Source organism: Lepus europaeus, chromosome 2 (assembly GCF_033115175.1).
Source record: "Lepus europaeus isolate LE1 chromosome 2, mLepTim1.pri, whole genome shotgun sequence".
NCBI classification, from domain to species: domain Eukaryota; kingdom Metazoa; phylum Chordata; class Mammalia; order Lagomorpha; family Leporidae; genus Lepus; species Lepus europaeus.
Window position 1 is genome coordinate 167,345,911 of NC_084828.1, and position 280,622 is coordinate 167,626,532.

The 280,622-nt window shown below is 42.6% G+C and overlaps 1 protein-coding gene across 1 annotated transcript; it reads right to left on the reverse strand.

The window, feature by feature from the left end:
• Positions 1–9,802: 9,802 nt before the first annotated feature.
• GADL1 (glutamate decarboxylase like 1) lies at positions 9,803–197,494 on the reverse strand. The gene is made up of 15 exons (XM_062179464.1): positions 197,436–197,494; positions 157,509–157,681; positions 153,222–153,348; positions 150,613–150,703; positions 147,124–147,230; positions 146,279–146,394; positions 138,768–138,847; positions 138,593–138,647; positions 133,843–133,959; positions 126,717–126,781; positions 126,314–126,395; positions 88,690–88,889; positions 77,952–78,003; positions 67,558–67,647; positions 9,803–10,100 (listed from the first exon to the last, which is right to left on the reverse strand). The coding sequence occupies exons 1-15, from the start codon at positions 197,470–197,472 to the stop codon at positions 9,927–9,929; spliced, it is 1,566 nt and encodes a 521-aa protein (XP_062035448.1). The 5' UTR covers positions 197,473–197,494; the 3' UTR covers positions 9,803–9,926.
• Between the last annotated feature and the right edge of the window lie 83,128 nt (positions 197,495–280,622).

Consider the following 280,622-nt stretch of genomic DNA (forward strand, 5'->3'; position numbering starts at 1 on the left):
AGACGCTTTCAGAAACCCAGTGTTTGGGTTATTGAACTATTGACTCAATCATTCAAGTGAAATTGAAATATATCCTTAAATATGGGACAACAGACATCCTTTTAGATTTAGCGTGGGTTCCCAACTGTGTCCCCAGAGCAGGTGAGTGAGGAGGTCATGAAATCCCCTCAAAAACCTAGTTCTCACTCTTTTCCCCACCCGGCCACCCGCAGAAGTGACCACACCTGCAGAGAGAACGGCTGTGTGTCCATTCTGGGTTCACAGCCTTCCCAGGCTTGGGCTCCGAAGGACAGGACCTCTCCAAGGAAAGCTCCACGCCTCCCACTGCACAGATTCAAAGTGGCTTAGACCTCACCTCCCACAGGAACTGTATGTAGTCTGTGCCATGTGAGTGCCACACTGCTCTCAGCTGTCCGTGGGAACTGCAGATTCCAGAGTACCTCAAATGTAAGTCTGCAAGAGCTAGTGTTAGTGAAATGTGAACCAATCCATCCGTGAGCTGTGATGTTGTAAGGTGGGTGCACTCTATTTGGTCTCTTTGGAGGAAACACTGAGAATCAGAACAACCGTGTATCTCAAGGGGAAATTTTTCTGAGATAAATGAAGCAGCTGCACTTCCTCTAAATGGGCACAAAACAAATGAGAACACTTGATGTCCCGGTTTCCAGCGTGTGTCCTGAGGTTAAAGGTGATGAGAGAGCTTTCTCTGAGAATGGCTCATTGTTTTGCAAGTCTGTACCTGGATGCCTCCAAATGAAATAGGCATCTCCCTGCCTGGCCTGCCCAGGAATATTCTCTCCATTCAACCATGTGACCTCACTGTCCCCTAGGCTGGGTGACTGGGTGCTCTCTATCTGTTCCTACTGTTCTGAAGGAAGCCTTATCCCCAGTAAAATCTTATCACTTTGCACTTTTTTCTCACGCCTGATTTCTCACCCCCTGGCTTCCACGGCTCTTCTCTCCCGTGACACATACAGTTTAAGAAAATTATACACAGCTTCTGTCGGCACAGATACCCTTTGGGTGGGCGGGGAAGAGGCAGGGAGACCATCCATAAGGACTGAGAATGCCGCTGCGATCTGAATTTCAAGCATTGATTGTGTAAGGGAAGGGAAAGAAGAGGAAAATGGCACGTGAGTAAGAGGGAGCGCTACCTACACAGGCTTTGGCTTTGAGGAAAAAGGAGAGGGATGGGATCTGAAGGGAGGCTGATGGTTTTTGGAAGCTAGCATAACACCAGACCGAAATTTCCTGGGAGTTGGAAGCAGGCAGGGCCTCGGCACTAGTTGCAGAGTTTGGTCTTTATCCTGAGAATTGGAATCCCCTCTCCTTTAACTGTCAGGACTGAGAACCGGAATCTGTTACATCGCCCTGATTTAAACGTTTGTTGCAGGAGGTTCTTGCTCGGAAAGTTAAGGTTGTAAATCAATGAATAAGTCCACTGTTTGCTTTAGCAAATTCCTGCCGGACTAACTTATCCCAACAAACACTTGACTCATCTCTCCATCCAGGACAAAGGAGTGCTTGTCTGCCCAGCAACAGAAACAGCTTGCTTATCAAACCACCATCAAGGTCCTGACCTCGCTGAGAAGCTGTGCCCCAATCAGCTCCCCTTGAGAGAGGTACCTTAAGCCACTCACTCCAGACCTGAAGCCTGGAAATTCTCTCCTGCAACCTCCGGCTTTGAGATGGCACCAAGACTCTTTCAAAGCTGCCTTCTTCCTGGCTGCCACAGGGTTCAGAGACTTAGTTTTGCCTGACCAACAGATTTCCTGGTGGGCTTTTGGCTGAGTTGGCAGCTGCTCAAGCTAGGGGCAAATAGAAAGCCACTGGAGGTTTTTAAGAAAACGAAACATAGGCTCTGTTTTGTGTTTGGTTCCTGTTCGGTGAGTGGACAAACTGCAGAATCAAGGTGTCAGTGTGGTCAAGAGGTTGTTGCTGTAGGCCAAGGGCAAGGAGACAGAAGTTTGGAATTTGGGCAGGATGATGGACACAGGATTTCACAGAAGGATCAGAGATATATTTTAGAGACCAATGGGGCAAGCCTGCAAATAGATTGGACAGTAGAGGAGATGGAGAGATTGAGATGTTAAGCATGAACTAAATTTTTAGTTTGCCGAATGAAATGGAAAATAATATCATTCACTGATCTGGAAAACCTGGGCGAAGGAACAGATCTGGGGAGGAATGCAGAGTTGGGAGTAGGAAATCCTGAGTCAGTTTCGGTTAGGCTGAGCTTGAGGTGACTTTTTTTTTAAAGATTTATTTTATTTATATGAAAGTCAGAGCTACAGAGAGTTAGAGACAGAGAGAAAGGTCTTCCATCCGCTGGCCCACTCCCCAGATGGCCGCAACAGCCAGAGCTGTGCCAATCTGCAGCCAGGAGCCAGGAGCTTCTTCCGGGTCTCCCACGTGGGTACAGGGGACCAAGCACTTGGGCCATCCTCTACTGCTTTCCCAGGCCACAGCAGAGAGCTGGATCGGAAGAGAAGCAGCCAGGACTCGAACCGGTACCCATATGGGATACAGGTGCTTCAGGCCAAGGCTTTCACTGGCTACACCACAGCGCCCTCCCCGGGGTGACTTTGAGACACTCAGTTGGGTTTGCCAGGCCTAAGTAAAGCAATGGCTGGATTCTCAGAAGCTTTCTCCTCACCTCCCCTGGGTTTCCTGTTAAAATTTCTCAGCATCTCCACACAAAATCTCCTCTATAACCGCTCTTCTCCAACTTAAATGGCAAAATGTGGAAAAGGAAATTTTCTATACTCTGACTTGAGAAAGGTGACACGGGTTCCCGAGGCTTTCGTTTGCAAAGTGACTGTGGAAGCCAGGCACAGGTGTTTGTTTGGACTGGTCTTTCCGCCACAAACAGCTACCCAGTAAAGTGGAGAGGTTAAAAATCTGGGCTCTGGAGGTGATCTGGATATAGATTTGATCCCTGGATCCATCACCTGCTAAATTGATAATCTTTGGTATTTTTTTTAAATTGATATATTTTATTTATTTGAAAGGCAGAGTTACAGAGGGAGGAAAAAAAAGAGAGATCTTCCATCCACTAGTTTCCTCTTCAAATGGCTCTGACAGCTGAGGCTAAGCCTGGCTAACGCCAGGAACCCGGAGCTCCATCCAGGTCTCTCTCGTGGGTGGTAGGGCCATCTTCTGCTGCTTTTCTCAGGTGCATTAGCAGGGAGCTGGATCAGAAGCAGAGTGGCTGGGACTCATATGGGATGCCAGCATTGCAGCGTTGCAGGCAGAAGTTTAACCCTCTGTGCCACAGTGCCGGCCCCAGGAATTTTTTTTAAATAGCCAAGATAATAATAACTTCCAGTGGATGGCGTGTTGTGTGGAATAAATAAGACCATGTAAAGTAGCTGGCACCTGGTATGTAGTAGGGACTCGCTAAGTGTTGACTATTGTTACCTTCTGCCTGGGTTCTCGCGTTAGTGGATTCTCAGGCTTGTGTGATAGACTAGGAGAAATGCCCCACCTGAAAGACGCAGCAACCCTAGAGTACGCTTTCCCCTTGGCTGCTTGTTCTGCACTCCCATCCCCACTCAGCCCACAGAGCACACCCCGAATCTTAACTTACGGGATCTGACTAACCAGTGCTTCATTTGACCAGTCTCATGCAAGCAGGAAAGGCAGTAGAGAACAGAATGAGGAAAGTTCTCATTTCTTTGAACTTGTGACTTCCACTCAACCCGGGTTGTGTTTGCACACTAGGTGAGTCTTCTGGAGGAACCGGCCAGCAGTCCCCTTACTGCACCACTGCTGCTACGTGTGCTCCCTGAGCCATGAGCTTCGTTAAAAGGGAGTTTCTTTCTGAATCCAGTTGGATTGGGTACGTTTAATCCACTTGTTCTTGCATTAGGCTGTGCATAGTAAATCCTATATGCATTAGAACAAATCAAACCAGTTCTAGTTGGTGGAAATGAATTCCCGTAAGATAAAGCCAGCTCAAATGGAATGGGACTGCAACAGAGGCAGAAAAGTACTTCAGGCTGAAACCAGGCCAGTTCAAATTACACTAGGTGAGTTCAAACAGTGTAAATTAAGAAGAACCAAACTGATCCCGAAGAACTAGGAATGAACATGATCTCCCCACGCCGCCCCTCAGCTTAAAATCCACTGGAACTGAGTCGAAGAGATTAAGACATTTCAAGTTGTATCAGTGCATTTCCAGTTGGATTAGACAAGAATGAACCAGACAGACTGGATCCGGAATGGTTTACTAGGAATCGAAATTTGCCTTTCTAGGTTAATGTTTGAACTCTGAAATACAGAGTTAAGAGATAAGCTTGTTTGGGGACAAAAACATTGAACTCCAGGAAGTTTTTCCTAATATCCACTTCCTTAACTATTTTGAAGACCTTGCATAAAACACTGCTTTAAGAAATAGTGTCACTCCACGTTTGTGTCATGATGATCCCAATGATATCATCTTATTTCCCTTTGTTACTAGTGGATCTACCGTGCATTATTGTGGTATTAGTGCATTTAGCTAAAACAAACCAACAAAAACAGAAGCAAAGAGAAGTGTGGCCAATGGAGGCAGTGGTGGTGGTCATGGCAGTGGTGGTATAGGTTCCTTTTAATTTCTTGCTGCCTGCAATGTGGGAGAGATGCCTGCAGACACAGGGTTACAGCTGTATGTGACATCCCAGGATCGAATCCATCTCTAGGGATAGCAGAACACAGGTGTAGCAGGATTTTAAATCTATAGACATTATCTGTAGAAGCTACCGTGGTTGAGGTGCATCCACTATTTCACAAGCTATCAGCACCCCTCCCAAATCACCTTGGCACTCAATAATCCTGCTGGGAGCTTTAGCTGCGAGCACCTGGCACCAGCGAGTGAGTGTCCCTGAGCTCAACTCTTGATCAATGTATTCAGCCCATCTTTCTCAGCCCTGGGGTGGGACATCTCTGAAGTTTGCGCTGTACCTTTTCCCAGATGTCTTTGTAGGATTGAGCCTCAGTCGCCCACGGCACTAATTTGCTCACTATTTCTCATATTACCAGTTCCCTTCACCCATCTCTAAACAGTGTTTCCCATGATCAACAAATCAATGTGCAGCTTGCTCTCAAATCTTTGTCTCATCTCTGTCTGTGGGTAACCAAGGTAAGACACCATCTCTGAATTGTCTGTTTTGGGACATCTTTTGAATAAATGAAAATAAGCCTATAATTAAGCCATTGTTATTTGTGTGCTTTGTTATATTCTGTTAAATCTCATTGTTCTCAGAAAACAAACAAACAAACAAACCCTGGTAGATGAGAGCTGGCTGCTAAAGGCAGGAGGGGCCGTGAGTCATAAAAAAAGAAGAGGATAAAGCCAGGATTATGCAGAATGTAGTACATAAGGGGCTGAGGAATGGAAGCATGGCCTTGGGTGGCCACAGCTCAGTGGACACCCCCCCATGCCACAAGATAAATGTTTTATAAGAAAAATTGTGGCTCAAAGTGAAATGAAACGCACCTGGACTTTTTCAAAACAAACCCATGCTGTGGCACGGTGTGTTCAACCAGAGCTTCTGATGCCCACGCCCCATAACAGAGAGCCAGTTTCAGTCAAGGCTACGCTACACTTCCAGTCCAGTTTCCTGCTAATGTGCCTTAGATGCCATTGGACATAGGACCATTGGACGTTGGGCCAAATGCTCCTAGCTCAGCCTGGCCCAACCTCAGCTGTTGCATGCAACTGAAGGAGTGAATTAGTGATCAGAATATCTCTCTATCTCTCCCTGTCTCTGTCTCTGACTCTCTCTCTGTCACTCTGCTATATAAATATACAAAACTTAGAAAGAGAAATAGTAATATTTCGGTCATTGGATAAGGGACCCTGCAGGGGTCAGATAAGAGCAGCTGGTTATCTTAACAACTTTCTTTACCCCATAAGGCTGGGGATGGTTGACAGGGTCACCTAAGGGGCATGATTCCGATTATGATCAAGTCAACCATTGGTCTGTCAAGTTGGACCCAAACAGTCATCCTATCTAATCCGACAGCGATATGATTCTTTCTTAAGCTTACCCACATTACAATTACTAAATATTTTTCCAATAGAGGAGTATTGATAAAAGTCAAAAGGTAGAAGAATAACTTTAGTCTTTTGGTTGAATAAAGTCTGATGACTACTAGGAAGCATAATGAAAACTATAATCCAAATACTTACCTTTGTCAGAGTAGTTTTAATAAACAAATCAATGCCCTCTTTTATACCAAGACTAAAGTAATTTAATTCCTAAGGTAAATCTCAGTTCTCACTTGACACATCCACAGCATTTGATATGGTCCTTCGCTCCTTCCTTCATTAAAGATGCTTCTTGGGGTGGGTGTTTGGCATGGTGATTAAGACTCAGTTTGAGATTGCATTTCATATCACAGTGCCTGAGCTTGGGTCTTATTTCTGTTTCCAACCCAGCTTCCTGCTAACACTGACCCTGGGAGGCAGCAGATGATGGCTCAAGTCTCTGCTGCCCACAGGGAAGACATGGATGGAGTTTTCAGGTCCTGGAGATGGCCTATCCTGCCCCTGGCTATTGTGGGCATTTGAGGGGGAATGAACAGCCTATGGAAGATTCTCTCTCTCTCTGTCTCTCTCTCTGTCTCTCTCTCTCCATCTGTTTGTCTCTCAGCCTTTCAAATAAAATGAAAATAAATACATTTTTACAACGCCTATTTGGCCTTTGGGCGACCATTCTCTTGTTTCTTCCTCTACCTCACTGGCAGCTCCTTCCCAGGTGCCTTTGTTGGCTACTGTTCTTCTCCAGTTGTGTCTCCTTGACCTGCTTCTCCTTTGAATCTCCACTTTTTCTATGATCTCATCCAGTTCCATAACTTTAATAACATTCCTATGCTGATGGCTCTTAAATTTATATCTTCAGTCTCTACCCACTTGAAGCTGAGATTCATAAGTAATGACTTATAAATCTTCTTGGGTTGACTAACTCCATGACAACTCAAATTTGACATGGTCAAAGCCAGCTAAAACTACTGCCCTTCCAGTCCTCATTTCAGTAAGGGGAAACCCCTTCCTAATAGCTGCCCAGGCCACACGTACATGGAATTCTCCTTAATTGCTCATTTCTCTGTTAACACTTGCCTCCACTCTGAACCCTATCAGCTCTGCCTGTAAATTCCCTGAGAGTGAGATCCCCTTTAGGACTTGAGTATAAACTACCATAATTCTTGCTTGAACAGCTTCAGTTGCTTCCTATTAGGTTTCTCTAAGTCTACACTTGCCATATACTTCCTATTCCCCAAACAATAATCAGCATGCTCTTTCTAAATTATGTTGAATTACCTCAATACCCTGTTCAAATTTCCCAATGTGATTCCATTTAACTCGAGGTCCAAACCTTGTGTAACTGACTCCCAGGTGTTCCTTCGACTTGGTCACCTGCCACTCCACTCATCATTCAACGCTGCTGACGTCATGGTAAACCCCGTGTTGGTCTGCGGATGCCTCATGAATGCAAGCCCTCAGGACTCTCATTGCTATCCCCTTGATATGGAACATCTTTTTCCAGAACCCTATCCTTCTCTCCCTCCTTTCCTGAACGTCGCCACTCAAAAGTCACCTCAGCAATGGCCTTGCTTTTTCTACAATGGCACACCACATCCGTCTTTGACTTTTATACTCCATCCCCTTTATTCTCTTTAATTTTTCTTCCAAACAATTCCCTTTAGCTGACTAGTTATATATATATATATATATATATATATATATTCTAATTGTCTGCCTCCCCTGGAAGGAAGGCATTGGACAGCAAGGACTTTGCTTATTTTATTCGCTGCCTATCTCTAGCACCTAGATAATTGCCTAGAACACAGTAGACACACTACAAATCTTTTATCGGACAAATGCATGATTGAATTCTAAACACCCTTTCATTGGAGGATTATTTTTGGTCATCCAGTCAAATGTCTGAGTGTTTAAATATTCCAAGAAAGTTTAAATATTCCAAGAAACAAGAATAGAATTTTAAAAATATTTGATAGCAGTCTTTTTTTTTTCATTAATCAAAGGACTACCATATTTCATAAAAAGGCACAGCAGGAGTTGAGCTATAGTTACAGAATTTTCCATGGCTTGCCTGGTAGACAAAAAAAGAGTAAACACGAGATAAATCCATACTTTGTTATAACAGCCTTTTCTGTTTTATTAAATTTGTTAACTCAAAGACAGTTTCTCACCTACTTCCTCAATCTTAAGCTAAAATGTCAATCAAGTACAGTTCACTTTTAAAATGGATTGACACAATCCAGTAAAGAGGAGATGACAGAAAAAGCCAACAAGACTAAGTTTATTAATGTTACTTTTTATTTCATGAAACCAAATATTGCAAACATCAATTTTAGAACCATTTTATGTAGACATTAAAATGAAAAGGCAACAAAATATGTAAAATACTCACACTCCTCCCTCCCCCATACACATACACACGTAAATATCTATCACCAGAGAACTTGAACTAATTCAGAAAAAGATTAAAATATTTTTACCAATAGAGATATTGAACAATCATGCACAGCAAAATGAAAATATGCAATAAAAGCAAACATGATATGTCTGCTTTTTGCTGTCTGAAATTTAAACGACATGAGCTGAAGATGGAGTATGAAAAGGTTATTGAATATGCTACGTCTAATACTAACACTCTTCAATCAGTCATCTTTCAATGCAGAGCTTTAATTATCTTCATAACCCAGCTTTTTGAACTCTATACCCAAAACTATGAATTCTATCCATTTCTTAGTCAAAGAAAACATTCCAAGAAATCTAAGACAAGGATCAGAGAGAGAATTTCAATCATCCACTCCAGGAGACGTGGAGGAGGTACTTCTACTGAAAGGCCTCTGATCTGGAGATTCTCTGCCTAATAGAAACCATTTAATAGTCTACACTGACACTGCAAACTTGAGAAAGGGAATGTTGTATAGCCCTGGACTTTGTTCTAGTTATTCCCTACAAGGCAGAGAGCAAGATAAGAAATGGGCCCCTTGAGTTCAAAGACACACACACACACACACAATTGTAAAGTCTGCTCCCAGCTAATGATGCAATGGTTTTGGAAGGGAGTTAGAACTATTGCTCACTGATGGAAAGAGTCACATTACAAAGTGCTTGTCAATTATCCTAATCTCTAATTTAGATAAATTAGAACAGATAACTGTTCATTTTAACCATTGAGAAAACACATTCAGCCGGCAGAAAACATACATCTTTATAAAGTAAACATTTTATATATTCTGCCTCTTATAAATTAGCATTGACGTGCTGCTGATGCCTTGCAATATTTCTGCTATAAATGCTACAGATATAATTTCCAAAGACTGGCTCAGGAACTACTGAAATATTCCACATCCATTTGCTGGCAAAACTTCAGACTGATTATTCAATCATTACACGATTTTCCTTAAACCAGTACTTCCCAATGACTTGTTAAAACACAGCCTCCTGGGATCCACCTGCAGAGCTGCTTATTCACTGGGTCTGGAGCATAGGTCTTGAGAAGCTGCCCTTTGAACAAGTTTCCAGGTGATGTCGATGCTGCTAGCAGGGAGCTCACTTTGAGAACCATTGCTTCAAACTACCAAGTGACATGTTCCTTGAAGAGCAGTGTAAGCTTAGAGAACCCAAAACCCACATGGGGCTTACAAAGCTCTCTTCAAGGCCATGTCTCAAAGACAGTCCTTGAGAAAATCTTTTTATTGTTCGTTTACTACTTGTTCTGATAGAGTAAATGTAGTGACTCAGCAGATAAAGATCTTTATCACTGCTTGCATAGAATTTTGATTTTTGCTGAGTTTGGGCTGGGAATATTTCCTATTTTGCATCAGGAGAGCTGCAATCTATGATGTGTCTCCAAGACACCCTCCCCAGGGCAGGATCATTGCCTCTGGGGGACAAAAAGCCACAGCTACATGTCTCTACCCAGCAGGTCTATCTCATCCAGGAGGAAGTCCATGTCCTCCCGTCTCACTTGAGGACTGATCACCACCTGGCGGAAGAAGTTGACCTTCCCGCGGTGGGGCTGATAGCCCAACATCAGACTTCCCTTCTTCATCATCCTCTCCTTAATGGCTGGTGCCACCTGCATGGAGACAGGAAGGGAGGAGGTGAAAGACCGGATCGCCAAGGTATTACAGCTGCCATCTACCTGTGTGAACCTCATTCTCATATATATGTATATGTGTATATATATATATATATACATATATATGTGTATATATATAGGGTTGACACTAATAATAAAAATATTTGAGAACTGTGGTGTATGAGTACAGTTTTAGAAAGAGTAATTCACTTAATCTTCACTACTAACACAACTAATACGTCCATTTATAGAGGAGGAAATTTAGGCACATGGAGATTAAAAAAAATACCCCAAAGCCCCAGGCAGTCTTGCTTCAAACCCAGACTCTGAAATCTAAATTAGTACGCAGTGTTGCTGCTTTACAAACAAACTGGGGGATTCCAAGGTGGCAGAATAGGGAGGGCACTTACTGCTCTAGTCTAGGGGAAGATAGTTAAAAAAAAAAGTGGAGAGAGTGCAATCTCAAGGGAGAGTTAGGGAAAAAACAGTAGAGGAAACTCCATGCAAATTAGAGGTACACCATGGACCTATGTGAAGGGTATGGATACACACAACTCAGGATCCCAGCAGCCGAGAGCCTCAACACCATCTTTGTAGAGTGGGTTGAGATCAGACTGCAACAGCCCAAACCACTGGTGATAAAGCTACAAAGAGAGCCTGGTGTGAATCCAGCTGGGAGCCCTGTGGGAACAGTGTACCTGCCAACCTAGAGAGAAAAAAAAATGGGTCATGTTTCTTTCTCTCTGACTGGCACCCTGTAAGTAGCTGAGAGAAGGAGGGTGCCGTTTTTGACATAGATAACAGCTGAGCCAGCTTGTGTCCATGTGCCCAGCAACCAGCTGAGAGGAGATGCCTGAGTTTAGCTGAGAAGATTGACGAGGGGATGGGTATGCTGGGACTGTGAAAACATTGTGGCTGCATAGGAGGGTGCAGGGAGTGGGCAGTCACTGTGGGCAGTTCCACATGTTCAGGGCTCCCTGATTCCCTGGTGGTGGTCATTGCTGCAGGATCCATGCTCACACTGAGGACTGCATGGACCCTTTGTGCAGTTCTTGTGGCAGTGTGGATGAATATTGTGACCACTGGGGCTCCCGCCCAGGTATTGGTCTTCTTGGAGGAGAAGAGGTGAGCCAGAGACTATGCCAACAGACCTGATCAAACCTCTACACTGATAACGAGAGAGAGAGAGAGAGAGATTGATTTAAGTTGCCCAACTTGGGTGTCACCTTGGACACTCCACTCACCCTGAAACACTGACCAGAGCTCCCTGGCCACACTCAGAACACGCCTCTGGGTATCCACTAGAAGAGCAGACACTCCACTAAGCCACAGAGACATAGTCCAAAGATAAAAGCCATCACAGGGAAAAAACAAAACCAACAAATATCTCCACAAAGGCATAAAAATAAATTCAGCAATTCAAGAAACAAGAGTAAGGAAGACAACATGACACCTCCAAATAGAATACAACACATCAGTGTTAGAATGTGAAGATGAAGATATTGAAAAGAAATGCCAGAAACAGAATTCAAAAAATTGATTGTAGGATTACTTAGTAGTCAGTAGCAAACCCATGACTTAAAGAAATCCATACATGGAATGAATGAAAATTTTTCCAGTAAAATTGAGATTTTAAAGAGAAATCAAAATGAAATATTGGAAATGAAGAATTCAATAGGGGAAATAAAAATACAGTAGAAATCCTTAACATACTGAGGCATAAAAAAGAATATCTGAATTAGAAGACAAATCTCTGGAAATTTTACAAACTTGAGGAAAAAAAACCATATTATTATTACTAATGGATGCATAAAAAGTATTTGATAAAATACAACATCCTTTCATTATGAAACTCTGAAGCAAATTGGGTATAGAAGGAACATTCCTCAATACAATCAAGGCTATTTCTGACAAACCCACTGCCAGCATCCTACTGAATGGGGAAAAGCTGGAAGCATACCCACTAAGATCAAGAACCAGACAAAGATGCCCACTCTCACTATTGTTATTCAATATAGTCAAGGATAGGCAAGAAAAATAAATCAAAGGGATACAAATTGGAAATGAGGAAGTCAAAGCATCCCAATTTGCAGATGACATGATTCTATAAATAAGGGATCCAAAAGACTCTTCTAAGAGACTATTGGAATTCATAAAAGAGTTTGGTAAAGTGGCAGGATATAAAATCAACACACAAAAATCAGTAGCCTTTGTATACACAGACAATGCCAAGGATGAGAAAAGTACTTCTAAGATCAATCCCATTCACAATAGCCCCCTCTCCCCAAATACCTTGGAATAAATTTAACCCAGGACATAAAAGATCTCTACAATGAGAATTACAAAACATTAAAGAAAGAAATAGAAGACACCAAAAAACAGAAAAATCTTCCATATTAATGGATTGGAAAAATCAATATCAAATGTCCATACTACCCAAAGCAATTTACAGATTCAATGCAATACCAATCAAAATACTAATGGCATTCTTCTCAGATACAGAAAAAAATAAAAAATAATGCTGAAATTTATATGGAAACACAAGAGACCCCGAATAGCTAAAACAATCTTATACAACAAAGACAAAGCCTGAGGCATCACAATACCAGATTTCAAGACATACTACAGGACAGTTATAGTCAAAACATCTGGGTATTGGCACAAAAACAGACGTGTAGTTCAATGGAACAGAATAGAAACTCCAGAAATCAATCCAATCACATCTAAAACTTATCTTTGACAAAGGAGCTAAAATCAATCCCTGGAGCAAGGACAGTCTTTTCAACGAATGGTATTGGGAAAACTGGATTTCCACATGCAAGACTATGAAATAAGACCCATATATTACACTTTACACAAAAATCCACTCAAAACGGTTCAAAGACATAAATCTATGACCCAATATCATCAAATTATTAGAAAACATTGGGGAAACCCTGCAAGACATTGACATAGGCAAAGAGTTCTTGGAAAAGATCCCAGAAGCACAGGCAGTCAAAGCCAAACTTGACAAAGGGAGTTACATCAAATTGAGAATCTTCTGCACTGCAAAAGAAACACTCAGGAAAGTGAAGAAGTAACCGACAGAATGGGAGAAATTATTTGCAAACTATGCAACTGATAAAGGATTAATAACCAGAATCTATGAAGAGCTCAAGAAACTCAACAACAACCAAGCAACCAACCAAGTTAAGAGATGGGCCAAGGACTTACACAGACGTTTTTCAAAAGAGGAAATCCAAACAGCCAACAGACATGAAAAAATGCTCAGGATCATTCGCCATCAGGGAAATGCAAATCAAATCCACAATGAGGTTTCACCTCATCCCCATTAGAAGGGCTCTCATACAGAAATCAACAAACAACAAATACTGATGAGGATGTGGGGGAAAAAGGTACCCTAATCCACTGCTGGTGGGAATGTAAACCGGTACAACCACTGTGGAAGACAGTATGGAAATACCTCAGAAATCTGAATATAGACCTACCATACGACCCAGCCATCCCACTCCTGGGAATTTACCCAAGGGAAATAAAATCAGCATATGAAAGAGTTATCTGTAACCCCATGTTTACTGCAGCTCAATTCACAATAGATAAGATATGGAATCAACACAAATGTCCATCAACTGAAGACTGGGTAAAGAAATTATGGGATATGTACACCATGCAATACTACATAGCAGTAAAAAAAAAAATGAAATCCTGTTGTTTGCAACAAAATGGATGAAACTAGAAAACATCATAGTTAGTGAAATAAGCCAGTCCCAAAGGGACAAATACCACAGATCTCCCTGATCTGTGGAAACTAATAGAGCACTTAATAGGTGATACATAAAAGTGAAACTGGTAATTTGAAATGTGATGACTTTGGATAGCTCTTGTCTTGACCATTGAGGAACAGCAATTTTTTTTCATTCTATTTGTTGAACTCATTACTTAGTATATAGTTAATCTTATGTGTATAAATTTAATTGAACATAGATCTTAGTAAAAAACAAGAATGGGAATAGGAGAGGGAAGAGGAGGAAGGGTAGGAGTGTGAGTGGGAGGGATAGTCAGGTGGGAAGAATCACTTATGTTCCTTAAGTTGCATTTATGAAATCCATGAAGCTTGTATACCTTAAATAAAAGGTTTCTGAGGAAACAAATTGGGTGCACTCAGGGGTATGAATCTTAAAGTTATCAAGTGTTACATTCCCAAACTTGACATAACTAAAAAATACTAGTGTTCCGGCATTTTGAATAAAGAAAATTAGTCATAAATGGGGAAAAATGCAGTTGTCTACTAAGGAGAAATTAATGTTATAAGTATTACATACAATTCTATTTGGAAGACTAACAGTATATTCGTTTATTAATAGGAACCTGCAATTTTCTATCAGTTATTATACTTTGAAAAAAAGTATGGTTAAAGTAAATGCCCTGGAAGAAAATAAAATTTTGATGTCCTCATTTGTGAAATAAAAACACTGTCTTTTTTTTTTTTTTTTTTTGACAGGCGGAGTGGATAGTGAGAGAGAGAGAGAGACAGAGAGAAAGGTCTTCCTTTTTGCCATTGGTTCATCCTCCTATGGCTGCTGCGGCCAGCGCATCATGCTGATCTGAAGCCAGGAGCCAGGTGCTTCTCCTGGTCTCCCATGGGGTGCAGGGCCCAAGGACTTGGGCCATCCTCCACTGCCTTCCCGGGCCATAGCAGAGAGCTGGACTGGAAGAGGGGCAACAGGGACAGAATCCGGCGCCCCAACCAGGACTAGAACCCGGTGTGCCAGCGCCGCAAGGCAGAGTATTAGCCTGTTAAGCCACGGCGCCGGCCTAAAAAACACTGTCTTTTAAAAAATGTTTCTTTTTAGTTATTTGAAAGGCAGAGAGACAGAGACAGAGAGAGATCTTTTGCAGATTCTCTCCCAAATCCCTACAACAGCTGGGGCTGGGCCAGGCTGAAGCCATGAACCATGAACTCAATCCAGGTCTCCTGCATCGGTTGCATAACCCAAGTACTTGAGCCATCTCCTGCTAGGTGCACTGTGATAGGAAACTGGGATCAGAAGTGGAACAGGACTCCAGTACAGGCACTCCTAATGGGATGCAGGTATCCCAAGCAGCATCTTAACCACCGTGCCAAGTGTCTTCCCCCACCTCATTTATTAAAAGGCATGAAGGTGGTAATAAAATTATGAAGTCCATATATTAAGAGTTTTCAGTTGGCTTGAGAAATACGAAAGCACACATTTTCCCTTGAAAAGTACAATGTTTGAGGAAATCAGTCCCATTTAAGAACAACATGGGAAAATAATTCCATTTTCAAATCAGCAATATACTCACTCAAGAGCGAGGTTGTAAACACTTAAAATAGTGAGGCTCTTTTTTGGAACACATACACCAAGTTAAAAAGCTGAGAACATACTCTGGCTGGCCTGGAAATACAAGCAAGCTTTTCCATTTGAATTTTATGGTAGCTCATTGAAAAAATTTTGAGTGTGTCCTACATGAATATGTGGAAAGGGAACATCGTGATTTTCTGTTGTTGTCTTTTCAGAAAGCAGAGACTTAGCTCATCCAGAAAACACTCCTAAACACTCCTAAATAACTCCAGGAAGAATGTGCTTTTAAACTCCTTAGGAGACAGACACAAATCTCAGTTCCCACAAGCCTCTCTGTCATAGAGGAGCCGTCCCACACTCTTCTGGTTCTGAAACATACCTGTGTCTTGCCAGTTACTCCCCCCGTAGCCAAAATTAACTCTGACAACATAATTCTGAGCTGCTCCAAAGACAATGGAAAAAGTGAGTATTTTAGATCCCTGGAGATACTGTGTTAGATTTAATCAGACGGCCTTCTTAAGGGAAGTTCAAGGATAATTTTAATGGAACAATCTTTTTACATATGTGCTAATTCTAGAATCAAAGTCTTGGAAAACATGGCTTACTGCTTGCCCATAACACCACCATGCACCTATTCAGCAAACCTCTTGACTAGTCTAGTCGGAGGTGAGAGGGTTCTTACAGTATAATGAGACAAGGCAATAAAGTATACGTGACTAAAAGAAAAAAAATGTAGACAAAGGTGAGGTCAGAGGTAAAATTAGGGAAAAGTATGGACCATTAGGTTCTATAAATTTCCAGAAATGTGTCACAGCTTTTATTCCAAGCTTCAGAGATATTATAGAAATAGTGTTAATGAAACAAAACCTGGGGCCTGTGCTGTGGTGCAGTGGGTTAAAACCCCAGCCTCAAGCGCCGGCATCCCATATGGATGCTGGTTCACATCCTGGCTGTTCCTCTTCCGATCCAGCTCTCTGCTTTGGCCTGGGAAGGCAGTAGAGGATGGCCCAGGTCCTTGGGCACTGCACCCGCGTGGGAGACCCAGAGGAAGCTCCTGGCTCCTGGCTTCGGATCAGCTCAGCTCCAGCCATTGTGGTCATTTGGGGAGTGAACCAGCGGAGTGGAAGACCTCTCTCTCTCTCTGGCTCTACCTCTCTCTGTAACTCTGTCTTTCAAATAAATAAAATAAATCTTAAAAACAGAAAAAGAAAGAAAGAACACCTTCTGTTCTCTTTGCAAAACTTAGCGACAAATGTTTGGTGGATGTTGACAGCTGGAAGCTAGCGGGTGACTCCCCACTCAGCTTACACCTATCTGCTTGAAGCCACGAGTTTGTGTGTGTCATTTGAGTTATCTTCCAAAGTGTCTCTATGCAAGCAGCATTGGCTTTTAGAAGTACAAAATCTAGTGAAATAATATGTAAACCATCCAGTGGTGAGTACCTAGACAGTGATTTCCACAAAAACAAACCAGAATACTTTGGAAACACTAAAGTGGAATGAGTACACAGTGCTATTGCCAAATTAGGTGTAGTGAGATAACTGTGCTTTTCAAATAAAGTCTTATGAGTCTAGATGGGCTGGCATTGGGTCTCACTGCCTTTGAGGCATCCCAAATGAGCACTAGGTGGAGTCCCAGTTGCTCCACTTCTCATCCAGCTCCCTAGCTTATGTGCCTGGGAAAGCAGTAGAAGACGATCCAAGCACTTGCCTCTCTGCCACCCATGTGGGAATCTGGATGGAGCTCCTGGCTCCTGGCTCCTGGCTCCTGGCTTCACCCTGACACAGTCCTAGCCTTTGTAGCCATCTGGGGAGCAAACCATCAGATGGCAACTGTAACTCTACCTTTCAAATAAACAAACCCAGTCCAGACTAATTCTGGTGGATGTGAAAGACTCAAAGAGTGTGGTTTGGGTGAGAATGATAGAAGGGCTAGGCCACTACCTGTGATGCCAGCATCCTCTATGGGTGCTCTAGGCTCCTGGCTTCTGCCCGGCACAGCCTTGGCCATTGGGAGCATTTGGAGAAGAAACTGTGGATGGAAGATCTCTCTCTGTCTCTCCTTCTCTCTCTGTAACTTTGCCTTTCAAATCAGTGAATAAATCTTAAATAATGAAAGCCTCACTTGCTTTTGGAAAGCATTTGGACAGGCTCACTTGATGGAAAAAAATCTTCATCCTCAAAAGATGAGGACATAAGTACACATAGACACATAAAGGTGAAGTAAAAACATTTCGATGTGAAATACAAATATAAAATATCAAAGTTTCTAAGTTACGGCCAGCGCCGTGGCTCAGCAGGCTAATCCTCCACCTTGCGGCGCCGGCACACGGGGTTCTAGTCCCGTTCGGGGCGCCGGATTCTGTCCTGGTTGCCCCTCTTCCAGGCCAGCTCTCTGCTATGGCCCGGGAAGGCAGTGGAGGATGGCCCAAGTCCTTGGGCCCTGCACCCGCATGGGAGATCAGGAGAAGCACCTGGCTCCTGGCTTCGGATCAGCACGATGCACCGGCCACAGCGGCCATAGGAGGATGAACCAATGGCAAAAAGGAAGACCTTTCTCTCTGTCTCTCTCTCTCACTATCCACTCTGCCTGTCAAAAAAAAAAGTTTCTAAGTTACGTTTGCATCATTTTTTATAATTACTTGCTTGGGCCGACTAAGCCTCATTATAGTACGTGCACGTGTGCATAATTGTGGTGCACATGTGGATGCAAATGAGTTCATGTATGTGTGTATGTATGCACACATGGTGTGCTCATCTGCCGTTCATTCATACTTACAACCTATCAAATGCCATCACTGCTCCCAAAACCTCCCTGTTTGCTCACTAGATAACGCAGAACTATAGTCTGAGAGGACATGTATTTTGAATTTAAAGAACAGGTGACCTCTTGATTATAAACTGATGTAATGAGAAAAAAAAAAAAAAAACAATAGCACAAGTACTTGGGCCCCTGCCAACCATATGGGAGATCTGAGCTCCTGGTTCCTGACTTTAGCCTGGCCCTATCCCAGCAGTTATGACCATTTATGGAGTGGACCAGCTGATGGAAGATCTCTCTCTCTCTCTCTCTGGCTCTCTGTTTTTTTATGCTCTGCCTTTCAAATAAATAAATATTTTTAAAAATAACTGGAGAATAGTTTGACTGTTCCCAATGCATAGAAGTTATATAATTTGAGAAGCTAGAAATACTAATTATTCTGATTTGATCACTACGCCCTGTCTACATGTATTGAATTGTAAAGTTGTAGCCTGGAAATAAGTACACATATATTATATATCAATTAAAAATTAACTAAATGAATCTGCAGATTTGCATTTCTTATAAGCAAACCAGAAATGGTTTCTAATGTAAGCAAGAAACGTCTCGGATGTTCGCCTGTACATTCATTTTGGGTCTTTAAATTCTTGCTGTAGGGTAAGGCATAAGAAGCAGCAGGCTCCTCAGTCAAAGTTTGTCACTGGCTTTTCAAGATTATAAAGAAATGACTAAACATCTATGTGACTCAGAGAGCTAAGCAATGGTTTGACAGCACAGTACATGTTTTACTTATGTTATCTGTGAACTACAATTCCTGGAGATAGTCACTAGTCTGTAAAAGGGGACCATGTCCTTCGTCCATGAACACTTCCTGGGATGGAAAACCATCAGCAACATCAAGGCTGAGATTTATCAAATCTCTATCACAAAGTGTTACTGTAGTAGTAGTAGTAGTAGTAGTAGTAGTAGTAAGAGATGCTGTCTTTGTTGACAAATATTTTGCCAACTGTTTACCATTTGCAATGTTCTTCCACATGTCTGACTTCCACAGAATCAAAGCTTAGTTAAAGGAACCCACATCTTTGCAATTTGGGGACCGAGAATGTTCTCATTAACATCCAGCTTATCACCTTTGCATTTGGAAAATCAACCACTTTTTATTTATAAAGCTCCAGGCATAACCCAATGCTGGTAACTTGAATATTCTCTTCTGCTGATCACAGCCGAGAAGCATTCCCAACCTGACAGGATGGAGTATTCACCAGGGGAAGAAAATGGGCAGGGACTAAATGTAAGTATCTGAATATTGCTCCTAAATGAAGCATGCATGGCGGAAAGCAATTTGGCAGGAGTGAGATTGCTTTCTGGCTCTCAATTATTTTACTGCTGGTTTTCCTTCAAATTGTAAATCAAATTCTCTTCTCGTGTCTCCATGCTCTGGTCCCTGCATCTTAAGTGGAGGAAGATCCTGACATTTCTATTTTGTTGCACACTGACTTAATCTACACATTTCTGTAGGATTTCTGTTTTTCCCTCCTTGAATTATGTTGCAGCAATGACTTAGTCATTTACACAGAAATTTGTTGTCATACTGCGGCAGCACAAGACAGCATTTGATATTTAAAAGTTGCTTAAACCCAAGGGGGAAAAAATAAAATGATGTTCTCTCTGGCCCAGTATAGCAATTTGATAACAAGCAACCAACCATGCACTGTCATAACCTTTGATTAAAATACAATGGTAATGCCCATAAAATGGCATTTTTGTTTAAAAAATGCACTTCATTGTAAATGTTAATAAGAACCCATTTTTTTCAGTAGACAAAGTGTTTCTGAAACTATCTATAAGGGAGAGTCTATTTTATTTTCTTTCAGGCATTATAGGCTAATACTTCTGTGAAATAAAAAAAATTAATTGCTAGAAAAATGAAATAAAGACATAAAAATACAGGCCCAATTTTGTTGTTCATTTTAAAATTCAACTGTAAAATCAAACTTTTTTAAGTTGCTGTAAAAGATTCCAAATGGAAACTCTGCATTTCCACACTTCCCAGTTGGACTTGGATCTTCATGGGCTGTGGACCACGCTTTGGGGAGTGCTGTTCTGCTTTAACCTCCTTGGCTTCTTAGGCGGATGTTGTTTTAACTATGAATCTTGATGTCATTTTGCTTACTAGCAAGGTCTCCATACCATCTGGAGTGGTGTTTTTATATTCCACCAGATTGCTATGCCATAGTTGACCTGAACACTTCCCAGTTGTTAAATCTTGGAATGCTTCACTTATAATGGCATTTCGGTGAAATCATGGACTCTATCAGAAACCTTCGAATCAGTTCATGAATCCTTTCAATTGATGGAAAATATCCTGGATTGTGATCTTCATGCAACTTTCTCTCTCATTTGCTAAATGGGTGAAATAGTCATATTTTTTACCTATAACACAGGGGGCCACAAAACAGTTGAGACAGAGCCATAACTGAGTGATCCTTTTGCAGTAAATATGAGGGGTAAAGACTACATATGCTCCAGCTCCAAGTCTAGATAGCAATTCATTCAGCACCTCTAATACACCCAGAGACTTGTGTTTTCCTCAATCCTCCCTTCAGCTATGAACAAAGTGATATTCTTCAAACTCAAGACTTCAGAATTGTCTTCTCAATTTCAATTTTATTAAGGTACATTCCATTTTCTCCAAGGTAGCAAAGATTCTTTGGGGGTGTTGGAGAGGGGTTAAATTCATAACAACTTGCCAATCTTTTGGTGAGAGCAATATGGTAGGTAGGCAGACTAATAAGCTGAAGAATAAACTCAAAGTTTTTCATCTAATTAAAATCGTTTCAGCATAGTGAGTAAAGCCACCACCTGTGATGCCAGCATCTCATGTGGGCATGGGTTCTATCCTGACAGCTGCTCCACTTCCCATCCAGCTCCCTACTAATGGCTTAGGAAAGGCCTGAGTATTTGGGCCCCTGCCACCCATGTGGGAGACCTGGAGGAAGCTTCTGGGCCTCTGGTTTTGGCCTGACCCAGCCCCAACAATTGCGGCCATCTAGGGAGTGAACCAATGGATGGATGATCTTTCTGTCTATAACTCTGACTTTCAAATAGAAAAATCATTTTTTAAGATTTATTTATTTATTTGAAAGGCAGAGAGTTACAGGGGAGCAGAGGCAGAGAGAGAAAAGTCTTCCATAAATTGGTTCACACCCCAAATGGTCGCAAAGGCAGGAGCTGGGCTGATTTGAAGCCAGGATCCAAGAGCTTCCTCCAGGTTTCCCATGCAGGTCAAGGGGCCCAAAGACTTGAGCCATCTTCTACAGCTTTCTGAGGCCATAGCAGAGAGATGGATTGGAAGTTGAGCAGTCAGGACTTGAACTGGAGCCCATGTGGGATGCCGGCACTGCAGTCAGTGGCTTTACTTGATATACCACAGTGCCGGTCCATACAAAAATCTTTTAAAAAATATTTTCAAGGTTATCTTGCTCCAAATCATACAAAATTGCACATTTTTGTCTCTATAAAAGTTCACTTGAAATTTCAAGATTTTATTTTTTCTATATTTGTACACAACTTCATACATCTTTGACCTCTTCCATATTCTCCAGAAAAGAGACTCCAACCATACCAGGGCTACTCATGGCAATTCATGGTTAAACAAATACAGAGAAAACAATATGGAAAGGAGAGGTGGATTCAGTTACTACACTTGAATGTTAGTTGCTCTACATCACAGGTGAAAAGCCTTTCTAGAAAGGTCCAATTGGTCAATGTTTTAGACCTTGCACGTGATGCAATCTCTATTGCAAAAAGCTCCACTGTACCATAAGAGCATATGATGTAATACAACACGTTTGAAGGACAATGAAACTTAATATTATGTAATTATCACATGCCATGAAATATACTGCTTTGGGTTATTTTTCGGTCACTCAGAAATGGTGGGCTGGCATGGTGGCACAGTGGCTCCATGTTGGAGCGCCTCTCTTGAAGCCTGGCTGCTCTATCCCTCTGACAGAGCTTCCTGCTGATGGGCCTGGAAGGGAATGAATGATGCGCCAATTACTTGGCTTCCTGCCTCCCACATTAGGAGACCCAGATGGAGATCCTGGCACTGGCTTTGGCCTGGTCCAGTGCTAGCTGTTGCAAGCATTTGGGGAGAGAGTAAGTAGATGGAAGACCCCCTCCCTCAGTATGTGTCTACCTTTCAAATGAATAAATCTTAGAGAAAAAAATGTATGTTTGGGGCAGGTGTTGTGGTACAGTGGGTATATCTGCTGTCTGGGATGCGTGCACCCCATATGAGAGTACCTGAGACGAAGTCCTGCTTTCTCTTCAGAACCACGTTCTTGCTAATGCATCTGGGAGGTAGCAGACGATGGTTAAAGTCCTTGGGTCCTTGAGAAACCTGAATGGAGTTTCTGGCTCCTGGATTTGGTCTCTCCTGGCTTTGGCTAGTATGGGCATTTAGGGAGTGAACCAGCAGAAGGAAGATTCATTCTCTCTCTGTCTCACTGCTCTCTCTCTCTCTCTCTCTCCAGCTCTCTGTGTTACTCTGACTTGTAAATAAATAAATAAGTCTTTAAAAATAATATATTTATTCATTTTATTTGGAAGGCAGAGTACGCGTGCGCGAGAGAGAGCGGCAGAGAAACATCTGCTGTCTACTGGTTCACTCCCTAAATGCCCACAACAGCAAGGAGTGGACCACGCCAAAGCCTGAAGCCCAGAACTCAAATACCAGGGCCGTCATCTGCTGCCTTCCCAAGCTCATTAGCAGGAAACTCTGTCAGAAGCAGAGTCCTACCCAGGACTTGAACCAACACTAAATATGGGCTTTGGGTGTTCCAAGTAGTGACTTAACCAGTTGCATCACAACACCCACCCCATAAATCCATAAATAAAATTAAAACAAAGAAATACAACGTGAAAAACTTGTTCTTAACTCATAAGCTGTGCATAAATATATAGGCAACAAGTCATATTTTGTCTCAAGCAACCTTTACTATCTCCTTGGTCTGTATGGGAAAATATATTTTGATAAATAAAAATCAACCCTCCAAAAGCAAAAGTACATAGAAAATTATGCTCATTGGGCCTCTGTCTGAAATTCTGTATTGAGCCAGGAAATGATAAACATCTTGATCCTCCTCCAGCAGAACAGGAAACCTGAGACACAGATGGGTAGCAACTGCTTTCTTTCAGCTGGCTTTTCTGGAACAAGCACAAGGAACTTGTTTATGCTTTCTTCCCAAGTAATATAGACTCCAAACGTGCCCCACCCTCCATGCTCACTTGAAGAGGGCTCTCCTAAATAGGCTACTAAAATCTTATTCCTGGCAAAAATCGGCATGATATCTTCACACTGTGTACCCGGTACTCAATGCAAACAGTTACTGAGACTTAATCCAACTCCTTCCCTCATTTATTTTCTTCTTCTCTTTAACAGGTTGGGGGCATCTCAGATTTTCTGGGGTTAGAGAGAGGCACAGTGTGGACCACAGCAGGGGCCAGAATTCAGGGAATGACTATATCAGAAGAGATAGAATGCCAGTCCAAGAGCAGGATCGGCCAGAACAGTTCAGAGCCCTTAGCTAGACTTCCCACATGCCTTCCTCCTTCTGAGAAGGGTACAGGCTGGTGCAGTTGTACTTTGGGAAGCAAACAGATTTTCCCCTTTGTCAGTGCACCCAGGAGGGAACAGTCACAGGCATCACAACTGAATGCCAGGCGACCATCAACTGGAAGCTAACCCAGGGAGATTACCCAGGTAGTCTTAAATGCCCGGTTCTGCAGCCATGAAAAATTAGGTCCATGGGCAGTGTGCAATTTCTTTATTTGTTCATTAATTTATCTTGTATTTGTCCTTATCACCAAAACATTATAGCTGTCTTTTCATGAATCAGTGAATTTAACATCATTCGGACACTCAAATTGGATCACAGTCTCCACTACGGATTTACATCTGTTTTCCTTTTACTTTCCTTGTTTTAAAAAGCATATTCTCCAGTGGAAAAGTAGATTTCCTCTGTCTCTGATGGTCAAAGAGCTCAACCATATGACTCAGAGAAAAATGAACTTCCTAAAACCTCAATGGACATTGATAAAAAATTATTTTATTTATTTGAAAGACAGAGTGACAGAAAGAGAGAAAGACACACACACACAAATAGAGAGAGAGAGAGAGAGAGAGATATTCTATCTGCTGGTTTGCTCCCTATATAGCCACACAGCTGGGCCAGGGCTAGGTCCAAGCCAGGAGCCAAGAACACCACCCAGGTCACCCACATGTGTGACAGGGACCCAAGTACTTGGGCCATCTTCTGCTGCTTTGCCAGGAGCATTAGTAAGGAGCTAGATAGGGACTGAAGCAGCTGTTCCCATGTAGGATGTCAGAGTTGCAAGCAACAGCTTAATCTGCTGCACTACAATGATGGTTTCAATCATAAATGAGTTATCTAGGTTTCTTCTGACTATAAATATGAGCTGAATTGTATTATACACATGAAACACAACATGGAGAGCTGATGGGGTCCTGACTTCAGCTCAATGTGTATCCCTCAGTGTACTCTCCATGTCACCCTCCATAAAGAGGGATTTCTTTATGATCTAAACATAATACATGCAAAGGACGTATCTAGTTTTATATAAAAATTTATTTTTGGTAATGATTATCTTGATACCCTTAAAATGTACCAACGGAATTTCTCACTAATACAGAAGAAAAAATTGCCAGCTCGCAATATGGAAAATTTTCCTTTGCATTTCCAAATACATCTGGATAGCTGGTGTCGTGCCCCAAATGTGACATCATATAGCTCAGACATTAGCCCTGCTGACACAGCTGGCTCCTGTTCACAGCCCTCAACTGAAGAGTCCTAGGAAAAATGAGCCTATTGCTCTGTCATTTCATAAAGTTACACATTCTCCTGTCGCAATAGGAAAGAGCAAAAGAACAGTGTCTTGTTGGTAACTATCTTCAGAGAGGAGAGGAATCTCACTGCCCCACTGCTGCATGGGGAAGAGATCACACCGTGTGAGTGAACCATCTGGGACAGTTCATCAATGAAGAATTTGGAGCATTTTTCTTAACAGTCCCCAAAATCAAATGAAATTGTTGAATATGTTTCTCTTTCTTCTTTTATTAAATATCTTGGCTATCGAATCTTAACAACTTCCAAAAAGTGAACCTCTACAACAACCATTCAAAACAACAGAAACACATTTACTCTACTGAATGGATACATAAACACCGTGGATTACTGACGCCATAAACAAGAGTGTCAAATTGTTAACAACAGGAGTCACTGTGTACTTACGTCTCATGTGGGATCTGTCCTTAATGTGTTGTCCAATGTGAAGTAATGCTATAACTAGTACTGAAACAGTATTTTACACTTTGTGTTTCTGTGTGGGTGCAAACGGATGAAATCTTTACTTAATATATACTAAATCGATCTTCTGTATATAAAGATAATTGAAAATGAATCTTGATGTGAATGGAATGGGAGAGGGAGCGGGAGATGGGAGGGGTACATGTGGGAGGGAAATTATGGGGGGGGAAGCCATTGTAATCCATAAACTGTACTTTGGAAATTTATATTTACTAAATAAAAAAAAAACTAAAAAAAAAGGAAAAAATAATGCATGTAAAAAAAATTAAGAAATACTACTCAGCAAGAAGAGAGACTAGCTACTGATGCAGCAAACAGGATGTTTCAATTTATGAGACTAAGTGAAATAAGCCAGACTCCAATGGCTATGTTCTATATGATTTCATGTAGATGGCATTCTGGAAGAAGCAAAACAACTTCATGGAAAATGGCTGAGTGGCACCAGGGGCGTGGGCTAGCGGGAGGGATTAACTGCAAAGAGCCAGTCTTAGGGAATTTGGGGGAAGGGGATGGAATTTTTCTGTGTAGTATGCACATAAGGGTGGATGCATATAGATGGTTGGACTATACTTTCTGTTCTAAGCTGGGTCGGTCTTGACCTTATTTTCTTTTCTTTTTTTTTTTTTTTGGAGAATAAACAAACTTTATTTTTAACAGTATTACAGAAAGCAAAATCTCATTTAATACAACTTGAAGCTGCTATAAATCTAATCTGGCTTTGTAACTATACATAGAGTCAAAAGCAAAGGAGAAAATGTTCAATGCAGTTAATAAGTCCCTATCAGGTCTCTGGTGTCAGCTTTAAATGGTATAGCTTTCTTGTCACCAACAAAAAACCACCACAGCTCCCCCTACCCTCTCCCAGCGTCCTCATCCTCAAACCGGTGTGAATCATCAAACTATCTGAAAGAGATATACCTGCTCAGTAACAAAGGTCAGTTTTACATGTACACAAACAGGTTTAATACAAAGCAAGTGTCCTACCCAATGGGAAGTGTTGAAATATGGATACGTTAAGAAAGAAAGCACTAAGGTTTTAAGCTGCCTGAATTTTTTAGTAGAAGGGAGGAAACAGCTTTGTCTTGCTCCTCCCTCCTGCTCTGGAATGCTGTCGAAGAGCAAGTGTCTGAGAAGCACTGGCACTGTGGCGGGATAGGGTCTCTAAACACAGTGCATGGACCTTATTTTCTTTATATTCATCAGAGCCTGAAGTTATACCTTACCAGTGGCTAATACTATGCACTCAGTAAAACTCACAGGCCTTTATACATTAAAAGAGGAAGTCTATCTGCACATTTAAAAGGAGGTAAATGAGTTAGTTTAAGAGAACAAAAGGCTTTCAGGAAATCATTCAATATCTCTGTGCCCGGTTTCCTTATCTTTAGAAAAGGATGACAATACGAGTAATGGCACAGTAACTCTTCATAAGATGATTGCAGGGAAAATGTTCTAATTCTAGGAGAGTCTACAGCACAAACTCCAGGAAGGAAATGGAACTGAGAATTGAGATATTTCCTTCTCTTTTTACCAGTAACTGCATGTCAGTTACTTCTCTGTAGGTCTGAAAATGAGAAGGGTCACAGAGCATTCTTGGGTACTAAAGACAAACTTGGGCGTATAGCTCCGGAAACTTTTCTCCACAGTGGGCAGAGGGGAATAATGGAATCTGTAGGGCTCAAGGCTTTTGGGAGTTCTATCACACACCAGATGAACAACATGCTTACCAGATACAATCCACATAGAACTACAGGAGATTTCAGTTGAGATGTGGTTGACTAAGTTAATAAGATCTATTACTATGCTTGATTTTGTAGTTTTTCTTTTGTATTTTGGAGCCATGTTTAAAACCCTGCAATTCCTCTGTCCCAAATGCTTATTTTGCCTGATGGTTAAATAAACTAGCTATGTTCACGCTGGAAAAATTAATATTGTTTCTGCAGAAACAACCGCATTAATACCTATTTTGCTGTAATTATCAGTCTCATAAGTGCCCCAGTTCAAATGGTAAGACTGACTATACAGAGAACAACATACTAATTTGGGCCAAAATTCCTGAACTTTTATGTGACTTTGGAAAAATATCGAGCCTGTCTATGAATCTTGTTCCTCTTCTATTAAGAACTGACAATCCCTTGTGGCACTGTTATGTGGACAGTGTAAACTAACAGACATAAATACACAAGCATAGGGCTTGGCATCTGCTAGACACTCAGAAACTAGGATTATTTATCTCTTAAAATTAATTTTTAAATCCATTTACATTTATACTTGATCTGTTATTACACTATTTCATTATTGTCTCTCGAGACATGAGCATTTGAAAGTGCTATGAAAGAACATGACTTCTAATTTGTTCTCTTTCCCCAAAGCATCCGAACTGTATTTAAATATTTGTTGAATTAGAAGGTTCAGAAATGAAACCTTGCCCCGTTTGCATGCTGTTCCTCCCTCTATCTTCTATTTAAGTTCCAGCTTGTTTCTCAATATTAATAGTTTTTTTCCTTAAGACAGTCATTGATCATCTTGGCAGGGGGTTTGGTTTTGTTGTTAGGGGAAGTTTTCCATGCAGATCTATGGTGGGCACTGATAATTTTCTATTGTGTTTTAGAAAATTCTATCTCTTGGGTCCATTGTTAAAATGCAGACATACTGTATAGATAGAAAAGTGACTTCCTCTGTAGACACTTGAGAAGAGCATGCACTGACAATTCATGATTTGTCTCTGGCTGTGCAGTCTCCTGGGCTGTCCCGCCCTTTGGATTGTCGTCAAAGGAAGGAGGAAGAGTAGTGTGAGGTACATCAAAAAGTTTGTGGGAAAATGGAATTAAAACACAAGTGTATTCGGTGCAAACATTTTGACACCCATGCATATGAGGAGGAGGTGTCTTCAACAGGTTCATGGAAAACGTGTGATATGAAAAACTTGCATTGATTTCAAGTATTTTTTGAAACAAAATAAGTACATCTTTTCATCCCACTTCTCCACAACCTTTCTGAAGCCCTCTTGTGTTTAGTGTTTCCCAAGCATATGGGATGATGCAGATCGTCAGGATCCATACCCCAATCCCAGAAGCTCAATGAGAATTCCCACGGGACAGACTTAGTGATCTGTAGATTCAGCAGCTACCTCAAGCGCTTCTTCTCACTTACAGTACTTGGGAAACACTGGAGAATGATGGTTCTTTCATTGGGACTTTGGGAGAGATAAAGTTGAGGTGAGAGGCAAGAGCTGTTGGGAGCAGGAAAAGCAGCTTTGAGAGAGAAGAGGAGAGGAGATGGGGGAATGTTCTCCTCTTAGATTGTTCACACCAGTCGTGCAATATACTAAGATAGTGCCTTCAAAGAAGTGGTTAGAAAGAAGTGTTTCAGAAAGCCCAGCAAAGTGTTCAAAACACTTACCCATGGCCCAAGAAACAAGGAGTCCCTTTGTTTTGATGGTTTTTGGAGTCAATTTTCCTCTTTCAATATGTTTTTTGACATTCTTTACCTTTCTCATTCTTATCTTGTTCCTTTGTAGAACTGTTACTCATTTCCTCTGAAGTCTACCTCCACCCTCCTAATCTGGAGCTAAAGTGCATCAGTATATATCTCTCAAGCTTAAGTTATGGTGAAGTGGTGATCTACAGCCCAGGAAATCATAAGCATCTAGGAGATCATTTCAGCTTGGCAGAACATGGAGAAACAAGCTACACTTGGGCATATCTTCTCAAGCACAAATTTTTACTTTTATTTGCCTCCAAAACATATCTGTAAATCAGACACACACAATATAAAAAAGTCTCAATTAAAAAAAAAAAAACTGTGCCATTCATGCTCTTTCCAGTACAAATGAGCAAAGCTACAAAAACACATTTAGAACCTCAGAAAGGCTGAAAAACACAGTTACTTTCACATTTGGTGTTTACAGTGTAGAAATGACGATGACAGCAATTCCAATAAACCTAATGTCAGTCATAGATCCAAGCCAGCTGAAATGAACAGTCATAAAAACAAACCAAACTGAACTGGAAGCCTTAGCTGAGCAATGGACACAACCAACGTTTTATACTTTCTATAAAGCAAAAGCTTAAGACTCGCTTGCACCCCAGCAGCCATCTGAGCTAACAGCTCCTGAGACACTGTTGTGAGCAAACCCCCAAACTTGAGTCCACGTCGAGAAGTCCTCATACTGCCCCCTAAAATGAGCGGTCACTCAACAGCTCTCAGTCTGAGGCAGTGCCCGCTCTTACCACATTTGAACACACATCCAAGGGCTTTGGATAGTTACAGCGATGTGGGGTCCTGACAACCGGGGCGTCGTACACCTCACAATGCCTGAAATAAACCTGACCAATGAAGAGTTATGTTGCCCCCACACCAACAGTGCTCCTGTTGAGAATGGCTTTTCAGGAGTTCCTTCCTGTCTGCAAACATCACCTACACTTTATTTTGACGCTGCTGGGTCCTCTCGCAAGCATCGTTAACTTTGCTTTGGCCCCATGCAGCCGACTACATTGATGAGTTAGTAAAATAAGCAGATTCCTAAGAGTGTAACAGGATTTTCCTGTTGTTTCTCAAGGATTCTAACAATTTTTAGAGCAACACTCCGTTGAAGAGGGGTAAATGTGTACGGTCCCACGTTTCTGTCTAAGTCCTCGGGGCAGTATTTCTGAACAGTGTATCTAGCATTTGTCAAGGATACAGAGCTCTCTTCCCAGCACTGCTGCCTGCTACAATAAAGGAGTCAGATCTGCGACACACTGAGTGAGAGGACGCACGCCAGGGAAGTCTTTGAAAGAGAATGAAGGGGCTGCCGCCTATGCTGTGGTAGAGTAAGCCTCCGCCTGCAGAGCCAGCATCCCATATGGGCAACCAGTTCGAGTGCTGGCTGCTCCTCTTCCAACCCAGCTCTGTGCTATGGCCTGGGAAAGCAGTGGAGGATGACCCAAGTGCTTGAGCCCCTGCACTCAGGTGGAAGACCTGGAAGAAGCTCCTGGCTCCTGGCCATTTGGGGAGTGAACCAGCAGATGGAAGACCTCTCTCTCTGTCTCTCCCTCTATCTGTAACTCTGCTCTCAAGTAAATAAATAAATCCTTTATTAAAAGAAAAAAAAAGAGGGTAAAAATCTGTTTCTTTTTCCCACAGGATTTCTCAAGGTCACTTTCTTGGAACATCTCTTCCATTCCCATATTTGGCATGGGGCAGGCAGAGCTGAAATTCTTTTAATTTACTACATACCCTAAGCCTTTAATAATCTTGGGTATAGATGCAAAACTCTGCCTTAGTGGTGCAGACACAGATGCAGGAGGAGGTCCCTGTGTGGAGCCTGAAATAATTTTGAGGTGCAGAACCTGCATATTAGAACTGGGAGGTTTAGCTTCCTGAATTGCAGAATTATTGATTTTAAGGTAGATTCTGGGATCTGACAAGGCAAGGATTAAAGAAAAAAAGGAAGCAAGCCTACGTTGTTAACACTGTCCTGACCTGCGAGACACCTTGCTCTGCACAGGCTGCTAAGATGTCCAAATTGTGTCTCAGTGAGACATCTGATCCCATCAGCCTGCACGCGTCTTCACGTACCTTTCCCTGCAACCAACTCCCTGCCCAGCCTGCCTCCACCCACCTGCCTGCACCCATCCCCCTCCATCCTTAGCTCCTTTGTAGGTTTTTTTTTTCCACTTACTATCTGCTTTAACAGTAAACTGAAGTCAAAATTGTCTTTTTGGACTTTTTTGGAGCTGATCAAGCACAGGTGTTCGTAGTATGCCCCAAAGTTAGTTGCACACACAGATCTTTCTGTAGCTTTTCTCTGTATCTCTATTTATAAGTCTCTTACATGTGTTTCAATGCCCTCCAGTGCATCCCCCAGCACATCCTGGAATTTAAACTTGCGCAAAACCTGAACTTGTAAAGATACATGTTTTATGTATTATCGTCAGAATTTCTAAACAAGTTTTTTACCATGGGGATATCTAAAAATAATTATTGTTTCTCTATTTCTCTTAAAATATTGAGAAAATATTGTGTTAGGTTTATCTTCTTGAAATCTTTATAAGTCTTTATAAAGGATGTTTACAGTTAATATTGTATGTATTAATCAATAGTTTACTTAAATAGTAAAATGTTTTAGATTTGTATATTTGCTTTAAAAAAAAATGAGATAACTCCCTATACCCCACATTTACCCAGTAGTCTGAGCACAACTGAAGGAATAAACCTACTTTCCCCAAGACATACTGGGAACCTGTGTATTCATGTTAATCCTGGGACCTAGGCTTTCTATTATATATGACTGTCTATTCTTAGAATAATCCTAGCTGTCTTATTTAGTGTAGTTCTATATAATGTTAAATTACTTGAGAAGGAAAATCCCTTTTGGAATCATTCTCAAAACTAACAACCACAGGTTATCTAGAAATACCTTGACAAGTTAAAAAAAACTCACATTGACAAGATAATACTTTCATGAAGACCATATAGGAAGAAACTTAACCTCACCTAGAGTTGCAGTGTTTCCCATTTTCTAAATGAATTAGATTTTAAAAAATATGATGGCATTCATCTCCAAGAGACTTCCTGAATGGGAGAGGCCTTGTGGCACCTTGGTTACCAAAGATGCAGTGGAAGTGGTGCTGTGTGCCCATCAAGGAGCGGTCAGAAGAGGTGGCCCTGTCTATCTTATTCCTATGTACTCAGGCTTTTCCCAGTCCCATTCCCCTGAGCCCAACAGGCTATGAGGTATCCAAGGCCATACAGAGAAGGCTTGTGTAAGCCCCAGATGAGGCCCCAGCCAGAAGCCAACATCAACCACCAAACCTGTGGGTGAAGATGCTTCCAGAATGTTCCAGCCTCAGACGCTGAGTCACCCTTGGTTATTTGAGTCTTTCCCAGCCAAATTCCTGATCTAGCTACAGAACCTGTGTGCTTAGTAAAATGACTGTCCAAACTGCTTCATTTGTAGTCACTGGTAAAGCAGGAATTGTTACTGGAACAAATAGGAAGTTGGTATAACCTTAAAGTTTCATAATTTTCTTCTATAGGTACTATATTTCATTTAAATTAACTCTTAGTCATTTGGCATTTTTGTTAACTTGGTGATGGAATTATGCTGACCAAAAGCTATTTTCCATTATAAATTTCAGTTTTCTAGCTCCTACTTTCTTATTCTTTATGTCAGACAACATCCTTTTTAAGATATTCGACTGTGCACATCTTCTATAGTAAATTTGTGAAAGCTTTTCCTTTGATGCTTTTAGGTTTTATAGATGCAGAATCACAATCTAAATTGAACACATTTGGGTTTTTCCTTTTAAATGAAAGCCATGAATTTTCTGGCCATTGCATAGACTAGTACTCCCAGGAAAATGTTAACTCATGGTGATATTCCCAAGATGTCCCTGAGCTTAATAAAAAATGTTTTTCATGTTTAGGATATATTAATCAAATATAGCACATAAAAAACAAAAGACTGTAATGCTGAGATAACCTCTAAGCCTTCGTATTAATTTGGAAGGTCTTTCAGCCTGTGTATTTTAGAGCATTTCTGAGATTTTTTTTTTCTTTCCTGCTCAATCTAAGAGGGAAAAATAATTTTGGATTAGTGTTTTTATTGTGCCGAGAATTGTAGGAATGATGCAATTGCTTTTTAAAGTCTGTTTTTGCTTAGCTTTTGACATAATGGAGTTGTGTTGAATGCAGTACTGAAACAGGATGTTCGTACAACACCGGACGCTACCCCGGCTGACAAATCCATCTGCTCAGACATTTTCTTGGAGTCCAGAGATGCTAGCTCAATTTGTTTCAACCTATGTGAGTGGATTATGGTATAGCTCCCTAAAATAATCCCCTCATCTTTTACCACAGTTGCGCCCCAGTTCAGGAGAGCATCCTGAGTACCTTGTTCTGCCTCACTGACCTGCAGGTAGAGCAGCCAGAAATAGCTGCGTTTAACAGGCACCTTTCATCTTCAGGCTCACAAAGGGGCCGGCTTGCTTTAAAGAGGAAATTGAAACTTGTATCACAAAGCTGCTTGTTCAGTGATTTTATTTTCTATTCCATAACCCCAGCAAACAGAACCCAGAGAGGTGGAATAACTGGGGGCTTCAGAACACAGCGTGCCTCTTGATGGGAGCAAAGAAGAAGCCCCAGGCTGCACCTGCATTTACTCCATCACGGATTCTTTGTCCAGCAAGAGAAACCGAAACATGTGTGTGCAAGATGAGGCATGGCTGGAACCAAGCGAAGGACAAGGACCTGTCCCGAGAAGGCCAGCCGTGGTGAGGGGCTGTGGGGAAGAGACTCCACAGTGCAGGTCGGAGCATGGTGTGTTGGAGGCGGCAGATAGGAGACTGAGTGTCTGGCCTGTGGTCGACTTTGTTTCTGTTTTCAGTTACTCAGGCCTCCTTTCTGCTACCCTGGTGCCCACCTCTGCCTTTGCCTGGAAGCCTGCAGCGCCCCCTGGGGGAGGAGAACATATCCTGATGCCCTTGTCAGAGGGCATCTGAGTCTGGGAGACACTTTTAAGAACTATTATGTTTTTGTCTAGCAGCCGCCTTGGCCTGAAGCACCGGCATCCCATATGGGTGCGGGTTCAAGACCTGGCTGCTCCACTTCCTATTCAGCTCTCAGCTATGGTCTGGGAAAGCAGTAGTGGATGGCCTAAGCCCTTGGGCCCCTGCACCCACATGGGAGACCGGGAAGACGCCCCTGGCTCCTGGCTTTGGATTGGTGCAGCTCCGGCCGTTGCAGCCATCTGGGGAGTGAACCAATGGATGGAAGATCTCTCTCTCTCTCTCTCTCTCTCTCTGCTTCTCCTCTCTCTGTGTAACTCTGACTTTCGAATAAATAAATAAATCTTTAAAAATAGTATTTATTGATTGATTTTTATTTAATTTGAAAAGTAGAGAGCCAGAGAGTTGGATACAGACACATACACACACACAGAGAGAGAGAGAGAGAGAGAGAGAATTTTCCACCACTGTTGTACTCCCCAAATGTCCACAACAGCTATGGCTGGGCCAGGCCAAAGGTAGGAGCCAGGAACTCCATCTGAGTCTCCTTCATGGGTTGCAGGGACCCAAGAACTGGAGCCATTATTTGGTACCTCCCAGGTGCATTAGCAGGAAACTGGATCAGAAGCAGAGTAGCAGGGATTCGAATCAGACACTGAAGCCAACATCCCAAGCAGCGACTTAACCACTGCATCAAATACCCCCTCTTTTTTCTCTGACACAGGAATGGCAGGTCCCAAACTAGCTCTTCTCCTTCAGCCTGGACACTGGGATGAAGCCCAGGAACCAGCAGAGTTGCCACTGACTCTCAGGACACGAAATGTGACCAGGAAATACACCTTTGGTAGTATAATAAACCATTGAGTCTTGGCTGGTGCTGAGGGGAGGGGGATCACTTGTTGCTGTAACATAACAGAGTGAAACCTAACTCACAGGATTCAAATAAATACATATTTGGTTAGACCCACCACTACTTTCTCCTTAGAGCAAACTCCTGTTTGTTTGGAAATTTAGCTCTAATGAATGTTTTCTGCCTTATATGCAAGAGGCCAAAGCCTCCAAGCCCTGGCAATGCACTTAGATCCTGACAGGCAAATTCAGGTTGACAACCTGGGGATTCTGTGTGTATCTGCCAACACAGCAGTGGCCCAGTCCTTTGTAGAGGTGGTGTCGGTCTGTATAACACAGGACTAGCAAGACTCCTTTGTAAAGGGTCAGATAGTAAATATTTTAGGCTATACAATCTCTGTTACAAATACTCAGGTTGCAAGCAGAAGCATCCACATATAAGAAAAATCACAAGGGCATATGCCCATTAACTTCATTTACACAAATAGGAAACAGGCTGCATTTGGTTGGCAGGCTGACCCCTACTATCACATAAGAAAATTTAAAGACATCCAAATAGGGATTGGCGTTTGGCCTAGCAATTAAGACACTGGTTGAGATATTAGCATCCCATATTGGAGTGCCTGGGTTGGAGTCTTGGCTCTGCTCCCAATTCTAGCTACCTGTACCTTCAGACCTTGGGAGGCAGCAGTGATGGGTCAAGTGATTGGGTCTTTGCCACCAACATGGGAGATTCAGATTGAGTTCCTAACTCCCATTTTTGCGCTGTCTCCAGCCCTGGTCATCACAGCCAATAGGGCAGTGAATCAGTAAGTGGAAGCTCTCTTTGTGTATCTGTCTCTCAAATAAAAATAAATAAATGAATAAAAATAAGACACACAAACTGCAGAAAAGGAAAAAAGACAGATAAAACACAAATCTAATGCAGAATATTCTACAACCATGTGCCTATTGATTAAAAATTAAATGCTACCCAGTGACAACTGAAGTAAGTTGTAAGTAAGTGGGTAAGTCCTTGGTTTTCCCATATATAAAATAGTGATAGTACAAGCTACCTTGTAAGATTCTTGTAGGAATTAATTAAGATGAAGTGTGAAGTGCCAGTGAGTAAGTGCTCAATGAATTTCTTTCCTTTCGACTTTCATTGTCCAACTGTAAGACTCAGAGTGGATTCTCGCTAAAGCCTATTTAATGCCTGCCATGCTAATGAGTGAGGCCAAGCAGTAATGAGGTGAGGCAGAGAACTCTTTGAGTAAACATTTGCTGAGCAATTGGTTTGATAAGACAAACTCATGATAATGAAGAATAAATATTAATATATGTCATGATTTGCATGGCCATTAATTAGATTCCTAATTACATTGACCTAACATGGAAGTGCTCTATTTTTGACACAGGAGTATATTTTGAAAGATAGAAAATAATTATCTAGGTTATCAAAGTCATGAAATTTCTGAAGTCCTGTGTCAGAGCTCTGTGCTGCATGGACAAGAGATAGAAACTCAAATCCCAGCGCCACAAATTCTACTATGAAACCACTCAGCTAAATAGAAGGCAGTCTGACACTTGCTGAACTCACACTGGGAGGTCAAATTTTCTTTCAAAAACCCGTACATCTCAGTGGGATGCTCTATGTTCTGCTATCTTCTGTCCTAAATCGTGTTCAGAAGCCCATGGCCAACATCCGCCATCTTTGGCAGCTGGGTCCTAGTGACAGTTGATGACATCACTGCTCCACCCTTTTCTCTCTTTAACTCTAAACACCACCAGATTGACATGTATTCATTTCCCCTATACATTTTCAGTCTGATTCCAAATTTTAAGTTTATCTTCCAAGACCTCCCTGTGGAGCTCAGCATGTTCATCTCCCTCTACCCTTTCCATTTTCTCTATTGCCCATATGCTGAGTAACCCCCCACAGTGTCTGCTCTAGTCACAGGATGAATAATACGCATGTGCTCTTGGGGGAACACCCGGGAGGGGATGTAGAAAGATTTGCGTATACACTTAGGGAAACGTTTGCCTTATTCACAGAGGAGAGGTCACTTTTAGAAAAACATGAACTTGCTCTTTGGTGATATGTGCTTGAATACACATGAGGGAAAGGGGTTAGAGAACTCAGAAATGCCTTACTATTCATTGAATCCTGGTGTTATCTTAATTCAGGCACGGTGCTGGCAGCGGGGGTGCAGAGATGGTACCACTGAGCCAGGCAGGCCTCCACTCACCCCGTCTGTCTCCAGAATATGGTCAAGTTGTTTAGGCACCACCTGGAGGTGCTAACTGTAGAAAATACAGACTTGCAGATGCCACTCATTGAAGAACTGCTGAGCCTCCAGTCTCTAAGAGGCTACACCTGGAGGTAACAATTCTTACCAAGTGATTCTGACTGAAGCCAAGTGTGGGGCATATGGAGGATGTGTAAGTTGGAGATGCAAGGAAGAAAGCCGTTCAAGCAATTATCAATAAAAACTGTCATTACCATAACTGAAAAGATGACCTGGATCACATTAAGCAGTTTGTGTCACTTCCATGTCATTATCTATGTGCCTGTGGTCCTGCAATGCCAAGGAACGAGCACAAAACAGGGAAGGCTTGAGAATTAAAGGGCAGGAGGCAGCCGAGACGTCGTTTTGTGGAAGAATATGATTTAGGTTGAGAACGTTCCATTCTTTCTCCTCACAGGCCCTTTTGGTGCCTTGAGAAGTTAGGGCTGCCACTCAGGGCAGTCGACGTCCACAAGAGGGTGCTTCTCACACTCCTGCATTGGTCTTTTTGGCTCTCAGCTGATTCTCATATCACAGCCAAACTTGCAGATGAAGCATGGACTGGCACATGAAGAACCTTGTGAGTCCAGTCAGCATCAGGCTCTGGTTTATGGTGATGGTCACATGACCGCTAGTATCCAGGGTTTTGTTCCCTACTAGGGATTTTAACAACCAGCTTGTGGGATTGTCTGAAAGTTCTTCCCATGGAATATCATGAAAAAAAAAAATCTCCTTGGCTGCTGACAATAATAATTCAACCGCTTACACACACACACACACACATATATATGTCAAAATGATGATGCATTTGACTGCCAGAATAACAGAGCAGAGAGGGGAGAGGGAGGGAGAGAGAAATGAGAAATTAAATAGCATCTGAAACCACACACACTTAATAATTCTGGCCAAGGATAAATTCATATCTATTCATACAGCTCTTTGGACATTTTGCAAAATCCTAAAATCCAATTTCCTTCTAAAAGACCGTCTCCAATGTATTTTATGAATCAAATGGACTTTTCAGTATTTTTATAGAAACAAAAACATTAACTTTTCATTTCCTTTGAAATGATGACTCTCTATGTGGCTGTAATGCAGGAAACGTGGGGCAAAGATTTAAAGATGCATGTAGGATTTAGCCCTTTCCACTGGCTTCTCCTGTCCCGTAAATTCATTCATCTGTCCCACACCTCATGACTCCGGTTCCTTCGAGGACTGTGGCCTGTGGTTTGAGCACATCGTCATCACCAGGGGGTTCAAAGGAATTTGTTCCCGATACACAGCATCAGCGAGATCATGGGGCCCTAATGGCGGGTCCACTCAAGCTTCCAGATAGTCACAGGCTCCAAGTGCCTCCTGTCACAACCACCTCCAAATCTTGGCGAGTGAGCAGGGCCTACAGAAAAAGCTCAGAACACACACCTGATCATGCATCGGATGGGGGAAAACAGTCCGCTCATCCTCGAAGCCAGAAGACAGAAGTTGGGTCAGTGCGTGCCGTCACACCTGCCTCCTGGCCCACAGGCCCTGCACAGAGACTATGGGTTGTTATGGGACACCATCTAGTGCAGGGCTGGAGGAAGTGCATGGCCCTGGGAAGAAATTCCCAAGCCAAATCCTGATCCAGCTGGTTCAGCACTTCCTTCAGACCATTTTCAATGGTACAGAAATGCATGCTGGGGGGATTCTATAGGAGAGGTAGGAAAAAAACGAAACTGAATGATGAGTGTGTATTCCAACTCAGCCCAGATTGGGGGAGCCTTCCCCCTGCCTCTCAGACAGATGGCCAGCATCCCCCAGCACTCTTTCCACTGATTCCACTCAGGACGTGCAAAGTGTCGCACGGAGCCAGGACAACCAATAACGTGCTTCTCTCAGGAAGTCAGCCGCTGGGGAGAACACCAGCAGCTCTGAGCAGAGTGATTTCAGGGTGCCTGGTTTTCATACCTGCATCGCTCAGCCTTGGTGTCTTTTGGTTAAACAGTGGCTGAGTAAGAGGCCCGAGCTATCAAAAAATTTAAAAATTTTCTAGAACCCAATAGCTTTTATGGCCAGAAAATCAGTACCAACAGCATCTATTTCACAGTGTGCTGCACAAAAAAAAAAAAAAAAAAGCACTCAATAAACACAACATTGTTCAATAACTAGAGGTGGCAGCTAGAGTTTTTAGCCCACAGAGAAAGCTGAATATAATTCCATCATCACACTGCGAATTCTTATACAGCAAACTATGTCCCCAGTTTACCTATTTATATTTTTAAGTTCTCACTTCCACATTTCAATGCCATGCCCCTTGGGACACTGACTGACAAGCTCTTCGTATTGAGTTAATGTTATATGGCTGCCTCTGTAACTTTACACAGCGGAGGAACAAGACAGAGCAAAACACCAAGGAAAACCCCCCACTCCCTACTGTGCTACTCTTACTGTCATTGACGACGCTCCAGAAGTGGTCTTGGCTTTCATCTCCGGACTTACAAAACCTCACTTCACAATAGACTGCCGGAGACCTGGCATCTCTCACGTTCTCCTCCCCACCCGCCCACTGTTTGACCAACGGCTGATCAGCCATCACTCTGCTGAATCCAGGGATGCCCTGCCTCCTCGTGCCTATTTTTTAGCAACAGGTGAATCTTGGGAGAATTTTGTCACCAAATCAACACTTTACATCAACCGGACTTACTTTTGAACTTGGAGAAAAGAAGAGTTTGAAGACATTTTGACCATGCTTTCCTTCTATGTGTTTGGGCTCCTTTAGCTAATATGGAGGGAAAGGTTGAACTTGGCAATGAATTCTCAGCAGGCCACATAACACAACAAAAGTACAAGAGGGGCTGGCACCGCGGCTCAATTGGCTAATCCTCCGCCTTGCGGCGCCGGCACACCGGGTTCTAGTCCCGGTCGGGGCGCCGGATTCTGTCCCGGTTGCCCCTCTTTCAGGCCAGCTCTTTGCTGTGGCCAGGGAGTGCAGTGGAGGATGGCCCAAGTGCTTGGGCTCTGCACCCCATGGGATACCAGGAGAAGCACCTGGCTCCTGGCTTCAGATCAGGGCGCTGCGCCGGCCGCAGAGCGGCGGCCATTGGAGGTTGAACCAACGACAAAGGAAGACCTTTCTCTCTGTCTATCTTACTGTCCACTCTGCCTGTCAAAAAAAAAATAATAATAAATAAATAAAAGTACAAGAGGGCCAGCAGATTGCCTCTCTTTAGTGGTCCAGAATCCCATAGTCCATTGTCATTTTTGTTCTAAGCAAACAAGTGTCTGAGGCTCTGTAATGGAAAGTAATTAGAAGAAACCTTTCACTGCTCTGGGAAGGGTGAGGAAACACACACACAACCGTGACATGATATAAAACAGGTTGGATATCATACAGAAGAACAAAGAATGATGGAGACATGAGACAGGCTCCTCTATAGAGTACGTGGGCAGGAGCCCTGGTGCTTCAGACCCAGGTAGGGAGATGGTGCCGACATTCGGTGAGTTGTGTGCTGTGTTGTCAATGTCTTATTCTGATTAAACTACAAGAATGGGTTAATGACTCTGCCTCGTCTTCCTTCAATTGGAGTACATTTCAGATCATTCTCTTTTTTGGAAACATTTTCCCACTCATGCCCGCTGTGTCATGCATTTACAAGCGGGAGAGAAGGGGTTAAGATCCCAAGCAGGAGCGCTTAGAAGGAGACATACAGGTATGCTCAGAGGAGTCCTCCTCTGGCCATGCCGCTCTGCTGTTCTCAATGAAAGCACTCACATCGCTGTCCAAGCACCCCGAGCTGGGCAGTGCGCTCGCTGACCACCGAGCCCCTGCTGACAGTCTGTGCGGAGAAAGCTGCAACAGTCCTCATGCAGTACCTGCATCTACTGTCGCGGGTCACCCCTTCTACTCAGGTTTCCAAACTGACAGGTCTACTAGGTGCCCGAATAACATCCCAAGAATGAGGCCATGGGGATGCCACAGTGGCCATCTAGCGGTTACTGATGGATGCTCTCCAACGATGCCGAAGCCTACCTGATAAAATCCATCTCTCCCTGCAGCCTATATTTCGAACACAGCTGCTCCCACAGATTTCCAATGGTGGCATACACACACGTACAAGATCTGCCCATCCCTACGTGTCTTTCTCTTGGTGGCTTCTAATGGCTTGATCTAAATCCATATTCAGATTAATTAACTTTCAGCTTGATTCAAAAGTTGCTAATTCGTAGAAGGTGGCCCAAGTCCTTGGGCCTCTGCACCCATGTGGGAGACCCAGCAGAAGCTCCTGGCTCCTGGCTTCAGATCGGTGCAGCTCCAACTATTGTGGCCATTTGGGGGAGTGAACCAGCGGATAGAAGACCTCTCTCTCTCTCTCTCTCTTTCTCTCTCTCTCTTTCACTCTTTCTTTTTCTCTGCCTCTGCCTCTCTGTACTCTGCCTTTCAAATAAATAAATGCATCTTAAAAACAAGTTGCTAATTCATTTGTCTTAGTTCATTTTTAGTTTACAATGAGCATTAGGCTTTGGTCAAGGCTATCATTAATAGAAAATTACATAGATCACATACTTTTGGGAGACATAGGGCATCATCTGAACCACAAGGTCAACCTTTGCAGCAAATAAAAAGGAAGTATGCTTTGAGAGAGAGCAGCACAGTGCTATTTTGTAGGCAAACTGAGTACTTCAAGCAAGATCTAATTAAAAAAAAAACTTGCAGATTTTGGGTAGAATATATGAACCTCTTAAGAGAGGTGATTGGAAGTACTATGTGCCCATATTCCCCTCCAAATCCCCACCTAGTTTTTCCTACAGTTGTCTACTAGACTTTAAGTCAGGTGCACTGAGAAACTGTTAGATTTCTGCTGCACTGGCGCCCCCCAATGGTCTTACCACTGCACTGCTCCTAGCTTTCAGAGGAAACCCCATTGAAAACTCGCAGGCTTTTGTCTCTGATTCAGCACCAGTAGGATTAAAAGGCAGGGCTAAATCGAGCTTCTCTTTCCCCACCTCCAACCAATTTTGTTGCCCTCTTTTCTCAACAAGTGAATGGCAAAGGGTAATGAGGCAGAAAAACCCACTTGCTGATGGCTGGCAGAGTAAGCGAGGACGCGCTCCTGAAATTAAACCCAGCAGGCAGAAGACTTCCAAAGGCTGCCCAGGCCCGTGGGCTGGAAAGGCTTTCATTAAGGCGCTGTCGTGGTTTCTCATCCCGCACACGAGGAGGCACCTGACCGAGGACTTCCCCGAGAAACTCGAGCACAAAATGAGGCTGGGCTCAGTGCTGCTCATCAGGTTTTGTTAGATAATTTCAGGGTTATTACCAAGCGCTTTTTCTTCTTTTAAATTTAAGGGAAGCCAGATTTGCGAACCATACACTAGCACAAGAGGACATGAAAAGAAACTTAGCTTTCATTTCGGACACCGTAGGGCGGTTACACGGCGCAGGTTAAGCCCAAAGTCCATTGAAGTGGTGCATTTTGCAATGAGATGTAGCAATGCACGGTGAAAGACGACAGGAGGAACAAGGGAGACTTTGTCACAGTCCGTGTCATGTTCAGGAAGCCCCTGGATCTGCTGTTGGGATGGTCCCACCCATCTGAGATAGCCTGGGAGATGAGGGCAGCAGGGGGCCCTGTTGGCTTCTTTAACTCAGCAGAAGAGCTGGCAGTGACTCTCTATACTCCCCTGTCCCACTTCACCTGCTCCCCTTAAGTGCTGAGCGTCACAAAGGCACAGAGACAGGCGCCCGAGGGGCAAAATGACTGTCTGAGAAGGAACTTCCACCAACTCTTGGGTCATTTGTAGAATTTAGAAAGTGCTGGAGTCCGAAGTTTGATTAGTTAACATTGGGGAGCTGTCAGTGACATGCTGCCACAGTCCAACCTGCAGCAAGACATTGAATGTTGGTCCTGTTTACGGTGACAGGGTAATTCTTTCGCAAGCCCTCAAGGCTTAACTGCCCAACAGGGTAGGTGGCAGCAGTGTCGGTGGATGGTGAGAAACTGCTGTGACACCTGTACTCACCTGAGAGCTGAGTTCATTCTCACCAACTTCCGTCCCTTTTGAAAGTGCCAATCAAGCATTAAATTTTCAATATAGTCAGGTTCCTAAAGGAGAGTCATGAAAGACATCCTCTCAAGCCAACTTCTCTTTTAAGGCCAAGAAGCGAACGTGACGTTTTCCCCTTTCCGTGGCACCTTGGCTTGCTGCCACCATAATTTCAATTTTCCGAGTATACTGTGAAGTGTCAAACACACTCCAAAGATGCTACTACCCATGGCTACTTGCCAGTGGAAAGAAATGGCCTTCAAGTTGCATGGATGGAGACAGTTCCAGTTTATGTGGCGTGCTCACACGTAGGGCATTTTCCTTCTGACATTCCGTCCTTCCATTCGGAAATCCTTCCTGGGGACATCAAGTGTGCATACTAACTCCAAATAGAGCTTTACAAATATTAGCGACAGGTTAGAATACAATGAGCATGTGGCTTGCAGATTTTAGTGAATAGGGAGATTCGTTGTTTATTTTTAAATTTTCTTAATTTTCAATTTTAACCCAAACAGAATATAAAGCTCTCTCAAGTGATCATTTTTGCAATCTTAAAAAAAATCAAATTAATTCTGTTAAGCAAAGTTGGTTTCTTCCAGGAGGGTGGTGAACGGAAAACTCCTTTTCCCACTAATCATCACTAAGTTCTCCCAAGAAAACAACAAGGGCCAACATACAGTAAAGCAAATTTGTTGGACCTTCTGAGCAATCCCTGGAGTCCTCTCTGTGGGATGAGGCTTACGGAGAATCCTAGCTGACATTTGAGTCATTCCACAAGGAAGCCAATGGTTCGGTAGTGGCCCAAATATAAGCCCCCATCACAAACCTACAAAGTCATGTTCCCGCGTTGGCTTTATCCAGTCCATGAACTGAAAGAAACCTGGCCAGCCTCCTGTACATTTAAATGGATTCAGGAGGTTCCTCACTCTGCACCACTGTTGCAGTGTGCTCTGTGAGTGACATAACCAAAGCCTTGCCCACTGGAAGAGAGGAAGCACTTGTTCAGAGTGACACCACTCTTCTGGCTAGAGCATTGAGAGTCATGGGCACCCATGGAATTTTCCCAAGAGGATGGATGGTCACCTGCAGTACCCATTTTATTTGATATCTTTCATCTTCGAATGATAAACTCAACTAGTGACACCCAGGCTTGTCTGAAAAAGTATTCAGTTGCCAATATGACCTCCAGATGGGTAAAGACCCTTTTAAAAAAGGGAGGAAAGGATGCATATTGCCTTGCCTTGAAAGAACGTGTCTTTACTCTTCTACACCATCTCTATGGGTTCCAAGGCCAGAGTAGTAGTGTGCAGGGCAGAGTCCACCGTTTTTATCTTAGTCAAGGTATGCACAAAAGGACCTACCTACAAGCCTTTTGGGGAGCAGATTCAGTTTTGTACGACTGATGAAATCAAAGTTACCTGGTAATGCTATCATCTATATTCCTTAAGGAAATTAAAAAGAGGAAATTGTGATTGCATTTTGAGAGTGCGCACCACTGCAGTGATAAGAATTATGTAGCATACAGCGTAGCGGGCTATGGAGAGGGAGAGCCTCCCAGGATTGCCAATAACCAACGTTTTGAATCTCTAGGAAGCCGGGCACATCAAGAATGTGGAGTCCAGATTCCATGGCTAAGCTGACAGATGATAAAGAGCATATTACCTCAATGGCTAAATATGTAAGCTTCACGGAGTGGAAGCTATTTGACTGTCAATGAGCCAAGAATACAAAATATTAAAAAAAAAATCCTGCCTGTGAAATTATACTGCAGACATAAAATCTCAACGGCCTGAGAGCTCCAGTTTTTAAAAGCCGTGGCTGACAGAGCAAATTAAGCACTGAGATGTTTACTGTGTTTAGCAGAGATAAACTGGAAGAGGGGGAAGATGTAATTACTCAGCATGTTTTCCTAAAAATGAATTTTAACTCTGTGCTAGGAGAGGGCAACAACTGTAGGACATAAGTTTATTTCTTTTTTCCTTTCTGAAAAGATAGCTTCGGGTGTGCTTGGGGAGAACTTATTATTATTTTTTTTTAGTAACTATAAAACCCAGGAGGTTTTCATAGAAAATGCAGACCAAAGGGAACCACCTCAGCATTACAGCATCAGGATCAGGGATGAAGACGGTGGCTCCATCTACAGAAACGACCAGAAGTGTATCATGTCCACCGAGAACTGCCCTTCCCTCCTTGTGAATCCCATGCCCACTGAATTGGTCCTGTTTACAATAGGAAATAATTATTTATTGACGTTACGATATATACAAAGATGCTTTCATGATGACACCATCAGCTTGACTTATGGAAGAATATGGCTCCTTCTTCTTGCTAACAAAAAGCAACAACAGAGAGGAGCTTTCTAAACTAGCTCTTGGAAGAAGATACCATTGTAAAAAACATTCAGAGTTTCTGCACATAACTTTCAGTAAGCCCCAAATTGTCCAAGCGAGCACTAGAATAAACATGAAGATGATTGTTTGCACAGATGGCTATTATATATTAGTGATGTGTTGATACGTACTCAGAAATTTGCTCAAAGGACAGAGGAAGATTCTCCCTCTCCTTAGGGAATTTCTGGGGCCTGCTGAGAGCCAGCTCCTTCACAACACTGTTTAGATAGGAAATTGTCCAATTCTTTCTTTAAAGTGAGGCAGTTAGAGAGAAGTGATGTTCACAGGGTGGTGGAGATATTACAGTTATTTATATGTTTGTCTGCATCGCTCCTTAGACTACAAGCTCACAGAGGCGTGGAGCCCTCCTAGAACAGGCCTGACACATTGGAAATGCTGAATAAGTATTCACTACATCAACGAAGGCTGGAAGTGAAGGCTAAACGTCCAGAAATGCATATTGTGATAGCAATAGGTGCAGCCATGTGCCAAAGTACTCTTTTTATTTTCTCTACTCAAAGAAAGTGAGAGGGAATGGAGTAGTTCTCACATTCATACACGTTGGCCGAAGTCAACCTCATGTGGCTGGTTCTTTTGTGTGAGCCACTGTGATGGCCCTGGTAAATGGCCACAGCTTTCTCCTAGATGTGTGCAGAGGGGAAGCCGTCAGCTTCTTGACCGTCCTCACACTCACCTTACTAGTGCTGGCAGGAGAGATCTAAGACTGTCCAAGAGACAGCGGTCACCTCCACTCACTGAGCAGTGTGGAACCACCAGCTGCAGAGGCAAAACAACTCACTCCTCTTTGCAGGCATGTGATCCAGCCACTCCAAGAAGCACTTATTTTCACCTAATCCTATGAAATACACTTGCTTTCATGCACCGTGAAAAGAACTCGGAGCTTGGTAACAAGAGAACTAAATTTAAGTCCTGGCTACACTGAAGCTCTGAGCTCCTCTACTGATAAGGGCCTCGGTTTCCTTACAGGTAAGATGCAGATGATAAAAAGAATAAAATAGATCCTGTAGAATTCTGAGACAAGTCAAGTGAGATTGTGGATGTTGAAACACTTGTCAAGCCACAAAACACTCCGTAATGTATCAAGTTAGACAGCAAGGTGCCTTTGTGGTGCAAGGACTACAGATACAGGACTGAGAATCCCGCTACAGCTTTCTGTAACATGACTTTAACATTTTTCTCATCCAAGGATGGGGTATCTTCCTCCACATCATCTTCTTGACTGTCTAGGCTGGTTCTGCAACTAGCTTTGGTCTCTGGGCAACAGCAAAAGTGGAGGTGTGCTAGTCCTGAGAAGTCTTTTAAAAAATCCACTTGCTCTCTTGGAACCCTACCATTGCCGAGAGAACAAGCCTAGATTAATCTGATAGAGGATTAAAGATCATGTAGAGAACTCATCTGACTCTGCTGAGGCCATCCTAGTCCAACCTACAGAGGCGGGCACAGCCATGATTGGCAGAGCTGCCTGACCCATAGCTAACAGCAGGTGTAAGAGCGAGCAGCCAAGACAGTAGAGCTACGCAGGTGATCTGTAGGCTCATGAGGAGTGACAAGAGCATTTGTGAACCACCGACTTTGGAGAAGGTTTGTTAGGAAGCAACAGCTAACTAAGAGCAGGGTAGCTTAAAGTCCTTGGTGAGGGTGTCTGGGACTAGAAGCAGGCCAGACTAACTCCATCCCATAGCTCCCTGCCTGCACTTACACAATAAACAAACCAGGACAAAAGCTCATTCTAACAAATATTTACCAATGTACAAGATTTAGGTCTTGAGAAAAACAAGTTGGAAAAGGCACCATGAAGACTGGCCCTGCTTTCACAATAGCTAAAGTACAATCACTACATTTGTTCTTTGAAGATGTGTTAAAGGTAAATAAATACCTCTAGACCTCAGTGGCTTGGTCTCTCTCTCTACCAGCCCTATCATTTGCTCAGAGCTTCTCTATCTTTGACTCAAATAAAACTTTGCTTCTCTTATTACTATTGTGTCCAGTCTCGTAAATTTTCATTGACTCCAGGACACCAACCTAGACTCACCTCACCAATTTTCCCACAACATTAGGAACATGTTCAGGAAGGGGGGGAATCTTGGGAAGAAAATGTGTGGGTTTGAGAGCCAATGACGCACGCTGACCCTATCAAGTTTCCGCTTTCCCTTTGTGTTTCCTTCAGCATGTCCAGGGTGGGTTTATCCATAACTGCTGGCTGCACTCGGTACTCAGGCTACGAGCTTCTGATCTCAGCAGAAACACTGCCCGTAGTTCACAGAAGCATTTGTGAACAGCTGTACCTCTGTTTCCAAGATGCGATCTAAAAAGAAAATAAAAAATGGCTTCCTGAACCCTATCAAATCTCTCTTTAAGTATGCCATCCTAATAAAAAGCCAAATATGCAGGCAGGTCTCCTTTTAAATATAGCTTTTGAAATCCACCTACCCAGCCTGACATTTAAAAATCAGCTGATACAAGAAAGCAGGAAAGTATTAGTTAGCAAAAATGGAAAAGGGGATAGATCAGAGGCTAGATCATCAGAAGCCTATAAAAGGCATAAATGTTCAGGAAAATTTACATGGAAAGTGGAAAGTGAATTAAAAAGGAGATGAAAGGGTAACCCATCAAAGTCTTTCTTATGAGCAAGCACACCCTAGCTCACAGAACGCTGGCCACGTACAGCCAAGGCTAGTGAATGCATCAGTGAACATTCTGAGGGTCATCACAGAGCCTTGGGTTAGTGCATTTCTGCCTTATGTCTGCCTTTTGTCTCTGTTCCAGGGCCAAATCCCTCCCATGGGGTATGAAGAAGTGCAGGAGGAGGATCTAGAACTCCAGTCCTCCGAACTTTCTCATGACTAGCCCATTAGATTCACAAAGTTACCAAAACTTGAAGGAGCTCGAAAACTACAAAATGTTTCCCCACCCTTGCTTCAGGGTTTCTCTTTTTAGAGTATATATTCCGGGTCTCTAGACACTCCTCTTATTTCTTAACAACATACACCAGCAGGAAAACTGCTTAGACCATCAGCAAGTCAGCAAAATTCAAGAAAAACACCTGAAATTGAGATGGGCAGGAAGGTTACCCAGCTACAATGAATGCAGCATTTAATTATATATTGAGCATTAGGGTGTTCACTGTCTCGAATCTGTCGTCAACAATTCCATGAACCAGCTAAATCCCACTTTACAGGTGCGCTTTGGCAAGATGCAGTAACTTGCCCCCAAAAGTCTCAGAACTAGTTGTTGGCAAGAACAAACAAGTCTGGATAACATCCAAAAACCTGACCTCAAGCCTTGGGTCCACCCGCCATTCCTGGCCTTTGAAACAAATGCTTGTACAATGTGCTGCCACCTGCCACGTGCTGATTATAGAAATGGTTGCCCGAACCAGGTGTTTTCATCTCTCGGTGAATCTCTGTCACTGGCAAGGTGTGGGGGAACGCTGAGATCTTAGAAGGAGCCTCTTCTTACCTGACGGTCTTGCTCCAGGTCTCTCTCTGCAGCCTCTTTCAGTTCTGCCTTCCATCAGGCCTCCATTTCCCACCCTGGCTCCATGCTACCTTCCTTGTTTTTCCCTCCCTTCCCCATTTCCTCACCAGGAACCACAGTGACTGTGCTTGACGACTTTAGAGTCAGACTGACTGCCACTGTCTACTTGCCTAACTAACGTGAGAAGCTGGCCAAGTAACTTATCCTCTGTGTGGATAGCAACACTCTACTGCATAGAGGATGGTTAAGGGAACTAAAGGAGTTATAAGGAATTCCATCATATATGCAATGGGGTTAGCCTGGTGTAAGACACTATGGTAAATGCTCAAAACGTGCTATGAAAAAAGGAGGCTTTCGATGAACACACAGATCTGGTGCATGTAGAGTTAAAACTTCCTGGGTTCTTGAGACTGAGACAAGGGTGCTTAAGGTAACCCCATTCCATTGCATTTCCATAAAGCAAGCCTTCTTTGTTTTTGCTTGCTGTGTTACAATTTGTAAAGCACCTTTAGTAAACAGGATCTTGTGCCATCCTTGTCCTAAGTCCACGCTTTCTAAGATCTGGTACAAATGTCACTCTTCCCCAAATTTCCAGTAGAAAACCGTAGGAACCAATTCAGTATCTACTGAGCTTCCTCCTACAGACCAGTCCTGTGCTGCAGAACCTTGTACATTTCTAAAACTCCCTTGCAGCTAAGGAGATTGATCTATGTATCATAAGCTATAGTAATGTCTAAGTGTTTGCAAAAGATGCATTATTCTTGGGTTCTTCTCCAGAGTTAACTCCCTCAATATATATATTATATATTTATTTATATATATTTATATTTGTTTATATATTTATATTATATTTATATTTATGTCAAATCTCAGAAACGCTTACTCTTATTGAATTAAAAACTCTTTTTCCCTTACTGTAAGAACAAGATTGTTGGTGTTCTATTGCACAGTAGGGTAATAATAGTTAAAAATAACATACTGTACTTGTCTAAATAGCTAGAAGAAAGACTTCTGAATATACACACTGCAAGGAAACACTGAATATATGAAGCGATGGATGCTAATTATCATAATATGATTATTAAAATGTAGGCATGTATCAAAATATTACATTGTACCCCATAGAAATGTGCAATTACTGTTTGTCAATAAAAATTTTTAAAAAATAGAAAAAAGTTAGTTAACCAGGTGCACTTGCAATAAGCCATCATTTCAGAACTGAGGTGAGTGGAAGAACAGGGGTAATGATGTACGTCCGTTGTTTCTGGTGCGGATCATGGTGGAGGAGGCTGGCTCTTGTGCTGGTCTCCTGTGGTAGATTCACAGCTCAATTCCGACGGGGCAGGGGTATTGGCCTCTGGGCCACCCAGTTCTGGGCATGATTGAGACATTCTATTTCTTTAACCCTCATAATGATTATGTAAGTCTTCAATGCTCTGTAACACCCTTTCTTCCTAGATTAGCTCGAGTCGAGAATATTCTGCACTTGAACTCTAGTCACTCAGAAGAGGCACTCTTCCCTCCTTCCTGTGCCTGTAACACCTTGCTGATAATTCTCGACACACCTGCCTTGATATGTTAATAGTTTTCAGAGGAATTTATCTTTTCCTCAGGTTGAAGTTTGAATGACAGCCACTTCCATCTTTCATTGTCTTCATTACACTTGGCGCAGTACTGAGCACAAAGCATTTGTTCAATCAAACTGAGTCAGGATCCCAAAGCAACTCTTCGGTGGACTACAGTCTGATTTCTCTTTTATTACTCCATAATCTATATCTTGTTAAATTATGCCTAAATTGCTGGTTTTAAAAGTGACCATCTTCGCGGTAGATTAATTACTGTCCAGAAATATTTACCCTCACATCATTACTTCCAGGGGAGTAATATATTTCCTTGCTCCTTTGATACTGGGTTTATCCATGTGGCCAGATGTGGCTAACACTGGAGTGGGGCAAAATCTATATCTTTTAATGTTGGGCTCCATTAAGTGATTTGCTTTGGCCACTCAGATGTCAGCAAATGTGACGCAGACCCCTGACACGGCTTGTGCTCTCGTGCCTCTGTCACCGTGGTAAGAACAAGCATCAGGGACCCCATTGCTGCAAGGTAGAGGTTAAGAGACCCATGGAGCAGAGCCACCCCTGCTGAGTCCAGCCCAAATCTACCACCCCACAGGTCCCCTTTCTCTGCAGGTGCATGAAAAATAAATGCTTACTATGTTCCATTGCCACACCTCCATGACATTGCTTCACAGTATTACTGTGGCAGTAAGTCATGATTCTGGGAAGATAATAAAAGGAATTCCTTGTTTCAAAGAAGATTGGACGTACCAGAAAGAGAAAGCACATTCTCTAGAAGTTCCCCTCCTGTGCACCCCCTTCCGTTCCCTGCTTTCTTCCTCCTGCCATCGGCTTCATTTCCACAGTAATATACACGGCCAGTGCCCCAGCTGCTGCACACACCTCAACTTTCCGTGCCTTATCCACAGATGTTACTCAAGAATTCTGCTTCTCTTCAGTAAGCCTCTAAGTATCATTTTCAAGGACTTGCATCACTTTGTGGAAAGCGCCCAAGTCTATCCCCAGCCTGCAACTTTTCCTAAGTCATAGCCACTGAGTCCAGCTACCAACCAACACACTGTCTTCTGCTGGCATTCCTTCTAATAGCTCTTGGACAGAACTTCAAAAACCACATCTGGCAACATCTTCTTCAAAGTCACACTCTGTCTCCTCTTTCTTTTTTCTTTCTTGACCATCTTCCAGGCCATCTTTACATAAAATCTCAGCAATAAACATTCCTCTTCGCACCAAACAAAACGACATTGCAGTAGAAACAGTTAGGTCTCAGATACAGTTATTTTGATTACTATCACTTCCAAGTGACAGGAATACTATTTGGAATCTTTTTTTGTATAGCAAAGTATGGCTTTGGTAATGTAACTTTTCACTGAATTTATTCTCTAATTTCAAAAAATTTTACGATCCATGTTTATTTAAAAATTGAGAGCAAGGAGGCAATGGACAGAAGGTGGAGTCTCACGTATACTGATAAAAGGTACACATCTGGTCAGGGAGAGAAGCCACAGGGAGACACAACCATTCCCAAATTGGTTAACATGAAGCACTGATGCCCTGAACTGTCTTATTAAAAACTCAATAGCTAATACAAATATAAGCAATACCAACTCAAACTGGCTAAACAGGGATTCAAATTTACCACACAGAGTGTAGCCCATAAAACACTTTGCAACCAGATTTTTTTCTCTATATGAAAAGGATATAGCACCACCATTTCTCATAGGGGCATTTAACAAAGGCCCTCTGAAGAGCTGCTGCATGTCAGTCTTGTATTGTGTGCTTTATTTACTTACTTACTAACACTGCAGCTTCCTCCTAAATCCAGCTGAATTTCTGTCACCTTGTACATTATTGAGAGATGTTCTCTCTCAGAAAGAAATGAGAATTTTGAACAAAGCCTCCAAGGGGAAGACAGCTAAAGCCCATCACAGTTTCTTTCCAAGCTGCTGCATTAAAACAGACTCAAAGAATATTTATTTAGTGAATTCTAGGCATGAACAACGAATTTATGGCATATATACGGGGTTTATTGACAAAGCAAGTGGCTGAGGGTCAGCACATACACACACATTTTCACAACTCATTAACTGCAGAACCTGGGGTTTCATACTTTTATTTTCACTACATGGTGTATTTTAGCTTGTGCACTCACTAAGTTATTTTTGTTTTTATTTTGATACAAATGAAAATTGAGCAAGTCTCCCTTTCTGACCTGTTCTTTATCCAGAAAGACTTGGAGTCAAGCCCAAGCTTTATTCAGTTGAAAATAACAAGATTTAACAGACCATGGTCATCAATAGTGGACAGAAATGTAATGCTTAGAGTTGTCAGTGTGCGAGAGAGTGGACAGAGAGAAAATGACTCCACTGGTCTAGCAGGGAGCTAAAAAATCGTATGAATATGTTTCTACATGGTTCTACAATAAAGCACTCCCTCCTCCTGGCACCACTGCCCACTAGGGTCAAACCTACAATGGACATTGTTAAGGACAATATTGACAGAGCATACCACGTAAACATGCTGTGTCTCACATGAAATCGGAGATGAAGTTTATGTATGTGAGTGTGCATTATATGTCTATAACACTGGGGAAAGATGAGGCCTTGGGAGCAGTGAGATTCTGGAAATGGAGCACCTAAAACTATGGTACCACAGAGAGCCGAGATCTTGAATGAGAACATTGGGGATATCAAAGAAGTTCTTGTGGCCTGGACAGGTGGAAGTTGTGGCTGCAGGAAGACAAAGTCTGTGACCCAAGGGCCTTGGCTGACCTGTCTGGGAACTCATGTTTTACAGAGAAGGCAGGAGTCATTAGTGGAACAAATGATCTAGGGGCTGTTTATACATGGTCCCTATTAGTATAGAGAGAGAGGCTTGGGGTAGTGGCAATGCTAGAGGTAAGAGGATCTGGCTGACGTGGTTTGTGGCAGTCATCTTGGAAAGAAAGGAGGGTTGAAGACACACGAGAGCCCTTCAAAGTTCATGGGAAAATGAAATTCAAAGTTTATTTTTTTGTAGAAATAATTTCAAAATCCAGGTCTAGTTTTTCTCATAGTACATATTCTGTGTGAACTTTCTGAACACTCCTCATACATACATGTGAAGTTTCCTTTTCTATCCAGTACTTCAATATATGGTTCCTTGGAAGATTGTGTTCTAAATTGTTGTGTGGTTTTCCTGAATTGTCATTACATTTAAAAAAAAAATGAAGCATAATTGAGTCCTACAGTCCAAAAAATTGACCTTCAAAATTTGGAAATTAAACATTTACCAAGACATTCATAAGTTTATAAAAATTTTTTTATTCAGCAGACTTTCTACCCCCTAGATTCCATCAAAAATTCTTTCTTTATGTGAGTGTGCATAAATATTTGTACAAGGGTACTTCAAAAAGTTCATGGAATATGGAATCTGGGCACAAAAAATTGAAATCTATGCATACAAAGGGTCTTCAAAAAGATCATGTTAAATGTGTACTATGAAAAATTACAGTTAGAATTCAAATTCTTTTGGCATGAAACATACTTATCTATTAATTCTATTTTCAATAAAGGTTTTGAATTCCCCTTGTATATGTAGAACATTCAATGCACATGTATATATGAGCAAGTGGTTTCTAGATTGATTTTAACATGATGAACACTGCATTAGCCTCAGTCAGTTTTTGAACAGAAGAATTGAAGTTATGCAATGAAGAATTGTGATGATACCTGAAAATATCTTTTTTAAAGTGAGACAGAATTTGGTCATCTATATTTGAAAATATATAACTATAAATAAATTCAATGGTGCAAAAGAAACCATATTTCTAATAAAAATTTCATAGAGCATTAGCATTAATATAACTTTAAACTCCTAAATGAGGTTAACAAGATTTAAAATAGTCAATATTAGCTTTAGGATAATGGTATGGAACATATTAATCTAATAGGTTGTACAAATATATTTATGTAGTTATATATATTTAATATATATAAACTAATACCATGTTTCTATTTAATATATTCATATTTGTATTTAATGAATTAATAATGGAGTGACTTATATTTCAACTTCATAACAAAAGGTAAATAGAAAACTTACTTAAGAAAGTTTTCAAATTTAGTTTTCTTAAATATAAAGGTATGATGAAAAAATTTAGATCCATAGCATTTTCTGTGCTCAAGTGATGAGAAAATAGACAGTAAAAGCTAATTTCAAAGACATGATCTGACAGCTTCTGGTGTTAGGTTATACCAGAAGCCAGAGCTCAGTTTTGCAATGCTTCTGTTAGATGACACTTACAATGTAAGCATGAAAGAAAAATGGAACCGCAGGACAGATCCATTGTAAACCAAAAACCAAACTGAGCTTCCCTTTGTAAGAACCAAAGAAGAGCAATTCACTGTTGTTACATTTTCCTTTATTCTTGTTCTTAGCAAGTAATTCATTAGATTGATTTTAACATAATGAACAGTTTATCACTGACAGCTATCTCTGGATATAGTTACATTTGCTTATCTTTCTTAAAACCCCAGTCCCCAATTATAAGTTTCCCAAGTCTTTGGATGAGCATTTTATTAGAGAAATGACTTGAGAAGAGAGATACATCCCAGGAACCTACAAGAGTATCTGCACATAGTAGGTGCTCATCGTGTATTTTTTGGACGAATGGACAGATTCAAATAAGAATTCTGTCTCTCTGGTCATCTTGTACTCAAGCATTGTTAACTCACATGATAGACCTGAGGGGTACTGAATTCACCAGCCACAATATTCTGGTCCCCCTCACTAGCACCTGGGCAACTGGCCCCCAGACAGTCTCCCTTCTGAGCTGATAGGTGCTGTACAGTGGACTAGAGCAAGCTCCCCTGCAGCCAGCAATGCCATTATTTGAAGGATCTCTATCATACAGTGAGACCCCAGCGTTCCCAGGACATCCCAGTCGGGGGACACGTTCATAACACAGAGCGAGAGCCGAGGACAAACAGTAGGAAGAGGCTAAACTAAAAACAACTGAAGTTGCACCTGCACGCTTTTTTGCCCCCTGAACTCTGAACTGAGGACGAGTTGGCCAACAGAACACAGCAGACGATAAGTTACAATACCAAATCCTGCTGGATTTTCACAAGCCATAGGAAGAGGTCTCCTCCATGGCTACATTAGATGAGTCAATAAAATGCTCATTTCCCCTCAAACACCTCCCTTTCTAAGCCACCCTGTCCTAAGTTTCCACTATACCAAACCATTATATGCATACAACAAGTCACCAGCATTAGCTCATGCCTTAATTCATGGATCCTTTACTCAGCAAGCATGTATTGGCAGCCACCATGTGATGTAACACTGTAGGAAAATGCCGGGTAGTAAAAACACTAACAATCAGCTGTACTAACACTCAGTGCCAGGGCTGGCTTCAGCAATATGCAATCAGTGCAGTTGCACAGGACACTGCCTTCCAGAGAGCATGTGTGGCTTTAGCGCTCTAGTGTCCCGATGCTGAAATTCTGGATACATTTGAAACAAAGGGCCTTGAATTTTTATTTTGCACTGGGCTCTGTATTTAGCCGGGCTTGAAGGCCCAGCATTCAAATATGGCTGACCCCAGTGTGACACACTGCCCCACAGTCTCCACTTCCACCACCAGTATTCTGAATGCATACGAGTGAATCTTTGCAGACAACAGGGCAGTTAGAAGGCGTTGGCCCTGTGCTAATACCCATCAGCTCCTTCCTCCTGTGGGTGATATCTCTCATCTGTACCCTGCCACCATCTTTCCAAGTCCCTATGCTTGTGGCTCTATTGTGGTAACTGCCAATTCAAGGGAAGCACATGTGTTACAAGGAGTGTATGGAAAAGACACAAGCACTCAGGTGTCAGGAAGTACTCCCTGGACAAACCAACCCTTGCTGCTGCACAATGACTCCATGCTCCCAGGGGCCTGGAGCTGATAGGAGGCTCTACTCTTGAATTCCTGGCGATTTCTTAAAATAGGCAGCCCCAAGTTCTACTCTGCAATGGGCTCTTCAAGTTGCAGGCTGTCCTTCACACTGCATCAGGTGGCTTACATGAGCTGAATACCCCAACCTTGGCAAATTCAGAGCACATGATAACCATGCAATGTGAAGGATGAGGAAACCCAGTCATTACGTGCTGATGGACCTTGCCACAGAGAAGGGATGGAGCCACAGTGTGTGATGGGTGGCAGTGGAATGTTGGCTTGAAGCCCGCTGCAAGGGGTTCAGTGGGCAGAGTTCTGGGGCAGGAAGAGGTCTTGTAGCAGACAGGTTAGGTGTAGGGAAATGAGATGCCTGCAGGCCCTGAATATCGTCCTACGAGAAAGGGGGAGTGTGAGGGAGTGGCACTGTCGGCATTGTGCTGCGGCATGGCTGTAGTCACAGCACATAAGGCCCTGGAGAGGACGACAGAGAGAAAGCAAGAAGAAGACGGGCAGGACCCATGGAGTGCTGCAAACATGAGGCATCAGGAGGATGACGACCAAAGAGCAGGCCCATCCAGCTTCTCCACTGTGCCATGTCCTGTGGGACAGAACATTCCCTGTGGATTATGCCATTTAATCCCCATCAAAACCCCATGAGGTAGGTCCTCTTCATTATCCCTGTGTTGAAAAATGGAGGCCAAGTAAGTTTGAGAATCTTGTCCATGCTCACACAGCAGATGAGTGACAGGGGTATCATTTAGTTAACTCTGGAACCGCTGATTTAAACTCCAGGCAAAATCTACCAAGATGTCTCTTAAGGATCTAAAGCTATGAAAAAATTGAAAATGCCTCTGTGTTGTGGCACAGCAGGTTAAGCTGCTGTTTGTGATGCCCACATCCCATATGGGAGCGCTGGTTTGAGTCCCAGCTGTCTTGCTTCCCATCCAGCTTCCTCCTTCTGCACCCGAGAAACAGCAGATGATGGCCCGAGTAGGGGGCCCCTGTCACTCACACGGGACACTAGGATGGAGTTCCTGACTCCTGGCTTTGGCCTGGCCCAGTTATGTCTTGTGGCCATTTGAAGAGTGAGTCAGCAGATGGAAAATCTCTCTCTGACTCTCCCTCATTCTGCTCTCTGCCTTTTAAGTAAATTAATGAAGCTTAAAAAACATATCCAATACTAAAGAATGCTATTTATAAAACAGCCAATAGGGTAGAGTGTTAGCATACTTGAGAACCCATTATAAAGTAACACCCCTGAAATCCCTCAGTTCCTGGCACAAAAAACAGAAATACAGATCAATGGAACAGATTGGAGAACCCAGAAATAGAATAAAGTGTTTGGGAAAAAAATATATAACACACGATAAACCAAGCTTCCCATAATGAAAATGTTAGGAAGAAATATTTAATAAATCAAGTATGAATAACTGGTAAATAATTTGGGGCAATAACCAGGATAGGTTCTTATTTTACACAGTACACAAACACAACCTGCACATGAATTAAGGAGTTAAATATGAAGAATTGAATGACAGAAGAATCAGCAGGAGATGGAATGGAATATTTATTAGATTTGTGAAAGAACAGTAACTCCAGCTTTGAAGCAGTGGAATAAATCATGAAGGAAAAGACTGACAGATTTGAATACATAAAAAATTTAAGTCTTGGGTACAATGAAGAAAACAGCAAGACTAAAATGAAAAGGACATTCTACCGAGGGCAGCATTTGCATTCCATGTGGCAAAGAAAGGTTTAAAACCCAAACCATATAGATCCTCATTGAAATTTATAAGAATACCATATCTCAAAATTTAAATAGGTAAAACTTTTAAGAGGTGAATACATGGAGAAGTACCATCAGTAAATAAGAGAAAGAGAACACTATTCACCAACCACATAAAGTATAGCAAATTTGAGATAGGATTTTGTTTCATCTTTCTAAGGAACTCCCACTGCTCCACCGCCACGCTCGCTGGCAACCTCCTTGTCACCAGAGTTAGACAGAACCTGTGTGCTCACTCCCCACTGCTAGGCTTGAAAGTAGACACAAACTTCCCCCAAGTGAGTAGTAGTATCCAGCCATCACAGGCTCAAAATCACACTGATTTGCACAGCAGATATGAACATTTTGAGCAATTTCTCTTTGGGAAGTAATGAAACCCAAAGCAGGTGTAAGCATAAATAATTCATCCGGAGTTGCTTGCAGTGGTCATTTGGTGTTGTTTACGATGGCAAAATCCGAGACAAGCTGGACACCCTAAACCGTGGGAATGGTATCATAGATCGCGGCACACACTATTATACAGGGTAGGACACTGGATGCTTCTCTTTTTAGGAGCTTAACCCAAGGGAATGGAGAAGGAGAAACCCATGGAATTGTTTCCTTTGTCAAAGTCTGTACCTGTTGATCCAGTGAGGGGAGCGTTGTATTAGAAGAAAAAAGAACGCAACTCTAAGAAGGAGAGGAAGTGAGAGAAGAAAGCAGGGGAAGACAGGAGAAGGTGGAAGACAGGGAAAGAGGAATGTGTGTGAACGAAGAACCGGCTTGATCCGCTGAGCGCTCCCTATTCAGGTGAGCGGCTGTTGGTCAGGCAGAACCAAGTCTCTGACACCGCTGATGCCTGATTGCTTAACATCCTCACTGTGTTCAGGCAGCATTGAGCGCGTTCTTTCCACGCTACAAAGAAAATGAGCAAACGTGCCACCAGGGGGCAGGTTTGGAACTGGGAAAAGAGCTGCAAAGACAGTATTTGAGAAAAAAAAAAAAAAAAAAAAAGCCTTCTTTTTCGACATGGGTCCATTCTTTATTTCGCAACAATAAATACTGTATTGAGTCCAGAGCAATTTCCTTAATGGTGTGTTGTGGGTATGAATTTTGATCCATAAACTCAGGTGTGCAAGAAATGTCACAGTACTCTACTTCCTTTAAATAAAATTAAATGCGACCTCAAGCTACTGGCCTACCAGGGCAAGCAGAGAGTCAAGCTCAGTCCTGATTAGTTTCCCACAGCTCCAAATGGTGCTGCAGAGGTTGTGGGGGTCTTAGCCTGTGCTGACCATTAGCTCACTGGTCCATCCTCCTTGCCAGTGAAACACGATCAGAGTTAACGTGATTTGCTGGCGTGCTATGACTGTCTTTTGGGTCCTTACCAGTTAGGATACAAGCAGAAGTTCTGACATCTGTAGCATGCACACACACACACACACACGGATACCTCCTTAGGTGCCCAAAGTAGGACAGCTAAGGGTGATCCCAACCTGTGGAATTCTTGCCTCCTGCCCCTGTGCCTGTCTTGGCTTCCTCTACGGTCCCATCATGGGGCAGCCGAGGTTTTTGGAAAGTATACGAAGAGACACATCCTCAGGCCACTCGAATCCTTAGGAGAGGCATGGAGCCCCAGGGGCCCGTCTTGTGCTTGGGTTGGAGAAAGGAAAAGCCACGGGAACAAAATACATCTGTGTATCTTAGTTTTGCTTTGCCACAAGGCTGCAGTCCTTAAGAAATGACAGTATGGCATGATGAGCGGTCTCTGTCTCGTAGATGACACAGAGCTCGGGCATCCCTTAGAGTTCCTGGTGGGCCATGTGTTGACCACAGATGGGCTGCATGGAGACACAAAGTCTGAGGAGGGACACATCCTCAACCCAAGGAGCTGCACAAGGAGAGGCCTTGTGCCAGTAACAGGCAATCAAGGACCAAGGACTGGTGAGTTTAGGAAATAGCTGTAAATGAAATTCCTGAAGGCCAGGTCCCATGGACAAATATAGAAAAAGCCAGACAACATTCAGAGTGTCTCCTGTCCCTCGGACAAAGAGATACCTCACTCCCCCAGCCGACTTCCCCACACTCACACCGGGGGGCCTAAGAGGCTCCTTGACCTTCAACTGTGGAGTAACTCCTGAATAGAGCTGATTAAACTATGATGTCGGATCAATTGTGCATAATATCTCTACCTGAGAGAATGTTGAACAAAACAGCATTTAATCTTTTGTCTTTGGAAACATGAGAAAGGAGCATGGAACATCTATTAAACATAGGCAATTCATTAGCTGAAACATTTTTGAAATCTACAACCCAGCCACTAACAGAACAAGAGGGGTCTGTAGAGCCACTCTTAGAAACACTTCACTTAAAAGGCACTTCTATATTGGATGTCCCTTAAATATCAACTTTAAAGAAAGCGTAGGTTGAGAATGAGTGTTATCCACAAGACAATGGGACTTCTGAAGTATGTATTATAACTTTTTTTTTTTTGACAGGCAGAGTGGACAGTGAGAGAGAGAGACAGAGAGAAAGGTCTTCTTTTTCCGTTGGTTCACCCTCCAATGGCCGCTGCGACTGGCGCACCGCGCTGATCTGAAGCCAGGAGCCAGGTGCTTCTCCTGGTCTCCCATGCAAGTGCAGGGCCAAAGGACTTGGGCCATCCTTCACTGCACTCCCGGGCCACAGCAGAGGGCTGGACTGGAAGAAGAGCGACCTGGACAGAATCTGGAGCCCCGACTGGGACTAGAACCCAGGGTGCTGGCGCTGCAGGCTGAGGATTAGCCTAGTGAGCCGCAGCACCAGCCACATTATAACCTGTATACAACAAGGTTAAAACAAGAACATCTTCAAAATGTAAAACAAAATGTAAAAAACCCAAACTTCTACTGTTTTGAAGAAACAAATGTTTTGACTTCATAATCCAGTGATCAGTGATTGGTTATACCAATGTCACAAATGATGACCCGAAGAAAATCAGAATCAGAATTTTCAAAAATAAATGAAGAGTCCAGAGTTGTGGCGTGGTGGCTTAATGCTGGTGATGTCAGCATCCCACGTCAGGTTCCAGCTGCCTGTCTGCTACTTCAGCTCCCTGCTAAGGCACCTGGGAAAACAGCAGAAGATGGACCAAGTGCTTGAGGCCTTGCCACCCACATAGGAGACACAGATGGAGTTCCAGGCTCCTGACTTCAACCTGTCCCAGCTCTGGCCATTGCAGCCATCTGGGGAGTGAACCAGCAGATGGAAGATCTCTCTCTCTCTCTCTCTCAGAAACTCCAAAAATTCAGGAATTCTCACACACACATAAACACACACCAAAGAAATCTGCAAACACTGTATACATATAAATGAGTCCAGATATTAGACGTGAACGAAGAACATTCGGGAAATAAATGGGACACGGCAAGGCACGTGGAAGTGCAGTTTAAATTTCCAGGACGTGGCCTGCCTGTGAGCCCAACACAGAAACATACCCCACCCCACCCTGCTGACAGCCTCTTCTTCAAATGCTGTTGTTCATCAGTCATCTGGCAGGGAGAATACCAAATTCTCTCTAAAGATATCTGGGATATCATAGACGTTTTAGCACCAAATATGCAATAAGACAACCAGCCCATTGAGTAGGTCCAAGATTTATTCTCCTTCTACTATTGAAGAGAAAGGAGCCAGTTAAACATGACTAACATTAGCCACAAATCTACAGGCCAGCAAATAAAAATACAAACAACAACAACAAAACAGTTGAAATGACCACACAAAAAGACAGCTTGTAAGTTTCTTTTAAGAATGTAAATTTCAGGGCCTGTGCTTTGGCCTAGCAGGCTAAGCTTCTGCCTGAAGCACTGGCATCCCATGTGGGCGCCAGTTCGATTCCTGGCTGCTCCTCTTCAAATATAGCTCTCTGCTATGGCCTAGGAAAGCAGCCGAGGATGGCCCAAGTGCTTGGGCCCCTGCACCAGCATGGGAGACTCGGAAGAGGCTCCTGTCTTGGCTTTGGATAGGCTCAGCTCTGGCCGTTGTCTCTGTGTCTCCTTCTCTCTATCAGTAACTCTAGCTCTCAAATAAATAAAATCTTTAAAAAAAAGAAAATACATTTTGCTGGTGTAATGTAACATTATTTATGAAATGTTGGCAAAATAGGAAATCTGCATCAGAACGCTGAGTGATGTTGAGGCAACACAAATGAATGGAATTTCCCGTTACATCCAGGGGTCTCACACGTCTCCCAGTTTGTCTTCCTTCTAGACTCACTTCCTCCTCCTCAGTATCTGGTCCCAGCAGAGCAGCTTCAGAAGAAACTAACAGGGATACACTGACTTCAGGCAGTTGCTCCCGAGAGCAAAGGGTCTCCTACCCCCATGCTGGTAGCTCTCGGGAGCCCGAGGAAGGCTGTGGGGGCTCTCACTAGGAGCCATCAGACCCACCGTGAGAGACCTCTGAACTCAGCCCTGTGTACATAGGTTGTATTTTAATAAGGACAGAGAGAGCAGTGAGAGGGAGGACAAATTATATACTGGATCTGAGAACACCACGGAGATTAAAAAGGTTTGCAGATGAATTGACTGAATATCACATAATCTGTATCTCCAAAGGAAACTTCCCTCTGGCATGAGATGAAAAGACTAGAACATCTAATAACTTAAAATTACACTGGAAATGTTCCTTTGTGTGGTTTTAAATGTGTATACTGGGGGCCAGCACTGTGGCGTAGCAGATTAAGCCTCCACCTGCAGTGCTGGCATCCCTTATGGGCACTGATTTGAGTCCAGGCTGGCCCACTTCAATCCAGCTCCCCGATAATGCACCTAGGAAAGCAGTGGAAGATGGCCCAAGTCCGTGGGCCCCTGAATCCATGTGGGGGACTTGGAAGAAGCTCCTGGTTCCTGGCTTCAGCCTGGCCCAGCCCTGGCCTTTATGGCCATTTGAGGAATGAACCAGCAAATGGATGATTGATCTCTCTATCTCTCTCTCTCTCTCCCCTCCTCCCTTCTCCCTCTGTAACTCTGACATTCAAATAAATAAATCTTTAAAAACAGAATTTATGTATCTATAAATATATAATTTTTCAAAATTATACAATGATAGCTGTTAAATAACTTTTATCCTTGAAAGTATTCTGAATATATAATTTTGGAACAGATTTTAATTATGTAGACACTATAAATTGTATAATAAAATTTAACCAATTTCCTGTAGGTAAATATTTAGTTTTTTTTAAAAAAAATTTTGGTAGTTTAGATAAAAGCTATGAATATAATAAGTAGTTTTTCTCTATATATAATGAGTAACTATTTCAAAAGTATACATTTCTAGAAGTGAAATTTCTAGAAGAAAATCTATGCAAACCTGAGGTAGTTGGTACATTTTATAAAGTTGCTCTTCCGAAAAATAGTACAAAGGCATGAGCCCACAAGTAACTAACTGATCGAAACCTGCTGGCACTCTCGCCAACACCTGATGTCAACATTAAAACTATATTAATCTGGGACCGGCACTGTGGCCTAGCAGGTAAAGACACAGCCTGTGATGCCGGCATCCCATATGGGTGCTGGTTTGAGTTCTGGCTGCTCCACTTCCAATCTAGCTCCCTGTTAATGGCCTGGGAAAGTGGTGGAAGTTGGCCCACGTGCTTCGAATCCTTCACCCATGTGGGAGACCCAGAAAAAGCTTCTGGCTTTAATCTGGCCCAGCACTGGCCATTGCAGTCATTTGGGGAGTGAACCAGCAGATGGAAGACCTCTCTCTGTCTCTCTCTCTCTCTCTCTCTGTAAATGTGCCCTTCAAATAAATACAATGCACTTTTAAAAAAGAAAACTTAATTTGCCAATTTGATTAATGAAGATTACTCATCACCTAGTTCTTAACATGTTTCTTGACAAGTAGGGAAATCAAGAGAAGGAATGCTTTCTTCAGCGCTTCCCCGAGAGCTGTGCACCATTTGTGAGAATGATGTCCTCAACACCACACCATTCCTGCTATGTGTATCAACGTCACCTGCATAGTTTCATCTGTGATCCTGGCCCACATTCCCTGTGTTTCTCAGAGCGTTCACAAGCATCATGTCACGTCCTTACCCCTAACTAGCATTTCTAGAATGCAACAAATATTTTGATATAAGCTAATTTCTTCTTCATGTTACTTGTAAGCTCTTATATTGCCTTTTACTGTGTGTGCAGGAGGTCGCACTGTTTATTGGCTTCAGTTTAGGAAAGGAGAGGGAACATTGAGGATGTTTACTATGAAAAGTGGCCCTTCCATCTGCGGGGGCTGAGAACTGCTGCTGTCAAAAAAGTTTTCGGGCAGGGCTGTGATGATAAAGCAGAGTCAGAGGTAGCACTGTGCCAAGAGCAAAGGAACTGAGATGGAAAAGGAGATGGCAGGAGGCAGAGAGACCAGGAGAGAGACAACCACCATCTAGACAGGAAAGTAATGAAGACCTCGGTACCGTAACACCTGAAAGACTCAAAAGAAGAGCATTTTATGGAGGACATCTTCAAAAGAGAAGTCACTGCGACTCGGTGGTTGATTACAGTACCTGAGTGTTGTTACTGCAGAGTGATTGTGTTCTCTAAAACAGTCTCGCACCCGTGCACACACATGGCAAGCCACAGAGGCGCTTATCCACTCACGCTCTCAGATTCATTACCCAAAAGTCTATCCCTTCTGCTGCCAAGAGGAAGACTTATCACACCATTGACTCTGAAATCTGACAGCTCAGCCTGACACTCGTGTGCATCGGAGGGGCAGAGCCACACTCGGCTTATTTATCTGTTTGTGATTCTCCATCCAAGATAAACCCGGAAATAAATTTCAAGTGGGCTTTAAGTAAACTCCAGCTTATAAATCTTACACTTGCATTCTCACAGTACAGCAAGCATAAAACCACAGAGATCAACAATAGATATGTATGCCTCCCTCCCCCCTTGCCAAATTCACGCACACGCCCACACAGAGCAAGAAGAAAAATGAGAAACCGAGAACCCGAGGACCAACGACAATTTGTCTTCATCGCGCATTTTCACAAGAAGCAACTGCAACAATGAATATGGTATAATCCCGGACCAGGCAGAGGAACCGTGGTTCCAAGTGTCAGAAATACATTTCCAGTTTGAAGAGATGGAGATGCCCAAATATTAAACGTAAGAGAATTAATAGTAGCAAATACTGGGGACTAAAGAGAATGTCTCAAATCATGTTTAACCTCCCGTTAATATGAACATTTTATAGTATTTTTAATATTTTTGTTTTAGCTTACCCATTCTTCTTTAGTTTCAAATTTTCTGAGGATAGGAAATAAAGGGAGGATGAGTCAAGATATTCTGAAACAAAGAGACTACACTACTAGTTATCCTGATCCTTGTGCAACACCATCGAGTCAGCAAGACACAAACACCTTATTCTTGCTTTCATTTCTGAGCAATCAGAAAGAGATTTTAACTGAGGGACAAAAGTGGGAGCCGTATCTTTCCTGGAGTGAAGATTTTCTCTCCTCATCTGATCAAAAAGTGTCCATTGGGTCCCATCAAGGTAAAAAATCTTCCTCTAAACCTCACCACTAAATGACTAACTTCTCACACTGTCCAGGTCTGTGTATGTGTGTGTGTGTGTGTTTCACATACCATCTCAGATGTGTTCTTAAGCACTTTCCTGTTTGCAATGTGCGATAAAAATACAAGACAAACCCAAGGACTGTGTTAACTGCCTGAAATGGGTAATGAAGGGCTTATGCAGGCTCAATAACACCATCCATTGATCCCCATCTTGGCTACCTGGTCTCAGGTTTGAAAACAGGAAGAATTTTTACATAATGGTCATCTTTATTCTACAGTATAGGAGCTTTAATGAGCAACAAAAAATCAAAAAGTGACCTGAAAGTAAAAGGACCTGATGCCAGGTGAGACACACAGGTAGCCCCGGCTTACCAGTCATGCAAAGTCCTCTTTCTCAGAGTAAGTCTACAGCCACAATTCCAAGGTCTCTGCCATGGGAGGCAAGGCCCCAGGACTCTACTGCTTCTCTCAGCTCCATTACTGCCCTTTGCACCCCTGCTTTGAATCACCCCCTCCACTCCCGAAGCTCTGAGTCTCCAAGCTACTTCTGATATTTCACAATTGTTCCTGACTGGCATCTGCTTATTGTTCAAAGCTCTCTCTAGTGTCACACAATGGGGTGGGAATCTTTTCTCTTTGCTTTCTCTGCAAGCAGGTTTAGTCTTTCCGTGTAAGCACTTGCTAATTACCTTGTGACTGTCTCTTTACTCATTACCTCCCTGAACAGGTGCTTTTCTATGGTATAAAATCTGCTCCAACAATCATTGCTTTTCTCACTTAGAGGAGAGAGGGGTTTGCAGCCAGAGCTTTTATCCCCAGGGACATGGAGTCAACTGCACTTACCTTGAGAGGCAAGCTACAAGGTGAGGAAGAAGTCTAACTTGGATGGTGCCAATCTATCACACTCTCATGCTAAGCACCAAATCCACATAATCCCCAAAGGAGGCCCTGCAGACTCCCTTTCCTGCAGGGCATTGGGAGACGTGGTGTGGATGCAGGAGATTTCATAGTTCTAGGGAATCCAACTCGTGGGCAGCATTTAGATGGGCAGGGCACACTAGGCGAGGTGTGGATGAGACACAATCAAGTGCTAGGACTCTCATTCTGAATTGTCAGCTTTCAACAGCTGCACACAAACACATCTGATTATCAGGTGAAACCCATTGTTGGCTTCTCTTCCCCTTTTCTTCATGGAAGTCCTTTGGGTATAAGACACAGGGCCTTTGTTGTTGAAGAGCACAGAGTGCCAGATTCAGATTTTTACCACTATTTCCAGGCAAGATGACACAATAGTCACAGGGGAACAATAGTAGAGCTGAAATACACAGCCATTCAGCATACAACTGTAACCTTATGTCCTATTTCCAGATCATACTTTCTCAAGTGCACTGTGCATCAAAACTTCTATTCAACTCTACAACTGTCTTGCAGACCATACAATTGTTTTGAATTTGCACATGTGTCAACGTGTTCATTTGCTAAGGGTAAACAGTGTCAACAAGTGTTTGCCATGTCACTGGTTTTTAACACAGTAGGAGCTACCTGGAAATCTTCAAGAGGCACTAGCAAGCATAGACTTGTTTATAGGATCAATAGACAATGGACAATGAATCCTTCTCATAAGAAAAAGATTTACTTGCTACTCACCAAATTAAGTTTTGCCCAGAATTCCGGTCCTTCTTCCATCTCTCTGAGGCTTGGTGGAATGTACCAAAAGCAAATGTTGGCATATTCAGGCTGAGATTTAAGAACATTTGAAAATCATTTTGTTACTCTAATATTTATCTTCAAAGGCAAGTCAACAAATAGTGCTTAAACTCTTAGCTAGTCTTTAAGAGTTGTCATGTGTATATAACTTTGATAACAAATTGAAATCTTACATAGTAGATATCCAATCTACCTAAATTCTGATAACAGTCTGTTGGAAAATTTTTTTTCTCCATTGTGTGCACTAAAGGGTTCTCTTCTCCTTGGGTAAAGGATGATCACACACCAGAAAAAAACCAATAACAGAGTTGACTCAACCCAGCGCTCACAACAGTTTACACCTGATATACAGATATGCTCCTCGATGCTCTATTCTCTCACCTCACTGATCCGATCCTTACAGTATTTCTTACACTGCCCCATCCTTCCAGTGATTCCTCGTATGCTGTCAGCAAACCAAACTGGCCTCTTTTGCCAGCCACATCCGACCCTTGAAAAGCCCCTATGAGTTGAGAGCACCGTGACATGTGTGGCCTTTGTTCCGAAGCACTGCTGGAATCCAGGCACATGCTGCTTTGGAAAACAAAGGAAATCGCCTTCACTCAGGGCTTTCCACACCAGAAAGGATGTGAACTGGTTGGGGGTGGGGAGCGTGTGGTGTACACTCTCAGTTCCTGTTTCAGAATGCTCAGAGTCTAAGTCCATCTCAGAAGACACATTTGTGAAGCATGGCAGGCGATTCTGAAGTGGGTAGGGCATGCTCTGTGTCCTAGAAACTGATCTAAACTAAGTGGCCATAGCCCTGTCATCTGGCCCACTAATCTGTTGTTCTATTGAGATTCTCACTGGGTTAAACAAGAAATCGCATTCTAGAACAGGATACAGCCCAAGCCACTACCATAGAGAGAAGGCTTTGTCCTCCCTGGGCAAAATCATACAGGCAGTCACAGACTTGTACTCAGTGATCAGATGGTTGGGGGTTCACAAACTATACACATGGACTTGTATTCAGGAAAAATTCGGGGCCACATGCACCTTCCTCATTTGCTACTGACAGTATTTGAAGTGATTTCTAGAATCCACCACAAACACGGGGAAAAGCCAATGTTGAAATAGTCTTCAATAACCATTACAATTCTGCTCCAGTGTCTGTATCTTGTGTCAACGTATTCCAAACAGCAGAAACAGCTACCATCTCGTAGCTTAACATCAAGATGAGCACTAAGTAGAGTTTTGATTTTAGTGGATTTTAATCACCCAGGAATGCCCTGAAGTATTTCCAGCTCAACAAGTTCTTGGTCTGATCATTCTTTCACCTTTGAAATTTTTAACATTCTTATTGAATTTGACAAAAAAGAGCCACAAGTCTTCAGAATAGTTAAAAAATGAAGTATTATGTAATTCAACTCAATTTCTACAACACTTATGAGACTATAGAAACTTTTACAAATCTACACAATTTATACTCGAATCTCTGATTTATAATTGATTTGGTTTCTGTAAAACAGAATACACTGGGCTTCAAATTCTCTGATCAATTAATGTGAATAAATCTTTTCAAGTAAAAAGTAACTATGAATGATTTGAAAGTAGGAATAATAGTGATTATCTTACTCCATTTTAGGAATTTATATCAAAGAGGATCTTTATTCAGATGTCACAAATGTTGGTTATCAATTTATAGTCGCTCAGTCTTAATACCCTTTCTTGGTGTCCTACAATAATGGAATTAGACTCCAATATTTCTCCCTTGTGATCTGGTCCAATCTTAGACCTTTGCAGCAGAGGGTGCTGGAGGGACAATAGAGAAGGAAGGGTGACTCTTCCTGGGGTGCTGTGCCTACTTCCTGGGTTGCCTACTGAGTCTTTGCTTCATCTCAGTAGTACTGGATACCTAGGGGCCCCTAGCACACCTCCCCCACAGGAGACTGGCACCGGGTGGGGCCCACAAATGACTTTTCCTTTCACAATCCCCTCAGACAGCTCCCCAGGGAGCGACGACCCACAGGCACTTTACCTTGAATGAGTGGTTTGAAGTGAGGTCTAAGGTGTGGGCCTCCCTGCAGTTGTCTTTAGTCAACATTCCTGAGGGTCCAATTCTAGCAAGTCCCACCAATGTGGATCCTCAGTGGCATTTTCTGCCACCTGTGTGCCACAGCTGAGTTCATTGTCTCCAAAGACGTCTGGATTGCAGCTCTGGGTGGGAGTGGCTTCCTCCTTAGAAGCTCTATTCCAGTCCTTAGGAGGGTGGCTGCTCCCTCTGCTGTCCATTACTGTACACTTTGAGGTCTCTTTCTCTCCTATGAGCCAACCCCACCAGGACTCTAACCCCCTGTGAATAATTCTTTATGTTACACTCCCTAACTTCAGATTGCTATTCAGTTTCTGTCTGAATGACCCCTGATGGATACCTCCTCAAATCTCTTATCACTTTCCATGTCCATGAAAGGATCATAAAACATTCTACAACATAACTATCTGGTATGCTACGCTCTGCACTTCACGAGTTAGGACCCAGGCCCTTTAAATGTGTTGCTTTTAGTATGTTTGTATGTGGGTAGTTTTGGTAGTGACACATCTGTGATCCCTTTTGTCTAAACATTCATTTCTAGAATGAAATGGTTTCAGTGCTATGACATTTGAATGTTCACAGAGCCTTTCTGACACTTCATTCCATTGGAAGAAATTTGATGGTCCATTTGGTGAAATTTTCCCAAAGATTTAAGAATTAGAAAGAACACGCCTTTGTTGGATCACCAAGAACATATTTAAATTTCTCATGTATCTCCGCCTCTGTAGCTTCTACTTTATATTAGCAACTTTCTTCAAGAGGTTGTAGGGCACTAATGAGTATTGTCAGAGTAGAACCACTCAGATGCCATGTAATTTTAATTCACTCCATGTGTGAAAGCATGAAGTTTATGTGTTCATGGAGCACATTTGGTTTGTGTTCTCCAAAAATCATGACACTAGGAAGGCATAAAAAAGAACTGAAGTGTCCACTGAGGAGCACAAAGCACCTGCAGCAGCAAATGCATTGTTACAATCTTTTGAAATTCATGAAGATGTGGAGAAGTGCCATTAAAGAAAAGATGGGTACATTCTATCCTGGCTTTTCAATAGGAAAAGAATAGATACATTACAAGGTACTTTGATGTTAGTTCTAGGAAGGATTGTTGACCAAATAATGTAAGACCACTTGGGAAAGAAAGCAATGGTCACTAAGGAGTAGCAGCTCACATGGCCTAAAACTGTATCCTATTTTTTTAAAAAGAAAAAAAATAATTCATCTCCCTTGCTTACCAAGTAATTAGACATGAACAACAGCAATAAAAAAAAAAATCAAACCTAGCACTATGCATTTTATAAGTATGAAGGTAGAATCCAGCAGATTCAATCAATCATGGAAATATAGAATGAGGAAAAGCTCACATCGTGGATTTTAGTTGACTTCAAGCTTATAGGTTCTAAATATAAGATTGGAATATTAAAAATGTCCAAAGGCAGCAATGAATAACACAAAAAGGCTGGAAATTGGAACTACAAGGATATAAGCTTGAAATCCAGCTTCTCACATCTCTGCTTGTTCAAGTGTTGAATAATTCTATATTTCTGCTTCTTAAACAATAGAGTGCTGATGATATTATCTGTCCATTGCTTTGGCTTGGTGAGTAAAGATTTATTGATTTTTTTATCTTATTAATTTATTTCCAGTAGTTATAACATATCTCATGCACAGCAGTCACTCTATAAGTCCTGGGACTATTATTTGAGCCTATTTTGAGAGAAAGAGATGTTCTTTTCAAGTGGATAAATAGACTCATCCAAATCTGTATTGGGAGGCAGTGCTGTGGCACAGAAGGATAAGTGGCTGCCTGAGATACCAGCATGCCATATCAGCACTGGTTCAAGTCCCGGCTGCTCCACCTCCAATTCAGCACCCTGCTAATGCAGGTAGGAAAGCAAAGGAAGGTGGCCCCTGCTACCCATGTGAGAGACCCAGATGGAATTCCTGGCTCCTGGTTTTGACCTGGCCCAGCCCCAACCACTGTGGCCAGATGGAGAATGAACCAGGGGATAGAAGATCTCTCTCTCTCTCTGTCATTCCCTCTCTTCCTGTCACTCTAGCTTTCAAAAAATAAAATAAGTCTTTTAAATCTGTATTAGTTAGATTTATCACTGTATTAATTTCTGGGTGCCATATTTGATGGGAAACTTAAAAAGCTAGAGTACTCATAGAACAGAACTTAATAAGCAGAATTTTCTGTTATACATATTAGAGTAGGCATTGACATGAAAAAATGACTTCTGCTATAGATTTGCCTCCAGGGACTCAGAGACCAGTCATGGAGCTAGGTACCAGCAGTGAACCTGCAATGGAGTAAGCATTGCAAAAGAAGAAATTCCTGGTAATCCAAGAACTATTCCTGGCCAAAGGAATACTGCACCTGCAGAGATTAGTGTAGTAAAGGGGATGGTGAGTACTTAGAATGAATAGAGGACAGGGTGTGCAGAGAGAAGGGAACCTGAAAGTGGAGCTGCAAATCACGTCCCCAAGGGCTTCTTCATACGCAGTGCCAGGCAGTCTGAGCTTGATGCTAGAGGCAAAGTAGAATCACTGGAGAGTCACACTCTGGAAGAGATCTCCCTTGAGCAAGGGCTCTAGAGGAGCTGTGGGCCAATGGGTTGGCAGGGTGTAAGAATGGGAGACAAGTTGAGAGACCTAAGCGAGATTCCTGAGACAGTGGCTTTGGCAGTAGAGAAAGTATCTGGAATACAGTAAGGGCAAAGGAAAGGGAGACAGAGAAGAAACCCCAACGTTCGTGCATGAATGGCTTACTGCAGTTTTAATGATCGAGGGGAAGAGGTAGGCTATAGGTAAGGAAATCAGCTGCAATTTCAGCTTTAGAAATGGTGAGTTTGCATTGCCTGTGGAACCCCGGTGAAGATTCCAGGACACACCTTGTACAAAATACTAGCACTCGGGAGCACTGGGGAGTCAAGGATGGCGAGTACATTGAGGCTATTGATGGCAAAGCTGTGGCTGCCAGGGAGACTACATGGGCAGAATGAAGAACTGAGAGTGAGAGAATGGAAAGGAATCCTTAAGTGGCTCCTCAGATGATGACACTGGAACAAAAAGTCTGGGAAGAAAAAGTTCCCCACAAAGGAGAAAAATTAGAGGAAGAAAGCCATAGAAACCAAGACAAGAGAACATTTCAAGATGGGTGGAGAGGGTAACAGTGTAAAATGATGCAGCCATGCAGCAAGATGAAGATTAATCTGGGTGCGTCGGAGTTAGCAATTAAGAGGTTTCTGTGATTTAATAAAACTGTATTACAAGATAACTGTGGGAGATAAATCACAATGTGCTTGATACATATTAATAGTAAGGTTCAATAACTATTAGAACATGAATAATTAAAGCTCCCAGGAAGAGGATGGAGCAGTGAATTCTCCGCCACAGAAAGTGCTGAAGCGGAGGCTGACCACCTGTTACAAGTGATCTTAGGATGGGTTTCCTGCGAATGGGCAGGCATTCAACTAGATGTCCTTGAAGATCCTTTTTAATTCTGAAAATCTATGAAACCTAAATAACACTTCCAAGTGTAGAACTCAGGAACAGCAAAACAAAAAGTTGAATAATTAGGACTCTCCCAAGAGATGAAAATAAAATATGTGAATGGCAGTATAAAAATGAATATACCTCTAGGAAAATATCTATTAGACCTCAGATCCACCAGAGATAGATATATGATTTCCAGGGGCCTATGAATAATGCAGAATTCATTTGAAATGGTAACTTTCAATCATCTTCAAGAGATAGGTGTTCTTTTTCCTCTTTTCAGGAACAGAGAGTCAGGTACTAGGTGCTCTGTTTTGCTGTGTACATTCACTGTTTTCAGTGTCCCACTTAGCATTCTTGCTGCTGTCTTCTCAACATCAGATCCCCTGACTCAAATATAACACACACTCTTTCACATACACAATTGTTAGCAAAAACGTGATGCATCAACTTGACACTTGCATGTGAAATTCAAGGTCAAATGCTACTTTATTTCTCAAAATGAAATAAAGAGAAAAGAAGCAAATGCAGATCTCTTAGGAAAATCCAAGTAGTAGGAATTCTGGAAGACCATTTGGGAAGCCACCTTCACTACTCGTAGGACAGCTGGCTCCCGTAGAGAAAACATCCAGAGACAGAAGGCTGCCTAATGATTTAAAAAAACACAAAACAAAACAAACAAACAAACAAACAAAAACCTCAGTTTTCATGACAAGGATGAGAGTGTTTACAGCTCCCTAAGGATGATGGCAAAAGATTGCTGTCTCAGTTTTCTAAGTCTTTTGGAAAAGTACACAAATAATTTATTTAAAGATTTTAATATTTTGTTGAAAGGCAGAGTGATAGAGAAAGAGGAGAGAGAAAGAGAGGGAGAGAGGGAGGAGAGGGAGGAGAGAGAGAGGGAGAGAGGAATCTTCCATCCATAGAGTCATTGTTCAAAAATGGCGACAATAACCAGGGCTGGCCCCATCCAGGCTGAAGCCAGGAATCCCATCCAGGTCTCCCACATGGGTGGCAGCTATCCAAGTACTTGGGCCATCATCTGCTGTCTTCCTAGGCTCATTAGCAGGAAACTGGGTCAGAAGTGGAGCAGCTGGGAGCACATACAATGTCTGCCAGTAAATAATTTTTTGGTTGGCTTGTCTTTTTCTTATCACATTTTCTCTATGAAATAATCAGGCTGTTTCATAGTGTATAATATCTTCCCTAAGCACTGTAGCTCTTCTTACCAGAAAAAATTAAAGGCACTTCAGGATTGGCATTTTGTCTGGTAGTTGCCATGTTGGGTGCCTGGCTTTGATGTCTGCCCCCAGCTCCTGACTCCAGCTCCTCCTCATGCAGACCCCAAGAGGCAACAGTGATGGTTCAAGCAATTAGATTCCTACCAAGTACCCCAGTCCATGGAGCACAGGCTGGAGAAGCCAGCTCTCAGGTTTGCCCTTGGCCCAAATCCTGGCTGTTACAGACATTTAGGAAGCAAACCATCAGGTAGCTGAGAGCACACTTTCTGTCAATTAATTCTCTACTTCTCAAATAAATACTTTAAAAAAAATAAAAAATATTCAGGGCACTTCAAATTTAAGAAAATGTAGAGGTAACTCAAACTGAAGAAAATAAAACGACCCACCTTCAACTCAGGACAATCCTATAACTAGTATTTCTCCTTTATATACTTAAGTATATATCTCTAAAATCTATAGACATCTTCTTAAATAGTTATAGTTTAACTGTCATGCCTAATTGTGATAAATACTTAACTTCATCCAATAACCAGTTCATATTTAATATCCTGCAAATACTTCAAGAATTGTTTTATACAGTTTCCTTGTTTAAATTAGGGTCCAATCAAAATTCTAACCCTGCATATGCTTGTTAAGTCTCACTTGATTTGAAGCTAAAGTGATGATCACAAGTCCCTCGTTTATTTTCTTTCATGTCACTGACCCATTGAGCAAACCAGGTAAGCTACAGAATGTCCATCACTCTAAATCCGTCTTCTTGCTTTTTTGTACTGCTACCAGAAAGTCATTTAAATTCTGCTTTGTCTGATGTATTTGTAATTTTCTTTCAATTTCTAGTTTTCAGGAACTTTAGATTTTTATTTTATGGTATTTTTTTTTTTGACAGGCAGAGTTAGACAGTGAGAGAGAGAGAGAGAGAGAGAGAGAGAGAGAGAGAAAAGTCTTCCTTCCGTTGGATCACCCCCCAAATGGCCGCTACAGGCGGCACGCTGCGCTGATCTGAAGTTTAAAAATTTATTTCTTTACTTAAAGGCGGGGTTAGAGAGTTAGAGAGAGCAAAACAGAGAGGGAGGGTAAAAGAAAGAGAGATTTTCCATCTCTGGTTCACTCCTCAAATAGTCTCAATGGCCAGGGCAGAGCCACGTTGAAGCCAGGAGCCAGGAGCTTCATCTGGGTCTCCCAAGTAGATGCAAGGGCCCAAGGACTTGGGCCATCTTTTGCCGCTTTCTCAGCTGCATCAGCAGAGAGCTGGATCAGAAGTGGAGCAGCTGGGACACGAAAAGGCACTTCTATGGGACGCCGGAGTCACAGGTGGCAGCTTAACCTGCTATGCTGCAATGCCAGCCCTGAAACTTACGGATCTTAGTACTTTCGAATCTGCTGCTTCCTTGTAGACAGGGGTGGGAGCCATAGTCTGTATTTTCTGGATCATTATTTCCCACACCTGTCCATTGAGGATCATCGTATCTCATAAGGTCTCCTGACTTGTCTCGTTCTTGCTCTCTGGTCCTGCAGTATCCCTTATCTCAGGACAGGAGCAGGAGCTCTGAAACTGGAAGTCAGACTCCTGTTGACTATGCGTGGTCTAACCGTTCAAGGTCTTACTTCGGTCTACCCGACCCCACTTGAAAAGTTCTCCATCTCCCTCTCTAACTCCATCACCAACTGCACCTCTTCCCTTGTTTAAAGAACCTCCTTCTGGTTGCTCAGTTACACAGACATCTTCACCTCTGAGCCTCTGAGGTTGTTTGTGGATCGCACAGAATACCTTTCCCTCAAACATCTGCTTGGATTTCTGTTTATTACTCATCAGGTCTCAGCTCAAAGATCATCTTGAAACCCTTTACCCAAGCTATCCGAATCAAACAAACCACGGGCATCTCAGTTTCAGCATTTTACCTTAGTTGCTTCCATTACAATAGTTGTTTTATTCATTTGCATACTAGATTTTCGGTCATAAACCAGTTCTATTTTTTTCTTTCTACGATTTCTCAGGGCTGGTGTAGTGGCACAGTGGGTTAAGCCACTGTCTACGACACCAACATCTCATATTGCAATGCTGGTTTGAATCCCAGCTGCTCAGCTTCTGATCCAGTTCCCCGCTAACATGCCTGAGAAGGCAACAGAAGATGGTCCAGGTACTCAGACATCTGCCAATCATAGGGGAGACCTGAATGGATTTCCTGGCTCCTGGCTTCAGCCTGGTCTAACTCTGGCCATTACAGTCATTTGGGGAATGCACTAGCAGGTGGAAGAGCTCTTTCTCCCTCTCGTTGTAGCTTTGTCTTTCAAATAAATAACCAAATATATTTTTAAAAGTATTTCTCATTACATCATGTTTCCTGTATATTGATTTGTTTGTTTATTGCTTTCACTTTCCACCTGAAGGTAAGCACTGTGAGAGCAGATGCTTTCTTATCTAATATCTGCAGTGTCCGGAACAGTGCCTCACACATAGTAATTGTTCAATAAATCACGCTGAATAAATGAATACCAAATTTAGCTAGATTGTTTGCATACAGCACAGATTCCTAGACTGAAGTCTCTAGATGAACTTTACATTATATTAAAAGCTGCTGCAAGCTATGTGCTATAACAAGATCCAAGACATCTTTATACTTTTTATTTCTTAAAAAATCAGAACTAAAAAATATTTTCATATTTTCTAACCATATGTTTTAGAAAAAAAATTCTCCAACTCTGTAATCATCTTATTCCTTATAGATACAGCATCCATGGTAGAGATGGTGTTTGGCCTAGCTGTAAAGTCACTGACTGGGATGCCGTATCCCACCCTGAGGTGTCTGGGGTCACATCCCAGCTCCACTCCTGATTCCAGATCCCTGCTAATGTGAACCTGAGGAGGTAGTGGATGATGGCTCAAGTAATTGGGTTTCTGCTGCCCACGTGGGAGATTCAGATTACATTCCTGGCTTCCAGCATTGGCCTGGCCAGCCCCAGCTGTTGCAGGTATTTAAGCAGTGAAATAGTGGATAGAAGTGCCCTGTGTGTGTGTCTCTGCCTCTCCCCACCCCACTTCTCCAATAAACAAAATTTTAAAAAGAAAATATAAACAACAAAATGACTTACTTTCCCATTGCTCCAAATCTAGCATGTCCCCATTATTTTATAAAAAGTGAAAACTGTACACATTATTTTGCATTCACTTAATTGATTTTTCACAAGCAGGCACCATGACAGCACAGTTGAATATCTGCAGTATAATCATTATACGATTTATATATCAAGATAGAGGTCATAATTTATTCAATATTACCCCTAGTAATTATTACCGAGCATTTTAATTTTCAGTACTTAAAGGCATGTGTATTCTCTCTGACTCCCACAAAGAAAAAAATACTGACTAATAGAGTAAATTAACATAATGGACTCCAAGAATTAAGCTAATGACTTGTTTCTAAGTCGAGTCTGCAACACAAAACCCAGGAAACACAACAGATTAGAAAATTACCACCTACATCAGTGTTGACTGACAAAAGCACAAACACACTTCCGAATTCACTTACTTCCATCAGTAACTTGAATCCTTCTCTTTTCTTGATCTCATCTACTAGGTACCTACAATTAAAAATCACAAAAACATTTATAATCTCCAACCTAAAAGTGCCATAAACATGACTCAGGTATATGACAAAGCTGTTAGACAAGGCTTAGAAATGGAAGCTATAGGTTAGGGTATTGGTAAAAGGAGAGCTGTGCATTTAGACAGATACTTCTGGGCCTATTGCACTCTCTGGGTCTGAGTAAAAAGATCTTTTTTTTTGTAAGATAATCTCCAGCTCACATGTTAGCACCTGACTTTGACCTCAGCAGAAAAAGCCAAGCGTGTATCTCCAGACATGTGGGTTTCACATCCATATTCTAGATGGGGATTTAGAGATACTTAAGTTGCCTAACTGACTTGGAAGAAAGAGTTCTTGATGTATAATCCTTGCTTGTTAAAGTTCATTTAAGTGAACAGAAGATAGGCATCTTTTCTAAGGCTAGCACAGACTGAGAATCATCACAATGTTAAAAGTTGGTGGGCTGTAGCCACTGATGGAGATCTGTGATGTTATCTTGAACATCTGGGGCAGAGGAATTATCACATTGGGAGCAGAGGGCACAGACACGTGGGGTGTGGACTGTGACTGAATAGCAGCCAAAATAACGTTAAGCAGGTCAAGCACAATAACAGTAAACACTCTTCTTTCAGCTTGATTTTTGTGTCTGGAAAATCAGAGTCCCAAATGATTGGCCTTTGAAACTTGTGATTTGATCATGAGCCTTAAGGAGTTCCCAAAGCTCGACTCAGTGTTTCAGATCTGGGGGTCACATGTCAGGAAGTGTTCAGATGTGCTGACATAAGCATATGTGTTAGATATTTATTGGGGATTCACATGCAATAGCAAGATAAGAACAAAAGAATGAGGGGAACCTCACCATCAACAGTAAGGACTGGCTTTGGAAACTGTGGTCTCATCATGGAACTATGGTACCATGATCTCGTCACTAAGCTATATTCAATTAGTATTTAAGGACACACAGAAAATGCTCATATTTGACCTCAACTCCTGTATCTGGAAAACAGAATGAACACAATCTGCTTTTCTTGATCTGAAAAGTTGTTGTTGGAAAATTGAAGATCATGTACACAAAAATTGGGAACTATAAAAACCATGGAGAGCAGGAGTTATTTTCATTACATCGTTTGCTGAAAGCCATTGTAGAATATGGATTTGGAATATATTAGTTTAGAAAATGCAGTTCCTTCTTAACAAACTTATTGATAGAGCTTTTCATAGAAGGTTATATTGATGTGTGCATAGAAATTATGCCATCTTTGAAACATATATAATCTTATAAAAAGTCTATCAGTATTAGCCAATAATAGGAACACTTCATTTTGAACACAATGTTGTGATCATACACACACAGATCAATTTTAAAAAGTCAGATGGTCAACATGCACATTGCCGTACATAAATCATTTTTATGTTGGGGTTACATGGCTGCAAAGTTCTTAAGCCTTTAGCACACCGCCTATATTTTGAAAAAAGCAATTCCAATGGTCAATAAGCACCAGAAAAAGATGCTCAACATCACTGGTAATCAAACAGGTGCAAATCAGAACCACAATACTAACCCATGTTCCCCACACATGAGACCAAAAATAAAAGAGCAGCAACATGCAGTGCTGGTGAGAGAGTTGTGGGAAGCTACTATAAATCTTCTAAAATTACTGACACTCATAGCTTCTGATCAAACGAACCACTTTTGAGATGGTGATCCACTGGAGAATAAATTAGTACAAAGGGTAGACAGATATTACACACAGACACACATTGTTGTATTTAAAGCTGAGTGTGTGTGTGTGTGTGTGTGTATCTCATACAAAATAATCAGAAACAAGGTCAGTCTTGAGAAATTCCAGAATGGTAAAGTAAAATGTACTACAGTGACAAATGTATAATGATGCAGCTATTAAAATGAATCAGTAAGAGGTAAAAAATGAGGTGCTGAGAAATATGGATCAGTGATCCCATTTTAAAAGACATTTTTGGAAAGAAAGCCAGAAGCAATCTGTATCCATGCAGACATGAACACCGACTAACGTAAGGGAGGCAGAGAGAGGACGTGGTGGACATGGGTTAGCGATGCTCGACTCCACTCGTGTGTCTCTTTGTGAGGGTTCCTACATGTGGTTGTGAAGATTTTGAAAAGAAATTTAATGAAAGAAAAACTATAAAGCACAAAATTAAAAATATATAAAGCAGTGCTTTTTTTCTTCAGAATATTTGTTGAACTTTTTACTTAGTGTAGGGTTAACCTTACGAGTAGTAAGTAGTAAACTGAAAATAGATCTTTATAAAAAATTAAGAGTGTGAATAGGAGAGGGAGGAGGAAGAAGGGTTGGAGTGTGGGTGGGAAGGAGGATAGGGGAAGTATTACTATGATCTTAAATCTGTATATAGGAAATACATGACACTTGTACAATTTAAATAAAATTTAAAATAATAAATAACATATTTTTATATATAAAGCACAGAAATAGACTTATGAAATCTCTGCCTACATGAGGAAAGCTTTGTGAACCATCTGTTTGTCATCTTCACAAATGTATAGGCATGGGCCGGCGCCGCGGCAGCCATTGGAGGATGAACCAACGGCAAAAAAGGAAGACCTTTCTCTCTGTTTCGCTCACTGTCCACTCTGCCTGTCAAAAAAAAAAAATGTACAGGCAGTTAACTCAAAAACCTATACCTCACCTGCCTCCCAAGGAGGCCGCACTAATCCCACACACTCTGAGCCTGTGAAACATGTTGCCTCTTCAGAAATCTGGGAATGATGCTAGATTAGATGGTTCAGCCAACCAACTTTGTGACTAGGCAAATTCCTTAGCCTCCTTGAGCCTGCCTCAATTTCCTCTTGAATGTAATGAAAATTCTAAACAAAATAGGTGAAAGCCTGCCCTCACAGAGTGTGTCTCACGAAGCCCATATGTTTCCTGTAGGCTGTTTAAAACACTTCTGTTGGGGCCAGTGCCACAGCATAGTGGGTAAAGCTGCCACCTGTAGCGCCAGAGTCCCATATGGGCGCCAGTTCAAGTCCACTTCTGATCCAGCTCCCTGCTAATGCACCTGGGAAAGCAATGGATTTTGGCCGAAATTCTTGGGACCTTGCACCAACATGGAAGATCCAGAAGAAACTCCTGGTTCTCAGGTTTGAATCAGGGCTTTTGCAGCCATCTGGGGAGTGAACTAGCTAATGGAAGATCTTTCTCTCTCTGTTTCTGCCTCTCTTTCTCTGTAGCTCTGCCTTTCAAATAAATAAATCTCAAAACAAAAACAATCCTGTGAAACTGACTAAAATTGCTCCTGGTGGCAAGGCATTCTAAAAGAGAGTAGAATTATTTCCAGTAAAATTCTGCTTTTTGCTAACCATGTAGACCTGGACTTTGTACTGGGGTCAGCATTTCCACTCATATTGCTATCTGAGCTTGCAGAGCCAATTCAGCTGAATTCAAGGTGGAGATGATTTGGGGAAAGAGAGAATCTCGCTATTACAATAAAAGCAACAATTATCCTTCATAGTATATCATGGTAACAGTTGTTCACATAAAAGGACTCCAGTCTCAAATGAGTTTGAGCACTGCTAAGTACATCAATTAAATGGCTTCTGTCTATAATTAGAAGTGCACCTGATTTAATCCATGAGTGTATTTCTGGAGCTGATTGTATGGGTCAGCATTGCCACCAGGAAACAGGTGTTTTCTATCATTTTAGCCAGCCATGCTGAGGTCTCCTTTAAGTTCACTAGATGGCTACCACGACTCCACACATGTTGTCCTTATAGCAGTGCCCCAAGAAGGAACAGAGGGGACTAGAGTAGCACCCACTACTCACACCTCTCTCTACTTAGGTAACAACATTTCCCCCAGAAGTCTTCACAGAGTTCTTGCACTCCTAAACTAATTACTGGTAAAGGGGATTGGCTAAACAATGTTCTCAGATGCAACGATGCTACCTAAATGAAATCAATGTCCTATTGGCAAGGAAGAAGAGAGAATGGTTGTTGGTTGCACAGTCAACAGTGTCTACTTAATATTAAAGCGAAGCTTAAAATATTTCTACATAATAGGCCTTCTCAGAGATTTTAATGTACTAACAAGCACTTTGAGTTTTCCAAGAGAAGAATAATAGAGGAGTTAGCATTTTCCAAACATATTTCACCATGGAATCATTTCTTGAAAGGTCATTTATTAAGAGCTCAAGGAAGCCTATTACTCCACAGAGCTCAGGTTTGAAGTGGCTTCTTCTGCAGGGTGGCTTCACCTCCTCTTTAATAAACGCTGCAGTGCAATGAGATGTTGGAGGGACTGCAAATAATTTGGGGGCCACTGCTGTCTACATTTATGGGGACGAGCCTTCACAAGTTTTTCCAGTATATATGAAATCAACCTAAAGACAAAATACATTTTAAAATGTACTGTTAGATTGTAGGACCTAGGAAAAATATGTGCTTTCCGTTGTGGGACACATTGAAGAAACCATAAAATCTCTCTCTGAAAAGGCGTGCAGGTAAGTAGACTGAAAGCAGCAATAACTTCTTAAAACCTGTCTTTGCCCCTCTCACTAAGGTAAGCATTAAAGAGCAGAGAGGGAAAAATACACATTTGCAAAAGTTATCACCAGTCCATCTGGGGCAAAATCCATACTAATAGTCTGTCTTGTTCCTGACATACATTAATGATCATCTTGTTCCAAAACACTTAACAATGTGATTCAACAATGGAGACTCGCAAGTCTCCAATTTGTCACATGAGTTCATTTAATCTTTTTGGGATGTCATTTGTCCTTCTATTCAACATACTTTTACTTCTAAAACATAGCCATTTCAGACTCTTTCTCCAGTCACCAATCACTTAGTCTCTTGGACTACATGATCCTCCCAGTGTCATCTTCTCATTAGGAATTTCTCTGGATGGACACCGTGGGCACCCATCTCAGTAGCACGAAAACTTCCCACCTGCAAGCTGTATGCTCTGCAAACAACAGAACACATTAGGTGGCCTGTGTGATTCACCACAGACATCTACATACTCTATTCTACTGTAATTGTGATTTTTTTAAAAAAAATTATCAGAATAAAGAAACTAATGAAAACATGGTGCTCCCACAGTCTTCTAGACTCTGTCCCTCTTGTCAGCTGGGGAAATACACTAGCACAAGAGTGCCATGGTGCAACAGTTCAGCTTTTCCACATGGATGGCAATAAAATCCTTAGTATTGGCCGGCGCCGTGGCTCAACAGGCTAATCCTCCGCCTTGCGGCGCCGGCACACCGGGTTCTAGTCCCGGTCGGGGCACCGATCCTGTCCCGGTTGCCCCTCTTCCAGGCCAGCTCTCTGCTGTGGCCAGGGAGTGCAGTGGAGGATGGCCCAAGTGTTTGGGCTCTGCACCCCATGGGAGACCAGGATAAGCACCTGGCTCCTGCCATCGGAACAGCGCGGTGCGCCGGCCGCAGCGCGCTACCGCGGCGGCCATTGGAGGGTGAACCAACGGCAAAAGGAAGACCTTTCTCTCTGTCTCTCTCTCTCACTGTCCACTCTGCCTGTCAAAAAAAAAATAAATAAATAAATAAATAAATAAAATCCTTAGTATTTGTGCAAGTCTGAAATGAATGCTACTCAAGAGACTACAGATATTGTGTGTCAAAAGACTAGAAAAATGACGCACTGGAGACAGAGCAAAGTTGCAGAGTGGGAACTCTTGAGCTGCCTGTGGTTATTGGAAATCCTCTCTCTCTCTCTCTCTCTCTCTCTCTCTCTCCCTCTCTCTCTCTCTCTCTCTCTCACACACACACACACACACACATGATTCCTCGAGTCCTGCTTCAAAGAATACCCCACAATGAGTATCCATGTAACCTGCATGCTACAGCAGAGGCCTAAAAGGTGCTCCCAGCAACAGGTAAACTTGAGTATTGGAAAATGTCTTCCACGTTTCTAAGCAGGTATCCGAGAAGCAGAAGCACCTGCTTTGTGCCAGAAGGAGTGGTTTTAACTCTCAGCCCTCTGGGCTTCAATTACGCTTAATAATCACATGTTGCTTTAGGCTGTCAATGTCACTGAGTTTCAAACAACCGAAGGGAAAGTGATTTTAATTATTAATACACTTCTGGAGGGAAACGCTCTCTCCTCCGTTGGAATGACACTGTCAAATGGAAATGATGAAACGCCTTAGAGGTGTTCTAGACACTATTTTTTTTTTTCCTTCTTGCTGGATTTCTAACACACAAAATTAGAATCTTTGTCTTCCTAAAAGTATCATTCCTGACTTTCCCAGAGGAAGAGGGAGAGACCCATCGGATCAGGGCAGGGATGTATGGTCTATTAAACTCTGGTCTTCAGAAGCTGGAGTTGCGGTCTCACTGGGCCTGTGGCCTGCAATGCCAGCGCCCTCTGGCCTCTCTGCTTCCTGCATGCGGGAAGGCAGAAGATGGCTCAAGTATTTAGGTCCACGTCACCATATGGGAGACTGGGATAGAGTTCCTGGTTCCTGGCTTCAGGCTGGTCCAGCCCCAACTGTTGCTATCTTTCGAGAAGTGAAACGTAAGATGAAAGATTCCCTCTCTCTCCCTCCCTCTCTCTTTCTCTCTTTCTCAATTCAAAGCCTGATTTTTTTTTTAAAGAAAGCAAGCCTTGTCTTTAGATCTCAAGGGAAATATATAAATTTCAATGTAAAGTTCCACTTATATTCAGAAATATGAAAACCTTGTTTCTCTGGAATTGTGCAATCTTGACTGTAATAGAAGAAGGAAGTGTTGTACAACTTTTCTGGTATTTCAAAGACCTTACCTGGGGTCTGAAGCCCATGTCTGAGCTACCATAGATATGGAGTACACACCTAGAATGCCAGTAGCAGATGTGTACCCCAAATAGTGACACGATCATCACGTACAGCTTTGCTTTGATGGAGTTGTTCTTTACTGTAGGAAATCACACTTAGACATAAAAGAATGATATTCTGACCTGGAAATTATGCCACGTACAACCTTCTCATGAATGAGAACTATTTTTATTTGATAAACTCTGAAGCAAGAGGCTATAGGTCAGTGGGCTGGAGGAGAAATGGCATTTTAATTCCTCATCAGTCAGTGGTTTGAACTGATTTTGTTGGTTCACAAAATTAGTGGCATTCTAGAGCAATGTTCTAGACAATAGTAGCTAGCTGAGGATGGCCTGTGCTTAAATAATCAGGAATTTTTCAAGCTACGATTGCCTTCAATGGGACATGATGGGAATATTTACACCATGGAAATTGGCAGACACTACAAACTGGGGCTTTTTTCTCCTCCTCAGAGCTAATTTAAGCAAACAAAATAGATCCTAAAATTGGGAAAATATCCTAACTTTCCTAAAAAGTAAAACAGCCAAGCAAACAATGAATTTGATAAAAAAAAAATAAGACCACGAAAATAAAGCCTTTCTTTGCTAATTTACTATAATTCTCAATTCCTAGTGAAACTGTTGTCAGGTTTATAATTTTACATTCACTCCAACTGACATGCCTAAAAGGACTCTGTCCTTTCTCTTGGCATTGGGAATGGAGAACAGGATGACTTTGCCTAACCTCAGGAATACACTGTTGGATATCAGGAATGTGGAAAGTTAACGAAAGCAAGAAATTATTATGAGATACAGCATGAAAGAAGGATTATTTTTCAAATATTTAAATATAGGTCACAGAGTCTAGTGATGCTCATGGAAGTGTTAATTCTGCTCAATTCAACATGACAAACATTTACAAACAATGAGCGTTTGTTGAATTGAATCGAAACGTTAACATTTAGCCTCCTGTGATATTTCTCTGCAAAAATTAGAAAGTACCCTTAGAATTTAAACTAAATTCCACCCTGAGATGAATGTTAACTTCATAACAAATACATTCATAAAATATTTATATCCCTAGTCTTATTTCAAGACACCTGTCATTGAATTGCTTAGCAGCTTAGACCAAAAAAAAAAAAAAAAAAAAAAGCAGAAATTCTTCCATATTTAAATAGCAGAAGAAAAAGAGAATAGAGTTTCCAGACTCTTAGTTCAAGGGGCAGCTAGGAGCACTGACAGTGCCCAGGCTCATTTTTCTGCCACATGGTGTAGTCTGGCTCTGTAGAAGCAGAGTCCTCTGGCGTACTCTCTCCAGGAGGAGTTGCCACTCTCCCCAGTGCCAGGCCAGGGCCTGTGAGTCGCTGACTATTGAGTGCATCACTGTTCCCCTGGCAGTGGTGACTGATTTGAAGATGGACATGTACTTTACTCAGAGACAATTAAATGTTCCTTGGGGTTGTTGAGGAAGAACACTCTCCTGTTGATCTTGAACTAGGAGGAATGTAGATCTGACATTCCTCTCAGCCACCTTCTTTCATAGGAATAAACTCAACAAGAAGCAAAGCATGGCTGAAAGACGGAGAGAGACTGAGACTGGATATTACTTAAAGCCCTAGATCAAGAAATTTCAGACATCACCCAAGGCTAGTCTTGTAAGGTGACATAATAAATTATCTTTGTTTATAATACCTTGAGTTAAGGTTTCTCTTACCATGAAAACAGTCCTGATATGATATTCACAGGATTCTCAAACTACTTAAACTATAATCACCAGAACTGCTGATTTATAAAAGTCTAAAGAAAGTGCTGAAGCCATCTTTTTATCTCCTCTTATATTTTTGCCATGTAACTTTGCAGTTATTTCTACAGCAGATGGTGCTTCCTGCCTCAATACTGGACTTCACCCTATGATGTGCTTTGACCAATGAATGCTGGTAAACACAATGCAATCAGGAGCTCAGGGTGGGCTTGCACAATTGGGCTTGCCTCCTTGGGTTTCTGGCATCAGCACAAGAATATGCTGAGCTAGCTTGATGCTCCAAGGAGGATGAAAGATGTGGGGATCCTCAGCCAGGGGATTCACACATGCTAGCCAACCTGCAGACCCTGGGAATAAATAAACACTATCCTCAACACTGAGTTTAGAAAGTTTGTGCAACAGAACACTCTCAGCCATTTCACTCCAAATATAGAAAAGGGCAACTGTAGGGAGAAGGTAGTCCGTTTAGTGGCTCACAAGCCAGCTGAGGCACCTGCGTCCCATATCCAAGTACCTGCGTTTCACACCCAGCTCCAACTCCTGACTCCAGCTTCCTTCTAACACAGCCCCTGTGAGGCAGAGGTGATGGCCCAAGTGACTGGCTTTTATCTACACACACTGGAAGACCTGTATGGAGTTCCTGGCTACTAGTTTTGGCCTGAGCCCAGCCTTGCTATCACAGACATTTGGGTAGTGAACCAGAGGATGGGAATATTCTCTCTCTCTCTCTCTCTCTCTCCGTCTCCTCTCAAAAGGAAAAAAATGTAAAGAAGCAAAAAACCAGAAATTGTTGTAAGTCTCTAGGAGATACTTCAGGTTTTTGCCAGTGATGCATGAACAAGGAGTGAAGTAGAAAGGACTAGCCAAACCAGAGATCATCAAAGCTTTTGCCTATAGTGGCCAAGCTGGTAAGAAATGATAAATAAAACTCATGACATACATACCATATACCAGGAATTGTTCCAAGTGTTTTACCTATATTAATTCACTTTATCTCCACAAGACTGTTTGAAATAGGTTCTGTTACCATTTCCATTTCATAGGATGAAACTGAGGTACAGAAGTTCAGCAACTTGAAACTTGCCCAAATCAAATAGCTTGTAAATGGTGGGGCTAGGCTTGAAGTCCTCTGTGTCTACATCTCCATGAACATAGGCAACAGGCTAGGGAGGAAGTGGTGGGGATATTGACTATCCATAGAGAGCTGACTGAGACTATGTGGGAGTGAGAACCTTCCAATCCTTTAAGAGAAGCTAAAAATCGATATTTTTTGAGAAATGTCCCCTATTTTAAACACCTGATTTTTTTTTTAATATGATACAGGGCAACCCTATGCAGTGCAAGCCAACCAAGCTCATTCAAATTTGGCTGTGACTTGTCAATTTGGATCCACCAATCTGAAGTCATAGTTCTGTCCTGTCCAGGTGGCAAGTGTCTGGCACCTGCAGTTTAGGAGCTGTTCCCATGTCCCTGAAAGTGCTGACAGAAGTTTGTCTCTTAAGTTACTAAGAGGCAACATGCTGATTCCACATTCCCTGTCCCTTCATGCCTTCTGAGAAATCTGCTTTTCCTGTACTTGGAAGCACAACCAGATTTTAGGATCTCCCCACAGCCAGAGATTTGGACCTGATGCTCCCTTCTCCTGGGTCATCCATCTCCCCTTCTCTTCATTTGGTCTTTTTTGAATGTCACCTCCAAGAAGTCTTTATCAGTGCCCCTCAAGAACATGAAGAGGGCCTCTTGAGCGCTCTTGGAGCACCATGACCCCAGGTACCAAAAAGGCCATTAGAGGGTGAACCAACGGCAAAGGAAGACCTTTCTCTCTGTCTCTCTCTCTCTCACTGTCCACTCTGCCTGTCAAAAATAAAAAAAAAAAAGGAGAGGAATCTGCACTTCCTCTGCCTCTCACCTGAGTGAGCCTTCCCTCAGTAGGCTAGAATCATCAAGGGCAGTGTTCACAACTCCTGACACATAGCACATACCGAGGAAAAGACTTATTAGGGAAAATTCACATGAACATGTACAGGCTTTGCAAATGTTGATTTCATTGGCTGTTTCCATTAAATACACTCTGACATGCACATGCACACGCACACACACACACAGGTAGGTACCTAGATAAAGCAAGAGCACGGTTAACTCTTTCTTCAAGGCCTAAGGTACCCAGAGCCTTCCAGGTCATCCAGAACTTGAATGCATCTGGTCTCCTGCTACACTGGATAGACTTGTCTCCTGTGTCATAGCTGACATCATAGAATTTATCTTGCTGGAAGAGGTAAGATGCGTTGGCAGAGTAGCATTTCTTAAGGAGGTCCTTGGGAAAAGGGAGAAAGAAATATTACAAGATGGTCCACTTCTATTTTTTGTCTTTTTTATTATATGGCTTATTAATACAACAAGAACATATTTCATGGAGTTCATAGATGCAGTTCTAAGAATAGGATACTTTCCTCCCTCCCCCTTTTTAATTTTATGATAACATTTTTATTTAGTTTATAGTCGAAGGCTTAATTATCCACTACAGGGAGTTCAACAAAGTTAAAAGTAGGAAGACCACTGCTCAACAGGCATGTAGACAAGAGCTGTAAGCAATAATCAAATCTCAAGATGTCAATTTCACTCATGTACATTAAAATTTTTATAGTCTACAGATTAGCTATCACAAATCAGAGAAAACATGTGATATTCATCCACTTTTAGAATACACTCGATTTTGAAAACACTCACCAAACACTCCTCTAAGGCACTGCGCCAAAGGTGGGCCTAACTTTGCGGCTTTCCTGTGTTGGACACGATTGGCGTCCATGATTACCTGTTGTGTCTCCCCCAGAGCTGACAATGCTAGATCCAATGAGCAGTCTAGCTGACTAGTATAGAGCAGCTATGAAGACCATGTCATCTTCTTTATGACAGCTAGGTGGGTCACTTTTTGTTTTTGACAGGCAGAGTGGACAGTGAGAGAGAGAGAGACAGAAAGAAAGGTCTTCCTTTCTCCGTTGGTTCACCCCAAAATGGCTGCTGTGGCTGGTGCACCACGCTGATCTGAAGCCAGGAGCCAGGTGCTTCTCCTGGTCTCCCATGAGGGTGCAGGGACCAAGGATTTGGGTCATCCTCCACTGCCTTCCCGGGCCACAGCAGAGAGCTGGACTGGAAGAGGAGCAACCGGGACAGAATCTGGCGCCCTGACCAGGACTAGAACCCTGGGTGCTGGTGCTGCAGGTGGAGGATTAGCCTATTGAGCCGCGGCACCGGCCAGGTGGGTCACTTTTGAGATGAAGAAATCTGCTTGTAACTCACTCAAAGCTCCACACTCTGTGTGTGTGTGTGTGTGTGTGTGTGTGGAGGGGGGTAGATCCCGACACGCAATACATACTTTATACAATTCCATACTCAAAAAGTAGGTCTTTTTTAACCCAGGGGTAAAAACCTGAGGAAAGTGCTATGGATGAGTTAAATAAGAGGGAACAAGTTCTTGTCATCACAAACATCAGATAAAATCCCGAAGGGTCTTTTGTGTTTGTCTTCTGGTAGCCATAACCAAATTCCATTTGCATTTACTGACCGGTTACCTCTTACAGAAAAGTGAGTAACAACTGACTCTATCCCTTTTCAAGGGTCTTCACTCACCACCCCAATATTATCTGAATGTGAGCCATGTTACACTCAGTGTCATCTGGTGTCCCCCAAAGCCCAGATTCCCTATCCTGTCATTCCTTGCCCTCACAATTCGTGAACAGCTTCATTCCCAGAAGTACTTCTTAGAGTCCTCTTCTCCCCAGCTATGGCCTTTACCCACTAGACCATGTCCCCTCTGTATCTTTGCTCACGACATTTCTTGAGCCTGTCTCTTTTTTATTACATTTTATGCTTCACAAGAATACACGCTACCTACTTGTAACTTGAAATCTACCAGCACTAAACATGGCCTCCTCTCTTTATCTGGCTCCATTCTTCTGGGTCCCATCTCAAGTTTTTCTTCCCCTTCAACTTCCTTATCTGTTCCAACTCATTTCACATACTTCTTCCTTTGGTATTTGCCTGCACCTGTTGGCCTTGTTCCTGTGCTATTCCCACTCAGTAAGTCATCCCAACATTTATTCTCTACTTGTGTGGCTGAGTGGGTTCTTGAGGGCAGGAATCATTTTCTATGCATTTCCATACCTGGAATGCAGCCCTTATTGGGCACAGAGTACCCTCAGTAAGCAATCAGGACAATGGTGATGACACTCCCCGAGAGCTACCCTTCTCTCCCACTCCTGTGGTGTGTAGTGTGACTAGAATAAAGGCAGAGATGTGAGTTTTTCATCTGGTATACCCTGTCCCAATGAAGCAAAACTATCAGTCCTGTAAAGAAATTACGAAGAGAACTCCCCATTAGCAGAGGGGTCCCAGAAAACATTCTTTTGTGATCAGAGTAAACTAAATCTGCTTCATTTAATGGATTAGTTTGTCCTTAAAGAACGAGAAGAAAAATCGTGAGGTATCACATTGCCAATGAAAGTACAAATTTGTTATCTCCATAGCAGCATGGTCTTCCAGGGTCACTTTACTGGATCTAAATATGTTCTGTTATCAAAAGGCATGATTTTACATGATGTAAAACACTTCATAGCAAATGTAATCAAGAATCCCAAAGTCTCATCCATCCAGGATCCACAATAAACTGAGTATGAAATAATCATCAAAGGAATACTAGTTGGCCTTTAGTCTGGTCCTCAGAGATATTCTTAGCAGACACAAAGGAATAGCAGACTGCTCTGACTTGAACACAAAAGTGGAAAACACCCTTTCCTCTGAAATCTTTATTTGATCTTATCAACAATCTCTTGACTGCTCATAGCTACCACCATCGCAACTCCCTACCCTTAAAGGTCAGGAGATTTGGCTGTTGTTTCTATAGCAACTATAGTTCTGGTCATATATTATAGAATTAAAAGGCCACTGCATCTATTTTAAGGAAGAAACATGCACACACATTCACAACACAGGCATTGTGATTATAAATTTACTTCCAACAACCATGAAAGATTCAAAAGGTCCCCAAAGCAAATGAACTTTGGACATGTCTCGAGCAAGCTTCGGGGGCTCATGCTAGTGATTGAGAGAGGGAAAAGGGCCATCCATTGTCGGAAGACAAATTGCATCATCATAGGCTAATGGGGAAGAGGCGAGTCGAGAAAGCACACAGCAGAGTGAGCGATTGTCGTGCAGTGGTGACACAGTTAATTTCTGCACACTGAAAAACCCTCCTGCCTTGCGAAGCTTTCACAAAGAACAACTGGAGGCTTGGGATTTACTTTATCGAAAAATAAATGAAAACTTCCCCCAAAAGTTCCTGCTTTGCATTTGAGTTTATAACCTTGTATGGAAATGGATGCGATGTCCTTTCATTTTAAGGTATACATCAACTAAGAGAAGATGCTCAGATCCCCAGAGAAAATATTTTGGAGTAATTATAGTAAAAATTAACATTTTTGAAAAAAATGTGATTAGTTATTATTGTGCTATCAAATAAAAGTATAATCTTCACACCCTTACTCCTATCAGAACCATAAATACTAGTTCTATGAATTTCAGAGACAAGTGTCCATTGGGAATGCAGTTTATTTGTATTGTGATATTAACTCAAAGTGTTCTCAGAGATTAATTAGTGCACATCGTAGTAGGACTTGTACAATGCAAATCAAAGAAGCTTAAACCAAAGGGGGAGTTTTTATAGGCTCATGTTTTTAAAAAACGAGTCACAGGACAAATGTTTAGCCTAGCAGTTAAGGACCCACATCCCATATGGGAGTAGCTGGGTTCAATTCCCCATTTCAGCACCTGACTCCAGTTTCCCACTAATGCAGCTCTGGGAGGCAGTGGTGATGTCTCAAGTAATTGGGTCCCTACCACCTCTGTAGAAGACCTGGATTGAGTTCCCAGCTCCTGGCTTTGACCTGGGCCCAGTCCCAGCTGTTGTGGGCATTTGGGGAGTGAGCAAGTAGATGGAGCTCTGACCCCAACCCCTGTCTCTCAAACAAATAAATAAATAAATAATTGAAACGCAGTCACATATCTCTAGCCACCATTGGATTGGGATTAAATGATACCCGTCTTCAGGACTCTGTCTTTCCCTTTTGCTCTCTTGACTTCTCTCTTGGCTCACCTCCCTAGGCAGAAAGCTGACAGGTAGCCTGGGAACTGGGGCTGGCAGGTGGGGCATGTGAACATGGAGTTGGGCCTTGCTTGGAGAGGGATGGGAAGCGGGGAAGACAGCTCCTGCCAGCGATACCACTGGGAAAGGTTCCCTCTTCGACTGAAATTCAATTAGGCTCCTCTACGGCCTCTGCGCTGGCTCCCATCCTTGTCAGGCTATATTGCCTAGAGGTAGCAAGAATCCTGCTGAGTCGGTTTGAAGAGAATCTCCTCCCCTTGGATATCTGATCACCTGTTATATCTGACCCAATTCTTCATCTCTTACCCTTGGAATTTGATTCCTCTGACCTGTATTAAGCAGAAGTATTTTGCAGATCTGTTTAGTCTGAATATTTTCTTACTCATTTTCTATCAGCTGACCTCATCCTACTTCTTGGCTATAAATCCCGATATGTCCACACCATGTTCAGGATTGTGTTCAGTTCAACACTGAGGTCTCTATCCCCTGTTGCAATAGTTCCAAAACAAATTCTACCTTACCACTTTACAGTCTGGCTCTTGTTCCCTTCAACACTACCCAAGAAGGAGAGATCCACCACGGGCCTTCCAACCTCAATCTCATATGTGAGCCTTCAGCTGGGGAAACCTAGCAGGAAGCCAACTGGCTGGGGAGTCTGAGCAAGGGAGCTGCAAAGAAGTCAGGCCCCTTTGCAGAGGAAAGCAGCCGAAGGTGAATAGTGGATTACACAGTAAAGAAAAATAGGAAAATGGCAGGCATATTATATAAGTACTAAGACCATAACTTTGATTTTCTTTTTTTTTGCATTCATAGTAGCTAACCTACCAGATAATAATAGTGACCAGAGCTAACATTTATTGAGTTATTACTGTATGCCAGACATTGTATATGCATGAACTCATTTAAATCTCACAGCAACCATTGAGATTGTTTATATTATTTTCATCAAGTTCATTGTACACATTTCTCAGCACATCAATGTTCAGTTTACTACTGCTGGTCAACTAGCTACCAGATGTTAGGGCTGGGTGTCAACCAAAGATGCTTAGTGTTAGGGCTTGAACTCTTAAACCATTACACTCCTGCATCAACATGCACAATGAAGTGCATGTGGAAGAGCACGTTGCACAAACACCCATGAAGGCTTCTTGGAGAGGTTGGTAAAGAAGGAAAATGGGAAACAGAAAGCACATTGAACTTGAGGCCAGAACAACTAAGGTCATGTCTCAGACCTTTTCTGTAGAGATGATTTCTGGTCTTCCTTGTGGTAACATTTTGGTAATCATTTTGAGATTTTACTGAATACTTGTGACTCCCGAGATACCTAAGGATGTCATTAAAAGCCTGCCATTGATCAGTGGTTGCGTGTTCTCCTTCTCATGATTGGTTAAGCCAGCTTTGATTTCCACAGGTAGATCAGATCCTGAAGTCTCTTTTCTGAGGGGGTTAATAGACCCTATGAGCCCACTTAATGTCAGGTTTCTGTAGGTCACAAAAGCTTTTATATTTCCTCACTCCTTGCAGTCCTGGTTTTTCAGCTTACCAAACTGAAGCCATCAAAAACTCTTGTGCAATGGCTGTTTCCATATTCTATCCCATGTAATCATTCTTGACTTGCAAAAAAATTGTCTCAACTAAATGCCTGAGAAAATGGGTATATTAGTCACCTGTACTAATCAATTCATTCCAAAACTGTATGTTAAGGATCAGTTACATAGCAACCACTATTATGCTAGTAGCCAGGGCATACCACCTCATGGAGGTAGTAAGTAAATGGCCTCATATTTGCTAATTGAAGGAACAAGACCACATATTGGGTACAAATAGAAGAAAGTGCAATCTAGATCATAAAAATGATTTCAAATGATTACACCATATGGCATTGGCTTTTTTTTTTTGAGCAAAGATCTTTTAAAAAGTTATTTAAAAATATTATTATTATATAGAGTTATTTGAAAGGAAGAGTAACAGAAAGAGGGAAAGAGAGACAGGAAGAGAGAGATCTTCAATCCATTGGTTCACTCCCCAATGTCTGCAACAGCCAGGGCTGGGCCAGGCTGGAGCCAGGAACTCACTCTGGGTTTCCCACATGGGAGGCAGGGGCTCAAAGGCTTGAACCATCTTCTGCTGTTTTTTTTTTTTTTTCCCTCAGGTGCACCAGCAGGGAGTTGGATCAGAAGTGGAGCAGCTGAGACTCGAACCAGCGCCCATATGGGAGGCCGGCATTGCAGGTGGTGGCTTTACCTGCTACACCACAATGCTGGTCCTAGAGAAAAGACTTTGAGCACTTTTATATGAAGGCAATTCCCAAAACTCATGGAAAATGGAATTTAAAAGTAATTTTCTTCGGTACAAATTTTTTTGATATCCATGTATATGAAGGATTTACAAGAGTTCATGGGAAATGCACATTAGGAAGAAGCATGGATTTCAAAAGTGTTCTGCACTGAAATAAACAAGTACCCTCATCTGCAAGAACTGTGCGAGGCCCTGATAATGTAATGGCAGATGAGAGAGTTGCTATCCTTTAGAAATTTCAGAACGGGATAGGGAGAAAAAAAAAACACAAGCAATTAGAGTACAGTGTGCTGGAGCAGGAGAAAGAACAGCTGCTCCAAGGAACAAGGCAGGTCATCTTTCAGCACCTGAGGGATGTTAGATAGGGCTTTTCTGAAGAAGAAATATGTCAGCCGAGAGCTGAAAGATGAGGAGCCGCCTGCTAGAAGACGGGGCAGAATGAGCTCAGAGTGACTGGAGCTAATTAACGAGTAGAGCATCGCTGCAGAGAACAGGCGGGGAAGGCAAAGAGTAGCCAAGTCACCCAGAATCTTAAATGCCACAGTAAGAATGAGCTGCAGTGAGAGCTCCACAGGCTTATAGAGCTACTACAACCTACACTTCATTACTGACTTGGCAGAGTAAAGCGAGAATCAGCAAATGTGGATTCTGCTTTTGATTTAGTTACTCGGTGTCAGAGCTCAAAGCAAATCACTTAACATCCTGGGCTTCATTTCTCTCATTGGCCTAATGGAACTGATGATATTTGTTCTATCTATTGTACATGAGTACTGAAAAAAGAATCTGAATTAATGTGGGCTGGGAACACCCCTCAGCCAACACCCAACCCACCACTCTTTCTCTCCAGTGTGTTCCTGTAATCCCTGTCTCTTTTCAGCCCTCAGTACCCATTTTTGCTTCACTTGACTAATTTTCCCCAAACTGCAGAACAGGATATCTGCTCTAGAGTTCTCATTGTTTCCGGAATGAGCATTTCACAACATTCACCCACCTCCCCTTTCAATGCAATGTATTTGCCAGTTACAGTCATAGAAGTAGACCAAGTTAGCAGAATACATTGATGATTACAAAAAAATCTTAGCGTAATAGAGTTATGCATGGTCTTCATCTTCTAAGTGGAGCTGGGGCTGACCTTACTTAAAGCTCCCACTGATGGCCTGGATGCTGCAGCTCTTCCTAGTCTCAAGGTGATGTGCATGGAAGACAAAACATTGTGCAGAGTGAGAGCTGCTCAGGGAATACACTCGATGAACTGAAGTCTAAGGAGCCAAACAACGAAGGTGCAATGTCTAGGTGTCTTTCAGTTTCCTTATATAGGGAGGGGAAAATGGTTATGTTAACTGACTGCTGAGTAGTAGGGATGGGGTGAACGGAAGAGAGGAAGCACAGGACAATAACATCAGTGTTATTTTCTCCAAAAAGAAGCAAATCAGCCTGAACCATGGGGAAAGCCAGTGTATATGACTGAGGCGTCTATAGTCTGGTAAGGAAGAAAGGAGGGAAGGGAGGGAGAGAGAGAAGAAGAGGGAGGTTGGAAAGGAGGGACAGAGAAAGGAAGGAGATGAGGAAAGAAAAAAGGAAGGGGAAGGCAGGCAGGAAAAAAGGAAGGAAGGAAGGAAGGATGGAGGGAGGGAGGCAGGGGAGGGAGGAAGAAAAGAAAGGCAGGGATAGAGGGAGGTAGAAGGATCAGGGAGGGAGGAAGAAGGGGAGGAAGGGAGGGAGAGGGGAGAAAAAATACAAAGGAAGAAGGAACAGTACAGCGATACCACTCCAGGGTGAGGCTTCACGTGCTGAGGCACAGGTCAGTCCCAGGCACAGGTTTATATGGGTGTGTCTGAGCCATGTCAAAAGTAGCAGACCATCTGGTTTCCACCTGGCACAGAGAAACTCAACCATTAGCACATCACCTTTAGGCATCTTCAGCCATCTGCATCCAGACACAAATGCATGAAGTGCGAAAGTGGGATATGGTTTGAGTTTGTTCCCCAAGAGTTCATGTGTTGGAAGCACAACCCTGCCCAAAGGGGTGGTGTTAGAAGAGGTGGGGCCTAGTGGGACATCCCTAGGTCACTTGGGGCACCCCCTTAGAAGGAATTGTGGGGCCACAGTCTCTCTGTGGCTTCCTATGCCAGCCATGAGATCTCTCACCCACACATGTTCTGTCATGATTCCATCATCTGCCAGGAGACCTCAGCACACCCCAGCTGTCATGCCTTTGAACCACTACAACTCTGAGCTTAATATTCCCCTTTTATTTATAATAAAATCTCCCAGTCCCAGGTATTTCATTACAGTAACAAAATACGGACCGATACAATAACTGTCTCTGTTTCCCTAAGTGTGCGTCCATCCACTACTTTTGCCTTCTTTTGTGTTTTTCCTTCAGCCTCACAAATGTTTCCTCTCTGGATGTCACATGTATTGGGCGTTTTATGACGTCTATGATAAGATTAAGAACCAGTCATCAAAATCATTCGCAGCATCACAGTCTTTGCATTTACCTTCACCTCATGCTTGTGTCCCTGTTCTGCTGTGTAAATTACATCAGGATTTCCTGGTCGTGTGCAGTTATTGACTGATAGCAAATCCTGTGTTTCATCCACTCAACATTATCAGATGATGTGTTTACTTATTACTTGGAATCTGCCTTCAGCTTTGACCAACCGTGCCTCACCTTTCTCAGCTTCTACCAAGAGTGTATTCTGCATTTTGCTCACCTATATCCCAAAGCAGGTATCCCCTTTAGTTGTGAATTCTTTACATAGGCATTGCTTTTCATATGGCATTGCTTTGATCTGCCTTCTTCAGAGTTATTTATTTAATTCATTTTCTTTCTGTTGTAGCGATTCCATTCTCTATCAGAATATAAAAATTGTTAACCTCATCCGGTGTCCGATCCAGCTTGTAAAAAGCCTTATTGTTTTTGACAAGTGGACACGTCTTCTTTTGAACTCGTTACCAGAGCGGACTGCTTCCTTGCCTTCTCCTTTGCAATCTGAAGGACTAATTTCAGGCACATTGAACTTCACTGGTTCTGCAACTTCTGCAAAGGGTTCACATCCTAGCAAGCTTCTATGACCAGTTCTGAGTCCATTTTCATCAATTGAATCATCTCTCTTTACCATCTCACTCCAGTATCTCCCAATCATTGGAATCACCTACAACTCAACTTCTGCTTAAGTCTTCAATTAATTTCCAATTCTCTGTCTCATGCCTTTTGTCATTGCTAGCATTTTCTGGAAGACGTTAGGTACTAAGTGCTTGTACTTGGATTTCTGAAGAAGTAGGGAACCGTCCTCCCTGCTATCTTCTGCCATCAAGTGACATATTGGAGCCTGTGCTGTTATCATTTCCTTGCACAAAGTTCATGTTGGCCTCTGTTTTCTCAAACACTGCTGTGCTGTCTGCCCTCTTTGTAAACCAGCTCAGTGGCTGGCCTGACAGAAGCCATTTCCGAAGATTTCTGAGTGCTGTATACCATGTTTCCAGCATGGACTTTCCTCTCCTAGTTCAGTTCACTGACGTACTAACTTCACAGTTTCCTGTAAGCCTATTCTTCTAGAACGCATCATGATTTCATTTGTGATGATATGAAAGAAGTTTCCCATGATATATACTTGCCTTTGTTTTCAATCTCTGGCCTTCTTTTGAGAATTGTTAAGTTGCTCTGCAAAGCTGAGTTGTTGCTCCTTTCCTTCACGCATTTGACCAGTTTTGCAAAATCCCCGCTGTGTGTATTGTAACTTCTGAAACAGATCCTACAACTCTGCTACAGCCCAAGGCAGAAGGGGATAGGAGGTGTACTGCATGCACAGTGGGCATAAGTGCTCACTCCCTTCTGGCCATCTCCCAGTGGAGGGAAGTGTGACCCTCACTCGGCCACAGCCTCCTTGGGTTCCCCTACCCTCTCCATGGGTCCTCTGAGTTACTCTCCTCCAGCAGCAGCATAGCAGCCTCACAGGAAAATGGATGGCAGAAAGAGCAGCCTTCAAAGTAGGCACATCCATAGCCAGAAATGAGGAGGGAGGAGCGGAGCCAGGAAGAGGAGCCTGGGACTCCTTCCCTGCCCACTCCAAGGGCTGGGCTCAGAAGACCTAAGGTGGCACCAGCTTCCCTGATTGGGGCTTACATGTTACCATCAAGTCAAGTTGCTGTAGGCACTGAATGAGTTTGCTGTCATCTGTAAAAACCACCAAGGATCCTCAAATGTTTGAGCCATCGTCCTGGAAGTTTACAGATAGTTTGATTAAGTCCAAGGCCTGTAGACCCAGCAGGGCTTTTTCCAACTGATGAGAAAACTTGAGTGCATGACCTGAGATCCTGTATTTTCTCCCAAGGTGTAAATCTTCTTTAAGTACCCCTAACCAGGGAATGGAATGAGCTAAGTTGAAAATGAGGAGACTGAGCTAAAAGATATTTTTGAGAAATGCAACTTAATAATTTGAAACCGTGGCACAGCCTCCAGCAGAGAGGAAAGTTGGACTCAGTTTCTTAGAGAATGTGTAAGTGCTTCTATAAATAGGGAAGGGACATTTGATAGTGCAAGGATCACTTGGCAATACCTCTGCATGCCCTACAAGCATTTAAAAATAGCATGCTTGGGCTTCTCTTCTTAGGACACATGGAGATTGTCCCAATTTCCCTTGGCCATCATTGGTGCACCTCTGTTAAAGGTAATCTAAAACAAGTGGTTGCCTAAACTTTGACTACATCCCACAGTAAGACGTTATTTTAAAATACGGGACATGGTATCTATCCTAAAGTGAAGGTACTTCAACAACTTCACAGAAAAGTGTCTTATGAAAAACACTGCCTGGGTTTTTAAAAAATGGCACCAAAATAAACTTATCTGTTCATTCCATTTGCCACACACTTTTTGAAGTGTTCACCTACATTTTTACCTGAAACTGACACTACATGGACTGTTGATTGATATTTTCTGTTTCGTTCTATTCTGTTAGAAGGGAAAAATTAAAATTAAAAGCTCATATGACTTATATTAACTATGTAACTCAAGATCAATTAATACAGTGATTTTTAAGCCTAGGTGCTTTTAGGATCATCTGAATAATTAAAAAATTAGTCATGAAGGGTCCTTAGACCAGCTACTACCCACCCCTCAAAAAAACTCAGAATTTCTGGTATCAGGTAAGATAAATGTTATTTTTTTTTAAAGTTCCTCAAGTGATGTTAATGTACAGCCAGGATTGAAAACCATTGCCCTGAGAATCTTGACCTCTCATCCAAAGAGAGGAAGTTCTGGTCAGCATTGCATTCATGTTGGAAGCAGAGACGTGGCAAGTGTTGATACTGTATGCAAACATATAAACCAGCGTGACTCTCTGTGCTCTCAGTGTCCATGATCAGAGTTCTGTGCGTGAGTACAAGTGCAAGAGGTCTTCCCTGCATAGCTCAAGAGAAGATTGCTTAGAGATGCCTCACGCTGGGGTCCTAGTCATAGCGGAGAAATGAACGGCAAGCTGTGGAACATGTCTAAGACTATGGCATGGATGTAATTTACAAACAACACAGAAGACGTGCATCCATTCAACTCTCCGATTTGCTGTGTTTCTGTGATTTGAGTAGTGGTGGTGCAGAGGAATCATCTGTTTTCAGGAACTAATTATACCAACATAGATAGCAGTAAACATTACTCACTTAACTCTGATAGGAGGAATTGTGAGCCTGGCTCTCCCCCCAACACAAACTTCCAACTCGAGTGTCAGTGATTCTATCTGATACACGTTTGTTCTATCTGATACACTTTGTTGTAGAAGGGATGTAAGGCAGCCCACAAGGAGGTGGAACTAGGAGAGAAAAGGAAGAAGAGAAATAAAAGGAGAAGACACAAACGGAAAAGGGGAGGGGGTGCAGGTGGTGGGGGAACAGAGAGGAGGGAGGGGAAAAGGAAGGTGGAAGTGGATCAGGAGAAGAGATGAGGTGGAGGCCAAGAGAAAATGCGATGAGGAGACACACTGGAGCCTGGAGTGGTGTCTGCCTAGCAAGGGCATGTTGGGAGAGGAATGCTGTTTGCATACCTGGCAACCCACACGCAGCAAAAACCACTCAGACAGAAGTGTTATCTCTTTTTGTTGCTTTGCTACTTCTGAACTCTGAGGCTCTACGATGTAGCTGCAGCTGCACCACTTAGCTTTGTGATATCAGATTCCCATTCATCTGTAAGTTAAGGATCCTGATGGTATACGAGGCCCACCTCCTGATATTTTCATTGTTCATATGTTTCATTTTCATATGTTCATGGCATAACAATTAAGGGAATGCCTGTAAAACAATATTTATAACAAGAGACATGTCTCTTCTACCTACATGGCTTAGTTGCAGCTGTCCCAAATAAATGGACAAACTAAGAAACTGCTCTTTTTCAGGTTGGAAAAAGACAAGAAGGAGCAAGTGTATTGCTTTGGTCTGAGGCTAGGAGAGCAATTCCATACCAGGAGCACACTATTTAACAAAATCAGTCTCTGGCTCCAGCTTATTGTGATGCTGTTAATGAGGGTCCAGTTCCTTTTCAAATGGAATTTTACGCGTTCAGCAGCAAGGCCCCTGGCCTGTGTTTCTTGGAGTTTGAGCATCCTTAAGAGGTCTGGCCTCTGAGGACCCGAGGAGAGGCAGGAGATTGATTTTATAGAAGAGAAAAATGCAGTGCAGGAAGGCAATTTCTGAAACACAAGTTCCCTGCTCTTCTTTGTATAAATCCCACCGAAGAGTTGTTGGAAATTGTTGATATTACTATAACTATGGGCAATCCTCTTGGAAAATGGCCTTAAATAATACATTAAAATGAATTGAGAAGCACTCGGCTAGAAACAGAGATACAGTGGACACAAGCATTTTTTTTTTCCCAAAGACTCCTAACACAATACAGCAATGTCCTAAAGTGACGAGGACTTTTTCACTATACTAATGGATCTTTGTTCAAACAGAAAACGCTGTGCATTTATATGTGCATACTCCTTGATTTGGACATACAAGAAAAAGAGAAATTATACGTTTGAGTGTCCTCTGGATGCCCCATAATGCCTACACACTTGCGAACATCATTTCCTTTAATGTTAAGGAATTTTTTCAAAACCTGAAGCTACTTCAAAACGTGCATAGAAAAAGGAATTAAAACCAGGCCATTCAGAGATGGGCATTTGACATGGTCATTAAGACATTGCTTGGACCACCTGCATCCTATATTGGAGTGCCTGGGTTCAAGACCCATCTCTGCTGCTGACTCCAGCTTCCTGCTAATTTGATCCCTGGGAGGCAGCAGACGATGGCTCACGTGCTTGAGTCCCTGCCACCCACCTGGGAGACCTGGATGGAGGTCTGGCCTCCTGGCTTTGGCTTGACCCATCTACCATCAGCGGTTGCAGGTATGTGAGGAGTGAATTAGATGATGGAAGATCTCTGTCTCTATCTCTTACTTTTTTAATAAATAAAAATTTAAAACCTTAAAGAAAAAAACAAGTTTATTTTTATGCAAAAAATTTTAAATTCATACATATGAGGTGCCATAGAAAATGAATATTGAGAAAAACTTGGGACAAGTGTTGTGTCACAGCAGATTAAACTGCCACTTGGATACCCACATTCTGTATCAGAGTAACTGGAATCCAATCTTAACTCTGCTTCAGGTCCAGTTTCCTGCTAATGTGCCTGGGAGGTGGTAAATGATGGCCCGAGTATCTGGGTTCCTACTACCCATGTGGGAGATGTGGATGGAGTTCCTGGCTCCTGGCTTCAGTCTGGACCAGCCCTGGCTGTGTGGGCATTTCCAGAGTGAACTAATGAAACGTGTGTGTGTGTGTGTGTGTGTCCAGGTATGTTTCTCTCTGTCTCTCTTTCTTTTCCTCTTTTTTTCTCTCTGTCATTCTACTATTCAAATAAGTAAAATGTTTTTAAAAATGCATGGATTTCAAACAGGTTTTGCACCAAAATAAACAACCTTTAATTTCATTTTCCATAAACTTTTAAAAATTACTCTGTAGGCGGTGTCTCCATTTTGTCGAGAAAAAAAATGAGGTTCAGAAAGATTGAGTGTCTTATGAAAGTCATGCAGAAAAAGAAAGAAACTATGCTCCAAGGGGAGGGAAAAAAAAACAAGCAAACAAATAAACAAAAAAAAAAAAAAACAAGAAAATCATGAAGGACAATCCTAGCAGAGATAAAAATCTGAACACTGGTCTTTCTGGGTTTCAAGGGTCATAAATCAATTTGCCCACTGTGAAATCATGTTTGATCCCAGGGAAATTGCCTCGTTAAAGAACCCCTAGAGAGCGGGGAAGGCGAAAGCCGTCTCTGGGTGGCCAAAACAGGAATGGGCAAACAGTTTCTGTAAAGGACTGGATAGGGGATTCTAGCAGTTCTGCAAGCTGTAGGACCTCATCGCAGCTACTCTCCACTGTGTTGTAGCAGGAAAACAGCCATAGAGGACACTAAAGTGAACGGGCATAGCTGCATTCCGAAGATATTTTATTTACTAAAACAGGTGGCAGGCTAGATTTAACTCATAATTTTTAAGCCTCTGTTATAAGACAAAGCCACAAAGGAAAGACACGCAGTAAGACAAGCATCTCCAAATCAGAGATATGAATGTTTAAACATATATGCAAAACCGTCAAACCAGACAGAATGAGCAGGGCAGGTGTTTAGCCAATGCATCAAGAAAACCATGTCCCACATCAGCACACCTGGGTTTGAATTCACGACTCTGGCTCCTGGCACCAGCTTCTTGCTGATGCACACCTGGAAGGCAGTGGTGATGGCCCAGGTGGTTGAGTCCCTGTCACCCATGTGGAAGACCTGGGTTGCATTCTTTGCTCCCAACTTTGGCTTGGCCCAATCCCAGTTAATCCTGGCATCTGGGGAGTGAACTAGAAGATTGGGAGATCTCTCTCTGCCTCTATTTGTATGTCTGTCTGCCTCTTAATAATTAGCTTTAAACATAAATACATGAAATAATAAATAAGAGTTTGTATTTTATTTTTATTAAGGCAAGTTTTCAATCTCTTCACACAGTGTATATGTAGCTACTAAGGCAGGGGTGGGCGCTGTGGCACAGCAGGTTAAGCTGTTGCCTGCAACACCAGTTTCTCATATTGGAGTATCTGTTGAGTCCCAGCTGCCTCATTTCCAGTCCAGCTCCTAGCTTCTGTGCCAGGGAAAGCAGCAGAATATGGCCTAATTATTTGAGCCACTATCACCTATGCGGGAGGACAGGATTGGGTTCCAGGCACCTGGCTTTAGCCTGGCCCTTTCCCATTGTTGTAGCTGTTTGGGGAGTGAATCAGAAAATGGAAGATTCTCTCTCTCACACTCTCTCTCTTTCTCTCTCTCAAACGCTTAAATATTTTTCAAATAAAAGAGAACACGTACTTGTATTTTATTTTCATCAAGGCACATTTTCAATCCCCTTACACAGAAATATGCAGCTAGTGGAAAAGATACTTACATTTGCAAAATAAAATTGTCATTACTTTTGGTTTGAGAAATCGGTCACAGAGTTTCTATGGGATATGACATTTGATGATCCAGACCCACACTAGTGCCAACTCTTTCATTTCTATTATTCCCTCAGCATATTCTATGATGAAACAAGTTAAATCCGAGTTCATTCTCTGCTTTATTCTAAGGCTGTGTTTTGCCATTTGCAATGGATCTCTGCTGAAACAATGGGGCAGCAAGGGCTATGAATCTCAAACTGAAAGCTCATTATGTGCAAGCAGTAAGGAGAAACTACCGTGGTCAAAGAGCAGAAAAGCAAGGAGGAGAGAAGGAAGGCTCACAGAAGGACTCTGTTGGGTTAGAAGCAGGAGGGGGAGACGACTTCGAGGATCCTCTGGCCAATCAATCTCTCAGTGTGGGAATTACAGTTCCGAACCATGCAAAGAAACCCTGGCCTGATGAACTGCAAATATCCCAAAGGGGACAAGAGAACCGGGTTTATTTAAAATGATCATGACTGCTCCATCTATAGCCCAGTCTTTCCGCACATCCTGGGCTGGAAGAGGAAAAGTGTAATGAGCAAAACCGACAGGCAAGAGTCTGGGGACTAAACTGAGCTGGGAGATTTATCAGTCAGCTTTACCAGGCTGGCTGGGTAGGCAGAGAGTGAGGCAGGATTAGCAAAATCATCAGCAACTCCATTGCACTTTGTCCTGGTCCTAAGAAGATTATACCTTTGGATTTTCTTTCTAAATCAACATTTTCTATTTCTATATAAAAATTGCAACTCTGAAATTCATCATTTTAGGTAACAAATAAGGTTGATCCATTCCCTGCTATCTTGATTGGGAATGTGCGAGCTTTGTAATTAAAAGTGTGGATTGTAGAGTGAGCCTGCCTGGTTTTGAATCCCAGTTCCATCCCTTACTAGCTTTGTGGCTCTGGGCATGTCATTTATGCTTTCTGTAATCAGGGTTCTCATCTGTACAGTTGGCAGAGCTGTAATCTCTCCCTCATGGGATCGCTATGGGGATTAGTTGGGTTACCAGATTCATCCACTCATCAAGCTCGCCAGGCCTGTATTGGGCATGAGAATAGTTGAGGAGCATCTAGTCCAGTACAGACGCCAGGCCAGTAGCCCCACCTCTGGACAACTTTGGGACATGGGCTGAGCCAATGCTTGGACAGAGAACAGGCCTCAACAGCAACCCGGCAGAGCAAAACAGCCCCTGGGCATGTGTCGAAGCTTCAGCTGAGTTTTGAGAGAGAACAAGAAGACAAGGTCTGATTTTTCACTCAGAGGAAACAATGTGCCTACAGGGAAAGAAACACCCTCTTCACCTGCCACCCACAGCCCTCCATTTGTGGTCTTGATTTCTTCCCAGCTCCATCACCAGCACATCACTCCCTGGTCCCAGACACCCGGCACGTGCCCTTGTGTGGATCAGCCTGCTCCTTCCAAGGCCACACATTCTCAATTTCTGACCACTTAGAACTTGTGAGAAAGCAGGGGAGGCTATGTTTTATTGCACCATGGGGCAAAGTCTACTACAAAAAGCCAGTTCCAACCCAATCACGGATCAGCACATTTGCCAGAAGGGCACCATGGTCCAACAGCTACACTGCCCTGATGCCCAGTGACCCCAAAAAACCCATGGATGTCTCCCATCTCTCCTGTCTCCCAGCATCCTGAAGTTGTTATGATGATGAGAAGCAATAGATCTTCTCTACCATCTCATCTGGCCTGCCACTCTCTGATGGTTTCGCTTCTAAAGGATTATGATAAACACAATATAAACAACATTGCTCAAGAATGCCTGATGTTGGCCAGTGCTGTGGCTTAACAGGCTAATCCTCCACCTTGTGGCGCCGGCACACCAGGTTCTAGTCCCGGTCGGGGCGCCAGATTCTATCCTGGTTGCCCCTCTTCCAGGCCAGCTCTCTGCTATGGCCCGGGAAGGCAGTGGAGGATGGCCCAAGTCCTTGGCCCTGCACCTGCATGGGAGACCAGGAGAAGCACCTGGCTCCTGGCTTCGGATCAGCGAGATGTGCCAGCCGCAGCGGCCATTGGAGGGTGAACCAACGGCAAAAAGGAAGACCTTTCTCTCTGTCTCTCTCTCTCTCACTCTGTCTGTCAAAAAAAAAAAAAAAATAATGCCTGATGTTGCCCCATGCAGGGAGGTGAAGCTCCATGGCTTCACACTGATTCATTGTTACAGTCAGTGTCAGCCTGTCCAAGACACTTCCATACAATTAACCTACCCATCACCCTTAACCATGTGTCTTTTCCCTGGTTATGGCCTTTTATTTATTTATTCTTTGGATGAAAACACATTTTTATTTGCTACAAATGGCAGATTCACTTGCACAGGGATCATGATTTTTGAAACTTTTAAATAAACAATAACTGTACATATTTATGGGGTACCCTGTGACATTTCAATGCATGTATGCAATCTATACTGATCAAAACAGGGTGGTCAGCATTTCCACTTCTTTGACAACACTGCATGATTGGAGACCTGGGGCTTCTTTTTTCTGTTTGTTCATAAAATGTAGATTATTGTGAAATGTACTCAATCCACTCTACCATGTAACACTAGGAACTTATTCCTCCGATCTAATACTGATTAAGGATAAAAAGAGTTTGGATGATGGGTACCAAATTGCAGTCTTTTTAAATGAAAGGGGCATTTGGAGAACTCGACTCCCCTCTAGGTGTGACTCTTGGATGTCAATTCACACCTTTAAGTGAAGGGGGTTCTATCACTTTCATAATTGGGAAATCAAACCTGTTAGAATGGCCAACAATCTAACACTTGATGTTGCTACCTTACAGGCAGAAAACAATTTCTTCCTTATTACAGATAAACCCCTGGTTCTCACGAGTTCTGAAAACAGCCATGTATTTCACTGTACGTTTGGCAAGCCGGGTATTGAAATGGCACAAAGATTCTGACAGTCCTCTAAATGAATGCATTGGTATTTCTGTAACTGGATGTCAAAGGTTTAATCTGCACCATGGAGCTGTCTAAAAGTGGTAATAAAACAGAGGAATAATATGCCAAGATAAGATCCAAGGGACATAGAACAGTGACATGTGCTACTCCATGACAAGGGCGTAATGAAACGTACTAGAAAGAGGGTAACACTACAAGAAGGAAGCTGTGAACTTCTTTCCGACAACTGCCATGGAACCAGAAATGGAAGGGCACAGTTCATGCTCCTCATTCCTTTCTGTTTTCTGGACCAAATTCAAAACCCAGCACCCCATTAGTAAGTTGTCCTAGAAAGAGGGAAGGCAGGTATGGGCGACAGAGTTTAGGCTCTTTGCTCAGTTCCCTTCTCCCACACAGAGATGGATGTGATTTAGCACTCCATGATTCTGGCCCCAGCCCCAGCCCCAGCCGGTTTGACCAGAGGCAAAAACTAGGAATATGCTATTATCACTAGGAATATGCTATTATCACTTAGAGACTCGAATTTAGCCTCTGCTGGTTTCATGGGCACAGAAGAAAACACTACACTATGAGCTACTATGCTCTACCTGTCACATAAACTTAAAAGCAAGTGTCATTGTTTCAAATTTGAAAACTACATCACTGTGCAGGTGTAAACATGAGGTTTCATTAGCTTTTTATTTTATTACTTATCTTTTTATTTATTTTTATAACCTTTTATTTATTCATTTTAAGAGAAATATTTACACCAAAATAGTCTCTGTTGTTTACCTCAGATTCAAATTTAACTAGCCTGTGCTTTTACTTGCTGAATCTAGTTCCCTGCACTTCACTGGGGAGTGAGCTCTGCTTCTCCAGTGTGGTCACCCCTGTCTTCTGAGGACCACCTGCTCCATCCCCAGCCCATCTCAAGATGGCCCTTCCATCTTCCTCTTAGTCTGAAGATCACCCTCCAGGGCCTTTCACTGTCAGATCCCATGGCTCATGCTCTGTCCTTCCTGCCGCTGTTTCCTGGGTCCTTGTATCTTGTTCACTTTCAGTCACTTTTGGATGATCCCTCTACCAGCCACTCTGAAGCTTTCATGGACACTAGGGGCTATCTCTGGAACTACCATGCCTAGAGCTACCTCCTTGCCATCTCTCTTTTCCGCTTTCCCATATTGACTTGGGGGTCAGAGGCGGGGGAGGTCGCCAGACTCTCTGAGCCTCCCCTAGAGCTTGAGCCAAGAGAGAACAAGTGCCGGTCACCTTACACTTACAGAGAGGTTCTGTTCTTTCTTGGTGCCCTTGGGCTTACACATTCGTACGTTGCTCCTCTTGGACACCCTTCTCCCTGCCGTGAATGTCAGAACCAGTTTATCTGGTGAGGAAAGAGGTTGTATACGTAGTCTTTTCTGGATGACAAGATATCCTTCCAAGTCTGGCCACACTAACACAAATCAGAATTTCATCACAAATCATATGCATCTGTGAGACTAAAATCATGCTTATAAATCATTCTTTGCTCAAAGAATAAACCAATGCTTTTATTGTAGATTAATTCGAAAATAAATGAGGACACTCTACAACAAAACATAAGGAGCTGAGCCCAAAGGTCTCTCAAATGTAAAATAGCATCCTTATAGAACAAAAACATAAAGAAAGGAGGAGGAAATGAATAATAATTACATAAACTTAATAAGGATGTGAATTGAAAAATAAATGCAAACAGTCATTCCTCATGGACAGAAGATAAGCAAATCAAGTCAGAAAAAAATAGAATATTTTAAAAATTAAGGTTTCAAGAGAAGAACAGTTTAGGGATGATAAGAAAGTGGCATATATTATGCTAACATGTTTGAAAATCTTAATATAGTGCATTAAATATTTGAGAAAATGTGCTGCTGAAATTGACTCAAGTAGAGCAGGAAATTCGTATAGTTCAATAAAAATGTGAAAAATGAACACAGAAAGAATTATCTTCCCCCAGATTTCTGAGCAAACAGTTTTGTGATTTATCTTCCTGAGCATTTCTAAAAACTGATGATCCCTATGCTAATTATTTTAAAGCAAAGAAGATGGTTTAAAACTGGCACTCAAAAACACAATCTTACTAAGATACAACAGACACATACACAGTAGATCAATCATTCATATATAGAAGCAAAAATCTAAAGACATAAACCCATCAATACATTAAAACAATAATTTACTGCAACAAAATGAGGTCAATCAGTAATGAAGAAAATCTATTAACACATTTAACTGTTCAAGTAGTAAAATGACAGAATCACCTCATTAGATAATAGAAAGGAATTCGATAAAATTCAATACTCATTTCTAGACCATTTCTTAGGTGGATTTATAAAGAATACATATCTTAAGGCAATCCAGTGAAATTACAAAGAAAATAATCATGCTTTTTATTTACTATAATTTTATTTTTATTGAACTCATTTTTGGAAATTCTATCAATGCATTACAATTGTGTCTGATATAAAGCTTAGATGTTAGAGAGAAAACAAAATTAGATTTATATTGACATGATTATACTCTTAGAAAATGTAGGTAAATAACTTTGTGTTCCTCAAAACTAATAAGTAATCTGATAAAGTAGCTAAATATAACTAAATACCTAAAACAGTTTCCTCTATACCACCATTAGAAGTTAGAAGGCTTAAAAAAAAAAGATGGTGTACATAATGATATTAGTGAATATGAAAATTGATAAATAAACTTATCAAAACATACTCAGTTTCCCCTTGAGGAAAACCATTGAAACTCTGCAGAACTGAAATATTTGCAGGTAAGATGACATAATGTTTGTGATTGTTTCCCTTTTTTCATAATTGCACAGGTAAGAGGAGGAAGAAGTACACATGAGACTAGGATTGGTCATGAATTGATCCTTACTGAAGGCGTGTGTTGGGCTTATGGATGTGCATCTCTGCTTTCATATGAGTTTATAATTTCCACACTAAAAAGAGATTTTACCCCAAAAATTCTTTGGAAGTATCAACAGGTGGGAATAAGCTATTTTGCAAAGAGTAAATGAAGACTTGCCCACTAGATGCAACATATTCTGAAGTTATAATCATTACATCTGTGCGGATTTGTCCACACAGTAAACACTGGTTTGATCCAACAAACAGGTGACTCTAGAAATGCAACATCAGCTAAACCTTCCCCTTAATGTGTCTTCTTCTGAAACTTAATTAATGTTTCTAGCTTCCCCCTGCAGTTTACACGTGTTAGAATTCTGGAATTGCTTTTGTTCTTGAAAAAAAAATACATTTTTTTCCACTTTAGACTGTTTCACATTTCATCTAGTATTCGGAGTGGAGAAACTTTTCTCTGCCAAGGGTCATTTTCTAACATCATTAGCAGGCTATACGAAATGATTGACTCATCAATTAGCCTGCTATACAGACGTGCTGAATTTAGAGTCCTGCCTGTGGTTACCTTGGCAGGGCCAGAACAAATGGCTTCAAGGGCCTTATGTGAACCAGACATTTCCTTCCCCTGCTGGTTTTATGTAGGTTTTGAGCCACATTGAGCTTCATGTGGTACGTCCAATGGGATATCATACTTTATCTGTCAGCATGGATATAGATGCATTAAGAAACACATATTATTAGGACCTACCAAGAAAATTTTAAAGGATTTTTCATTGACTGCTGGGTTACGAGTAACTTTTATCTCCTTCATTATGCTACTCTATTTGCTACTGTGATCATACATATCAATGCATGGAAACAGCATATCAATAACTGGTATTTTAAAGTCACTCTGTTGTCACCAAGTTTTCTCAGCCAACCTCTTTGGCACTGTGTCCTTATCTGATCTACATTTTGCAAACACCTGCTATATATGATCACATAACTAAAGGATAAAACATTTTCATTGCTTGCTTCTGTTTCCATCAGTATTCAAGTTCACTGATGGTGGGGGTCAGGTCTTATTCATCAAATGCAATGTAGGCTCCACGTATCAGTAGTTGGGATGAAGGGATGAACAAATTAATGAATGCTTACCCCAACTGGCAGCACTGAACACCAGTTGATTATTAAAAATCCATATCAATTCTATCAGTAAAAAGGTAGATGAATTTGAAACCCTTCGCTAAAGACAACTGAAAACATTGGAAGAAAAGTTAAAAACTGCACCAATTGAAAAGTATAGCAGATATACTCCAAACAGAGATGGACTACCAGGAGGAACAAGGAGAGGAATGAGTGGAAGGCGGTAACCTTGAGATGTTTCAGTCTCAGAATATGACCAGACACACAGAGGGCAGCTAAGATGAAAGTCAGAATGATGAGGGGTAGAGACCAAGGACTGACTGGGTCTCATGGCCACACATGTGGAGACCTGGTGCATCCCCATCATTTCTCACCAGCAGACATTCTCAGGGGTTCAGGAAACAGAGTTCAGGATGCTCACTGTCATCAAGACCAAGAAAGCCACTGCTTTTCTTGTTTGTGACCCGAAAGTCTACCTGCCTGAAGTAAAAGCACAGTTTATACTCTGGAGATTCAGAAAATCTTCCAGTGTTGAACCTGGATTGTGGATTCCCCCAGATGTCTAAAGGGATGAAAATAACATTCTCCATGAAGGCGTATCAGTCCATCTCAGCTCTCAAATTTTTCCTAAATAAACCACCCAAGACTGTAAGATGTTTCTAGACAGTAGGAGCTGTAGGAATCACAAACACTAGAAATCATGGGAGCAGCAACAGAGAGAAACTAGACATCGAAGTAAACAGAGGCGGATTGTAGATCTTCGTTTACATGTTGGGGGAGAAATAACAGCTAATCTTAAAAAAAAATCAGCAAGAACCTAGAAACAATATAAATGTAAAAAAGAATCAGTTAGAAATTCTAAAACCAGAACCACCAATAAGAACCAAAGGGGTGGCTTCAATAGCAAATTAGATAGAGATAAAAGGATATATGTAACTTTTAAGATAATACAGAAGATATTGCAAACAATGAGCCCCATAAAAACAGAATTATGGAACATACAAAACAGAGTTAGGGAACAAAGAAATAGTGTGAAGATTTAAGGTGTATTTAATTGAAGTAATAGATAAAGAGAGAAAGGGAAGCAGAGGTAATAATTAAAGTTTTCAAACCTCATGAAACATATTGATCTATCGTTTCATGAAGAACAACAAAGCTAAAGACAGATAAGCTAAACAAAATCCATATTTAAACATAGCTAAACAAGAGAAAATTAAAGAAATCTTAAAAAAATATTAAAAAATAGAAAAGGTTATTTTACAATCAAAAGGATGACAGTTAAAGAGCTAACATTTTAACACAACTCCAAAAGGAAAGAGAAGAGAAATATGTCATCAAAGTATTATGACAGAATTCTATGTGAAATGAAATTAAGACATTTTCCAAGAAGCAAAATATAACATAGCATATATTACTGTTTGACCCATGAAGAAATTCCTAAATATGGTCTTAAAGGAGGAAAATTTATCTCAGCTGGGACTTGGTGATACAGCTAGCAATTCATATAGGTCCACAAAAATATTCATAGCAAACTTTTGTCAAAGCCAAAAGTTGGAATAATCAAAAGTCCCATGAAAAGCAGAGTGGATGAACAGGTTGTAAGGTATTCATACTCATAGCATAAAAGTAAAAATGGATAATTATTATAATGTTCAGTAACACAAATGAATCTTAAAGACATATAATGAGTTTGAGTCACAAAAACAACAGAAATTCAAACACAAGGCAATACATATTATACAGTGCTATTTAAATAAAATTTTAAAAGACAAAAAGTAAATTACATTATTCAGAAAACTCCTAATTATAGAGAAAAACCAAAGAAGAAAGGAGGAAGGAAGGAAATAAGGAAGGAAGGAAGGAAGGGAGGGAGGGAGGGAGAGAGGGAGGGAGGGGCACACGAGGCATTTCTGGCTTTCTGGGTGTGTTTTTTTACTTTAATACATGGGAATGGAGATTGCAAGATGGAAGATTAGGGAGCGAAATGCTGCTCTGAGCTAAGGATAAACAGTGAAGAGAGAAGTGTGGGACGTGTGCTCTCAGGGGAGAATTGGAGACAACCGCACTGCAAGTCCTGCAGGAGGAGGATGAATGCATGGACCTGCATGGAGGATGTGGGGGCACAGCATGAGCACAAGTGCAGCTGCAGTGGCTGGGAGCTGGAGCAGGCAGCAGTGTGGAGACTGAGGTGAGACCCAACTACAGCAACCTGTGGTGACAGAGCCAGAGGGAGAGTATGGCGTGGGTCAGCATTGGAGACCTGGGGGCTGATGGTTGCCCACAGACCCAGTGGAAGTGAAGGGGAATGTTTGTTTCTCCCCAGATTCCCCAGAATACTGCTCACTGCCCAGCTGAGAGAGGTGGACATCATTTTGGGTTAGGGCAGCAGCTACAGAAGCCTTTGTATGTGTGCGTAGCAGCTGGCTGAGACTGGACACCTAATGAGATGTGCCAGCAGCAGTGGCAGGCAGGCAGCAACATTTGGGGGGTGAACCAACGAAAGGAAGACCGTTCTCTCTGTCTCTCTCTCTCACTGTCTGTAACTCTACCTTTCAAATAAATAAATAAAATCTTTTTTAAAAAAAATAGAAGATATAAACAAAAATGAGACAAAAACACAAAAAATCAGTGAAATGAAGAGCCGAGTTTTCGAAAAAGTAAACAAAATTGATACACCATTGGTGCAACCAACCAATAAAAGAGGGAGAAGACCGAAATCAATAAAATCAGATATGCAAAAGGAATGTAGGGGCCAGCGATGTGGCCTAGTGAGTAAAAGCCACCACCTGCAGTGCCAGCAGCCCATGTGGGTGCCAGTTCAAGTCCTGGCTGCTCTGCTTCCAATACAGCTCTCTGTTACGGCCTGGGAAAGCAGTGGAGGATGGCCTGGGCCCTTAGGTTGCTGCACCCACACTGGGGACTCAGAGGAGGCTCCTAGCTTCTGGCTTCAGTTTTGGCTTAGCTCTGACCATTGCAGCCAGTTAGGGAATGAACCAGCACACAGAAGACCTCTCTGCCTCTCCTGCTCTCTCTGTGTAACTCTGGCTTTCAAATACATAAATAAATATTTTTAAAAAGGAAATGTAACAACAGATACCATAGAAATAGAATCATCAGGAATTACTACAAAGAGATGTATGTCAACATATCGGGAAACAGAAGAAATGGATAGATTCCTAGACACATACGATCTACCAAAATTGAGTCATGAAGATATAGAAAACACAAACAGAATAATAACCAAGATGGAAATTGAATCAGTAATAAAAACAAAGAAACACCAGGACTGCACGGCTTCACTGCTGAATCCTATCAGACATTTAAAGAACTAACTCCAATTCTTCTCAAGTTACTCAAAACAATTGAAAGGGTGGGAATCCTCCCAAACTCCTTTTATGAAGCCTACATCACCATAATACCTAAACCTGAAAAAGAGGCAACAGAGAAAGAGAACTATAGATATCCCCAATGACCACAGATGCTCAACAAAATATTAGCTAATTAAATCCAACAACACATCAGATATATCATTCACCTGGACTAAGTGGGATTTATCCCTGGTATTCAGGGTTGGTTCAATATTCACAAATTAATCAATGTGACACGTATTAACAAACTCAAGAATAAAAATCATTGATTATCTCAATAGGTGCAGGGAATGCATTTGACAAAATACAGCATCATTTCATGATGAAAACCTCAAGCAAGTTGGGTATAGAAGGAACATTTCTCAACACAATCAAGGCAATGTATGACAAACCCAAGGCCAGCATCTTATTGAATGGTGAAAAGCTGGAAGCATTCCCCCTAAGATCCAGAACCAAACAAGGATGCCTACTCTCACCATTGCTATTAATTATAATTCTGGAAGCTGTAGACAGACCCATTAGGCAAGAAAAAGAAATCAAGTGGATATAAATTGGACAAGAGGAAATCAAACTATCCCTATTTGTAGGTGGTAAGAACCCACATATAGAGGATCCAAAAGGCTCCACTGAGAGGCTATTTGAACTCATAAAGATTTTGGTAAAACAGCAGGATATAAAATCAACACAAAAAAATCAATGGCTATTTTATACACAGACAAGATCAGTCCCATTCACAATAGCTCCCAAAAGATTCAAATACCTTGGAACAAATTTAACCAAGGATATCAAAGATCTCTATGATGAAAATTATAAAAACACTAAAGAAGAAAATATAATAAGACATTGAAAAATAGAAAATATTGCATGTTCAAGGATTGGAAGAATCAACATCTTCAAAATGTCCATACTACCAAAAACAATTTATAGATTCAATGTGATCTCAATCAAAATACCAAGACATTATTCACAGATCTAGAAAAAAATTGTGCTAAAATTCATATGGAAACATAAGAGACCCTGAATAGCTAAAGCAATCTTGGCAACAAAAACAAAGCCAGAGGCATCACACTACCTGATTTCAAAAGATACTATATGGCAGTTATAATCTAAAAAGCCTGACAGTGGCACAAAAACAGACTTGTAAACCAGTGGAATAGAACAGAAACTCCAGATATCAATCCATGCATCTACAAAAACTTATCTTTGATAAAGGAGCTAAAATCGATTCATGGAGCAAGGACAATCTCTTTAACAAATGGTGCTGGAAAAAGTGGATCTCCACATGCAGAAGTATGAGACTAGACCCCTATCTTACACCTTACACGAGAATCCACTCAAAATGTATCAAAGACCTACATCCTAAATCTATGACCCACTACCATCAAATCATTAGAGAACATTGGACAACTGCGAAACACTGGCATAGGCAGAAACTTCTTGGAAAAGACCCCGGAAGCACAAGGAATCAAAGCCAAAATTGACAAATTTGATTACATAAAGCTGAGAAACTTCTGCACTGCAAAAGAAACATTCAGCTAAGAGAAGAGGCAACCTAAGAATAATTTGGGACATGCTCAATCGGACTTGCCCCAAATGGTGGAGTTAGAAACGTGCCAGGGGATTCCAATACAATCCCATCAAGGTGGCATGTACCAATGCCATCTCACCAGTCCAAGTGATCATCTTCAGTTCACAATTGATCACACTGATAGGTCTAAGAGTCAAAGGGATCACACAAACAAGACTAGCGTCTGCTCATACTAACTGATAGAATCAAAAAGGGAGAGAACGATCCAACATGGGAAGCGGGATACACAGCAGACTCATAGGATGGCAGATGTCCTAAACAACACTCTGACCTCAGAATCAGCCCTTAAGGCATTAGGATCTGGCTCAAGACCCCATGAGAGTATTTTAGGCATGGAAAGCCAAGACACTCTGGGGAAAAAAAAAAAAAAAGACCTAAATGAAAGATCTCTGCGAGTGAGATCCCAGTGTAAAGAATGGGGCCATCAAAGAAGGAGGTACCTTTCTCTGAAGGGAGGAGAGAACTTCCACTTTGACTATGACCCTGTTGGAATAAGATCGAAGTCAGCGAATCCTAAAGGCTTTCATAGCCTTGGCAACTCATAACTAGAGCCTAGGGAGATTACTGATGCCATATACAAGAGTGTCAAATTGTTAAATCAACAACAGGAGTCACTGTGTACTTACGTCCCATGTGGGATCTGTCCTTAATGTGTTGTCCAATGTGAAGTGAAGCTATAACTAGTACTAAAACAGTATTTTTACACTTTGTGTGTCTGTGTGGGTGCAAACTGATGAAATCTTTACTTAGTATATACTGAATCAATCTTCTGTATATAAAGATAATTGAAAATGAAAAAAAATAACTTGGTTTTAAATTGGAAATTGAATAGAAAATCAATTTTTAAAAAATATCATGTAGGATCTCAGTCCTTAATGTGCTGTACATTGTGATTTATTGCTATAACTAGTACTCCAACAGTATTTTTCACTTTGTGTTGCTATGTGGGGGCAAACTGTTGAAATCTTTACTTAATATATACTAAACTGATCTTCTGTATATAAAGAGAATTGAAAATGAATCTTGATGTGAACGGAAGGGGAGAGGGAGTGAGAAAGAGGAGGGTTGTGGGTGGGAGGGAAGTTATGGGGTGGGGGAAGCCATTGTAATCCATAAGCTGTACTTTGGAAATTTATATTCATTAAATAAAAATTAAAAAAAAAAAGAAGAGGCAACCAACAGAATGGGAGAAAATATTTGAAACTATGCAGCTAATAAAGGGTTAACATCCAGAATCTATAAAAAGCTGAAGAAATTCAACAACAAAACAAACAATCCAGTTAAGAAATGGGCAAAGGACTTCAACAGGTATTTTTAAGAAAAAGAATTCAAATGGCCAACGGACACTTGAGAAAACATTGAGGATCACTAGCCATCAGGGAAATGAAATCAAAACCACAATGAGGTTTCACCTTCCTCTGGTTAGAATGGCTTTCATACAGAAATCAGCAAGCAACAAACGCTGTGATCCCTACGTGAAAGATCAGGTTGCTATTTTATACATTTTCTTTTTCTTCCCATTCACAATTAACTTTTTTATTAATGCCACTAGCAATTTTTACACAAATTAGGGTTTAAATACTATTTCTAAAGGTATGTATACATACATGTGTGTGTGTGTGTGTATCTCAAACTGCCACTTCTTAGTTATTTTCAATTCTGAATCATCATGGAAGGATAAATCCCCAGAAACATTACTCCCTAATAATTGTTGGCTTTGCAACAACAAAGCTGGAAAGATTAATTGGGAATATCAGGTATGTTTTCAGATATCTTCCTTAGAAAGGAACAAATATGACAAGTAGAATTGCACAAAGAAAAACAAATGAACTGATTTGTCCCAAGAAGCCAAAAGCGTCTCAGGGCCATTGCAGAGAGCAGACATGGAAGAGAAGGCCTTGTTTCCCTGACTTAATAGTTAAAAGGCAAAAAAAGAGACAGCTTAGAATCCTTTAAAAATGTTGAGACCAAATTTTAGCCTACCCACTGAGGCAGGTGATTCAGGCTAATTATGGCACAGTTTTTCCATTAGCTTCATTTCACGTTTTCTTTTATTCCCTTATCCTTATGTTTCTGTTTTATTAGATTTTAACTTATGCATAATCTTCCTGGATTATTGGCTCTATAATCAGTTTGCTTACAACAGAGAACAGAAAAAAAATCAGTCTGTAAACAGATTACTCTCCCCGGATAGTTTCCAGCTGATGGTTTTGTTGAATCTGAGATGACAAAAGGAAAAAAATGTAAAATGTCATTTTTTTCCCATTTTTGGTCATTTCTTAGCAAATCTGAGGTCTTCTGTGGTGACAAGCAGAGAAGCAAGGTTGGGATTCCATACTGAAATGAGAGTGCTGAAAGAGAATGTGCTCTTCACCTGAACAGATACTGAAGAGATTCTCACACACTCAGGGTTTTCCAGAAATAGAAAGGCCGAATATATGAAATCCAGTGGTGGGCAAAACCTCAACTCATCTAAGCCAAACTGATGAAATAAATGTAGCTTAATCAGTAGGACCAGGTGGCAGTCACCCAAGAGTTTTGAAGGAACTCAAGGATGAAATTGGGAAACTGTTAGCCAAGATGCTGGATCCAGCATGGCCAAGCAGCCACTGCCAGCAAACTGACAGATTGTGAATGTCACTCCGTTCATTAGAAGGGGTCAGGAGAGGACCCAGGGAACCTTAGATGGCAAGTCCCTCTTCCGCTTGTCCAGTCTCCAATAAAGGACAGCATCATTAGGCACTAAAATAAAAATAATTTCCTAGAGGAAAGACAATATGGTTTCTGAAAAAGGATAGCATGAGTCACTGATTTATTATTGGCCTCGGAGGCATGCAGATAAAAGGCCAAATGTTGGCACAATCTAAAGACTTTTTTAAAGTGCCAACATGAGCTGGAGTATGAGGAGGCAATGGATGTACCAAACCATATGGATCAGGCAAATAATCATTTCTATACCTTGTCAAAAAAAATCTCATGCACTAGCAGGAAGGGACATTCAGGATGCATGGGAAAGGACACGATACTTCACACTTTGGGGCAAGCATTGTGGTACGTCAGCCTGGGCTGCCATGTGTGACATCAGCATACCATCTCCTGTCCAGCTTCCCAGCCACCTTCCTGCTAATGCAACAGGGAAGGCAGCAGAAGACGGCCCACGGACTTCTTCCCCTGCTACCCATGGAGTTCCTAGTTCTTGATTTTGGCCTGGCTCAGACCTGGTTGTTGCAAGAGTGAACTAGCAGATGGAAGATTCTCTCTCTCTTTCTCTCTTGCTCATTCACTCACTTGCTCTTTCTGCCTATAAAATACATAAATAAATCTTTAAAAATCATAAAGCCCATGAATATTTGGTGATATTCATTCATGTCAGGGAGTATTGAGCATTGTTTGTACACGGTAGTGGGACTATAGATGTGAATTAGATCCATCCTATTTTCAGGTAGGTCACAGTCTACTCTACAGAGGATTCCAAGAGTCATGGAATGGGAACTGACTCAACTGCATTAGGACATGTGCACCTTGTAACTACCGGTAACCAATGATTGAAACAACGTAGTGCCACCATGGTTATTTAACGACACATCTCTCAGGGCCACAGTCAGCCACCAAATTAATATACAAGGCTATATGGAGCATGGATATGAAACAAGGGGCAAATTCTCTTGTTAAAATTAATAGAAATGACAATACCAATCAATGAATCCTAAAATGCAATTGTATTGGTTTCTGTTATGGAGAAAGACATAATGGATTTTAATCACCCTTTACCTCCCAAGGAAGGAAACCAGAAATGACGGCAGCTCTGTTATTATGCAATATAAAATGTGATACACTTATGCATCCACACCTGTGCATACAATTTCCAAAAGCTTCACAAAAAGCAAACTCAGAGGAATTCTTAAAGCATAGGAATTTTAAAAGGGGGGCTATTTATGAATCTTGGACTTGATGAGTTCTGCCAGTATGATGCAATTCTCAACCTTATTGAAAAGCCTGGGAAGACTTGGCTCAAACAAGAACACCCAAGACAGAGAACACGTTTGGCAACATCAAACACAGGAGGCTGACATCCCGCCTACAAGTCACGTGCTTCTCATTTCTAATCCGTTTTAAACACCCACCTTCTTCTTTTCTGCTACATTAGCTAAGAAGCTGTCATTCTAAAGAAATTTATAACGTTCGTGTATAGAGGAAGCGTGAGTGCTTTCTGGCATGAGAGAAAAAAAAAAAACAGTTTGTTGGCGATCAGATTATCCAGCATGTTCAGGGGATCTAGTGGCATTGTCACACGAATTCTGTAAGGAAACACAAGAGCTGCAGAAGGAATCCTCACAGAAACAAGCACAGTTTGTTCTTGTTCCTTGATAACAAATCTATTTTCTCCTCCTTTCTTCTCTTGCACACTTTTTAAAAATGGCACACATAATGCTTGTCATTGGTAACGTGAATTTTCATTCAGAATAGAAGCAACATCTCTCAGGTGTTGCTACTCCAGCAAAACTCATCTGCCTCCTCTTTAGGAACCACACTGGGGGATGGCGCTCATATCCTTTTTCTCTTATTCTTGCCATGGCTCTGTGTGGCCCAGGGTACATTCTCAAAAGTGTGTATTGAATGAATTTCCTGTTGCTCTTCTTTCTGGTACTCTTTCTTCTAAAGAAAAATGAGGTTTACATTCTGAGTCTCCTCTAGAAAGATTAAGGGAAAAGAATTGTAAGCATATCTCAAAGGCCTCACGTTGGAAACCTAGTGAGCTTGGAATTGCATGTCAACAGCCTAGCCAAAGAAGATTCCTGAGAAGTAAGTACAAATGTCAATAGATAAAAATAGAAGGAGAACATTTACGTATGTAAGTATACAAAGGTCTCATCTATCAAAACCCCCCGCTGTGATGTCAAAGGCTATATCACTTGCAGACACCTGCAAATATGCACACACCCTCAGGTTCTGCTAGTGAGAACGGAGACCATTTTTTTTTCTGGGGAAAATTAGGAAACAGAGACGTATCACAAAGGCTAACCATGGTTCTTCCACTTCTAGGGATTATCTTAAAAGAAGAATAAAGGATGTCCACAAAGACTTGGCCTCAAAGATGGCAACAACATGTGCGTGTTAACAGCCCCAAATTTAAACTAATTTGCCACTTATAAGAATCTGTCGGCCGGCGCCGTGGCTTAACAGGCTAATCCTCCGCCTTGCGGCGCCGGCACACCGGGTTCTAGTCCCGGTCAGGGCGCCGGATTCTATCCCGGTTGCCCCTCTTCCAGGCCAGCTCTCTGCTATGGCCCGGGAAGGCAGTGGAGGATGGCCCAAGTGCTTGGGCCCTGCACCCGCAGGGGAGACCAGGAGAAACACCTGGCTCCTGGCTTCGGATCAGCGAGATGCGCTGGCCGCAGCGGCCATTGGAGGGTGAACCAACGGCAAAAAGGAAGACCTTCCTCTCTGTCTCTCTCTCACTATCCACTCTGCCTGTCAAAAAATAAAAAAAATAAAATTAAAAAAAAAAAAAAAGAATCTGTCAAGTTAATTACAGTATATCAGAATGATAGGTTACTATACAGCTATTAAATAGTATATAGGATGCATACTGATGTGAAATAATTTCATAATTTAAACAGAAATATTCGCTAAAGGCAAAACAAGCTACAGATTTTGTGGATGAGGCATGGATAATATGTATAAATTAAATAGAGGTGTGATTTGGGAAATTTATGAAGGACATCTTCAGGTGTTAGTATCCTAAGTCCCATTTTGTTTGTGATGTGACTTCTGAAATGAAAGCATAAAAATAGGCATGATTTTTAAAAATTCCCTAGTGTCAACATATTCTTGTTAAAAAAACAAAAAGAAAGAACAAAAGGAAGCAAAAAATGTCATTTAAATTCTCCGTGCTAGGTTCAACAAGACGACTTTGGAAGTTAAAGACAAATGATGATCATGAGTAGAAAGAGAGAGGAGTAGTCTATACTCTCAAAAGGCCATCTGATTACTGGGTTTTATATTCTCCAAAAAGTCCTTCCAATAAACACTAAAAATCAAAAAAGCTGATCTCAAGATTTTTCTCCACCTATACAACTGATTCTTAAAGTATATTTCCTTTTATTTTAGATCAAACCATCAAAACTGTCTTTGATCCAAAACAGCCATGTAGAGCCAGCATTTACATCTGAAGTCAACCTATTTATCATCACAGATTTTTCAAAACTCCTTGATTTTCTTTTTATCCCTGTGATGCCAAGAGGGCTAGTGATAGTACAACTTCAAGAGAAACAGCTTTGCTTTGTTTCTGAAGCAGTCCTCTTTACTAATACAGGAAATTAAAAGCGCAAACACCACCAGCTTGTAAGTCATGAAAACAGCCTTGCCACTGTCAGGGAAACAGAGGCACAAATTAGGGAATTAGCTTTGGGTTTTTTTCCCCCTGTAGCAGTCTCATATTCCCTGAGTACTTTGCTTTCTTTTAAGTTATCCCTTACATCAACTGAAGAAGTAAGTCCAAATTAAAACCACTATTCATCACTTACTGCTGGAGGTATACTCAAGCCTTGTGTTAGGACCTAGGCAACTATAATTTTAATTATTGCATCTCAGAGCTCTCAAATCATTTGGGGGTGAAGTAGAAATGAAGACTCTCATTTATTACTGACATGAAGGCAGACATTTCTGGGATTTTTAATACATTTAATTAATCATTAAATTTTTAAGTAAATTTTAGTGGTTTTTTTTTTTCCATTTCCAACGAATATCTGCTAGGCACTGAGACACAGTGGTGAATGTAATGACAGTCCCTCTTGTCACAAAGCTTATAGTATAGAGGGAAAGATATCCCATGAGAAACCTTAATTATAAATAGGGATGCACTACTTAGAGGCAAGGAACAGAGTCTGAGATAGAGTAAAGGGAGATGCCAGTTCACCACTCGTCCTCAGTTGAAGAGATGTTATTTAACCTGTGCCATGAAAGACAAAGTCATTCACAGTCCTACTACGACTTCTCGGGGCTCAGGACCTGCTGCCTAAGGCACTTTGACCATCACCTCTGACCCTCTCCCACTTGTCCCTTCTGAAGTAGGGCATAACAGAATTTCCTAACCTACCGCCCTTACATGTAGGTCAGGAGATCCTCATTCTAGAGAGTACCGCTCTGCACCTGGGGGGAAGAGGAATCTGAGAAAATGGATTTTGCTAGGCTCCCCCAGGTCACTCCCATTAGATCAGACCCCTTTGTCCTCCACCACAGCCCCTAGGGATACAGTTTTCCCGGGGTGTTTGAGTCTTCCCCCATATAAAATGTTGGTTAAATGTTTTTAAGCTTTTCTCCTGGTGATGCCATTTTATATGAAGATGTCCATCTAGAGCCCTGTTGACGGGTGAGAAATACATACTGTCTTTTCTCCCTTGCAAGGTCTTCTTTTGATTTCACTGATGTCACCCCCTCCTGGTCTGCCTCCTACCCCTTGGGTCCTTCTGACTTGGCCTTCCCAGGGCATACATCTTCCTCTTCTGTACAGCTGTTGTGCTCTGCAGATCTCCTGGGCTACATTATAGGCCTTCTTCTCTCCCCCATCCAAAGTTCCTCCCAAGTATCCCAATCTACCTGTCTCACATCAGGTGTCATTGATATGTCACCAATTTCTTGCTAGACTTTTCCAGCCACATCTCTTCCTAGATTCAACCCATATGTCACCTGCCTATGAGACATCTTCACTTGAATCATTCATGGGATTCAATTTTATTACAGCTATGGGTAAAATGAAGGTCTTCCTCTAAGATCTTTTTCTCATCCCGTGGTCCCCATCACCCTAAATAGGATCATTCACTCAGTTGTTGTATCAATAATCATGGACTCAACCATGACGCCTTCTTCTCCACTGTCTCCCTTATTTAACTGGTAATTCAGTCTCGTCTGGTTGACAGCTAAAATATACTTTGTTCTTCACCACAGTTGATCATCTCCCATGCTATCAACTCTTGCTTAGATACAGCAAGCCTTTTCTTAGTCTTACAGCACTTAAATAATTAAATGTCCACATTTTGCTCGGTAACTTCTCTGTGATGCCGTAAATGTTGACTGTGCGGAATATGTCTTCTGTACTCACTGCTATCAGCCTAGAATCAGCATAGTGCCTGTCCTACACAGATCAGTTAATGTCAGTCAACGGACTGGATACATCAACATGAAACAGGACAAAGAGGTACTGGATGGGTACAACAGAGACAGAATACTGCCAACACAAAACTTTTTCCTGAACTGATTGCCATATCTCACATCTCATAATCTATACATCATAAAAAAGAATAGGCAATTGTTTGAAAGTGTTTGGTTCTTTATATTTGGAATGGAATTCTCCAAACCTCTTAGTTCCTGCCATAGGGGTAGACACAGATATTACTGCTGTCATTGACATCCAAGAGTTAATTCTTTTTTCAAAAAAAGAAATAAATAAAAAATTTAAGCCCTGTTAAGGAGTTATATGAGCCAGTAAAATGTAAATTGCCTTGGGTACATAAATGTAAATTGATTCTTAACTAAATCAGTCAAATATCCTTCAACAAGAAAAAATGACTAACAACTAGGAAGTTACTTATAAGAGTAGCCATAATATTTTTTTTTTCTAAATTTCCCACTCCTGAGAAACATGGAGCCAACAGATTGATTTGTTATTTGGATTGGCTGATAAGGGGCAAAGCAAATGTAAAATGTTTGGCATACAAAGGATGCTTGATGCTGTTGTGTTTCTATCTCCAGTCCAAACAGAAACTTGAGACGACCCCCTTGTTTCATGACCTAAATATGAAACTATGATTCTTTGGTTCACAAATGATATACTAATCTTACATTGCCTTTCAGTTATAAATAGTCCACAAGTTAAATGTTAAGTTAGAATTATTTAAATACTAATGAATACATTCAACTATAGACAATGTAATAACACACCAAGGAACCGATACCGATTCATACACCTGAGAGTGACTATTTGAAGAGATGCCAAAGCTGTTCCCAGTTTCTGATGGACATTCTGTGTGGTCATGTCAAAGCACATGGGGCATAATTCCACAAATATCATTAAAACCTTTTTTTCTACGAGTTGTAAACATTCACACATGCAAGATTAGTTTTAAATATGCTTCTCGTTGGAAATAAAAATCCCTTAAAGACAGAAAGTGACTTTTCCATTGGCAAAGGGAGTCCCCTAAGAAAAAAATGTAAACAGATGGCTGAGAAAGATCACCCACATGCTGAACACAGATCTTAGCGAGGCATTTCTAAGAATGAAGCAGCACTTCTCAGCTTGGGCCACTGCCCACAAAGATCCTGATTTAACCCATGGAAAACATGGAATTTATCTCCCTGGCCAAGAAAGACTTCAACAACTCTTCTCCCACTTGCCTCACAGAAATCCAGACCATTGTCCAACACTTACCACTGTTTCCAATGACGTTAATGACAAACTACTTGCGACCAGCCATCCCTTAATCAATCAGGGTTTCTTGATCAACCCTAAACTAACATCTTCCCACAGCAATGGGCTGTTAAGCCTGAGATAAGCACATTAAGCATCCAATTTAATGTATGACACACATCTGTTCCGCTTTTCTCAGCAGAAGTTTCAAAATAACTTAAATCCCAGACTTAATCAAGGAGAAAAAAAGATCCTGGCAACATGGAAAACTGAGTTTTAAAATACAATCCCAACGAGGGTGGGAGAGACCGTTTAGCTGTAATTAATGAGATTATATAATACCAAATCTACAAATTTACCTGAGCAGGAACACTCAAATTTTCACCAAGGCCATCACCATTTCCCAAAGACTTTCATGAGTACCTGGCCCAGGCCAGCAAAGCACAGGTGGGAACAGACACCCTGATTGACCCCTTCCAAGCTCAAGGACCCTAGAGGAAAACTCACAGAGTGGTCTTTGACGAGGAGAGCACAGCACTGGATTCCGGCCATCAGCATCTTGTGTGGGTTCCAGGCCACAGAGTCAGCCCTGTTGTGTTCAACAAAGAAAGGGCAGAGCAGGCAGGAGACTCACTTAATTTGTAAGGGTAGAGAGGAGATGTTCACCAGCCGCATCCCAGTGAGTATGCACATACAAGCTACTGTTCTACAGGATGCCTCGTCTGAGTGGTTTTGGGAATATGGAGAGATTTGAGGGGTTTGTTTTGGGTGTTTTGGTTGTTGTTGTTGTTTTTAAGCAAAACAATTGCTTTGCTTTTGCCATTTTCAAAATACGGCTTGGATGTGCAAATTCCTAAGAGATGTCATTGCCTAAATAAAAGTCAGCTGCAAAGTGGGAGATTGCCTTTACCTGTGGATGCCATGCAGGAGTTTGCGATGCTTCCTGGACATCAATGCTGAGCCACCCCAAGAAGCCTGTTGAGATATTTAAAAACAAGTTTATTTTACCACTGTGTGTTCACAAGTGAGCTGTAACAAGTGCCTTCAGTATGTGTCGTTTGATACTTGGTTTTATATCATGTTCACCAATTGGCATATCAGGAAATTTGGTCACTGGCAAGCAGAACTTCCTCAAAACAGATGGGTCCCTAAATAATCCTTAGACGTAACGTCACTTATCACAAAGACTGACATACAGTGAGCAATTGAGCTGTGTATAGATGAAAAACAGTTAGACACAGCCCATGCCCTCCTGATGCTTAGGATCCAAAACAGATAACAGCTTCATCATGCTGGTGTCTACCCTACACACTCTATGATGACGAGACCTGGGCTGAGGGCTTGCTTTCTACCTAACAAGACAGGAACATCATGGGCAAGATGGATAGAGGGCTAGCTAGGAGGGGCTACAGGGACACATATCAATTAATGACAACATAGATCTTTGCAGCCCAATGACTTTCAGAAATATTTACAAATCAAAGGTAGGAGAAGGGAAGAGAGATAATTGGACTTCAGTAAGTTACTCATCACAGAGGTAACTTTTATGAGCAAAGGAGAGGGGAGCAAAGAAAGAAGAGGGAAGAAATGATCAGTCCGTCTAGCTGGAAGGGAGGAGGAACTGATGTAGGAAATACAAAAGAAATGGGGCTGGCATTGTGATGCAGCAGGTAAGGCTGCTCCTGCAATGCTGGCATCCATATGGGCGCCTGTTGTGTCCTGGATGCTCCACTTCTGACCCAGCTCCCTGCTGATGGCCTGGGAAAATCAGTAGAAGATGGCCCCTGCCTCCCACGTGGTTCCTGGCTTCTGGCTTTGGCCTGACTCAGCCTTGGCCTTTGCAGCCATCTGGGGAGTGAACAAGCAGATGGAAGATTTTCTTTCTCTCTCCCTCTCTTTCACTGTGATTCTGACTACCTAATAAATACACACATCTTTGTAAAAAAAAAAAAAGAGAGAGTAATTTTGGTTCTTGAATATTGACAGTCCTTTAATATGTATTACAATGAAGCATGGCTTTGGTGAGAGAAATTGAGGCTGTTTTGAATGCTCTCCAAGTATATTTAAGCCTAACAATACCCCCTTGAGAATAGAAGTCTTATCACCTCCATTTTTACAGATAAAGTTTAAAGGTTGTAGATATATTCTCCAAGGTTTTGCAAGTATTAAAAATCAGATCTAGGATGTCATTTTTTATTTTTATCATGATAATGTCATGACTTAAGTAAAGTGACCATCTGGCAAAATTGGGGCAGAATTTCCAGAACTTGCAAATTGGTCAATTGGGAGAATCAAGGATGATAGGGACCTGTTAGACAGGAAGTGAGCTCAAGAGTTACCTGGGATATAGACAAAGGCCATACTATTTATTTTAATTTAAAAAGAGAAGCAAGTTTCAATATCATGGAAAAAGATGTGGTGAGATTGAATCCATGGAAGATGAAAGAAATCAGACATCTAAATAATACTCAAATATTACAAAAGATAGATTCATCGAAAGGCAGTAAAGAAAAAGTACATCACATGCCACTTTGTGGCATTAAATTCCCTTCAAAAACAACTCTCATTCAAGGCTAGCACGGGGGTGAAGTGAGTGAATCAGTAGGGTATACAATGCAAAGAAGAATTCATTCTCAGAGTTGGATACTGACATAGTTTTTTTTTTTTTTTAGTTTTTTTTTTTATTAAACTTTTATTTAATGAATATAAATTTCCAATACTGACATAGTTTTAAGAGTGAGTGCATCTTGTCCGGCGCCGCGGCTCATTAGGCTAATCCTCCGCCTGCGGCACCAGCATCCTGGGGTTCTAGTTCCGGTCGGGGCGCCAGATTCTGTCCCGGTTGCCCCTCTTCCAGGCCAGTTCTCTGCTGTGGCCCAGGAAGGCAGTGGGGGATGGCCCAAGTTCTTGGGCCCTGCACCCGCATGGGAGACCAGGAGGAAGCACCTGGCTCTGGCTTTGAATCAGTACGGTGTGCCGGCCACAGCGGCCATTTGGGGGGGAGGTGAACCAACGGAAAAGGAAGACCTTTCTCTCTGTCTCTCTCTCACTGTCCACTCTGCCTGTCAAAAAAACACAACAAAAAACAAAACAAGAGTGAATGCATCTTTAAAATCTGAGCCCCAGCACCCTCACTTGATTCGCCTTGGTCCCAGCCCTGAGTCCCTGGACTAGTCTCCAAGAACTCCACAGAGTCCCCAAAAGCTCGTGAGCTCTGATGCACCGTGAGGATAGGTAGGTTCGAATCCCAAAGATTCCTGGGTAAAGGACGGATGACTTGGAGTCCACAGTCAAACACCCTTCTTGCTACTCTCTTTCCTGCTGAGATTCACAATGGACTGTGGACAACTGTGGCTGGGCAACAGAGCCACTGTCTTCTATACCTAACAAAAGTTTATTCTGGCCGGCGCCGTGGCTTAACAGGCTAATCCTCTGCCTTGCGGCGCCGGCACACCGGGTTCTAGTCCCGGTCGGGGCGCCAGATTCTGTCCCGGTTGCTCCTCTTCCAGGCCAGCTCTCTGCTATGGCCCGGGAAGGCAGTGGAGGATGGCCCAAGTCCTTGGGCCCTGCACCCGCATGGGAGACCAGGAGAAGCACCTGGCTCCTGGCTTCGGATCAGCACAATGCACCAGCCACAGCGGCCATTGGAGGGTGAACCAAAGGCAAAAAGGCAGACCTTTCTCTCTGTCTCTCTCTGTCACTGTCCACTCTGCCTGTCAAAAAAAAAAAAATCTTAAAAAAAAAAAAAGTTTATTCTGTCTGGGTCATTGAGGCTCCTCAGATCCAGATTCTAACATCTTGACTCCTGCAAACATTAAGATGACGTATGCTTTAGGTCCTTTACTGCCATTAAGCTCTCCAAATGCTAGGTTGCCTATGTTTCTCAATTTTTTCACTCCCCAAACTCATTGAGAACCTGCCAGTCACAGCTAGTAAGACTCAGCCATACCCACTGACTCTCACCCATTCCACCTGCTTCATTCCTTACACTTCTACCACTTAAGGACCCCGTACTCCCCTACACGTTCTCCTCTGCCCCAAACAAGTGAATAATGTCCTCCACTCCTGGAGAGCTGGATTCAAGGTTTACCATCACATGTACTCTTTCAAGGCACTAATTCACCTGCTTACAAAGGAGTTAGGAAGGGTTAGGAATAGGTCATCCAAAATTCAATCTTCCAAATAGCTGAAAGGAGAAAAACAACACCCCAGATGTCAATCTCCTTCTTTTTTTTTTTACTTCTCCATTTCCAGCTCCAGAACTCGCAAAAGCATCCAACCAACCCCTTATCTGATTAAGGAACTGGACTTTCCATAGCAGTAAGGGCTGTCATTTATTTATTTATTTGTTTATTTTTGACAGGCAGAGTGGACAGTGAGAGAGAGAGAGAAAGGTCTTCCTTTTGCCGTTGGTTCACCCTCCAATGGCCGCCACAGTAGGCATGCTGCGGCCGGCGCACCGCGCTGTTCCGATGGCAGGAGCCAGGTGCTTCTCCTGGTCTCCCATGGGGTGCAGGGCCCAAGGACTTGGGCCATCCTCCACTACACTCCCTGGCCACAGCAGAGAGCTGGCCTGGAAGAGGGGCAACCGGGACAGGATCGGTGCCCTGACCAGGACTAGAACCCGGTATGCCGGCACCGCAAGGTGGAGGATTAGCCTAGTGAGCCGCGGTGCCGGCTAGGGCTGTCATTTATTAACCTTGAACTATATGCTAGGTGATATCCTTTCATGTTACACATTTTTCTCTTTTTTTAAAATTTATTTATTTGACAGATAGAGTTATAGCTGAGCCAATCTGAAGCTAGGAGCCAGGTGCTTCTTCCTGGTATCCCATGTGGGTGCAGGGGCCCAAGCACTTGTTCCATCCTCCACTGCCCTCCCGGGCCACAGCAGAGAGCTGGACTGGAAGAGAAGCAACCGGGACTAGAACCCGGCATCCATATGGGATGCCAGCACCGCAGGTGGAGGATTAACCAAGTGAGCCACACATTTTTCTCTTTAATTAATTGTAGAACCCATGCTAAAAGGAGATGGAGGCAGGAATAGGATCAAGTTCTGGCAGTCTCTGAAGCCCAAGATATTGCAGTCAATGCTTACTCCCTCTCTTGGGACCTGGATTCAAGAGTGGATGTGAGGCTAAGAGTCCTCACTGGGAATATAAAGCTTTGTAGCCATCACTGCCTTAGTTTCCAGGAAGAACTGGAGCAGCCCCAACATTCTGGTCTGGGACACAGGCCATAATGGCATTTGCTCCCATGGAGGGAGAATGGTACTAGGGGCAAAATATTCTAACAAAACACACTTTGTTGCTTAAAAGTGCATTAGAGGGCTGGTGTTGTGATGCAGTGAGTAAAGCCTTTGCCAGCAACATCTGGCATCCCATACAGGTGCCAGTTCACATTCTGGCTGTTCTCCATTTTTTTAAAGATTTATTTATTCGTTTAAAAGTCAGAGTTACAAACACACACACAGAGAGAGGGAGAGAGAGAGAGGTCTTCCATCCACTGGTTCACTCCCAATTGGCCACAACGGTCAGAGCTGCACTGATCCAAAGCCAGGAGCTTCCACCAGGTCTCCCATGCAGGTGCAGGGGCCCAAGGACTTGGGCCATCTTCTACTGCTTTCCCAGGCCATAGCAGAGAGCTGGATCAGAAGTGGAACAGCTGGGTCTTGAACCAGCGCCCATATGGGATGCTGGCAGTGCAGGTGGCAGCTTTACCCACTATGCAACAGTGCCAGCCCTTGCTCTACTTCTGACCCAGCTTCCCGCTAATGGCCTGGGAAGGCAGTGGAAGATGGTCCAATTGCTTGGGTCCCTGCTGTCCACATGGGAGACCTAGAAGAAGCCCCTGGCTCCTGCCTTCACCTTGGCCTAGCCCTGGCTATTGAGGCCATCTGGGGAGTGAACCAGCAAATGAAAGATTTCTCTCTCTCTCTCTCTCTCCCCCCTCTCCTCTCCCTCTTTCTCTCTCTGTCTCTGTCTCTTTCTCTATAACTTTCACTTTCAAATAAATAAATAAATCTTTTTTAAAAAGTACATATGCATTATAATCTTAAGGTACCATTTTTGTGTACCACTAAGGAAGAAAAAATGACATTGAAATACCAATTTCAGAGATAGAGATATTAAAATATATTTTAAAATGCATCTAAGAATGAATAAAACATGATATGTGTGCAAGGTAATTTAGTTTAATGGAAAATTCAGAGGAACAAATCAGCATAATTTCATTTTTTAAAAAGAGATAAAGTATCCATTTGTAATATCTTAAAGGAACTTTAAAATAGCCTTTAAAAGATTTCTAATAGGTCAAAGTAATTACAGAGGTTTTGTTCATATTTTACCTTTAAAATTGATAAACGATCACTGGTATATAAAGTTTCTTCAAGATAAGCAATGTACTCCTGTAGTAAAATTTTATCAACAGATTTGATGCATGCAATGCCAATATATGGATGAATATTGTCTCCATGTTAGAGTTTATTAATTTTTTAAGGGGTCAGACAGGCTGATGCCTACTATGTACAAATAGAATTATTTGATGTGCTAAAATTTTTCCTTACAAAATATTTTCTTCAAAATTCCAACCTTTAATTTTTAAGAAACCTAGAGAGTTCTCCATTCCCTTATAAATTACAGTTCTCTCTAAGCCCCCAAATCTCTTAATATCATTCCTAATTTAGAAACGGCTGTAGTTACTCTGTTTTACATAAACTACATAATCCATATTTGATGTCTCGCTTATGAGAGTAGAATGCTTAAGTATCACTGCTGATACATTTGATTTTTCCCCTTATTTCCAGAGTTATAGAAGTACTCACTTCATATTATCTGTGAGGACATAATGTATTGTTATGCTTCTAAAACGATGAAAGTCAGGGAGCTATAAATTGAAACGTGAACCGACACAAATACTAAAATCTCACTTAAAGAGGTCACAACCAATCTACCTGAAGTATTACCATTGGCATGCTAATAGAGCCTGGGACTCCAGAGTTTATGTTACTGTTGCTCTCCAAATATTAGCATCTATTTAATGAAGACCTGGAACTGCTGAAAAATCCTCTTGATAGCATATCATAGGCACTTTACTTGGAAGGGTAAAATCATTCAAACCATAACATTGCATGTAGCTGTATCTCCCTCCCAAATGCTTAGCTACCTTCCATGCAGCGTGTCCAAAAATATTTCTTCGCATAAGGAGGAACGGAACCATTCGCCCACCAGAACAAGTTCCCTAACATCTCAGCAAGTTCAACTGTCCCTTTTCTTTGGTAGAAGCAAACTAATTAGCTCCTGACTTCACAAAACAAGAAAGAAAAGAGAAAGGAAAAAAACCAAAGAGCTCAACAACCATTCAAGACTGGTTGAATTCAGAGTTTTAATTCCAGATAAGTGGAACGTTAAAAACTATATTTAAGGAAAAATGGATGATGAATAACCCCAGGACTTGCAAAATTAATGAGAAAAAAATCCAACATACAATCCTTAAGTTAGAAAATTATGAAGAATATGAGTTATACCAATCTCTCTCAAGTAATTACCTATGACAGATACAGATAAAACCTACTTTAATTGGAGCATTTCTAGCTGATTGAGATCACATAATTTTTGAGCTAGAAGGTACTTTACAGACCACATTCGCCAACCTCTTCTTTACCAGTGAAGACCCCTGAGGGACTTGGCTGACAATGAAGAGGCAGAGAAACCAAAAATCACAGCCTCTGGGTGACATAACACAAATGTGTCTCTGGTACCACGCCACCACAAAGATGATAGATTCCAGAGGGAAAAAAAGGAGATGATTCACGGGAAACAAGAAAATGCAAAGGAATCCAGGAAACTAAATCAACATTTACATGGTGTCTTGGAATCTTCTTTATGCCTTACAGGAAATGGTGTGCTTACTTCTCCCATATCAGAAACAAATAATAGTAGTAGTGTCCTCACATCTAGCTCCCGAGAGTATGGAAAGCTCTCTACCGAAGCTACGGAGAGACCAGACACACACACATGTACACGCAGATGACTTACATCCACATGAAGCCAGAGGCCGTGTCTCTCACAGACGTCAGCTATGTCATCCAGGGGATCGAAGGCTCCCAGCACGGTTGTGCCAGAGGTGGCACAGACCAGAAATGGTGCTGCCCCCTGTGAGAGGGATCCACAAAGAAAATTGTCATTGTCACCGTGAGATTTGCCCCGCAGTAGGTTGGTCGACATGCAGGGCTATGCATTCTTTGGTTTCTTTGGAGGTAATAATCAATTCAATGGGCATTTTTAAGCTTCTCTACTATGTGGGCACTTATCATCAAAAACAGGTAAGGAAAAAGAAAATGCTATGAAAATAGTCTCTTGTGTTCTGTCCTGCAGAATTCCCTGCAAAGTCACGTTCTCTGTGATTCCTAGCGCCTTCCTGGGGAAATACATAGATCGCCAGAGTGCCAGTGTCGTCAGCCTTCTGCAGAACACAAAGGAATGGGATTGGAAGACCCACACCCAACACTGACGATAAAGCCTGCATGCGCTTCTGCTCATCGCCTTGCAGTGTAAGTGAAATTATAAAACAAAGGTGATGCTCAGGTTCAAATTCAGCACCATTTGAACAGAAAGGACAAGGCCATCTCAACGGGATACATTTTCCAGAATAGAGACAACAGAGGAATTCGTTGAAATGTGCTGGAAGAGAGAACCTGCATCACTTCCACCATGACTGTTTCTCCTTGTGCGGCTGATGGCTACATCTTTAGCAGATGCCAGTGGGAGTAGGGGAGGGAGAATGCAGGGGTGCACACGAAATGAATGGAAGTCCTAGTCAAGGTGGCCAGGCATTTTGGCCCCTTTCAGGGACTTTCTGCTAACCAGGTAGAAGAAAAGTTTACCAGGTTGCTTCTACATAGATGGATCCCAGCATGATGGTAGATCATGTTTCTCACTACGGAGTTGCCAGGCAGGGAAAACTTGCAGGCAAATATGGGATTGTGGGAAACAGAATCTTCAGGTTCTAGAGCAGCCAAGGAAAAAGCAAAAAGAATGTTGACTCCTGGTAAACGTCCCTTTCCCTCCATTGAGCACGGAGCTGTATTCTTCCTCTCAGTGTTATGAAGTAGTCATTGTCCTCGCAATGTACTTTTATGACCTTTAATCTCAGCACTTGTTGTGTTTGAACCAAACTCATTCCATGTAGCTAACCTTGGACAGAAGGATGTTATTTCCCAATGGAAACTGGGGCAGAGACAGCAAGCTAGGTCGATATGACTAAACTGAGATGTGCAAGAATGAAAGGGAAGGTACCTAATAATTCTATTTGCCATGGAAGATGGTTGTGGTGCATGGAATCCAGTCTACCTAAACCTCTGAGCACCAGGCCAGCAGGTGAGAAAGCCCCAAGGGAACCGTGGGCTTTTGAAATCCTTCCCTGTACTCAACTACCTTAAGACATCAGAGTGTGTCTTTATTGTGTTGGTGACCTAAGTGAAATGAGACCAGATTTACATCAATCATTAAAAGCAATAGAAAAAGTAATTTACTAGAGCCATTTATGATGTCTTTAATGGCTGGACTTTTCCTCATAAACTATATGACATCCTGACAGTAGTGAGAAAATACCTGTGCAAGCTATTATAGCCTATTCATGAGTTTTCCTCACCTTAAAAAAAAAAGCTCACTATAAATATCAGGCCCAGAAATTAAAGTCTTGCAATCTGGATTTGACCTTTCAGATTTTTTTGTCCCTATATTTCCTGCTGTTAATGAGAAAATTCAGCAGAAACAGTATTGATTGCAAGCTGCCGATGAGCTATGTTCTTTAAGTTTATTTCAAACAGTCACAAAACTTGCTCCAAATGTTCAGTGGTCACTGTAGGCTGGCCTTGTCGTAAGTACTTTAGAAACATGATGCTTTCTGGCTGCCATGATCTCTGTAATGGTCAAGAAAAGGTCACTGCTCAAGAGGTTTTTAATGGGATTTTGCTGGTCAAGGAGTTGGCTCACAGCAGGGAAAACACAACTTAATGTACTATTCCTTACATCTGAAACAATGGGAGAGAAAAACTTGGTTGAAAACAACTGAGTTTGGAGCTGTGGAGAAAGACAAACTCTTCCTCATGTACTATGATTTCACAGTGGATGCCCGGCTGGTCCCAGGTGAATCGGGGTTCAAGTGTTAGCTGACTTGACAGGGAACTGAGGAGTCACAGCCATTCTAACCTCATTGCTCTGTTTTTAAATGGGATTATGGCAATTTTCATTTTTTTTACAAACAATATTTTTTCAAGTTCTCAACTCTAAGATTATTTCAGTTTTGTGTATTTTCATTGTCAAAGCAAACAAAACGTGAGTAATGGAAATAATATTGATGAATAAAATCCACTATGCTAGAAACGTGAACTCTTAATGATACCTAAGGAAATGGGGGTCCTCTTTAAGGGATACGAGGCAACTCACTCACTATTTTGAAAATTGGTAAATGAAGGGAAAGACTATAGCACTGATCTGGTCTTGTCTATGCAAACTGTTTCCTTAGGAAAATCAAATAGGGATGAAGGAACATTTTTCTTTAGAGGAGAATGCCTGTCAGGAAATAAGGAAGGAATGGGAGAATGAATTAGAACACCCCTTCACCAAATAATAGGTCTAGACAATGGTTATCAATGGTAGCAAAATCCATGAGGTGAGAATGGCAGGGGGCTATACATGGAGAGTCCAACAACCCTGCCTCATGGATCAATGCTATCACTAAAAGTGGCACAGTTGTCTTGTGATGGCAGAACAAAATCCCATGAAACTTGCCTGGCAAAAAGCCCAACTTCAATCTCATTGAGTCTTAAAATCTAACTGCACATTCCAGGAAATACAGAGACTAAACAGGGCGGTGTGGAGGAGGGGAGCAGGCTGACTCTCCAATTCTTGATGTAATCTACAAAATCCACCATGTGGACAACTCTCCAGGACAAAGGACTTGATTTATCCAACAAATCAACTGGGGGTGGAGAGAATAGAAGGAGGCAGCTATCGATTAGAAAATATTTATGTGACACGTCAATCAAATGCAACATGTGGGACATTGTTTGAATCCTTGTTCAAACTAGCCAGCTATTTATAAAAAGATGATGTGAGAAATTATAATAAAGCTGCAATATTTGATGATATTGATAAACCATTCTCTTATATAATCATGGCTTTTTTTTTTTTAAGAAACAGTATCTTTTGCAGAAATACTCAACTCTGTGTAGATGAAATGAGATAATGTCTAGAGTTTGCTGCAGACTAATCTAGGGTGGTAGAAGCAGGTGGTGTGTAGATAAAACAAAAAAAGCGCATGAACTAGTGGTTACTGAAGTCGCACAGCAGGTATATGGGGGCTCATTATATTAATTTTGTATAGGCTGGAAGTTTTCCATCATGAAAAGTTAAAAATCCAAGAAAGAAAGAAAGATGGGGATGGGGGTAGGGAGAAGGGAAAGCAGAGCGGGAGGGAAGAAGGAAGGAAGGAACCCCAGGACCCATGCAGGAAGCACAATCACTCAGACAAGCATTAATGACTTAATGAAAGTCTGTTTCAATAGCAACTTGCACAGAAAAAGATGACGTTAAAGAAAGCAATACCTGTGGTTAACAACAGAACAAACTCCTCATAAGGTTATGTAGATCTTACCCAAAAGCTAACGAAATCTGATCATCTAAAACATGAGATTACTCTCAAATCCACTTGTCATCGGAATGTTTAAAAATAAGTAATTAAATGCAGATCAAAAGACACACACCTGAAGCCAAGACCTCTGCAGTAATGACAGAATTTTGAAGTACAAAATTTCTAATCACATACAATGATCTAACATACCCCAGGACAAGGGGATTTTCATGAAAATGCCAAAAAGTGAAAAATATAATGATAGAAATAAAATTATAAGACTCAAAAAAATTTAAGGAGCTCATTTTTCTCATAGTGTGAGCTCCTAGGGGGTTAGGTGTGTTCACACCCAGCTCAGAAGCTGGGCTTTTCCCTCATCAGCAGTCATGGCTGGATTGGGTGCTAACTTTTGGAAAGTTGCTGGAGAATGGTATGACACTCCATCAAGAGAACAGGCAATGGTGTGATAGGAGGGAAACAACAAAGTAGGTACACCAAAATCCAGTAGGCTTTTGGTCCAAGAAGTAAAAGGACTGGCATGAAATAATGACCCACCTTTTAACAAAGCAGGTATCGGGGCAGCTTTGGTTGGATTAAGCAGGTGACCATGGCCATGCCTTGCTCTCTCCAACAGTGGTCCTGCAGCTTTAATATATTCTAGCAGCTACAGAACAGGGGACATTCCGCCCCTGAAATACCCAATATGCGGTGACAGTAAAAGATAGACTTCGTGTTGGAAGCAACTGGGGAAGACAGGTTGGCCAAGAAATCAGGAAGTGTCTTAAATGCCGCCCAGAGACGAGGGGTTTGGCCTGCAGTTTTTTCAATAGGAAGAGTTAAGCAGGAGAGTGGGCCCTCCTGGGGAGGAGAGGTGCATCCTTAGGGCTCACTTTAGCCCTGAATACGATGATGTCAGTGTCTTAATAGGCTCCAGCCACCTGGGAATGAGAACATCCGAGAAACTCCACAGAACATGGAGAGCCATGCACCTGGAAACAGAACATCTGGAAATGAGTTTCCCTATTGTGATTCCAACGGGCTCTCTTCTCTCTCCCACACACAGAAGCAGGTTGGCTGCCTGCTTCTCTCTCACATCCCCAGACGTGCACATATGTTTTGCCTCCCTCTCTTTTTCCCTTTCTTCCCTCTCACCTCTTCTTTGGCTTGCCAGACTTGCTTCTCCAGTTCTGCAGGTATCATTTTACCTCTGAGGGACACAGAATTGAGACTTTGAGTTACGGTTAGTAGTTAACAGACAGTAGTATTGCTTTGTAAACTGTGCATTTTCCCTGCCCCCCACTAGGCTTCTGGACCCTACCCCCTTTACCTTCCATCTGTTTCCACAAAGCACACGTTCTCCGCACCAATCCCAAGAAAGGAGGCTGCCTTCTTCATGGAGTAATGACTCTGAATTAAAAAGGGCAGGGGGAAAGCAAAGGAAGTGAGCACACAGCCAATAAAAGTGTTGCTTATTATCTCAATGACTGAATGTCACTATGCCCAAGAATCGCCATCGTTGGAAAGTTGCTTCATAAAAGAAAAAGAGTAATATCATTGAGTTCCTTAGTAGAGAGGTGGAGACTTTCAGATCAAAGCAACCAGAATTTAACTCCATGTTCTCCCAGTTATAGCTATAGGAGGTCGAACAATTCATGTACACTTCTCAAGCCTCAATTTGTTAATTTATAAAGCAGTGATGTAAACACTGCCTACTCCATCTGCTTGATAAAGACTGAAATGGGTTAATACATGCAAAAGGCTTAATATGGTGCCTAGCATATGGAACAAACTATTGGTTTTCATACCGTTGAGAAAAGAGTTTCCTCTTGATGCTACTAAAGGGGTTCACTATTGATGGAAACTTAAAATCTAGTCCACTGCTGACTTGAAACCCTCCAGGAGACAGCAAAGCTCTATCACACAGATTGCAATCACAGACTAGAAAAGAATTTAATTATTTCCAAGAACAAACAATGGGTTATAAATGCTGATCAGACACTTGACCAACCTTGTTAAATGCTGAATGCAAAGCTGAAATTATGCACTCAGGGATATGGCTAGAATCATAACAAAAATAACAATAATTTATAGACAAGCTACTTTCTTGGCTGTGACATGAATGGGGCTAATTGATGGCTCTGAAAGTAGGTGTTTCTCTTTCCTATTGGCAAACAATTATATGTGCTTTGGGTTCTTGGGCCTTTCTCCTCCAACTACATGAAATCTATAAAATAATTAGCATTCAAACGTTGGAGATGTAATTCTTTATATATTCGTGCAGACAAGTGGTCAATTAATTCTTTGTCATGCCAGAAAAATGAAGGTACTAAAGGATATTATTGTACCAAAAAAAAAAAAAACCCGAGTAATTTAATTTGTAGGTATGAATACATTAAAAGAGCAGTCATGCCTTCACATTTAACTTGATATATTCCCTCAAATGTGGTAATTTTTTCCTTCTTTTGTCAAGAGAGTTTTATTGGGAGCTCTCTTTTTTAATACTATAAAAATAAATGCAGAAGTAACAGCATCAGGAAAAATGAAGCAATCCTAAGTAATTAATTTCCAAATATCAAATATGACACATCCAAAAATGCCTGCAGGATGTAGTTATTTCCGGTTGTTACAAGAACATATGCATATTGAAGAGTAATAATGTACATGAAAATGTAATTAATTCTCTACCTGCTACATCAGCTCAGGCTGGTTGGAGGTAACATGTCTGGCATAGCTAAGGTGACATAGCTATGGTGAGTTATTTCTCACAAGAGATTTGGGCCCTGGCAACCAAACAGCTATTGATTTCATGATGATAAATGCAGCCCTTCCATGGAGATCTGCCTATAAGGAAAAATCACTGCGCTCTACCCCTGAGAAAATAGCAAAGTATCTCCCACCAATGGATGTGCTAAATAAAGACCTTGTCATCAGAGAAAGAGTAGCTCTGGCAGTGTTATCTTTAAGGACCTCAGTGCAGCCCGATGTCAATCTCAAATGGATAGGGACAGATTTAAAAAAAAAAAAAAAGTCTGCAAAACTGAAGCCTCACAGAAGTGAAAGAGCCCTGGTACAGGAAGAAAAGGAAGAAGGTGATGCTGCAGACATGCTGAGTAGTGTCTAGGGAAGGTAAACCCAGATGGCTGCAATTCAGAAGCAAATGGAGACAGTGCCCTGGCAGAAGATAAGTCATTCCTTCTAAGTCCCAAACTTCCTGTGGGTTTCATAAATCTACAGAAGACCCACAAATCCTTCCTATAAAGACAACACAGCAAACACCTACATGAAAGAGAACCCTGAGCAGAAGTTTGACTTTCTGATTCCCACGGGGTTTTGGTTATGTCCTTAGGTTTCTCAATGCACTGCTGATTTGTCCCGATGTTCGCTGTCCCCATGGACACTTGGACTCCATCTAATGTTATGGTGATGCTCAAATTAGCTGGTAGGGAGAGCAAGGTTTACAAAGTTTATATTTTAGGGAATGGAGAAATGGAACATCCTGGATCTTCTTCAAAACTACACAGCTCATTCAGTTCCTAAAGAGACCAGAGCCTGAATCCAGATGGACTGACCACAGCCCCATGCTCTGCAGGGCACCCTAAGGATGCCCATTGAGAAGGCATGCAACAATATCCCAACCTAGAGAGCGGGTGCAGTGAGTGAGGCACAAAGGCCCCAAATTTAAAGAACCATGACCCTGAGAACTGCATCTGAGACATCTCCTTTGCCTTCTTGAAGTCCTGTCCCTGCTAAAAAGGAACTAAGCCAATGGATCACTGGCCTGGGAGCTATGTTTCTTTGTTCACTTCACTTCTTAGTGGCAGACAACAATCCTGCTTTATGCTGATTCCAAAAGTGCTATGAATTATCCAGAAGTTTACAAACCCAGAATGGCTCTACACCCAAGGACCGATATCTTTCATTGCTTTCCACTATAGACTCCTTCTGTATGAGCCCCATTGAGCACCACGGAGATGACCTTGGATATAAACACTTCAAGGGTCTCCATCATAATCTTACAGGTCTCTATCAACAGTTGAATTACAATCTAAACCTTCAGTCTGCAACAACAACAACAACAAAAAAGACTTCATGGTGAGCACACATATTCTGCATTTGACAGTGCAGAACAGATTTAGACTAATTTAGGTCAGGATAAAAACTGGAAAAAACCACCTGAAAAATAGTACAGGAAAACTTACTGGACCACAGATCAAAAAGAAAAGATGGGAGGTAAAGCAAAAATAATAACATAGATCTGAAAACTGTTTAGTAAATGTAGGCTCCTTTAATTTTTCTTTTATCTCAGTAATGGATTCATTTGGTATAATAATAGTTAAGGTGGTAATTAAAATATCAGTTTAAATGATGGGGGGTGGGTGTTTGGCTTAAGAGTGAAAATACAACTTAGGATGCCTCTCCTGCTATAATGCCTAGGTTCAGGTCCTTGCTACACCCCCAATTCAGGTTTCCTGTTGTGTACCCCGGGAGGCACCAGGTGATGCCTCAAGTAGCTGGGTTCTGTTACCCAATGTGGGAGACCCAGATTGAGTTCCAGGCTCCTGACTGTGGCCAACTCACCCCTAGCTGTTATAAACATTTGGGGAATGAACCACCGGATTCAAGACATTGCTCCCTCCCTCTCTCTCTCTCTCTCTGCTTTTCAAATACAAAATCACATATGCAAATGCTATGTCCTAGTGTTCTCGGCAGAGCAGGGGAGGAGAAACATTACAAATCAGAGTGTGGATGGAGGGGGTGAACATAAATAAACATGGCTACAGTGTGCTCAAAGTGGTGGAACTTTCTATGGAATCCACACCTGGCTTTTGCTTTGTCTGGCTCCAGTTTCTACTGGCGTGTAAGACAAGGTATACATTCTGTCTTTTTTTGAAAATTTAAAAAAAAAAAACTTTTCTTAAGTTCTGATTTCATAACCACAAGAGATTTCCATTTCTTTTCACTCACAGTTCACCAGCCACATCTGCATTTCTGGTCTTTTCCAGGATCATCTTCACTATGGTTTTCATTTTAAGATTCATTTATGTGTTTGCTTTGAAAGTAAGAGTTACAGAGAGATGGTGAGACACAGAGAATCTTCCATCCACTGGTTCACTCTCAGGATGGTTATGGTGGCCTGACTGAAGCCAGGAACCAGGAGCTTCAATTGGGTCTCCTACATGTGTGACAGGGGCCCAAACAAGTGGGTTTTCTTCTGCTGCTCTTCCCTGGCCATTAGCAGGGAGCTGGAATGGAAGTGAAACAGCTGGGACTTGAACCTGTGCCAATATTGGATACTGGCATTGCAGTACCCGCTAAACCACAACACCGTGCCATAATCGGGATTTCCATGTAATTTCTTCCCCTCTTTCCAGGGCAATTATCCCAGAAAAGAACTCCATCAAGTTTTAAAACAAATGAACGATGGTTAAAAAACTCATGGTGAGAGTGCAGTCTCAGGGGAGAGTTAGTGAGAATATGGCAGAGGAAACTACGCAAATTAGAGGGACACAGTGGACCTACATGGAGGGTGTGGACACACACAACTCAGGACTCCAGCAGCCAAGAGCCTGAGCACCAGCTTTGGAGAGTGAAGAGAGACCAGACGGCAGCAGCCCAAGCCAGGGATGATAAAGCTATGGGAAGAGCCTGGCGTGAGTCTGGCTTGGAGTTCTATGGAGGACAGTGTTCCTGCCAACCTAGAGGGAAATAAAGGAGGCACATTTGTTTCTTCCTAACCACTCAGCACTGGCATTCTGTAAACAGCTGAGAGAGGAGGGGTGCCATTTTGGACATATAGCTTGTGTCCACGTGCCCAGCAACCAACTGAGAGGAGACACCTGAGTGTGGCTGAGAGAATTAACAGGGGGCTGGGTGCTCGGGACTATGGGAGCCTTGTGTGCTGGGACTGTGAAAACACTGTGGGTGCACAGGAGGGTGCAGGGAGTAGCAGGTTCTTTGGGCAGTCACTGTGGCAGTTCCACATGTTCGGGGCTCCCTGGTTCCCTGATGAGGGTCATTGCTGCAGGATCCGTGCTCACACTGAGGACTGCATGGATCCTTTGTGCAGTTCTTGTGGCAGTGTGGATGAATATTGTGACCACTGGGGCTCCTGCCCAGGTATTGGTCTCCTTGGAGGAGAGGATTTGAGTGTGAGACTATGCCAACAGAGCTGAACAAACCTCCCTTCTGATGAGAGAGAGAGAGAGAGAGGGAGAGAGAGATTTACCAGGCCCAATTTCGGAATCAACCTTGGACACTTCCCTCATTCTGGAGCACTGAACACAGCTCCCCAGCCACACCCAGTTCACACACCTCAGGGTATTCATTGAAAGAGCAGACACTCCACTAACCCATGGAGGCATAATACAAAGATAAAAGCCATCACAGGGAAGAAAAAATAAGCCAACAAGTATCTCCACAAATGCCTAAAAATAAATGCAGCAATTCAAGAAACAAGAATAAGGAAGACAACACCATGTCCCCAAAGGAATACAACATTTCAATACTAGAATGTGAAAATGAAGAGCTTGAAGAAATGCCAGAAATGGAATTTAAAAAATTGATCATAGGATTACTAAAAGTAATCAGAAGCAAATTCATGAACTAAAGAAATCTGTACATGACATGAAAGAAAATTTTTCTCATGAAATTGAGATTTTAAACAGAAATAAAAATGAAATATTGGAAATTAAGAATTCAATAGATCAAATAAAAAATGTGGTGGAAATCCTTAACAACAGAATCAGTGAAGCAGAAAAAAGAATATCCGAGTTAGAAAACAAATCTCTCGAAATTGTACAGTCAGATTAAAAAAAAAAGAATTAAAAAACTAAAAAAACAGCATTGGAGATCTATGAGATTCTATCTAACGTCCCAACATTCAAGTCTCTGCTTGTGATGCCATCATCGAGTTCTAGAGTGTCAGTTCTGAGCCACAGTTGCTCAGTTTCCAAGCTAGCTCCCTATTAATGCCTCTGGGAAGGCAGGTGAAGATGGACCAAGTACTTGGGCTCCTGCCACCCCTCTTGGGAGATGTGGATGGAGGTCCAGGCTCCTGGCTTTCTCCTGGCCCAGCCTTAGCTGTTGCAGTCATTTGGGGAGTGAACAAGTGGCTAGAAGATGGACCTCTCTCTCTCTCCCCCCTCAATCTATCTCTCTCTTCCCCTCTCCCTCTCACTAATATTTATTATCCAAATCAATAAATATTCTTTAAAAAGGACTCTCAGACAAGGTGGTGCCTTCAAGGTGCTGAATGTTCGACACCCTGTTCTGGTGATGAACTAACCAGAATTGTGGTGTTTAACAAGGCTTGGGGAGAGCGTGGGGGTGGTCACGTTCTCTTACACTGTGGAACGCCCAGTGCACTTTTCATCCCTTGCAATAATAAAGTGACTTTAGCTCATTAGAAGAAAGCAACACACACAAGAAATCCCAGTTGGAAATGACACAGAACTTCAGATCGCGCCCACTTCATTTTTTTTTTTTTTTTTTTTTTGACAGGAGACCTGACATTGCCACAGAAGGTGAAGAAGCTAAACTCATGCTGCTACCAGGAACCTGGGGTAGAAGAAATGGCAGAGCGGAAGGGAGGCACCCACTGGAATCTCCCTGATATTTCACTACTGCACTTAAGCGAGGCCATCTACTCTCCCACCTAGTGGCAGCCGGGTCATTCCTCTCCTACCAACAGCAGCTAATTGACTTCTTGTTGCAATCCAGACTCTCCGTCATATGCATTAGCTAGTGTAACCTCTGAACAACTCACTAGTCAGAGACCATGATGTGGTTGCTGGTTGTTTTAATGGTCCCAGCTGGTCAGGGCAACCCTGCATCCAGACTTTTGCCTGGTGAGTCTTCAGCGAGTCCCCTCAAGAGATGGAGCTGATTTGCCTACATTACACGTCAGTTCACAGATGTGTTATTGTGCTAAGCAAACAAGGCAGAAGTGACAATGCACCTGTTCTGAGGTTGAGACCCACAAGGCCTGATGTACTTCGATGCTCTTTTTCACCTGCGACACTGCCATGAGAAGACACCTAGTCTAGACTGCTGAAGGACAGGGACACATAGGGCAGAGAGATGTCACTGGATTTATCCAAGATGAGCCACTCCTAGGTCAGCCATTGGCCAGTCAACCCCTAGCAGGTGAGGGAGGTCAGCCTCCAAGTGCATCTCTCCCAAGTCGGGTAGGCAATAATACCCGGTTATCATTCTATGTTTTTGGACTTGGGGATAATTGGCGAGGCAGAAAAGTTAACTAATTCATTCAAATTTTATAAATTAGTAAACTGAGGCCCAATAAAATTGATCAACTTACTCACGGTCACTCAGTAAGCAGAGGAGAGAAGTGAATCCAGGCAGCCTAATTCAAAGTCAAGGTACTTACCCACAATCTGACCTTCTACATTGGTGGTGAATAAAACAAGAGATAGGGAACATATAATTGTGTGTGTGTGTGTGTTACAAGTACCTCCTTCTCCCTTGAAAAGGAAGATGACTTCCTTGTATTTGCCAATCAAAGAAATCAATTATGTGATTAGCAGACCTCACTGAGATCAGTAGTGATCATCTATGTTTTAATAAATGAGACGCTCAATGAGGGAATTCACAGGAAGAGATAACACTTTTAAATCAAGTGTTCTCTCTTCTCAGAGAAAATGTTACAGACTGTAAATATTACATATGGATGGTCTACAAAATTGGACCCACAAGAATTTTTTCAGAACACAATATTAGATTATACTTAGGCAGAGTAGTTACCCTCGGGTGCTCAAAGAAGCCTCATAAATACTGCATTCTCAGAAAACCTATATCTAATAAAAAGAATAATTTTTTTACCTCGGCAGAAGTGAAAACGACGAATCTTGGCAACCCAGAGAGCCCCTTTTCCTTAATATCGGGGCAATATTTGTATCTAGCTAAGTTCATTGCATACATGTTGGATACTGAGCCACCTGCAAAAAAAATGAAAATAGCATATTTATAGCATGAAGTTAAGTTCCGTAAGTGCTCAACAAGGGACAGCCTGAATAGCTGTAGCAGTGCTAGTCTAGAGGCAATCACTGTGGAAGTTATCCCAACATTGCCCCCAACCCACATCTCCATATTCCACACACAGTGATCTAAGCTCCAATCCCACACCTTCAGTCTCATCAAAGAGGAATATTTTGATCTATTCTTTCATTCCAGGGCTTTCCCAAAGTAATGCTATAAATCTATGAGGTCTGGACACAGGGCCAGTACCTAGCTCTCCATAGGCAATAATATTCTGTCTACCACCTGATCAGCAAAACTGAAATGACAACCCATGTTCATCTCTCACTCAAAAAAAAATGGTGGTTGCAGGATAAACAAATGTGATTCTGACACCTTCTCAAATAAAACTGATTGAAAAATCTGAGGACTTATCATAGCCCTTCTAAATGCCCAAGAGCAGATAAATACATTAGTGTTAGATACAAGTCCTAAATTATAGGCATCTCACTTGTTAAGGTGTCATTTATTTAGTGTATGTGCAATGTTTTATCACTCTGGAGAAAGGCACAAGCTAGATCCCCACCGAGCAGCTCTGTTAATACCCAGTGTTGTATAGTGTGTGGAGCTGTAAGGATGTTGTTCCTGATATGAGTAAGTTTTTGGATGCTTGTCATGGAAGGGTGATGGCAATAACTAATTGTACTCACCTGGGTTAAATATTCCATCCCCTTCTTTCCAGCCAATAAATTCAATCATTTTCTTCAGAACCGCTTCTTCCACTAATAGAAACACTGGGGACACCTCATACGTATAACTAGATAGATATAAAAAACACTTCACTTCTATGACTAGAGTCAAAACATCCCTTTGGTGTCCCAAGAAATGCACATAGAGTTTATTAAACCAAGGGGCTGCCAATGTGTAGGTAGTCTTTGGAAACATGGAATTACTTCATCAGTGACTGTGCTAGGCATGGTTCCCTAAGTGCCAGTATGGGGTGACCTTCATGATACACAAGATACATCAACAGTTTTAGAGTAAAGTTTCAATCCCATGGGTAAAGACAAAGGCAGTGCACTAGAGTTTTTGCCTTGGCTATAAGTAGTGGTCATTGTACTCTTTGGATCCTGTGGTACTGAGTTGGATGTCAATGTTGGTTGAAGAACAGCCATCATCATGGTGACCAGGTTAGATTACTCTCATGAATATGCTAATCGTCAGCTAGACATATTCTACATGGGGCCTACCTCTTCTGAACTAGGGCTTCCTCCACCACACTGCTGTGCTTGTTCAACTGAGAAGCGTGCTGGGAGATACCTCATTATTTTTGCCAGATCCCCTGGCAATGAAGGATTTGTTACTCTAGGCTGCAAGGCCATGGACAGAGATCATAGCTGTGTTAGCCCCTTTGGGGATTGCCTGGGCTGCAGAAGGCTACCTCCCTAAGGACACACCCTTTCCAATGGCAGTCCACACCTGATGAGCTAAAAAGGCCTGGCCCCCAGCCCCAATTCCAGACCTCTCTGGAGGGCCACTGTGGGCCATGGGTCTCCATGCAATCAGCCCAGGCTGTCACTGAGCCTGCATGGCAGCTTGGTCCTGTCCTTGCTACTCCTGCATCCTCCTTCTCATTCCATGTTGCTCTCAAGGGTATTCCTGAGTAACTATGCTACTCACCAATCTCCATCTACAGTGGTTTCTCAGGGGACCCAAACTGTGAGAGTCACAGAGCCCTATTTTGTAATGTTTGAGTCTCCTGTCTCCAGAGAACTCAGGGGTGACTAAATATCTACACTTTTCTTCTCAATTAAGTGATCACATTAATTCTATCTGAATAAATGTATACCATATATATGCATGCTATGCAGACACATACTTAGATTGGTAGTCACAGGACTTATTGTAATTAGTTTTACATCTGGAAGAGAAACCCTTGGGGTACAGGCTATATATATATATATATATATATATATATTTATTTATTTATATTTATATTTATATTATATATATATATATATATATATAACAGCAACTACGTACTGACAATCTGTGTTCCCAGCCCTGCACAGGTATCATATTTTGAAAAATAAGACAGCTTCTTCTTTTAACCATGGATGAAATCAGTGTACACACAACAAGAGTATGAAAACAAGGTATATGTGTTTATGTGAACCTACAAATTTTTTAAAAAGCAAGCGTGAAAGCTGTGTTGGAACACTTGGTCAACTGTAAACCTAGTCATAGGGCAGGAGATAGAGAGTGTGAAAAAATATACACTCATGGACTTGATGGTTCAAGCTTAGCAACAATTAAAAACTTCTAAATATTTCAGATAAAAAACTGAGATGAAGAACTAAAAAAAAAAAAAGAACCTTGAACATACAAGAAAGTTCAAAGAATATAATCCAAAAAAACCTTGTACATACAAGAAAATTCAGAGTATAACCCTACTGTCTCTCCTGACTTACTCACTGCTTGCTTTTCCACATATTTGAACCTGGTGTCTGCTCTCATGGTGCCACCAAAGCATCTGTAACTAAGGCCACCAATGATGTGCATGTTGCTAATCCAGTGGACATTTTTAATTTTCATCTTCACTACTGAACAACATGTGACACTCTCCTCCAAGGCTTCTGTACCTTCTCTCTTGATTTTCACCACCTTCTCTGTCTCCTCTGTAGGCTAATCCTCCTTCTCCCAGCCTACCAATAAATGTTGGGTCTTCTCAAGGTCCAGACCCAAGCTTTCTTCTCTTCTCACTCTATATTGTATCAAACAGGCAATGGAGGACACTTTCCGATCTTGACCACTCACTTAAAATCCCTTGTTGAGCTTTGGAAATATATCGATCAATGTATGGAGCATGCCCACAGAAATTCAGATGTATTTGTTGCCAGCCAGCTGCCATCTATCTATCATCTGTCTATCATATCCATCTCTCTTTCTATCTAGTTTTTAAATTTCCCACATTAATTTGAATGAGGGCTGAGGATGAATGATTTAGGGGGTATCATCCATACCTGCTATTTCAATGATAATGTTAGCAATAACTTCTACATTTATATCTTTTCTATGGATTTCACAACTCCAGGCCTAGATATCCTTCAGTCTAGTGGATATATGTTCTTGGACATCTTAAAGTCACTTCAGACTCAAATGCGTTGATCTTGCCTCTTCTGTCCTATACTTGAAAATTCTTCCACTCTCTCAGGGCTTCCTATGTCAATGAATGACATAACCATGAACCCAGCTATGAGACCTGAAATACAGATGTCATCTCAGAAGCTTCCCTCTTGTCTTCATTTCCCAGAGCCAACACACTATGCAGGCTTTCCTATTTTATCTTTTTAGCATACATTTTGTTTCTGACTATTCCTACTATCTAACTCCAAACTACTAGGATCTCTCACCTGATACTTTCCAAATCGTTTCCTTCTTATTTCCTCTTCATATTTCCAGCAATCTTTTCAAACAGCAAATGTTACTCAATGATCTAGAAACCTTCAGTGGCTTTCAGTGCTCTCAGAATGACTCATTAACATGGCCGGCTGCTATCTCTCTCTCTAATCTTATCTTCTACTCTACTCCCTGTAGCTCTGTAGCTGCACTTCCAGTTCAGTCCCTCCTACTACAGGGCCTTGGTACTTGCGGTTTCCTCTACTTGGAACTCAGCCCTCCCTCTTTTACCTACATAATTCTTGCTTATTTTTCAGTTCCTAACTGTCATTTATTAAGAGAAGGCTTTTCTGAGCTTCCAACTAGGAAAGAATGTCTCATTTTTTATTTGTAGCATCATGTACCTCTCCTTCACCACATATCTGAATTTTCTCCTAAACTATGTGGGTCATTTTGACTAGATCTCTCTCATACCAGATTTCAGGGCAGAGTCAAGGTCGGTTTCTCTTTCCAGTGTCTCTCCAGTGCTTAGCACAGATATAACTTTTCATACAGGAATGAATGAAAAGTTACTTAAGCAGTTTTCCCATTTGTTAAATGGAGATAACAATTTTCTGCCTTACCCATCGCACAGTGTCACTATACAAATCAGACAGCTCTTTGAATACTGCTAAATGTTATAAAACTGGAGACTATGCAAAAGAAATCATTAAATATAAATTCATTAAGTAAAATTCCATCTACTTAAAAACATCTCTAATTCGTATGTGCTATGACATTCCAGTAGCATTGGCACTTACACGCTTGGGTTTAATGCTTCTGTTATAAATCGGGCCACCAAGGAGTAATAATCAAGTCCAGCATACAACTGGTTGAAAAATCTTGGGTGATCTGTAAATGTAAAACAGAGTATTCATCTATGCAGCAATAAAAAAGAAATAGAGAAACTATGGATACAGCAATAACACAAATAATCTTTCAGACAATGAAAGCAGCCTGACACAAAAGGGTATATATGACATGATACTATTTATACGGCACTCAAACCAGCCAAGCTGTCTATGGGGGCAGAGGCTAGAATTCTCAGTACTTGGAAGAAATTGTTGAACGGGAAGGGACTCCAGGGAGCCTCTGCACTATTAGAGATGATCTAAATCTCTATCTGGGTGACGTTTCCACATGCACAGCACTCATTGAGCTAAACGCTTCCAATATGTGTGCTCTATTGAACATAAAATGCTTTTCAATTTTTAAAAAGCTCAGTATATGACTGTGTACATAAAAAATGCTGAAAATTCATCTACTAAGCTAAGCAGAATCCAAGCACTCTTTTCCGAGCTTTGATTTACCTGCTGCTTTTTGTACACACAGACCAGAATCCCTGAAACGCGCATTCTCTGAGCCCTGTGCAGGTATCACAGCCTGCTTCCTTTATCTTCTGAAAATCTCCAGATTAACCTCGCTCCCTCCGAAGGCATCCCACTCACCGCAGGCTCAGCTCAGGCTACAGCAGGGAGTGGCCCGTTGTTCTCAGACTGGGCCAGTGCAGTGGGCGCCATGTAAATGCAGTAGGATGTGACTGATCATACAGCTTACATACACTTCTGAATTCAAATGACTTCAAATGAAATCTCCTTTCAAATTCAAACAACCTCTCCTTCCAACTCTCTGCATCATTTTTCCTAATAAAAAGGGATCTCCTAAATGGTCTTGGCTTTAGGAGTGAATATTCACACCATACACCAGACTGGGCTTCACATTCCCAATCTCTGGAAGCCCACTGTGACAGAAAACAAAGAGACAGGAGGTCTGTTTCTAAATCTGAGTGTTGGTGAACCGTTTTAGCCAGTGACCTCTCATTACAATTTACAGCATGTGGTTGGAGGTTTTTTTTTTCCCCTCTTTAAACTCAGGATTCAATAAAAAATGAAAATCTCACAAGAAAATGTCTTTTCAACTAAAACATGGAAAATGTCCTCTGATCTGGCAATGAAACCAGACATTGCTACAAGTAATTTTAATAAGATTTTTTTATAGTTCTGTGTTAATTTATGATTGATTTCCATGGTAACATTATGGAAAATATCCAGTAAACTGAAAAATCTACTACATTAAATGTCATTCTACACTCCTGACATGCACTATAATAATAAGATATGTATCTCTGCTTTTGAAATGCTAACTGGGTTTTTGATACATACACCAGACTTTCCCAAGGGAATACAATCCAATTATTTTTAGCCAGGATTTTATTATATACTTTCCACTAAATTTAGTCCAGTGTCAGAATTCACAAAGCATAGTGCCTGTATGGTTTTAAGCATTGCATTACCTTTATGTCACACTGAGAAATGAATATTTTGGAAAGTTATTCTTTCACTTTTGCAACTTGTTTATGGGTATTTAGGAAATTAAGACTCAGGTTTCAAAAGTACCTCACTATAAGAGAGATATCCATCATCGCGTTCACAAATAAGCACAGTAGTTATTGCATTTTTGTGATAATCACAGTAAAAACTTACCATGTATTTATTTTTCTTACATTTGCCTAAAGGTTTTGATTTTTTGATCCTGCAATATTTGATGAAAGAATTTGGTAGTTGCAAACCACAAAGAATTAGTCAGTGACTTCCAAATCAATCTAGCCTTGTATATATTATAGGTGCCATCCATTTTTAAAGATTTACTTCTTCATTTGAAAGGCAGAGTAAAAGAGAGGGAGAGACAGCAAGGAAAAAAAAAAAGGTATTCTATCTGCTGTTGCACTCCCCAGTTGCCCTCAACAGCCAGGGCTGGGCCAGGTCAAAGTAGGAGCAGGGATCTCCATCTGAGTTTCCTGCATGGGTAACAGGGGCCTGAATAATTGGACCACCTCTTCTGCCTTCCCAAGCACATTAGCAGGAAGCTGAATTGGAAATAGAGTAGTGGGGACTCAAACTGGTACTCCAATACAGAATGCAGGTGTCCTTGCATAACTCATACCATGGTGCCCACCCCCAAATGCCCTCTTTAAAATTTTTAAAATTTTTGAGACATCAAGTGTTTAAATCCTTTAACAAGCCCATAGAGTCAAAATATTATTTGTCAGTTTAGATCAACATAAGAAACTACAAGTAGAAGCAATAACACATGGTATTGAGTACAAGTGGAGTATGGAATTGGGCAAGGAGCAGCTGCCATCTAAATATAAACACTAATTTCCCTCTCAATTTATCTCTGACCTTGACAATGGATTTGGATCAGAGATTAAATGGACCATTGTAAAAACATCATAACCACTATTTTTTGATCCATGCTTCTCATCCCATAAACATTACTGTACTTCACTTTATTAAGAAGTAGATGAATGCTCTACAAATTTAAGAACCTGTTAGAGGTACAGATCAAGGCAGCAGATTCATGCTCTTACTAGTTTTGACGCTGTAGCGAATGACATCCTGGCAGAGCTCCAACAGTCTGTCCTGTGGCTCGCCTGTGTCTCTCATCTCCAAATCAAGAAGTTGTTTCAGTTGTTCAGGAGACTGCCATTCACAAACCTGGAGATCAGCAACAACATGCAATTCATCAAGAACCCACCAGAGCCAGGTATTGAGAGGATGTGAGAAACATGGACTATATGAAGCTGTGAGACAAATGCGAAGTACTGTATTTAAATGGGAAACCAGTTTGGCATGACAAGAGCTATAGTAATCATGCAGATGATGTTGGAAACAATGGGGGTTCCATCTTGGATGTGCAAGGTCCAAGGCATCCTAGAAGAACTGATACCCACTGTTCTGTAAATTTAAGAGTAGACTGAACCAAACGAAGGTTGGGGGATGAGGGAATACAAGAGGTATTCTAGAAGCAGTTACCAGAAGTCACAAAGACTAAAATTAGGGCAGCTCATGACACATCTGGGAAACTGTGTAAGTTTGCTGTGGACTTTATGGACAAGAGAAACAACATGTAGGGCTGGAATATTCAACCAGCATCGTAAGATTTCTCTCTGCGTATGCCCTTGCTCCATTTGGTCTGCTATCAACCTAGGGGCTGGAATGATCCTCAGACTGAGCTCTGGCCATTCCTGGGCTCCAATATGTTCAACGGTTCCCTATTTCCTTCAGAGAAAAACCTAAAGTCCTTACAAAGACATAAAATGATTCTAGGTTACGTACTTCTCCTGGCTGCATTTCCACGCTAATCTCACTTACACTACTTTCCTCCTGGGGACTGCTGCTCCCACCTTGGCCTCCTTGCCACTTCCCTCACCCAGAATGCTTCTTCCCTAAATATCCTCCCAGCTGATGCCCTTACTTCTTCCAAAACTGTGCTCTTACGTCACTTTATCAACAACAGCAATCCCAGCTCTCTTACTTAAACTTAAAACCTGCCTAGTACTCTGTCTCTATGAATTCCCTTGAGTTTTTGCTTCTCTTCCCCTTTTCATAGCACATTCTGTTTTTCAATACATTATGGTCTTCATTTATTTCCTATGTCCTACAGGATCTCTAGGGAGGCAGAGATCTAGAACTGTTTGTTTATTGATCACAAGTAACTAACACAGAGCTGACCTCCTTAATAGGTGTCCAATAAAGATGTGTTGAATGAAATATTAAATACATGAGGAAATATGTTCCAGATCATGACAGTCATGTTACAGGGTTCGATTTGTCTCTAAAGAAGCCATTGAGCTGTTTCAGATAATGAGATTAAATGATATCATATTTGTGTGTTTTGAAAAAAGCTTTATTAGCTTTGTAGAGAGTCTAAGAAAGATTGGAAGCAAGAAGTTACTGGAAGAAACAAAGCAAAAGAAGGTAATGGTTTGGTTGACAGTAGATGTCATAGGGATGACATGCTTAGTTTATAGCAATATTTAAAACGCAGAAGCAGTAGATTATGGATATCAGTTAGATGGTGAGGCTGAGAGAAAGGAATGAGCCAAGGACAATCCTGAAATTTCTATTTTGGACCCCAGGTTGATGATGGCAATAGGGGTAATAGGAGAAGCTTCTGGTCTCAGGTAGGGAAGGTATGATGAGTTTGGGGCACATTTAGTCCAAGTCACCTTTGAAACACCCAAAAGGGACGTAGCAGTTGATCCGATACTCTCGTGACAACTCAGTGGTAGAGTTCTAGGCATACATTCCGATTATGCAAGAGTGAATGATGATATGGCTTAGAAAAACCTACAGCAAAGAAGAGAAGCCATCATAGCTCCCCGGGGCACCGGGGATCAGGCAATGGGAGAAGAGCTCACCTATGCCATGAAGACAGGTCTGACAGGTAAGGAGACTACTAGGGGTCAGGGAAGAAAGAGAGACAGAGAGAGAAAGAGGGAGAGAATGTTTAAGGAGAAGGTCACTATTATCAAAGACTGCTGAGAAACCAAATTAGATAAAGACTGAGAAGTGTTCATGGGATGTATCAACAAGGAGGTGTTCTTGGCAAGAGAAATTTGACTTAGAGGGGTGGGTGTGGAGGCCAGATTGCTGTGAAATGAGGATGTAGGAAGTGAAGAAAGAGGGAGGGGGAGGTGTGGACATTCTTTAAGAAGTTTGGCTGTGGAAGGGAGGAGAGAGACAGGGAGTAAGATGACTGGGAGGTGGGAGGTTGGGAGAGGCAGGGGAAAAGACCAAGTTTTCAAGAGGTGTGAAATTAAATCCATGCTGTAATGACTGGCAGAGGTAAATCAAAAGTGCCTCTGATAATGGAAAGAAATGACTCCTGATATACTACTCCCCACTATGGAGGAGTCTCGGGTACATTTCACTGTGGGAAAACAGCAAGACTCAAAAGGCCACTCTGAATATGATCTCCTCTACACAACATTCTGGAAAAGGCAAACATCTGTAAGGTCAGAAGATAGATCCGTGTTTCACAGGTTCTAGAGGAGAAAGAAGGCACAGGGGCGTGTGGGGGATGGTGGAAGTGCTGTATATCCTGATTGTGACGATGGTGACATGAATTATCAACACTCATGGAACTGCACACCAAAAACATACAGCATAAATTATAGCTCAGCTTCTTATGTGTCTGAGAAGGGCCTACTGGTCAGGACACTAGGAGCGATCATCTCACTAAGCATAGGGATGTATCACAGGTCACTGTCAATGGTGTCCTGTTGGATCTCAAACACAGTAGGCTAAGTTAGTGGCATAAAAATCTCACCTCCTTTCCCTGAACCCCTGCATAGCTTTCAGTTTAATTCACATCCTCAGCCCACACTTCTACTCTGTTGTGATTGACATGAGGCTCCACAGTTGATATTTTGAAGACTTTAAGCCTTGCCTACTCATCTCCCAGTATCCCCTCCATGAGCCCTTCTCTCCCTTGCTATGTTAAATATTTTGTCCTTCTGCAATGCTTTCCATTATTTACCATCTTGTTTTCTTGAACACCCCTAGAAATGAGCAACCTCGCTTTGACTTCTCTCTGCCCAACATAATCTTACCTAACCATTACATTCCATGTTAAAGTTCACCCTGCCCGTTCCTCTGAAACTCCAGTGATCTGCCCCACCTTACACCAGTCTACACATTCACCCTGGGATCTCCTGCTCTCATTTCCAAAGAAAACTTATCCTTCCAATGAGACTATACATTCTGTCCAAAGCTAGGCTTTTACCTTATTTTTCTCTTTATCTTCCAGGGCCAGATATAATGCCTTGCCCATAGCTAGCACTTGGTTAATATTTAACGGGAAAAAAAGCCAATTAAAAAAAAAAACTTGCCAGAGGAGCAGTGTGCTCCAAAATAAAGCAGATCCAACCTATTGCAGCAGTATAAACATTGGAAAATATGCAATTATAGATTATTAATCTCAATGAATACAAAAGATCAGCAGTGGTTTTATTTGTATTGAATCCATTCAAAGTTCACAGCCCAGGTCAATCTAGTTTTCCCAAATACACGGGATCAAACATTTAAAATAAATACCATCACATTGAAGCTCTTTTTAAATGAATTTATGTAATATAATGTATTTATAAATAAATGAATTTATGTAATATAAATGAATAATGTAATTGGAATAAAAATCTCTTCCATACATTCATGTGTTGGTAATTCAATTCCAAAATGAAAAGCAATTAATAGGGTAAAGGACAATTTAATTATTTGAAAGCCTCCTGGAGAAGTCGTAAAAAGTACAAAGTCTAAGGTCGGGTTGCTGGATCATAGTCCCAGTTCTGACACTAGTGCATGGTCTTGGGTAAATATTTGACTTCTTTGTCATTTGATTTCTTTGTGCCTCATTCATCTCCTCATCTCTAAAATGAGGATAATAAAGACTATCTGCCTTACGGGATTTTCTAAGCATTAAATACATAGATGCATATAGAATTGGCCTTAAAACAGTACCCAGCAAAGCGTGTTTTAGCGAGTGTATGCATCAGATCAGCAGATTATTTACAGTCTAGGGCATGGAGCCTCACTGCTGTGCTCCATGGGCTCTTCTAGCTACGCTATGGTTCTGACAACCTCGCAACAAATGATGACTGACATAGTAAAGGTCCACTCTTCAAGGAAAGCAGACATTGGGTGGGCTCCAGGGAGGGTGTGGCCCAAACTTTGGTATCTGGACATCCCCTTGAGACAATGCCCTTGAGAAAATGAAAGCTTGTGCTTCCATTTAATTTAGGTCCCAGGCATGCAGTTACGGGAAATACCCATCTTTCCCAGTCCTGGAATTTCTTTTAGGTTCTTATTTTTACCTTCTCATTGATATCTGTTGCCTTCCGAACCACCTCATCCATGATCAGCCTACAGGCCTCTTCAACAAATTTTTCTCCAGCTTTTGCATCTGTTGTGGGGCCATTCAGTATGATGCCATCCACAAGGACAGCACCCTTCTTACTTGGAGCCATCTCTTGTTGACCAATGTCTCCTGGAAGCACAGAAACAAATTATGTTTGAGATAAAATCTCATTAATTCACAGAACAAAACACAGAGATAAAAAATGGATCACTCTCCCAGCTCCAAATGGCGTAACTTCCTCTTAAAATCTGAAGGTATCTTGGTGGCATGGAAATAAAGGCATGACACAGTGAAAGAAAATTCCAGAAAGCACGATTTATGGGTTAGGCATGTCTGTCTTATTACATATGCCCCCTTGGATCAGGCTGAGTCAGCACATGGAGTGGATGGCAATTTTTTTGGAATGATTTCAGGTCTGATCAGGAGGGTTAGCATTGTGTATATCAAACCCCACACTAGAAGCTGCCAGAAGCTGAAAAAACAGGCCAGCGCCATGGCTCAATAGGCTAATCCTCCGCCTGCGGTGCCGGCACCCCGGGTTCTAGTCCCGGTTGGGGCGCCAGATTCTGTCCTGGTTGGGGCGCCGGATTCTGTCCCGGTTGCCCCTCTTCCAGTCCAGCTCTCTGCTGTGGCCCGGGAAGGCAGTGGAGGATGGCCCAAGTGCTTGGGCCCTGCACCCCATGGGAGACCAGGAAGAAGCACCTGGCTCCTGGCTTTGGATCGGCACAGAGCCGGCCGTGGCGGCCATTTGGGGGATGAACCAACAGAAAAGAAAGACCTTTCTCTCTGTCTCTCTCTTTCACTGTCTAACTCTGCCTGTCAAAAAAAAAAAAAAAAAAAGAAGTTAAAAAAAACAGTGTCTTCTGTAGTTAGATTGTTTGCAAAGCGTCCATTCCCAAAGGAGTGTCAAACATTCCTAGTTATTCCCACAAAGGTACAAATAATGGCATCATGTTCTTTCTTTAGAAACATCCCTCAACTCTCCCACAACAGGGAGCAAGGTGGAAGGAAAAGAGTTTTGCCTTTGGAGAAAAGGGGAAAGAGCCCTCCACATTTTACCTGGCACCCCATATCAAAACACTGGTTTGCGTTCCAACAGCTCTAATTCCGATCCAGCTCACTGTTAATGTGGCTGGGAACACAGCAGAAGATCACCCAAATACTTGGGCCCCTGTTACTCATATAGGAGATCAGGATGGAGTCCCTGACTCCTGGCTTTGGCCTGGACCAGCCCCAGCCATTATAGCCATTTGGGGAGTGAACCAGTGGATGGAAGATTCTCTTCCTCTGAAATTCTTCCAAGTAAATGAAATAAATATTTGAAAAAAAATGACCTAGAATGAATACCACCTCTTGGCTGTATCATCTTGAAATAAAAATTATGTTATATTTGCTTTGATTTTCAGCATCTGGTGCATTGACTACACAAAACATTTAATGGAGGTGGCAAGTCTCTGACTTCATTTCTTTCTTTTTTTAGGATTTATTTTTATTTATTTAAAAGAGTTACAGAGAGAGGTAGAGATAGAGGGAGAGAGGTCTTCTATTAACTGGTTCACTCCCCAAATAGGTGCAATGGCCACAGCTGAGCCGATCTGAAGCCAGGAGCCAGGAGCTTCTTCCAGTCTCCCATGTGGGTGCAGGGGTCTAAGGACTTGGACCATCTTCAACTGCTTTCCCAGGCCATAGCAGAGAGCTGTATTGGAAAAGGAACAGCCAGGGCTCGACGCCGGCACTGCAGGCCAGGGCTTTAACCCACTGCACCACAGCACCGGCTCCCTGACTTCATTTCTTTGTGCAAATTCAAGCAGTGTGCCCGGGACCCAGGATGATGCTCTGTGCAAAGGGAGAGAAAACAACACCTGACCACACACAGATTGTTTTCCTCACGGAAGCGGGAACACATTTCTGGATTGGAATACCAAATTAAGTTTCATAAAGGTCTGTGCTGTGTTTGATGTATCCGAATTACGGAAGGAGCTGAGAAGGATCACCTGGTCACCTTCAAGAGAGTAAATAATGAAATCTTCAAAGGCAGAGAGCTAGCTGCTTGTGGCACACACAAATCCATTCCTCTTAATGCAGGTGCCCTCTTCCATTAGGCGGAGGCAGCTCCCAGTCATCGTCCCCATGAACTAGATTACAAAGTCTGCCCAGGAAGAAAGTGCTATTTACCATTCCTGCAGCATCTTGTTTAACATCGGGGAGTGTGGAGGAACTTGGAAAGTGTAAATGTGACCCATTTTACTCACTCTTGCAAATACTTTTCTAATGCATACAAAAAGATCTCTGTAAATACAAGCCCATGTCTCTCTCACATGCACATACTGTCTGGTAATTTGTTACAGATGAGCATATTCTCCTTCTAATATTCATTCTGAAAGAAGAAGGGGCACCATTAACATCTCACTAATCTTTATTTGAGAGGCAGAGGGAGAAAAAGAGAGACAGAGAGGGCTCCCGTCTGCAAGTTCACTCCCCAGAGCCTCACAACAGCCAGGTCAGGAGCCAGAAGCTGGGAATTCAATCAAGGCCTCCCACGTGAGTGGCAAGAACCCAGTTACTGGAGCCACCCCCACTGCCTCCCAGTGTTAGCATAAGCAAGAAGCTAGAATCGGGGGTTAGAACTGGGAATCCAACCCAGGGGTTCCAATGTGGGGTTGGGTGCAGCCACCACGTCTCCAAAGCAAGGCTAAATGCACACCTCCTCAGTCATCTTTTTGTTAATATTTATTTATTCAGAAACACGAGAGAGATGCTTCCAGCCCGTGGTTCACTCCCCAGATGTCCCCAAGAGTAGGTTTAGCCAAGATGAAACGAGGAGTGCAGAACTCCATCCGGGTCTCCCACGTGAGTGTCAGGAACTCAAGAATTTGAGCCGTGACCTGCTTCCTCCAAGGGTGCACGTTAGCAGGAAGCTAGGATCAGAAGGGGAGTCAGGTGCTCCAATATGGGATGCAGGTGTCTGAGTCACTAAGCCAAGACCCCTGTCCCCATCACTAATCTTATTGTACGTTTTAAGCCCATTTTAAGAGCCTGCACGTTGGAGATCTTGCTTCATCCCTGGAAGCTCCTCCCTGGTCTCTCAGCCATTTCCTGCGGAGTAGGCAATGGCATAGCAGCTGGGTGGTTTGTGTAAACCTATCTTTAATGCCTTTAAACCTTTCAAACCTGCCGCTTAAGCAGAGACAGAAAGATGGGACAGAATATGTTGAGGACTGTACAACTGCCAATCAAGGACTAAAGGTTAAAAGTCAATATGGAAATCTATATCTTAGCAGAAAGGTTACTGCCTACCAAAAATAGCCCTACAAAAATAGCTCTGGCAAGTCAATGCAGGTAGCCAACCAGTATCCGCCACGGCCTCTGGTCCCACTGCTTCCTCTGCCTTGTCGGGCCTCCTCCTCCGTATGAGGTGCATGCTCATTTAGTCGTGGAATTTTACCGGAACAATTTTTAGAAGTCAGCACCGCACCTCGCACAGTGCCTTATATTTTAAATCCACTTTAAATGTGCTGGTGTCTATTTAAAGAAAACTCTCTAAATATATGTATTTCAAATACTTCTCACTGAGGGCTCTGACAGTATTAACATTTATTACGCCTTGGTCTCCAGCTTGGCTTCAAAGTCAAATGTTCTTGTATAATGTAATGGCTTAATAAAGCCTTCACTTCTATTATGGGCAAACACAAATAGTCCTCACAAAGGCCCAGACAGACACGTCACAGGAAGGTCCCCCAATTTGGGAAAGCCAGACTCTGCAGCCAGACCCCATCGGTAAGCCGCTCCCGGAGCGGGGAGCCAGGCAGGGCTCGCAGGATGACTGTTACTGCCATCTTTCGTTTATCTTTCGCTTGAAAGGATGCATTTAGCATGGTTTGGGGCCAAACACTGAAGCCCTGGAATTGAGCTTTTCAGATGGAAATGCTCTGCATCTGAAGGTACATCCCCACTCAAAAAACATGCTTTTAGGTCCTAAAAATAAAACTAGAACGAGGGCAATTATTCTGGAAACCCTGGTTATGCCAGTAGGCAATGCTATTATTAAGCTCACAGGAAAAAGTTAGGTTTCTTAAAACCTCATTAGTAGGAATTCAGGCTTTTATTGTCTAGGGAATCATAGCAGCTGTGTTGCCTGCTCACGGAGTCAGTCTCTCTCTCTCTCTCTCTCTCTCTCTCTCTTTCTTCCCCCAATTTCTATACTCCTGGTACACTCACACACAATGAAATGAAAAAATGTCAAACATCCACTTGAAATCAGAATAATGGTGAAATTTAAATATTTAAATTGTCACTGTCTTCACAGCAATCAATTAAATAAATCTTCATAATTCATATACTTATCTGGGAAAGAATGCTATAAAAATCCATGAAAAATTGAGTCTACCGTATGCCTCCCTCTCTTTTCTTTTTAAAGGATGAATTATTTATTTGAAAGAGTTACAGAGAGAGGGACATACACACACACACAGAGCAAGAACGAGAATGAAACAGATAAATCTTCCATCTGCTAGGTTACTCCCCAGATTGCCACAATGGCCAAGACTGAGCCAGGCCAAAGCCAGAGCCAGGAGCTTCATACAGGTCTCCCACATGGGTGTGAGGGGCCCAAGCACTCTGCTGCTTTCCCAGGTGCATTAGCAGGGAGCTGGATCAGACGTGGGGCAGCTGGGATTCAGATAAGTACTCTCTTATGGGATACTGGCATCGAAGGTAATGGCTTAACCCATATGCCACTTTTCTTAACAGACCCATTTCATTTCTATTGCCATACACAATAATATGCCTCTGCAATTTCCCAGGTTAGAAAAGACCCTCTGTAGGGGCTGGCGCTGTGGCATGGCAGGTAAGGCCGCTGCCTGCAGTGCTGGCATCCCATATGGGCGCTGGTTTGAGTCCATCACTTCTTAAAGGAGCCACTCCAGTGACCAACAGCTGGAACGACCACTGCGCCTCTGCAGAGGGAAACTCCAAGTACACGTTCACATCCCTCCCGCAGGCTTTCACAGCAAGGGAGTAGACAGGGAAGTCTCACTTCTCTTCCACAGGTCTCAAATCCAAATACATGGAGGTGTCGAACAATTCTCATCTAAATTCTTGTTTTGCTAGTTACACTGCTCCAATTTTTTCTTTCTTTTTTTAAAAGATGTATGTACTTATTTTAAATTCAGAATTACAGGGAGAGAAGAGAGAAAGAGAGAGAGAGAGAGAGAGAGAGAGAGAGAGAGAGAGAACAGTTCCATTCACTGGTTTACTCCCCAGATGGTTGCAACTGCCAGGATTAGGCCGGGCCAAAGATAGGAACCAGAAGCTTCTTCCAGGTCTCCCACATGGGTGGCAGGGGCCCAAGTACTTGGGGCATCTTCTTCTGCTTTCCCAGGTGCATTAGCAAGGAGTTGGATTGGAAATAGGGCAGCAGGGGCATGAACCAGCACCCACATGGAATGCCAGCATCAAGGTGACAGCTTTACCTGGCTAGACCACAGCGCCAGTGCCTGTTCCAGTTGTTTCAATGGTTCCTGCTGGGTTGCATGCTAGTTTGCAGCCCCTAGTCTGGGCCATTTTGCTTCCCTCACATACAATAAGGCACACTCAGACAAGTGTTTGGTACCACATTTAAGACACGCAGGTCCGGCATCAGAGTGCTTAGGTTCAAATGCTGGCTCTGCTTCCAAACCTATCTTCTTGTAAACATGCACTCTGGGAGGCACAAGGTGATGGCTTCAGTGCCTGAGGCCTACCACCTGTATGGGAGATCAGAGTGAGTTCCAGATTGAGTTCCAGGCTTCTGGCTCAAGCCTGGCCCCCAGCCACAGCTGCTACAGGCATTTAGGGAGTGAACCAGCAGATTGAGGATCTCCTGTCTCTCTCTCTCTCACTAGATTTGATTTGTTTATTTGAGGACTAGAGTTACAGACAGAGAGAGGGAGGGAGAGACAGAGAGAGAGGTCTTCCGTCCACTGGTTCACTTTCCAAATGGCCACAACAGCCAGAGCTCAGCTGATACAAAGCCAGGAGCCAGGAGCTTCTTCCAGGTCTCCCACGAGGCTGCAGGGGCCCAAGCCATCTTCCACTGCTCTCCTCAGCCATTAGCAGGGAGCTGGATCAGAAAAGGAGCAGCTGGGACACGGACAAGTGCCCATATGGGATGCCGGTGCCACAGGCAGCGGCTTAGCCTACTATGTCACAGTGCCAGCCTCTTTCCCTCCCTCTCCCTCTCCCTCTCCCTCTCTCTTTTTCTCTATGCCTTTCAAATGAAAACAAACAAACAAACAAATTTTGCATTAATAAAGTGAGGTGTAAAGGAGATCTCCCTGTGTGGCCTCATCAATTCTACATATAGCGAACTCCTCTTTCTCACCCTCTGTTCTCTGCACCTCCATTAACAAGGAAACATCAGCACCCCAGTGAATGTCAAAGCTTGGGCTATGAAACCAGGCAAATATCCTGGCCCCTGTTCCAGCCCTGCCCCTTAACCTCCTTCTGATCCGCACTTCTTCTCTGGCAAATGAGGGAAACAGCCAGGCTAATTGTGAGGGTCAAATGTGGGAGAGCTTGCGAGGCGCTCAGCAGAGGGCCAGCAACAGTGTTAGAACCTCAGGTAAGGTGACCATCAGTGTGCCTGCGTCTATATGAAGCCTCCTTTGGCACCACGCTGTACTGTTGGCTCTGGTCGTGGTGACAATGAGCAGCCTTAGGCTTTTGTCAGGAGGTCTGCCAGAAGAGCCAGGTTTCCCATCCAAGACTCTTACATTCTGAAGAGCAAATGAGCAATAGGAAAAGAATGTTTTTGGACAAAGGACACAGAGGAGAAACTCTGCAGAAAACCCAGTCATCTGGTTAGGCGGAAGAGGGACTCCCCAGAAAATTCACGTGAAGACAAAGGAGGCCTGAACGTCTGGACCTAGCAAACCCAGCAGGGCAGTCCAAGAAAGCCTGAGCCCCAGAGTCTGGGGAAACAGCATGGCATCATTAACAAATTAGTAAGAGCTTACGGTGAACCAAGCATCCAGTCTGGTGCCCCCAGGATTCACTAGGGAACTTTGAAAAGTTTATAGGAAAATGGAAGCGAAAGCTAAGTTCATCTGGTACAAAAACAAAAAAATTTGAAACCAATGCATACTTTTGTCTTAATCCTCATTTTTCCTCAAACATTTTTGAAGATCCCCTCATATACATGGATCTCACTGTTTTGGGCACTAAAATAAACCTATCTTTTCATTTCATTTTCCATGAACTTCCAGAGTTCCCTATAGAAGTAAACAGTAACACACAGGCTATGTTCTCAGTTTGCTATCAGACAATATGTCAGGAGTGAAGCAGAGGAGAAATGAGCTTAGACAATCGGAAGGTGCCTCTTCTGTTCTGGAGTTTTCTAAGGAGGTGTCTCAGTTCACATGAGTGGATGCCTAATTTCATGGATACATGGGACCGACCTCCTAGATGGTTTGCTTCCCTTACAAATTTCACATTTGTGTCAAGCCAGTTTATCTGTTTAAAATAAGCCAGTGAGAGAGTAACTGTGGATAACCTACAAGGAAGAAGACTACAGGAAAGAAACAAATATGGTGGCACAGTAGGTCAAGCCGCAGCCTGCAATACTTATATCCTGCATAGGAGTGCAGGTTCGAGTCCTGGCAGCTCTGCTTCTGATCCAGCTCCCTGCTAATGCATCTGGGAAAGCAGTGGAGGATGGCTCAAGTGCTTGTGCCCCTGCCACCCATGTGGGAGATTCAGGTGGAGTTCCAGGCTCTTGACTTTGGCTTGGCCCTGACCCTTACAGCCATTTGGAGAGTGAGCCATTGGATGGAAGAGCTCTCTCTCTGTCTTTCTCTCTTTCTAACTGCCTCTCAAGTAAATGAAATAAATCCTAAAAAGTAAATAAATATTTACAAATAACAACAATGCTAGGCAGTGTCCACAGAAACTCTGATCCTTTTGTTAATCAATAAGTAGAGTGACAAAGTGTGTGAATCCACCCTGTGACTCAGCAGAGCCAGAGAGCCTAAGGACTGGATGATTTCTACATGGCAACTGCAATGGGAAGCCGAAGGAATGAAGGTCAAGATTACGCTTACAATGTTCTTCAGCTGGAGATGAGTGTCCAAGGGAAAGAGAAAAAGACAATGTCAACCACCACTTGAGTGTCATTTTGGGAATAAATTTACCTTAATGGGAATCCACAGCTTCTTCTATTTATACTTTCAGAAAATACTCATCCAACATTTATTGAATTCCTACTATGTAGAAGACATTGGAGCAGGTACCTTAAGTGACTCAAAAACCAACACAGGTGGTGACCTCAAAATTCAGTAACAAAAAATGGATAAACTATAGGTACTTGGAATCCCATCCACTAGGTACAAAGTATGACACTTGAGGCCAAACAACTCGTACAGTGAAATTCCAAAGAAGGATTTGCTTCTGAATGTCAGAGATGGAAAGTCTTTCTGGATGCTGTGGCATTTGAGATGGACCTTTATTCAGCCACTTAGCAGGTATTTAGTGTCTGTTACGTACAAAACACCGAATGAGGCATTAGAGGCAACAAACAAGACTAATTTGCATCTGGTTGGAGTGGATGGGAGACATGGGTCATCAACAGGCAAGCAATAAGGAAAATAATTGCAGCCCCTCTAAATACTCTGTAGAAAACGACTGGCTTGCTAGAGACAGATCAATGAGCTGCTTTAGCTGTGGTCAGTAGAAAGGATTTCTAAGTTAAAACACGGAAGTGCAGAAGGAGCTGGGCCTGAAAAGACACAGAAAGGGAACTGTGTTCCCCGACAGCCACAGGAAGCCACCGCGTCTGCATACAGAAGAGTCACATGATGTGTTTTACGCTGATAAGATTGCCCTGCAGCCCTGTGCTGTTCATGCATTGTTCATGCATTCCCTGCACGCCAGGATGAACCGGACCAGATATGAGCATTGTGTGGGAGGCTTCCGTAGACGTTCAGGATACAGAAAACGGTGACTTTGGTCTGAAGGGAGTAGTGGAGATTGGGGAAGAGGAGCACAATTTGGGAGGCATTTGGGTGTAAAGCAAAGGAATATAAGATAGCTCAGGTTTGGGTCTGAACAACCAGGTAGATGGTGGATCGCAAAGCCCTACACCAGTGTGAGGAAGGCTGGAGAAGAGCAGTTAGGCAAGCCTGGGTCTGGGGCACAGGAAGAGCAAGAGTTTTGACGATGTCACACAAACTGGGATAAAAACAAAGCAAGGGCATTGATGATGAAATCACAGAGAAGAGGCAGAAAAGTGTGAGTGTGTGTGTGGAGGGGGGTGTGTGTGGGTGTGACTGTGTGTCTGTGTGGGGGTGTATGTGGAGGGGTGGGTGTGTGTGTGGTATGTGTGTCTATGTGTGTGGGGAGGTGTGGGGGGTGTCGGTGTGTGGGTGTGGGTGTGTGTGTGGGTGGGGGTGGGGGTATGTGTGGTGTGTGTGGGAGTGGTGTGTGTGTGGGGGGTGTGAGTGTGTGTGTGCATGTGTGTGTGAGTGTGTGGGGGTGTGGGGGGGCTGTGGGTGTGTGTGTGGGTGTGTGTGGGTGTGTGTGTGGGGGGGGGTGGGGGTGGGGGTGTGTGAGTGTGGGGGTGTGAGTGTGTGGGGGTGTGAGTGTGTGCGTGTGTGTGAGTGTGTGTATGTGGGGGGTGCGTGGTGTGGGGGGGTGTCGATGTGTGGGGGGGTGTGAGTGTGTGTGGGGTGTGTGTGTGTGTAGTGTGTGTGGGGGTGGGTGGGAGTAGGGTGTGTGTGGGGGTGGGGGTATGTGTGGTGTGGGGGGGTGGTGTGTGTGTGAGTGTGTGTGGGGGTGTGAGTGTGTGTGTGGGGTGTGAGTGTGTGTGAGTGTGTGGGGGGTGGGGTGTGTGTGTGTGAGTGTGGGGTGTGTGTGTGTGGTGTGTGTGTGAGTGTGTGGGGGTGTGAGTGTGTGTGTGAGTGTGTGTGTGGGGTGTGAGTGTGTGTGAGTGTGTGGGGGGTGGGGGGTGTGTGTGTGAGTGTGGGGGGTGTGTGTGTGGTGTGTGTGTGAGTGTGTGGGGGTGTGAGTGTGTGTGTGAGTGTGTGTGTGGGGTGTGAGTGTGTGTGAGTGTGTGGGGGGTGGGGTGTGTGTGTGTGTGAGTGTGGGGGGTGTGTGTGTGGTGTGTGTGTGAGTGTGTGGGGGTGTGAGTGTGTGTGAATGTGTGTGGGGGTGGGGTGTGTGTGAGTGTGGGGGTGTGTGAGTGTGTGTGGGGGTGGGGTGTGTGTGGGGAGGTGGGGGGCTGTGGGTGTGTGGGGGATGGGGGGCTGTGGATGCGTGGGGTGTGAGTGTGTGTGGGGGTGTGAGTGTGAGTGTGTGTGTGAGTGTGGGGGTGTGTGTGTGGGTGTGTGGGTGTGTGTGGGGGTGGGGGTGTGTGTGAGTGTGTGTGGGGTATGTGTGTGTGTGTGGGTGTGTGTGGGGGGGTGTGGGTGTGGGTGGGGTGTGTGTGTGGGTGTGGGTGATGTGTGTGGGGGTGTGGGTGTGGGGGTGTGGGTGTGGGTGTGTGGGGGTGTGGGTGTGTGAGTGGGTGTGTGGGTGTGAGAGTGTGTGTGCGTGTGTGTGGGGGGGGTGTGGGTGTGTGTCTGAGTGTGTGTGGGGGTGTGGGAGGTGGGTTGTGTGGGGGGGTGTGGGTGTGTGTGTGAGTGTGTGTGGGGGGTGTGAGTGTGTGCGTGCATGTGTGTGAGTGTGTGGGGGTGTGAGTGTGTGTGTGAGTGTGTGGGGGTGTGGGAGGTGGGTGTGGGGGGGATGTGGGTGTGTGTGTGGGGGTGTGTGTGGGTGTGTGTGGTGTGTGTGTGTGAGTGTGGGGGGGTGAGTGTGTGTGGGTGTGTGTGGGTGTGTGTGTGAGTGTGGGGGGGTGGGGGGGCTGTGGGTGTGTGGGGTGTGTGTGTGTGCATGTGTCCAGGAAACCACAGGAGCTGTGTCTGCCCAAGGAGCTGTTAGGAAGGAGGCGTGGAGACCCATCTTAACAGGCACTGAGGAGTTTAGATGTTATGGAGTAGGAAGCCACTGAGAACTTCTGATAGGACAAGCAGCGAGCTTGAAAAAGATGTGGTGGCTACTGGTGTGGAGCTCAGAGAGGAAACTCAAGAATGGGAGGCGGGGAGACGTGAAACGAGAATCCAGGTCAGGGAAAGAGGACATGAACTCCGTAGCAGACAGGTGTGTGCTTCTTTACCACTCGGCGCGGTAACGCTGCTGCACTGCATGCCAGGAATCCCCCGTCTTTGTACTGAATCCCACAGCCGGGCATGGATAGGACAGCTCGACTATACCCTATGAAGTCCGTGTTCTAAAACCATCTTTGGATGCAGAGGTCACATAACAAGACAGGAAAAATGCCATGGATTGCCCCAGCTCCCCTCCCGCAGAGCACAGATGGACACACAGCGTTTCGGGAGCTGACATGTTCTCGTCTCCTAGGATTTTATTTCACGAGATGCTGTCAGGTTAGCATCTGGCATACCGGTCAGAGGATTCAGGTTCTACTGAACAGCCAGGCATCCCCTCTAACAGAACAGCCAAGTCCATAAACACCACCCGGCTTCCGAAAAGACAAGCCCTACGGAAGGCAGCCTGTGGCCCAGCCCCAGAAATAGCAGGGAGTGCCCTGCCACCGGCGACACACACGTGCTGTATCATAAATCCTGCTTCCTTATTTTTCATTCCAAAAATGTCTTCCTTTCAACGGACACTGAGACAGGAATTAAGTAGCTTTCTGATCATTTCGGGCGAGTAGGTTTTCCAGTGTCGTCTACTCCTGTGGCTCAACTTAAACATGATTTAACCAGCTCCCTGAGTGTGTACTGCTCTCGTACGTCTTCGTGTAGGTGGCTTTCGAACCACCCTCATCCACCATCCAGTGTCTGAATCTGAGGGTCCAATGTCACTTTCAAAGGATTTGATGCAGTTGGGCTCCATGAGAACTCCCGACGGGTGAACTTCACTGCCTGCCTTCAAACTTAGGCTGGATACCATTGCTGTGGATGATACACTTGAACTTGTTCAGCATTAGCAACTGCACGGGGCTGCGATCTGTGCCGCAGGAGCCGTACCCCCTGCACCCTCCCTCTCCTGTTCAGCAGCCGGGGCACCCGAGCAGTCACAGTTCCCGCTGGCATCTCCGCCCCTGCCACGTTGGCTGTTTGTCCTCCTCTTCCTCGTTGTTCTTGTCACCACGTGTTTGTGAATCACCAGATTTGACTCACTGCCTTCTCAGTGCCCCGTGTTTGCTGAGATTTAAGACCGAATCGGGGTAATGCCCATTCTTAGTGTGTTTAGTTGGGAGGACGTTTGGCCCAAGGAGCATCCCAATGGGAGCCATCCTAACTCCAGAACAGGCTTGGTGAGACTGCCAGTTAAGCAAAGATCCCTTTTGTGGGCCTCTCCAAGGATTCCGGATCCTCAGAGTTGCTCTGTTCTTGTCTTTTTCAGACCTAATTTTTCCTCTCTCTCCAGTTCTGTGAGCTTTCCAAGATCCTCCCAGTAAACTCTCCCTTTTAGTGACAGGAATCCTCTGTGCTCTGTGAAACCAGAGAACCACAATTAACACGGTGGGCAACCTGGACTTTGTAGCCACGTTAAAATAAGAAAATTTAAAGCTAAGCAGACACACTTATGAAGCAGACTGTCTGGGCCTTTAGACTTTCTCATCTATTTTTATTGTTTTCCAAATCTTGGAGGTCACTCAATTACTGTCAGAAAATAAATATGTGACTTTTTTTTTTAACATTTCACCTATGTACAATTCTGGATGCTCATGGTCAAAGCATATAAAACTGTGCTAGCACAATGAGTCTAGGACAATCAAAAATAAACACAGTGCAACCACCTGGGTGATTTTATCTTTTCTAGTGGCTTTCCTGGTTTTAGTGGGGCATCAAAGAAACAAAAAAAGTAACTGTGCTTATAAAATGATAATGAAGGTTAACATTTAATGAAAACTTACAAGAACAAGGTATGAACAAGCTGAGCACATTTTCTAAGATGTTTTATTTATTTGAAAGGCAGAGTGACAGACAAGGGGAAACAGAGAGAAAAAGATTTGCTAGTGCACTCCCCAAATGGCCACAAAAGCTTGAGCTGGGCCAGGCCCAAGGCAAGAGCCTAGAACTCCATCCAGGGCTCCCATCTGGCAGGCAGGGGCCCAGAGCACTTGGGCCATCTTCTGCTGCCTCCTAGGCCCATTAAGGGGGGGAGCTGGATAGGAAGCAAGAAGCCGACATGTGAACTGGAGCTCTAATCCGGGATGCCAGTGTCGCAGGTGGTGGCTTATCCCATTGTGCCCCAAGCCCTGTCCCGAGCTGAGCATCTGATGTGGCATGCTCCATTTAACCTCACAACCATCGTATGAGGAAAGCCTCTTGATTGGCTATTTTACAGACAGGAAAACTGAGACCAGAGAGATGAAGAGAACTGCCCAAGTCATGCAGCTAGTAGAGCCAGAATTCAAAGCCAGGCAATCTAAGGCCAGACATCATGCTAATAATTACACATCCTATTTTTTTTTCCCAAAACAAGCAAGCAAGACCACATTACTTCCTGTGTCTCATCAACCACACTAAACTATTTGGACACAATTTTGTACTCCTAAAGCAATAAGTAATTATCTCAGAAGTATGTATTAAATTGCAATGTGCAGCAATTTAATATCTAGTTTTAAAACCAATTTGCTCAAGTGTTGACTTCAGAATTTTAAATGTATTCCATTTAACCAGCAATTTAAATGAAAATTTAAATAAATGCTATAAATGGATGCTTCATTTGCATGCTCTGTTGATTAACTTTGATAAGGGGCTCCTCCATGCCCATGGTTCTGCCTCCTGCCTATGGCTTCAGTGAAGCATCTTCTAGGTGAGGGCACGGCAAGTGCTCTTGGGCTTGTGCACCTCCCACTCACTGATACATTCATATGTGGCACCCTCGGATGCAGAACACTACTGGCTGAAGTTCCTTGATGGAGTTACAACAAAGGGTTGGGAAAAAAAAATCTACCAAGAAGGTGCGGGGAATGGCAATGAGACCTCTCCAAGGACATATTTTCTTTTCTTTTTTAGAAGATTTATTTATTTATTTGAAAGACAGGGTTACAGAGAGAGAGAGAGAGAGAGGGAGAGAGAGAGGTCTTCCATCTGCTGGTTCACTCCATAAAAGGCTACAAAAGCCGGAGCTGGGCCAATCCAAAGGCAGGAGCCAGGAGCTTCCTCTGGGTCTCTCACATGGGTGCAGGGGCCCAAGCTCTTGGGCCATCCTCTGCTGCTTTCCTTGGCACATTAGCAGAGATCTGGATGAGAAGTGTAGCAGCTGGGACTCTAACTGGGATATAGGATGTCTGCGCAGCAGGCAGGCACTGGCTTCACCCACTATGCCACAGTGCAGACCTAAGGACATCTTTAAATAAGAACAGACAGTACTGGCCAGTGCCACGCCTCAATAGGCTAATCCTCTGCCTTGCAGCGCAGGCACCCCGGGTTCTAGTCCCGGTCAGTCCGGGTGCCAGATTCTGTCCCGGTTGCCCCTCTTCCAGGCCAGCTCTCTACTCTGGCCCGGGAGTGCAGTGGAGGATGGCCCAAATGCTTGGGCCCTGCACCCACATGGGAGACCAGGAGGAAGCACCTGGCTCCTGGCTTCGGATCAGCACGGTGCACCGGCCACGGTGGCCATTGCAGGGTGAACCAACGGCAAAGGAAGACCTTTCTCTCTGTCTCTCTCTCTCTCACTGTCCACTCTGCCTGTCAAAAAAAAAAAAAAAAAAAAGAACAGACAGTACTAACTGCCTTCTAAGGAGAGAGGACTCTTATTGCAGAGTAGGGAATGCAAATATGGGTCAGAGCAGAATTGCTCAAGGAAGTAGAAAAGGCTCTGAGGCGGCCACCAGAATCTCCCTTCTCTTCCTTTCTGCGACATAGAATCAGCGTCTCCTCTACTGGAGCAAATGTTCTAAAAAATGGTAACCACCTGGGAGCCACTGCAGTGATGCAAGCTGTGACGTGACAACGCAGGTGCCCTGGGAGACACCCACATATCTCAGCGTTCCTCTGCCATAGAGAAATGCGGTATTCACGGAACACCACCCAGCAGGTCATCAACACCCTGGTGTGGACTCCTCCTCAGCTGAGCCCCATTGAGATATGGGTTTGGATCCATTCAGAACGTGTCAAAGGTATTTCAGGCCAGTTGTGTGTGGACTCATGGGAATGTAGCTCTTTACAAGCATCCACAGATCAGTTAGCAAATGTGCTCATTGTGAATTCGAGAGAACTGAGGTTCGACAGCGCACAGATGGTTTGTTGTCCATGTGACCGCTTCTACAGGTCTACCAGATGCCCTAAGGGCTATCCACACACCATCTCCCATAAGACTCCAGGGCTTGTTTCCCAGAAGTGTAGCATCATCAGGTGTTTGGCAAGTCCCTTAGAAACCGTAGAACATTTACCCAACCCAACTCTGTGAAGATTCAAACAACCAACACTCACTCCGCTTCAGTTAAGCAGAAAAACAACTTACTGGGAAAGTAGATTAGCTGCATAAATAAATGAGCCTCAACCTTAAAAGCTTTGTGCTACAACACTGTGTTCTTTTGTGGGATTCTGTGGCCTGGCTGGGTCATTCTGCCGGACTTGCCCGGGCTCTGTCACACGACTGCATCCGAATTGTGCACTCGCCTAGAGCTGAGCTCCGCTGAGATGATGGAGCCCGCTGGGCCTTTCCGTGCAGGCTTTTAGGCTCCAAGACACCATCTGGGCTTCCTCACAAAGTGATGGCAGGGGCCGGTGCAGTGGCTCACTTGGTAATCCTCCACCTGCGGCACCGGCACCCTGGGTTCTAGTCCCGGTTGGGGCGCCGGGTACCAGTCGCTGTCGCTCCTCTTCCAGTCCAGCTCTCTGCTGAGGCCTGGGAAGGCAGTGGAGGATGGCCCAGGTGCTTGGGCCCTGCACCCGCATGGGAGACCAGGAGGAAACACCCGGCTCCTGGCTTCGGATCAGCGCAGTGCACCGGCCGTGGCGGCCATTAGGAGAGTGAACCAACGGAAGGAAGACCTTTCTCTCTGTCTTTCTCACTGTCTATAACTCTCTCTCTGTCTCTCTTTCTCAATGTCTAACTCTGCCTGTCAAAAAATTTAAAAAAAATACACAAAGTGATGGCAGGTTCATGGACAGTGGCGGTAAAAGCCACAGAGCCTCTTGTGGCCTCAGATTAGATGTCACACATCACCATTTCTGCCACATTCCACTGGGCAAAGCACAGCTTGAGGACAGCTAGACTCAGGGACATAGAAAAGAAAAAGCTCACCCCAGGATGCCACATTACTGATCCTCAGAGATGTCAGCTACACAGAGCAAATGGCTTTCTTTCTCTAGCCCCTTTCACAAATACACAGTGGAAGGAATTTGGAGCCATTTTTGCAATATTTAGCAGTTCAGCTTCTGATCACAAATGACTCATGTTCTTTTCGTCCACAGAATATGCTCATTTACACCCCAACGTCCTAGCCTATTAAAGAATAAGGCTTGAAGTCTCAGATCTCAATATCTGTATCAGGATTACAAGCAAACGAGGCTGTTCAGTTGCAACTGTTCTTGGCCCAGCGTCCAGTAAATTAAAACGCAAGATATTAGGCAGCATACACCACATACGATAGGATTACAAGGCAGGGTCACTGTCCCAGATGCTCCCAGGAAAGAACAGGAAACACAGGCAGTCACTGGCCTAAACCAGTTCTGAAATCCAGCTGGGCATCTATGAAAATGGCCAGATTCTGCCCTGTGGTCAGATTCCTAATCCGTGGTTCTCTGAGGCTCTTACATCTGTTAGAGGAGCAGGAGCCCAGCCTCTCCATCAACGTTTGAAGTCAAGTGCAGTGATGGGCAGATGGAGACGGGCCAGCACCTGTAGCCTCCCTCACACTCTTGCTCTGTCATCTCCACATGTGGTTATTGGTCCTCAGAGTTGTGAGCTACACAGAGGAAACAGCTCTCTCTCTCCAGCCCAGCTCACAGTCACACTTTGGGAAGCGGACATGCTTGGATTCCCACATTCACCTACAAGCACCACTGTGGCCACTCTTGCCACTTCTTCCTTGGCTCCTCCTACAACTGTGGAAGGCCTGATTCCTGTAATAAACTCCTCACCCTGAAACACTCCTTACAAATAATGTTGCTGTATGTGCTCTTCACAACCGCTGTGTAAGTGACCTACCATTTCATATGGTACATTTCACATATAAGGATACAGAAACTCAGAGAAGTTAGGTAACCTGCCCAAGGCTGCACAGCTGAAAGGTGTCAGAGCTCAAATGTGAACTTAGGTCTATCTGATTCCCAAGCCTATACTGTGATCTCTGCTCTCCAGTTACGTAATGCAAAGCAACTGGAAGTGTGATGCCCTGGCAAACTGGTTTCCAAGGGAGAGAGTCCTCATTGGCAGCAGTTGCCTATTTCTATGGTGCAAAGACTCCCATCATGGTTAATTTCATGGTGCCAACCATTTTCAAACTGGATTACAGCATTTCTGAATATGTAACACTCATGAGCTGGTATGAGACAATTTAAGCACACTTCTGGATAGACAATCTAGGAAAATGAACATTCATCTGTAAGAAAAGGTATAGTGGGTAACAAAAAATGGGATAAGGTGGTTCTTCAGGTACCACGGCCACGTGCAGTCTTTTCTTCCTGAGTGCTAGCATCTTCAGTCTTGCTGGGGCCTTTCGATAGTGGCCATTATTTGCTCTACCCACTTACATGGCAATCCTTCATATGGGATAACTCTGAGGTATGTATTCCTCACTAGCACCCAGAGACACCAGTGGGATGAAGGTTCCACTGTCCACAGAGACACCTTAATTTACAATGCATTTGCTATTGACTGCCTCCCTGGGGTCACTTTACAAAGTTACTTCTTACTCTCTACTTCTTGATCAGAATCTGCTACTGGAAAACACAATGCAACAAACAGCCACCATTTTTGCATGCCATTGGACCACACAGACACTATTAGGGGCACTGATGAGACAAGTATCATATCCAATTCTGCAAATTTGGAAATGAGAATTGGAGAAGTTACTTAACTCTGTGGAGTTCGCAAAACTGGTACAGTAAATAGCAGAACTAGTATTCAAACTTTGATTGATTGCAACTTCTCTGTTCTTTCCACTGCACTACAGCATCTCTCGCAGGGGAGATTAGACTAACACACATGAAACAATAAAAGAACAATTAACTGCTAAGCTGACAAATTGTATCGAACACTTATGGGCAAAGCTGTCATCTTACTTACTTCCAACAATTACTTTCAAAAATTCTCTTTTGTTGTGCCATCAACTTGAAAAATAAGGCCACTGACTAATATTAGGAAATTCAATTTTTCATGGATTTTCTTTCTCCTATATCACTTTTTCATAGAAATTAGGTACTGAAATAAAATTGAGTTGATGGTATAGCAAAAGATACCATGATGAAAATGCATATGAAGAAAATATATTTCTTGGGTTATAGTTTTGGCCCACAAAGTATCTGAAAGAACAGATATGTCATAAAATACCAACTAAGTCCTATTGATTTTGTGAGTCAATACTAAGTGTTGAGAGATCAAACGACATAGCATCCAGAGTGCTGATTTGGGAATAATCATATTAAAAAAAATCTCAAACAAAGGGAAGACTTTGCCATATATTTAATGGGCAAAAATTGGAGTGTGAAAATTTGAGATTTGTCAATGCTTGCAGCTAAATCACAAAAATAAATTTTTAACACTTAGCAATGGCTTTCTAAGATCTAGTATTTTAGTTATTTGCTCTGCAACAGTCAACAGTAATGAGCTCCTCAATGCTTAGATTCTTAACACTATACCAAGTAATCTCAGATGCTGGTATAGAAAGACATAAATCCCAACTCTGATTTAATCAATATTTCAGGGTTGGCTTCTGACTTCTAATTACTTGCCCTAGCACCATGATGAAAGAAACATTCTGGCATTTGGGATAGGGGAGTCTCAGCCCTGAATCTTGCTCTAAGTAGCTCTAAATACTCTGTGAGTTCTTTCTCTCTCTGGTTAAATGAGGCTCTCAGTTCAATGATGTGCTGTGAGACACCTTGCCACCCCTAACAATGATTCTGTGGTGAGAAATCATTTTTCAACTAAAATCTTATTATTGTAATTAGCATAGACCACAACCCAGCTCTTCTAAAAGTGGGCCTCATGGGTGCTGCACAGCCCTATGCTTTTTTTTTTTAATTTATTTTATTTATTTGAAAGAAAGAGTTACAGAGAGAGGTAGAGACCGAGAGAGAGGTCTTCCATCCGCTGGTTCACTCCCCAGATGACTGCAACAGCTGGAGCTGCTCCTATCTGAAGTCAGGAGCCAGGAGCTTTCTCCAGGTCTCCCACGAGTGCAGAGGCCCAAGGACCTCGTCCATCTTCTACTGCTATCCCAGGCCACAGCAGAGAGCTGGATTGGAAGTGGAGCAGCTGGGACTAGAACAGGCACCCATATGGGATGCTGGCGCTTCAGGCCATGGCTTTTTTTTTTTTTTTTGACAGGCAGAGTGGACAGTGAGAGAGAGAAAGAGAGAGAGAGAAAGGTCTTCCTTTTGCCATTGGTTCACCCTCCAATGGCCGCCGCAGCCGGCGCACGGTCGGCACACCGCGCTGATCCGAAGGCAGTAGCCAGATGCTTCTCCTGATCTCCCTTGTGGGTGCAGGGCCCAAGCACTTGGGCCATCCTCCACTGCCTTCCCGGGCCATAGCAGAGAGCTGGCCTGGAAGAGGGGCAACCAGGACAGAATCCGGCGCCCCGATCAGGACTAGAACCCCGGGGTGCCGGCGCCACAAGGCGGAGGATTAGCCTGTTGAGCCACGGCACCAGCCCAGGCCATGGCTTTAACCCACTGCGCCACAGCGCCGGCCCCAGACCTGTGCTTTCCTAAAGTGTTTGGGATCTTCATGGAGGTGGCTCTGGGGAGGAAGTGATTAAGAAGATGACAGGTGGGCTTTGAGCCCCTGAAGCCTTCTTAAGGCACAGAAATCCTGCTTCCTCTCTAACATGCCTGTATCACTTGGCTTAAACAATGAGTTTGTAGGTAAGAGTAAATACATGCACACTTTGGCTGAAAATTACAACAGGAAACCCACTTCTTTTGCCTCTATAAAAATGGAGAACTTGGGAATGGGTGTTCTGTTTAGCAGTCTAGATGCCTGTGTCCCACACTGGAGTGCCTGGGCTTCATTTCTGACTGTGGCCCTGGATTCCAGTGATGGTGCGAGTAACTGGGTCCCTGCCATCCCGGTGGGAGACCTGGATTGCATTCCCAGCTCCTAGCTGCAGACCCCAGCCCAGCCCCAGCCATGGCAGGCATTTGAGGAGTCAACCAACAGATGGGAGTTTGCTCACTGACTCTCTCTCTCTCTCTCTCTTTCTCTCTCTGTGCCTCTCATTTACCTCATCAACATCACTGAGTCCCCACATTGCACATATGTACCTTGTGCAACTGCATTTCCCAAAGACAGTGTCAGTGGCAATGGCACTGAAGCAATCAACTGCATTTGTTTTAAGCTTATTTGTGTTGTCCTCGCCCTTATGACACTCAGGTATACAGAGAAAATATAGCATCTTTATTTTGACCTCATATTAATATTCTCTCTCTCATGAACCCCCATTGTTAGAAAGAGGTAATAAAATTCACTTTATCCACTGGTTGAAACTTGATCAAGGGATCTATGTTTTGGTGCAGTGGGTAAAACAGCTGCTTGTGATGCCAGCTTCCCATATTAGAGCGTCAGTTCAAGTCCTGGCTGCTCCACTTGTGAGCCAGCTTCCTGCGAAGGCACCTGGGAAAGCAGCAGAGAATGGCCCACGTGTTTGGGCCCCTGCTACCCATGTAGGAGACCAGAATGGAGTTCCTGGCTCTGGGCTCAGACCTGGCTTCTGATCACTTGAGAAATGAACTAGCATATGGATAATCTGTGTGTGTGTGTGTGTGTGTGAGAGAGAGAGAGAGAGAGAGAGAGAGAGTTTCTGCTTTTCAGATAAATAAATAAATAAATATTTAAAAAAAAAACTTGATCTGATGTAATAAAGCAAACAGTCCTTTTTGGTTATTCTGTTTTTCTGTGTTAAATTGTTTGATATCTTAGATTTCCACACTTCCTTCTTCTAACACTCTTCTTAACAGCTTCTAGCTACAAGGGGAGAAAGCCATGTCTCACTCAATTGGAAGGTGGAAGGAGAGTTGGAATCCTTGGGGCACTGCAGTGTGCATAGGAACGTGTCCCTGGCCACTCTCGCCTGGCAACACCTGCACTCCATTCCCACCTGCCGCTTGTGGCTGAGCCAGACTCTCTTCTCTCCTCTCTCATTGTGCGTTGACTGGAAGCGCTCTGCCTGCCATCCTCTGACAGTGCTCCCCAGTCAGTGGGGTTGGTCCCATGGCTTCTGACCCATGGGGGAAGGAGGGCATCGATTCACCCACCCTCCTCTAGGACAAGAGGGTCTTTGTGAGTCGCCCCTATGCCTCTGAGAGCTCAGGCTGGGCTCTGCCTCTCCGTCCAGTTTCACTAAGGCTGCACAGGACCCTCCACCAAGAGAAGTCAGTAAAGATGCCTGCTGCTGCTCTCCAGGTGATCATGCATTGCCAGAGACACTGCCACTGCTGTCCCCAGCCTGCTTTGACGGGAAATCGAGACTGTACACAGCAGCACTTGCCTCTCTTGCCCCAATCTCCTCACCTCACTACAGCCTGCTGCGAGAAGTGTAGATGTTTGAGTGGCTTCTGCAAAATGGAGTGTTCCTTTTTCTCAACCCTAGCCTCATGGATAACCTTTTTATTTTATTTTTTTTCAGATTTACTTATTTGTTTGAAAGGCAGAGTTACAGAGAGGCAGAGGCAGAGAGTGAAAGAGAGAGAAAGAGACAGAGGGAGAGAATCTTCCATCGGCTGGTTCACTCCCCAGAAGGCCACAATGACCAGAACTGTGCCGATCTGAAGCCAGGAGCCAGGAGCTTCTTCCAGGTCTCCCACATGGGTGTAGGGGTCCAAGGACTTGGGCCATCTTCTACTGCTTTCCCAGGCCACAGCAGAGAGCTGGATCAGAAGTGGAGTAGCCGGGACTCAAACCAGCGCCCAGATGGGATGCGGATACTGTAGGTGGTGGCTTTACCCACCATGCCACAGAGCTGGTCCTATGGATAATTTTAAAATGCAGCATCGTCCCTACACAATGGGAAAAACCCACAATTTTGTCTTTCAGATGTGGTAGGTCACGTTAAAGGGGAAATGAGCAAAGTGAGAAGCCCTGTCTCAAGGCAGATGTCTGGCTGTTAAAACTATTGCTTTGTTTGAAACTCCTGTTTTGACTTCAGGGATCTAAATGTTAACTGTCTTTCTCTTTGTGTTCTCCCTGCAAAGATTATAATCTCGCCCAGGCAGCCAGCAGCTTGCAGAGAGTACTCAGAAAAACAGCAGAAGAAAGCACAATAATTTAAAAAATATGTTTCATGTGCATGGAAATATTCTAAAATTGGATTGTGGTGAGGGTTAAATCACTCAGTAAATTTACTAAAAATTGAATTTTACACTCAAACTGGTGAATTTTATGGAATATAAATTATACCCGAAGAAAGCTCTTAGAAAATCATGTGCAGTGTAAAAAGAAATGAAATATGGTCGGTCACCCTGCTGTCAGCTGGACTTTGAACTTGCTTAGTGTTGCTGCTTATGGGAGCAGTGGAAAGAAAGACAAAAGATGGGAGGTAGAGGCCAATCAATCACATTCCCAGTGTAACTCGGTGAGTAGAAAGCTATGATTTCCTTCCAAACCGGGACTTACCTGCCAACTCAAGTTTACAGGCATGGCTCCTAAGCAATAAAATATCGTCAGTTTCTTCAAATCATGAGCACAAACTTTAATTATGCATGCATACATTTATATAAAATATTTGTATTTATATACACGTCGACTGGAAGCTCTTTTCTAGCAAAATCAAATATCTAAAACATGCACAAGAATACAGAAGAATGCAAAATAATAATTAGAACAATGCCAAGGTAACACCTACTTCTAAACTCTTCTTATTATAGACCTCAAGTCCCATTTGGAGGGAATCTGTCTTATACTGTGCACAATTCCAAACAAACATCTGTACGTTTGAACACCAGAAGATGAGACAAGGACCACCCTTGTACAGGCAATAATTTGGAGGAGGGGCAGGAAGTGTTGATTCAGGATGCTACCGAGACTTAGAAGAAAGAAAATATGGCTGACATTCACAGGAGACTGAACAAGAAAGCAACTTCAGGAAAGAGGACACAAAAATGTAGGAACAGCCAACTGAGATGGCTCAGTGCGGGGACACACAGCTGGGTATATCTCAGTTCTTCAGAAGTATCACAACATGATCAATACAATGGCAATGCTGAGATCCTACACACACACACATGCACACACACGCACACATACATACACACACATACTAAACTTGTTATGAGCAATAAGTTTCTAAATGATTTTTATAAATGTCGCTATCCTTAAAGTGTTTTTGTTTGTGTGTTTTTAAATTGAGTATTATTTATTTGTTGTAGAAAAAATGTATAACATAAAATTTGCCGTCTTAAGCATTTTTACACGCACAGTGGAGCCGTGTCAGATATCTTCAATTTGTAGTGAAAAAGATCCCCAGAACTGTTCATCATGCTAAACCAAAACTCTATATCCATTAAAAAATGCCCCTTTACCTTCTATCCCTATTTCCTGGGAACCACTACCCTATGTTCTTTTTTTTTTTTTTTTGACAGGCAGAGTGGACAGTGAGAGAGAGAGAGAGACAGAGTGAAAGGTCTTCCTTTGCCGTTGGTTCACCCTCCAATGGCTGCGGCCAGCGCACCGCACTGATCCGAAGGCAGGAGCCAGGTGCTTCTCCTGGTCTCCCATGGGTGCAGGGCCCAAGCACTTGGGCCATCCTCCACTGCACTCCTGGGCCACAGCAGAGAGCTGGCCTGGAAGAGGGGCAACCGGGACAGAATCCGGCGCCCCGACCGGGACTAGAACCCGGTGTGCCGGCGCCGCAAGGCGGAGGATTAGCCTGTTGAGCCGCGGCGCCGGCTTACCCTATGTTCTGTTCCAATGGATCTGGTTATTATATTTAACACATTGTTAATAAATGATTATAAATATATGTTATTGCATATTATATAAAATAATATAGAATATATACATAATTAATATAACATTTAACTTTTTGTGCCTCATTTATTTTACTTAGTGTAACAACCTGAAAGTTTATCCATATTGTAGTACCTGGCATTTTTTTCTTTATTAGGGTTGAATAATAACCCATTGTATGTATACTCCACATGTTTACCCATTGACCCACTGGTGGCCCTCAAGGTCAGTTCTACATCTTGGCTATTGTGACTAGTGTTGCTATGAACATCAGTATTCAAACGTCTTTTTGAGCTCCTGTTTTGACTTTGCAAGGATAAATACCCCAGCAGTTCTATGTTTAATTTTTTATATTTAATATTGTTTTCCATAGCAGTTACATCATTGTAAAATACCACCAACAGTGCACAAAGATTCCAATTTGTCCATATTATAGTCAACATTTAGTTTTCAATTTTTTAAAGTTTTTATTCATTTATTTTTATTCTAGAAAGACAGAGAGAGACAGAGATGGAGATTCTTTCTCTACTGGCTCACTTCTCAAATGCCAGCAACATTCAGAAACTGGGAACTGTGTCTGGGTCTTTTATGTGGGTGGCAGAAACTAAGCTACTGGAGCCATTATCTGTTGTCTCCCAAGGTACACACTGGCAGGGAGCTAGAAATAGAAGCAGGGCGAGTAGTCAAACCCACACACTCCATTGTGGGATGTGGGAGTCCCACGCAGAGTCTTATCACCGCGCCATCTCTCCACCTGTCCTCCTTTTCCTTTCATAGCAGTCATTTTAATGGTTGTTGAGATGATACTTCATTATAGTTTTGATCTGCATTTATCTGAAGGTTAGTGATATTGATCATCTTTTCATACACTTGTTGGTTATTTGGGTATTATCTTTGGAGAAATGTCTATTTACATTTTTGATCTATTGTAAATTAGGTTTTATAGATTTTTATTGGTGAGTTGTAGGAGCTTTTTATCTGGTATATTCTGAATATTAATTATCCATATTTCCCATAATTTTGTAGGTTTGATTGTGTTCTTAAATATATATGTGTGTGTGTGTGTATATGTGTGTTGTGTGTGTGTGTGTCTTTGAAATGCAGATTTACAAAAAGAGGGAGAGACAGACAGAAAATGAGAGAGACAGACAGAGATATTCTATCCACTGATCCCCTCCCCAAATGGTTTCCATGGCTGAGTGAGGCTGGGCCAGGCTGCAGTCAAAAACCTAGAATTCCATTCTGATCTCTCATATGGGTGGCAGGGAGCCACTTGGGCCGTCTTCTGCTGCTTTCCCAGGTGCATTAGCAGGGAGCTGATCTAAAGTCGAGAGCTGGAACATTCGGGAAATAGCAGTCAGGGAACAGCTTAACCCACTGTGGCAGCCCCTTGATTGTGTTCTTTAATACATCAAAGTTGTAAGTTGTATGTCTCATTTGTCAATTTTTGCTTTTGTTGCCTGTGCCATATCTTAGTGTCATATCCAAAAAATATCATTGCTGAAACCAACATGAATTTTCCCTAAGCTTTCTTCTAAGAATTTTAGAGTTTGAAGTCTTACAACCAGGCCTTTAAATCCGTTTTTGACTTAATTTCTGTAAATGGGGTAAGATAAGGGTCCAACTTTGTTCCTCTCCATGTGCATACCCAATGTTTGCAACACCATTTGTTGAAGAAACACCGCTTTCCCTACTGACTTTATCATGCTTTTCAAAGGCCACTTGACCATGCATGTCAGGGTTTATGTCTGGGCTCTTTATTCTCTTCCATTGGGCTACATGTCTGTCTTTATACTAGCACCACACTGTTTTCCTTACTATAACTTTGTAATATGTTTTGAAATCAGGAGCTGTGAGTGCTCAAACTTCAACTTTGTTTTCAAAATTGGTTTAACTATTCAGGGTCCCTTGAATTCCATGATTTGGGGGGATGAAAATTTCTATATATGCAAAAAACTGCTATTGAAATTTTAATAGGGATTGTGTCAAATCTTAGGACTTTATCAAGTTGATACTTTAGGACGTATCAACAATTTAACAATATTTTCTTTCAATACATGAACAGATGATGTCTTTCCAATTATATGTGTCTTTAATTTCTTTTAGCAGATTTTGTAGTTTTCAGTTTAAAAATATTTTATCTCCTTGGCTCGATTATTCCTAAATAGTTATTGTTTTGATGCAATCATAAATCTTTTGAGATTTTTGTTTAACAAAATTTTTAAGTCTTTGTCTCTTGAAGAGGTAGCAGTGGGACAGTCAGCTGTGGACAGACTGCTGGTATCCTGCTGACCTAAGCCCTTTGGCTCTGAATTTCCTACTTGATCACTCAACTGCAAAGATGTCCGTGTCTTCATCTACAAGATTCTGCCATTTCACTGCCAATAAGGAGCAGGAAGGGAACAATAAAAACACATTCAGTGATATTCTCTTGGGTGTGAGGATCAACCTTTGCTGGGATCTGTCCCCATATAGACAGAGTGCAGTCGCAGTCGCCACAGACCAGAAAACTTTAAAGAGAGTATTTAAATCCCATCTTAGGACTTTGGAAGAAAGCCCAGCTAGGGCAGAGAGAAATGACTGCCTTCCGACAATCCCTAGGAACTGCATGACGGAAGCAGGGTTTGAAGCAACATTGAGTCATCACTTGGGATTTCTGCATCCCACACTTGAGTGCCTTAGTTTGAGTCTCAACTCTGCTTCCAATTCCAGGTCCCCACTAATGCGAACCTCGGGAGGCAGCAAGTAATGGCCCAAATACTTGGGACCCTGCCACCCATGTGGAAGACCTAGACTGAGTTCCAGGCTCCTGTTGGTTTCTTCTTGGTCCAGCCCCAGCTATTGCAGCATTTGAGAATGAGCCAGCAGATGGCTCTCTGTCTCTCTCTCTCTCTCTCTCTCTCTCTCTGTGTGTGTCTTTCAAGTAAATAAAAAATAAACTTAAAAATTTTAAAAAGAACTTTACAATGTATTTTTTCATAATTGGAGTATCAGGCAAAACTCCCTCATTGGCAATCTCTGCGACTCATTTCTTGTGCAAGTCTGCAGTACCTATTGAAGACAAGGTTCTTAAAGCAGTACAGGGCCAGTTTGCACCAGAGACACAACCTGAGCACAAGTTGAAGGAGGTGTTTACATCGACCATCTTATTTTAGTCAACAGCAAAACAAAAACAAACACTTTCCATCTTCTACATTGTATTATTCTCTGTGCTATTTTAGTTCTGAAGAAGGAGAAATCTTAAAAATCACCACCTTTTTTCAACTTCTTTGCTGAGAGTGACAGAAGTCAAAGGTCTTTCTTTTTCATTTTGTAGTGCATTTGTGATTTGGTTTGTTTAAACTAAACTGCATTAAAAAGTGCCCCCACCCCTCACCTGGGACCAACATTGTGGTCTAATGGGTTAAGCCGCCACCTGCAATGCTAGCATCTCATTTGGGCACTGGTTTGACTCTCGGCTGCTCCAATTCCAATCAAGCTCCCTGATAACGCATCTTAAGAAGCAGTGGAAGATGGCCTAAGTCCTTGGGGCCCCACACCCAAATGGGAGACCTGGAAGAAGTTCCTTGCTCCTGGCTTCAGCCTGGCCTAGCTCTGGTCATTATAGACATTTGGGGAGTAAACTGGCAAATGAAAGATCTGTTTCTCTCTCTATTTCCCCCCTCTCTGTTTAAATAAATCTTTTTTTAAAAAGTGCACTCCCCATTGAGCCCCATTTTATTTACCCATACATTTCAATGTGAAAAATGTGTATTAGAGGAGGAAGATAGGAAATTAGAGAGAAAGAATGAATAAGAAAAAGAATGGAATTAAATATAGGTTCATTTTGGTGCCAACATTTTTTTGTTTTAACCAAACAGATGCTTAATTGTTTTTAGAAGAAAACATTTTAAAGCTAGTGTTTTGAAATCTGTGCATACTTTTTTCAAATGCACCTTTTCCATAACTTGTTGAAGACTCTGTATTTTCCCCACCAGTTTTACAAAATCCTGTGAGCTTCACAGTGGTGCCTCTTCTTACCTCCATTGCCCTGGGGCATAGAAAGATGTTTAGAGAGGGGTTTGGGGGCTGGTGCTGTGGCATAGTGGGTAAAGTCACCACCTGCAGTGCCAGCATTCCATACGGGCGCTGGTTCAAGTCTCGGTTCCTCCATTTCCAATCCAGCTCTCTGCTATGGCCTGGGAAAGCAGTAGAAGATGGCCCAAGTCCTTGGGCCCCTGGGCCCACATGGGAAGTTCCAGCTCCTGGCTTCGGATCGGCACAGCTCTGGCTGTTGCGGCCAATGGGGAGTGAACCATCAGATGGAAGGCCTCTCTCTCTCCCTGACTCTTTCTGTCTGTAAGTCTGCCTTTCAAATAAATAAATAAATATTAAAGGGGGAGGGGTTTGCTGCTTTTAGGCAGACACTGAGCCTCCATCCCTATGACAGCTGAGCTCAAACCCTGCCCTTCCCCCTAGCTGTCCTGCAGAAACAGGTACACATTGGTCAAGATGGCCACTCATCAAAAAGATCAATATGTCCTGTCTCTGGATTTCCAAGGACTGACCATTCTGATTCACCCCAGGGCAACTGTTCAATTCTTTGGTATGACCTAATGCAGGGTTAATCTTTTCCTATTAAAAACAGTAGGTTTCCCTCACTTTTCTCTTGTATATTGTTAATTCATTCTCAGCCTATTGCTTTTTCTTCAGTCTTGCTTGTGACAAATAAAAAAATATTGAAGCAGCCTGCCTAACTACTCAGCTATAGGAGATTAATTGGAACACACTGTGGATTCTAACATAAGGATTTTTTTTAATAACAGAAATTGCAAGAAGATGAAAATCGAGCCAGCAGAATGCAGCTGGAAAGCCCAGCCTAGTGTGAGAAAGAGATTTAAAGTCAAACAAAAACCCCGAGCCATTTCCCTAACAAGTTAATTTGTTTCTGTTTGACAGAAGCAGTGCGAGCTCTCTACAGAAAGTCCAGACAACAGAAGAACCTACGAAAAACCCATTATCCCCCTAATCGTACACAGCTACTTCCTATCCCTGCATGTGGCTGTTCAGTTCCAGCTCCCTATGTACAAATGGATTATGCTTTGTTTTTTTTAACAAAATGAACTTTTCTATACCCAGTGTTTTGTGATCTACTATAATTTAAATAATTCCACATTTACATTTCTTCAATGAATCCCTGTTTCCTAACTTTTAATGTTTTCCAATATTTTAGCATTAGTAATAGGCAGGAGTGGAAAATGAGTGATGAGATCAAAACCAAAATAAAATATAAAAATTTTGAATATAGGTCTCTAACATGCTTAAAATATGAAAGTTTGCAAAACTGCCCTGTAATGCACTCAATTGCTAATCTTTGAAATAATTACTCAATGAGAACATCAATTTTAACCAACTCGTTATAATGCCTAGCGAAGTTAATGCCGGAACTGAGGAGCTGAATATGCGAAGCTCAATGAAATGTTTGATTGTCTCATAATAAGAAGCCTAATAAATAAAATGATTTAATTCTTGTCTCTGGAACTTAAAGATTAAAGAGTGTAAATTAGCCAACAGGACAAGACGTGTCCAAAGAAGTTGCAATATGGAGACTTCTGCACACTGAAAGATTAGGGGCTGATTTCCCACCGCCAACCATGGTATCCAGGGGGTCTGCAAAGCAAGCAAGGTCCTCCCCTCGGTGCAACTACATAGTTATGCCCTACAAAGAGCAAAATTTGGGCACAACACGAGCAAACTGGCCGGTGAGCTGCAGATAGGGCAGGAAGTGAAGTAGAATAGTGTGAGAGAGGATTCGCGGGGCCGGGGGCTCTGATGTCCTAAACAAAGCTGTTCTAACAGCCCTTTGAAGGAGAACACGAACTTCTCATCAGAAAGGCAAGCTTCAGGCCAATAAAATCATCCTACAAGCCTCGAGCTTACTCTGTGTGCTACAGAAAGGACCCCAGGATTCTGATCGCTCTGAGGTATTCAGCCTGAGTGGAGTCTCTGGGTCCCCACCTCTATTGTTGCAAGCCAGAGGAAAGCCTTGAGCTCTTGCCAGGCATCATAGGATAGGCAGGGGACAAAAACAGAGCCAAGAAAGTTTCTAACAGTACATAGGAGCTCCAGTTCCAAATGAAGCCTGCCACTCCTCCCTACTTAGTAATGATGACCACAGTGATAATAGTATATGTAGAGCATACAAGAGCGGTGAGCCAGTGCTATGTGTTTGCATGTATTGAATCATTTAATCCCTACCACTACTCTGTAAGGCAGGCACTGGTACTGGTTATCAATGAGAAACCTGGACCAGGGAATTCAAGCAGCATGCCCAAGGTTAGAGTTCTTACCTGCAAGTCTACAATCCAGTAACTGGTCATCAACATGGTATGGTACCTCACCTCTTAATTAATAGAGTACCTTCTGTATTCAGGCAAAGATTGAGAAGGAAGAAGGGCTAGGGTGGCATACATTGGAGTTCACAGGAAGATAATCTTTAAGAAAAATACTCAACCATGAGTATACACACTTTGAAATTCAGATTGTAGAGAATTCAGTAAATCAATTGGACCAAGAGCTTCATAGAGTAAATTAAAAGGAGAGAAGAGGATAGAGAAGAAATCTACATGCTATAAATACATATCATAGTTTTTAAAATAGATGAGACTATATCATAACACATAGGAATGCACATATGAATGGTAAAGCTATAGAACATGCAAAAAAGTAATTACTATCAAAATAAGAATGGCAATTTCTAATAGGGGAGGAACAGGCTCTGATTGGAACAGAGCACACAATGGGGCTTCTAGGATGATGGTGAAATTATAATTTTTCATCTGGATGGGTGTTACAAGCATACAAAATGATAACTAGACATTCTGTATGTCCAACCCTCCTATCCCCCAAATTTTAATGAGCAGAAAATAGACCCCAGCACCTCGGAGTCCCAGAGTCTGAGGAATCTGCCAAAGCCCTGTGGAGACAGGGGATGTGCTAGGATCTGTCAGTGTCTGGAGCATTTTAATGGAGCAGGGATTCTATTTTAGAGACGTCTTTCCCTTCCTGTACCTATTCTACCACAAAGGGGTAGAATAGGGGCATCACCCTCATATTAGGACTATTTTGCATTTCTGCCAGAAGTCCCTGACACCGGATAATTTTACAACTAGAAGAGGCTTAGTTAGCTTACAGTTCCAGAGGTCCCAAGGGCTGCATCTGTTGTTGGTGTGCTTGCTGGCAGCGTCCCAAAGAGGCAGAGAGCACCCATGACAAGAGACAGCACCGGGATGTGCATGCCTCCTCTGCTCTCTCTTCTCATGAAGCCACTGGTATTCAATCACAGGGCCTCAGCCCTCAACAGCATAACCAATCCCACCCCCCTCTCAGGCCTCACCTCTGAATGCCATGGTAGATTCCATTTCTACCATTTTAACAGCTCACAGTAGGGATTCAACTCCAACATGAGTTTTCAGAAGACACAAACTATTTGATCCCTAGTGACTCTCAAGTCAAAAGATCAGGACTCCCAGGGAAGGGGTGAGCCAGGGCAGACAACAAGAAGGGGAGGAGGTCTCAACGACACTCCAAGCATGTCATGACGGACTGGTGGGGGAAAACCTCAAAAATGAGGTAGGGATCACCTTGAAGACTGACAAGAAGTTCTCCATATGTAAGAGTACATTGGTGTTATTGACATATCCTGGAAAAACGGAATCCATGTCCTACTGTTCAGTCAGAAAACTGAAAACTGGCCAGTGCTGTGGCTCACTAGGCTAATCCTCTGCCTGCAGCACCGGCACTCTGGGTTCTAGTCCCGGATGGGGCACCGAATTCTGTCCTGGTTGCCCCTCTTCCAGGCCAGCTCTCTGCTGTGGCCCGGGAAGGCAGTGGATGATGGCCCAGGTCCTTGGGCCCTGCACCTGCATGGGAGGCCAGGAGGAAGCACCTGGCTCCTGGCTTCGGATCGGTGCAGCACACCGGCCATAGCGGTCATTTGTGGGGGGTGAACCAACAGAAGGAAGACCTTTCTCTCTCTCTCTCTCTCTCTCTCTCTCTCTCTCTCACTGTCTAACTCTGCCTGTCAAAAAAATAAATAAATAAATAAAAAGGAAGAAAGAAAACTGAAGACACAATGAAACATTAGGCAGAAATCAATGGAAAGTGTCGAAGCAACAGTAGGAATTCCACGAGGCAGATATATGTGTAAGATTAAAGATTACCCATTCACACCACATAATGCCAATGTGAAAGCAACAAGAAAATCACTCTCTTTTATAAAGGATCTTGCAGAAGAGACAAGACAGCCAACAATGGCCACCTTGAAAACATTTCAAGTATACAAAACAACCGGGAACATTGACAAATCAGGAATTCATGAACTGTCATAAAATTTTACACAGCAAAGAAAGAAAAGGCAAGGGGAGAGGAGAGACAAAACATTAGGCTAACTGTGATTTGCAGCAAGAAATGTGTTCAGTGTGACAATGTATTGAAAAATTAATGTCCTTAGGGACTTCAAGTTAGCTTCTTTTTTTCTCCTTTGAGATTATTTTTCAATTGCTCATGTCTTTCAAATCAATTACACTATTCTGTATGACTTAAATGTTGGAAACCATTTAAATGTTCAGAAATAGTTAGGACGGCAAATCTAGAAACTTAGCTGAGAAGATCACCTAAATGTCTAGGGACAGGTGGTAGAGTATAACTGACCTACAATATACATACATACATACATACATATATATGTATATATGAAATATAAGAAATATAAAAATAATAAATATAATATATATATACATACACACATATATTTCTTATATTGGTTTCTTCTTAGTAAAAATAAGGAAAGCTCATTATGTAAGAATAGAAAAAGACAACCAAGCCAAAGAATTCAAGAAATATCCATATGATCACCTACCCAAAAGCAATGTCTATTAATCCTTTGCTTTCTGTCAGTTAGGTCCTCTTACAATGTATTACCATTTTTCAAAAATAGAATGCATTTACATAATATTTTTATCTTGCCATAACTGATTTAAGCCAAGCAGCTAATAGATATTTGGGTGTTCTAAACAATGCTCTATTGCATGACGGTCAAGGGTTACAAATTTTCATTATAATAGCTCATAAAGGAAAAAGTGAATAGGAACTCAACATTTAATGCAAAGGTAGAAAAGACTGTAGAATTTCAGGAATCTTGTACTGTTACCCAAATGCCACCACCATCTCCCCTTACCATCACTTTCTAAATCATTTACCGGTGCATGGGTTTCTTGAGTGACTCTGTTTTGAGTATCTAAACCTCTCATGTGCCAGGCATTTTGCTGGATGCTGGGGATGCTGTGAAGATGTGTGGTTCCTCAATCACTTCAATCCAGGGACAGGGAGATAAATAGTTGCAAACACTACTAAAAGTGCCATGAGATGAGCAGCACACGTTGCATGTATTGTCTGAGCCCATGCTTAGAATTCTTCTGTAAGTAGACGGCAAGAACCCGGAATATTAAATTTTGTCTTAAGTTAGCCTATAACATAATGGCGACCATGAAGGGACTAGATATCTGTTTTAAAAAATGGCAACAAGGTAAGAGGCTTTCAAAGGATTTCTATCTCAGCAGGGGGTGGCTTCTACATCCTAAATTTTTTTCTGTCTCCCAGTCTCTCTTCTCGGCTTTTGTGGTTTCTCTCTCAAGAAATGTGCTGTAGCAAATGCACAGTTTCATTTCACTCTCAGCTAAGGCGTCTGAGCAGATGAGTGGGGTTTTGACTTCAGACAGTGTTTTGGTTTCCACAATCAGCAGAGCTCAGGCAGTTCTCAGTTTTAAGAAGCGGCAGTGCTCAGGCAGCTCCTACCTCAGAGACGTGTGGTTTCTGAAGCCTGGGGAAACCATTCACCTTGGCTATACAAGGATCCCCATCAGACCATTTGCAGCCTAAATGGACGATTCCCTCCCAGGTGCTACTGAGCACGCCTACCTCAGTGAAATTACAGGGCATACTAAGCTGGGTACATTTGTCAAGGATTAAACTTCTACCTCCTAAGTCTTTATAAGTGCACTTGAAAGATAAGTCAGCCTATTTCTGTGAGCCAATCGAAGATCTTAAATACCTCTTCAGAAAACAAAAAAAATAAGCACAGCTTTTGCTTTTGTCACATCAAGATTGCTGCACCTTAAGACAGACATGTTGTACCTACCTCTTCAGTTGATTCTTTCTGGAGCAATTACTGGCAGAAAAAATACCTTAGCAGGTTCTTCTATTATAATACTAGAAGATCTTGGTGAGCCACATGAAGCTAATTTTAAAAACCTGACCATTAGTCGGTGCCGTGGCTCACTAGGCTAATCCTCTGCCTTGTGGCGCCAGCACACCGGGTTCTAGTCCCGGTCGGGGCACCGATCCTGTCCCAGTTGCCCCTCTTCCAGGCCAGCTCTCTGCTGTGGCCAGGGAAGGCAGTGGAGGATGGCCCAAGTGCTTGGGCCCTGCACCCCATGGGAGACCAGGAGAAGCACCTGGCTCCTGCCATCGGATCAGCGCAGTGCACCGGCCGCAGCGCGCTACCGCGGCGGCCATTGGAGGGTGAACCAACGGCAAAAGGAAGACCTTTCTCTCTGTCTCTCTCTCACTGTCCACTCTGCCTGTCAAAAAAAAAAAGTATGAAAAACCTGACCATCACTTTAGGTAATCTGGCTTACACTTCAGGCCAACCTTTACATCAAGTACTGACATCTGTTGACACCCTGTCCAAGGTAGTTATGGACAATCAATAAGCATTGGAATGTATTTTAATAGAACAAGGAGGGACATATGCAGTGTTTGATGGAACTGCCACTTTTACTCAAATAGTAGCATGTTCACTAAAAGTGACATTAAAAATCTCAATGGTGAGGTTAAATGGTTCTATAATCTGTATAAGGATAGCCTATCATCACCATCAGGGAGTCTATAAAATATGTTCTCTCCATCTTAAAGGGCACTCCATTTGCAATTTGTTTTGTTCCAGATTTGCTCATACTGATTGATAAACTTGTGTGTTTCAGAACTCAACTTCTGAGGGCAATGATGACCATGCAGGGGACACAGCCATTCATGTTGACTGAAAATACTCCAGCTCATGGAACAAATTCATTAGATGAAATAGAAAGTGATTTCTGGACCCAGGACAGGCAGGGCCTGCATCCATGAGCAGCAGGAATTAGATACAGAAGATATGATGAATCTATACCCTTCAGCATCCCCTTAAGATTAAGGGTCAGGAATCTCTGAGGGGGAATGATATGGGACTGGCCAGCTACATGAGCTAGATCAGGTACATGAGCTAGAGGCCACACTGCCTTGCCCACATGTAATCTCATCTGTATCCACTCACCTGTCAATCAGACTCTGTAACCACGCCCCTTTTGAAAGTGAATGAAGTGAATATGGGGCCTGTAGAGTGATGGGCCCACCCTGCTCTCCCATATGTCTCCTGCCAGCTCTCTTGCCTGTGGTCGCTCGCCTGTGTTCTCCATCTGAGGTTAATGACAACCCCTGGAAGTGGCTGGTATGGAGCTCCCCGTTCACCCTTCTTGGCCCACTCTCCCTTAATGAAGCCCTCATGTCCCTGTGTATTCTTCTCACTATCCAATAACTACTAAACCTTACCATGTTGCTTGTCTTGTTTGAACCAGAGCTTAGAATCTTCTAAGCAGTCAGCAGGAATCCTAAATATTACATTTTGGCTTAAGTTAGCTCATGACACTACTACCTACCATGTGCCCTACCTACTCTCCCAATCCTCAGAACAGTCCCAAGCAGTGGATAGTTGTACCCCTACCTTATAGACAAGGAAACTGAGGCTCACGTGGGTGTGAACACTTCTCCAGTCTGAAGAACTGAATATTGTTGTACACCCTTCTCCTTCCTCCACACCTGCAACTGCCCACAAGAGAACAGCCATGGCCCACCACGGGTCTATCTGCTTCCAGGGCCCCACCTTGTGAAACAGACCCATCTGTCACTGGGCTGAGAGGAGAAAGACCCACAGATCTGCCCTAAGAGGAGGAGGGCTCCTCGAGAGGGTATCCCATAGGAGGCTGCCCTCTGCCCTCAGAGCCAGGCTCTGCCCTCTCATGTTTTACAATCAGAGAGTTCCACCCCAGGGCAGAGCACAGAGCCCAGCTCTCGAAACAGGGGCAGTGAGCAGCCTTCTCCCACCCTTCCCAACCAACAGGAAGAGGAAATGAGGCTGCTGTCATCCCAGTGAGCTTAGAATCACATCCAGGTTCTCTCCATCCTTCTTCCTGGGTCTCTACAGAGGGAGGCCAAAGATGCTGATCAAGTCATGTGCCTACAGCCTACATCCCTGGCCCACCAGAGCTAGGGCCTCGGTGTTAGTGGTAAGGACTTTGTGGAAGTAGAGCCCTGGGTTGAACACCCAGAGCTGACATTCAGTCTCTCCAAGCCTGAGAAGCAAGTGGAGCAGGTGCGGGGGAGGGGAAAGTAGACCTAACAGAACCATCCCCAACCCCTTGTTACTGAGGGTGAGGTTGGAGAGAGCTCAGAACTCGGCACAGCGGGAGCAGGGATCGCACAGCACATCACGGATTTTGCCTGTGGCAGGTTATTTATATGGTCGTCAAAGGAGTGAAAAATTTAAAAAAAAAAGTCACAGAAGGAAAGAAAAGCTCTACAGGGACAAAAAATTACACAGAAATTCTGTTTCTCAATGTCGTGGTTTCCATTTTGTTAGAGTCAGTGGTGGTAGAAAAGTATATACAAATCAGGATTCAAGAGAAAAAAACTTTTCTCTTCCTCCCCATGAAAACTGATTTTTTCTTCCATTTTAAACCTGTTTTCAACAAGAACCAAATATATTTAGGCAGAACTATGTGAATGGCTGGGTTATCACTTCAAACAATGGGGGAAATATTAGTTAAGCCTAAGCAATGTGTACTCTTTAATATAATTACAGTTTGAATTGCATGTAATCAGTTGCTTCAACTTCTCATGGATGTGCTTTGACAGGATCAGAAACTGCATCAAGGCATGAGGGATTCCCTATGACATTCTTCCACAACACATACATCGGTAACAGTAAGAGAGTTTAGAACCAATGCATCATTTAATAGATGAGGGTACTTCAGAAAGCTCAGAAAATGGAACCAAAACATTAGTTTAAGTGCAAAGCATCTTGGAATGCATGCATCTCTCATAATATGCATTTTCCATGAATTTTTGAAGCCCCTTTGTAGGCATGGATTTCAACATTTTTTTGCACCAAAAATAAACTGATTTCTCAATCCCATTTTTCCATAAACTTTTTGAAATACACACACTTTGTCAAATGTCACATTGCATGGTCTTGTCATAAATACTTGGAAATTCACTAAACTCTACAGATACACATCCTATACTTTTCAAAGATGTCATAGCAATAGCAAGCATTGGTCATAATCAGATGGAGGGGAACACATTCCCACCTTATCACCTGCTCAGAAATGACCAGAAAGACAGCAACTGAAGCCTTCTACTACTCTTGGGAATTTAGACTTAAAGTTTGGAACTCACTATTTACACACCCCAGTTATTGAAGTCACCACAGCTACAGAAGACAGTGAGAGTTCTGAATTTTATGTGGCCCCAACACCTCTTTTTAAACTTAAGTTTTATTTTCTCACACTGGAAGCAGGCCATGTCAGCCTCGGTGCAGTTTCCAGTGCCACACCCCACCCAAATGGCTCCATTTGGTGACCAGAGATAAACTAAGAGGCACCCGTCCCACCTAGCAAGCCAGCTCCCCACTTTCCTGCTGTTTATGGGAAGGGACATTCAGAAATTTGCCTGTGAAGTTCCAGTAGGTCCAGAGCATGACGTCCGAGATCTACGGACTGCTTGAGACTCATCAACTAGAGCTTCCCCCAGGAAACCTATTTGGTTAACCCCATGGGCCCTGCACCCTATAAAGGCATTGGGCCTGGGGTCTTCTGTCTGGCCCTCCCTTTACTCCTTGAGTTCTGTGTGAATTGCCCAGGTGAGCCACAACAGCTTGGCTCCCTGCAGAGTGTGGAAACACTAAAAAAAAAAAAAAAAAAAAAAAAAAAAAAAAAAAAAAAAAAAAAAAAAAAAAAAAACAAAACTCTTAAAGTTCACATTGTGTTGATGTTATTGAAGCAGCACCTATAATCCCCTCCCCCGCCAATGGTGAGGGCCCCCAGGGAGACACACAGAGACCCACACAGGCAGATCCCCTGAAGATAATCTTGTCTCTGCACCTCTGTCACTACCAGGTAAGTTTACAAGGGCAGTATCGACCAGTGAAGGGACAGTAGCCACCTGTCAAGCTGTCAATGAGATTCAAAAACTTCCACTCAAATAGCTGGGTACAAGAACACATGCTTATGTGAGAAAGAGTCAATACATTTTTTAAATGTTTCTATCTGAATTCTAAAGACTATTTTGAAATAGAAATTCAGAGAAATAAAGAGAATAAAATGGGGCTACCATGGCCAGATACAATTACCCTGCCCACCCTTGCTCCACGCAGAAATCTGCCAAATGAAACGGCATTTTGTTTTTTTAATGAGCAATGCAACTCGGACTTCTCAGTTTTCACACAGCCCAAAGTCTTAGATTATAGCGTTTTTCCCACACCAAGAAACACCAAAGTACCAGTCTAACAAAAAGCTCCAGCAGTTCAGAACACCGATTTTTTCCACCACGAATTTAAACAATAACAATATAACTTTCAAAAGTTAATTTTTAAAGAGCCTCTGGAGTAGTGAGGCTGGGAACTCTCCTTGGGATAATAAAAGCAAGGAATGAAATGTTTCTTTCCACCCGATGATCCTCCTCTTGCCAACGACTGGGCAACATACCAGCCCTAACATCCTCAGAGAACCCAGCTGTGTCACCTGACCTACCTGTTGAGCAAAGCCCTTGGAGATTTCACACCTAGCAGGATGCTAGAGAAGAGGAGGAGTAATTCTTGGAGGAATTACAAGGTCAACAACTACCTAGTGAGAAAGTCTGAACATCAGACCTTTCAAAGGAGGGGTTCTTAACCTGGGGCTCCCTGGAGTTGAGGGGTCTAGCCTGAAATTGTCACCAGAGATCCGTTATTCAAGGGGGAATGCCCATGGGCACGGGGTTCGGGTTTTGCACCACATGTTCGCAGCAATCCGACACCATCTCCCTTGCACAAAAAGCTGTCAATGGTTACTTTAAACCAGCAGAATGAAGAGACCTGGAGAACTCTGCCGTGCGGGTCATCTTGAAATCATTAAGGTATCTGTTTCCAATGATCATCAGCGCGTCCCTCAGCCCGTGGCATCCAGGTAGCCTCTTTGGACGCTAATTTCTAAAGCGGCGGGGGTGCAGGTGGGAAGACTGGGGTGATGCTGCCCTCGCCCCCAAGTAGAAGCCGAACCACCCCTATTTCTGGGCAGGTGCGTCCCACCCGCCCAAGAAAACCCGCAGCAGCGCGCCCAGAAGCGAACCTCAACACCCAACTTATTTAGCAGCCCACCAGCACGGGCCAGGCCAACCCTCCGCGCTTGGTAAAAGTTAGCTCGTTTAAGATTGAAAGAAAAAAGAAGAAAATAGCCCCGAAAGCTAAAGGAAAACGTGCCAAACTCCACGCAGATGGGGTGTTCCCACCCACCCTCGGAAATAACCGGCTTCCCAATCAACAAGGCACGGGGACATCAAGACGCCTGGAGAGGAGGCGGTTCGGGGCGCGCCCCCAAGGAGTCGTTACCGTCCACCGGGCGCCGGCGGTCCGCGTCGCCGCTCATCTCCGCTCCGGCTCCGGGCAGCCCCGGGCGCGCCTCCCGCAGTCTGGGCGGCGGCTGCGGTTGCTGAGGCAGCGCCCCCCGGGGGCCTCGCAGGTGCACCCAGCGGCCGCGGGGCGCACGCCCAAGCCACGGGAGCAGCGAGGACGCGCGCTCGGAGATGCTTTCGCTCTGCGGTCCAAGGCTCCAGTGCCAGCCTCCTGCACCCAGTGGCTCTCTATTAATACTTGGAGCGCGGGGCACTGCGTGCCACGGGCTTGACCCAGGGGGGAAGGGGCGGGGGACCGCGTGGAGAGGCGGGGGTGCTTTGGCGCGAGAGGCAGGGAGCACCCTCAGCCCACGGAGGGTAGAGGCTGGACAAGACCCCTGAGCGGGCTTTGGTCTGGTGACCTTTGCTGCGTCCAGCTCTTGGCAGCACCCTCCTGCCGGGGCTGAGCTGGCAGGAGGAGCCCGAAGCTAAATCTGTTGCCCGCTTCGGGCCAGCAACTCAGGGAACTATTTTAGGGCAGCTCTGGTGAGGAGAGGATCCACTACCCATTCATTCAGTACTGCGCTGACATTTAAGAGTTCTAAAAGCAAGACTTTTCCCGGGTCTCCTTTCAGCTCTTTGCCTGTGTGAAATGTTGGGTTTGGAGGAAGGCAAGGTTGCTGGCACCCAATCATGAGCGGAAAGGAGGTGATAAATAAATTAGAACAACCCCAGATTTGTTTGGTCCTCAGAGCAGAATTTTTCTTAACACTGGATTTGCTCCACCAAGCAAGCGGGTGGAAGGTTCCTGTCGGCCCTGCTCCCGTGTACATTTAAATAGAATCAGTGAGCACTGCTTTTTTGTCATTCCTTGTGTTTAAAGTCTTATTCCCTTAGGAGCTCTTAACTGAGGCTTGTTGATGCGATGCGAATGATCAGTTAACGCCATTTCAAAGCGCATTTATGACAACTCCATCGTGGGGCTGCATTTGTAATCCAGACCCTTCGACAGACTTAAAAAAAGATCCTGCCTTTGTTTTGCACAGAGCCTGGTAGCATTGCTTCCCAGTGAGCGCTTTCCTCTGGCAAGCAGGAAGTCCACAGTGAAGACAGTGCAGGCTTCTGCCTCCCATAGAACTGATTATTTCTAATGTGCCTACAACCAGAGTTACTAACAATGTTAAAGTGAAGGCCCTGCAGATGCATTTTACGAAGACTCCCATCAACTCCTTTGTGCTGTTCCACCGGATAAAGGGCTGAGATTTCAGGAAAAAAGCGTAAATAAGAACTCTAGGGATGAACCTTTGGTAACTCTACTTAAAAAATACTGAAAGAAGTATACACTCTGCAAAGTTTTGTGCTTTTCTATTTGTGGCATTAGAGTAACCCTGCCCACTCCAGCGCAGAATAAAGACTGGATCTGCTGTCGTTGATTTATGTATCGCTCTGTGAGAGACAGTCCAGTGCCTGCTGGGACCATGGGGGTTACAGAACTGTCCATTCCCAGACCCAGGCAAGGAACTCCCTTTCCCCCAGCAGGGAAGAGTCTGTTCACCATGTCTTAGTTTGAAAACCAGAAACTGTCTTTAGAGCTCACTTCTTTCTGGCATCTCTCAACTGTAATATTTATCCCTGTAACGAAAGCATCCCATGCTATTCTTTGGGCTTTTACTCTTTAATTAGGAGGTGCTTCCTCTGAGCCACACACTAAAAAGATTTATAGAAAAAAAATCCTGCCTACAGAGTACTGTAGTGCAGTTGAGAGAGACAGGCTTAGAACCAGCTAATCTTCCTGAGATGTTTTACGTTCTGTAGGAGATATGCGACACTGAGGAGCCACAGAGAAGAGGGACAATTCTATTTTGGGAATTAGAAGTGCTTCCAACCAGAAGTAGGAAATTTCACCAACGATAGTTGCTATCATATGAACTAGGCACGCCAGCTCACACCTGCCTTCTTGTAACCCCTTAAGAACAGGAATGATGATTGTCCCCATTTTACACATGGACAGACTGACGTTCAGCTTAAACAACCTTCCCAAGAACACAGAACTGAAGAGTTTCAGGATCATGGCTGGAATGTAGCTCTCTGTCATTACGAAGCCAGCACTCCACCTCTGCACAGGTCTGCACTGATTAGCAAAAACACTTTCCACAATGAGTCCTTCTAGAGTATGGAGATACGGCAGCTGGCATTGCACGGAATCAGACTGCACGGCACAGCCTTGCTTTCTTCACAGAATAGTTTCTACCTGTCTTAACACGATGGGACCTACAAAGGACTCTTAGAAACGAACTTGGGAATCAGTGTATCAGGTGTCACTTCTAGGAGAATAGCATTCATTAATCCACTGTTTCATTGATCACCTGTTGAATACCCACTCTAGATACACCCTTTTTTCTGAAGGCTGATTTCAGTCCAACAACAGATTTCCCTAGGAATGCTCCAAGGAACACACAGAGGAAGTAAGAGTTACTCTACCTAGAGTTGCCCATTGGAACAATTTACTTGAAGTTTTGCTGGACAGGAAGTAGAAGAGAAGAAACAAAATTAAGAGCTTCTATTCCAATGATAAAAATCTCCGCTGGTCACACCTACCCAAGGCAGCCCTCAAATCATGTGGTTCTGAGTCATTAGTGACATGTTCAACACAGAAACATCAAAAAGTCAGTGATTCCAAATCCATTCTTCATTGGAATCTGACCCATCCAGCCAATTACTCAGTCCTGGATCAATCCAATATTGCCCAATGGGTAAATAACTTAGAAGTTGTACAACTGTCATAAGATCACACATCTGTAAAATGACATTAACAATGCCAACCTTATGGGACTTCTGCATGAGATCTATGGGTTGGTGAAGATGTGCTTTTAGTCCCTAGTAGCAGATATATAAATTAGCCAAGGTTTAAACAAATCAGGATCATTTTTTCTCATTTAAACTGAAACTTAGAGATAGTGATTTATGGTTGGTCTTGCAGATTCATGTTTTCATGAAGGTCCTAAATGTCCTCTATTCTTTTTTCCTTTCTCTGGCATCTATAACACAGGCTTCCAGCCTCAGGACTTCCTCATGACCACAAAATGGCTGCCAGAGCTCTGAACTGACTCATGTCAGTTTTCTAAATAGGAAGGAGAAGGAAAGGGGGGAAACAGTAAAAGCAGCACGTGGAAGCTGAGTCAGGCACTTTTCAACAGCTTTCTGGGAAGCCTTGTCCGACAACATCCATTTAAAATTTGATAGATGTTCTGTCTGCAAGAGAGGTCAGAGTGGGGAGGGAACAGATCCTCAACAAAATACAATACTAGAACTGGTCTAGATGTGTGTGTGGGGGGGGTGGGTTGGGGGACAGGCAAGACGTGGGCTAGACAGACATTTTTGTGACAGAATTGGAACATCTGTTTCAAGCCAAGATCAGAACTGACAGGAAACATCACTTGGATTATAACAAGCACAGCTTGGTGCTAAAAACTAAAGAAGCAATTTAGCTACTACACTGCAGATCTCTAGGCCAAGAATAAGAAAAGTGACAGCAAATCATAGAAACAAAAGTAGAGATGTGGGAGAAAAAAATGAGAAACAGACTTAACATTTAGGATTTGCAAGCCACCTAAATCACATCTGGATACCTTAAGAATTTTTTTACAAACAATTTATTAGGAAGATGTGAAGAATATATAGAGACCTGAGATTGGAAGGTTGGAAGATTGGAGGAAGGACCAAGCAAGAGCCAAGCTAGCTCTGGACTTTGAAAAAGTAGAAAGTGCAGCAAACAGCTTGTTACAGGGACAAGTCTAGCCAAGGGTGCTTCATCTCCCTCTCTCTGCTGCAAGAGAGATATTATCCACAACTACCCAGAGAGTCTCATTTCTTACGTTTGCATCATGCAGTCAGATCCATCAGAAGTGTATGCCTGATTAGCAATACCTGGACCCAAGGGTGGAGATAGGATCAATCACCTCTCTGAATTCACCTGCTTAGTTCTGCCATTTAAGAGAAATGAATGTCCATAGTATAAGTCATGTGGTCTCCATAACTATTATTATGGCCGAATAAATTACCCAACCACACATTTCAAGGGCATGGAAAAAACAAACATAAAGTTGGTATAAGGAAAGAACTAGTAGAAGTTAAATGAGATAGAAGCCAAATAAACAATGTAAGATATTAGTAAAATGAAAAGTTGGGTATTTTTTTGAAAGAGAGATAATTGAAATTTATAAATCTTTAACTATGATAACATAAATAAATGAAAGAAGATTCAAATTAATTTTAATTTGAGTTGGAAAATGAGATATTATGGATGATACCACAGAAACACAGAGAGTCATACAGGGATCACTATGAACAACTATATGACAACAAATTAGAAAATCTGGAAGAAATGGTTTAAGTTGTGGATACACATAACCTTCTCAAATTGGATCATGAAGACATAGAAAACCCGATCAGATCAATAAGAAGCAGTGAGCTTGAATCACTAATGAAAATGCTCTCAAGAAAGAAAAACCTGGGACCAGATGGTTATAATGCCAAATTTTACTAAACTTTAAAGGAAGAAGTAACCATTTGTTCTCAAACTATTATAAAGAATTGAAAGGGATGGAACCCTTTCAACATCATTCTGCAAAACCAACATGGTCTTGATTACAAAACCAGACAAGGATAGAACAGAAAAAGAAAACAATCTCTGATTAACATAGATGCAAAAAAGTCTCAACAAAGTACTAGCAAATCGATCCAACAACATGGCAGAAGGATCATCCACCTGACCACGTGGTATTTATCCCAGAGATGCAGGGATGGTTCAACATATGCAAATCAATGAATGTAATACATCACCCCAAGAGAATCAGCGAGAAAATCATAGAGAGAAAGCATTTGATGAAATTCAACATCCATTCATGGTAAAACCTGTGAACAAGTTAGGTGTGGAAGGCATACACACCTTGACATAAAATAAGGCTATATATGAGGAGCTAAGACAAAGGGTAATAAAACACCATCAGGTGAACATAAGAGGTATTTTGTAGCACATTGGGGGTGGTTTTGGTATAATGGCTGACATAAAGAACTGGAGGAAAAAAGATGTGGAAATGGAAAGGCTGGTTGACTGCTACACTTGGTTGAAGATATGTATATGTGTAGAAAAGTTGCATTGTTCCCCTTAAAATGTGCAAGTATTACATTGTGAATCTAAAGTTTCAAAAAGCCCCGAACAGCACTCTGGCCTCAGAATCAGCCCTTAAGGCATTCAGATCTGGCTGAAGAGCCCATGAGAGTATTTTAGGCATGGAAAGCCAAGACACTCTGGGAAAAAAAAAAAAAAAACCTAAATGAAAGATCTCTGTGAGTGAGATCCCATTGGAAAGAATGAGCCATCAAAGAAGGAGGTACCTTTCTCTGAAGGGAGGAGAGAACTTCCACTTTGACTATGACCTTGTCTAAATAAGATCAGAGTCAGCGAATTCAAAAGGCTTCCATAGCCTTGGAAACTTGTAACAAGAGCCTAGGGAGATTACTGACGCCATAAACAAGAGTGTCAATTTGTTAAGTCAATAAAGGAGTCACTGTGCACTTACTCCTCAGGTAGGATCTCTGTCCTTAGTGTGTTGTCCAATGTGAATTAATGCTATAACTAGTACTCAAACAGTATTTTACACTTTATGTTCTGTGTGGGTGCAAACTGTTGAAATCTTTACTTAATATATACTAAATTGATCTTCTGTATATAAAGAGAATTGAAAATGAATCTTGATGAGAATGGAAGGGGAGAGGGAGCGGGAGATGGGAGGGTTGCAGGTGGGAGGGAAGTTATGGGGGGAAAAAGCCATTGTAATCCAAAAGCTGTACTTTGAAAATTTATATTTATTAAATAAAAGTTAAAAAACATTTAAAAAAAAGTTTCAAAAGGACACAACCCCCTTTGGAAATCCTCACCCTTAGGACCAGGATTTGGGCTGGTCAGAAGGCAATGGCAAAATTTCTAGAATATTACTCCTCAGAGAGTGCTCCGGTGACCAGTACTGGTCTGAGAAGTGTCTGAACTGATCCAGGACAGGAGACTCAACAACTGAGGGCACTCATTTAGAAACTGTAATGGGAAAAATTTTGGCGCTGCTGACCTCATGGCTCCAGTGTGGTCCTGTGCAGTGTGGGGTGGTTAGCAGCCTCACTAGTAGCAACCCTGTAGGTGCTAGTAGTACCTCCTCCTAGTTTTGACAAGCAAAAGTGGCTGCAGACTTTGCCAGATGTCCCTACAAGACAAAATGCTCCCAGCTGAGAACCACTGCTTTATAACAATTTGATGGAGTACGATTGTGTCTGTTGAAGCTCATATAAAAATATACTTGGGACCTGCATTGTGACAACTTTCTGTTTCTTTTTCTAGTAGTTGTTATTATCATATGTTAGTATCATATTTCACTAACAATTTATGTCAGATTTAAAACAAGTCTCATCCCCACACATCCCTGGAGACACGCTGATCCAGAAAATCACCATCCAAAATATAGAAGTGGTCCTTACCAGAAGGGAGCAACTTTGGTCTCCCCTTCATCTCCCTGCCAGAATGATCCAACAGCACAAGCCATGAGACCACCCTGTCTGGGTATCAATGACCTTCACAAGTTGTACAGGATCCTCGTCCATCACCAATTAATTAGTCATGAAATTCTCAAGGAGCCCCTAACTTGCACCACTAGAGAATATCCACCGAGTCCTGCAACTGAGCATTTGAGCACAACTTAATGAATCTTAGGAAAATAAGTCGCTGTAACACTGATCACACCCTAAGTGCCAGGGAGCAGTTGCCGTCTGGTAGAGCAACACACAGTGAAGCAGTGAGGGTCTGCAGGCTCTGAGGCTCCTCAAGCCGATCAGACAAATCAGTGCTGCTTGCATGGTGTGCTTCAGCTGAGCGACAGAGGCAGCAGCAGGACATGCTGGGCACCTGCTCTTTCAGATGGTGACCCGAATTCTAGGGGAACCAAAGTATGGCTTCCAGAGGAGGTGATGCCTCAACGGGGCTTGGAAGACTGGATGGAGCTTGCCAAGTGAAGAAAAGAATCAAAAAGGAATTGGCTTGTGCAATGGGCAAGGCTGGAGTCTCGCTGAAGTGAGCAGCTGTTTGGCATGGCAAGAACAGGGGGTGAGTGCGGAATGGGCAGTCCTAAGAAGGGACTTGGGATCAATTGATGTCCTTAAGTGCCAGTGATCAGAGCTGGTGGGGCAGGTTGAATGCAAACTCAACAATGATGTGCTCTTGTCAACTTTGTTTCTTCAGAGGTGGAGTCTGGACTAGGCAAGAACTGGAACCTGGCAGACCAGTTCTGAAGTGGTTTGCCAACCTGAACTAAGGCAGTGACCGTAGCAAAGCATTCGAGAGGCATTTTCCAACCTCCATGATGCTTGGGGCTGAAAGTGAGGGAGTGCCTGAGGATGACTCGGGTATCTGATGTGGAGAGAAGAGACAATAAAGCCATTAATAAAATGAGAAGCAAAGTGCATTTTGGGGAGATCCACAGGCAATGAGTTGTTTGAGATGATTTTGAGATGACTGCGAGATTTTTAAGTAGATTCATTCAAGAGATGCTTAAAAAATACAGTACTAGGGTTTCCAAGAGGAATAGAAAGAAGGAGAAGTAGGGCAGATATTTATTAAATGTCTGATGAAGACACATGGAAGACTGAGGTTGGCAGGAGGCAGGGAAGACCCAGGGCAGAACGTTGTGAATCCCTGAACTAAAGGGAAAACAGAGAAGAGGACTCAGCATCAGGAAAAAGAAAGGAAAATCAGAGAAGAAAGCAGGAAGACCAGAGCAATGCCCAGTGGAGAAAGGGAGTTTGAAGAAATGAAACATCTACCCTGGTGTCCTTCGGGGATGTGCATTAAAATCCCCATGGAATTGTGCGATTAGGAGACCTTTAGAGCCATGTCAGTGGTGGTGGTCAGAATGCAGTTTGTTGAGAAGTGAATTCAGGGTTTGTGGAAACACACAGGGCAGAGTACGCTATTCAATAATGCTGGCGTTACAGCTAAGGCAAGAGTTAGGCTACAGTTACTTTTCAGACTGCCGATGTCTAAGCATATCTGTAGAGAGGTGGACACGCTCAGTGGAGAGAGCCCCCTCCCCGAATTTCAACAGAGACAGGATCGTAGGTAAGGTTCCAAGCCTCTCTTTGTCTGAGAGTGAGGCAAAGACCATAATCTGAGCAGTGATGGGAGCAAAATTGATGTGCACAGAGGTCTCATGAAAACCTAGTGCTTCGGGCTGGCACTGTGGCTCACTTGGTTAATCCTCCGCCTGCGGCGCCGGCACCCCGGGTTCTAGTCCCGACTGGGGTGCTGGGTACTAGTCCTGGTTGCTCCTCTTCCAGTCCAGCTCTCTGCTGTGGCCCGAGAGGGCACTGGAGGATGGCCCAAGTGCTTGGGTCCCTGCACCCGCATGGGAGACAGGGAGGAAGCACCCGGCTCCTGGCTTTGGGTCGGTGCAGCACCAGCCATAGTGACCATTAGGGGAGTGAACCAACAGAAGGAAGATCTTTCTGTCTCTCTGTAACTCTCTCTCTCTGTCTCTCTCTCTCTCACTATCTAACTCTGCCTGTCAAAAAAAGAATTAAATTAAATTAAAAAAACAAAACAAAGCATGGTGCTTCTCAGCAGTAGCCATGGGGGCCAGACAGAGCAGAGAGCAGTCCCTCTTCCCCATGCTGGTAACTCCCAGCACCCAAGTCAGGACCTGCATTTTTAAAAGATTCATTTGTTTATTTGACTCTCTCTTTCCCTCTCTCTCTCTCACATACACACACCTTCCATCTACTGGTTCATCTCCAAATGGCCACAGCAATTGGGGCTGGTTGAGGCCAAAGCCAGGAGTCAGGAATTCCATCCAGGTCTGCACGGACGCAGGTCCTTGAGCCCTGATCCACTGCCTTCCCAGGTACAGCAGCAGGAGTTGGAGCAGAAGCAGAGCAGCTGAGACTCTAACCTGCACTCAGATGAGGGATGCGGACCTCCCCAGCAGCGGCTAACCTGGGACCCGCATTTTAGACCAGCACCGTAGGGGGCCGCTGTGTGAGTAATGTGTGAAGCCAGTCCCTTGCGCTCTGCTGTTAACCTGGTGTGTGATTCTGGTGACTTTAATGAATCTCTCTGAGCCTCAGTTTCCTCCTCTGAAGAATGGGGATGAGAATACCTACCTCAAAGGGGTGTCGGTGAGGAGTAAATGAATTAGCACACGGATCGTGCCTACAGCAGTGACTGGCACATGCTAAGTGCACAAGAGTGTTTTCACTCCATGCCTTCTGTCATACTGGATCTCAGTATGCACCCACCAATCGCTTGAGGAAGATTGTTACAATTCCAAGTTCCACGGCTGACCAACTCCACCTCAGAGCCTGTCTGAGTTAGAGACCAGAGGCTGTGTTGTAACAATCTCTGCCTGAGTAATTGCTGACAAGTGAGCCCAGGACCCCACTCCCAGGGTCATGGTTCTGCAGGATGAAGCTCACGTGGCTGCCTGCGCCCTTGACCTCAGCTCTGCCCCTGCATGGGAGGGTCAAGTTAGCTCTGAAGCCTCCAAAATGCACTTTTCTTACTTAAGAGGCAGAAAAGCAGCGAGAAACATGGGCTGGCATTGTGGCTTAATGTTTAAAGCCACTGCCTACAATGCCAGTATTTTGTATAGGTGCTGGTTTGTGTCCTGGCTGCTCCACTCTCTGATCCTGCTCCCTGATAATGGTCTGGGAAAGCAGTGGAAGATGGCCCATGTGTTTGGGTCCCTTCTACCCACATGGGAGACCTGGAAGAAGCTCCTGACTCCTGGTTCCTGACTTTGGCCTGGCCCAGTCCCAGTCACCACTGTGGAGTAAAACAGCAGATGGAAGATTCTTCCTTTCTCTCTCTCTCTCTCTCTCTCTCTCTCTCTCTCTTTCTCTCTCTCTCTCTCTCTCTCTCTCTCTCTCTCTCTTCCTCTCCCTCTCCCTCTCCCTCTCCCTCCCCTCCCCTCTCCCTCGCTCTCTCTCTCTCTTTCAGTCCCTTTCTTGATGCAACTCTGACTTTCAAATAAATAAATAAATCTTACAAAAGAGAGAGAGAGAGAGAGAGAGAAACAGAGTTCCCATCTAATGGTTCACTCCCCAAATGCCTGCAAGAGCTGAAGCCAGGAATTGGGAACTGAATCCAGGTCTCCCATGTGGGTGTCAGGGATGCAATCCGTGAGCCATCATCACTGCCTCCCAAGGAGTGCTTTAGGACACTGGAGTCAGGAGCCAGGACTTGAACCCAGACACTCAGATAAGGAGCACAGGATCCCGAAGTAGCTTCTTAACCAGTGTACCAAACACCTCCCCACACCCAGCCGGCATCCCGAGTCTCTCAGATGAGAGACTCAGGGAGAAAATTAAGGGCTGCCAATTAGAGCTAATTGTGAAGATTTTTAAAACAACTTTTGCTTTTAAAAACCCCTTGACTTTGCAAGTACTTTCACCCAAATTAGTCATTTGTCTGCCTTAATTGCTACTGATGTTTTATGGGAGGTGAAAGCAATTTGAAAAGCGATACACGCATATGGGTAGGAACTTTCAGAGAGCCGTAGCAATTTTGGGGGGCTGTATTTATAGCACAACCATCATTACCGTGTGTGTGTTGGTTTCAAACCTGACATTAGAAAATACAAGAGCAATAAAACCTAAAATGGGCTCAGCAAACCCAACTGGGTAGTGACTCTGCAATTTCAACCTGAGGACTCAGCACAAGGGCTGGCTCTTGACATAAATAAAAGTAATGGGGAAAAAATGATGGAAACAAAATGAGATTCCTCCTGGCAACTGTATGTAAAGAAGGGTAATTGAAAAGGAGAAGCAGGTGTGGCCTCCTGTGCGCAATGCAAATGAATCTCACTTGCCTGGTTTTCCCTTTCTGGGCAACTTTTAGTTAATGGTGGTTGTTGGCTTTAGGTCATGCTAGGCTCTATTCTTGGGTGTCCCCAGGGTGTCCAGTTGCCCCTGTTGAAGAAAAGCAGCAGCCCACAAGCTCAACTTCTGTTCTGTCCCCAACACAGGACAGCTTCGTACTAATTCTCCAGGTTCTCTCTATTTTTGATTAAAAACCACTTGAGCTCTGCTCTTAGAAAAAAACTTCTAGACTCCTTGACTGGAGGTTGCAAATGGGTTTTCTGAAGCCATAGCTCGCCTGCAGGTGATAATTTGGTTTGCATAATGTTTTTTACAATTTCTAAGTAGTTGTAAGGTTTTTTTTCCCCCTTAATTGGGGAAGTTCACATTAAATTCATATCTCAAGATCTTAAGAAACTATGGGGTGATGGACCACATTATTGCATGATTCCAATGAGCTGGAGCCGAGTTTTGACTGCTCCCTGTAGACAGGAAATCTATTCTCTGCATTTCCCTCTTCATGCCTCAGTTTTCTCATCTGCACATGGGGGAATCATCCTGCCTCCCTCCCAAAGCTCTTGGTGATGGGCAGAACTGCTGAGCATGTTAACAAATACCACAGTCACCACCCAGCCCCATTTATTTCAATTCCTGTCTGGTGTATTTGCATTTGTGACTCTTGCTGTTAGCCATGCAGAAGATAATCTATTCAGAAGTTTCTGGAAAGCCCCTTTCTCCCTGGGAATTCAAGATCTGAGGTGGACCAGGACCAATCCATAGAAGAAAGGAAAGCAAGGAAGCCAAGTCTGCAGGCGCTACACACACCTTGGACTCTTGGTTAGACTTTGGAGCTTCTGCATGGTCCCTCCTCCCGGGGTTGTCATCAATGAAAATTCTTAGAAATTTTCAAAGAACCTTGCAAGTGTTTCAGAAGCAAATGAAAGTTCAAGACAAGATTGTGATCCTAGAATGTTCTTCAACAGAGCAGTCACATGTCACCCATCACGTGAAGCACCGCTCTGTGTATCTTGGAACATCACCCGTCTTAACGTCCTGGGGTCTTCCACAGGGCCCTTCTCCCCCTGCTCTGGGCTCTGAGAGCCTGGTCTATACAGATATCTCATCAGACTCCCCTGCCCTCCTTACCCAGCTGGACTCAGCTATTGAGAGGCATTGATGGGCCAGGAGAGAGAAGGGAAGAGGCGAGAGTGTGTGGCGACCCCTGCTTCACTCTGATGGTTCCCTGCCACTCTGTGTCTGCCTACAGAGGGCTCATGTCTGGCAGCTGCATCCCATGGGTTCTGACAAAGGACCTCACTGCTGCCAAGAGGATACCCCCTATCCCTCATGGTTTCTTTATGCCTATGGACGCCTTTGAAAACAAGGCTTTTAGTAACCTCTCAAACACTCTAGTTTTTCTTCCCATTTGTGTATTTGAAAGACAGAGGGAGACGGACAAAGAAAGAGGCTGCCCATGCACTGGTTGACTCCTCCTCAAATGACCACAAGGGCCAGGACTTGGCAAAATAGAGTAGCCGTCATGGAAAACAGCATGGAGGTTCTTAGACGGTGGCTGGAGCCCCTCAGCATGCATACTTCCAGAGTCCCAAGTGAAAGCTACAAGAGTTTTGGTCTTACACCACATTCTGTGGTCAAAAGTCAATCATAGGGGCAGCCAGATCCAGCAGGAGGGGCACCAGGGCATGGATATGGGAGGCCTTGTTCACTGGGGGCATCTTCAGCTATTAGTTGCCTCAAGCACAGATTAATATCAGTACCCTGGGCAAGGCTACCTTCTAAACTAGCTACTGGCTAGCTATGTCCTGCTGCAAAATTATCCATTCTATTCATGAGATTCTATTCATTGAATTCTATTCGCAGAAATACACAAAAAGCTGCCAATTCAGTGGAATAAAGAACAAACAGAGTCAGAAACTTTCAGGGACTGAAGGACTCTGACCCAGAGACATTTTTGTCTGCTGGCACCGTAGTTAATTGTAATTCTACTGAGGTTTTGATAAATGTCCAGCAAATTAGGTATCCAATAGGATCCTCAACCCTTTTTGTTTCTACTGTTATTGCTTCTAAAACAAATTCAAGGTCCTAAATGAGAAAAAAGATACATACTTCTGCTTTTATGTTTCACCGTGTGTAATGAGGAGACCATGTATTTTCTAATTGGGTTAAGGAAGCTGTACAGTGGCAAGGAAATGCACGTGAAGCAGAACAGTCACATGGGGACACTCATGTTCTGGCTATCTGTGATGGTTTACCTGGGATAGAAAGATTCTCTCTAACCCACCACACCTTCACTCGGGGGAAAGCATTTTAAGTCTGGTGTCATAACTACACGTCCTTTAGCGTAAAAACCATTTATCTTTTTTTAAGATTTATTTTATTTGAAAAGCAGAGTTACAGAGAGGCAGAGGCGGGTGAGAGGAGAGGTCTTCCATCTGCTGATTCACTCCCCAGATGGCCGCAATGGCTGTGCCGATCCAAAGCCAGGAGCCAGGAGCTTTGTCCAGATCTCCCAAGCAGGTGCAGGGGCCCAAGGACTTGTGCCATCTTCTACTACTTTCCCAGGCCATAGCAGAGAGATGGATTGGAAAAGGAGTAGCTGGGACTCAAACTGGTGCCCATATGGGATGCCGGCACTGCAGGTGGTGGCTTTACCCACTATGCCACATCACTGGCCCTGAAATCCATTTATCTTAAAAATGAATGGATTTGATTTGTTACGTAGTCTTGGTTCACAGAGAAACAGAAAGTAGTCAAAGCAGAGGGTTCCCACATAGCCTCACTTCCTGGCCCCCTCAATTTCCCTTCTTGCTGAGACCTTGCATTGCTGAGACCTTGCCTTTGTTACAATTGATGAGCCAACATGAACACACTCTTATTAACTAAAGCCATAGCCTACAGACCATGTGATACCCAGGAAATCATGGGGTCTGGCCCTGCAAGGCAACAGCAGGTGGAACTCAAAATTCAATCAATCTACAGCAGATTAATTTTTAAGTTCGCAATTTTGTATGATCTGCAAATAATGTTGCAAATATGCAAATGGTCCTTGGCATGAAAAAAAAAATGTCCCCTACCCATGCAAGAGTGTATTCTTTTGTTGCATATTCTATGGGGTTTGACAAAGGTATGTTGTGTATTTATTACAGAAACATCACACAGAAGAGTTTTACTGACCTAAAATTTCCTTGTGAATTCACCTGACACGTTTCTTTTTCACATTTCACTAGCTCATAAGTAGCACATTGGTGGCTGCAGTTAGTGTAAAGTTTCTCCGCCTTCCCCTCTTTCCCTCTTCTCTCCCTTCCTTCCAGCCTTCCTTCCCCTGAGAAGTTGTTAATAAACTGATGAATTGTATTACAAGTATGGCACCTTGGCATTGAGGAATTATGGTAATAAAAGAGGCCCTGGTGTTAAGCTGATAGACAGTCCCTTCTCCCTTGCTGTCTATCACTGACAGCAACTAACAGGACCCTTCCATCTTTTTGGGGCTGCGGTAGAGGGAGAGGTTGACCAGATGGAGCGGACATGTGGTCTACCGCACACGTGCACAACATGTCTTCTCCCCTGCACACAGAATCTGATGTGTGTTTAGGGAGTGTGCCATGTCTCCGTGACTTTCTCCTTGACATCCCCTTCCCCACATCCGTCTCCGCCCTGCTCTCTACCTTGGACGCTGCCCTGTTTGGATTACATCAACGGTTCCCAAGCTATCTGGCTTTCTGCTGTATTTTTTCAGTGAGGAGACCACGCAGGAGAATGGGGACGAGGGGGCTTTATTCTCCAGGCTCTCTGAGGTCACCTTCACCTGCTCTGTTCCTTGATACAAGGTCACTGTTCCTTTCTCCTGTTGGGTCGTGTAGGATCTCCTTTGCCTCATTCCTTTGGTGCAGGCATGTTTTGATACTATCCCTTGTGGCTTCCCTAACCCCTGGCCGCAGATTTATAATTAATCCCTTTGTAAATTCACTTCTCAGTTGAACGTATCATCTGTTTGCTACTGAGTTCTCAATGGACGCAGGTTGAAATGCAGGTTTTCTTAAGCTCACGTCTCAGTGGCAGGGAATGAATCATCATGGGACAAAACACATCTTTATGAACTCAGTCTTGGTTGCTAATGATTGTTCTGGGCCCTGGATGTTAAGGGTTCTGATAAATGTGAGAGGAAGTCAGCCAGTGCACTGCCCCATTTGAACTTAAAGCCAAAGCATTGTGATATAAAAGGAAATGTGGCTCAATAGGCTAATCCTCCGCCTTGCAGCGCCGGCACACTGGGTTCTAGTCCCAGTCGGGGCACCGATCCTGTCCCGGTTGCCCCTCTTCCAGGCCAGCTCTCTGCTCTGGCCCGGGAGTGCAGTGGAGGATGGCCCAAATGCTTGGGCCCTGCACCCACATGGGAGACCAGGAGGAAGCACCTGGCTCCTGGCTTCAGATCAGTGCGGTGTGCCACCCGGCCGCAGCACGCCTACCACGGCGGCCATTGGAGGGTGAACCAACGGCAAAAAGGAAGACCTTTCTCTCTATCTCTCTCTCTCTCACTGTCCACTCTGCCTGTCAAAAATTAAAATAAATAAATAAATAAAAATTTTAAAAAAAGGAAATATGTACCTACTCATCCCCACTGTCATGGCTGCTGGGCCACCTTGTGACCATGATGTGACCAAAATAAAATGCTTTTCAAAAACTCATCAGAGGGGACAAAATAGATTGTGTGTGTGTGTGTGTGTGTGTGTATACACCATGGGATCCACCATAAAGTGTGTTTGTATTGGCATTGTAGAACCATGGCATAAAATTTGAAGCCTTCTCTTTTGGATTACCCTGTAACTTGACTTGGCGACTATGCTTTAACATTTAGTAGCAGTGATTATGCCACTGAGAGTGGACAAGCCCACTTCTACCTGACAGAGTGAGGTGAGGTTAGACGATAAAGGTAGAAGCCATTCTCCAGCTGGGGTGAGACAGAGTGCGGTTGGGAGACTCCTGAGTCCAAGTAGGAGGATGTCTATTGATTTGCCCTCATTCTTCTCTTTCTGGAAGGGACAAGGGGAGCCCTTCACTGTCCATGTGACCTGTGAATACCCAGAGCCGTGCTGGACTGCACTGCCTTGGTAGCTCCTCTGGTTCGGGGTCTGACTTCCACAGCCAGGTCACCCCAAGTCAGTCCCCGCTCAATGTTTCTAAAGTTGCTAGTCTGGGGTCTGAACTTTTCTCCTTGGGTTCTGCCAGAATCTGATCTGACATAACTTCCCCCAACTGTCTGCCAGTGTTGTGGACTCTCACCCTTCCTATCCACTTGGGGGTTCTACCAATGTTTCTTAAGAACCCCCTCAAACCACACCCTGTCCCAGTGGTTTATATGTAGTAGTTATTTTTTAGTGGTCATTTATTTATTCAAGACTTTAACCTTTTTTAATCTTTTGCCATATTCACTTCATATGTAGATATTGTATACATATATATTCATACTACTATTTCTTGAAAACATATATATAATATTAAAGATTTATTTATTTATTTGAAAGTGAGAGTTACAGAGAGACAGAGGGAGAGATAGAGATCTTCCACCCACTGGTTAACTCCCCAAAAGGCCATAATGGCCAGGGCTAGGCCAATCCAAAGCCAGGAGCCAGGAGCTTCTTCCAGGTCTCCCATGAGGGTAGCAGGGAACCAAACATTTGAGCCATCTTCCTCTGTTTTCCCAGAAAAATTAGGAAGGAGCTGGATTGGAAGTGGAGCAGCCAGGACTCGAACCACTGCCCATATAGAGTGTCAGAGTTGCAGGTGGTGGCTTTACCTGCTCTGCCACAGTGCTGGCCTGAAAACATATGTATATTAACAACACATAGCATGAGATTTCTGGCAATGATCATAAAGTGAGGAAAGAAGGCTACATTATTTGTAGATTCTAACAATTCTTCAAAGTAGGAACTACTATTATCCCATCTTACAAAGGAGAAAACTGGAGGGTTTTGTTTTTAAAGATTTATTCATTTATTTGAAAGTCAGAGTTACAGAGGGAGAAGGAGAGACAGCAGACAGACATAGAAAAAGAGAGGTCTTCCATCTGCTGGTACACTCCCCAAATGGCCTCAATAGCTAGGGCTGGGTCAGACCAAATCCAGGAGCCAGGAGCTTCTTCCAGGTCTCCCATGTGGGCAGCCTGGGCCCAATCAAGCACTTGGCCATCTTTTGCTGTTTCCCAGGCCATATGAAATGAGTTGGATAGGAAGTAGAGCAGCTGCGATATGAACCGTCGCCCTTGTGGGATGCCAGCATCACCAGCTGCAGCTTTATCAGCTATGTCACTGCACTGGGCCTCAAAAACTGAGGTTTTAGAAGTAAAGTCACTCAGGCCAGTATAAGACCTAAGTCTGTTTGTGTATAGTATATGTGAGGAACAAAATCGGAGCACACCTGTTTTATAATCTGGACACCTGCCCCTCTGTTCACTTTGCCCACCCCTGACCTCCCCTCGGTCTCCCCCTGCTGCCTATCAGCTCTGGCGCAGCACAGCACTGACCATGCACACCCCTCCTTGGGCTTAACCTTTGCACACTGCCAGACTCAACCCTTTGAGGCCATCGACACCATTAGGGTGACATCAGGTGCTTTTACTAAATACGTATATTTCACACATGCAACTGAGCCTGACATTTTCTCTGGTTGGGAAGAAGTACCTGATTTACATTTCTGCTGTGTTAGGTTTTTTTAAAAAATTTTCTTCTCTCTTAGTCTTTACTGAAGAACCAAACAAGACACTAAGACATATTACTCCTAAAGAAAAAGATTGAGTAATCAGAGTATATTCCCTTTGGATATAAGAGGAATGGATTGTGAGACAAATGACTGTCAGAATTGTCACTGGGGTCACTGAACATCCACCAGGACTCTCAGAGCAAAGACTGGCTAAAATAGAATTCCAGACGAGTGAAATTGCAAGAAATAGATGAGAAAGTTCCATGCAATCCAAGAGGGATTCTTCTTGATGGCCAAGAATCTAGCAGCATTGGTTCTTTCTTTTTTTTTTTTTTTTGACAGAGATAGACAGTGAGAGAGACAGACAGAGAGAAAGGTCTTCCTTCCATTGGTTCACCCCCCCACCCCCCAAATGGCCGCTATGGCCGGTGTGCTGCGCTGATCCAAAGCCAGGAGCCAGGTGCTTCTTCCTGGTCTCCCATGCAGATGCAGAAACCCAAGTGCCTGAGTCATCCTCCACTGCTGTCCTGGGCCACAGCAGAGAGTTGAAATGGAAGAGGAGCAACCGGGACAAGAACCTGGTGCCCATATGGGATGCTGGCACTGCAGGCGGAGGATTAGCCAAGTGAGCCACAGCGCCAGCCCCTAGAAGCATTGGTTCTTTGTCTTCCTAGAATACCAGGCCAAATGAATTCCTAGAAACACTAACAAAAAAGTTTTGATGATGCCATTTGATTCACTCACTATAATATTTTTCTTTTGCTAGAAATTTTTTATTTACTTGTTTTGTATATTTGAATGAGAGATTTCCCACTCAATGGTTCACTCTCACTATGATCACAATACCTTGGGTTGAGCCATGCTAAAACTGGGACCTTTGAAGTTTACCCAGCTTTCCTATGTGGGTGACAAGGACCTGACTACTTGAAGTCCACCTGTTGCCTCCCAGGGTACACATTAGCAGGAATCTAGAATCAGGAGTGGAGCTGAGACTCAAACCAAGGACTCCAATATGGGACGTGGGAATCCCCAAGTGATGTCTGAATTGCTATGCCAAATGCCTGCTCTCATTATGTTGCTAAAAAACAGGATTGCATTCCAGTTTTAAAAGTATAAATCTGTTAGGCTTTGTTGATGTGGCAAGTACAGGTTTTCAGCAGGACCAATGTAGACTTCATAGAACTGACACATAGCAAAATATTGCATTATATAATGAATACCCAGTGAGAACCAATGCAATGTCATTCATGAAGTATCTCTATGTTCTACCTGTTAAGTGTTCTAAACATTTTGTGATATTGATTCATTTATCCCTCACAAAATCCCCTAAGGTCATACTACAATTTTTCCATTATCAGTGAGGTCACTGAGACAGCAAAATTGAGAAACTTGTTCAAGGTGCACATGTAGCACTGATAGAGCATGGGTTCCAAACTGGGTTGCCCTGATTCCAGAACTCACATAGTGACAAGCCATCACACAGTAGGTGTGTTTCATTGGCATCTGAAGTTCTTTACAACATGAGATACTCTATGTGCAAAGGAGATATACCCAATTATCTGGGTAGATGTTTTTGCCAGATTTCAGGGTAGGGACTCAAGCTAAGAGGAGAATAGTCCAGGGCCTTTGGGCTTTGGGGACTACAATAAAGAGGGGAGAAAGCTCAGTTCATAACACATTTTTCCCTTCATTAAATGACAGGTGATTCATGTTTGTGTTAAAATCGTGATGAAACTTGATTTTGAGAAAATCATATCATGAATCACAGCTAAGCATTCTATTTATCTTTTAATTGATTCCATGTGTGTTCTTGCACTTCATCTGAAGATGACAATGTGCTCCTTCTTTGTCCTAAAATTTCTAATCAATAAGAAAGGTCTATGTGGGAGTAGAACCTTAGGAAAGATGAACATCCTGCTGACAACATTGCAGTTAGAGATTTGAAGACAGTTTGGACAATTGATGTATTAGATCTAGACCTAGACAGAGTAGTTCAGTATTCATATTTAATCCTTATCCTTTCATTTTTTTCAGTCAGTAACTTGGAGGGAGACACATGATTATACAATGTTTAGATCATGCAAGCAGTATCTAATATACTAGAAAATGGACTATGACTTCAAAGAATATTATCATCTTTGGAATAAGATGCCAACATCAGAGATGAAAATTGTACATTTTGGTTAAAATTTTCAGCAACTCTACTAAATGCAATATGAGGGCCTTCGTTGGATCCTGATTTGAATAAACCAATTGTGGAAAGAAAAATTTGGAAGATCAACTACGGACTAGGCATTAGATCATTAAAATACTAGCTTTGCTGTCATTGTGGTGTAGCAGGTAAAGCTGCCTCCTGAGATGCCAGCATTCCACACGGGTGCCGGTTTGAGTCCCAGCTGCTCCACTTTTGATGCAGCTCCCTGTAGGGGCCTGGGAAAGCAGCAGAAGATGGCCTGGGGCCAGCACTGTGGTGCAGTAGGTTAACCCTCTGCTTGTGGTGCCGGCATCCCATATGGGTACCAGCTCCAGTCCCGGCTGCTCCTCTTGCAATCCAGCTCTCTGCTGTGGGCTGGCAAAGCAGTAGAAGATGGCACAAGTGCTTGGGCCCCTGCACCTGTATGGGAGACTTGGAAAAAGCACCTGGCTCCTGGTTTCAGATTGGCACAGCTCCGGCCGTTGTGGCCATTTGGGGAGTGAACCAATGGAAGGAAAACCTTTCTGTCTCTCCCTCTGTAACTCTACCTCTCAAATAAATAAATGAAATCTTAAAAAAAAATGTCCCAAGTGCCTTTGCCCCTATGCGTACCTGGGAGCACCATCTTACTGCTTTCCCAGGCAATAGCAGAGAGTTAGATAGGAAGTAGAACAGCCAGGACCTGAACTGGAGCCCATATGGGATGCTGACGCCACAAGTGGGGGCTTAGCCCACTACACCACAGTGCCAGCACCTAAACTTTGAATTTTATCCCTACAGGAAAGGGGCCTGGATTGTGCCGGTGTTGTGGCATCACAGGTAAAGCTGCCACCTAAGAGGCAAGCATTGTATATGGGCACCAGTTCATGTCCCAGTTGCTCCAGTTTCAATCTAGCTCCCTGCTAATGGCCTGGGAAAAAAAGTGGAAGATAACCCAAGTGTCTGGGCCCCTGCTACCCATGTGGGAGACCTAAATGAAGCTCCTTTGACCTGGTCCAGCCCAGGATGCTGCAGCCATGTGGGGAGTGAACTAGCCGGTGGGAGATCTCTCTCTCTCCTTCTCGCTCTCTGTAAGTCTGACTTCGGAATAAAATAAAATAAAGCTTCTTTTTTTTCTTTTTTTTTTTTAGATAAAGGAGGAAAAGAAAGAGGCCTGGCTACTCCCTCTCCGGGTTCTACTGACTGTCTTCTTTAAAATGCAGCAAGTTTGCTCAAGTCCAGTCTACTCTGCAGGCCAACAATCTTCAGTTCTAATAATGCATGTGTGTGTGTGTGTGTGTCTGCCTGTTTGCACACATATACACACATGCAGTGTGGGAGGAGGGAAGCAGCAGGGACAGAGACCAACTTCTCAGAACTCCTCCAGAAAACTAAGTCAGCTGTCCTTTGTTCAGTTTTCCTACAGACTTTTGATTACCGAAGTCTAGCTGTGCAAGACACTGCTTTTTCTAGCACAGTCTGTGGTCCAGGGGAGAAAATTGTGAAACAAGCTCCTGCCATCCAATATTCTTATCATGCAATTGTGCCCTGTGGGAAATTGCAAGCCTTCTGGAGCCATTTCTTCTAGCCATGAAGCTTGTTTGTTTGTTTGTTTGTTTATGTGAAAGGCAGAATGCCAGAATGAGAAAGAGAACTTCCATCTGCTGGTTTAGTTCCCAAACAGCCACAACAGCCAGGATGGGCCAGACTAAAGCCATGAACCAGGGACGCCACTAGGGTTTGCCATGTGGATGGCAGGGACTCAAGCGCTTGAGCCGACTTCTGCTGCTTCCTAGGAGCGTTAGCAGGGAGCTGGACGAGAGGCAGAGCAGCCAGGCTTCAGTGGGCACAGCAAAGCCGGAGTCAGGCGTCCCACACATCTGGTAAACCTGCTGCACCACCATGCTTGGCCCCCTAGAACTAGTTCTTAAAGCACTAAACTTCCACCAGCTAACAGCTCTCAGGGAACTTGCCCATCTGGCTGGCTATCTTCCAACCTTAATATTTCATGAGGCGTGATGCTGTTTTTCTAGACTTTTTAGGCAAAAGGGGTAAGTTCTCATCTTATATTTTGAAATAATAATATATTATAATTATTATAAAAACTATATATATGTATATATATATATTTAAAAGCCCTGTTTCAGGAAAGTCAGCTGTGGCTTGCACCCCATAAAAATCACTGAAATCAAAGAAAAATAAGAATAATCACAGTGTTAAATTAAAAGGTAGAAATGCAGAGAAGGCAAGTGCCTGTTTGTGTTCTTGTTGATTTTCTTGAGCTCTTTATAGGCCCTGCATATTAATCCTTTATCAGTTGCATAGTTTGAAAATATTTTTTCCATCCTGTCGGTTACCTCTTCACATTATTTTTCCTTTGCTTAGAAAGTAAATACATCAAGCGTAGAAACACTTAACAGGAGGATGAGGAAATCTTCTCAAAATTGCTAAGAAATGAGTTTAATAATTAAATCAATCCATAGTCAACCTATCTAATTACTGTGACAAAGAAGGAGGCATCTGATACACAAATTATTTTTAAAAGGCAAGTTGTACCTTTTGTTTATTCCTCTCAAAATTAACAGGTGAAATGATACAGCACAAAGTGGACCTAACCCAGTGATGAAGAGACTGAGGACTAGGGAGAGGAAGTGACAAGACCGGCAGTTAAATTATGGTCAGGTAACTAATTAGGGCCCAGACTTTTTAAATGCTGATTGCATTTCCCTAAATAGATTAAGAAAAATGGCCAAGGGCAGGCTCTTCCTATATGACCTTGAAGTTCTCGAAAGCCAACATGCTCATCTCTTAACTACAGAGTTTGGAGATTCATTTAAATTTTTTTATTATATTGTTAAAATAGGTTAATTTAAAATATAAATTTATTTTTAAGGTTCCCTTTCAATTCTTCTTCATTAGCTTATTTTCAATTGGTACAGTTCTTTTACTTTGTAATAATACAAAGAAAATAGATTTTATGTGTTAATTAGGTACAGTTCCAAGAAGACAACCACACTTCCTTCACTCTCCTTTGCTCCCTGATACTGCTCCCTCCCTCTCCTCTCTTCATCAGTTTTTTCAAAGACATAATTTTAATTCACTCTATATTCACAGGCTTAATTCAACACTGATCATAATATTCAACAATTAAAAAGGAGCAAGACCACAGTTCTACAGGAGTATAAACAAAGGCTAAAAAAAAGATCATATCCCAAAATGCCCATTTCATCCCTATGCATTTTTTAGTATTCTATATTAACTGTTACATATCAGAGAAAACATGACATTTGTCTTTTTGTGACTGGCTTATGGCACTAAGCGTAGCAGTTCCCAGTTGCATCCATTTTGTTGCAAAATGCAGGGCTCCATTCTTTTTTATGGCTGAGTAATATTCCATAATGTATATGTACATCTTCTTCATCCAGTCATCACTTGATGGACCTCTGGGTTGATTCCACATCTTAACTCCTGTGAATTGAGCTGCAGTAAACATGAGGGTACAGATAACTCTTTCATATGCTGATTTCATTTCATTTGGGTAAATCCCAGCAGTGGGATGGCTGGTTCATACTGTTGATGTATTTTCAGGTTTCTGAGGAATCTCCATACTGTCATCTACATTCTCACCAACAGTGCATTAAGACACCTTTTCCCCCACTTCTTCATCAGCATTTGTTGTGTTTTGAGTTTTGGATGATAGCCATTCTAATCTGGGTGAGGTGAGACATCATTGCGGTTTTGTTTGCATTTCCCTGATGGCTAGTGATACTGAGCATTTGTTCATGTGTTTGTTGATCATTTGTATTTCATCCATTCAAAATTGCCTGTTCCTGTCCTTTGCTATGTCTTAACTGGACTGTTTGTTTTGTTGTTGTTGATTTTCTTGAGCTCTTTATAAGCCCTGCATATTAATCCTTTATCAGTTGCATAGTTTGCAAACATTTTTTTTCCATTCTGTAGATTGCCTCTTCACATTATTGTTTCAGTGCTCCCTTTCAGTGCGTTAGTTTCTTGGTTTGATGTAACTCCATTTGTCTATTTGGTCTTTATTGCCTGTGCATCTGTTGTCTTTTCCAAGAAGTCTTTGCCTATGCCAATGTCTTGCAGATTTTACCCAATGTTTTCTTCTAGTAATTTGATGGCACTAGACCATAGATGTAGATCCTGGATCCATTTTGAGTTGATTTTTGTATAAAGTGTAAGGTAGGATTCTTGTTCTATACTTCCACATGTGGAGATCCAGTGTTCCCAGCACCATTTGTTGAAGAGACTGTCCTTTTTCTAGGGACTGATTTCAGCTCATTAGCATAGTTGGTTGCAGATGTGTGGATTGTTTTCTGGGGATTCTACTTAACAGGTACAGTTCTAAGAAGATAACTACACCTCCGTCCCTTCCTATCTCCATCCTCAGCCCCCCTCCTTCCCTCTCTCTTTTTTCATTAATTTTTGCAGACATAATTTTAATCCACTCTATAATCACAGGCTTAATTCACCAGTAACCAGAATATTCAACAAGTAAAAAGGAAGGCCACAGTTCCACATTAGAATAAACAAGGCTAAAATTCACAATCATATCATAAGATGTCCATTTATTTCCTATACATTCTTTTTGAGTTTGCAACTGCCACATATTCTTTGTCTCTCCCTCTCTCTTTGTAAGTAAGCAAATACATCTTTACAGAATACAAATAAGTAAATACATTTTTACAAAAAAAAAAAAATTAGCTAAGGTGAGATAGTTCTGAGCCCGTCATAGCCAGGCCTATGTCAGTCTGCTCACCACTGTTCACTGTATCCTTAAGAGTGTGGTTAGAGGGCAGAACTTCCACAAGTACTTACTGAGTGAGTGAGCCAACTCACCTCCTCTTATGAGGGAAAAATTAATAATGCGTCAGGGCTCCCTCACCATCTGGCTGTCAACCCCTAAATCTGTCTGCACGTCTTCCTATCTTGCTTTGTTTCTTCCTGTTACACTAGAAGAGATGTGGATCCTAACTATGGCTGACCACCCAGCTGAATTCTGGGCACAGCCTTCTCTGCCTTCTCACAAACCTCTTCACTGACTTCCCAGTCCCATGTTTATCTCCAAACTCACATCCAATTGTCTCCTTTTTCCTGGAATATAGGGATGCTCAAGGTCCTCCCACTTTTTAAAGAAGTCTTTTTCCAGCTACCTTCCTTGATCTGCTCTTTTACTAGTTAATTTGGTGAGATGCATCAACTCTCTGCTCCTGCTTCCTCACCACACATCACTCTCAGCTCCCCTGATCTGTGTATGCCTTACAGTTGTATCTCTATAAGTTTGGGATGTTTTCTGTTATCTTGTTGAATATGCCTTCTATCCCTTTAGTATGCTCAGGCCCAACTTGTACTCTAATAACTCATACATTAGCTCTTTTCTTGTTGTCTCAAAGTTCCCATAAGCTCTTTTCATTCTTCTTGATAGTTTTTCTCTCCACTGAGTATTTTCAAAAAACCTGTCTTTGAGTTCACTGATTTTTCTTCTTCTCTTTGACCTATTATTCTGCAATTGATGATTTCTATTGTATTTTTAATTTTGCTTAATATTTAGCTTTTTAGTTGAGGATTCCTGCTCATTTTAATTACTTTCATCTCTGTCAAGTGTCTCTGTTATTTCTTTTTTTTTATTTTTTTTTGACAGGCAGAGTGGACAGTGAGAGAGAGACAAAGAAAAAGGTCTTCCTTTGCCGTTGGTTCACCCTCCAATGGCCACCACGGCCAGCGCGCTGCGGCCGGCGCACCGCACTGATCCGAAGGCAGGAGCCAGGTGCTTATCCTGGTCTCCCATGGGGTGCAGGGCCCAAGCACTTGGGCCATCCTCCACTGCACTCCCGGGCCATAGCAGAGAGCTGGCCTGGAAGAGGGGCAACTGGGACAGAATCCGGTGCCCCGACCGGGACTAGAACCCGGTGTGCCAGTGCCACAAGGCGGAGGATTAGCCTAGTGAGCCACGGCGCCATCCCCCTCTGTTAGTTATTTCTATGTTTATTGAAAATTTTCAGTTTTCATTTGAAAATTTCAATTGTTAGATGGCTGGTTTCTGACATTGTATTTGCTCACTGTGTGAGGCCATGACTCCCTGAAAGTTCTTGAAGTGCACTGAAGGGTTGGTTATGGTAATCCTGCTCCATTTGTGGCTGTCCTTCCAGAAATTACAAGCAATCGGTCTATGACTTTCTGAGAGCTTAAGGCCACTTCTGCTATTTTAGTATTACCTGGCACCCTAAGTTGAGTTTTTCCTCAGATCTATTACTGATATGTTGTCACCATTTCAATCATGCAGTAATCGCAAAACTCAGATTTGCCCCAAATCTGCAGTTGCTGTGGTTTTCAGAATGAAGTGGGAAAGTGTATAATAAGGGAAAAATCATTCCAACAAACTTCCTCTTGGAGCTATGGTTCACCCAGATACCTATTCCTGTTACCACCAATGCCAATGCTGCAATGCTAAATTACATCCAGAATCAACAGTCGCCAACACCTGTGCAGCCTCAGTGCAAGACTGCAGACTACTGGGATATTATCTGTCTGTTGCTAAGGTGGACTCACTGCCCGATGCCATTCCTACTGGGGATGCTGGCTGGGTCATAAAACTGATCAGCAGGGGCTACAGAACTCTAATTGGTATCAAAAACAGGTACAGAAACCCCATCTGCAGGCACTGACCTGGGGACAGTGACTATTAAGATTTCAGCCTGGCACTGAGTTCTACTATAACCCTGTGGTTCCTTGCTGTCTTCCCAAGATTGGAAGAGAGATGACAGAGGAAGCTGTTCTGAGTTTTACAGTCATCAGGCCCTGTGAAATCTTGGGTGTGCATTTAACACACATGTGAGGGATACAGATTAAGCAAGTTCTTCACACCTGGATGCAAATCTCCATCTGATACTGGGTGAAGTCTAGAGATTCTGTCCACAGGCACTGGCCTAGGGACAGGGACCATCAGGGATTTATGAGCCAGATACTGAGTCTCAACACACAGCCCTGTGGTTCCTTCCTGTCTGGCCAAGGATGGAGTAGAGTAATAATGGCCTCACATTGGTCACCTAGATAGGCACTAAGCTGGGTAACATCTGGGTCTCATAGTCACTAGGCCCTGCAAATTGTAATCTCAAGAATACACAGCAAATCCATTTGAGGCTGGTAATCATACACCCTGAAACAAGCCTGCCCCACTGGTAGCAGGTGTCTGCTTGATGCCAGAGCATGTCTAGAAGCTTTGTCTGAAAACAGTGGTCTAGAGAGAGAGGTCTTTACCTTCATGAGGTGCTGTATTTCATGGTGGCATATTCGTCTCTAAGCTCCCAGGCAAGATCTTAAGCTGCCTCTCCCACCCTACTCTGCCACAGCTGGAGTCTTGTTCTACTTTCTGCTTGAGAGAGCAGTGGTAAAGGCAGTCTCTTGGCTGTCTGGAAAGGGAGGGCACAGATATTCAGTCTGGTTCACTCCAACTCAGTTTTCTGTGTTGGGCCTGGTACAGGGATTCAAGGAGTATAGTGATTCTTCCCACCATACCTGCCCTCCCACCATCACTGCTACCCCACCACCTCCTTCCTCTCCCATTCCCAGTCCCATTATCCATTAAGATTCATTTTCAATTTACTTTGTACACAGGAGAACAACTCTATACTAAGTAAGATTTCAACAGTTTACACACACACACACACACACAGAGAGAGAGAGAGAGAGAGAGAGAGAGAGAGAGAGAGAGAAAGTCTTACAGTTAATTCTCATAGTACAATTTATTGATGACAGAGGTCCTGCATGGGGAGTAAGTGCAGAGTGAAACCTGTTGTTAACTTAACATTTAACATTCTTATGTATGATGTCAGTGATCACCCAAGGCACTTAACATGAGCTGCAAAGACTATAGAAACCTTTTGGGACCACAGTTTCCATCAGTATTCAGGCAAGGCCATAAGCAAAGTGGAAGTTCTTTCCTCCCTTCAGAGAAAAGTACATCCTTCTTTGATGGCCACTTCTTTCCACTGGGGTCTCTCTCACAGAGAAACTTCATGTAGGACATTTTTTTTTGCCACAGTGTCTTGGCTTTCCACGCCTGAAATCCTCTCATGGGCTTTTCAGCCAGACCAGAATGCCTTAAGGGCTGATTCTGAGGTCAGAGTGCTATTTAAAGTGATTGTCATTCTTTGAGTTTGCTCTGGACTGCTTCCCATGTTGGAACATTCTCTCCTTTTTAACTTTATCTTGTAATATTACCAGACACTTTATCTTATGTATATGATCCCTTCAACACTTAATCCTATCTATATAATCACTTTACCACTTAATATGATCACTTTACCACTAAAATGGCATTTTACCACCCAGATTAATGGGATTTGGGGTCCAATGGTGATTTTTTAAAATGCACTCTTAGAAGTAAGTCCAGGTGGCACCGTGGCTCAACAGGCTAATCCTCCACCTAGCGGCGCCGGCACACCAGGTTCTAGTCCCGGTCATGGCGCTGGATTCTGTCCCAGTTGCCCGTCTTCCAGGCCAGCTCTCTGCTATGGCCCGGGAGTGCAGTGGAGGATGGCCCAAGTGCTTGGGCCCTGCACCCCATGGAAGACCAGGAGAAGCACCTGGATCCTGGCTTCCGATCAGCACGGTGTGCCGGCTGCGGCAGCCATTGGAGGGTGAACCAACGGCAAAGAAAGACCTTTCTCTCTGTCTCTCTCACTGTCCACTCTGCCTGTCAAAAAAAAAAAAGAAGAAGAAGTCCAGAAAAGGATAGTTTAATAAAAGTGGAGTTACTGTAGTCTCAGGGAAAGGCTCAGGAAAAAATAACAGAGGAAAGTCTTCCAGATCTAGTGGATGTGACACGGAGGACCTACAGGGAGAGCAAGGACACCCACATCTCGGAAGCACTCCGGGTTCTAGTCCCGGTTGGGGCGCCAGATTCTGTCCTGGTTGCCCGTCTTCCAGGCCAGCTCTCTGCCGGCACACCAGGTTCTAGTCCCGGTCATGGCGCTGGATTCTGTCCCGGTTGCCCGTCTTCCAGGCCAGCTCTCTGCTCTGGCCCGGGAGTGCAGTGGAGGATGGCCCAAGTGCTTGGGCCCTGCACCCCATGGGAGACCAGGATAAGCCCCTGGCTCCTGCCTTCAGATCAGCGCAATGTGCTGGCTGCAGCGGCCATTGGAGGGTGAACCAATGGCAAAGGAAGACCTTTCTCTCTCTCTCTTTCTCTCTCTCTCTCTCTCTCTCTCTCTCACTGTCCACTCTGCCTGTCAAAAAACAAACAAAAAAAAAAAGAGAGAGAAGTGCTTTCTCAGCTGTGGCATTGTCTTTGTATGCAAAGGCTGTTGATTTTCTGTGTTGATTTCAAACCCTGCAACTTTATCAAACTCTTCTATGAGTTCCAATAGTCTCTTGGCTGAGTCTTTTGGATCTCCTATACATAGAATCATGTCATCTTCAAACAGGGATAATTTGATTTTCTCTTTCCCAGTTTCTTTTTCTTGCCTAATGGCTCTGGCTAAAACTTCTAGAACTATATTGAACAACAACAGTGAAAGTGGGCATCCTTGTCTGGTTCCAAATCTCAGTGGGAATACTTCCAACTTTTCCTCATTCAGTAGGATGCTGGCCATGAGTTTGTCATAAATTGTCTTGATGGTATCAAGGAATGTTCCTTCTATACCCAATTTGCTTAGAGTTTTCATCATGAGAGGGTATTGTGTTTTATCAATGCTTTCTCTGAATCTATTGAGATAATCATATGGTTTTGTTCTTCAGCTTGTTAATGTGATGTATAACACTGATTGATTTGTGAATGTTGGACAATCCCTGCATTACAGGATAAATCTCACTTAGTCTATGTGGATGATCTTTCTGATGTGTTGTTGGATTCAATTGACCAGAATTCTGTTGAGGTCTTTTGCATCTATGTTCACAAATAACTTACTTTTTTATTAACCTCAAAAAGGACAAGAAAGAATAGAAAATGCTGAGGCAAAGCAGCTAATAACTAAAGATGACAGATTTAAATCCCAATATATCAACAATTATATTAAATATAAATAGGCTAAATAATCTATATAATGATTTGGACTGTTTGAATGACTAAATAACCAGAAGATTAACTATATGCTGCATATGAAAAGCATATCATCAGAACAGAATATCTCTAATAAAACATGTGAATTCTCTACAGTGGAGTTTGCAAAATTATACACAAATCAGTTACTGAAAGTCTATGTTAATAGATTAACCCTATTCAAGGATTCAAAGTAATCAGTACGACAGAGATGGCAAGGCTCCCTAAGCTGAAGATTGCTGCAGGTTCTAACAGAGGACAGCTGAGTTCTCCCTCAGGTCATCTATGAGCTGGTGGAATGGAGTACTTGCTGTGGAAGAATCTAAAGTTGAAGTCTTTATCTTTGGCTTACATTGGATAAGTACCCTTTCTGGAGACAAGAAATTTGGAGCAGAAAAGTGAATCAGAAAAATGAAGGAAACAAGTGGTAGAAATTAAGAGACCTAAAGAGCAGAGGAGTATAACAGAATCAGAACACACACACATCTGCCCTCCACCTCCAGAAAGACACCACAGAGGAAAGAAAACACACTTCAGCATGCAGACAGCAGAGGGCATCCTTCAACTGAGAAATCTGTGAGCCAAAGCCAAACCCTTTGTGGTGTAACTGATGGTCCTGTGAAGTATAAGACATTTAAAAATAGAACGCATGGGGTGGCAGGTGCTATGGCTCAGCAACTTAAGCTGCTGCTTGGGAATCCCACCTCCCATATTGGAGTGCCTGGTCCACGTTCCATGTCAGAGTCCTCGGTTCAAATCCAGGCTACTCCACATCTGACCCACCTACCAGCTAATGTGCACCCGGGGAGGCAACAGGTGAGGACTCAAGTACTTAGGTCGCTGCCACCCACGTGGGAGACCTGGGTAGAGTTCCAGGTTTCAGGCTCTGGCCCAATCTAGGGCTGATTGTTGTGGATATTGGAAGAATGAACCATCAGGTAGAAAATTTCTGTGTGTGTGTGTGTCTGTGTGTATTGTTCTGCCTTTCAAATAAACAAATAGACATGCAGTAAAATAAAATAAAAACAGAACATGTGCAACAACCATATAAAGCTCTTTTTAACAAAAGCAGAGAAAATAAGAATCAATTGTTTTTAACTTATTAAGAATTCTAAAAAAAGAAAAAAACAGAATAAAACTACATTGCAATATTTCAACATGAATTATATGCCATAAACAAATATTTGCAGACACTAAAAAGGCATCCCAGATAAAGAACATAGAATAGAATGGGAAGAAAATTGGAGTATGTGAAACAGATCACCAAGCTCCAGAAATAATTTGAATTAACAACAACAAAAAAGCCATATCAGACTGAATTACACAGACCCCAAGGAGAAATCAGCTTGATTAAAAATAGACTAAAGAGCATTCAGGTAATGAATGAAAATATTTAAGGGAAAGAAAGAGAAATAAAGAATCCAAGGCCAAGTGTAAGTGTTCTTGGAAGAAATGTAATGGAATTCATGAAGAAGAAAAGTAAAATAATGGAATGTAACTAATATTTAAAATATGACCAAGAAAACAGTCTAAAGGAAAAACATTCTGGAATCTACAAATTGGAACTCCATCATGTATACAGAATTAACTCCAAACTAAAACGGAAAAAGTTATCAGACTTCAAAGGTAAAGAAATGCCATTGAGCCTCTTAGTAAAATGATCAATTCATTAGCAAAGAACAGAAAATCAGGTTTGCATAAGATTTCTCAATAGTGGTTTGCAAAGTCTTAGAAAAAAAAAAAAGGAGCAATGTTTTCCTGAAACATACTCAGCCAAAGAATATATTCTTTACAAATCTAAACAAAGTTACAGACTTTTACCTGGAGGAACTTAAGAGATGCTGCATTTGTAAGTTCTTTAAAAATCTACTAGATGATGACTAAGAGGATTAGAAAAATGTCAAAAATCTGAGAGACAAGACAAAGATAAAGGTGATGGTAAGGGGGCGGGGGCGAGAACATTTGGAAAACACCATCTGTTTTGATGCAGTTGCAACAGTACAACTAAGAGTGGGAGAAGGAAGGCAGAAAGGTGACATTGGCATTCCTTGCATACCCTTGGCATTCCAAGGATATCATTTAAAGATGACAAATTAAGTACTGAAGCCTAAATAAGAAAAAGGTAAAATGAGAATATTGTAAAAGGTAATAATTTATAGGTAAAAGAACCAATTATAAACCCTTTTTCTAAATACCAAAAGAGAATTTTTTAAAAAAAGATTTATTTATTTGAAAGGCAGAGTTACAGAGAGGCACAGGCAGACCCCCCAGATGGCCACAACTGTCAGGCTGAGCAGATCCAAAGCCAGGATCCAGGAACTTCTTCTAGGTCTCCCATACAGGTGCAGGGACCCAAGGACTTGGGCCATCTTCTACTGCATTCCCAGGCCATAGCAGAGAGCTGGATTGGAAGTAGAGCAGCCAGGACTTGAACTGGCGCCTATATGGGATGCTGGCACTTCCGGTGGTGGCGTAATCCGCTATGACACAGCACAAGCCCTGCAAATGAGAAATTTTTTAAGCAAAAACAGACTAGTAGGGGGAAAAAAATCACAAAAATATATTATAAACCAGTCATAGCATTGAGTGGACCAATTGGAAGAATTACCTAAAAAATAATATTAATGTAGGTCATGTGGATATTTATTAATTTTACAATTTTTATCATTGAACATATTTCTTCAGGATCAGCACTGTGGCTCTGTAGGTTAAGATGTTGCCTGGAGCACTGGCATTCCATATGGGCAGTTTGAGTCCCAGCTGCTCCACTTCCAATCCAGTTCCTTGCTAATGCACCTGGGAAAGCAGCAGGAGATAGTCAAGTGTCTGGGGCCCTGAACTCATGTGAGAAACCAGGAAGAAGTTCCTAGCTCTTGGCTTCATCCTGGCCTAGCCCAGGTCATTACGGCCAATTGGGGGAGGGGGTGAATCAGCAAAAAGAAGATTCTCTCTCTCTCTCTCTCTCTCTCTCTCTCTCTCTCTCTCTCTCTCTCCTTCAAATATATATAAAAAAAGAAAACACATCTTCAAGATGTGTGAAAGATATGATGCCAATTTACAAATTAATCCAAATAATTCTATAAAGTAGAAAATGTATGACCACCACTCTGATGACAATGCAGCAAAACTTAAAATAACTAAGAATAAGGAAAAATAGATTTCTACCTGCAAATGGAAAATCTCTACAACAATTCTTTCAGTACAAAATCAAAACGAAGAATTTCTAAAGGAAATAATGATAACGAAAGCATGAACTGAATAATGTAGGTGAAGATGATAGAAATGACAGTAATAATAATGGAGTCGGGGTTTACTGAGTTCTTATATTTCCTCGGTGGGGCAGAGATGTTTCCATATGCTATTTAATCTGGAGACACACCTGCCCAGGAATGTCGTTATGTATAAATGTGCAGATGAGTTTCCTCATGCTGCTGCCATAACAGAGTGTCACAGGCTGGGGGACCTGGGTGACAGAGGTTCATTTTTGCATGGTTGGTCTCAGCAGGGTGGATTTCTTCTGAGCCCTCTCGCTAGGCTCAGAGGTGGCTGTGTTCTCGCGATGTCTTCAGGTGGCCTTCCCCTGTATATGCCCGTGTCCCAGTTTCCTCTCCCCAAAGGACACAGGCATATCAGGAAAGGGTTCATGCCAGTAAACTCAGTTGACCTCTTGACCTCCTACAAGCCCTGTCTCCCCGTACAGTCACAATCACAATGTGACATCCTGGTAGTCAGGGCTTCCACATTGGAAACTGGCAGGGCAAAATTCAGTCCGTAACAGCTTATACATACTTTGTGGTATGGTCTCGCCCTCCTTTCTCCAGGTCTCTTGGTTCCTACTCTGTTTCTCATTAGCAGATCCTCACATCACTCTCCCCCTCCCAAGGTAACCAAGGCATGCACACTCATTGTATTTTCTCATAACTCATGTAAACACACATGCACGTGAATCTCTCCATATATGCAAATGTATGCTTTTTCTAAAAAAAAAAAAGGATTTATTTTTATTTATTTAAAAGGAAGAGTGACAGAGGGAGAGGGAGAGACATAGAGAGATCTTACATCCTCTCATTCACTCCCCCAAATGACCGCAATGGCCAGGGCTGGACCAGGTCAAAATCCAGAGCCTGGAACTCCATTTGGTTTTCCCGCTCCATTTTGAGTCTCCCCTCTTTCCCTAGGGGCAGGGGCCCAAGCACTTGTACCTTCTTCCACTGCTTTTCCAGGCGTATTAACAGGGAACTACATTGGAAGCAGTGCACCTGAGACTTGAACCTGTATCCTGATGTGATATGGGATGCCAGCCAGAGTCACAGGCAGTGGCTCAACTTGTGGCACCACAATACTGGACCCAAAGAGTACTTTTATTTTATTTCATTTATTTATTTATTTATTTATTTATTTATTTATTTTGACAGGCAGAGTTAGACAGAGAGAGAAAGACAGAGAGAAAGGTCTTCCTTTTCCATTGGTTCACCCCCCCAATGGCCGCAACAGCTGGAGCTATGCTGATCCGAAGCCAGGAGCCAGGTGCCTCCTCCTGGTCTCCCATGCAAGTGCAGGGCCCAAGCACTTGGGCCATCTTCCACTGCCTTCCTGGGCCACAGCAGAGAGCTGGGCTGGAAGAGCAGCAACCGGGACTAGTACCCGGTGCCCCAACTGGGACTAGAACCTGGGGTGCCGGCGCCGCAGGCGGAGCATTAGCCAAGTGAGCTGCGGTGCCAGCCCCAAAGGGTACTTTTAAAATACAAAACATGACACACATTTTTCCTTTCATTTTGTGGTTTTTTTTTTTCTTTCCTCTTATTCAACTGTACCTCATGGAAATATCTCCATGAAGAACTCTAACACATTTGTTCTGAGCGCTGCACAACACTGCACGGTGTAGATGCACTGGTGCATCTGTCTGTTCAGCGATAGTTTGTGGACCCCAGAAATGATGCTGTATAAACAACAAGGGCACCTGCGCTGCTGCTTCTAGACTCCAGAAGTGAGCTTTCTGGCTTGAAAGATGCACATAGATTTTATTTCAATAGACGGTAGATGCTGCTAGATCTGCTTTCAAAGTGACTGAGACAATCCATACCACCATGAGGTAGGAATATCATTTCCCTGCCCTTTAAAAAAAAGTTCATTTATTTGAGAGAGAAAGAGAGAGATCCTCCATCAGGCTCTCAACTGCCAGGACTAAGCCAGGCTGAAACCCAGGGCCTGGAACTCCATCTAGGTCTCCCACATGGGTGGCCAGGGCCCAAGCACCTGAACTATCACCTGCTGCCTCCCCAGGCGCACAGTAGCAGGAAGCTGAAATGGAAGCAGAGCAGGAACTCAAACCCAGGCACTCTGATATGGGATGTGGGCATCCTAAGTGACGTCTTAGCTGTTGTGCCCCTTTGAGAGGTCCAGGAGCTGAAGTGCAGTGCAGGTAGATACAGTGTACATCCAGGTGAGTGGCAGAGCGGGGTCCATAACTGCATCTGCCCAGCTTGCCAACCAGTCCTTGGTGCACCCCGGGACTCAGCCTCCCAGTCCTTGGTGCACCCCGGGTCTCAGCCTCCCATAGGGGCAGGCTGCTGTCCTACAGCAGGCAGGCATGTGGATTTCAGGGTGGAGAACTGGTTTTCTCTTGATTTTCTGTCCAGTCCGTTGGCTGTATCCTCACTGTGGCCTGCTGAGCCACAGCTGCTGGGCCTCTACTATTTACAACATATAATAGCCCTCTCATAAAAGGATAATGGTGTCCAATTTGGAAGAGTAAATGTCCTCCAGGAGCAAAAGTGGGTACTAGAGCTTGATGCCGCTAAATTGTGTCTGAGGGGTCATAAGAGATTGCCCATGCAGGGAGAACAATGAGGGCTCTTCTACCCCATTAACTGTGTTATCCAACCAAGTAAGTGCACTAGGGAAGTGGGAAAGCAAAGGAGAGGCAGGTACCGAGGTCAGTTTGCAAGTTATTTAACTTTTTAATGTGGAAAAGATATTTACTTGTAAAATAAAAAAAGAGGCCAGAGTACAGTTTTAAGGGTAGCCGCTTCTTCACACAGTGTAGGTAATCTAGAAGGGAATTAGTGATTTAATTTGTTACAATTTATATACTATGATTCATTGCTTGTTATTTTTCATTATTATTTCTTTGTTATCTAGTTCATTGTATTTAGCTTGTTATTTTATTATTTAGTTTGTTATGATTGTAGGTTACTTATTATTTAGCTTGTAAATAAATAACAATTGCACCATTCAACTAACTTGTAGTATACTTTCGAGAGACAGCAAGTGAGCAAGATTGAAAACAGCATTAAGATTGAAAACGAGCTGAGACATCTCACTGTAGCTGCTGTCAGTGGAGTGCACGTTGAGAATCTGGCTGTGACTCTGCACACGCACACTGGAAAAGGTTAGCTATAATAATTCCGCCAGCACGGCTGCTACAACACCCTTTCCAGGTAAATGTGAGAGAAAAGTTTCTGCTTTGGCCACGGGGAGTTTGAGTGCTGTCACAGCATACGGGACAGCAGCCCCATTTATGGGAACACCTACCGTTATTCAGGCACGGGGCTGGGGGATGAATAACAACACTCCATTTTCTCGTTGGAAAAATATAACAGAGAGCAGTCAGGTCGACATGGGAATGGCCAGACTTTAAAACTCAACCGGTCTAATTCATGGCTGAGCACAAGCACATGAGCAACAGGACGAGACTTTGAGCATCTCTGGTACAGGGGGAGTATAAGAAGGAAGGAAACAGGTGGATCCAGTTCTGCTTGATTGGGCTGCAGAATCCCTGTGTTTTAAACAATCATTTTAAGTTATTAAGCTGTTCTTTTTTCCTTTATTGGCTACTACACTCACTTGGATTGGATGTTGTTGTTGGAACTAAAGGATATGCAGTAAGTAGCAATTTTAAAAAACGGATCTGATCTTGTATTTTGAGTCTGTGTGGCCGTCTTCAATTAGTCCCATTTTTTTCTCCATTTTACTCTGCCACTTGTAGCTGTTCACATCACTAATGATGGTTACAACATTTGTGTAGTATTTTTGCCTTTTCCAAGAGCAATCTTTATGTAAGTCCTCTGGGAGGCTGGGAAGCAGGTATAATTACTACCAAGTTACAAATGTGCAGATTTCTTAAGTCACTGTCCAAGGTCATACAGCCGAGAATCGACTCAGAAAGGACAGAAGCCTCTAGATGTTTAGCCAAGGGCTTTGCATTCTGTTGCTATATCACACTTTGTGCAAATAGCATTATAAAGTAAAAAAATCAGTGTCTATCATCAACTCCACTAAATACACAAGCAATGGGGTTGCTAGACATCAATTAACAGTGGCTAAATGACACACTGTTTGAGAAGGATCATGACTCATGGGGCTATGATGGACGGGACGCTATGAGCTGCCATGTATATGTCTGAGAAGAGGGACATGTAAAGTACACACTGAGTACATGTGAGCCCTAGGATCCTTATGCGCAGTTTTGGTAATAATCTTTACAACCAGCTCCTCAACCCAACCTCATGACCATTGCCAGGACTGTGAGTCTCAGTATTGGACCATGTTGAAATTCCCATCTTCCTACCTCTGTCTACGTCTCTTCTCCCATCTTCTTCAGCTGATGCCACCATGACTGTGTTATTTAACTCCAAGTCCTTACCCACCTTCTTTCTTCCCAGCCCATTTGAACCCATGATGCATTTTTCCAATCACTTTTTCAAGATGGTAAACTGTTTTTTGCTCTTTTGTCTTTTTACTGCACTCTACTTGAAAACTTAAAATAATCAATTAAACTGATCTACTTTTTGAAAAAAATATTTATTTGTTTACTTGAAAGATAGAGTGACACGAGGGGGGAAACACACACACACACATATGCATGTACTGAGAGAGCATTATGTGTGTATGTATGCATGTATATATGTATGTGTGTATGTATATGTGTGTGTGTGTAATGTGTGTGCACACTCTCCCTCCACCCTGGGATGCTGATGTAATTTTGCTTCCAAAAGTTTCATTTCTGAAGACTCCTCTCAACCTACTTGAGCCCACTTTGCCACTACAGGAACTGATTGTGCTGGAATATTCCCACCCCTCCAGGTACAAGAGTATAAAAATCCCAGCTCTCTTACCTGAGACAGTGACAACTCAGGTACAGCTTACAGCCAGAGAGGTTCCTGTGGGATAGGGTCAAGGCCCCTCTGTGGGACTTTGCTCTAAATCACCCATGTGTGGGACGTTTCCCCCTCCCTGAATCACTTTCCCACCCCCTCATCCTCCTCACCAACACAGTTCCCTAACAAACTACCTGCACACATCTGGACAATTAAGACAATTAAACAACAGATATGCAACAGATAGTTTTTCAGTTGCACTGAAAAAAAACTCAAATAAAGCAAACAAGTCTTTTAAGACATCTTGCTGTGTCAAGATACCTTTTGAGATTTTTTGTACTAACTTTTTTTTTTTTTTGACAGGCAGAGTGGACAGTGAGAGAGAGAGACAGAACGAAAGGTCTTCCTTTTTGCCGTTGGTTCACCTTCCAATGGCTGCTGCGGCCGGTGCATTGTGCTGATCCGAAGCCAGGAGCCAGGTGCTTCTCCTGGTCTCCCATGCGGGTGCAGGGCCCAAGCACTTGGGCCATCCTCCACTGCCCTCCCGGGCCATAGCAGAGAGCTGGCCTGGAAGAGGGGCAACCGGGACAGAATCCGGTGCCCCAACCGGGACTAGAACCCGGTGTGCCGGCACCGCAAGGCAGAGGATTAGCCTGTTAAGCCACGGCGCCGGCCTGTACTAACTTTCTAAAAATTAGAATGTTGCGCTGGAAAGTAATATTTTGCTATAGTTCATAAGGTCTAAGAAATCCAGTTGCAATTATTTGCTCAAATGCATTGTTTCTAACATTCATCCATACACTGTAGATAAAATCATATGGATAATTTTGGCACAAAATTGTCCAAGCACTTTGGAATTGTGCTTTCTACTGGCATTATTAATTTTATGATTTCATAAGAACTATTTAACAAAGTTGTAGCAAATTTATAAGCAGTTTCTGTGACACTTCTTTGGAGATATTAGAAGATATTAATATATTGTCTTTCTGTAAATCCATTCTTTCTTCTCTGAAGAAGAAATAACAAGTAGTACTGAATTCTTCAACATGAGGGTACTTCAAACAGTCAATAGGAAAATGGAAATAAAAGGTAAGTTTACAATGGTATTCAAAATACTATTTAAAATCCATGCACAGTTTTTCTATCTCATGCATTTTCTGTGAGCTAATTCATGACCTCCTGTATGCATTGGTTTCACAATTTTAATGTAAACAGACATCTTTTATTTCTATTCTCATGAACCATTTGAAGTATCCTCATATCTATTTCCCTCCCATGTAGCTGTGCCCACATTGTGCTCCTTGGCTCCAAGTTCCCCCTTGCACCTGCCTTGTGATGAGGGAACTGAGTCATAAATAGTTCTCCCTTGGCAGCCTGAGCGGTGCTGTTAAGCTTTGTCAAAGGAGGACACTGGAGAGACACCAGGAGGGGAAGGGGACTGCTCCTTCTGGTTCTGATGTGCTCCTCTTGTGGTCCAGCCACATTCCTGCAGACTGGCTGGCTTTCTGTGGCAGTTTCCCTGTTACGACTTCAATATCTGCCCCCTCTTAAATCTCAAGTTGAAATGTGATTGCCACTGTGATGGTACTGGGGGATGAAGTCTTTCAGGGTTTTTAGAGTGTAGGGTCTCTACTCTTTAGAATGGATTAATGCCAATATAGTAAAAGTGAGTTTGCCAACCCACTTAAGAGATGGGCCAAGGACCTAAATAGACATTTTTCAAAAGAGGAAATCCAAATGGCCAACAGACACATGAAAAAATATTCAAGATCACTAGCAATCAGGGAAATGCAAATCAAAACCACAATGAGGTTTCACCTCGCCCTGGTTAGAATGGCTCACATACAGAAATCTACCAACAACAGATGCTGGAGAGGATGTGGGGAAAAAGGGACACTAACCCACTGTTGGTGGAAATGCAAACTGGTAAAGCCACTATGGAAGTCAGTCTGGAGATTCCTCAGAAACCTGAATATAACCCTACCATACAACCCAGCCATCCCACTCCTTGGACTATACCTAAAGGAAATTAAATTGGCATATAAAAGCACTATCTGCACCCCAATGTTTATTGCAGCTCAATTCACAATAGCTAAGACCTGGAATCAACAGTGGACTGGATAAAGAAATTATGGGATATGTACTCTATAGAATACTATGCAGCAGGAAAAAATGAAATCTGGTCATTTGCAACAAAATGGAGGAATCTGGAAAACATCATGCTGAGTGAAATAAGCCAGTCCCAAAGGGACAAATATCATATATTCTCCCTGATTGGTAACAACTAACCGAGCACCTAAAAGGAAACCTGTTATGAAATGGAAACTATGAGAAACAATGACTTGATCAGCCCTCATCCTGACTGTCGAGGAACAACTTAATACTTTATCCCTTTTTAGTATTTTTTTTGTTCTACTTAATACTATTGGTTGAACTCTGTAATTAACACACAATTTTTATTCTTAGGTGTTTAAATTTAACTGAAAAGTGATCCCTGTTAAATATAAGGGAATAAGAGAGGGGGGAGATATACAGTTCGGCACATGCTCAATTGGACTTGCCCGAAATGGTAGAGTTAGAAATGTGCCAGGGGATTCCAATTCAATCCCATCAAGGTGGCATGTACAATGCCATCTCACTAGTCAAAGTGATCAGTTTCAGTTCATAACTGATCATATTGATAGGATTAAGAGTCAAAGGGATCACATAAACAAGACTAGTGTCTGCTAGTACTAACTGATAGAATTAAAAAGGAGAGAACGATCCAACATGGGAAGCAGGATACACAGCAGACTCACAGGATGGCAGATGTCCTAAATAGCACTGTGGCCTCAGAACCAGTCCTTAAGGCATGCGGATCTGGCTGAAGAGCCCCTGAGAGTATTTTAGGCATGGAAAGCCAAGACACTGTGGCAAAAAAGAAAAAAAAAAGAAAAATCTAAATGAAAGATCTCTGTGAGTGAGATCCCAGTGGAAAGAATGGGCCATCAAAGAAGAAGGTACCTTTCTCTGAACGGAGGAGAGAACTTCCACTTTGACTATGACCTTGTCTAAATAAGATCGGAGTCGGTGAACTCAAAACGCTTCCATAGCCTTGGCAACTCATGACAAGAGCCTCGGGTGGTTACTGATGCCATCAATAGGGGTGTCAATTGTTAAATCAACAACAGGAGTCACTGTGCACTTACTCCCCATGTAGGATCTCTTTCCTCAATGTGTTTTGCTATGTGAATCAACGGTATAACTAGTACTCAAACAGTACTTTACACTTTGTGTTTCTGTGTGGGTGCAAACTGTTTTAATCTTTACTTAGTATATACTAAATTGATCTTCTGTATATAAAGATAATTGAAAGTGAATCTTGATGTGAATGGGATGGGACAGGGAGCGGGAGATGGGAGGGTTACAGGTGGGAGGGAGGTTATGGGGGCGGGGATCCACTGTAATCCAAAAGCTGTACTTTGAAAATTTATATTTATTAAATAAAGGTTTTTTTTTTAAAGTGAGTTTGCTTATCAGAGAAATGTGTTAGTGATTTAAAAAGATGAGTTCAGGGCCAGCATTGTGGCTGAGCTGGTCAAGCTGTGGCGTATAACACCATCATCCCATATCAGAGTGCTGGTTTGATTCCTGGCTGCTCTTTCTTCCAGTCTAGCTCCCAGCTGATGGTTTTGGGAAAGCAGCAGAAGATGGCTTACATCCACAAAGGAGACCTGGGTGGAGTTCCTGGCTTCTGCCTTCAGCTTGGCCCAGCCCCCACCATTGCAGCCATTTGGGGAGTGAATCAGCAGATGGAAGATTTCTTCCTATTTCTCTGCAATTCTGTTTTTCAAATAAATAAATAAGTCTTTTGTAAAATGCTGAGTTCAATCCCCTTTCCTGTGCTATGTGCATGCTCTCCTGACCTTCTGCCTTCCACCAAGGGGTGAGCAAGTAAGAAGGTTCTAGCCAGATGTTAGAACATCAGTATAGGCCTTTCTAGCATCCATAATTATGAGCAACAAATTTACTTTATTAATCAACCAGTCTATAGCATTCTAATACAGCAACCAAAATGGATAAAGACACTTTTCAGGGCCAGTACCAAGAACACTTGGCTGGAGTTTAGCTGGGTTTCTAAGATGGAGTTTAGCTGTGTTTCAAAAGCAGCTACTGAGTTCTCTCCACTCCTGGTTCATTTCCTGATGCATTCTTGGCAATAGCTTCTTCCAGGTGAGTTAATAGTATCCTGTGACACCTTCTGGTAGCTTCTAGAAATGTTTCTAAAAAACTTATCATGGATCTGGTGCTGTGGCATATTAGGTTAAGCCTCTGCCTTCAGTGCTGGCATCCTATATGGACACCAGTTTGAGTCCTAGCTGCTCCACTTCTGATTCAGCTCTCTGCTTATAGCCTTAGAAAGCAGTACAAGATGGCCCAAGTATTTGAGCCCCTGCACCCACGTGGGAGACCCTGATGAAGTTCCTGGCTCCTGACTTCAGATTGGCCCAGCTCCAGATGTTATAGCCATTTGAGGATTGAATCAGTGGATGGAAGACCTTTCTCTCTCTCTCTCTGTAACTCTCCCTAAATGTATCTTGTGCTTGACTGGGTTTCCAGAAAGTTGATGACTTTCAACTCCCATTCCCTGTGGCAATTTCTTTTTGAATTCCTTAGGATTTCTGGCAGATGGTTTTCTGTCTACCAGCCTCAGCTCATCGCAATGACGTTGGATAGCCACAATCCAAATCTCTCTGCCAGCCAGGTACCTTCAATAACACTTTCACCAACTAGATCAGAATCCCAACCACAGCGAGAATACTCCACCCCAGGTTTATACTTTCCTTGGGTACCACCCTCAGCCCTAGAGAAACTTTAAGAGCTCTTTTTTGGGGGTTGGGTATTAAGTCATTTCTTGGGATAGCCACAGTCCAAATCAGAGTGCCTCTTTCAAATCTTGGCTACTCTATTTCTGACCCGGTTTTCTACTAATGCACAGCCTGAGAAGGCATCAGATGATGACTCAACTACTTGGGTCCCTGCCACCCACATGGGACACACGAATAGAGTTCTGGGCTCTTGGCGTCAGCCTGACTCAGCCCTTGTTATTACAGGCATTTGAAGGGTGAACTAACAAAGGAAATGTCTTTCTCCACGTGTCTCCCTGACTTTCAAATAAAAATGAAATTAAATAATTTTAAAAGTTATTTTCTATGTCATCTTTGCCAATTCCCTGTTGCCCAATTCCCATTAATAAATTTTCTTTTTTTTAAATTTCTTATTTAGTAAAAATAAATTTCCAACGTACAGTTTATGGATTACAATGGCTTCCTCCCCACCATAATTTCCCTCCCCCTCACACCCTTCCCATCTCCCGCTCCCTCTCCCATTCCATTCACATCAAGATCCATTTTCAATTATCTTTATATACAGAAGACCCATTAATAAATTTTCATGCTAGACTTTTCTTGTTCTGTCTCCAGACAAGATCCTAACTAGAACAGGGCTAAGCGGTGAAAAATACCCAACTCTTAAAAAGTGCCAGCTCTCTAAATGTGAGAGTTCTTTAACTTCTTTAAAGAAGTTTTTATTAAGAAGATATTCAAATAGGTTGTGCCCTTTTAATCTCATTTTCTTAAAGAGTTCTTGCATTCTTTAAATGCTTTTCACGTTGAGGCAAAAGAAGTTGCCCCCTCCAAGACTGACAGCTCCTATTTTATAAAATAGTTAGGATAAAATAATTATAGCTGTCACCCTTGGAATATCCACCTAGTGTTTTGTGTTGCAGAAATAGCACATATAGTGCACAGCAGAGCTGGAGAAGGAGAGCTTCTTCATCATTGTTGTGGAGATAAGAAACCGAGGTATGGAGGTATGATACACTTTCTCTGACATCACACTGCAGGTTTCAGACCTCTCTGAGATTCAAGCCCATATGTCTGTATCTAAAAACCTCTTCCTTGGCATCTCAATTAGACACAAAATAAAAACCTTCCTTATGTTTGTGAATTAGATTAATTAGTCTTTGCATACATTTACCAACATTAGCTGTGTATGTTTAATGCTAGGTTAAAAAAATGCAAAGCCCTTTTCTAAAGGAGTTTTCATTTTAAAAACACTTTCTCAATCACTTAACATTGACCTTGAGTTTTTCAAGATGGAATAATAGAGAGGGAGCTTATGCTCTGAGTCTAAGGGAGGATAGTTAAAAAAAAAGGGAAGGGTTAGGGGGAAAATGACAAGAGGAAACTCCACAAAAATTAGAGGGAAACTGTGGACCTCTATGGAGGGTGTGGACCTACACAGAGCCTCAGCACCAGCTTTGGAGTGAGGTGAGACCAGACTGCAACAGCCAAAGCCACTGGTGATGAAGCTGTAGGAATAGCTTGCAATGGGCCAGGCTTGGAGCCCTATGGGGGACAGTGTACCTGCCAACATAGAAGGGAAAAAGGGGGGGCATGTTTCTCTCTTCCTGACCACCAATCACCAGCATCCTATAATTAGCTGAGAGAGGATGAGTGCTATTTGGGACATACATAACAGCTGTGCCAGCTTGTGTCCATGCATTCAGCAACCAGCCCAGAGGAGACACCTGAGTCTGGCTGAGAGAATTGACAGGGAGCTGGGTGCTCATGACGGTGGGAGCCTTGTGTACCAGGACTCTGAAAACACTGTGGCTGTGTGGGAGGGCACAGGGTGTGGGCTAGGACATTGAGAAGTCACTGGAGCAGCTCCACATGCTTTGGGCATCCTGATTCCTGGTGAGGGTCATTGTTGCAGGATCTGTGTTCACACTGAGGACTGTGTGGATCCTTCGTGTGGTTCTTGTGGCAGAGCAGATGAAAATTGTACCCATTGAGGCTAGCACCCAGGCATTGATCTCCACTGAGGAGAGGAAATGAGTGTAAGAATACAGAGCTGAATAGACCTCCCACTGATTAAAAAGAAAAGAAGAAAAAACACGATTTACCATGCCAAACTTAGTTGTCACCTTGGACACTCCCCTCACCATGGAGCACTAAACAGAACCCTATGACCACACCCAACACACCAGTGCATGGAACTTCCTCTAGAATAGACCACATGCCAGGCCATAAAGCAAGGCTCAGCAAATTTGAAAAAACTGAAATCATATCATGTATCCTCACTGACCACAATAGAATAAAGCTAGAAATCAACAACTCAAGAATCTCTAAAACATGTATAAACACATGCAAACTTAGCAACATACTCCTGAATGAACAGTAGATCAATGAATAAATCAAAAGAGAAATAAAAAAAATTTCTGGAAATGATTGAAAATAACAATACAATATATCAAAACTTATAGGATACTATAAAAGCACTGTTACGAGAAATGTGTATAGTAATTGGCCCCTACAGCAAGAAATTGGAAAGACACCAAATAAATGAGCTACCAGTGCACCTCAAGGATCTAGACAAACAAGAGCAGACCAAAAACAAAACTAGTAGAAGAAAAGAAATAATTAAAATAAGAGAAGAAATTTAAAAAATAAAGAAAGTTCAGCTAAACAAAAAGCTGGTTTTTTGAAAAAAAAATAAACAAAATTGACATATCATTGGCCCAACTAACCAAAAAAAAGAGTGAGAGAGAAGAACCAAATCAACAAAATTAGGTATGAAAAGAAAATGCAACAACAGACATCACAGAAATAAAAAGATCATCAGAAATTACACAAAGAGCTGCATGCCAACAAATCAGGAAACCCAGAAGAAATAAATAGGTTCCTGGACACATGCAACTTTCCTAAATTGAGCCACGAAAACATAGATAACTTAAACAGAGCAATAAACAAAATGGAAATTGAATCAGTAATAAAGAACTTCTTAACAAAGAAAAGCCAAGAAATGGATGGCTTCATTGCTGAATTCTACCAGACATTTATAGAAGAAGTAACTCTAATTATTCTCAATATTTTCAAAACAATTGAAAGGGAGGGAATCTTCCCAAATTCTTTTTATGAAGTAAGCATCACCTTAATTCCTAAACCTGAAAATGATACAACAGATAAAAAGGACTAGAGACAAAGTTCCCTGATGAACAAAGATGTAAAAATCTTCAAAAAATACCAGCCAGTTGAATCCAACAACACATCAGAAAGATCATTCACATGGACCAAGTTGGATTTATCCCAGTATGCAAGGATGGTTTAACATTCACAAATCAAACAATGTAATACATCACATCAACAAATTGAAGAACAAAATCATATGATTATCTCAACAGATGCAGAGAAAGCATTTGATAATATACAACACCCTTTCGTGATGAAAACCTTAAATAAATGGGGTATAGAAGGAACATTCCTCAACACACACAATCAAGGCAATTTATGGCAAACCCAAAGCCAGGGTCCTATTGAATGGGAAAATGTTGGAAGCATTCCCACTGAGATCCAGACAAGGATGCCCACTCTCACCATGTCTATTCACTATAGTTCTGGGACTTATAGCTAGAGTCATTAGGAAAGAAAAAGAAATGAAAAAGATATAAATTGGGAAGGAGGAAGTCAAAGTATGCCTATTTGAAAATGACATGATTCTATATGTAGGGGATCCAAAAAACTCTGCTGAGAGACTATTAGAACTCATAGAATAGTTGGTGAAGTTTCAGGATATAAATCAACACACAAAAGTCAATAGCCTTGGCCAGCGCTGTGGCACAGTGGGTTAAAGCCCTGGCCTGAAGCACTGACATCCCACATGGGTGCCACTTCTAGTCCTGGCTGCTCCTCTTCTGATCCAGCTCTCTGCTATGGCCTGGGAAAGCAGTAGAAGATGGTCCAAGTCCTTGGGCCCCTGAGCCCATGTGGGAGACCCAGAAGAAGCTCCTGGCTCCTGGCTTCAGATCGGCGCAGTTCCGGCTGTTGCGGCCATCTGGGGAGTGAATCAGCAGATGGAAAACCTCTCTCTGTCTCTGTCTCTACCTCTCTCTGTAACTCTGTATTTCAAATAAATAAAATAAATTTTTAAAAAAGTCAATAGCCTTTGTATACACAGACAATGCCATGGTTGAGAAAGAACTTCTAAGATCTATTCCATTCACAACAGCACAATAGCTATTGGCCAGTTAGAAAAAATAATCAAATATCTTCAAATCAAGTTGTCCATGGATGTGAAAGATCTCTAAAATGAGAAATACAAAACATTAATGAAAGAAATAGAAGACAAGTGAAAAAAATGGAAAAATCCTACCTGTTCATGGATCAGAAGAATCAATACTATCAAAATGTCCACAGTACTGAAAGCAGTTCACAGATTCAGTGCAATACCAATCAAAATACCAAGGGCATTCTTCTCAGATATAGAATAAACAATGCTAAAATTCATATGGAAACACAGGAGATCCCAAGCAGCTAAAGTAATGTTATACAACAAAACAAAGCTGGAGGCCTCACATTACCAGATTTCAAGACAGTTATAATCAAAAAAGCGTGGTTTGAGCACAAAAACAGACATGTATGCCAATGGAACAGAATAGAAATACCAGAGCTAAAACTAAATTATATTTTACAATGGAGTTAAAATAAATCCCTGGAGCAAGGATAGTTTCTTCAACAAATGATGCTGATAAAACTGGATCTCCACATGCAGAAGCATGAAGGAAGACCCCCACCTTACATCTTATACAAAAAGCAACTCAAAATGGATCAAAGACCTAAATCTATGACCCAATACCATCAAATTATTGGATAACATTGTGGAAACCTTACAAGATATTGACATAGGCAAATAGTTTTTCAAAAAGACCCCACAAGCCCAGAAAACAAATGTCAAAATTGGCAAGTGGGATTATATAAATTGAGAAGCTTCTGCACCGCAAAAGAAACACTCATCAAAGTGAAAGGGCAACCAACAGAATGGGAAAAATATTTGCAAACTATCCAACTGATAAAGGATTAGTAACCAGAATATATGAAGAGAGCAAGAAACTCAACCACAACCAAAACAACTCAGTTATGAAATGGGAAAAGGACTTAAACAGGCATTTTTCAAAAAGGGAAATACAAACGGCCAACAGACACATGAAAAAATGCTCAGGATCACTAGCCATCTTGGAAATGCAAGTCAAAACCACAATAAGGTTTCACCTCACACCAGTTAGAATGGCTTTAATACAAAAATCAACAAACAACATGCTAGTGATGATGTGGGGAAAAAGGTACCCTAATCCACTGTTGGTGAGAATGTAAACTGGTAAAGCAACTATTGGAGACAGTATGGAGATACCTCAGATTTGAATATAGACCTACCAAATGACCCAGCTATCCCACTTCTGGAAATTTACCCAAGGAAATGAAATCAACACATGAAAGAGTTATCTATATCCCCATTTTAATTGCAGCTCAATTCACAATAGCTAGCATATGGAATCAACCTAAATGCTTATCAACTGAAGATTGGATAAAGAAATTATGGGGTATGTGCACCATGGACTACTACACAGCAGTAAAAAATGAAATCATGTCATTTGCAACAAAATGAATAAAACTGGAAAACTTTATACTTTGTGAAATAAGCTGGTCCCAAAAGGATAAACACCATATGTTCTCCTTGATCTGTGATAACTAATAAAGCACCTAAAAGATAGTCTACAGAAGTGAAATTAACACTTCGAGATGCAATGACTTTGAACAGTCCTTGTGTTGAGTACTGAGGAACAGCATTTTTTCATACTATTTCTTAGTATGGAGTTAATCCTATGTGTATAATGTTATTTGAAAATAGATCTTAGTAAAAATAAGAATGTGAATTGGAGAGGGAGGAGAAAGAATGGTGGGAGTGTGGTTGGGAGGGCAGGAATGGTGGGAAGAATCACTGTATTCCTTAAGTTTTATTTATGAAGTGAATAAATTTTATATTCCTTAAATAAAAGGTTTCTGGTGAAAAACACCAAAAAAAAAACACATTGAACTTGATTTGCATTTTAATCCTTTTAAAGGGTCTTGCAGAGACCTTTTTTTTTCTTCTTTCTTTTTCTAAAGATTTATTTATATATTTGAAAGACAGAGTTCCAGGGTAGGGAAAGAGAGAGAGAGAGAGAGAATCTTCTATCCACTAGTTTGCTCCCCAAATGATTACAACAGCTAGGGCTGGTCCAGACTGAAGCCAGGACCCTGAAACTTCATCGGGTCTTCTTTGTAGGTGGCAGGGGCCCAAGTACTTGGGCAATCTTCTGCTGCTTACCCAAGCCCATTAGCAGGGAGCTGGATCAAAAGTGGAGCAGCCAGGACTCAAAACAGTGCTCAAGAGGGATGCTGGCATATTAAGCAATGGTTTAACACTCTACACCACAACCCTGGCCTTGGGAGTGATACTTTTCCAAAGCTGCCATGCACAACCTCCTGCTGGCAGGTTCTGAAACATTCTGCATTGGATTGGCCTAGCGTTTCTGCTCCTTTGAGGTCTCTCTGGCTCAGGAGTCAACCTCAGCCTGTCTCCTGTCCATTTGAGGCACTGCTTTTCCTTCCTCTCACCTTCTGTTCCTCCCCTTCACCTCCTTAGCTTCCTTGATCAAATCTAGATCTGTTTGTGGCATTCACGTTCCCTGACCCTCTCCTACACCCCTGAGCCTTCTCCCTAGCCATGTAAGGGCATGGGAGTGGACAGGAGTTCCCTATGTGGGGAATGTGTTTCACTAGGGCTTGGCATTGGGGCTGCTTCTGGCCTACATCAAGGCACAGCAGCACGATGTTTTCACAGAAGCAGAATAACGTTCTCCTCTCTCTTTCTCATGTCTTCTCCTTCTCATAAGAAGCCCACCCTTCAGCCTGGCTACCTGGGTACACACTACTCACATTCCACACGCAACATTTTTTAAAGATTGATTTATTTGTTTATATGAAAGACAGAGTCACAGAGAGAGATGGAGAAAGGGAGATCTTCAGTTCCCAAATGCCCACAAGATCTGGGGCTGATCAGGCCAAAGCCAGGAACCTGCAACTCCATTTGGGTCTCTCCAGGCACATTAGCAGGGAGCGGGATCAGAAGTAGAGCATCCAGGGGTCAATTTTAGGCAGTTCTACATGGGATGCTGGCGTTCATTCCAAGTGGTGACTTAACCTAATGTGTCGTAATGCCTGGCCTGTTACATTCAACTTTCACAGTTAACTCCTCTTGACACCATATCCTGGCAAGGCTCAACTAGATGGGCGTCCAGTGAGCTCCCTATGCAGCCCTGGACTGTGGTGGCCGATTCTTCACATATTCCACAGAAATTGGAAGCACTGGAATGCAGGGACTTTGCCACAATAGTTCTATGCCATAGTACCTGACACTGTGCCATGTGGATGTCTCTTAATAAACATTTCTAGAGCTAAGAGGAGAGAAAAAATAAATGATGAGAAGAAGGAATGACTGAGATAAGGAAGGGAAGGTATGTTCTCTGTCTACTCTTGGCCATTTTATGGCATTTTATCAAATGAATTTAATACGCCACTGGCCATTTACCATATCTCCAAAAGCAGTTTCAGGTGGCTCCCAGCTGAGGCTCTGTTTGATCTTGTAACCTCACTCAGAGACAGAAGGAATAGATCCACAACCACTGCAGAAATATCATCAAGCAACTGCTAACGTTTAGTGAGCTCCTGTTAGGTTCCAGGCCCCATGCTAAGCATATTCTGTGCATTTTCTCCATAATCACTACAATTACTCATGAGTGAATTCTTACTCTATTTGCACACAAGGAAACAGAAGCTTAAAGATGCATAGGAACTCATCAAGGTCAATGGCAGTACTGGGATATTCATTGAGGCTGTGACACTTCCAAGCCAAACATACTACCATCACACTCTCCTTAAGGAAAATATGTACCTTTTCTTGCTTACAATAGCAGATTGGATCCTCAAAACAAAGCCCTACAATTTAGATTGATAAAAAGGACCTAACAACCTACAAAATTCTACTGAGACAACATGTGGTGATACTTTTACAGAAACAAAATGAAAGTCACCCCCAGAATGAAATCCACCTGTTTATTTGGGTGGAATGGAAGAGTGGGAAAAAAGCAACTAATGGCATAGTTTGCACAATTTCCCACCAAATCAGAATAACAAATAAGAAAATGACCATTGCAGATGGGAGGCATTGGATAGACTTATCATGAAGAAAATAGTATAATAGTGAAACTCTTGGGCAAAAATCAATTCCTCAACAATCTGGAGAGATTTTGTATCAGGTCATAATGTATGTCCTCCGTACACTGAATTGAGAAAAAAACAGGAGGTGGAGAAGTTACTTTCAAAGGGAGGGCAATCGAATTCTGAACAGCAATGAAACAAGCTTCATAAGAGTTTGTTTCAAAACTAAATGGTTTGTATGATGTTCACTTTGACTCTCAGTGCATAAAAATATAAAATGCTATTTTACATGCATTTCCACAGCCCATTTCTCTGTAATACCTCACTGCTTTGACAAGTATGTTATGTTAGAAAGAAATAGCACACAAAGGGAGGTGGACTGCCTGGGGACTGATTGTATGGGAGTTTCTGTGATTTGCTTAAGATTATTCAAAGATCAATGCAAAGGAACGTGTCTTGCATCTTTCCCCTAAACATTGCCTGGGATCTCCTGAAGAGACAAAGATGAGAATTTGCAGCTTTGAGTCCTCAACTTGAGAAGCTCTTCTCCTTGGTCCTGCAAATACTAAATTTCAGAATGGACCACACTCAAGTAACTTCCTCTCAATGATGGGTCATTTATTGTCTTAAAGGTCATTTCCTAAGATGCAGGCAGAAGGCAATAATAGAGTCTACTTCCAGCCTCTTGTCCTCAGATATGACTACACAGGAGAAGTTGTTGGCAAAAATGGCTACCCTCCCTTAAACCTCTCCTTTTCACAGTGTTTTCCAGCTTCTTTCATTAAAAGATAAAATTTATTTCTCTTCCCTCTGAGTCCTAAGTTTTTCTTTGACCTGTGGAATGTGGCAGCAGTACTATGTGCTGGTGCTGTGTGTGAGTCCTCTTCCACTCATTTCCTTGGCCTTTGCATCTACCACATAAATAAGCCCAAACTAACCTGCTGGAAGACGAGGTCTGATAGCCCAGACCAAGTTAACCCAGTTGTCCCAGATAAAGTTCTTAGACAGATGAGGAAGTCCAATCAAAGGATGACAGTTTGACCTGGAAATATTAAGACACTGGTCATGATGCCTATGTCTCATGTAGCAGTGTCCAGGTTTCATACTTAGCTCTCGTTCCTGACTCTAACTTCCTGCTGATGTGGACTCCAAGGGGCAGCCATGATGGCTCAAGCAGTTGTGTCCCTGCTACCCATGAAAGACCTGGATTGAATCCCCTGCTCCTGGATTTAACCCTATCCTAACCTCAGCAGTGGGGGCACTGGGAGAATGAACCAACCACTCTCTTTCTCTCTCTCTCCCTCCCTCTTTCTCACCAAACAAATAAATATTTTTAGAAGAAAAAGTCCAGCCCACATCAGCAAAATTTCCTATCTGAACTACTGCTATTCATAGGTTCATGAAGGAATCCAGCCAAGACTAGAACTTTCCAGCTAAGAGAAATTGTTTACTATTGCTGTAAGGGGCTATATTTGGCATTTTAGAAATGTATGATAGCTAACTGATACACCATTTCACAACCATTTCTGCTTGGTAGGGAAGTCCTGAAAACCATGTCTCCCTACACTGGGATGAAAGGATCTGCACAGTTGAGAAATCAGGGGTTCAAGTTCTATGGCTCTGGAGCTAAAATTGTACCCTCTGTAGGAGAAAGGACAAAGATTCCGTGAAACCAAATCATGGCCATTTAAAAGGACACAATGAATAAATATGGTATCAAACACTAAATACCAATGACTGTTCCATGGGGCGTGCAGTATATCACAGATGGCAAACAGCAGAAGTGGGGGACAGGGAAAGACGAACTCTTTAGCATCTGCCTCCTGTTCAGGTTGAATGCACATGAGAATAGGCTGAGAATAGGGACTGTGCGTGGCTTGTTTACCGGGACACAGATGACAGGAGAGTTCACAAAATATCTGCTGAGAGAATGCAAGGTCTGACAACTCACAAATAATTCTCACTTCCTTTATGCACCTGTTAGAAAGAAGACAGAAAACATGGACATTTCTTACCAGGAGACTATCCTAAAACAGCCACAGAAACCATTATTTTGAATAAGTAACATATATAATAATACAATATATATTAATTAAAATATAGTGAATAATTTAAAGTATATGTATAAATAAATAAATATGTATAAATAAATAAATATGTATTATATATTTTAAAATCTATTTTAATTTTTTTTAACTTTTGTTTAGTAAATATAAATTTCCAAAGTACAGCTTATGGATTACAATGGCTTCCCCCCCATAACTTCCCTCCCACCCACAACCCTCCCATCTCCCACTCCCTCTCCCATTCCATTCACATCAAGATTCATTTTCAATTCTCTTAATACATACTAAGTTGATCTTCTGTATATAAAGTAAAGATTTCAACAGTTTGCACCCACACAGAACATAAAGTGTAAAATACTGTTTGAGTACTAGTTATAGCATTAATTCACATTGAATAACACATTAAGGACAGAGATCCTACCTGAGAAGTAAGTGCACAGTGACTCCTTTGTTGACTTAACAAATTGACACTCTTGTTTATGGCATCAGTAATCTCCATAGGCTCTTGTCATGAGTTTCCAAGGTATGGAGGCCTTTTGAGTTCACCGACTCTGATCTTATTTAGACAAGGTCATAGTCAAAGTGGAAGTTCTCTCCTCCGTTCAGAGAAAGGTACCTCCTTCTTTGATGGCCCATTCTTTCCACTGGGATCTCACTCGCAGAGATCTTTCATTTAGGTCATTTTTTTTTTGCCAGAGTATTTTTACATGAACAAATTTCATGTATTCATATGTACAGATTTAGGAACACAGTAATTCTTCCCTCCCTACCCTACCTGTCCATGCATCCCCTCCTGCTTCATCTTCTGGTCCCTCTCTTAATTTTTACAATGATCAATCTTCAGTTTATTTGGTGCCAGTAAGATTAACCCTACACTAACAAAATAATTAAACACATAGCAAGAATGAAAAAAAACAGTGTTCCTTAACATTAGAGACAAGAGCTGTAAATAATCACGGAATCGCAAAATGTCAATTTCACTCTTACACATTGCATTTTTGGTACGCTATTAGTTACACATATCAGGGAAAACATATGGTATCTGTCTTTTGGAGTGGCTTATTTCACTAAGTGTAATCATTTCCAGATGCATCCATTTTATTGCAAAAGAGATGATTTAATTATTTTAAAGAATAAATAGTATTCCACACTATATATGCCACAAATTCTTTTTTTTTCGACAGGCAGAGTTAGACAGTGTGAGAGAGAGAGAGAGAAGTCTTCCTTTTGTGTTGGTTCACCCCCCAAATGGCTGCTATGGCTGGCGCGCTGCGCCGATCCAAAGCCAGGAGCCAGGTGTTTCTTCCTGGTCACCCATACAAGTGCAGGGCCCAAGCACTTGGGCCATCCTCCACTGCCTTCCCGGGCCACAGCAGACAGCTGGACTGGAAGAGGAGCAAACAGGACAAAATCTGGCAGCCCAACTGGGACTAGAACCCAGGGCGCCGGCACCACAGGTGGAGGATTAGCCTAGTGAGCCACGGCGCCAGCCACAAATTCTTTATCTAGTCATCAGTTGATGGACATCTGTGTTGAATCCATATCTTAACTATTGTGAATTGAACTGCAATAAACACAGGGGTACAGATACCTCTTTAATATGCTGATTTCATTTGTTTTGGATAAATTCTCAGAATATGGGATGGCTGGGTCATTCGGGAGATCTATTTTTAGCTTTCTGAGGAATCTTCAAAGCATCTTCCAGAAGGCTGTACATAACCACCAACAGTGGATTAGGGTAGCTTTTTCCACATATCATTGCCAGCATTTATTATTTTTTTGTTTATGTATATGAGCCATTCTAACTTGGGTAAGGTGAAATCTCACTGTTTTTTATTTGCATTTCCTTGATGGCTAGTGATCCTGAGCATTTTTTCAAGCTCTGTTGACCATTCAAATTTTCTCTTTTAAAAAATATCTTTTCAAGTCCTTCATCCATTTCTTAAATGGATTTTTTGTTTTGTTGTTTTGAGCTCTTTATAGATTCTGGATACTAATCCTTTTCTGGGGCAGGCATTGTGCCATAGTAGGTTAAGCCTCTTCCTGCAGTACCAGCATCCAATATGGGCATCAGTTCAAGTACAAATTGCTGCACTTCTGAAAGAGATCTCTGCCAATGGCCTGGGAAAGCAGTAGAAGATGGTCCAGGTGCTTGGGCCCCTTCCATCCATGTGGGAGACCCAGCAGAAGCTCCTGGCTCCTTGATTTGGATTGTCCCAGCTCTGATCATTGCAGCCATTTGGGGAGTGATCCAGCAAATGGAACACCTCTCTGTTCGTCTTTTGCTAACTTGTCTGTAACTACCTCTCAAATAAATCTTTAAAAATCCTTTATCAGTTGCATAGTTTGCAACTATTTTCTCCCATTCTGTTGGTTGCTTCTTTACTTTGCTGTGTATTTCCATTGCAGTGCAGAAGCTTCTCAGCTTGATGTAATCCCATTTGCCTATTTTGGCTTTATTTGCCTGTGCTTCTGGGGTCTTTTCCAAGAAGTCTTTGCCTATGCCAATATCTTGCAAAGTTCCCCACAATGTTCACTTGAAGCAAGTCAATGGTATCAGGTCTTAATCTATTTTCAATTGATTTTTTTTAAGATACAAGGTAGGGTCTTGTTTCATAATTCTGCATGTGGAGATCCATTTTTATCAGCACCATTTGTTGATCACAGGTTGATTTTAGTTCCTTTGTCAAAGGTAAGTTAGTTGTAGATGTATGGGTTGATTTCTGGTGTTCCTATTTTGTCCCATTGGTCTACCCATCTATTTTTGAGCAAGTCCAAGGCTGTTTTGATTATAACTGCCTGTAATATGCCTTGAAATCTGATATTGTGATGTCTCCAGCTTTGTTTTTGTTATTTAAGATTGTTAGAGCTATTCAGGGTCTCTTGTGTTTCCATATTAATTTTAGTATTGTTTTTTCTAGATTTGAGAAGAATGTCCTTGGTATTTCAATTGGTATTGTGTTGAATCTGTAAATTGCTTTTGGTAATCTTTACATTTTGATGATATTGATTCTTCCAATCTATGAGTATGGAAGATTTTTCCATATTTTTGTATCATTTTCTATTTCTTTCCTTAGTGTTTTGTCATTTTCATTGTAGAGAACTTTCATGTCCATGGTTAAACTTATTCCAAGGTATTTAAATTTTCTGAAGCTATGTGCATGGGATTGATCTTGGAAGTTTGTTCTTAGCCATGGAATTGTCTATGTATACAAAGGCAACTGATTTTTGTGTGTTGATTTTATATCCTGCAACTTTACCAAACACTTATGAGTTCCAATAGTTTCTTCATGATGTCTTTTGGTTCCCCTATATATAGAATCACGTCATCTGCAAATAGGGATAGTTTACCTTCCTCCTTTTGAATTTTCATACCTTTGATTTATTTTTCTTGCCTAATTGTTCTTGCTATAAGTCCCAGGACCATATTGAATAGCAATGGTGGACATCCTTGTTTGATAACAGATATTAGTGGAAATGCTTCCAAACTTTCTCCATTCAGTATGATGCTGGCTGTAGGCTTGTCATAAATTGTCTTGAGTATGTTGAGAAATGGCCCTTCTATGCCCAATTTGCTTAAGGTTTTTATTATGAAAACATGTAGTAATTTTCAAATGCTTCTTCTGCATCTATTGAGACAATCACATGGTTTCAATTCTTCAATTTATTAATGAAATGTATCACATTTATTGATTTGTGTATGTTGAACCACCCCTGCATACCAAGGATAAATCCCACTTTGTCCTGGGTGATGATATTTAGGATGTGTTGTTGGATTTGATCAGCTATTATTTTATTGGGGATTTTTGAATCTATGTTCATCAGGGATATTGGTCTATAATTCTGAATTTCTTTCTTATTTTTCTCTGATTTAGGAATAAAGGTGATACTGGTCTCATAGAAGAATTTTGGAGGGTCCCCTCAATTTCAATTGTTTTGAATAGCTTGAAAAGAATTAGATTTAGTTCTTCATTGAATGTGTGATACAATTCAGCAGTGAAGCCATCCAGTCTTGGCTTCTCTTTGTTGACAAGCTCTTTATTACTGAGTCCACCTCTGTCTTAGTTATTGATGTGTTTAGGTTTTCTGTGTCTTCATGACTCCTTTTGGTAGGTTGTATGTGTCCAGAAATCTATCTATTTCTTCTAGATTTTCCAACTTGTTGGCATATAGCTGATTGTAGTAATTCCTTATGATTCATTTTATTTTTATAATATTCATTGTTACATGTCTTTTTTCTTCTCTGATTTTATTAATTTGGGTGTTCTCTCCCTTTTTTGTTTTTGGTTAGTTGGGCCAACAGTGTATCAATTTTGTTTATTTTTTCAAAAAACAAACTCTTCATTTCATTTATCTTTTGTATTTTTGTTACAATTTTGCTAGTAATTTTGGTTTTCTTTTTCATTGTTTTTCTAGGTCCTTTTTAAAAAAGATTTATTTATTTATTTGAAACTCAGAGTTACACACAGAGAGAAAGAGAAGCAGAGAGAGAGAGAGAGACAAAGAGAAAGAGAGAGAGATCTTTCATCCGCTGGTTCACTCTCCAATTGGCCAAAACTGCCAAAGCTGAGCTGATCTGAAGCCAGGAGCCAGGAGATTCCTCCAGGTCTCCTACATGTGTGCAGGGGCCCAAGGACTTGAGCCATCCTCTACTGCTTTCCCAGGCCACAGCAGAGAGCCAGATTGTAAGTGGAGCAGCCAGAACCTAAAATGGTGCCCACATAGGACTAAGGCACTGCAGGCAGCAGATTTAACTGCTACGCCACAGCATCAGCCCCTCTAGGTCCTTGAGATGCATTGATAGCTCATTTATTTAATGTCTTTCCAATATCCTGATATAGGCACCAATTGCTATCTTCCCTCTTAACACCACTTTTGCTGTATCCCATATGTTTTTATATATTGTTTTGTTATTTATCTTCATTCATTTCCAGTAATTTTTTTATTTCCCTTTTGACTTGTTCTGTGACTCATTGTTTATTCAAGAGCATGTTGTTCAGTCTCCACTGTTTGCATATTTCGTAGAGATTCTTAAGTTGTTAATTTCCAGCTTCATTCCATTGTGGTCAAAAAAGAAGAATGGTATGATTTTGAATTTTTTTCACTTGCTGAGACTTGCTTTATGGCCTATCATGTGGTCATTCTTAGAAAAAATTCCATGCATGGATGAAAAGAATGTTTTCTTCAACTGTGGAATGAAAGGTTTTATGGCCATCAGTTAGGTCCATTTGATACCTAGTGCATATTAGCTCTGTTGTTACTTGTTGATTTCCTATCTAGTTGATCTGTCTGTTGATGAAAGTGGAGTGATGAAAGTCTCCCACTACTATCATATTGGAGTCTATGTCCCCCTTTAGATCCAGTAACATTTGTTCTAAGTAGCCAGGCATCCTGGCATTGGATGTATATACTTTTATTATAGTCACATCTTCCTGTTGAATTGATCTCTGAGTCATTACATAGAGCTCTTCTTTGTCTCTTTTGATAGTTATTTGTGTTAGGTCTGTTTTGTCTGATATTAGGATGGCTATACCTGCTTCTTTTTTGCTTTCTATTAGCATGGAATATCTTTTTCCATGCTTTCACTTTCATTCTGTGTGTATCTTATTGGAAAGGTATGTTTCTAATAGACAGCAAATAGATAGGTCTTGTTTTTGAATTCACTCATCCATTATATATCCTTTAATTGGAGAGTTGAAGTGATTTGTATTCAAGGTTACTAGTGATAAGTAACAACTTGACCCTGCCATTTTCCATAAATATTTCTGTTGTTTGCTTTGGATTTCCTTTGTACTTTTACTAGGAGATTTTCTCCCTTCATATTCTTTCATAATGATGACTATCTCTCTGTGTGTAGCACATCCTTAAGCATCATTTTAAGGTTATAGGAGTGGTGAAACATTCTTTCAATTTCTGTTTGTTATGGAAGGTCTTTATTTACCTTCATTCATAAATGGGAGCTTTGCAGGGTACAGTATCCTGGGATGAAAGTTTTTTCTCTTAAGACTTCATCATCTAAGATATTTCCAAAGATTTGTGTTCTAACCCAGATATTTTTTTCTTCTGCCTTACAAAGACTATTGTTAAGGCTTTCCACTGTATTTTTATTTGACATACTGAATTTTTCACTTTTAATATCTCAATATCTTCAAAATCTCAATCTCACAGGAAAATTTTCCTCCATGCTGGTGTGGATTTCTTTAACTCATGAATTTGCTCTTCATTGCTTCTGTGTAATCCTATAACCATTATTTTGAATTCCTTTTTTCAGGAAATTCATCAATCCCTTTGTCATCACATTCCAATATTGAAGTGTTGTTGTGTTCCTTTGGGAGAGTCATGTTGTCTTCCTCTCTATTCTTATTTATTGAATTTCTGCATTTATTTTAAGGCATTTGTGTGAGTACTTGTTGGTTTTCTCCTCTGATGTAATTTTCTTTGAACTACCCCTCAGTGGCTTAGTGGAATGTCTGCTCTTTAAGTGTTGGTTGTGGCTAGAGAGCTCTGATCAGTGTTTCAGGGTGACACCCAATTTAGGCATGGTAGGGCTCCTTTATTGTTAGTTTGACCTAACCACATCCAAAAACCCTCCACTCTTCCAACACTTTCAAGGTGATCAATGCCCAGGTTTAGTCTATAATGGGACTCACTCACAACAACATTCACCTGTGCTGCTGTATGAATGGCACAAAGGATCTGTGAAGTCTTCAGTGTGAGCACAGATCCCTCTCTAATGACCCACCCCAGGCAGTCAGGGGGATTTTAGCCACTGGAGCCTGACACAGTGATTTCCCAGAGACCCAGCCTCATACTGAGCCCTATCATGCAGTCACAGAGTTCCCACAGTCATGGGGTACAGAGTATGTACTCTGCCTCAATAGCCTGTACCATCCACGGAGAGAGCAGAGACTTTCCCAGAACCTGCTGCCTGTAGGAGCTCTACCTTGGCAGTTTGAGCCCCAGAGCCTGTGTTATGTTTAGAGGGTGGAGGCACCTCACAGTTCTATATGACTCAAAGTCAGTGTGGAACATGAATTTTTCCCTCTGCTAAAAAATTTTACTACTAACTATGTGCTTCAGGATGTTAATGAATGATCGATCATTTTTACTCATAAAATGGTGTTGTGGTTATTCTTTCAAAAACAACCCTAACTGTAGATAAGCATACTGAAATATTTGCAATGAACTAATCTTATGTCATCCAAAGCAAGCCAGTGATGTCTGGGAGAGAGACAGTGGGGGCATAGATAAAACAGGTTAGCCAGATGGGAAAGTCCAAAAGACAGATGCTGGAAATGTGTGGGGCTGGTGTGCTAGTTTCTCTGCTTTTTTATGTGCTTAAAATTTCCAAATTCAAGCTTGTAACGAAATGAATAAAGTAACTGAGAAAGGAAAATGGAGGAGGAACAAAAGAAGAGAGTTTCAGAGAAAGAAGTTTCTCATCCAAGTTCTCTACCCCCCTAGATGGGTCAGTAGACAAATTCACAATTCTAATTTCAGTGCCAGATAGTATTGTAGGGTGTATTATTGAAATGGTAGAAGTTAAAGTTAAAAAGGAGCAAGAAATAAGAAAAGCAGTAAAAAGAAAAAAGAAAGATGAGATCACCAAGTCTTCCTCAGGAGGATTACTCAAAATTCTTTCTCTTTTATCATGGCTTCTTGACAAGTGTGTTAGAGAGATTCTGTAGATATAGGCTTCTGAATTCAACAGAACATTTGTCAAAGTCTCTGGTGATATAAAGAGGTGAGGATTCTGACTCCGATGATAGCATGGCAAGGTGGATTTATGACCAGTTGAACAACCATGCCCAAGAGGGACAAATGATGTGCTAACACCAGGTTGGCAGCAGCTCCTCAGTGGAAGACTGAAAGACTTCTGTTCAACATGCTGCTGTAGCCATTTTTAATCAATGACAGATGAAAATATACAAGATATGTTGTCCCAATTGACAGCAGACATAAGATCCAGAGGACTGAGAATGTCTTTGTTGACAGAATTATCAAGACATATATCGACATGTTACAACTAAGATCCAGTGTCAACAGGCTGAAATTCAATAGTGCTTATTACTGGTCAACAAGAAAGTCAAAATTCAGGAAAAGGGAAAGCATGGGAAGAAAATTCTTGTCTGTGGACCAAGTGCACTTGGGGTCACTTGTTAGCTACAGTCGTTGGAATCCCTCCCTCTGAACTGTGCCAGCATCTTCTACTGGATTGGAAAACAAGGATTTAAAGATTTCCTCTCACCAGAATTTTCATGAGTCAAGAATGTAAGTGGAAGGCCAGTATTGTGGTCCAGTGGGTTAAGTGACTGCCTTTAATGCTGGCATCCCATATGGATGCTGGTTCAAATCCTGGCTGCTCCACTTCCAATTCTGCTATCTACCAATGACCTGGGAAAATGATCCAAGTTCATGGGCCCTTGCAACCCATCTGGAAGACCTGGAAGAAGCACTGGGCTGCTGGCTTTGGTTTGACTCAGCCCTGACCATTACCTCCATTTATGGAGTGAACCAGAAGATGGAAGGCCTCTCTCTCCCTCTCCCTCTCTCTCTCTCACTCTCACTTTCACTCTCTCTGTGTATTTGATTTCACATAATCTTTTTTAAAAAAAGAATGTGTCTCCTGAAGCTAACTTCATTTGCTATTTGATGTTAGAGTACCTTAAAATAATTACTTTTCCAGAAGAAAAGAAGGAATGAAAACAAAAATCACATCTATCATTTACTGAGCACTTACTATGAGACAACACTCTACTGGGTATTTTATAGACATTACCTCATGTAACAGCCACACCATCCTTTCTGTGAGGGTGTTACTAACCTCATTTTGTAGATGGGGATGCTGGGATCTCATTGGCTCAATGACTTGGCTGAATTCCCACAGATGGAAGACATCAGAGCAGAGGTGCAAATTGAGTCCTTTCCCACAGCAGTTTAGGATCACAGCACTTGTTCTTCAACTTAGCAGCAAGCATAGGGTTTAGTGCAACTGACTTGCTTTCTGAAGGACCAGAAATTTCTAGCCTGTGTCCAGAAGACAACGTCACTGATCAAGCCAGTGAGAGGAGAAGCACATGCTAGGAGTTTCAATTAGTGGAATGACAGACTAGGCAACTTAGTCTGTCACAGTAGCTGCTTCATAAAAATATGCTTACGGATTGGCATTATCTTGAGAAAAGAAGTTTCATGGCATTAGTTGTGGTTACCTATTGATACATAACAGAGTATTCCAAATGCTGATTTAAAACCACCACAGTCATTTAATACTGTCTTCCATAGTTCTGGGAGCTGACTGGGCTTACTTCAGTAATGCTAAGTTTCTGACACTTTTGTAGCCTAGCTGGTGATGGGAGCAGGTGCAGGGAAAATAGTTTTCCCTTCCCCATTACTGGATTCATGATTGAGGCCCCTGTAACTAAAGATATTATAACAACAGTAAAGCAGATATACTTAATTAATAGGAGTTTCATATGACACAGAGCCATCAGAAACGAAGACACAAAGAAATAGGGAAATCTGGGTGTTTTATGCTACGTTTGATGAAGTTGATTTGGGAAGTTCGTATAATCTGATGGCAGGAACTATGTATACTCTAAAGAGGGGAACAGAGCAAGATCTGCTTGTTGACATTCGCCTGTGTGTTCCTGGTATCCTCAGAGACAAGGATGCTTCTTCCCTCTGTGTATAGGGAGGGAACCTCTTGAATAGGATCTCAGGACCTGCTGCAGCAGAGAAGAGCCAGGGGAAACTGAGAGCTATCCTGTTTCTGCTGCCTTCTTAAATGTCAAGGTGCCATACTTCGGGCTGGTGGTGCTGAAACTCACCACAGGAATCATTCCTGCAGCTTCTTATTCACATATCTCATGGCTGAGATGGGAAAACGCAGAGACTCGATGTTATATAAAATTGGTGATGGGCAAATGCACAGCTGAACCAACAAAGGAAAATTTATCCCGGGTCACCAGCAGGACAAGGGCACTGACTGACTTTTGTGTGAACCAATGAGCTGACGGAGCAATGAGCCTCATACAAGGGCAAAAAATAGTGGGTGAAAAAGACGGAACTACAGCAAGCTTCCAGCAACCCAAAATGACACAATTGGTTATTGTACTCAGATGCATGATCCTAAATCCTCAAGCCTGGTGTGTCCAACATAACCAATTAGAAACCGTTCCTTCACCCCTGTGTAGGTGTATGTGACTGTTGTACCAGACCCCTCAGTTGCAGATTACACCCATTTAAGATGCAAATCCATGCAGAGACACAGTTCTATGGATAGAGAGTATGATTCATGGCTTCAGTTTCAACTTTCTCTGCAACAGAGCAGTGAACCTAGAATTTGATATCGTCTGCATGTTTATGTTCACTTTGCTGGAGACAGGCCGGTGCTGTTATACTAGAGCGTGAGGAAACTGAATTAAGTATGATTTGAAAGCGGAGACCAAAGGTTCAAGAAAATGTAGACTGAGACCAAGATGCTCTATGAATTGTAGAATTTTGTAGTGGGAAGTGGCCTTGGAAATGATCGAAGCCAATCTCTCCAGTCACATATGGGGGAGTGGATTCTATAGAAGAAAATGCACATGTCTCCACATGTCTCCTGGTCATCTGTTTCTATCTTATAGGTTTTCTCCAATATGCACACACTGACAAAGAAATGGGAGAAGTCTAGTGCTTTAAATTCCCAAAACCTGTCACCTGCAATGATTGATATATTCCTTTGTCACCCTTGTAGCGTGACCTGGTGGAAGACAAGAAATGTTATGGTCAGTAATCCTGCAGTCAGCTCCCAGTCACATCCCAGCTAGCTCTGAAACCCTCTCTCAGGACCCTCTAACAGCTTAATAGAGGGCACACCATGGGGTTGATGCTAAAGAAATGCATGATGGATGAATAAAGCCACTTAGCTCTAAAATTTCATGTTTCTCAGCACAGCAATAAGAAAAACATAGGCAACCCTTCTGAATAGGAAATTGCTTCATCTATCAGAATATGGATACATCCAAATTCCTGGATTTATGCTAAGATAAATGCACAGTAATTTTGATTTAAGAAAATACTCTCAGAAAAGCAATTAACTTGGCGGCACCATGAGGTCGCAGAGATATTCATTCACGTCATTCGTCTTAGGAAGATGAACACTTAATTTTCATTCACTGGAGAGTCAAGACCCCTGAGACAGTTTTATAAATTGATATCCTTTTAAGCCTCCCAGATCCTTGCTTCTCAAAGTGAGTTTCCATGGACCACAGTATCAGCATCACCTGGTAGCTTGCATGAAATGCAAAAGTTCAGTCCCTGACTCAAACCCAGTGAGTCTGAATCTGCGTTTCTAAAAGGCCCTCTGTAATTTGTGTGTGCATTAGAGTTTGCAAGGTAATTCCATAGATCAGTGCGGCATCATCAGCCCTTTAGCATGAAGCATCACTAGGTGCCAGAATTGTGGAATGGTGGCTAAAGTCACCACCTTCAATGCCAGCATCCCTTACGTGAGCCAGTTCCCATTCTGGCTACTCCATTTCTGATCCAGCTCCCTTCTAATGAACCTGGGACAGCAATGGAAGATGCCCTAAGTGTTTTGGCCCCTGCCATCAATGTGGGAGACCTGGAAGAAGCTCCTGACTCCTGGCTTTGGCCTGATCCAGTCCTGGCTGTTGCAGCTATCTGGGTAGTGAACCAGTAGATGGAGGATCTCTCTCTCTCACTCTGTGTGTGTGTGTGTATCTGTCTTTCTGTTACTCTTTCAAACAAGTAAATAAATATTTTTTAACAAAGAAAAAGAAGTAGCATCCTTCTTTGCAGGTTATAGCTCCCCTAACCTCCAACAAAGCACCTGTCAGGTGCATAATCTATTTAAATAGTCAAAAATACACAGCTCATGAAATTGACTTCAAATAGCCTTGAGAATATTTCCTTATCATTAGATGAAGCCACATGAAACCATCTCCAGGCAGTGGTTTTAACCACAAAGATGGTACTTTCATCTATTTCACCATCACACTCTTTCCACCATTCACAGAATACTCACAATGCAGCCAGCTTGGTGCTGAGGACCTTGTCAAGATTTATCCTAAACCATAAAATACTTCATGAGGTGAGTGTTCACTAGGCTCATTTTATAGCTGAGGCAACTAATGACTAAAAAGGGTATCTTCCCAGCTGTAGAAGAGCCTGGAAACATATGTTCCCCAAGCTTTTTTAAAAATATATTTATTGCACACAGAGAGAAGGAGAGGCAGAGAGAGAGAGAGAGAGAGAGAGAGAGAGAGAGAGGTCTTCCAACCACTGGTTCACTACCAAATTGGTCACAACCACCAGAGCTGTGCCGATCTGAAGCCAGGAGTTTCCTCTGGGTATCCCATGAGGGTGCAGGGGCCCAAGGACCTGGGACATCTTCTACTGCTTTACCAGGCCATAGCAGAGAGCTTGATTGGAAGTGGAGCAGCCGAGACTCGAACTGGCACCCATATGGGATGCCAGCACTGTAGGCGGTGGTTTTGCCCACTACACCACAGTGCTGGCCCCATGTACCCTAAACTTAAGGCTCAGGGTTTTCCATAATGCAAAACTCCAGTTCTCACATTAGAACCACATGGGAAGCTTATTAAAATGTGTATTTTTTTATTTGACAGGCAGAGTTAGACAGTGAGAAAGAAAGGTCTTCCTTCTGTTGGTTCACCCCCAAATGGCCGCTACAGCCAGCACTGTGCCGATCCGAAGCCAGGAGCCAGGTGCTTCCTCCTGGTCTCCCATGCGGGTGCAGAGCTCAAGGACTTGGGCCATCCTCCACTGCCTTCCCAGGCCACAACAGAGAGTTTGACTGGAGGAGGCGCAACCGGGACTAGAACCCGGAACGCACATGGGATGCCGGCACCACAGGTGGAGGAGTAACCAAGTGAGCCACAGCACCGGCCCTTAAAATGCGTATTTCTAGTTCCCATCCCAGATGTGTGGAATCTGAATCTCTGATGCAGGGGCCTAGGAACCTCTGCTCTGGTAGTTCCTCTGTGCATTGAACAGCTGCATTTAAGAGCAAAGTGAGGAGCCCGGTTGTGGTGCAGCATGTTAAGCCACTGCTGCTTGGAATGCAGGCCTCCCGTATCAGAGTGTCAATTCAAGTTCGAAGTCTCTGCTGCTTTGTTTCCAATCCACTTCCCTGCTAATGTGTCTGAGAAGGCAGTGGAAAGTGGCCCAAGTGCTTGGGCCCCTGCCACTCATGTGGGAGACCTGAATGGAGTTCCAGGCTCCAGGCTTTGGCTTGGCCCAGCACTGGCTTTTGCAGCCATTTGGGGAGTGAACCAGCAGATGGAAGATCTACCTCTCTCTCTCTATCTCTCAAATATACAATAATGATCAATAAAGCTAAAATTCCTTTTCTAACAAAGAGGAAATTGAAATACACACTTGCTTCCTTTGCAACTATGTGATGGATGTCCACTGGTATAAAAAAGTAGAGAGACCACATGTCTGATTTCCCCAGGGCAGTCCTTGTTTGTGAATGCCATCATGATACAACTAGGAAGAGGTCCTCTTACAATTCTCAAAAATGTCTGGTATTGGCCGGCACCGTGGCTTAACAGGCTAATCCTCCGCCTTGCGGCACCAGCACACCGGGTTCTAGCCCCGGTTGGGGTGCCGGATTCTATCCCAGTTGCCCCTCTTCCAGGCTAGCTCTCTGCTGTGGCCCGGGAAGGCAGTGGAGGATGGCCCAAGTCCTTGGGCCCTGCACCCGCATGGGAGACCAGGAGAAGCACCTGGCTCCTGGCTTCGGATCAGCACGATGAGCCGGCCACAGCAGCCATTGGAAGGTGAACCAACGGCAAAAAGGAAGACCTTTCTCTCTGTCTCTCTCTCTCACTATCCACGCTGCCTGTCAAAAAAAAAAAAAAATGTCTGGTATGGAAGATAAAAGTATATGATTGCCTTATATTAGGGAAGATACTAGGCTGGGTTTCTCCCAACAGAACATCACAAGGCTCTACTCCCCAGCCTGGCATTGTAACTCAGCAGATTAAGGCACTGCTGGCGAACCAGCATCCCATATGGCAGTGCCAGTTTGCGTCCGAGCTACTCCACCTTTGATCCAGCTCTCTGCTAATGCACCTAGGAGGCAGCAGATGATGGCCCAAATGCTTGGGCCCCTGCACCCATGTGAGAGAGCCAGGTGGGGTTTCTGGCTCCCGGCTTCAGCCCTGGCTGGTGCAGGCATTTGAGGAGTGAACCAGCTGATGAAAGATCTCTCTCTCTCTCTCCCTCTGTCTCTCTCCCTCTCTTAAATAAAAAACTGATTTTTTAAAAAAGAAAGCTTAACACAAAAAGTTATTTAAAAAGACATTCTATTTAAACAGATAATATTTTTGATTTGAATGGATTCTTGCCTCACATGTAGATTGTACCACCCACAACTACTGCAAGGTTGTTCTTGTGTTTCGTTATCCATAGAGACTGGTAAGTTAGTCTTAGGACTAGACTCTAGGAACCACCCTGGGAAAAGCTGTGCCCAATCCCCAAGGGAGGCCAGTTGTGATCACATGGTGACAGGATGGCTGGGGCTGCTGAATGGCTTTCCACAGATAGTGTCCTCAGGATCTCCATGGCTCTCTCTACTCACATCCCAAGGATCTCCTGCACACCTTCTAGATTTCTACATTTCATCATAGAACATGTTTTGTTTCTTGTAGAATCGGTTTCATTTGGGAATATAGATCAGAAGATAGCACCATGCCTATGATTGGGTGAGACTCCTGACTCTGATGCTTGCCAACTGTGTGACATTGGCAAGTTGCAGTCACTCTCTGCCTCACTTTCCCAATGGAGGCAATCACAGTGAATGCAAGCTAGAGGAGTTAATATGCATAAAGTCTTAGCATAGAGCTGTTCTCTCTACTATGGTAGCCACTAGCAATGTGTGGCTATCCCCGCTAGAATGGAATTCATTCAATAAATATTCAGTTCCTTGCTTGCTTTAGACACGTTCTGAATGGGTGACAGCCATGTGTGACCAGCCACTACTCAATTAGCACAGATGTAGGGATTTCCATGGCCACAGGAAGTTCTAGAGCCATAGCACATGGCAAGTGTTGGGTAAAGGCTAGTGTTTGTGCTCCAATGCCCAAACAGGTTCAGGTACACTCAAGGCTGCAGTCAGACCTCCTAGGAGATGAGGATAATGGGAGTTCAGGCAGCCTTTGCCTTCTCTTTTCCTCCCCCTTTCTTTCACTCTCCCCAGGTCCCTCCCTCCCACCTTTGCTTGCTTTCTTCTCTCCTCTATCCTTCTTCCCAGGAGACGGATTCTTCTGATTTCTTATCATAATTTAATACCTAAACCTTTGTTGTTGTGTTTTCCTAGTGAAATACCCTGGCTCTCCAAATTAACTATTCCAGTGTCACTGTGACGTTTGAGTTCCCAAGTTCCTCTTAATCTCGTAATACCTCCTGGAGGGGCTTCAATGTTGTGAGCCAGAAAGCTGAGCCTGACTGTCCACGAAGGCACCCTTTCTATCAAGTGAAACATTTTAGCCTAGATAAAAAGCCCTGCCAGATTATTTGTAGTAGGGAATGTCCCTGTAAGATCAGCCAGGGGCTCTAGCCATGGGCCTCGGAGAAACAGGCTGGGGGACACTTTCTGCTGGTAACGCTCACTGTAAGAAATTGTGACCACTGGTCCTTTCTAAAAGGACCATAATGGATATTGATTCTTAGTTGGGGAGTTTGGCTCATTAAAATACCAAACAGAATTCTATGGGGAATGAATTATATTGATTGGTTCATTTTGTTTTATGGGTTTGTTTCCTATGTAACATGTAATGGTATTTTATAGTTGCTATAATATGCAAGAATTAAAGACCTAATTTGGCTGCAGAAGAATTGGCTTATAAATAATGAAATATTCTCTTCTATCAAACTCCTGGATAATTAAACACAATTTTAGCAAACGTTGTCTTTGTAGATCATTCTGTTTTGTGGTGGGAGATGGAGAGCAAGAAAAGAGCCTCTTGCCTTACCTCCTATCACTTTTTCACTTTCTTAGCACTTAAGCTACTAGTAAGGAATTTAGGGATTTCAGACAAAAATGCTCTTACAGTTTTGCTGAGGTGTATGAAGTTATCCTGTCCTTCACATTTATTTTGATTCTAAAATATCTCAAAATGAGTTGCTATAGGTGGTGTGGTTTTAAATATATTTAGACTAGAATTCAAACACTTGTGCCTTCTATTTGAACCAAGGTAAGTTACTCAATGAGGTATTTTGAGATTTTTAGTAAATGATCTTTCCCACACAGGTAGACGGCAAACTAACCACTCCTTCCTCCCTCCTCACATCAGTAGAGATGTTTCCTCCCTGTGTTTTGTTTCTGTACTAAGCCATGTGATGGGAGGCCAGCAGACATGATGCAAGTGGCAACTTGAAAACTGATTGTGCAGCGGGGCTGGCTGCCTTGTTCTTCTGTCACAGCCAGGAAAAAAGCAGGTCTGTATTAGCGGCCTGGAACCAGGGGGAAGGAAGGCAAACAACTTGCTTGAAAACTAACTGAGACACAGTTACTGTTAGCCAACTTGATCAGCTGACTCACGGGCTGTGTGACTGTGCACAGAATAAGGGCTCATTGCTGCATGGCTCCAGGATTTGTATCACAGGTAGCTGATGGAGCCTTGTACAATTCCTTTGCTCATTATCTTCTCCCACTGTTCAGGGGGCTGGCTGGCTAAGGGTGCTAAGGAACTGCAAAGCCAAGAATAAAGAGATCAGTGCACTCCTGAGTGGTTGTGGATACACCTAATGGCAAAACAATCCGTTCCACTTGCAAGAGTGAATTTCATTGAGACAGGAATAAATTTGCAGTCTCCCAGAGAGCCTGAAAAACTAACAACTTTTTTACTATGAAACACATATATTAAGGAATGGTGCTACTAAAATAAAATAACTTAGAAAAAATTAAGAGAATAGAGGAAGGAAGGGTTTGAGGGGAGGTATCTGGAACTTAGATGTAAGAGACTATTATGAAGGGCTCAGTTGAGGGGGCCAGCATTGTAGTTCAGTGGGTTTAGCTGCTGCCTGTGTTGCTCGCATCTCATACAAGCAGTGGTTTGACTCCCAGCTTCTCCACTTCTGATCCAGCTCCCTGCTAATGTACCTGGGAGAGCAATGAAAGATGTTACAAGTACTAGGACCCCTGCACCTACATAGGAGACCCTGATGAAGCTCCCGGCTCCTGGCTTCTGCCTGGACCAGCCCTGACTGTTGGGGCCATTTGGGAAGTGAAGCCACAGATGGAAGGTCTATAAAGAAGGGTGGCAATATTGCCCAGGAGACAGAGATCTGAGCTATCCTTGGAAGAATAGGGCAGAAAGCAGGATTGGTATAAAGACTATAGCAAGAGACACCCTCCTGCACTCTCATCCACTAAATGATAACCATTCTCCCACCCAAGAAATAAATGGAATTTGTTTTCTCTGAAGGAATTTGATGAGGGGCTCCAGATCCTGTGTGGTGAGGCACCATATTGAAAATAAGGAGTTAACAAAACATCTATATAATTCACTGGCAGACCCCATCCCCTCTACTTGCTTACAGTCTGATAACCTGTAGGGTTCATAAGTACTAGGCAGGAGACTGGATATATTATCTGAAAAAAAATAAATTATCCCAAGAGAAAGACTTGTGGGTTTCCCTAACACACAATCTACCTTGTTTCCTGGTTTAATTTCTGTGAAACATAGTGGTTTGGCAAAATTTGCCTTGAGTTTCCAATCAACAATTTAGTGTTTCATATCACGTAAACTTTGATCTGCAAGGATCACCTAATAGTTTTAAAAACCTTTCAAAATCAAAGACTGGGACAGGATTGGCTCCATGTAATCATGGAATCATTGATGGAAAATAATAATATCTTTAATATAATAATAATCAATATAATTTTCATGTAAAATAAATCCCAAAATTTCAGAATAACTATTCCAGGTTGGGCATGATCGTTCATAGTCATCAGGGACATAGGCTTCTTCTACGAAGATGACAAAAGTGCTTCATTCAGCTAGCCCTTAGCTTTTAATTTCCTCAGTCTCAAAACCCAGGATAACTACTAGAACTCCAGCCATTGAATCTAACTCCCAGCAACAGGAGGGCAAACAAGAAGGACAAAGGGGCTAGACTTCCAGTTGAGTTAACTCTCTTTAGGCAGCTGCCCTGGAATTGCTACATAACTCTTTTTATCTTTCATTGGCCAAAACATACGCATATGAATATATATGCTACAAGAGAGGCTGAAAATGCAATATTTTAGCAAGGTGAATACAAATTGCTTTATGGAAGAAGAATATTATGAAAAAAGAGGAGTCTTATGGATTTTGGTAGACAATCAATAATCTCAGGTGTACAATCATCTCAGATACACATACACACAAATAATCTCAAACACAAACATGCACAATGAATAAAACAATTCAAAAGGAACAAAATTGATTACTAGAAGTTGAAGATTTCAAAAATGGTGTTTTCATGTAGAAGATATATGCCTAAAGAACTGATCTCTATTTAAAAGAAAAAAAAAAAAAACAAGTGGCTGGCTCCGTGGTACAGTAGGTTAATTCTCCACCTGAAGCACCAGCATCCCATGTGGGCACCAGTTCTAGTCCAGGCTGCCCTTCTTCCAATCCAGCTCTCTGCTATGGCCTGGGAAAGCAGTAGAAGATGGCCGAAGTCCTTGGGCCCCTGCACCCGCATGGAGACTGGGAAGAAGCACCTGGCTCCTGGCTTCGGATGGGCACGGCTCCGGTCATTGCAGCCATCTGGGGACTGAACCAATGGAAGGAAGACCTTTCTCTCTGCCTCTCCCTCTCACTGTCTGTAACTCCACCCCTCAAAATCTTTAAAAAGCAAAATAAAAGTTACTTGAAATTAAAAATATAGTAGCCACTGAAAAAAGTGAGTGGACTGAAATGTCCACATAAATCTCATAGAAAAATAAAAGCAAAGGACTTTGAAATAGAAAACCTAATATTCTAATAACAAACACTTAAGACAGAGATATTAGGAAAAACTGAACAGAGTTAAAGAAATAATCAGATATTTCCTCTCTTCTGAAGGATCCATGAATGCTCAATAAAATAAAAAAAGGAAATTCTCACAAGGCTCATTATTGTGATATAATGAATGACAAAATAAAATTTCCAGAGTAGAAAAAAACCAACACTCCCAAATACTGGACAAAAGAATTCAAAAATGTCCTAGAAAATCTGAGGATATGCAACCTAGAATTCTCAATTCAGTCATTCTAGCAGTTACAAATGAGGATACAGTAGCCATCTTCAAGTATGATATGACCCAAAATGTTTACTTCACATGCACTCGTTCCCAAAAGCTATTGGAGGATTTTGTCCATTGAGATGATGGGGTAAACCAAGAATAGGAAGAGATGAGCGCTGAGGACACCAAATCCAACACAATCGGTAATAAAGGGACGCCTAGGGATAACGACAGAGGGAAGTCTCCAGATGTCATTTGCAAGAGGCCAGAGGGCAGCCAGTCAACACTGATGGAGCATAGCGTTCCAAGATGGTAGGAAGCAATGACAATGGAATAGTGTCATCCTGAAACAGTCATGAAGGCTCCAACAGGGGAGGGGCCCTGTGGCAGAGCTTGTAAAGCTACAGCCTGCAGTGCTGGCATCCCATATGGCCTCAGGTTCAAGTCCTGGATGCTCCTCTTCCAATCCAGCTCTCTGCTATGGACTGGGAAAGTAGTAGAAAATGGCTCAAGTCCTTGGGCCCCTGCACCCACATGGGAGACCGGAAGAAGCTCCTGGATCCTGGGTTTAGTTTGGCCCAGCTCCAGCCATCGTGGCTATTTGGGGGAGTGAATCAGCAGATGGAAGATCTCTCTCTCTCTCTCTCTCTCTCTCTCTCTCTGCCTCTGCCTCTCTGTAATTCTGCCTTTCAAATAAATAAATAAATCTTTAAACAAATAAGGCTCTAACAGGGAAAATCTGTTTATATTCATAGAGTACTTTGCAAGAAACAAAATTGTAACAGGTATTATCTCCTTAAAAATAACCTGAAAATTTGTATGAAAAGGGATATATAATACAGAATAATTCATGGTTATTCTATGAGTATATTAATGAGTTATAATAATATATAAAATGTTAATTTTAAAGCAAAATTTAAAACGCAATTTAAAGGAGTAGGTATTGTGGTGCAATGGTTAAGCCACAGCTTGCAATACACACATGCCATATCAGAGTGCCTGATTTTTAGCCTTGCCTCTGCTTCTGACCCAGTCTTGTGTTTGTGTGTACCCTGGGAGGTAGCAGGAGATGTTAAACTCTTTGGTTCCTGCCACCCACTTGGGATTTTGATTGAGTTCAGGGCTCATGATTTTGGTTTTGCCTAGCTCATGGCTATGGACATTAAGGGACTGAACCAGAAAATGAAAAATATCTCTCTCAGACTCTACCTTTCAAAAAATGAGAATAAACGTTTTAGAAAGTAACTTTAAAATGTTATTTAGAAGAATGGAGGTAAATGTGAGAAGAAAGAGCTAGGAAGAATTCAGCCCGATTGCTTCAGGGGAGTGTGACTCCCAAACAATGAATGGGGGAGGACATGGATATTTTAGTAGTAAAATATTTAGAACTTTTAGTAAAAGATTTTGACTTTTAGAACTGTGACATCTAGGGGCCAGCATTGTTGTACAGAGAATTAAGCCACTGCTTTTGATGCCAGCATCCCACATGAATGCAGATTTGAGTCCCAGCTGCTCCACTTCTGATCCAGCTCCCTGCTCATGTGCCTGGGAAAGCAGTGGAAAATGTTCCAAGTACTTGTGCCTCTGCCACCCATGTGAGAAACCAGGATGGAATTCCTGGATCCCTGGGGAATGAACCAGCCAATGAAAGATCTTGCCCTCAGTCCCCCTAAGTTGCTCTGCCTTACATATAGATAGATTAGTTTTTATAAAAAGAATAAAAGAAATGTGGCATCTATTATTATGATAAAGTAATCAGCTATACAGAATTAATTAAAATAAAGTGGTTCTGCAATGACAGATTCTGGGCAGTGCTCAAAAAGATTGAGAAAGAAAGGAAGAAAAAAAAATATAAGGAACTTCAACTCACTGCTTAAACCCAGCTTCTACATCTTGTTTTTGTTTAGTTTTGTTTGAAAAGCACAGAGACAGAGAGACTGAGAATAACAGCGAGAGAGAGAGAGAGAATCTTCCATCAGCCTGTTCACTCCACAAATGCTGCAACAGCCTGGGCTGGGCTTGCTGAAGCCAGTTGCCAGGAATTCCATCCAGGTCTCCCATGTGGGTAGCAGACACCCAACCACTTGACCCATCACCTTCTGCTTCCCAGCATACCCAGCAGCAGGAAGGAAGGTGGATCAAAATAGAGGAAACTTGACTTGAATCTGGCATTCCAGTGTGGGATACCAGTGTCCCAAGTGGCAGCTACACTACTGCACCAAATGTCTGTCCCACTTTTCCATTTTGTACCTATGCTCCATACACATCTTCGCTCACCATGTTCAGAAAAGCTTTGACAAAGAGTAAAGCAACTCCATCATAATGTGAACACTTTCTGCTGATAAGCCACTCCTCCCAGTACCCTAAAGCAGAGCTGCTCATAAAATAAGATCTTAGGTTTGCCAGATGAGAACTGAGAAGGACATTGCCGAAGTTGAAACTCATGGAACAGTTGTGCTATGAAGCGCAGACCCTAGGTAGGAGGAGTAGAGGCAGGGTTAGGACACACGGGTGTCCTTCTGTCTTCTGCTCTAGTGAAACAGAAAAAATATTCTGTATCTGAGAGAGATGTATTTAATCAGCTCTATCACTTATGAAGCTAATTCATTGTAAATATCCAAAATACATCATGAAGAAAGTATCAGTTGGTGAACACAGAATAAAGATCAACCTCAAAAACAAAACAAAGAAGAAGCCCACAATGTTGAGTGAAAAAAAGCATTCCCTTTGCTAATAAACATGAGTCATATACTTTTCTAGTACAATACATTTCCAAATTTGAACAATTCTGGAGGTTCACGCCTACAATAACTCTGCTATTTGATATTTCTAATTAAAAACACTGATATTTATAGAGGCCTTTAACACTGGTTGGAAAATTACGATGCTGTAGCAACTTTAGATGGAGCATCCTACATAGCACTGAGAGTAACACAGGATCATTTGTCTTCATCCCAAATTAAAGATCAGAAAGTGGAAGTGCAGGAAGTAAAATAACCTCGCTCAAGATCTGGACAGGACTCCAGGATCTCTGGTCTCCTGCTACTACCAGATGGTGGGCAGTTTATTTCAAGAGCGTTGGTTAGAGGAAGCAGCTATGTGCAGAACAATTTCAGGAAAGGTGGTCACAGCTCTTCTCCCTCCTGAGTCTAGAGGATGGGGCAGTGATATCCTTGGGTTACACAACTGTTGTAGCCTCCTCAGAAGGCACATGAGAACCCAGGTTAGCATTTCTCTTCTTCCCATCATCCTTTGTCCTTCTGGGTAATTATGTGCCCTGATGTTTTGAGAAGTCGCATCCTAGCAATTAACTTCATCAGCCGGCACTGCGGCTCAACAGGCTAATCCTCCGCCTGCGTCACCAGCACACTGGGTTCTAGTCCCGGTCAGAGCGCCAGATTCTGTCCCAGTTGCCCCTCTTCCAGGCCAGCTCTCTGCTATGGCCCGGGAAGGCAGTGGAGGATGGCCCAAGTGCTTGGGCCCTGCACCTGCATGGGAGACCAGGAGAAAACCTGGCTCCTGACTTTGGATCAGCGCGGTGCACCAGCCACAGCGCGCCCGGCCGTGGCGGCCATTGGAGGGTGAACCAACAGGCAAAGGAAGACCTTTCTCTCTGTCTCTCTCTCTCTCTCACTGTCCACTCTGCCTGTCAAAAAAAAAAAATAACTTCATCAATGATGCAGAAACATTTGCCTGTCCTGTTGGGAAACTAAATGAGAAAATGACTGACCAGTGATCAGAAAAGCCAGAAATTAACAAAACTTGAAGGTGGTTGTTCAAACTGTTGGATGAATTGTGTAAGATATCCCCAATGATTTGTGCTTGGGCTTGACTCTTGCCAAAGAAAGTAAGTGAAGCCCTGGTGATTTCTTTAAGAAATTGTTTCAATTCACTTGATGAATGATGGAGGCTCCAGAGGTGACTTGACCTACCTAGAATTGCTCCTCTTTTTGGAGTAAAAAGAAACTAATAAAGGAGAAAGCAGTAAGTAAAGTGGTCACAAAAGATCTGATCACAAAAGAATACCTCACTCTGTTTCTATTAGGAAATCTACAAGGTGGGATAAATGGCAAAACACAGAATCTTCCCTCTTCCCAACCACTTTGACTTCTCAAAGAATCAAAATGAAGCCTCCAGGAGGGAGATAAGCATGCAGTAGACAGTTGCAAACAATTACTTGTTAAAGACAAAGCTGAAAAACAGGCTAATTAATTTACAAAGTGCAGGATGTGCCAAGAGTGCAATAAAAATTCATCCTACTTAGCGTCCAACTATGTTTCCATGAAAAAGAGCATTTGCAAAGTACTGTGTATTAAATTAAAAGGCAAAACTATGGTGCATGATTCTCAGATACTCAAATATATCTCTCTAATAGGGACAACTGAACTAAAACCATTCACAAGGCAGCATATTCCTTTATATCTAATTGGTGAGCATCTACATAGCCTATATCACTAGGACCAATATCTATTAAATTCTTAGTGAGCTAGGAAGTGCAACCTGCCTACAATTTTGGTGTCTCAGATCAGGGTAGGAGCTGAACTTATTAAGAAGAGGTTAGATTCTGGTTCTACTTTGAAGACAGAACCAATGGAATTTTCTCACAAATTAATGTAGAATCTGAGAAAGTCAGAGGTGTATTGGAAGTCTCCTTGGATTGTTGACTTTGAGAAAGTGTAAGATAGAGTTGCAGTAATGTGATATCAAGAAGCTTGTGTGTGGAGCAAACTCAGTGGGGAGGGAAACTCATTTGAACTTGAGTCTGAAATATCCACTATACTTCTATTTGGAGAACTAGAACGGCTAGTTGAAATATGTAGATAGAGCTAGAGGGAAAGACCTAAAGTTTATTGTGAGCCTACCAGGCTTCAAGGAATTTATGTTCATTGCCCTGCTTGTATTTAATTCCATAGAAACCTATGTGTTAGATAGTTAACCTCCATTTTGGTTTTTGGTTTTTTGTTTGTTTGTTTGTTTTGTTTGTTTGTTTGTTTGGTTTTTTTTTTTGGACAGGCAGAGTGGACAGTGAGAGAGAGAGACAGAAAGGTCTTCCTTTGCCATTGGTTCACCCTCCAATGGCCGCCATGGCTGGCACACTGCGGCCGGCGCACTGCACTGATCCGAAGGCAGGAGCCAGGTGCTTCTCCTGGTCTCCCATGGGGTGCAGGGCCCAAGGACTTGAGCCATCCTCCACTGCACTCCCGGGCCATAGCAGAGAGCTGGCCTGGAAGAGGGGCAACTGGGCCAGAATCCGGTGCCCTGACCGGGACTAGAACCTGGTGTGCCGGCGCCACAGGCGGAGGATTAGCCTATTGAGCCGTGGCGCCGGCTTCCATTTTGTTTTAAAGTATATAAAAGATCAATATTGAGTATCAAAGCATTTGAATAACTGTGTCAAGGTCATATAGCTGATAGGAAGAGATGCTGAAATTCTAATCAAGGTTGTCTGATGCCAAAAGAAAAGTCCATGTTCTTTTTGCTAAACTGTACTGCCCAGGAAGACATCCTGTGAATCTTTTTATCCTTTGAAAAAGTGGATAATTCTTCAACTTTCATTAATTAGAGTACAAGTTGCATAGGATGGGCATTTAGCCTAGTGGTTCAGTCACAAGATAAGATTTTTGTATGAGTGTCGAAATTCTGACAATCAATACCTTGCTTTTGACTCCAGCTTGCTGCTAGTATAGACCCTGGGATGGGACACTGATGGCTCAAGTCATTGGGTCCTTGTCCCCAGAGGGAGACCTGAATTGAGTTCCAGACTCCTGGCTTCAGTCCTTCCCCAACCTAGCTGTTACAGACATTTAAGGGGTGAACCAACAGATGAGACCTCTGTCTCTCTCTCTCTTTCTCTCCTTCTCTGTGTGAATGTGTGTGTGTGTTTCTTCCTCTCTTTCTCTCCTCCACTGTCTCAAATAAAAATGTCAAATAGAAAAAATATACATTCTTGAGAGGCCAAATAACAATGACTTCATCAAAACCTTCAAAGCTGTTTTTCTTTTGTGTAGCAGATAGGAGACAGGCAATGTAGAGCCCTCACGGGAACTCTGGCATAGCATCATCTTGGGGCCAAGACTCCTGCTGTCTTCTTGCTCCACCATTCCTGTGATATTTCTTCTGTCTGGATGGATCAAAGTGGTTGGCTGCTATGGTCATGACTCAAGGAATGGGATGGAGGAAGGGAAAAGGATGAGCCCGATCTGACAAGTACATATGTCATTTCTAGTCACATTGCAGTGGTCACCCCTAGCTGGGACATATTTTTATTTTATTTTGGCCAATCAGATGTGAACCTAAAAACCAGGACTCCTAATACTTTGAGAGAAAATGGGAGAACAGGGTCAGAGGACTGTAAATATTATCTATATTTGAGTTAAATCTCTTCTTAATGTATTCAGGTGTAAACTTATGAAACAGGTTCATTTTATGTGGAGTTGAATTTGAAAATGTGATTAAAATCTCAGCTTACATGTGGATTGAGTTGGAAAAATGCCAATTAATTTATATAAAATATAAGCAAACTCAGTGTTTGCAAAAACAGAGTGAGGGCAAAGTGAGATGTAAACTGTGTTTATACCAGTGCCATATGGAGCCACCACCAAACACCTGTCACTCTGGACAGGATAAATACTAAATGACATGACTTTGATATTATCCCATACTTTCAATAATGCATCTATTATGTAAACTGTGGCTGCACAATAATTCTACTTTCCCCTTCCATGAGCCAATATCCAGGCAGCTATTTTACAGCAAAGTAGCTCATGTCAAAATACTTGCTACTACTTCTCAAATCATCCTGGCAGTTTTAGGAAGATAGGGTCAAAGGAAATAAGATCCCTTCCTATCCCTCTATCATTAAATAGAGTAACAATGAGATTAATGATCATGAGAAATGAGAGAAATTGTTAAAATGTAAGTCTCAAATTTACACTTCTAGTTCAGACTTCTAGCCCAAATGCCAAATTATATATATAACTGGAAGTCTAATAGGCATTACGAACCCAAAATACCCAAAACTGAATCCATGCAACATTTACTCCACACACAGCCTATCCATCCCAGTTGATAGCAAGTTTATCCTTTTAGTTACCTAGTCCTTCCATAAGTCAACAACTGGGGGTCATTTATTGACTATTTCTTTTCTAATAACCACATCCAATTTGCTAAAAATCCTCTTGCTTCTATATTTAAAACACACCAGTGGATCTGGCATTGTGATGCAGTGGGTGGAGCTGCTGCCTGCAACACTAGCATCCCATATTGGTCCCAGAGTGAGTCCCAGTCATTCCACTTCTGATTTAGCTGCCTGCTAGTGCACCTCAGAAAGCAGCCATCTTTTGAGGGCTCAAGTCCTTGGGCCCCTGCACCCATGTTGGAGTCCTGGAAGAAGCTCTGGGCTCCTCGTTTTGGCCTGACCCAGCCTCAGCCATTGCAGCCATTTGAAGAGTGAACCAATGGATAGATTCTCTCTCTCTCTCTCTCTCTCTCTCTCTCTCTCTCTCTCTCCCTGACTCTGCCTTTCAAATAAACACACACAGACACACACAACATAAGATGATGACTTCTCACCACATCTAGCACTACTGTCATGACACCAACCATTATTCTCTCATATATGGATTATTACAGTATCTTCTTGTCCCAAATATGCTTCCCACATTTGACTATCAAAAGAAGCCAGGATTATGCTTTTAAAATATGACCAGGAACAGGTGTTTAGTCTGGTGGTTAAGACACCAGTTAGGATGCCCATGTCTCAAGTCAAAGTATGCAGGTGTGAGTCTTGGCTCATCTCTCACACCAGCTTCCTGCTATGCAAACCCTGGGAGGCAGTGATGATGGTTCAAGACACTGGGCACCTGCCACCTATATGGGAGACCTGAACTGAGTTCCCAGCTCCCAGCTTTGCCCCCCACTATGCTGTTATAGCTATTTGGGGTGCTAATACTTGAGATCTCCCTCTCTATATCTGTTGAATAAACACATTTTAAAATAAAGCATAAAGTGACTCAAATTATGTTTCTTGTGCTCAAACGTCTCCGTGGTTTCCCCTTCTTCCAAGAGTGACCAGGGTCTTGGCTGTATCTGCTGCCAGTGGGATCTGTTCTCTGAGCCCTCTCCCCCCACTCACTCAGCGGAAGCCCACAGACCTCCCCACAGTTCCAGGATCAGCCAAGCATCAGGACTTTCAGCATTGTCATTCGGGGGCCCTTGTCCTATTCAGTCGCCTGCCTGAAATCTCAGATCTGACCTTGTCAGTGAGGCCTTCCTTCCTCCCCTTCAACTTCTCCCCATCCCCAGCCCTCTGGATCCCACTTGGTCCTTTTCTGCTTTCTTGTTCTTGCCTCACTGGTGCTCACCGTTGTTGAGTTGCTGTGTTATTCTCCCCACTTACAATGTCAGCTGCACATGGACAGGGTTCTCTGTTCTGTCCTGTGCCTCATTTTTTTTTTTTTTGACAGGCAGAGTGGACAGTGAGAGAGAGAGACAGAGAGAAAGGTCTTGCTTTTCCATTGGTTCACCCCCCCAGTGGCCGCCGTGGCCGGCACGCACCGCACTGATCTGGAGCCAGGTGCTTCTCCTGGTCTCCCATGCGGGTGCAGGGCCCAAGCACTTGGGCCATCCTCCACTGCCCTCCCGGGCCACAGCAGAGAGCTGGACTGGAAGAGGAGCAACCAGGACAGGATCCGGCGCCCCGACCGGAACTAGAACCCGGGGTGATGGCGCCGCAGGCGGAGGTTTAGCCTAGTGAGCCGTGGTGCCGTCTAGTCCTGTGCCTCATTATATGTCCCATCCTGGTACAGTGGCTGAAAGGATGCTCTCAATACACATCTGTTGGCTGAAGATTTTTGAAATGAAAGTGTTTTGGGGCTGGCACTGTGGTGTAGTGGGTAAAGCAGCCATCTGCAATGCCAGCATCCCATATGGGCGCCGGTTCAAGTCCTAGCTGCTCCACTTCCAATCCAGCTCTCTGCTATGGCCTGGGAAAGCAACAGAAGATGGCCCAAGTGCTTGGGCTCCTGCACTCATGTGGGAAACAGAAAAACCTGGCTCCTGGCTTCGAATCAGCCCAGCTTTGGCCACTGTTGCCATTTGAGAAGTGAACCAGTGGATGGACAACCTCTCTCTCTCTCTCCCTCTACCTCTCTGTAAATCTTCCTTTCAAATAAATAAATAATCTTTTTGAAAAATGAAAGCTACTTTATAAAGCCAATCAAAAACATTTTACCCTACAGATCTATGGGCAAAATGTTGAAATCTTTACCTAATATATACTAAACTGATCTTCTGTATACAAAGAGAATTGAAAATGAATCTTTATATGAATGGAAGGGGAAAGGGAGCGGGAAAGGGGAGGGTTGCGGGCGGGAGGGAAGTTATGGGAGGGGGGAAGCCATTGTAACCCATAAGCTATACTTTGGAAATTTATATTCATTAAATAAAAGTTTAATAAAAAAAAGACTTTTCTTTAAGTGCAACTCATATCTTCATGTAGTTTAGAAGAAAAAGAACACTTATTTCAACTTTTTAAAAATTAAGGTCTGTGTATTTATTTGAAAGGTAGTGTTACAGAGAGAGAGAGAGAGAGAGAGAGAGAGATCTTCCACCCTCCCCAAATGGCTGCTGTGGCCAGGGCTGGGCCATGCAGAAGCCCGGAGCCCGGAACTCCATCCTGGATCTCCCACATGGGTAGCAAGGGCCCAAGTACTTGGGTCCCTACCGCCCGCATAGGAGACCTGGATGGAGTTCTGGGCGCCTGGCTTTGACCTGTCACAGACCTGGCTGTGTGAGTTTTTGGAGAGTGAACCAGCTGAAGGAGGATTTCTCTCCATCGGTTTGTCTCTCTGCCTCTCAAATGAAATGAAAACAAATAAATAAAAAATTTTAATTTATTTTTCTCTGATAACTGAGGGTTAATTTTTATGTTCATTAAGTATCTGGTGTTGTTCTTCTGTATATGTCTTGTTCACTTATTTATGGTTTGTCTTATTGATGTGTCTGAGTACTTTTAAAATTTGACACATTAATCTTTTGCCTATTACACACCTTATGAATATTTTCTCCTGTATATGTCTCTCTTTCAATGTTGTTTTTCATGCACAGAGTATCTGAATTGTCACATGCTATAATTAAACCATTTTCTCATTATTGTTTTAATTTTGGAGCGTTGCTTAACGACTTCATCCTAAGCTCCAAAATCATGATGATATTCTTTTATGTTTTCTTGTAAATACTGCAAAGATCGTCTTTTCATACATAGTTTTTTAATTCATTGGGAATTGTCTTGTTGTAAAAGATGTAGAGAAGTCATTTAGTTTTCTAATGGACAACATTTATTGAATAGCCCACACATTTTTTGCACTGATTTCTGATGTTTGGATACGTGTCTCTTTCACTTCTCCATCTCTATATGGGGATTGGTCTGTTTGGGGACTTTATTCTGGTTTATTGTCCCCACCACACTGTCTCATTTGCTCTAGCTTGGTGAGTTGTGAGATGCATCTTATCACTATTGTCTTTGTTTTCAATATTCTCTTTTTGAAGCTCTTTTTGTGACTACAATGCATAGTTAAATGCACATAAGTACATGTAACTGTAGCGCAATAAACTTATATAGCCTGAATATAGCTGGAAACAAGGATGTGGATCCAAAAAAAGTAAAGAAATTCACCAGCTTCCCAAAAGTGCATGGGGATTACCTCCCATCACTAACACTTCCCACAAAGGGAACCAACATCACAAATCCATTACCACCGCATACACAAGTACTGATTGTTTTCGTACTTCGTATAACAGTAAATATAAATATGTAGTATACTGTCATGTCTTATTTCAACTACTGA

Coding starts and splice junctions, on each gene's coding strand:
- GADL1 (XM_062179464.1), bottom strand. CDS start 197,472: ATGAGCGGCGACGCGGACCGCCGGCGCCCGGTGGACG. Junction 146,395..147,123: donor GGATGGAATATTTAACCCAG/GTGAGTACAATT, acceptor TTTTTTTTGCAG/GTGGCTCAGTATCCAACATG. Junction 126,782..133,842: donor GCCTCTGGCTTCATGTGGAT/GTAAGTCATCTG, acceptor ATATCTCAACAG/GCTTCTTGGGGTGGCTCAGC.